Here is a 288358-nt window from a genome sequence, read left to right on the forward strand (position 1 = left end):
CCGACTCTGCGACCACATCAATCGCAGCACGCCAGGCCTCCCTGTCCATCACCAACTCCCGGAGTTCACTCAGACTCGCGTCCATGGAGTCAGTGATGCCATCCAGCCATCTCATCCTCTGTCGTCCCCTTCTCCTCCTGCCCCCGATTCCTCCCAGCATCAGAGACTTTTCCAATGAGTCAACCAACTCTTCGCATGAGCTGGCCAAAGTACAGGAGTTTCAGCTTGTTACCAGACCATTAATGGTTGTTCAGCAATTGGTCTGTGCACGGCAATGCTCCTCCCTAGAACCCCCGACCTGGGGGTGGGGTGGGTTGAGGAGCCTGAGGGGCATTTGGGTTGGGTGCCTGGCTGCCTTAGGGATGAGAACTGGACAGGGTCTGGGGACCTGGCCCTGAGGGAGCAGACAACTGAAATCTGCCTCTCTAGCCAGGACTTGGTCCTCAGATTGTGAAAGTTGTGCCTTGGGACCTTGCCCTTTCTTGTCAGAACAGAGAATATTTCCCTGGTGGAGATTTACAGGAACATCGATACCTGACCATGACCAGACCTCCAGAACAAATACACCAGGAAGTCTGCAACAACTAACGTTGTGCCTCTCTCACCTTTCCTATAAAAGGGCTTTGCTGAAAGCTTTTGGGGAGTTTCCCTGATGGGTCAGCTGGTAAAGAATCCGTCTGTAGTATGGGCGACTTGAGTTCAGTCCCTAGGTTGGAAAGATCCCCTGGAGAATGGAATGGCAACCCACCCCAGTATTCTGGCATGGAGAATGGAATGGCAACCCACCCCAGTATTCTGGCACAGAGAATGGAATGGCAACCCACCCCAGTATTCTGGCATGGAGAATTCCATGGACAGAGGAGCCTGGTGGGCTACAGCCCATGGGGTCACAAAAAGTTGGGACACGACTGAGCAACTTTTACTTTTGGGGAGTTTGGGGGTTTTAAGGCATGAGTCACCCACCTCTTTGCATGGCCCTGCAATAAACTTTTCTCTGTTCCAAACTCCCAACATTTTGGTATTGTTTGGCTTCTCCATGGTGCATGGAGTAACACTACCACTCATCCTTCAAAATCCCATTCATCGTTCATAAATCACATCATCCCTAAAACCATCTTTAATTGCCCATGAATTACTTTGCTCCCACTTGGGGAACCAGTAAACCCTTTGGCTGCCTTAATGACTGTAATTATCATACCTGTATTGAAATCTATGTCCCACCTGCTGCTGCTGCTGCTAAGTCGCTTCAGTCGTGTCCAACTCTGTGCGACCCCATAGACAGCAGCCCACCAGGCTCCCCGGTCCCTGGGATTCTCCAGGCAAGAACACTGGAATGGGTTGCCATTTTAGGCAGCGGTATTTAGGACAGTGACTTACTGATCTTTGCATTCCTGGAAGTCTAGCACTTAGTAGGAATCAAGTATTTGCTAAATGAAGGAAACGTCTCAACCGATTCTTAAAAGCAGTTGCTCCATCCCCTCAATCAACAGTACAGGAAGAAGTAATTGACCCTGATAACAATTTTTTGTTAGCCCAGATTTGCTTCTGAAGCCAAGCTCAGCATGTTTGATTAACATGTCTTTTCAAGAATAAGAGTGAGAAAGCATTCCTGTGTTCAAATTCAAGCAATTGGAATGGGAAACAGGAGGGAAAGAAAGAAAATAAACCATTGACACTAGAGCTTTAAATTGTCACACTTTTATTAAGGAAACTTCCCCATAATAAGTGAAGAGGTAGTTCACAGTATGTCTAACATACAACAGATTTAGAACAGCTATTCACCAGCTGAAATAAAATGTTCTGGGTTGTTTGTTTAGGATATTATTTTAGAAGTAGTGATGGTGATCACCCTCCATTTATAGATCTTCTAATAAACTAAAACAAATTAAAACCACATCTGATTTACCTCAGAGCCACTTCAGTTTGGAGTTTGCCTTTAAAATTAAATAATAAATAAATAACTGTGACACAGTGATTTTTTAAAAAACCAAACAAAGGAAAACAGAACCCTCTCATTTTTAGTTATCCTGGGGATCCATAAAACACAGATGCTGAATGTCTAAGGCTTTAAAAAATCTTCCTCCACTACAAGAATACAACTAGTTTTGAAAGTCATCTTCCTCTGTAAAACATATTCGATATCAGTAAATTGATCACTTTGCATATAATCTAAGAAACATGTATAAACAAAAAGTCAAGTACCACCAAAATTAAGAAAATGTCTCACAGAAACAGAACATCTCTCCAGCCAAGAAATGGGGGAGACTGTAAACCACTTCAGTGGTTTGCAATTGAAAAAGGTGAGAACTACAAGTTTTACTCATATAAAACCATAAAGAGGCTGATTTTAAGTGATCAAAGAAAGCAAGGCAGTTTTCTTTATTCTTCCTAGGATAAAACCAAATTGATACCTTATCTCACTAAGACTACATGAGACTGTAAGCTCTGTGAAGGCAGAGACTGTAACAATCTTATCTTCAAATTCTCAGTATCTAGCATAGTGCCTAACAATAATATGTGTTCAATAAATGTCTCCTGAATGCCTGAATGAATCCAGAAATAGTCTCCAACCAAAGAGACCAATTTTATTTGAAGCCATGCCTTTTAGTCTTCAAATCTGTAACAAAACAAGACATGAATTTACGCAAAGCAAGCACCCCCAACTTGAAAGTTCCCTGTGATAAAATGATGTTTAGAGAAAAGAGTGAAACATTGGTTAACATATTAGTGTCTCACTATTGCATAGAATTGGTACTCTTTGGCTGGATCATATAAAAACCAGAATGCTCGGTAGCATCATTAGATCATATAATGAGTGACATTAGGCATAAGATACCTATTAGTCTTACCACTCCATTTTATTCTCATTTAAAACCTTTTAACAAATGGTAGAAATTATACTTCAAATCAGATTCACATGTAAACGCATCAAATTATAACAACTTTAAGAATACCCTCTGACTACTCAAAATTAATTTTTGGTTCATCTATACATGAACTCTCACAGCTCAGAAACAAAAACCAGGAAATCCTGACGGAAACTATACACTGTTTCCAGACAAAATTAGTTTCACATTTGGATCCTTCTCACATTGTTACTTGTCCTTTCTATTCCTAATCAACACCCAGCAAATCAGTTGCTTGCTTAGGAAGAATGTAATATTCATCCTAACCAAAAAATAATTACCTTACAAAAATAAATCCTTCTATGACTGTTCTGTTTGCAAAATCGAGGCTGTCTTAGAAAGCAAACAGGGATGCACAGAGGGAAAGCACAAACTAGGAACTTTTTGCTAAAGTATTCTTGATCATGTACTAAATCTTTTTAAGCCAAGGGACAGTGAGAAGTGAGGAGACCTTAGCTCATATTTAGCCGACTTAGTCTACTGTGGCCAACCTTGGCCAGGCTACGTCTTTGGGCTTTGGATACCCCAACTTAAAAAAAGAGAGGCAGGCTAAATGATTTCTTAAGATTCTCTATGGACTCAAACACTCCTATTATCTAAATCTAACTCATGGTTCAGAAATGAGTAAGACTCAAAATTTTATTTCTGAACATGTGTTTAGGAAAAACAGTTGTTTTGTTTTTCCATAACTGAAAGTCAACTTTGTATTTGATCTGTCAAAGGGGATGAGGTGGGACTGTGTACCATTATAGGAACAACTAAATGCAAAAATCTGACTGCTCCTTCTGTGACCCACTTTTTTCATCCACTTTAGAAATTAAGGTACACAAGGAAATGAGAATTCAAAGACTATTACAATATACTGGACAAAACTCTGAAGGCCAAACTCACCTTAGCAATAGCAAACTTCTATAACAAATTCTAGAGACTGACTCCAGATAGCCCCTTTTTAGAGAGACCATTATATGTTAGCACACTTAAAGTGTACCTGGAGCAATCCTGATTCCAAAAGCATCACCAAGTAAGCTACAGAATAATTATAAGCATTTGACTTCTTTCGGGAGAAGACCTCCCAAATAAGTACTGTTGTACAACTACTACCCTTTGTTGGTTATGCTCCTCGATGATGATTCCTATCTGCAGGTATTAAGGGAAATACTGTACTCTGGTCTATGTCAACTTCAATCACATGACGCTGGCCCATAACTGTTGAAAAGAGTACAGAATAATCTAAAATACTTCTTTATAGCCAGCTCCAGGATAAGTAGATTCATTCATTTATTAGACATAGGTGAATTATCAGTGGTTCTGATAGAACTAGAAGTTCTATCACATATTCAGGCTGATAGCCATATCACCTTATATATCAGCTTATTTCCTACCAAAGAAAAAGATTACTTGCTTCTCTTAGCATAGCATCTATTGGTGGAGTGGAGGTGATGTTATTAACTTCTTGGTACCTTCAGAATGTGCCCAGTGGAAAGTCTAAAATAGTGTCAGTCTAAGACATAAGTTGATGTTAGGTAGACAAACGGAGTACTCCTTGGGAAAGGAAAACAGACATCACAGGATAAATAATTCAAAACAGAACATGGGAAAGGGCAAAAGGCAGGCAAGACCACTCCAAGTGGCAAGTTGCCTGGTCTGTTAGTGCTTTGACTCACCCCTACGACCTGCACAGAGGATCTGGAGACGTCAAATTAGCGAAATGACTCCTAAAAAGACTCAGACTATTGCCACGTTTGTAGTCAGTTCTAGTTAGGAGCACAAAGGCCCTATTTAATTCACGCAAGTGCTATCGTTCCTTAAGTTCAGGACAGCTTGGGCCAGTTTACCTGCATCCAGGACCTGTGTCGCATCAGGCTGCGGCTGACACCCTTTAGAGTCTGTGACTGTTGTACACGCAAAAGAATCAAAGTCCACAGTGAGGTCTTGCACATTTCTTTCATTGGCATTATCAAAGCTGTTTTTGCCATGGAGCTGTTTAAGGTGCTTCCTCAAAACTGGCTTATGTGCAAAAACCATGTCACAATAGTTACACTTATGGGGCTTATCTCCACTGTGAAGGTTAAGATGATCCTGTAAGGAACACTTCTGAGAAAAGGTTTTCCCACAGATTTTACACTGGAAAGGTTTAATGCCGGCATGCACACGCATGTGTCGATGAAGGTTGCCTTTCTGAGTAAAAGTCTTGCCGCAGAGTAGACACATAAAGAGTTTGTGCATTTTTAAATGGTTGGCGTAGTTCTCCAGGTGACGAAACACCCTGGTACACTTTGGGCACTGGTGATGCCACTGCAGGCCTTTGTCTACACCTCGAATATTAGGCCCAAAGACATCTTTCGCGGCCATGATGATGTTATCACTGCCTGTGTAAGAGAGGGCATAATTGTGGAGATGGTTTTGCTCTATTTCACTTACTCTGTTTTCCACAGTTGAATTTATCAGAGAGTGCTGGGGCTCAGATGAATGTAAAGCAGTGGGTTCAGAAGAAATAAACTGGTTCTGATCTTTTTTACTTCTAACCTCTGATACATCCCCAATAGATTCTACCTTAACGATCTGAATATCACTGTCCTCTATATCCATACTGTCTTCAGATGGGTGAATACAAGGTGAGTCCTGCTTTGGGGAGCCTCTGGCATCCCCCTGATGTTCTTTCGACTGGGGAGAAGCACTCTGTGGTTCACATCCCTCTTTACTTTCCATTGGCTGTTTTGGCTTTATAAACTTCCACAAGGCCTGCGTGCACCGTTCTACAATGTGACTCATCTGAAGAAAACTCGCAGCGGTCAAGTAATTGACCAGTTCCATCTCTGGGAATTCCAGCACACCACTATAACACGACAAGAGCAATTGTCTCCCCACTTCGGAACTCTGCAATATGGAGATTTTCACCTCTCTCGAATCGTTCAGTAAAAACTGGTCTCTTAAGAAGGGGGAACCTGCAGCAAACACAATTTTATGCCCCTGTACCTCAATATCATCTATGAGAACTGTAACATCACAAAATTTATTCTCTTCTCTTAATTTGTTCATTTTTTGTAACATTGAATCTCCATAATTTTCAAACTTGAAGTGAAGGAGATCTGATCTTTCAGACATTTTGGCAGACCTAAAGAACAGAAATGTAAAAAGGATGAATTGAAGAAAATTCAAACAATTAAGAAAACCTGGATTTTCCTTCCAAAAACAAATCTGTTGTCATACCTGTTCATATGTATCTGAATGAAATTTCCCTTGAAAGAGGAAGCTAGTATAACAGCTTTTGAAGGCTGTTAAAAATGACTCCTCACCAACATCAAGTGTCAACTGCAGCTAAAGGAGTGGGCTTATATTAGCGGAAATAGCTTGGCATTCATTCAGCTTTTTAAGATGCTTAATACAAGAACAGTGCTTGAGTTATTCCAAGTATATTCTTTTGCTTCTCAAATCAGAATTCTGTCAGGTTTCATGAACTTCCTAAAACATCCCATCAAGTAATAAAGTAATAAGTGACAATTTTATTTTGCATGATACTGTGAACCTCCTTCTTCAAAGACAAAACACTATTTTCCTTTGCTTTGAATTTTACTGTAATGGCACTGCTTGTCCCATTCCTGGGTAAACCCTCTTCTGTCTAAACTGATGTGAATTTACTCATACAAGTATTTTTGCAATAAAATGAAAGTCACATGTTTAAAAGGACAACTTTTAGACAGTGTCAAAGGCACCAGTCTTTGCTCTTTGCATTTTGGACAAACCTAAATTCTTTCCTAAGAAACATTTGTTGATATATGAAGTAAATATTTGATATAGAAAAACAAGATGAGTCACTTGGTGGGAATCTGAGTAAAAGTACAGTGGATCTAGTTAATCCCTACTAGGTGCTATTCTTTCTTCTTTATCCCCATTCATCCATCATTACTCATCAACTGGACTACTCAAATTCATTCATAAATGCCCATTGGTTCCAGCTTCTATTACCTCTAAACCAACTCCTACACCACTGCACGTCATCTTTCAAAAACATAGATCTGTTTATATCCAACCCCTGCCTAAAATCCTTTTGTGACCTCCTGTCATCTCCTAGATGAAGACTAACCTCTCCAATATAAACTGATCAAGTAAATTTAATAATAATTATGGTAAACACTGGCAAAAACCAACCAACCATGGAGACGGTTGCTTTGTAAAAACTGTGTATTTGTCCTGTTATAAAGCAATGTCTTTGGAGAAAGTCCCCATGTTCTAATTCCATACTCTTACTTTGCTTCCCGTGTGTCACTCTAAAGGGAAGGATGAGTTAGCCATGTCAACAAGACATCGTCAACATATTATTTTTACAATGACAGGCCACCGGTCATAGTAAAAATAAACTCACACCTTGTCTATATACCAATCTTCTGTGAGATCAGTGGGTATATAAGATCTACCCGTGAGAAGTAGCTCCACAATTTCAGTACATCAGTAAGTTCACCTCGAACTTTGTGTCTCCATCAACTCCATAGTTGAGAATCATGAGCAACAGTTCCTAGTGACATCTGGCTCCTGAAGCCAATCTTTAGAGTTTTATGTTCTAGAACAGTGAGTTACAAAGGCCCACAGAGTACGAGCTTGTGACAGCAGAATACAGGTCTCACTCACAATGCTCAGCGCCTACTTCATAATAGCACTCTACTGCCTGCAAGCCTTACTACAGGTGTTTCTTTAGTCAAGAACACTATTCCCAGCCAATTCTCACTCTCTTATTTCCTCTGAGGCCCTTCCCTAACCCCTTAGATCAGAACAGTTCTCTCTACTGAACCTGTAACCTCAAAATACTAACAGTAATACCCTTCAAACTGCAAGCTTCATGGCATTAGAGAGAATAGTCTCTGCCCCATTCAATAGGGCTAATGCTGGGAATCTGCATCTTCTGGGGTGAAACACTCTTTCCTTTGGTTTCAAATTCAGCAGTAACGCATCCACATTACTGGCAAACCCTATTCTGTTCAAACTGGTGTGCATACCCATCACCTAATATAGTACTAAACACATAGCAGGTGCTCAGTTTGTATTTGTCGATCCTGTAAGATTCATTTGACAGTAAGAGGAAGACTTGCTGTTAGGAAGACCAGTGCAGTGTCTGCATAAGCATTACAAGTCTGAGGCTATGAGAGCCTACAAACGAATGGGTACAAGGAGCAATGGAAAGGAAAAGAAAAAAAAAGATTTCAAAAAAACTTGTGGGAGACACAAAATGAAAAAAAGCAATATGCAAAGGTTCTAAACTTAGGAGTTGACCTGAATTAAAATATCACTGAAAGAGAGGTGAGACTTAGGAGGGGGGACTGGTATGGCACAGGTATATTTAAACACATTTATACATAAATTACAAGCATCTTTGTATGGTACTCTGTACAGAAAAATTATAGTCACAATGAAGATGAGAGAGGAGGGATGCAGAGAAGCATATGTAGCATCAGGGAAGAGATAGTAAATACCAGATGAAAAGGAAAAATCTCGGAGATATGGGAATATATTAGTAAAGAAAGTGGCGCAACAGTATTATCCATCACTGGTCAATTTTAGCAATTATGGTTGCTTGACATACTTGATCTGGCAGTGGTGAATGTCCCAATTCATAACTAGAAATTATACAAACGACTATTGTTCAAATGGCCAAACAAAAGGGGCACTATTTCTTAGAGGTTTAGCTTGTCCTGAATTTAGTGACAGGTCAGCATTTTGAACTGTGGTGCTGGAGAAGACTCCTGAGAGTCCCTTGAACAGCAAGGAGATCAAACCAGTCCATCCTGAAGGAAATGAACCCTGAGTATTCACTAGAAGGACTGATGCTGAAGCTTCCATACTTTGGCCACCTGATGAGAAGAGCTGACTCACTGGAAAAAACCCTGAGGGCAGAAGGGCAAGAGGACAACAAGGTGACAGAGGATGAGACGGTTGCATGGCATCATCGACTCAATGGACATGAGTTTGAGTAGGCTCCGGGAGATGGTGAAGGACAGGGAGGCCTGGTGTGCTGCAGTCCATGGGGTCACAAAGAATGGGACAAGACTGAGCAACTGAATGACAACAACGGCACTTTCCTAGTAACACTGAAAAATAAGCACTAATTGCTTCCATCTATAACATGATAGTACTCGAATTGCTTTAGGCAGCTCTCCTCAGGGATCATTGTTCCTTGAAGCTCCAAAGACAGGAGTTGGAATACAGTTTCATTTACCTCCTATTCATCAGTCTCAAGCGACTTACCAACAGGAGCAGTCAGACAGGTTATCTCAGGGACGTGCCTGATTTGTCTACTGTAGTCCAAGAATGTGAGGAAAAATTATTTCTCCTTTAAGAAGTTTTCCTTAATGTGGCCCACTCTATTGTCTCTCTTTAATAAACTCTTATTTCCAGGCCACAGAGTTCATCTGTTAATTGTTTCCTGTCACTAGTTTCTCTTTCCATCAGAAGGTTAGTTATTTGAGGTCAAGAACCAACTGTTATTTTTTACACAACTCATTCAATAAAAACTGTAACTAACTATTAATGTTCCCTATGAAGTTACTATTGAGCTATGGTAGAGATGCCCTTCATTATCGTAATACTGTTTTTGAGTGCCCTGGGGAAAATTTCTTTCTAGGGTTTGTTTCCAAAAAATAGTCTTGACAACATAAAATGAAATTTTAAACAAAAGTTTAAAAAGTTCAAATAAAAAGGAGTACTTGTTTCATATGAACTAGTTTAATTCTATTTAAAAATAAGAAAAAGGATGCCTAATCTTTACTGAACACTTGCTGAGTACTAGGTATACCCAAATCGACCCATTTAATCTTCAAATTTTCTATGAGGTAAGTATTATTGTCATCTCCACTTTGCTTATGAGGAAATTCATGCTTGGTGAACATAAATCACTTGCTTATTTAAGAAAGGTGTAAAGTATTAAATGTTAAAGGTAGAAATTATGCCTGAGCGACATGATGCCAAAATTCACGTATGACAGAACTAGGCTAGCTGAAGTTTTATCTTATGAATATTAACTGTGATCTCCATTCATATCCATTCAACTATACCCTGATGATTGATATACTTTTGTATAGTTAGTTATGCTTCAATAAAAGGCTTATGCTTAAAAACAAAAAATACAACTTAAAGCCAAATTTGTGTCAAGTCTAGAGGGCTTTAAAAGTAAACCATTTATGTATTATCCTTGTCTTACCTTTCTCATCTATTTTAACTTTATGTTATTTTTCTATCTTTTGTGTATTCATCTTTCTTGGATGAAACAATGCCATTTATAAATAAAACATAATAAATAAAAATTATGAATATATTTGATTTTTAGACTCCCCAACTATAGTTAACTTGTAACTGTAATAGCAATTATTCATTATTATCATAGAAATCACTCACATAATTCTAGATTATAGCATACCTTCTAGGAACTGAAAGTACAGAACTGATTAGGTAGACTAGAGAGACTTGGTCACCACATTCTGCTGATTCTTTTCAAAGAAATATTTCCAAATTCTCTATATGCTTACTACCACTGGCATAGTTCAGGTCCTTATCAACTATTGTCTGGGTTACTGTGATTAAGTCTGAATACTGCTGAGTTTCTCTTAGCAAGTTTTAAATGACCCACTTTCCAAACATCAATGAAATAGGAATAATCTCACTTAAAATCACTTTCTCTTTGTTTATATTTACACAATTCTTCTATAATCATTTCCATAACAAATGTTGCAGCTGATTTGAAATTTCCCTTTGTTCAAACAGGAGTAACCCAAAAGGATCAGTGAATATTTTAGGTTGAACAGCGTTCACTGCCAAGCAAGGGACAGTGTGAAAATATCCATGTTTCTTGTCTCAAATGCCTCTAATGATACTGATAAGGAAAACTTTCAGTCTGTTTTCTCATCTACCTCATAAAAGTACCTTTATCTTTCAACTTAGCACTCACAACTGCTTCGAAATCCTTCTTCCTCTTTCATTAACACCATATGCCATTTTTCAAAGAGACTGTAATATACTACACCCTTTCTATAAAACTCAATCCTTTTCTTCTTTGGGGTAACTTTCATGACACTACATTCTCCAACTGCTCACTCTTTTACTTACAACATGTTTATACAATCTGTAAGTAACATTACAGAAATATACCGTTCCTGGAAGAACTTTTGAATATAGATAAAGTAAAAGTCCCCTTTCTCAGCCTCCTTCCATTCAGTCAGTTGATTCTCAGTTTCTTCCTTAATGAATCTCCTTCCCTCTCCACTTTTAAAACAACACTTCTATATATAACACTTCCAGCCACAGAAAATAAAAAGTAAAATTACCAACTATATATATTTTGCAACTTTCTTTTTTCACTTATTGCTTTTAAGAATTATTTATTTTTAATAAATCTTGTTATTTACGTTGAATAAATCTAGCTCACTCTTCTTAAACTGTTGTACAGAAGTGAGCAAGAGACTTAACGACTGGCCTCAGTTTTCTGCCATTCTTTGGCTGATGTGTTGCTTAAGGGTTCTGTAAATTGTGAAAAGGTAACTATATTCTTCAAAGCTTAGTCCTTAAGTTTTTGCTAGTTTCTTAAGGCTGACTTCCTCAAAAAACCTGTCTTGGTTTCTCAATGTTTTATTACCTTCTCTATTTAAAAATTTCCTAAATCTTCATCCTCCCTGCACATGGTCCTTCCTTGGCCAGGCAAGAGTGCAGCGGTTCACAGGACTCTTCCCTGCACCTGAGCTGGGACCCCGAACTTGGCTTGCATCCACTTCTCAGCAGGGAGCTGTGGGGAGGAGCCCAGGGAAGCAACAGGGCCTGGGTGGCCCATGACCCCTGGGCCTCTGAGCTCCTGGCCCAGAGAGGTGATATTAGAAAACTAGCTGAAAACTTAACATTCAAAAAAATAAGATCATGGCATACGGTCCCATCACTTCATAGCAAATAGAAGGGGAAAAAGTGGAAGCAGTGACAGATTTTTATCTTCCTGGGCTCCAAAATCACTGCTGACAGTGACTGCAGTCATGAAATCAAAAGATGCTTGCTCCTTGGAAGGAAAGCTGTGACAAACCTAGACAGTGTATTAAAAAGCAGAGACATCATTTTGCCAACAAAGGTCCATTTGACAAAGCCATGGGTTTTCCAGTCGTCAAGTACAGATGTAAGAGTTGGACCATAAAGAAGGTTGAGCACTGAAGTACTGATGCTTTGGAACTGTGGTGCTGGAGAAGACTCTTGAGAGTCCCTTGGACAGCAAGATCAAACCAGTCATTTCTAAACAAAATCAACCCTGAATATTCATTGGAAGGACTGATGCTGAAACTGAAGCTCCAATACTTTGACTACGTGATGCAAAGAGATGATTCATTGGAAAGGATTCTGATACTGGGAAAGATCAAGGGCAGGAGTAGAAGAGGGCAGCAGAGGATGAAATGGTTGGATAGTATTACCAACTCAATGGACGTGAGCTTGAGCAAACTGGGAAATAGTGAAGGACTGGGAAGCCTGGCATGCTGCAGTTCATGGCGTTGCAAAGAGTTGGACATGACTTAGTGACTAAATAACAACAACATGGCTAATTGTAACCAAACTTAATCTCAATTCGGATTCCCTCATAGCTCAGTCGGTAAAGAATGTCCCTGCAATGCAGGAGACCCAGGTTCAATTCCTGCAAGGTAAAGATCCCCTGAAGAAAGAAATGGCAACCCATTCCAGTATTCTTGCCTGGAAAATCCCATGGACAGAGGAGCCTGGTAGGCTACAGTCCGTGGGGTCGCAAGTCGGACACAACTCAGAGACTAAATCACCAACCACCACCAACCTCAGTTCAATCTAAAAAATAACTGCCCTAGGCTATTACCCTATCATTTGTAATGCATGTTATCTAAACTGTTGCACCGGCTAAAACTCAGTAAGTCAAAAATAAAACCTTGTGGAGAACACTTCTGACAACAGTGGATGTGGAGACAAGGAAACCTGTTAGTATGTTATTATTCTAACAGAGTGATATAGAAATAACGAGGGCCCGAATAACAGAGATCAGTCCTGGGTGTTCATTGGAGGGACTGATGCTGAAGCTGAAACTCCAATACTTTGGCCACCTGATGCAGAGAGCTGACTCATTTGAAAAGACCCTGATGCTGGGAAAGATTGAGGGCAGGAGGAGAAGGGGATGACAGAGGATGACATGGTTGGATGGCATCACCGACTTAATGGACATGGGTTTGGGTGGACTCCGGGAGTTGGTGATAGACAGGGAGGCCTGGCATGCTGCGGTTCATGGGGTTGCAAAGAGCGACACGACTGAGTGACTGAACTGAATAATATGAAATTGAGAAGAAATAATATGGATTTATTTTAACAGATTCCAGAGATATCTCAAAGAACTGATGGACTTGATAACCAAGGTAGGGAACAAGGGATGAAAGGTCACGATGAATCCTAGGTATTTGGTTTGAGAAACTGGATGTCTGACAGAATGTCATTCAATAAGCGAGGAAATGCTGGGGGAAATGACCATGGGTCAGGTCTTAAAATGTTTAACCAGAGGAGCCTGCATGACAGTAAGGAGATCGATTAGCTAGCTGATATGGCTCTGAAGCTAAAGGGAAGACCTGATTTGGATAAGTTAATAAATGAAAGCATGACATAAATTGACCTAACTATGAATGAAACTGACCTAAAATGGCACATATTGGAAGAGAATCTAAGGGAAAAGAAATGAAAAATAAATCCATGACAGAAACATAAATCCATTACTTACCTTCTTCTCAATCTGGATCTCTTCTAAGCCTCTCCAATTTTTTAATCAAGAGTCTATCTTTGCTTAAATTTTTCCCATTCTTTTGACTCCCATGTTCAATCACTGCTTAGTACAGTGGATAAAACCAGGTTTCCAAGAATCAAAATGCTGCCCCACCACTTCCTAGTTGTATGACCTTGGGCAAGTTACGTAACTACTTCTGTTTTTTCAGTTGTCCCATCTGTCAAAGAATAACAGTACTTAACATGATAATATGACTTAATATTTCCACAACAATATGTTGTTATGGAAAATTAAATTAATTTAAAAGTAGATTAATGTTTTAAATTAAGTTACTTTCTAAAAGAACTTACGATAGAGCCTGGAGTTGTGCTCTGTAAGCAAATGTTAGATCAATAATAAAGCCTGTCAATATCCTTTGTGAAGTCCTTCAACGTGTGGCATTTCTTTCATTCTCATTTGATACCAAATCACCTGAGGTCTCCATTATTTAGCATATTATCACCTCATCATTCTGCTAAAATTGCTTTGTAAAAAGTCACTCATGATCTCTTGATAAAGAAATGCAATCTTTTTTTTTTTCTTATTCTCCAAAGGCTCTGCATCCGTTGTCTCAGTGGACCCTTCTCAGTATTCTCCTCTCTTGATTTCTGAGACTTCTTGGTTGCTGGAATCCTTACATTTTATCATTATATTTTATCATCTACTTCTGTTTCTGCTACTATATCAACTACTATTAACTAGTCAGTCCCATTTCCCCAAATATTCCCTTCTTTGTCAATAACCCCTTCCTGATACCAAGTATTTCCATGGCTTCCACCTCTGTGCTTTAAGATGATTCAGACTTTTACCTCAAGCCACGGCATTTAGGCTGAGCTGCAGATTTGTCTTTCCAACTCTGTACTGGACAGTTCCATGTGGCTATCCCATCAGGCCTTAAATTCAAATATCCAAAAAATGAACTGGTCATCTACACTACGCTTATGGTTTTATTGCTGATAATGGCATTAACATTCTTCAAGTTTCACAGGCCTGAAACCTAAGACTCAGCTTTGATACCTCTTTCACCCTCAACATCCAATTCATTATGGAGTCTTTATAGCATTTCCTACAGCATGTGTGTGCTTAGGCACTCTCAGTTATGTCCGACTCTTTGCAACCCCATGGACTGCAGCCCGCTAGGCTCCTCTGTCCATGGGATTCTCCAGGCAAGAATACTGGAGTGGGCTGCCATGCCCTCTTAGGGGATCTTCCCAACCCAGGGATCGAACCCAGGTCTCTCACAATGCAGAAGGATTCTTTACCATCTGAGCCACCAGAGAAGCTCAAGAATACTGGAGTAGGTAGCCTATCCCTTCTCCAGTGGATCGTCCCAAACCAGGAGTCAAACAGGGGTCTCCTGCATTGCAGGCGGATTCTTTACCAGCTGAGCTGCCAGGGAAGCCCTTCCCTTCAGCATACCTGCCTTCTTTCTAATAACACTATCATAATTCGGTTTTGGGATTTCGTTACTTCTCACTAGGTTGATCCCATTACACCTTCAAAAGAATCTCCAATAAGAACGTCTGCTGCTGCTGCTGCTGCTGCTGCTGCTAAGTCGTTTCAGTCGTGTCCGACTCTGTGCGACCCCAGAGATGGCAGCCCCCAGGCTCCCCCATCCCTGGGATTCTCCAGGCAAGAACACTGGAGTGGGTTGCCATTGCCTTCTCCAATGCATGAAAGTGAAAAGTGAAAGTGAAGTTACTCAGTCGTCTCCAACTCCTAGTGACCCCATGGACTGCAGCCCACCAGGCCCTTCCATCCATGGGATTTTCCAGGCAAGAGTACTGGAGTGGGTTGCCATTGCCTTCTCCGATAAGAACATCTAGACTTTAGCTAAAGAGTCCAGAATCAGTTCTTAGAAACTCCTATCTTATAGGCTGACCTCCAGAACAAGATGATTTTCTACAGTGCAAATCTGACCACACTAGTCTCCTGCTCAAAACTCTTCAACAAGTACCCACCTCTTTTAGGAGTAAATCTTCACTATCTGGACTTCCATCTACTTTCCCAGCTTCACATCTCATGCTTTGCACAAGAGCCCTGGAACCCTCTCCTGCTCTTCCTACACAAGTTATGCTGCTATTCCTTCACAGCACTGCAACTGTTCCTCTGAGCGCAAAATCTCTTCTCCATCTTATCCCCAAGTGAAACTGAAAAGTCTCTTCAACCTCCCCAGCAACTGCCCCTTGAACGTTTCATATATATACGACTGATATGTACATCGCAGGAGCACTCATTTGTTTTTACCTGGTTCCCAAACTTGACCCTGAAAATTAGAACAATGTCTTACTAATTCCCAGTGCCTGACAAGGCGCCAGATATAAAAAAGGTGTTGTAGCCAGTGGCAAAAGGGTAATCTAGCTGCACTCCACGGTGATCCTCGCAGGCTGGCACTGAGGCCTTGCCCTGGCCGAGAACTGGCACTTCTTAAAAGATGCCAGAGTCGGGTTAAAGCCAACTGCTTGGCCCTCGCCTGGGGTCCCCGGAGGAGGTCCCTGGGGGTATCCTTAGGCTCCCCACTCCAGAGTCAGGGGAGGGAAAGGGGCGGGGCATAGCAGGGGCCGGGCCAAGGGCTCCGTAAGCACCCCCGTGCCTAGGCCAGCCCCTCGGCCCCCATCCCGGTGCAGGTCCCGGCCAATCCAGGGCCCCAAGGGGGCTCGATTTTGAGAGACCTTGTACCCCTACCCGGCGCTCCGGCCGCCTCCGCACTTACAGACCCGGGGGAAGGCCACCGTCAGGATCCGGCACCGCCAGGAGCTCCGGCCCCTCGGGGCTCCGGGAAGGGGGAGGGGCAGGGAACCCGAGCCAAAGGGGGACCCAACGGAACCGGAAGGGCAGCCCTCGCCGGACAAAGACAACTTCCAGGTCCCGTAGTCCTCTCCGCCAATCGGAAGGCTGGGAGGGCGGCGGGCCAGGAGAGGGATTCTCCGTGCCGTGGGCGAGATGCAGATCGGGTGCCCCGGGCTTCCCGCTAGCTTCTTAGCCCGCGTGAGCCGACGTGCAGGTGCTGTGGCTTCTTAGCGCCTGGGGCTCAGGCCCCGCGCACTTCGCTCCTTCTCAGCCGCTCCTCTCGAGCTACGACTCGGCCATCTGCCGTCTGCGTGGGCCTGAAAGGCGCAGCTGCACTTAAAGCGTCGGTAAGCTCCTCCTGCCTAGGGTATGGACTAGCCTTCTTGGGACCCAGAAGCGGAGGGAAGGAAGTTTACCTCCCTCGGTTTTTGCATGTTGGTGTTTCCCAAGGATTTGCATTCTCCGTTACCTACAAGTTGCTGATGGTTCACAACTCTCTTTCGCCTGACCAGACAGCTCTCTTGCTCTAGGGCCAGCTGCCTAGAAGACATGTCCAATTGGTTTTCCACTTTTGAGGTACCTTTGAACTCAAGTTCATCCGCAGACCTGCTTCTTAACCTCCTGTAGTCCTTGTGTTGGTGAATGGCATCGTCCACGCAGTCTTGCCCACCAAAAAACTTCAGTACCATTCATTCTAGAGCCCCTTTCCATCTTGCCAGTCCAGTGGTTCACTGGGTTCTCCTCATTTTGGGGGGGAAGGGGGGAACGAGGATATTGTGGTAAAACATACATAGTATTTATCACTTTAATAATTTGTAAGTGTGAAGTTCCATGGCATTAAGTACTTCACAATATTGGGTAACCATCACCGCTGCTGTGGCCAATTTCATTATTTTGCATGTGGTTATCGTTTTTCCGCCATTTTTGAAGTTTGTCCTTTTCCCTGGTGACTGGGTTAGTACAGAATCCGCCTTACAATGCAGGAGACCTGGGTTCCGTTCCTAGGTGGGGAAGATCCCCTGGAGAGGGAAATGGCAACCTACTTCAGTATTCTTGCCTGGGAAATCCCATGAACAGAGGAGCCTGGCGGGCTACAGTCCATGGGGTCACAAGAGTCGGACAGAACTTAGTGACTAAGCCACCGTCATCGTTTTTCCAACACCATTTTTGAAAAGTTCCTCCTTTCTCTGTTGAATGGATTTGGCACCTTTGTTGAAAATCGACTGACCTATGTATGTGAGAATTCATTTTTGGACACTCTATTCTATTACATGTGGCTGTATCTCTGTCCTTATACTGGTACATATTCTTCTATTGTAACTTTGTAGTAAGTTCCTACAGTTCCTTCCTTCCTGTAGGAAGTTATTAGGACTTCAACTTTATTTTATCCAGATTGTTTTGGTTATGACAAGCCCCTTGAAATTCCGTATGAATTTGAGGATCAGCTTTTACATTTCTAAGAAAAAGGCTGTTGTAATTTTGATAGAGATTGTGTTGAGTCTGTAGATCACTTTGGGTAATATTGCCATCTTAATTTTAAGTCTTACTGTCTGAATAAGAAATATCTTTTCATGTACTTAAGTCTTTGTTAATTGCTTTCAGCAGCATTTTCTTTCAGGAGCACTTTTCAGGGTATTTAATTCATTCTGATATCATAAATGAAATTGCTTTCTTAATTTCCTTTTCACACTGCTGCTGGTATGTAGAAACCCAACTGATTTTTCGTGTTGGTCTTGTACCCAGCAATGCTTCTGATTTTTTTTTTTTTTTGACCCCATAGGCTTTCTTGTGGATTCTTTAGGATTTTCTGTATATATGATTATGCTGCCTGTAAATATAGTTTTACCTCTTTACAATTTGGATGCCTTTTGTTTCTTTTTTAATCTGATAGTTCTGCTTAGAACTTTCAGTACAGTGTTGAATATCAGGCATCCTTGACTTGTTCATGACTTGTTCTAAGAGGCATAGGTAAATGATTGCATTTGATTTAGATCTGGGTTGTTTTTTTTTACAAATACTTTTATCAGGATGAGGAATTTTCCCTCTATAACTACTTTTTCTGAAAGATCTTATCTTGTAAAGGCATTGTACTTTGTCAAATAACTTTTCAACATTAATTGAGATGATCATCAGTTTTTTCCTTAGTTCTATTAATGGAATATTTTAAATTGATTGATTTTATGTTGAACCACCCTTGCATTATTGGGATAAATCCCACTTGGTCATGGGGAATAATTCTGTTCATATGCTATTGAATTTGATTTCCTTATATGTTGCTGAGGACTTTGTCATCTATATTCATAAGAGATATTGTATTTTAAGATGCATTTAGTCAGCTTTGGTATCAGAATAATGAAGCTTCATGAAATCAGAAAGCATTCCCTCTTCCTCAATGGCACCCCACTCCAGTCCTCTTGCCTGGAAAATCCCATGGACGGCCTGGTAGGCTGCAGTCCATGGGGTCGCAAACAGTCGGACAGGACTGAGCGACTTCACTTTCGCTTTTCACTTTCATGCATTAGAGAAGGCAATGGCAACCCACTCCAGTGTTCTTGCCTGGAGAATCCCCGGGACGGGGGAGCCTGGTGGGCTGCCGTCTATGGGGTCACACAGAGTCGGACACGACTAAAGTGACTTAGCAGCAGCAGCAGCAGTTTTTTGTAAGAGTTTGAGAAGGATTGTAATTAATTCTTAGTTAAGCATTTGGTACAATCCCTTACTGAAGCCATCTGGTGCAGGACTGTTCTTTTTGGGGAGGGTTTTTTTTTTTTTTGGTTTCTGTTTTTTGTTTTTTTTTGGGGGGGAGGTTTTTGATCAATCATTTTCTCTTTATTTGTTATGAGTATGTTGAGATTTTCTAATTTTTCGAGAATCCATTTAAATAATTTGTAAGTTTTAGGGAATTTGCCCGTTATATTCTAGGTTGATTTTGTTGATCTTTTCAAGGAAACAACTTTGGTTTCACTGATTTCTTTTTTTCTCTTTTTCTTTTCTCTTGGTTTATTTCCATTCTATTTCCTTCCTTTTGCTAGCTTTGAGTTTAGTTTGTTATTCTTATTTCATAAGGCATAAAGTTAGGACATTGTTTTGAGATTCTTATTTTTTAATGTAGCCATTTACAACTGTAAATTTCTCTGATTACTGCTTTCATTGCATCCTGTAAGTTTTGGATATTTTTATCATTACTCATTTTCACGTATATTCTAATTTCCCTTTTAAGGACTTCTTTGACTCATTTGTTCCTTAAGAATGTGTTTAATACCCACATTTTTTGAATTTTCCAGTTTTCCCTGTTACTGATTTCCAACTTCATCCCATTGTAGTTGGAAGATACTTTAATGACCTATCTTTTAAAATCTTCTGAAATTTGTTTTGTGGCCTAATATATGGCCTGTATTGGAGAATGTCCTATGTGAACTTGAAAAGAATGTGCTGCTGCTGTGCAGTGGAATGTGCTGTATACCTGTTAGGTTCAGTTAGTTTATTGTGATGTTCAAGTCCTCTAATTCTAATTTATCTTCTGTCTGGTTGTTCTATTCATTATTGAATGTGGGCTATTAATTTTTCTAACTATGACTGTAGAACTGTTTATTCTTCCCTTTAATTCTGTTCATTTTTGCTTCAAATATTTTGAGAGTCTATTACTAGTTATGTGAAAGTGAAAGTTGTTCAGTCCCATCGAACTCTTTGTGACCCCATGGACTATATAGTCCATGGAATTCTCCAGGCCAGAATACTGGAGTGAGTAGCCTTTCCCTTCTCCAAGGGATCCTCCCAACCCAGGGATCAAACCCAGGTCTCCTGCATTGCAGGAGGATTCTTCCCTGATAGGTCAGTTGGTAAAGAATCTGCTTGGAATGCAGGAGACCCCGGTTTGATTCCTGGGTTGAGAAGATTCTCTGGAGAAGGGATAGGCTACCCAGTCCAGTATTCTTGGGCTTCTCTTGTGGTTCAGTTGGTAAAGAATCTGCCCCAAATGCGGGAGACCTGGGTTTGATCCCTGGGTTGGGAAGATCGCCTGGAGAAAAGAATGGCTACCCACTCCAGTATTCTGGCCTGGAGAATTCCATGGACTATAGTCCATGGGGTCGCAAAGAGTCGGAAAGATGAATGACTTTCACTTTCACTAGTTATGTAAATGTTTATAAGTTTTTATAATCTTGCTCTATTGAACCTTTTTTTAATATATAATGACTTTCTTTGTCTCTTGTAAGTTTTTTAAAGTCTATTTTGTATAATCTTAATATAACCACCTGAAGCTCCCTTTTGGTTAGTACTTGCATAAAAATGCATAGAATATCTTTTTTTTAAAACCTAGTAATGTCTTTGGATCTAAAGTGAGTATTTTCTAGATTGCATATTGCTGGAACATGTTTTTATTTTATCCCTTCTGCCCATCTCTTTTTTTTTTTCCCATCTCTGTCTTTTGATTAGAAAGTTTATGCCATTTACATTTAAAGACTGATAATGAGGAACTTATTTCTTCCATTTTGCTACTCATTTTCTATAGGCTTATAGCTTCTGTGCCTTTCATTTCTTCCATTACAGCCTTTTTAAATTTTTTTGTAGTGAAAACTTTTGACTTACCTCTTATTTCCTTCTGTGTATATTCTATAGACATTTCCTTTTTGGTTACCATGGGAATTACATTTAACAGCTCAAAATTGTAACAATTAATATTGATACCAATTTCAGTAACAAGCAAAAACTATCCTGTACAGCTCTGTCTCTTGTTACTGGCTTCTACAGATTACATCTTTATACATTGTGTGTACAATAAATTAGACTAATATTTTTATGCATTTTCATTAAAATCATTAAGTAAAATGGAGGTAAATGATACCTAATGATTCTGTAGTTGCCTGTATATTTTTCTTCACCAGAGATCTTTATTTCTTCATATGACTTTTTTTTCCTTTTTTTAAAATAAATTTATTTATTTTAATTGGAGATTAATTACTTTACAATATTGTTGAGCATCCTTTCATTTCAACCTGAAGGATCCTCTTCATCATTTCTTGAAAGGTAGGTTTAGTGGTAATGAATTCCCTTAGCTTTTTTTTTTTTTTAATCAGAAAATGTCTTGATTTCTCCCTCATTTTTGAAGGACAGTTTTGCTAGATAGAGAATTGTCCACCAAGAGTTTTTTTCATTCAGTTACTTTTATCAACCCACTGCCTTCTGGCTTCTAAGATTTAAGATGAGAAATTGTCTGATAATCTTACTGAAGATCCCTTGTATGTGATGAGTATTCTCTCTTGTTGCTTTCAAGATTCTCTCTTTTCTTTGGCTTTCTACAGTTAGATTATTATCTTTTCTTCCCTTTCTCTCTTCTCCTTTTGGGATACTTATAATGGTACATTGTTTCTCTTAATAGTGTCCTGCAGACCTCTTAGGCTCTATTTAGTGTTCACATTTCTTTTTTTTTCTCAGATGGAGTAGGAAGAACATGGAATCCATCTCTACTTAGGCAACAGTTATACTGGCAGAAACTGTCTGAAGTAACTGTTTCGGAACTCTGGAGTCTATTTGAATGCTTGCATGTTCCAGGGGAAAATCTGGTTGGTCAACTGAGGTTATTTTCAGTCAAGGTGAGCCTTTATTGTGAATAGGTAGGAAACTATTTGTTCCTACCCCTCAACCCTGTTGATAGTGCAGATATGGCTTGCTGGAGTCAGAGTGGGAAGTAAGAACCTTGTTCTCCAAATGCTAGATTTCTACATTTTATTTTTATTGAAGTATAGTTGATTTACTATATTGTGTTAGTTTCAGGTATACAGCAAAGTGATTCAGTTTTATATATATATATTTTTTATTATGTTTTATTACAGGATATTGAACATAGTTCCCTATGCTATACAGTAGGACTTTGCTGTTTATTTATTTTATATATAGTAATCTGTATCTGCTAATGCCCAATTCCTAATTTATCCCTCCTGGACCCCTTTTCCCCTTTGATAAACATGTTTTCTATGTCTGTGAGTCTGCTTCTGTTTCATTGATTAAGTTCATTTGTGTCATATTTGAGAATTCACATAAAGTGATATCATATGGTATTTAGACAAAGACATTAAAACAGCTGTCTTAGAGTTGCTCATCGAGCTAAAAGAAAACACGGATGAAGTCTGGAAAATAATGTACAAAAAATGCAAATATCATTAAAGAAATAGAAACTATAAAAAGGAACTAAAATGAAATTCTGGAGTTGAAAAGTACAACAGAGATAAGGAAAAAAAATTCATTTAGAGGGGATCAAAATATACTTTGGCCACCTGATGTGAAGAGTCAACTCACTGGAAAAGACCCTGATGCTTGGAAAGATTGAAGGCAAAAGGAGCAAGAGGCAGCAGAGGGTGAGATGGTTACATAGCATCATCGGCTCAATGGACATGAGTTTGCACAAACTCCGGGAGATGGTGAAGGACAGGGAAGCCTGCTGTGCCACAATCCATGAGGTAGCAAAGAGTCATACATGACTTAGTGACTGAATAACAAAATCAGACTTGAGCAGGCAAAAGACAGAATCAACAAACTTGAAGGTATTTCCTTCCAACTCAGTTCCTTCCCACCCACCCCCCTCCCCCCACTTTCTTTTGCTTTAGTTCAGATGTTTCTAATCTGCCTAAGGTCAGAAAGTGATATTCAAAGTGTTCTATTTACTCCCAGTTTTGCCTTTTCTACTCCTACCAGAGTGAACTTGTTTAAAATCCAAATCTGTTATTGGCACTATTCTTAGAAACTTCAAGGGCACCCTGTGTTTATAGATTGAACTTCATTTTCCTTATTTTAGCGTTTACGGACTTTTCCATTCTGGTTCCAGCTTACCACATCAATCTGTTGAGCTTGAGATATAAATTCCATTTTCCAGGAAATATAAGGTCTAAGGAAACAAACTCAGTGACTTCTTGAGGAAACAACTGTTTAGATCCAGAAGACAGGAAATTTATACTTCAACTGGACTGATTTCTTCAATAAGCCAGTGTCTTTCCATTTTTTTTCTAAAGTACTAGATTAAAAAATACTTAAGGGACATCACAACCAGACATAGTATGTGGGCCTGGACTGGATGCTGATTTGGGAAAATTAGCTGTAAAAAATATATTTTGGTCAATGGAAACTTTGACTATAGTTAGGTATTAGCTGAGAGGAAAATTTACTGAAATGATATTACTGATTTGGAAAAGCCAGCTGTAAAAATACTTTTAGGTTGTTAGAAAATTTGAATGAGATCTAGGAATTAGATGAGAGGAAAATTTAGTGAAATGCTAAGGCAGATACTGTTAGTTGAATACAGCAGACTGTTTATGTGAGTTCATTTTGGAAAACAATAATAATAAACTGTTAATATTTGTAGTGGGAATCTGATATTTTTATTTGAGGTTGTCCCTGTTTTGGATTTTTCTTCAGGACATACTCTAGTGATTCCGTAATAAAATTTTATTTAAAAGATTATGTTAAGATTTGTGTATGTATTGGGGAAATACATATGAATCAAGAAATACATGAAATGTATGGTCACCAAACTATTAAAAGTGGCTTTGTCAGAGTGTCGGGATTTCAGGAGATTTTGCTTTCTTTGTAATGTTATATCTGTTATTTAAATACTTTAAAATGGGTGTGTATTTCTGTTACATAACTGTGTAAGGAGAAGGAAGAAAGCTATTTTACTGTGGGAGTGCAGCCAAGTCTATTATAATAGACAAGTCACAAAGAGCACTGCAACAGAGCACAGCTTTTTTTTTTTGGCTGTGTCTGGTTGATCCACAGGAAAACTTTGCGAATGACTCATTTAGCCGGAAAAGAGTATACACGATTTGAATCAAGAAAATGAGGGAGAGGCTTTAGAATTATTTCATAAACTGTTAAGACTTAATTAGCACTTTTAATAATCATTATTTTTGTTTACAACTACATTGTAAATTCACTAAGAAGAGGGACTTTCAACTTCATTCTGTTGCTGCTGTTCTATCAGTTTTGTATGGCTTTTAAATAAAATCCCAGCCCCATCTTTGAATAGCACTCTGAAACAGTCTATTTTGTTCTATTTTGTGTGTCTCAAATGCCTCAAGGTAGTTGTGTTGTAGCCAGTCGCCCTTGATTTCAAAGTTAGTTTTGGCTTCTAGACGGAATCCTGTTCCTTAGGCTGGATTCCTTTGCAAAATGAGAAATATCATATCATTCTCAAGGTTTGTAGTAAAGCCAAGTGACATACCTATAAAGGAACCTACCTGTCGACAATTCCTGGCACTTTCTGCGCCCTCAGTAAAGGCCAGGTGTGTTGGGTTAACATTAAGTGCGACTTTAGAAACAGCTTTTAAACGTTAAAGGTGAGGCAGGGATCCCTTACTCTAGCACCAGTGACTTTGAGGTTGTACCCACCTTAGGCGCAACAGGTACTACCCAGCCTGCTACCCCCGCCAATCCTGCTCCCAGTCCCTGATGCAGCCACAGAGCCACTGTTGGCCACTGCGCGCACGCTCCAGCTAGAGACGAGTCCAGCTCCGGACGAGCAGACTCCGCGCAGGCGCAGAGTACGGAGGCGGGCCAAAAGCCCAGGTGGGGTCCGCGGAAAGGAAGTACGTCCCCGCCGCCTGTCGTTGGGCCAGTGGGGCGATTCGGCTTTGCCAAGGGCCTATTAGGCAGGGCAGGAGGCGGGGCGGAGGGCGGAAGGAGCGCTCTCACGTGAGTAGGGGGCGGGGAGGGCGGGGGCTGGGCGGCTGGGGAGGCCCAGGCGGCGGAGCCTCCGGGACGGCGAACGGCGGGCGGCGGAGGAGGAGACGGCGGGTCGGGTAGGGCCGCGTTTCCCCTCCTCCTCCTCCCACCCACCAAGCCCAGGGGGGCAATCCTCGGACGGTCCCTGCGGGGAGCCAACCTCTGTTCTTATCCCGCGGGGCTGGGCAGGCGAGACTGCCTTCAGCTCCCTCGACGAGCCGGGTTCTGAGGGGAGCAGTGATTGGGGGGAGGGGGAGCAGCGGCCCTGGGGGCGGGGGGGGGGGGGGAGGACGCATGCGCAAGCGGGAAGGCTCGGACAGCCCCTGCCCAAACCGGTTCCCCCTGTCTGGGTGGGTGTATGCCTTCCCGGTGGTGCACTTGTGGCCGTCTCTCTCGCCCCCGCTGCAAAGCCGGTTTGTCTCTTGACTTTTTATGTTTGGAGAGAGGTCCTGTTGGAGAATTTGGCTGCTCCCTCCGCCTCAGTTTCTCCCCGTTGCTCGCTGGGCCTGTACCTGACTTAGGCTGGCTTCGGCCTCAAGCTAGCTTCCTGGGCTGCGCCTGATTTGAAAGGCTTGCTTTATTCTAGTGTCGGTCTACCATCTCTTGTTGGCCTTTCCCATCTCATTTTCCCACCTGCTATCGAAGTGTCCCCAGTAGCCCCGTCTTCCCAGATTCTTTTAGGTGTCTGCCCTCAGTACCTCATTGCTGTATCGTGATTCCGAGCAGCCTAAAGGGCTTTAGGTGTTGAGCCCGAGGATCACGCCAGACTTCCAGGAGTTCGCTGTCCATTGCCTGGTGGTACTTTAGTGTCCCTTCTCTTCTAACATTCGGATTATCTGCAACTGCCTTTACAGTTATCTCCATATTTACGATTCCTTTATCTTGAAAGCAAAAGCCCTAGCAGACCATGCTGTTGGTACGCTATAAGTGCCCCCATTAAATCGTCTTCCGACTTGAATTGGAGATCTTTTGAGGTTTTTTTGTTTGTTGTCAGTGGCGGGGGCGGGGGCGGGGAACAGGGTTTCACAATTCACTTAATGTTTTCATTCAAATAAACACCTGTGTTCACATACGTGGGACTGGAGTAGTAAGTCGCGAGTGTGTGTCTGTATTCCAGCTGCTTTGTTTAGGAGGAAAAAAAAAGGAAGGTGAATTGAACTGAGTTTGTCACATTAAAACTGAGGTTTAGAAAGTTGAAAAACTTAGGTTCCAAAGGAGTGCACGTTTTCGTTTTTAAACGAAGGACCTGTTGGCCTTAATTCTAGCGTGTATAAGGTGCTATTTTAATGTATATTTAAGGTTTTATTTGGGTATACTTATTAAAACCTGAAAACGAGTAAGGGACAGAGTTGTTTCAAATCTTCCTTTGTAGACCTCAGTTTCTGTTAATAAAATTTGAGTCCACGATTGATTTGTATTTATTAGTAATGGGTTCAATACGTATTATCAATTCAACTTTGTCATTAAAGTTGAACTATTGCTATGTTATGGAACACAGTTCCTTTTCGTTTCAGGTTTATAACTCAGTTTACAGTTAACTAGCTCAGCTCATCGGTATTAAGGTATATGGGTAATTATTAACTGCATACAGTTTGGCTTTTTTTTGCATAATTTTCTTGTTTTTACTTTTAAAAAATGTTAAGTATAGTTGATTTTGGCATAGTGCTCTATTAGCTTGCAAGTGTTTAACCTGGATAAAATTGTAGCTTAGTAGGACTGTAAAAGTGAAGACACTTGTTTCCTATCTCTTCTACTGCATATTGAAAGAAGTGTATTATGCATGGTATCTACATAAGGGAACATGGTTTTTCATAAACATAACCATACAGCCTTGGTTTCATTAAAGAAGTCGTTTTCTATTATTGAGTACGTTTCTAGCTAAACTTTACAGCCCAGATTCTTTTATTTAGAGAAGTCATTATCTTTTATTGAGCACATTTTCAGTTGAAGTGTTTCCAGCTGACATGAAGCCTACTTTGAAGGTCTCACCATTTCACAGTGATTATTTTAACATGTGCCCTTTGAGTACCGGCTTCAGAAAATAATTAGTTTCAGTCAGTTCTACTGTGGTGTGTCTTTGTAGTTGCTGATGTGCTGAGTTTCTGACATAGGCTGCATAAGTGTTATCTTTGTGGTTGTCACTATAATCAGATACTACACTTTTCAAACATGTGAAATAAGTGAACGTAAAACTTAATCTTTCTTAGAGCTAGAACTCAAACATTAAAGAAGTGCTAATTTAACCAGTGTTCATAAAGCAAAGTTCGGCATGCATTTGGGTGCTTTGTATGTAACTGCCTTGTTTTATTGATTTTCCATAGTTAGATTCTAAAGAAAGAAAATCCAAGGCTAAGGACTTGGCTCTCCATGGGTATACCTGATAAAACATAAAAATTCAACAGCTGTTTCTTTTTCCATAAGATAGTTACCTGGTCTCCCCTCCCAGGCTCTCCAGTTTTTTGTTGATCCTAAGATCCCTGTTCTTCAGAAAACTTGTAATCCAGAATAATACTGGATAGACACTTGAACTTACCTTATAACCACTCCTGTTGACCCCTAACTGCCTTGTTTCTCTTCATGTGTAAAGACTGACCAAGTATGGCAGTTTGCAAGTCATGAACAGTTTAGTTTATAGAGTTTAGCTTGGAAGTTTCCTCTTGCCAGAACAACTGTATTACTCTGAGGTAATCACCAGAACTTTTTGAAGGTTTTATTTTTCTATCAAGTAGATTTCTATAAGGCCTAACTTTTCCCCCAAATCCCCTTTTCTGTAGATCATAAAATAGTATAAATAAAGCCCTAAACTTCTTCAAGTTCATGCTTCACATTAAATGGTATATATTACCTTGGCTCTAAAACATTTGAAGTATATTTTCTCAATTATGTAGCCTGGTGCTGAATTTGGAGGTTTAGTCTTCTTTGGAGTTAATGCATGGTTGTTACCTATCTCCAGTTAGTTGCATCAGCTTTTATGTAATAAGTCCCAACTCCTTGTCATCTGTTAATCTTTGTGGCAATAATTTTTTCTGCCTAATAAAATATGACATCTCTTAAGGTACATTAGCTAATTACTTTCTGTGATAACTAATAAAATGTTATTAACCCTTAAAGCTTAACAATAATTTGACTTTTTAAAATTTCTTTTCCTCATTTTCCCTTATTTATATACCCTTTGGTAGTTATAATCAAGAATCTTTGGTTATCATCTTATTTTCCAGCTTCTGAGGGTGGTCCTTGTGTCAGAAAAAGAAACTGATGTACAGAATATTTCTTTGGGAATGTATTTTAAATGTTGTCATGGGTATTAAGAGATAGTATTTAAGGCTAAATTGGATTAAATGTTGGGTGTTTGTATAACACTACTGCTGCTGCTAAGTCACTTCAGTAGTGTCCGACTCTGTGTGACCCCATAGACGGCAGCCCACCAGGCTTCCCCGTCCCTGGGATTCTCCAGGCAAGAACACTGGAGTGGGTTGCCATTTCCTTTTCCAATGCATGAAAGTAAAAAGTGAACTATGAATTAATCATTTTAATATTTTTACTATAGATTAAGAAACTTTCTTACGCCCTTGAAATACGCTGATGAACGGATTCCAGCAAGGTGAGAATAGAGACATGTCATGTAAATCTCTTTTGCTGTGATACATGATTTCCTCTGGTATACCTGCAAAAGAGAAATGGTTACATCTTTATCGTAGTTACCTGTTGAATTCTCTGTGAATTGATGAAAAATCTGATTTGTAACCTCAAAAGCTAATTCTTAGATAAAATAACTGTTCCCTGACAGAAACATCTATTTGTTATTTTTATATTTTTGCTTTTTGGTTGTGAGTAAAGATCTTTTTAGACAGGTTTAAAAGCATCTGTGAGGAGGAGGAGGAGAGAGGAAGGTTCAAGAGGGAGGGGGACATACGTACTCTACGGCTGATTCATGTTGATGTTTGGCAGAAACCAACAAAATTCTGTAAAGCAATTATCCTTCAATTAAAAAATAAAGGTGAAAAAACAGAACTTGTTAACTATCCCCTAACAAAGAAATAATATATATTAAAACAGAAATCTCTGACACTAAATTGAGTATGTGTGAATTCTTTTATCTTACATGGTGCCTATTCCAGTGCTGTGAGTGAAAGCGCTCAGTAAATGTTTTTTGGTTGTCCACTCCACCATTCATCCCAGGGACGGTGGAGCCTGGTGGGCTGCCGTCTATGGGGTCGCACAGAGTCGGATACGACTGAAGTGACTTAGCAACAGCAACCACCCCCGCCCCCTCATTCAACACTCTTAACAAATGTCCCACCATCCTTGTATAAATATGGACCAGGGCACTCATACATCAAAAGATTCAGAAAACTTCTGTGTCTTCTGTTAAACATTCATGGTTTGTCTTCACACATTCCCCTGAAAATCAGAGGTCATGAAAAAGAGAAACCATTTTACTGCATTAATCTCAGGCTTTGTTCATCTAGCAAATGACTTGTTGGCTTGGCATTAAGTTCACCTGGTTTAAACATTTCAGATCCAAATACAGACACGTTGGTATTCTAAATGGAATAGATTGGTCTTTTTCACTATGTGTGAGAAGGAACTATATTGAGTAATTTCCTAAAAACAGGAAAAGTCTTTAGAAAATCCTGTATTGCTTAAAAATATTAGCTTTTATATTTATAGAACTGGTGTAAATTATCTTATGCTTGGGAAATCCATTCCAGAAAAAGTTAATACAGTTCAGTTCAGTCGCTCAGTAAGGTCTGACTTTGCGACTCCATGGACTGCAGCATGCCAGGCTTCCCTGTCCATCACCAACTCCCAGAGGTTGTTCAGACTCATGTCCCATCCAGTCGGTTATGCCGTCCAACCATCTCATCCTCTGTCATCACCTTCTCCTGCCTTCAATCTTTCCCAGAATCGGGTCTTTTCCAATGAGTCAGTTCTTTGCATCTGTTGGCGAGAATACTAGAGTTTCAGCTTCAGCATCAGTCTTTCTAATGAATATTCAGGACTGATTTCCTTTAGGATTGACTGGTTTGATCTCCTTGCAGTCTAAGGGTCTCTCAAGAGTCTTCTTCAACACCACAATTCAAAAGCATCTATTCTTTGGCTCTCAGCTTTCTTTATAATCCACCTCTCACATCCTTACGTGACTACTGGAAAAACCATAGCTTTGACTAGACAGACTTTTGTCAGCAGTGTAATGTCTCTGCTTTTTAATATGCTGTCTAGGTTGGTCATAGCTTTTCTTCCAAGACGATTGTCTTTTAATTTCATGGCTGTATTCACCATCTGCAGTGATTTTGGAGCCCAGAAATATAGTCTGTCACTGTTTCTGTTGTTTCCGCATCTATTTGCCATGAAGTGATGGGACCAGATGCCGTGATCTTAGGTTTTTGAATGTTGAATTTTAAGGCAACTTTTTCACTCTCCTCTTTCACTTTCATCAAGAGTCTCTTCGGTTCCTCTTTGCTTTCTGCCACAAGGGTAGTGTCACCTGTTTATCTGAGGTTATTGATATTTCTTCCCAGCATCTTGATTCCAGCTTGAGCTTCATCCAGCCCGCCATTTTGCATGATGTACTCTGCATGTAAGTTAAATAACAGGGTGACAATATACAGCCTTGACGTACTCCTTCCCTTATTTGGAACCAGTCTGTTGTTCCATGTTCGGTTCTAACTGTTGCTTCTTGAACTGCATACAGATTTCTCAGGAGGCAGGTCTGGTATTCCTGTCTCTTTAAGAATTTTCCACTGTTGTAATCCACATAGTCAGAGGCTTTGGCATAATCAATAAAGCAGAAGTAGATGTTTTTCTGACATTCTCTTGCTTTTTCTATGATCCAAGGGGTGTTGGCAATTTGATCTCTGGTTCCTCTGCCTTTTCTAAATCCAGCTTGAACGTTGGGAAGTTCACGCTTCATGTACTGTTGAAGCCTGGCTTGGAGAATTTTGAGCATTACTTTACTAGCATATGAGATGAGAGCAATTGTGCGGTAGTTTGAGCATTCTTTGGCATTGCGTTTCTTTGGGATTGGAATGAAAACTGACCTTTTCCAGTCCTGTGGCCACTGCTGAGTTTTCCAAATTTGCTGGCATGTTGAGTGCAGCACTTTCACAGCATCATCTTTCAGGATTTGAAATAGCTCAACTGGAATTCCATCACCTCCACTAGCTTTGTTCGTAGTGATGCTTTCTAAGGCCCACTTGACTTCACATTCCAGGATGTCTGGCTCTAGATGAGTGATCACACCATCATGATTATCTGGGTCATGAAGATCTTTTTTGTATAGTTTTTCTGTGTATTCTTGCCACCTCTTCTTAATATCTTCTGCATCTGTTAGGTCCATACCATTTCTGTCCTTTATTGGGCCCATCTTTGCATGAAATGTTCCCTTGGTATCCCTAGTTTTCTTGAAGAGGTATCTAGTCTTTCCCATTCTGTTGTTTTCCTCTACTTCTTTGCATTGATTGCTGAAGAAGGCTTTCTTATCTCTCTTTGCTATTCTTTGAAACTCTGCATTCAAATGGGTATTATATCTTTCCTTTTCTCCTTTGCCTTTAGCTTCTCTTCTTTTCTCTGCTATTTGTAAGGCCTCCTCAGACAACCATTTTGCCATTTTGCGTTTCTTTTTTTTTGAGGATGGTCTTGATCACTGCCTCCTGAACAACCTCATGAACCTCCATCCATAGTTCTTCAGGCACTCTGTCTATCAGATCTAATCCCTTGAATCTATTTGTCACTTCCACTGTATAATCATAAGGGATTTGATTTAGGTCACAACCTGAATGGTCTAGAGGTTTTCCCTGCTTTCTTCAATTTAAGTCTGAATTTGTCAATAAGGAGTTCATGATCTGAGCCACAGTCAGCTCCCGGTCTTGTTTTTTGACTATATCGAGCTTCTCCATCTTTGGCTACAAAGAATATAATCAATCTGATTTCGGTGTTGACTGTCTGGTGATGTCCATGTGTAGAGTCTTCTCTTGTGTTGTTGGAAGAGGATGTTTGCTATGACCAGTGCATTACAAACCAGTTCATGTAATTTCACTACTTATATGGATTACTTCGAGTAGTCAGATTCATAAAGACAGAAAGTAGAGTGTTGGTTGCCTGGGGGAATAGGAATTGGAATTTAATAGGTACAGAGTCTCAGTTGGGGAAGATGGAAAAGTTCTAGAGATAGGTTGTGGTGATAGTTGCACTAAATGTAAATATACTGAAAGCCATGAAACTATACACTTAAAAATGGCTAAAATGGTAAAACTTATGTATAAAGATTGAATTTTTTAAATCTTTTTTTAATTAAGAAAGCTTTTGACTGAGTTATATGTCTTTAAGGTATCTTTAATGGTTCATCTGAAATCAAGCTGAAAGAGTCACTTCATAGTTTAAAGAAGTTAATTGTGACAGACATTATGGGTTAAAATTTGCCTAACAGTGACTTTTTTGTAAGCTGGTTTTTCTTGCCTATGTGTGCTGTAGGCCCAAGATGGTCAAGTTTCATTTTCTTTCTGGTTTTTAAAGCTAAGCTAAAATTATTTGGAAGGCTTAAAGTAATAGGTTCTCTAAGCTCACTAAAATAATTCAAAGACTCAGTCACCAGATTCAAAAGTCAGACTTAAATAAAGACACCTCAATTGTTTAGCAATTAGTAGTGGTGGAAAAGAATTTATTTTTCTAAAGACGGGATGATTTCTCATGGAGTTTTGTTAGATTCATGCCACTCTTCCCAGGGATATGTTGCGAGAAGTTCGTATGATGTGCAGGGAAACAAACCTCAAATCCAGGAAAAAAGCTGAGATTAATATCATATGATTTTAAAATACAACATCTTTGTAGTTGTTTAATTTTATTGAGCTACAGACCCACAGGAATTGGCCTGCTAAGCATCTTTGGGACTTGACTTGTCCCAAAGCAGCATCTTTGCTGCTTTCTGACTTGTCCTTTACTGAACAGAGAGTAATCTTATCAGATCTCTGTTTTAAAAGAGTACAACTGGGAACAACATAGAATATGGATTGGAATGGGTAGAGAATGGTACTAGAACAATAAGGAGGAGAGATGCATTCCTGAAAAGGACAGGCACCTTGATCCCTGGGATCAAGTTGTCTCTCTGAACTTAAGCATTACTGAGCCATTCTAAGCCTCAGTTTGTCATATGAAGTTCATACCTATCTGGCAAGGGTAGTATAAAGATTAGTAACAATGCATGTAAAGCTTCTAAGTACTATGTGGGGCATATAATTGATACTCAGGAACTGGTAAGTAGTGTTCTTTCTTTAAATTTAGCAAGATTATTTAAGTATCATCCATGTGTGCGTACATGCTAAGTCGCTTCAGTTGTGTCCAACTCTTTGCAACCTGTGGTCTGTAGCCTTCTAGGCTGCTCTGTCCATGGGATTCTCCAGGCAAGAATACTGGAGTGGGTTGCCATGCCCTCCTCCAGGGAATCTTCCCGATCCAAAGATTGAACCTGTGGCTTCTGCATTGCAGGCTAATTCTTTTAACACTGAGCCATTGGGGAAGCCCAAGTATTATCTTTAAGACTCCCTAAAGCTGTACTCATTTTTTTCACTGGTGGAGCAACAGAAATGATGGGGATTGGGAGGGAAGTGATGAGAGAATGTTTGGGTTCAGAGGGAATCCAAGATTTGGCTCAGTGGTGTTTAACTGCTTTTCACAATAGGAAACTTAAAGAAGAGTTAGTCAGGCACAGTCAAGGTAGTTGTGGTGGTTTTGTTTTGTTTTTTGTTTTTTTTTAGTTTCTATCCCAGTCATTCATATCTGCACCCCCAGACATGCTTGTAGTGTAGCATTTTTGTCATTTGTCTATCTCACGGTCCATAAACCCTGCCACTTAAACACTGAACAAGTATTAGCCATCCAGTCACATTTATTGAATACTGCCATAAACAAGCATATGGAGATAATATAAGTAAACCCTTAGAGATTCCTATCCAAAAGTAGTTAGTTCAAAGGGACTATGTGTGCTCATTGTATTCCCGGTGTTTACTGTGGTGGTTTATACTAAATAATTGTTTCTGAAATGAATGATCAATATAGTGTAGGAGAAAAGAGGTATAACATTTTACTGTGTGATAAATGTAATTCTGTGATAGAATTAAAAAGCAAGCAAACAAAAAGCCTTAGGAGCCCTAGAGGGAAATAAGGATTATTTTAGGAGGGAAAAGGAGGTTAAATATTTGATTGTATCACTGTGTTGCTTGTGGGGGAGTAGGACTAATTGGAGAAATGAAGACACATTCCGGGCTTAAGAAATGGCATGAGCAAAGGTTTGAAAGCATAAAAACGCATGGCATAATTGGAGTTGCCTGGTATGGTTTGATAGAGGGAGATCAGACTAGAATGAGAGATTGGCTCCAGATTTTTAAGAATTAATGATAGAAAGAACTTGGATTTTTCTGTTTTCAGTCAGGAGCAATCCAAGGAAGGGGTCGGATATGTGATCAAATCTGAATTTTAGAGATTAGCTATGAGGCCTTGATAATGACTAGAGAGAGTCTAGAAAGAGAGACTTATGTTGTAGCAAAGTTGAAAGAGAATAAAATACAAGAGAGTGACATGAAAGATGGCAAAGAAAGAACAGATTTGGGATATGTTTTGGAACTAAAATCTATTAGAATTCCAAGGGAGAATGAGAAAAGGAGTCAGGGATGGGGGGGGGGGGGGGGAGTGCATTTCCATCTTGAATCAGTGGTTATTAACCACTGATAAGGAAGCTATGAGGAAGAATATGCTTGTGTGAAGATGGGCTCTGCTTTGGATATATAGAGTCGATTTTGAGATGGGCATGGGATACATGTAGCAGATCCCACCTATGTATTCTCATAACACCATATGCATACCTCTTAGTACACCAGGCACTGTACTGTAATTACTTGTTTGCTTGTCCATGTTCTCTACTATAAGCCTGTCCAGGGTAAAGAGTACCTTTCCTCACCATAACACTATACCTAGTGCCTGGCTCATAACAGATACTCAGTACTGAATAGGTTAAAAAAAGAAAAGAAAGAAAAAAACCGTAGAACAAAACACATGAAATTAGGGAGAAAAACAGGGCTACAGTATCATCAGCATACAAAAAAAGTTACAACACAGGAAGTACTGAGATAGCTAGGGGCATGTATGGAAGGAGAGGGAGGACAGGATGAATTTTGAGTGGGCAGGGATTTTCCTGGTTGTTCAGTGGTGAAGACTCCACACCCTCAATCAGTGCAGGGGTAGTGGGTTTGATCCCTGGTCAGGGAACTAGATCTGTACAGCCAAATATTTCTTTAAAAAAGTAAGGAGTGGGCAGAGAAAAAGGAACTTGAAAGACAAATGATAAAAGGTGCTGGAGGTGGAAAATGGAAGCAAAGAGAGTTTCACAATAAGGAAATGATAAGCATTTTCATTTATTTCAGCCAGTGGAAATAAGATGAGAACTGAAAAGAATTGTTCATTGTTGATTTTTATTTGTTTATATATGTATGTGTGTCTATACACACACATATGTATTTTTTCCTTTTTGAATGGATGCTCAGAGTGTTAAAACACCCAACGTCACATAGACAAGGTTTGAATTCAGTTTTTAAAAGAGGTTTAGTAAGGATTGGTGAGAGTGACAGTAGCCAGATTTTGAGAGGGACTGCTCGGTGAGAGTGGGGAGTCCTACTGAAGTGGAGGAGCAGTTAATGCTCTTTCAGGAAGAATGTCCGGAAAACCAAGGAAATAAAGAGGAACTGGAGTGCTTGGACTAGTGGCCAGAAACAAGCACATTTTACTTGTCTCAAGTATGTCAAGTTCAATCACAAGTATCACTCGCATCTCTTTTATCAGGTTTGGTAGGTCACTTATTGGGAGGTGATTTTTGCTCTACTAATTGCACATTAGCAAATCCGTACCACTGCAAGTTCACTGTTTATGTTACTACTATGAATAATGTTAGAAAAATACAAATATCTGATGATATTCTGTCCAAAAGTTCAAGTTTTTAAAAAGTAAGCACTGCTTTTGAAGAACTATCAGAAGAGTTCTTATCATGGCTAGTTCTTTACCTTTTCACTCTCCTTTAGCAGGTTTATGGTTTTAAGGGGAGACTGAGAATGAAAATGAATCTTTGTTCATTCAACAAGATTGAGGTACATTTTATACCACAATCTTTGCAGAAGTGCATTGTTGAGCATGGAGTTGTCACTGTGGTACAGAGGGGACTATAACATAACTGAACCTTTGGTTTTGATGTATGAGGTTGCATAATTAAGTAAAATTACTTATCATTTTAAGTTACTTGACTTATTAAAGGAGCTAGAATGAAGCATCCCTGCACTAGTACTCACCAACCTGGCCCTGTTGGTAACTGGACATGTTGTAAGGGTCTAGGCTCATCACTTACATAAAGGGAGACAAACTTAGTGCCTCCCAGATACAGAGTTGTTAAGATGATAAAATGAGATGAAGGTGTACATTTTAGTAATCTGTAACGTGTTTATACAGATACAAAGTATTCTTTTATGTTTACTTAAGTATAAAAAAGTTAGATACTGACCTGGTGGCTAAGACCGTTAAGAATATGCCTGCAACGCAGGAGAGCCCATTCGATTTCTGGGTTGGGAAGATCCCTTGGAGAAGGGAATGGCAACCCACTCCAGTATTCTTGCCTGTTGGGCTACCGTCGGTGAAGCTGCAAAGAGTCGGACACTACTGAGCGACTAACACTTTCACTTTCAAATTAGACTGGAACTAGAAGTGTTACATATATTTGTGCTAATATTGTTTCCTAAATTACCAAAATCTGTTGATATTTGTTAGTTCTTTTAAAATTGGGAGTTGGTTTCACTCTCCAGTTAATGAAAGAGTGAAATGGAAAAGAACTGGCCATAATCAAGGCTCTTGACCATCCTTCAATAGCAGTTGGCTCTTGGTTAGACATATATCTAATTCTTAGTGTGTCCTGGTTTCTGCTGTACAGCATGAATCAGCTGGAAGTATGCATATATCTGCTCCTTCTTCAGCCTCTCTCCCACTCCTGTCCCCTCCGCCCATCCCAGCCCTTCTTGGTTGTCACAAAGCGCGAGTTGAGCTCCCGTGTTACATGGTAGGGTATATATGTCAGTGCTACAGAGAGTAATTTTTATAATGACTCTGTGAGGTACGTAGTACACCATTTTCATTTACGGAAACTGAGGCTTGGTGTGACCAAGCTTACACTGTTATTCAGTGGTAGAACCAGCATACTGACTTGTATTTTTTTCTAACTCTTAACTGTTTGCTTTACCATCATACATAATGACTTCTATTCTTGCTGTCAGTTATAAAAGCTGCTCTTGCCTTTTTCATTGGGTGACTCTTGTTACCTTACATCTTTTATTTGCCATTTATCTTGTTTCTTTGGTACACATTTGAGCACTTTGTATGGCCAGTTATTCTTTCACTTGTTAGGGCTACAGCAGCTAATGAAACAGGCAGAAATCCCTGCCCTTATGCTTACATGATATTTAAAAACAAATTATGATTACAAGGTAAACGTGTCAAACAGTGATAGGTGGTATGGAGAAAAATAGAAAGGAGGACGGTAGTGTAGGGTGTTTGGGGGGAGGAAGTTTGTACTTTAGTGTCCATGAAAATTAGAGTAGGGGGCTTCTTGTGGTAGCTGGTGTAAGTAGGGATGAAGAGCAACAAAATTGGTTCTTATGGTCTCGAGACAGAGATTGCGAATACTCTAGAGTTTTTCCAGGAGTATATGAAGTTCTCGGGTACCTCTTTGTTGTGGAGACCAGGGGAGGGCGGGGTGGTCTTATCTAGAATCCCTGGAGCTTGTGGACTGACTTCATTTCTGCCCATTGAGGCTGGAGAAGGGGAGCCTTATTACATAACCCCTCCTGGACTGCTTAGTGTTTTGATAAATCTCATTCCTACTGAGTGATTCAGTTACTTTCAGGGGCCAAAACAAACAGTAAAGTATCTTATAAAGTGTACTTTCCTGTCACCTCCTCAAAGAAAACAGGTTGAACTTGGAGCCTGCCAAATCTTCTCAGTGTAAATACCAAAGTATATTATTTTTGCGTCTAGAATATTGTAGAATGTTGTTAATGTCTCTGAGGTTATTGCTTTAGAAAACTTTTCCAGGCCCTCTGCTGTCTTCGGAGAAGGCAGTGGCACCCCACTCCAGTACTCTTGCCTGGAAAATCCCATGGCTGGAGGAGCCTGGTAGGCTGCAGTCCATGGGGTCGCTAACAACTGAGCGACTTCACTTTCACTTTTCACTTGCATGCATTGGAGAAGGAAATGGCAACCCACTCCAGTGTTTTTGCCTGGAGAATCCCAGGGACGGCGGAGCCTGGTGGGCTGCCATCTATGGGGTCGCAGAGTTGGACACAACTGAAGTGACTTAGCAGCAGCAGCAGCTGCTATCTTACTATTAGTAACATTTTTAAAAACATGGGAAAAAGACTAATTAAGCATGAAAACCTTACCTAAAGGACAAGTTCTAAAAAAGATAGAGACTCCTTTATCTGATACTGAGTGTTGTGGAACAAGGCCCAGATGTGTCACATGGGAAAGCATTGCCATCTAAATGAAAGTTTTTTACTTTGCTTCTAACCAGTTAAATTACAGCCATTACCTTGAACAAATTATACCATCTCTCTAAGCCTCAGTTTCCTAATCTGTGAAACAGATATGTGAGTATTAAGTTTGATGTTGAGGGAACACAACATCAGATTTTAACACAATATAAATAGGTACTGTTAAAATGTCAAACTGCTGTGGGAACAGAAATGAGGCAGAAAGTGCTTTTGACTCTGGGGAGAGACTGGGCAGGCTTCTTGGAAAAGGAGGGTTATTGGGTCACAAATGATTATTTCGAGTTGACTGAGTACTGAGGCAAGGGAAGCACTTTAGGAAGAAGATCCTATGAGAGCAGACACCTCAAGGGATTAAAATATATATCCTCAGCAAAGACATTTCCTCCTCTACTATATTTCTTAACTCTTCAACATGTTTCCATAGTTTTCTTTACCCTAAATCAGTACCTATTAACTTGTTCAATATCCCTCTGTTCTCTACCAAATTATAAGTTGCTTTGGGGCAAGAATCTAATTTTTCTTGTTTAGCATATTTTGTTTTTTATAAACTAGAAACTTGGGAAATAGTCATTGCATGAATGAAGCAGGACTGCATTTTTTAAAGTTTTCAGAAGTACATTTGAAGCATCTCTCTGCTACACTATGCATTTAGATACAGTCCTATGAAATGTAGAGCCTTTAAACAAGGAAATCAGCTTAAATAGAAAGCAGCAAGGAGTCCAGGGTTTGAGCTTTAGTTATACCCGATTAAATGACCCTACAACTCTTGGGGTTGCCATTTCCTTATCTGTTTAACAGTACTCCTAACTGTATAAGTTTTCTTCCAACTACAGTATTCAGAGATTGTGTTGTTTTTGCTGCCAGGTGCTTAGCCAGATGTTAGCTTTTGAGGGAAAATTAGTGCTTGGCATATGGTGTATAGCTCAATAAATAAATGTTCAATAAAAATCTAAAACGTAGATCTGGACCTCTTCTTTAATAAACAAATTCTCAGAATTTTTACCCCTGAGGTATATAAGATGAGCATACTGTGAGAGCAACATTTTTAAAGAGCGAGTTTTGTTTATTGGTTAAAGCTGAGTATAGTGTTGTATTATTCGTTCCGTGGTTGTTTTGGCAACCAAATGGGAACTGCCACAAAATATGCAGAACCAGATTTTTAAATGATAGATGAGTTTGAATTTTATTCCATGAGTCAGTAATTGAATGGATTTTCATAAATGACACATTTTTTTCTGCTGCTTTGCTGGAAATTTTTGGCCTGAAACTTCTTTATTGATAATGTTCATTTTGAGTTGGGTTCTAAGAAACTGTGGGATGGGATTATTGAGTTTTTAATAGACCTCTGATTTCGTGCTACATACAATATTTCCCTGCTCTAAAATTTATGCTTGCCCTGAATTTATTTTTCTTTGGGGTTAATATGAAATTTTGTTTCTTAGAACAGGTTGTTAGTATGAGTGTCAGCAATGTGAGGGAAACCTTACTGTCCTGCATGCATGTTTGTTGTCCTAAGTGCTTTCAATTTCATTTGTGCAGCTTTACAAAGAAGAGGATAGACAGTAAGTTTAGTACATTTTATGTTCTCTAAAAAGAATAGAGTTACCAGAATGCCGAGGAAATTAGTGTAGGTAGGCAGAGTTATTCTCAAGGAAATGTTTTTATTCGTTTATTTTTTTGAAACCTGAACTACCTTGGCCCTGAATTTCATTGAATTCCCTTATATATGGAATAAAAAAGCCTAACCTGTAAGTAGCGAAAGTCTTTGGAAAATATTTTGAAAGTTTGTTTTGTTTTTTAATTTAAGTTTTTCATTATGTAATTTGTAAAACTTAGAACATAATTGAATATCTGGCAGACATTCTATATGAGTATCTTTATGGTTTTTGTTTTTCAGGCATTTTTAAAATATTTAATCATTCATGAGTTGAGCTTCATTCTTGAGTCATGGATGACAAGGCTTCTGTTGGAAAAATCAGTGTCTCCTCAGACTCTGTGTCTACTCTTAATAGTGAAGATTTTGTCTTGGTTTCCAGGCAAGGAGATGAGACACCATCTACAAATAATGGAAGTGATGACGAGAAAACAGGACTCAAGGTAAAACTCCATAAACTAAGTTCCTTTTGCTTAGCCTTGCTAAGTCATTGCAAAACTTGGCCTTAATAGGAAGGTATATGGAGTGATACTGAGAACATGGAAATAATATCCTCCTTTTAATGCTAAAGAGTTTTATTTACAAATATATCTGATTAGAGATTTTCAATTTGATTAGCTTCTAAATCCATTATCTCTAACTGTAAAAACTACTGATCATAGTATAAGCATTTGTTATTTTAGTTTTGTTTTCATGTTACCATTGAGTTAGAGGTGATTCTTTGGGGCCTTTTATATGTAGTGTAAAGGCAGTAGCAGGTCAGCACTGCTATTTATAAAAATAAGTTTTAGAATTACTAAAACAGGACTTAAAATTCCTGGCTTTTGGCCATTTCTGTTTGTTTTCTCAGCAAAGTAGATCACTGTTACATCTTCTTCCATACTCTGTTACTGTTTATGCTCTTTTTGGATATAAATAAAAACAGATTACCTGTTAATGTCATTTAAAATGTAACTAGCTTTTAAAATACTTTGATTTCTGTTTGTTTTTTATACCACAAGTATTTATTGAGTATTGACTTTGTGCCAAGTACTATTCTAAATACTAGACATACAGTAGCAAATAAGACAGGCAAGGTCCCCTGCTCACCTAGAGTTTTTAATCAGATGTGGGAAACAGACCCTAAGCAAATAGGAAAGTGAATGTTAAGTAAATTTAGGTGGTTTGAAGAAAATCAAAGCAGAGTACATTGGTAAAGCGTGAATGGCAGGTATACTATTTTAGAGAATGTCTTGAAATGACATTTGAGCTGAGATCTGAATGAAATGAGAAAGAACGTGTTCATGGAGAAATGTGAAGAAAGAGTTTTCCACAGGAAACAAAAAATAAAAAAAGATCCTAAGGAAGACCACCCGTTTTAGGACAGAGATTAGAGCAGAGTGAGTAAAGTAAATAAAAGTGCTAAAGTATGAGATACAATGAGTGTAGGAACTGGATCGTGTAGAACTTTATAGAGCTTAGGAATTTAGACTGAGAGAGACAGTATGGATGGCGTGAGCTCTGTACCCACTCCCCAGAAATACTGGTAACACTTTTTTTTTTTTAATTAACATCTGGAAATATTTTAAAGGCCATGCAGCAATTGAAGAAACATTTATTCAAAGCATTTTTACTAAACTTTGGAAAAGAATCTGTGGTATTTGAACCAAGACTTGTTTTTCCATCTCCTCTCCTACCTGAGGGCTGCCCTGTTGGCTCAGATGGTAAAAGAATCTGCCTGCAGTGCAGGAGACCCGAATTCAATTCCTGGGTCTGGAAGATCCTCTGGAGAAGGAATAGGCTACCCACTCCAATATTCTTGCCTGGATAATTCCACAGACAGAGAAGTCTGGTTGGCTGCAGTCCATGGGCTTACAAAGAGTCAGACAGGACTGAGTGACTGACACTTCTCCCAACTGAGCAAGATGGTAACTCCTTTCTAGATTGGTACTATCAAGAAAATAGGGTTTCCTTTCCCCACAGTTCCCTTGGAGTAGGGCTGTCTTCCAAGGAAGAGCAGTATGAGAGCATTCCTCATCCTGCCTCTATCTGCCTTTTGCTGGTCAAGTGTGGCTGAGTGGTAATGGCTGCCTTTTGCCCACACCTTGCTTCTGGATGTGAAAACTACTTAGGGCACAGTGCTGCTAAGAACACTGAGAGGCCAGTTGCCCTTAACCTGGCTCTAGCATGTAAGGTAGTGGTTCCATACTAATGGAATAGTGGCAAGTAAAGAACACCAGAGACTACTGCACTACCTCCCACACCTACCAAATACTCATTCTTTGGAAATGGAGTGTTGCTCAGAAGTATGCCATTATCTACACTCCCAGATTCATAGCTGTAGCTCAGAGATTTTGCCAGCAATGAGGAATGGGCCACAACACAGCTTGTAATCTCTGCCCAAAGGAGCTTTGTTGACAACAGAGTGTAGAGAAGTTCAAGCCTAAGGGTACTCTCAAAAACAATGGAGGTGGTAGTGAAAAGTAATTGGGAGGAGATTGTTAGATTAATTGGACATACAGGTTTAACTTCAGGCTTGCTGGGAGGAGACCACCTATGATAGGGAGGGCCAGATCTCAAACATTGACCTCTAGAACGCTCCCATCAAAGTAACCTAATTTGATTGGTTTGTTCTGTGGAGCAGTTTATTGCCTGAGAGGATTGTTGAGAATTATAGAGCAAATCACCCACAGTTAGTGAAGCCTAATGTCTACATAACGTGAACCATGAACTTCCTGATGTTCAAGCTGGATTTAGAAAAGGCAGAGGAACCAGAGATCAAATTGCCAACATCCGCTGGATCATGGAAAAAGCAAGAGAGTTCCAGAAAAACATCTATTTCTGCTTTATTGACCATGCCAAAGGCTTTGACTGTGTGTATCACAATAAACTGTGGATGATTTTGAAAGAGATGGGAATACCATACCACCTGACCTGTCTCTTGAGAAATCTGTATGCAGGTCAGGAAGCAACAGTTAGAACTGCACATGGACCAACAGACTGGTTCCAAATAGGAAAAGGAGTACGTCAAGGCTGTATATTGTCACCCTGCTTATTTAACTTATATGCAGAGTACATCATGAGAAACGCTGGGCTGGAAGAAACACAAGCTGGAATCAAGATTGCCGGGAGAAATATCAATAACCTCAGATATGCAGATGACACCACCCTTATGGCAGAAAGTGAAGAGGAACTAAAAAGCCTCTTGATGAAAGTGAAAGAGGAGAGTGAAAAAGTTGGCTTAAAGCTCCACATTCAGAAAACGAAGATCATGGCATCCGGTCCCATCACTTCGTGGGAAATAGATGGGGAAACAGTGGAAACAGTGTCAGACTTTATTTTTGGGGGCTCCAAAATCACTGCAGATGGTGACTGCAGCCATGAAATTAAAAGACGCTAACTCCTTGGAAGAAAAGTTATGACCAACCTAGATAGCATATTCAAAAGCAGAGACATTACTTTGCCGACTAAGGTCCGTCTAGTCAAGGCTATGGTTTTTCCTGTGGTCACGTATGGATGTGAGAGTTGGACTGTGAAGAAGGCTGAGTGCCGAAGAATTGATGCTTTTGAACTGTGGTGTTGGAGAAGACTCTTGAGAGTCCCTTGGACTGCAAGGAGATCCAACCAGTCCATTCTGAAGGCGATCAGCCCTGGGATTTCTTTGGAAGGAATGATGCTAAAGCTGAAACTCCAGTACTTTGGCCACCTCATGAGAAGAGTTGACTCATTGGAAAAGACTCTGATGCTGGGAGGGATTGGGGGCAAGAGGAGAAGGGGACGACCGAGAATGAGATGGCTGGATGGCATCACGGACTCGATGGATGCGAATCTGAGTGAACTCCGGGAGTTGGTGATGGACAGGGAGGCCTGGCATGCTGCGATTCATGGGGTCGCAAAGAGTCAGAGACGATTGAGCGACTGAATTGAACTGAGCTGAACTGAATGTCTCCATGCCGTTGTAGAGACAGAGCATCTTACCAGAGATGCTACCCCAGGATGAATGAGGGCAAATCACCCCAGAGGAGCAGCATCAAAGGTTTAACACCGTGGGAATTAGGGGAATAAAATTTACTAAAATAAGTCAGCCAGTCACTAAATAAACAAGCATAAAAAAATAAAAAGTCCCAGAGTGTGGAGACCAGTACCGAGAACTGGAACAACATATTTTCTAAAATAATCCAGTTTCCAACACAGAATTGTGAGGCATGCAAAGAAGCAAAATATTACCCATACATCATTTTTTAAAGGCAGAGTGACATGTTGGATCTAATATGCAAACTCTGAAAGTAGCCATTATTAAGCCATGCTTAAAGAAATAAAGTATGATGGCAATGGCAAATCAAATAGAAAATGTCTTAAAGAAGATGATAAACTACAAATGGAAAAGAACCGAATGGAAATTCTGAAATGGAAGAACACAATAAGTGAAATGAAGACATCACTAGAGAAGCCCAACAATAAATTTAAACTGGCAAAAGGAAGACTTAATGGAGAGAAATGTTATCAAAATGGCAGTACAAGAGTTTCTACCATCCTGCCCTCAAAGAACACCAGTGTAGACACTAATGGATGCGAGTGCCTTCATGGACGTTCAAGAATCCAACGGAAAAGTTCCTGCACATTGTTGGGGCAAAAGCATCCAAGATTGGACCCACTGAAGATGATGAACAGTTTGATTCTATGTGTCACTTCACCCCCACTTGGGTGGTGCAGCTCAGTGCCAACAGATAGTCAGCTCATGATTTCTTCCATGGGGGAAGGTGAGAGTGTGTGATTGAGCACCTGACTTCCCTGGCTTTGTGGGACACATCGAAAAGGCCCATTTCTTCCTCACATCATCCAAAATACTCAGTCATTAACTATACGTCCTGGGAATCGACAGCTGTACTGGAAGAACAGCAGCCAAGGTTGGGAATGGAACATATCAAAGGGGCATGGATGCCACTAACTGCTTTGGGGACTCCATCAGGAAACCCACCCGTGAGCCACCGGGGTCGACTCCTATACAAGTTCTCCTACTGGCTCATGGGCACCGCTAAACTCCACACACCTCACTCAGACATGTCCTTACCCTGTGGCTGCCTCCCTGAGCAGCCCTGAAGGCAAGAATGGTAAGTGGGAGTCTTTGCAAATAGCTAGTGAGCACATGCCAAAAGTCAACCAGATTATGCAGGATTGGAAGAACCTACACACTGGAGCATTCCTCATCTTAGGGAAAGCCAATGCAGTAGAGAGCATCAACAGATGGATCACACAGAAGAAAATGCTGTGTAGTACAAGACAGATTGCTTGGAACTATCTAGTCTGAAAATGGGGAAAATGAAAACAGTGAGTGAAGAAAACCTGTGTGAAGTGTCACATTATCACTAAAGTCATCAACTTACGCATTACTGGAGTCTCAGAAGGACAAGAAAGGGAGAAATGTGCAGAAAGCCCCTTTAGAGACTTAATGATTGAAAACTTCCAAAATTCGAGGAGAGGTTTGGATATCTGAATTCGTGAAGTTTATAGGCTCCCCCCATATATCAACCCCAAGTGCCTCTCCAAGATACAATAAGGCTTTAAAGTTAAAGACAGGGACTTCCTTGGTGGTGCAGCAGTTAAGATGCCGCTCTCCCAATGCAGGGGGCCTGGGTTCGATTCCTGGTCAGGGAACTAGACCTCACATGCTGCAACTAAAGATCCTGCATGCCGCAACTAAGACCCCATGTAACCAAATAAATATTTTAAAAAAGAAAAAAGTTTAAAGCAACTAGGAGAAAAAAAGCTCATATTACAAAGGAAACAGCCCACCACCATCACCACCAATAAGGTTTTTAGCATAGTTATCTGCAGGAACCTTGCAAGCTAGAAGAGAATGGGATGATACACTCAAGGAAAGAAGCTGCCAACCAAGAATACTTTAGTTGGCAAAACTGTCCTTCAGAAATGAAGGAAAGGTAATTCCCTAGTGCTTCAGTGATTAGGATTTCATGCTTTCGCTGCCCAGGGTGCAGATTCAGTCCCTAGTGGGGGAACTTAGATCATGTAAGCCACATGTCATGGCCAAAAAAAAAGAGAAGGATGGCAGGTTTTGCCGGGAGCCAGCGTGAGGAATCCCACCCGTGGCAAAGGTCATGAGGAAGGAAGCCTGACAAAACACAAACGCAGGGATCAGGCTTCAGGGGTTCCCCCTGGAATTTCCTGAGCATCTAACCCCAAAATCAGAGGCTGCCAGCTTTACTATATTATGCTTTTTACCTACTCTTCTGACATTAACAGGGGGCTGTCCCCCCACCACCTTTTTTTAGGGAAAAGTTAATTTAGAGCTTTTAGATAATAAATCTCCTGGGCATAATGAGTGTTTCAATCCAAAAACCCCTCTGATGGCTCTCTAACTTGCCTTACCCGGACTTTTACAATTACGCATGTGATTGTTTACAGCCCCCCAACTGTGAGAGGCACGGGAAGCCTAAAACATAAAGCCTTTCAAAGAGTTAAAAGTTATTAGAGTAGTGCTGGTGTAGGATTTCATTATTGGGCCAATGCTTGTTGCTAAGTTCCCATATCTCTTATCCACTGTACACCTGGGAGCACATTTGTTAACATAGTTAGAATGTAAGAAAAAACAAATGTAGCCTTGAAACTGACCACGTCAGACTTTTGAGCTAATTGGTTCTTTGTTGTAACTTACTGCACCTTTGCTTCTGAAAATGTAACTTTGTTTGATACTTTTTGAGGCTGACATAGATTAGAAATATAAAGAAAAAACACTTCAAGGGAAAATTAAGTTTTCTGGTTGAGCAGCCTTTATCAAAAGAGGGTCTTAAAATGTTTCACAGGCCTCCAAGGCCAGAAGATAATGTACACAACATCATTTGTGGGAAAGGTATAAAAGTCCTTCTAAAAAATAAAGTTCCTGGGGCCTCGCTCACCGAAGCAGCTTGGTCTCCCCGTGTCTTCTTTATTTTCTGGCTGAATTCCCATCTGGGGTGTGGCGGCTCGCCATGTCTACTTACTTGCCCTGGCTTCTAAGACTCGCACGAAAGGGAGCCCAAGGCGGGGCACCCTCCACTATTCAAACGGGTGCCGGTGGCCTAACGTAGATGGTGCAAACCTCTTGTCTCGAGGTTTTGTTAGTTCTCCACGTAAACCAAGTTATTCAGCCTCTTTTCTCCACTAATTTTCCTAATATTTCTAATTAAATAAATCTCTCTTCTCGGACTCCGTCCACCCTTCGAATTCCCTGGATCCACCAGGGCTGGACCCCAGCAAGGTTTCCCCCTCTATCTGAAAGTAGGATGTTCCTATGAAACTTTGTAAGCTGAAATGACATATAGTAGAGTATCCCCTGCTTTCTAAAAGTTTGTGTTTTACCACTTTTCTTGTATAAAGGGTCTACACTAGTACAGTAGTTGCTTTTTTCAGAAAAGCAAATGTCATCTTCAGATTTGTTTCAGTTAGCAAAAACAGGTACTGATATAGGCCTTCTAAGAAAGCAAAGTGACATAATTCAAAGTTTTGGAAAGTGGGAGATACTTTATAATGGAGAGAGTTGATCATTAGACCTTAATAAAGTCCTGAAAGGAGTTCTTCAATCTGAAATGAAAGGACACTAGTTAGTAATATGAAAGTATAAAATACACTGGAAAAAGTAAGTATATGCTCAAAATCAGTCTAGTCTTAATACTGTAATGTGTTGATTAAGTAAATCTAGATTAAAAGTTAAAGGACAAAGGTATTAAAAATAGCTCTAGCTACAATGAATACATAATATAGAAATTTAAATTGTGCCATCAAAACCAATGTTTGGGGAAGTAAAAGGTAGAGCTTTGTATGGGATTGAAGTGAAAGTGAAGTCGCTCAGTTGTGTCCGACTCTTTGCGACCCCATGGACAGTAGCCTACCAGGCTCCATGGTCCATGGGATTTTCCAGGCAAGAATACTGAAGTGGGCTGCCATTTCCTTCTCCAGGGGATCTTCCCAGCCCAGGGATCGAACACGGGTCTCTGGTCTCCGGCATTGCAGACAGATGCTTTACCATTTGAGTCACTAGGGATTGAGGTTAGGTTGTTACCAATGTAAAACATAATGTTATATCCTGTAAAATGTTATATGTAAATCTCATGGTAATTACAAATTAATAACCCACAATAAACACACAAAAGCTTAAAAGAAGGGATACCGCTCTAGAAAGTATACCACTATAGAAAATCATCAGTTCACAAGGGAAGATAACGAGAAGAGGAAAGGAATAAGGGACCTGTAAAACAGCCAGAAGACAATAACATAATATTAGTAAGTTCTTATTTCAATAATAATTAGTAAGTAATTATTTCAAATGCAAATGAATTAAATTCTCTAATCAAGTGACAATATCAGAATGTATTAAAAACAAGAAAAAAACTACACTGTATGCTACATATAAGAGACTCATTTCAGCTTTAAGGACACACATAGATTTATCTGTGTATCATGTAAAGCGATGAATAGTTATTCCATGCAAATGGAAAGAAAAGTACCATTTCAAAACAAGTATGTTAGGTCACAAAACATATCTTAGCAAGATTAACAAGACTGAAATCATACCAGTTATCTTTTCTGGCTACAGTGGTATAAAATTAAAAATCAACAAAAGAGGGAAAACTTGAAAATCTACAAATAAGTGGAAATTAAACAACATAGTTCTAACCAACCAGTGGTTGGTCAAAAAATAAATGCAACCACTCAAAAAATAAAATGGAAATCAGAAAACATCATGAAAGAAACAAATATGGGCTTTTCCTGTGGGAGCCGCCGGGGTGAGAGGAGTGTGGCCTTCTCCTCTCCCCACCATGGCATGTGCTCGTCCACTGATATGAGTGTACTCCGGAAAGGGAGAGTCCTCTGGCAAAAATGTCACTTTGCCTGCTGTGTTCAAGGCTCCCATTCGACCCGATATTGTTAACTTTGTTCACACCAACTTGCGCAAAAACAACAGACAGCCCTATGCTGTCAATGAATTAGCAGGTCATCAAACCAGTGCTGAGTCTTGGGGAACCGGCAGAGCTGTGGCTCGAATTCCCAGGGTTCGAGGTGGCGGGACTCACTGTTCTGGTCAGGGTGCTTTTGGAAATATGTGTCGTGGGGGCTGCATGTTTGCACCAACCAAGACCTGGCGACATTGGCACCGCAGAGTGAATACGACGCAGAAGCGATATGCCGTCTGCTCTGCACTGGCTGCCTCAGCCTTACCAGTGCTGGTCATGTCTAAAGGTCATCGTATAGAGGAAGTTCCTGAACTTCCTTTGGTGGTGGAAGATAAAGTTGAAGGCTACAAGAAGACCAAGGAGGCCGTTTTGCTTCTGAAGAAACTTAAGGCCTGGAATGATATCAAAAAGGTCTACGCTTCTCAGCAAATGAGAGCTGGCAAAGGCAAAATGAGAAACCAGCGCCGTATCCAGCACAAGGGACCCTGTATCATCTATAATGAGGACAATGGTATCATCAAGGCCTTCAGAAACATCTCTGGAATTACTCTGCTTAATGTAAGCAAGCTGAACATTTTGAAACTTGCTCCTGGTGGTCATGTGGGACATTTCTGCATTTGGAATGAAAGTGCTTTCCGAAAGTTAGATGAGCTCTATGGCACTTGGCGTAAAGCAGCCTCCCTCAAGAGTAACTACAACCTCCCCATGCACAAGATGCTCAATACAGACCTTAGCAGAATCTTGAAAAGCCCAGAAATCCAAAGAGCACTCCGAGCACCACACAGGAAGATTCATCGCAGAGTCCTGAAGAAGAATCCATTGAAAAACCTGAGAATCATGTTGCAGCTTACCCAATATGCAAAGACCATGCACTGGAACACCATTCTTCAACAGGCCAAGAATCACAAAATCCGCATAGATAAGGCGGCAGCAGCACTAGAAGCCAAGTCAGATCAGAAAGGGGTTCAGGGCAAGAAGCCTGTGGTGGGAAACAAAGGAAAGAAGACTGTTGGCGATAAGAAGCTGAAGAAGCCTGTGGTGGGAAAAAAGCCTGCAGGGACCAAGAAGCCAGCAGCTGAAAAGAAGCCCACAGAAAAGAAACCCATCTCAGAGGAAAAGAAGGCTGCTGCATAAACTTAAATTTGTTTATTCCATAAATGCCAAATCATTTTGGACAGCTAATTTTGAATAAAGACCTGAACAAAGAGGCAATGAAAAAAAAAAATATGGAAACACAACATATTCCACATTCCGTGACTTTTGTGTGGAATCTAAAAAAGCCAAACTATAGAAACTGAATAAAATGGTTTTGCCCAGAGGTCACATTGGTGATAGAAGAAAAGGAGATTTTGGTCAGAGATTACAGACATCCTCTCCTCCATAAATAAAATCACGTACTATATAATTCATTTATATATAATTTTTAAAAATGCAAAGCTAATCTTCAGTCATAAAAAGTGGGACAGTGATTGCCTGGGGGAGGGACAGTGAGATGGGGAAGAAGAGTAAGAATCCAAAGGTGCGCCACTACAGTGGTGTGCGTGCATGTGTGTATGTATGTGTGTTTACACATACAGATGCATATATATATAATGTTAAAGGAGTGTCAGTGCTACATTAGGAAGTTATTTTCTAAAGCAGTAAAAGAATAAAGGAACGAAAAATATATGAGACAGATAAATAAAGCGGCACACCTAAATTGAACTCTTATTATATCAATAACAACATTAAATGTGAATGGATTAGCAGTATGATCAAAAAGTAGGAATTGTCAGCATTGGATAAAACATCTAGGAGACCCATCTTCGATTCAAAGATATAGATAGATTTAAATAGATGGGAAAAGTTGATGCTAACAGCAATCAAATAAATGATTACAGTGATATTAGGCAATGTAGACTCTCAAACAATGTTACTAGAGATGAAATGAATGCGTTATAATCGTATAAGGGTCAGTCCACCAGGAAGGTCTGACAATGTATACCTAATAAAGGAACTCCAAAATACATGAAAGCCTTGGATTTTACAGAGATGGGTTTTGGAACTGAGATTTCCTTTATAAAGCACCCTCAGGAGATACATTCTGAAAAGGATATTACTTGAAATATAGTTAACTGCTTACAGTCACAGGAAGAAAATAAAACACAGAAGCGTCTATGTCTTAACTGATTTGGAGGCGAGTCTTGTTGAGAATTTGTACCCATAGGCTTACCTTCATGTGTATTTGGGGCTTGAATTTACACTACCTTCATGTTCCTGGGTTAAGAATTCCTTTTGGGCACCTGACAGGATCAATTGTAAAACTGTTGAGGGACTTGCTTGCCACCCAGGCTGCATAGTATTCCCATGGATAACTCTGATAAAGAATAGTGCCTAATTCAGAATTTACAAAGGACAATTCATCACAAGCAAGACTCAGCAAACCAAAACTGGCATTTGAATTATTACCTGTAACCTTAAGGTGGGCATGATTAAAATGACTAAACATTTAAAGAAAATTTTTGAAACATTAGAAAAGGACAAAATTACAAAAGATTTTACTATTCCAAGCAAACTAAAAATAGAACTTCTACAAACGAAAATTAGACTCAGTGAAATTAAAGGTACAACAGATATGTTACCCACAAAATTCTGAGAAAATTACAGAAAATAGCATTGAAAGATGGCAAAATAAGAAAAAGCAATTAAGAAATGTGGAGACTGGGATACAAAGGATCAACAAGTACCTAAGTGTTCCTTAAGAATAGAATAAGGGAGGGGGAATTCCCTGGTGGTCCAGTGGTTAGGACTGTGCTTCCATTGCAGGGGTCACAGGTTCTTTTTCTGGTTAGGAAACTGAGATCCTGCCCACTGTGCAGCATGACCAAAAATAGAATGAGGGAAAGGAAATTAACACAACAGTGGAATATTTTCCAAAAGTGATGATATATAAACTCTCAGCTTAGAAAATCAGAATGAATCCCAACCAGTATGACAGTGTTTGGCCACCTGATGCCAAGAGCTGACTGATTTGAAAAGACCCTGATGCTGGGAAAGATTGAGGTCAGGAGGAGAAGGGGATGACAGAGGATGAGATGGTTGGATGGTATCACTGACTCAATGGACATGAGTTTGGGTAAACTCCAGGAGTTGGTAATGGTCAGGGAGGCCTGGTGTGCTGCAGTCCATAGGGTCGCAAAGAGTTGGACACGACTGAGCGACTGAACTGATGACAGTAAAACTGCAGAACATTACAGCCAAAGAGTAGTTTTAAAAGGCTGAATGAGAAGATGAATAGGACCTAGTTCATGCCCTCAAGATGGTTACTGCTTAGGGTAGATGACAGTGGTTAAAAATGTTGTTGTGATCATTTCTACTAGTCTTTGTAACAAATAACTCAAAAATCAGTGGTTTGAAAATCAATTTATTCTCATGATTTTGTGGATTGACTGGGTGTTTTGCTGGCCTTATTTGGCTTCCCTGGTGGCCCAGACCGTAAAGAACCCGCCTGCAGTGTGGGAGATCTGGGTTCAATCCCTGGGTTGGGAAGATCCCCTGGAGGAGGGCATGGCAATCCACTCCAGTATTCTTGCCTGGAGAATCCCATGGACAAAAGAGTCTGGTGGGCTATAGTCCATGGGGTCACAAAGAGTTGGACATGACTGAGCGACTAAGCACGACACAGCACATTTGGATTAATGTGACTTTATTCAGCTGGTGTATTAGCTGGGCACTGGGCTTGACTGGGTCTCTCTCTATGTGGTGTTCAACTTAGGCTTCTTCCCAGCATAGTGGTCTTAGGGCAGATGTAAAAGCTGTAAGGCCTCTTTTAAATCTGAGGCTTATGAATGGTGTCACCTCTACCACATTCTTTCATGGTAGAGAAGCTAGTCACAAGGCCAGCCCAGATTTCATGGGTTTAGAGAACTAGACTGTACTTTTTGAAGAAGGTGTAGAGATTTTGTAGACATATCTAGTTTTCAACATCAGTTTAATTAGGTCAGTACCATGGTAGAGTTTAACAGAAGGATGCTATAGAACAAAGCAGGCAGAAAGTTGTCCTAGCGTGGGGGAGGAGTCAGACTTCTTTGAGAGAGTAAGTCCTTTAAAGGAAAGCTCTATGTGATGGTATAGTCATAAAAAACACAGGTATATTTCTTTATGAAATTTTCTGACAGCTCACATCAAAATCTGAGAATTATCTGTAAATTCAGAAAATGTTGCATTTCTCTACCTCGTCTCATGTATGAATCCTGCATCCTTTAGCTCTTAGCCAAAGATACTCTTTAAATGTTGGTTGAGGGTACATTGATGAGCTAGTACTTTTGAGGCAGAAAGTTCAGTTAGATAGTTTTTTAAGTTTTTTAATGTTCAAAGAGTTTTCTTCTTGAAAAATCCAGCTGACATTTTGGTTGGAAAAGAGTTGCCAAACTTTATTAAAGTAGCAGATACAAAAGTCACTGCTTGCTTAATATTGCCTGAATTAATCTTCTGACTCAGTTTCTGAAATTGTTTTAGAGTCAGTTATCATGTCCTCTAAAATGCAGATCTTCTATTCAAGCAAAGTTACTCAACCATGAACCACAGTTTAATTAAGGGGATCAGAGTGGTGGTTGGATAGACACGGAAGTAAATTTGTCACCATGACAAACTTCATCAAGTGCTAGAATATAGACATAAGCAGAGTTACATGAGAACGTAATTGTTGCCTGAAGAAGAAGAAAAAGTTTTTCATTCAGCAGATCCTTAAAGAGTGTTTAACAATTTCTCGAAGAAGAGAGTCTGTGGCATGTGGAAAGATCAGGAAGCGTGAAGAGTTTGGAGTTCGACCCACTGCATGCAGTAGAATTGAATGTGCATGCTTTTCTTTTTCTCCCTAGATGCAAATGCAAGTAGCCTTTTTGTCACTTTTTTTTGTCTAATTATAGAAACAATGTATGTTTGATGTAGAAAATTCATACCATACGAAAAGTAAAGCCTAGCCTAGCCATGATCCTATTATTTAGCACAAACTAAGTAGTTGGGATCCTTCTTCAGTTGATTTTTAAAGATAAATGCACAAGGTTCTCTTTCCCTTCACTTTTAAAATTAATGTCAGTAATTCCTAATGATAATATTAGTTTGTTCTTCTGATCCTTTCTTTATATAGTAAAATAAAGACATGGATAATCAGAACAACTGCAGTTTATAAGTGAGGCACAAAGTGATTTAGTGATTTATCCAGGATACAGAAAGGATGTATCATGAGCAAATTTGAGATGAGTTACTATACTTTTCAGTATCCAAACTGGACTTCTGCTTCTTTTGTGCCTTGCTTTCTGATAAGCCTGAGATTTACATACTTGTTTTGAAATGGCTCAGCTGTTACCCTGAAGCTGAGCAAAATTACTTAGTTTGAACCATTTTCATTTGTATTTTTCACTGCAGTATGACACAAGTAGTGGGAACTGTAGATCTTCATGAATTTATCTTTAATTTCTGATTTTCTGTGGATTTTTCCAGCACACTTTGATTTCCTAAGCATGCTTTATTGAAGACATAAGATGTCCACTGGAAAAGCATCTCACACTGCCTAGAGTAGCTTTGTATAACTGGCAAAGCAAGTAGAGCCTGGTTGATATTGTTGCAGTGAAGGGAAACAGGAACTATAAAGTAAGAAGTAAAAAATTAAGACCAGGAAAGGACTCTGGATATTGCCTTTGGAACATGTTGTCCGTAGGTTCCCTAATGCAGTTTTGCTTTCAAGGAAATACACTTGTAGCCAATTCTGCCGCTTAAGTTACTACCTTTATTTGATATTATTTAGAAATGACAAATGTTATTCCATTAATGCTTCTTTTGCACATAAATAGTAGGTATGTTCTTAGTTTTCTTCAGACCAAAGAAAGTGGAAGAATTATTAAAGTTACTATTTGCTTTTTTTTTTTTTACTCTCACCTCCAGTAGGTGGACGAGAGTTTATTTAAAAATAGCTGAAAGTTGGGTAGGGAGATACTTATTGGATGCTTACTAGTTGGCAGGTACCGTGATGTGAGAAATGAGACATTCCCTATAAAAAATCACATGATTCAGTGGTTCTAATGTATACAATGAGTGTCCAGAGATCATATCATTGAACCACAGCAGTCTTGTGAGATAGGTATTAACATTCTCATTTTAGGGATGGGACAGTTGTGGCTCCCAGAGATTAATTTGCCCATAGCCACTGGAGTTAGTGTCAGAGGCATGTCCCCAACTCAGATTTGTGTTATTGTGGAGCCCAAGTAGGACTCCTGAGTGTAGCTGCGTAGGCTATGCCCTGTGCACTCCCAGGCTGACGCTGTTCACATAGACTGTGATGTGAAGGGTGCCCCCTGGAGTTGTGCCACAAGCCAACTCTTGGTCCAGTTTGTTCCTGTACTATATAAGTAGAATTATAAATAAATCATTCACTGAGCAGTCTCTGTCCTTGCAGACATCTATGTCTGTGTTTGGCTACTTTATGCTTAAATGTTTTTTTCCTCTCGATTAAGGAATGTTTTAAACAACTCTCTCCTCCTCTACTTAAAGATTACATGGAGATGAACACAAACCAGTACGTGACCTTTAGTTATCTATGCGTATCTGCTTTGCTTTCTTATTTTTATATTTGGGCTAAATTAAGTTAGAAGTGTTTTTTGGACTTCAGATAATTGTGTTTTGTTGTTGTTACTCAGTCGCTACGTCATGTCCAACTCTCTGTAATCCCATCAACTGCAGCATGCCAGGCTTCTGTGTCCTTCACTGTCTCCCAGAGTTTTCTCAAACCTCATGTCCATTGAGTCAGAGGCCATCCAGCCATCTCATCTTCTGTCGTCCCCTTCTCCTCTTGCCCTCAGTCTTTCCCAGCATCAGGGTCTTTTCCAGTGAGTCACCTCTTCACAGCAGGTGGCCAAAGTATTGGAGCTTCAGCATCAGTGCTTCCAATAATATTCAGGGTTGATTTCCTTTAGGATTGACTGGTTTGATGTCCTTGCTGTCCGAGAGACTCAAGAATCTTCTCCAGCACCTTAGTTCGAAAGTATCATTCTTCAGTGCTCAACCTTCTTTATGGTACAACTCTCACAACTGTACATGACTACTGGGAAAAATACCTTTGACTGTATGGACCTTTGTAACATGCTATTAGTATTTGGTCTTGCCCAGTATTCTTACAGTAAATGTAAAACCTTACTGACATTCATAATTATAGGAAATGATGGTATTTGTTTTTGTTTTAAGTAGTTAACAAAGCTAAAATAAATCATTCAGATTTGTCACAAAAAAACAAAATGTATAGACTATCCAGATTAGATAAAATAATACTTTGGTTTTTATTTTTGGCATTTATAAAGTTCATTTCATTAAACATGTATTGTAGATACACTTTGTACCTGTCGCTACACCAGGCTTTGGGAATATAAAGATAATTTAAGAGAGTCTCTGCTATCTAATAATGCCTAGTCTGGCTGAAGGCCCACTAGGCAGATATTCTGTAAAATACGTAGCAATGCACTCCCTAAAAACGGAATGATTAAACCCCATATATGAGGCTTAAGGTCTCCCAGAGGAGGTAACCGAGTTTAAGCTTGGTGTTTAAGAGTAGAAAGGCAAGCGAGAGGGTTTTCCAGGAAAGGGAACAATCTATGCAAAGCTTAAATGTTAGAAAGTTTGTGATGTGTCTTGGGGAATTTGAGTGGCTTGATGTGACTGCTAAGAGATGAGAAGCTTATTAGACAGGGTTGTGAGAAACTCATAGAACATAGAAATGATTTGGGGCTTTCTCTTAAGGACATTGAGGAAACATAGAAAGTGAAGTCTCTCAGTTGTGTCCAACTCTTTGCGACCCTGTGGACTGTAGCCTACCAGGCCCCTCCATCCATGGGATTTTCCCAACCCAGGGATTGAACCTGGGTCTACCACATTGTAGGTAGATGCTTTACCGCCCGAGCTGGTATTCAGTTGTATAGCTATATGGAAGTTATCCATTCACCACTTGATAAACATTTACCTTGTACTCAGCTTTTGGCAATAATGAATAATGCTGCTGTAAGCATTCACAAAAGTGCGCCTCATTTTTTTTTCTTTTATGCATGCTTTCTGTGTTCTAAGAAATCTTTGTGGCCCAGGATCACAAAGACTTTCTCCTATGTGTTTTCTTGTGTAAACATTATAGTTTTCAGATTTACATTTAGATCTGCAGTCCATCTTGCATTAATTTTTGTATGTCATGTAATTTTTGCATGTGTTTGATGTCAGGTTAGTTGTTTCAGCACCATTTATTTTATTACCTTTCTCTTGAGTTACCCAGCCAACTTTGTTGAAAACAATTGGCCATGTATGTAGAGGTCTATTTCTGAGTTCTGTTTTGTTTCATTGGTCTGTATACCTGTCCTTTCACTAATACCAGTATCTTGATTGCTTTAGCTACAACTACATTTATTTTAGAGATGATCATGGTATCTGTTAAGAATGCTGTTGGCAGCAAGAAACAGAAACCTCTGCTGATAATGAGTTCATTTTTCTGTTATAACAGGAAATCATAGATAAACAGTTGCTAGTTTAAGCTCTTCATTTATAGGATGGGTGAACAAAACTGTACCCTGCTGGCCTCATCTAGCCTGACAACTGTTCCGTAAATCACCTGTGAAGGTTCTTTAAAATGTATATGCCAAGGCTTTATCTCTGAGACTAATTTAGTTGCTAGGGTAGGAGGTAAGTGAATAGAGGGAGGATCAAGTATTTTAATTTTAACGTGCTTCCTGGTGATACTGGTAATTGTATTGTGAGTCATGAACCATTAATCTAAGGTTGGTTCCCAGAATAGCAACATCACCATCACCTGGAAACTTTAAAAATTCTAATTATCTGTCCTATGCCAGCCTTACTGAATAGGAATTCTGCTGCTGCTAAGTTGCTTCAGTCGTGTCTAACTCTGTGCGACTCCATAGACGACAGCCCAACAGGCTCCACCGTCCCTGGGATTCTCCAGGCAAGAATACTGGAGTGGGTTGCCATTTCCTTCTCCAGTGCATGAAAGTGAAAAGTGAAAGTGAAGTCACTCAATCGTGTCCAACTCTTAGTGACCCCATGGACTGCAGCCTACCAGGCTCCTCCGTACATGCGATTATCCAGGAAAGAGTACCAGGGTGGGGTGCCATTGCCTTCTCCAAGTATTCTTCTAGGGCTCAACAGATTGTGTATTACCACATTCTTCAGGTGCCAAAGTTTAGTTCAGTCGCTCAGTCATGTCCGACTCTTTGCGACCCCATGAATTGCAGCACGCCAGGCCTCCCTGTCCGTCACCAACTCCTGGAGTTCACTCAAACTCATGTCCGACGAGTCGGTGATGCCATCCAGCCATCTCATCCTCTGTTGTTCCCTTCTCCTGCCCCCAGCATCTCCCAGCAGCAGGGTCTTTTCCAATGAGTCAACTCTTCGCATGAGGTGACCAAAGTATTGGAGCTTCAGCTTTAGCATCAGTCCTTCCGATGAACACCCAGGACTGGTCTCCTTTAGGATGGACTAGTTGGACGTCCTTTCAGTCCAAGGGACTCTCAAGACTCTTCTCCAACACCACAGTTCAAAAGCATCAATTCTTCAGCACTCAGCTTTCTTCACAGTCCAACTCTCGCATCTATACATGACCACTGGAAAAACCATAGCCTTGACTAGACGGATCTTTGTTGGCAAAGTAATCTCTCTGCTTTTGAATATGCTGTCTAGGTTGGTCATAACTTTCCTTCTAAGGAGTAAGCGTCTTTTAATTTCATGGCTGCAGTCATCATCTGCAGTGATTTTGGAGCCCAAAAACATAAAGTCTGACACTGTTTCCTGTTTCCCCATCTATTTCCCATGAAGTGATGGGACCAGGTGCCGTGATCTTCGTTTCCTGAATGTTGAGCTTTAAGCCAACTTTTTCGCTCTTCTCTTTCACTTTCATCAAGAGGCTTTTTAGTTCCTCTTCACTTTCTGCCATAAGGGTTGTGTCATCTGCATATCTAAGGTGATTGCTATTTCTCCCAGCAGTCTTGATTCCAGCTTGTGCTTCTTCCAGTCCAGCGTTTCTCATGTACTCTGCATAGAAGTTAAATAAGCAGGGTGACAAAATGCAGCCTTGACGTACTCCTTTTCCTATTTGGAACCGGTCTGTTATTCCATGTCCAGTTCTAACTGTTGCTTCCTGATCTGCATATAGGTTTCTCAAGAGGCAGGTCAGATGGTCTGATATTCCCATCTCTTTCAGGATTTTCCACAGTTTACTGTGATCCACACAGTCAAAGGCTTTGCCATGGTCAATAAAGCAGAAATAGATGTTTTTCTGGAACTCTCTTGCTTTTTCCATGATCCAGTGGATGTTGGCAATTTGATCTCTGGTTCCTCTGCCTTTTCTAAATCCAGCTTGAACATCTGGAAGTTGACAGTTCACTTATTGCTGAAGCCTGTCTTGGAGAATTTTGAGCATTACTTTACTAGCATGTGAGATGAGTGCAATTGTGAGGTAGTTTGAGCATTCTTTGGCATTGGCTTTCTTTGGGATTGGAATGAAAACTGACCTTTTCCAGTCCTGTGGCCACTGCTGAGTTTTCCAAATTTGCTGGCATATTGAGTGCGGCACTTTCACAGCATCATCTTTCAGGATTTGAAATAGCTCAACTGGAATTCCATCACCTCCACTAGCTTTGTAGTGATGCTTTCTAAGGCCCACTTGACTTCACATTCCAGGATGTCTGGCTCTAGGTGAGTGATCACACCATTGTGCCAAAGTTAGGGAACCTTAAAAGGCATTGCTGAATGTTTCCCATATGGAAACATTGAGATTAATTTACTCTCTTTAAAAAAAAAAACAGAAGACTTAATTGAGATAAATATTGTTAAATAAATTATGTCATGTGGTTAAATTTGAAATTGGATTGAAGGTGCACAAATGATCTTAGTGGTAAGTGTTGAGTACTGTATTGGAACTAATTATTCACAGCATAAGTTAGGTTGCTATTTTTAAGCAGCTTTTAGAAATCAGCATTGTTGTGTCCTGCATTAATTTTCCTACCCTTTAAGGAAGTGTTAAGGAAATAGAAGGCAGTTTGTACATTTGTAGACTTTATAAACAAGGGAAGAATACAAGATAAACATGTATAAACACAAAAGACAAACACATAAACATGTTTCTTTTTGTGATATGTTTTGTGAATATATTACAATGGAGGTAGCCTATCTAAAAGAAAACTTTACTTTATCCTATATTTCAAAGAAAAAACAGTACCTCATACCATGTGAAATATGTCTTCAGTTTAGGTTGCTCTTTAATGATAGCCTTCCCAGTTAAAATTACTGTTGCTTAAACATGGAGTCTAATATCTTCCATCAGTTATAGGAAGCTCTAGCTAGCCTACTTAATTTAATTCTCCTTCCCCTTGGAAAATAGTTTAGGTTCAGTTAGGCTATCTTTTATTTATTGCATGTGATACAGTATATCTTACCCAGTTCTGAAAAAAAATAATTGAAACTAAGTTCTAGATTGTTTTTTATGTGCTTTAAGAAACTTCTGAAAGCAGACTTCTGAATAAAAGAATTTGATTGCACTTGTGTAGAATCAGGTATAGCAAAGAGTTAAAAATATTTGACTGAAGTAGTTCCAATAGCAGTAATCCTGAATATAGAAGGAAGTTAAAAGCAGACTCTTAAATTGCAGCCAGAGACTGAATACCTTTCAGGTCCTTTTTCCCAAGGCAAGAATAGCTGACATGTTGGGAAAAGATAGCAAAAAAGACTTGCCACTGTTTGTCAATCGAAGTTTACATCAAAAGGGGCTTGATTTTATAGAGTTACAAAAATCTTTGAACTGGGTTCCTTCATAGGTAGTCCAGAGTACTGCTGCTATGGAATTTTGCTTCCTAACTTGTGTCTTTAATTTTACTGTGAAGACCTCTTTGTCTTTAACAATCTCATGGCCCTGCTCATTTAAATTTTTATCCAGTTTTGGTCTTAGAAACTTGCCTAAATCAGTACTTTTTTTCATCATGATTTCCTTTTCCTGCATTAATTCTCTTGTTAATTTTTCTAGTGTTTCTTGAATAAGCATTTAATGATAATACTGGGTTTTCTCACTTGTGGTTTTCCTTCGCGTTGGGTAGTCTTTTTTTTTTTTTGACCGCATCTCTATGTATTTTTTTTTTTTTTGGTTGGGTAGTCTTTACTTGATCTTTTACTTGTTTACTTCCTTGTTGAGCAACAGTAATAAACCATCATGACTCTAGAAAAATCCTTGACATTGAAATGGAGTGCTTCTGTTCCTCAGGGTCATTTTCTACTTACATCTCCCCAGCTTTATTCAAGTGTTGAGAACTTGAAGAACTGTTTATGTCAGAGAAGTCTCCTTTAAGAGACTTCCTTATAGCAACAATGGTAAAGTGCATGTGATGGTTTATTACCTAATACATATGTTTGTACTGGTAATTTTCGGAAGGAAACACATTTTCCGTTTTCCTTAAGGATAAGAGAAGCTTCTCCTCTTAATAAGCTTTATTTCTTAACAGACAAGTAAAGTTTAAAAATTTTCAGTTGTTGAGATTTTAGAACACTGTAGAAAACTTTCAATAAAATTGGCAAATTATCACATATATTTCTGGGTATTAGTCTCAGATTCACTGTAAACTTTTTCATGAAAATTTGTATGAATTAAGAGAGCAGCTGCAGCTCTTATTTATTGCAAATCTTGCTTTATTTTTTTAAAACATTCAGAAGATATCTATATATCAAAAGAATTGCTAATGATTTTCTCTAGATGTGGACCCATTTTAATCAGTACTGGCCTCTCTCTCTCACTTCGCTGATTGCATATATTTGTGACCCTTAGATTATAGGGAATGGAAGTGAACAGCAGCTGCAAAAAGAGCTGGCAGATGTGCTGATGGATCCTCCAGTGGACGACCAGCCAGGGGACAAGGAGCTTGTGGAAGGGTCACAGCTGGATGGCGAAGGAGATGGGCCTCTTTCTAATCAACTCTCAGCTTCATCCACCATTAACCCTGTGTCATTAGTAGGGCTCCAGAAACCAGAGATGAGCCTGCCAGTGAAACCTGGACAAGGAGGTTAGGATTGCTGCATTGCTTGCATAACGGAAGGTTATTGTTTTTAATATTTGAGTGTCCATTTTGTACTAGGTTTGATGCAGAGAAAGCAAAAATCTATATTATCTAGAATCTTCAGATTCTAGATTGAGGGGGATGTGAGAGGAATAAATAATGTACCATTCTGATTTCCCTTTAAATATATGTCATTAAAATTTTTTTATTGGTGTGTAGTTGATTTACCATGTTGTATTAGTTTCAGGTGGAAGGCGCAGTGAATCAGTTATACATGTGTCGACTCTAAATGTATGTCATTTATAGCAAAGAAAAACAACAGTTATATAACAGTGAGACAGTGTTAGAGTGTTTAAAGATTTTTTTCAGGGAAAAAATAATTTGAGTATGGTACTGGGGAAATTAGATGTTGGCGGGAGGAGAAGGGGACAACAGGATGACATGGTTGGATGGCATCACCAACTCGATGGACATGAGTTTGAGTAAGCTCCAGGAATTGGTGATGGACAGGGAAGCCTGGCGTGCTGCAGTCCATGGAATCACAGAGTCGGACACGAGTGAGCAACTGACTGATTGGGGAAATAGAGAAATAATTCTTGGTGAAGAAAATGTTTGCCTCAGGCTTGCTTGGTGGGAATAGTTGTCAAATTGAAAAAAGGGAGCTGAAAGACAAGGAGGAAAAAGACAATTATGAAGGCTCTTTGAGGAAAAGTAGAATATTAAAACTGTAAATGTTTATTGGGAAGGGAAAGGCAAGGGGACTAAGAGAACATGATAAAGTAACTAAGATGGTGAATAAGAGAAATCATTACAATAGAACAGATCAGAAAGAAGACAGAGGATTTTTCAGGGTGGTAAAATAGTAAATGTATTACTGACCTAAATGTAAATTATAAAGTCAAAACAAATTGCAAGAGAAATCAGATCTGAATCTCAGGTCACCATTTAGGTTAAGGATTGAAACTATAGCCATACCTAAAAATTTTAGTGTTGGTGACAAGTTCTGGTATGAGATTTCTGACTTTAATTTTCTTCTGAGAAAATGGCGAATTTAATTTTAGAACTTAAACGTAGCTTGTAGAATTTTACTTAGTATTCATATTAACAAAATATCAAAGTGAAAAGAATCAATTACTTCCTTATTGTTTCTTTCAGATTCGGAAGGGTCAAGTCCTTTCACACCAGTGGCAGATGAAGACAGTGTAGTTTTCAGCAAACTAACTTATTTAGGCTGTGCCTCAGTAAATGCTCCCAGGAGTGAAGTGGAAGCCTTGAGGATGATGTCCATCTTAAGGGGCCAATGTCAGATCTCACTAGATGTAACCCTGTCGGTGCCGAACGTATCTGAAGGAACTGTGAGGTAAGACCAGCCTTCTAGAAATATTTGTAACATTTGATCAGCTTTCTGACCTACAGTTTTATAACAACGCGATAGTGAACAAAATACGTGATTATTTTATTCATGTAGTGGTTAATTCATTTGGAACTTAGTTTTCATGTCTTCCAAGGATTGTGACCTTTTATGAAAAATAGTCACTTGTTTGAGCAGTTCTTTATACTCTTCCTCACACTAACTCTTTGTAGCACTTTAGAAATGTATGTGTTTTGGGGATTATTGAAATACGTTGACCTAAAAGTCAGCAATACGTGAACCGTGAACTCCCTGATGTTCATGCTGGTTTTAGAAAAGGCAGAGGAACCAGAGATCAAATTGCCAACATCCACTGGATCATGGAAAAAGCAAGAGAGTTCCAGAAAAACATCTATTTCTGCTTTATTGACTATGCCAAAGCCTTTGACTGTGTGGATCACAATAAACTGTGGAAAATTCTGAAAGAGATGGGAATACCAGACCACCTAACCTGTCTCTTCGGAAATCTGTATGCATGTCAGGAAGCAACAGTTAGAACTGGACATGGAACAACAGACTGGTTCCAAATAGGAAAAGGAGTACATCAAGGCTGTATATTGTCACCCTGCTTATTTAACTTATATGCAGAGTACATCATGAGAAACGCTGGGCTGGAAGAAACACAAGCTGGAATCAAGATTGCCAGGAGAAATATCAATAACCTTAGATATGCAGATGACACCACCTTTATGGCAGAAAGTGAAGAGGAACTAAAGAGCCTCTTGATGAAAGTGAAAGAGGAGAGTGAAAAAGTTGGCTTAAAGCTCAACATTCAGAAAACGAAGATCATGGCATCCGGTCCCATCACTGCATGGGAAATAGATGGGGAAACAGTGGAAACAGTGTCAGACTTTATTTTGGGGGGCTCCAAAATCACTGCAGATGGTGACTGCAGCCATGAAATTAAAAGACGCTTACTCCTTGGAAGAGAAGTTATGACCAACCTAGATAGCATATTCAAAAGCAGAGACATTACTTTGCCAACTAAGGTCCGTCTAGTCAAGGCTATGGTTTTTCCTGTGGTCATGTATAGATGTGAGAGTTGGACTGTGAAGAAGGCTGAGCGCCGAAGAATTGATGCTTTTGAACTGTGGTGTTGGAGAAGACTCTTGAGAGTCCCTTGGACTGCAAGGAGATCCAACCAGTCCATTCTAAAGGTCAGTCCTGGGTGTTCTTTGGAAGGAATGATGCTAAAGCTGAAACTCCAGTACTTTGGACACCTCATGCGAAGAATTGACTCATTGGAAAAGACTCTGATGCTGGGAGGGATTGGGGGCAGGAGGAGAAGGGGACGACCAAGGATGAGATGGCTGGATGGCATCACGAACTTGATGGACGTGAGTCTGAGTGAGCTCCGGGAGATGTTGATGGACAGGGAGGCCTGGCGTGCTGTGATTCATGGGGTCGCAGAGTCGGACACGACTGAGCGACTGAACTGAACTGAACTGAGTCTGCCTAACAATTTATATTTTCCATGTGCCCCCAATACAAATACTAGCTTGACACATTAGTTCAATATGAAATTTCATGCTGACTTTGGAAATTACAGAAACCTGTTGGTAAATATTAACTATTTCCAGTGTTCAGTCACTCAGTCACATCCGACTCTTTGCAACCCCATGAACCACAGCACGCCAGGCCTCCCTGTCCATCACCAACTGCCAGAGTCCACCCAAACCCATGTCCATTGAGTCGGTGGTGCCATCCAACCATCTCATCCTCTGTCGTCCCCTTCTCCTCCTGCCCTCAATCTTTCCTAGCATCAGAGTGTTTTGCAATGAATCAGCTCTTCGCATCAGCTGGCCAAAGTATTAGAGTTTCAGCTTCAACATCAGTCCTCCCAATGAACACCCAGGACTGATATCCTTTAGGATGGACTGATTGGATCTCCTTGCCGTCCAAGGGACTCTCAAGAGTGTTCTCCAAAAGCATCAATTCTGTGCTCAGCTTTGTTTATAGTCCAACTCTCACATCCATACATGATCACTAGAAAAACCATATCCTTGACTAGCCAGTAGTTCCTAAATTTTTAAGGTGAGGAAACTGAAGCTCAGAAAAGTCTCTTGATAGGGCTATTTATACTAACTGAAACAGGTCACAGTGTTTAAACGTAGTCGGTCAGATGTCTGTATCAGCTAACTAAATACAAAACTAGCTTTGTTATAAAAAATGCATATTTATTTCAGAAAAATCAAAGAACACAAGCAAAAATTTAGAAAATTACTCTTTTATTGAAGTATAGTTGATTTACAGTGTTGTGCCAATCTCTGCTATATAGCAGAGTGAGTCAGTTATACACATATAGACATTGTTTTTCTTAAATTTTTTTCTATTGTGGTTTATCACAGGCCATTGAATATAGTTTCCTGTGCTATACAGTAGTACCTTGCTGTTGATCCTCTGTATGATAGTTTACATCTGCTAATCCCATACTCCCAGTCCTTCCCTCCCTCACCCCCCTGACCCCAGCAACCACAAGTTTATTCTCTATGCCTCTGTTTTGTAGATAAGTTCACTTGTGACATATTTTAGGTTAGGAAATGTTGTTAATTCTACTCTCCCATTGATAAATAACAGTTAACATCTTGGTTTATTAAGACCCTTTTTGTGTAGTTGTAGGTATATTTGTTTTATGTGTATATACCTACATATATGTGCAAGTATAATTATACAACTCTTAGAATCAACATTTTTAGCATCAGTAGAATTACAATACATAAGATGCTTTTTGGTATTGTGAATCTTTCCATATCAATAAATATGCTTAATTATTATAATTTATGATGGCACATGATGGGCTTTTCAGAAATAACCAGTCTAATGTTACATATTTTAGTTTTAATGATAAAAGTGCTACTAATAACAGCTAATATTAAACTTTTATTATATGGGCATGTAAGTTGGGCTTCCCTAATGGCTCAACTGGTAAAGAATCTGCCTGCAATGCAGGAGACCTGGATTCGATCCCTGGGTTGGGAAGATCCCCTGGAGAAGGGAAAGGCTACCCACTCCAGTATTCTGGCCTAGAGAATTCCGTGCACTGTATAGTTCTTTGGGTCGCAAAGAATCAGACACGACTCAGCAACTTTTACTTACTTAAGTGCTCTACCTGTCGTTTTCTTATAAGTAGTATTTTTGAGCTAAATTTTTACGTATTTTAAAATTTCCTTAGGATCAGTTCCTAGAAGTAGATTCATTGGTGGGTCAAAGATTTGCCCATTTTTATGGTTTTTGATACATCGCCAAATGGCCATCTAGAAATACTCATCTAGTTTGTACGTTTATTAGCAGTGTGTGAGAATATCTGTTTCTCTACCCTCAAACATTTTGGATTTTTATGGTAGTAGAGTTGTAGCTGCATATGGACAGTAGTAGTAGTAAGTTGAGTAATATTCCAATCATCTGCATATGTAATTCTTTGAGTGTTTAAAGAACTATTTTGCAAAGATTCACAAATATTAATTTTAATTGTATTTATTAATGTGAAGCTTAGTAACGTTTATTTAGCTTTTTTATTTCTTCCTTTTGCCATGATGCGACTTGTGAAATCTTAGTTCCCTGACCAGTAATTGAACCTGGGCAACTTCAGTGAAAGCACCAAGTCCTAAACACTAACTGCCAGGGAATTCCCTAAAACCCATTTTTATATGATTCTTAGTCAATAGTCATTCCCCTGACTGAAGTTATACTTTGTTCTAATATGTTTTATACTTTGTTCTAATATGTTTTAATTCTATAAAGACATGAGAAAATTAGTCTCTCTTGCCTCAGAGTCTTTATCAAAGTGCCTTTGAAGTTGAATTAGTTCCCTTTCTTAGGTATTTCCATTATCCCCAGGCTTTCCCATGGATGGCTCTGCCCATTCAGTGTTGAAACTTCATAATTTCAATTTCAATTTTTTGTATTGTCAGGCCCCAGGATGGAGCCTGGGATGTTGTGTAGGTATCACATAAATAATTTGTTGAATGAATACATTTTTGAATGAATGATACCCCTTTAATTTTCAGTGAATGGCATCCTTTTGATTTTATTAATGAATTTTTTTTTCTTTGGTGTTAACGTTTTGTAAGTCTCTCTTCCTTATTTGCCATTAAGCAAAAGAACATGTTTCACTGTGAAAAACTACATCAGTATTTTTGTTTTTAAAATAATAAAGCAGCTTAAGTCATTCTGTTAGGAGATACTGAGAAGCACAACTTTAATGATCTATTTTGGTAGTCTGATTTACCCATTTTTTTTAATGTAGTTACAGACTGTTTAAGAAAAATTAATATTATTTATGCTTTCATGATGCCTCCCAAAAATAGGGGATTATGTAGTTTTTAGTATGGAATTATGTAATCAGTTATTTTAAGACCCCACATAAGACTGACTTATCAAGATTGAAGATTAATATGATTGCTGTGTGTGCTCAGTAGTTTCCAATTCTTTGTGACCATTTGGACTGTAGCCTGCCAGGCTCAAGAAATGATTTATATCTTTTTGCTAGAAAGATGAGTCTTGAATCACAATATGGACATAGTGAAAATTGTCCCCAATAGCTCTAATCTTTTTATATATTTTTTTTCTGAACAGACTGTTAGATCCTCAGACAAACACTGAAATAGCAAACTACCCTATCTACAAAATTCTCTTCTGTGTCAGAGGGCATGATGGAACTCCTGAGAGTGACTGTTTTGCTTTCACTGAAAGTCACTACAATGCAGAACTCTTCAGAATACATGTCTTTCGGTGTGAAATACAAGAAGCTGTAAGTACTGAAGAGGAAAATGTCTACAGATGAAACTTCATCTTCACCCTGCGTCACTGAAATTATTATAGTATTGTCTATGGTCATTTATAAGCCAAATGAAATTCTCTGCTACTGATTTATTGTTCCAGCTTGATGGCCTGAAATATGAATAAAAGTTTGGTTAGCCAGAACCTTGTTGTTGCTAAGAGCATCAGAGGAAGTCAATTGGCCGCTGTTTAAATGGGTTAAATCGGCATCTTGCTTCTAGCAATGACATATTTGCGAACCATTCTTATAGAAGTTAAACTTGGGGGATTATTCTGTATTACAATAAATATATTCAAGTAATCCCTAACAATTTTGGAAATCATCTTTCAGTTGGGTTTCTAGTGTTCACAGTCATTCCTTTTTTAAAGCCTCTACTCTGGCCATTTTTAGTGTTGTTTGCTTTATAAGTCTAATAAATTGGATAATTTGTTAAAAGAAATGAGTAGAGGTAAGGTGAACTACCTCCCTCAAACAATGTAGGTCACCTTCAGCCTTAACAAAAGTATTTTACTTTTTTAATAGCAGCCCATCTCCTAACTTGTCTGGTTGTAGGTGAGCCGGATACTTTACAGTTTTGCCACTGCCTTCCGCCGTTCTGCCAAGCAGACCCCACTTTCAGCAACTGCTGCACCTCAGACTCCAGACAGTGACATCTTTACTTTCTCTGTGTCTCTAGAAATAAAAGAAGATGATGGTAAAGGTTATTTTAGGTAGGGCATCTTATTTTGTTCTTTTTATTTGAGTTTGTATTAACATGCTGAAATATCTGTGCTTTTAGGCAAATTCTAGGTCAGATTACCTAACCTTTATATTATATAATGATTGCTTTTATAGGTGAAGTTTTTTTTTTTTTTAATATAAGTGATAAAGGAAAATAGGCAAATTGCCGAGGCAAGATTTAAAGAATTTTAAACATAAAAAAAAATTATTTCATGTAGGGAAATATATCATGTTCAGTTCAGTTCAGTCGCTCAGTCGTGTCTGACTCTGCGACCCCATGAATCGCAGCACGCCAGGCCTCCCTGTCCATCAGCATCTCCCGGAGCTCACTCAGACTCATGTCCATTGAGTCCGTGATGCCATCCAGCCATCTCATCCTCTTGTCGTCCCCTTCTCCTCCTGCCCCCAATCCCTCCCAGCATCAGAGTCTTTTCCAGTGAGTCAACTCTTCTCATGAGGTGTCCAAAGTACTGAAGCTTCAGCTTCAGCATCATTCCTTCCAAAGAAATCCCAGGGCTGATCTCCTTCAGAATGGACTGGTTGGATCTCCTTGCAGTCCATGGGACTCTCAAGAGTCTTCTCCAACACCACAGTTCAACGCATCAATTCTTCAGCGCTCAGCCTTCTTCACAGTCCAACTCTCACATCCATACATGACCACAGGAAAAACCATAGCCTTGACTAGACGGACCTTTGTTGGCAAAGTAATGTCTCTGCTTTTGAATATGCTATCTAGGTTGGTCATAACTTTTCTTCCAAGGAGTAAGCGTCTTTTAATTTCATGGCTGCAGTCACCATCTGCAGTGATTTTGGAGCCCCAAAAAATAAAGTCTGACACTGTTTCCACTGTTTCCCCATCTATTTCCCACAAAGTGATGGGACCGGATGCCATGATCTTCATTTTCTGAATGTTGAGCTTTAAGCCGACTTTTTCATTCTCCTCTTTCGTGAATCTTTTTCACTCTCCTCTTAGTTTCCTCATTTATAAGACGAAATGGCTAGAGTCTGAAAATCCTTTCTGACTTTATTATGGTTGCAAGATGACTGACTTTTTTTCTCCATAGCTCATATCACAAAATGGGTGCTTCTTGGAATCATAATCAGTAGTTGCATATAGAACTTTCTTTCATTCATGACTCATAAAATGGATAAAGTGAAAATATAAATGGTTTCTGATATTTTGCTTATAAGTTAAAAAGCACAGTGATTGTTTCCTTTGGGAAACTGATGACCATTACTTTCCCCTCAAAGACTTTGGAATTGTCATGCCATCTGGTGGCAAGTTTATTATACAATGCAGCTTCAACCTTGACTTGTACAATCAAGTATGAGCCATTGTACTTTATGATTTCTTATTTATATTTCTATTTTCATACCAATATTATTATGGTATTTTCTGCAGTATGCATTCCTATACTGGGAAGTAGAAATCATAATCTGTAAACCTTGTAATAATTTTTTTCCATTTTAAGAAACAGAACAGTTTAAACTGTTTTTCCCCTTTATTGAAAATAAAGATTGAAGATTGTGTATAAATTCCGAGTTATAAATAGGAATGGTTTCTAAGATCTTTCAGAAGAGAAGCACTAGGATAATTTCTCCTTCTGAGATCCGTCATTTTCAAGGTAGAAAGGTTAACTATCACAAATATCCCTATTCAACTGTGTATCAAGGAAATGCTGTACAGAAAACCCCTGGATGGTCAGATTTCTTTACACATTTGTTAGGGCTCTGTTATCTTTTCGTTGCATGCTTTCCTGAATTTATAATAGAAAAGAGTTTTGTAGACCCTAATACTGTGATGAAATTATTGACAAGCATGCCTATGTCAAATTTGAATTTTTCAAATGCAGTTCCTTTTATCCAGTGATTCTGTAGTATGTCTAGGAATCAGAAGCAGTCGTTGAGATGCCAAGAGAGTTACCAGCATGAATGTTCCCCTTAATAGCAAAATTAAAAAGTGGAAATTAAATGTTGACTGTAATAGAATGGTTAAAATATGGTGCATTTCACAATAAATGCAAATATAAAATCATTATGTTGGAAACCTGAAACTAATATGTTGTATGCCAGTTTTACCTAAAGCCAGTTACAGTGGTATACCCATATGACTTATTTTAAAAAGTGGTATACCCATATGACCTATTTAAAAAATAGATGTGTTTATAGTTAGCCATAGCACAACATAAATTATTATTTTACCATAGCATAAATATTCACGACCCAGATAATCACAATGGTGTGATCATTCACCTAGAGCCAGACATCCTGGAATGTGAAGTCAAGTGGGCCTTAGGAAGCATCACTACGAACAAAGCTAGTGGAGATGATGGAATGCCAGTTGAGCTATTTCAAATCCTGAAAGATGATTCTGTGAAAGTGCTTCACTCAATATGTCAGTAAATTTGGAAAACTCAGCAGTGGCCATAGGACTGGAAAAAGTCAGTTTTCATTCCAGTTCCAAAGAAAGCCAATGCCAATGAATGCTCAAACTACCGCACAATTGCACTCATCTCACATGCTAGTAAAGTGATGCTCAAAATTCTCCAAGCCAGGCTTCAGCAATATGTGAACCGTGAACTTCCAGATGTTCAAGCTGGTTTTAGAAAAGGCAGAGGAACCAGAGATCAAATTGCCAACATCCACTGGATCATGGAAAAAGCAAGAGAGTTCCAGAAAAACATCTATTTCTGCTTTATTGACTATGCCAAAGCCTTTGACTGTGTGGATCAGAAGAAAGTAGAAAATTCTGAAAGAAATGGGAATACAAGACCACCTAACCTGCCTCTTGAGAAACCTGTAGGCAGATCAGGAAGCAGCAGTTAGAACTGGACATGGAACAACAGACTGGTTCTAAATAGGAAAAGGAGTACGTCAAGGCTGTATATTGTCACCCTGCTTATTTAATTTATATGCAGAGTACATCATGAGAAACGCTGGGCTGGAAGAAGCACAAGCTGGAATCAAGATTGCTGGAAGAAATCTCAATAACCTCAGATATGCAGATGACACCACCCTTATGGCAGAAAGTGAAGAGGAACTAAAGAGCCTCTTGATGAAAGTGAAAGAGGAGAGTGAAAAAGTTGGCTTAAAGCTCAACATTAGAAAACCAAGATCATGGCATCTGGTCCCATCACTTCATGGGAAATAGATGGGGAAACAGGGGAAACAGTGGCTGACTTGATTTTTGGGGCTCCAAAATCACTGCAGATGGTGACTGCAGCCATGAAATTAAAAGACGCTTACTCCTTGGAAGGAAAGTTATGACCAACCTAGATAGCATATTCAAAAGCAGAGACATTGCTTTGCCAACAAAGGTCTGTCTAGTCAAGGCTATGGTTTTTCCTGTGGTCATGTATGGATGTAAGAGTTGAACTGTGAGGTAGGTGAGCGCCAAAGAATTGATGCTTTTGAACTGTGGTGTTGGAGCAGACTCTTGAGAGTGCCTTGGACTGCAAGGAAATCCAACCAGTCCATCCTAAAGGAGACCAGTCCTGGGTGTTCATTGGAAGGACTGATGCTAAAGCTGAAACTCCAGTACTTCAGCCATCTCATGCAAAGAGGTGACTCATTGGAAAAGACTCTGATGCTGGGAGGGATTGGGGGCAGGAGGAGAAGGGGACAACCGAGGATGAGATGGCTGGATGGCATCACCAACTCAATGGACATGAGTTTGAGTGAATTCCAGCAGTCGGTGGACCTGAAGGCCTGGCATGCTGCAATTCATGGGGTCGCAAAGAGTCGGACACGACTGAGCGACTGAACTGAGCTCAATTCAATTTTTACAGCCACAAAAAAGAAAAAAAAACTAAAGTCACATTTCAGAAGACAGAAGAGTGGTTTTGTAGCTTTTATGAATGGTTTATAAAATGGTTCGGTGGTTTACATACAGTAATGGTGATCAAGAGGCAGATGATAATATCTGTTATTTGAATACCAGGGATAGAAAAGAATTAAATCTGTGATTCTTTTTAGTGCCTGATTTTCAAATCATAACAAAAGTTATTCTGGTGTATATTACAAGGAAATCCTTTCCAAAATTGATGAAACGTGTTCTCGTACAGTGCAGTTCCTAAAGATAAAGACAGACAATGCTTTAAACTACGCCAAGGAATTGATAAGAAGATTGTTATCTATGTGCAACAAACAACTAATAAAGAACTTGCCATTGAAAGGTAAACATTTTTTAGTAAGTTTGGCTTAAATATAAAGTTTATTTCTTGTCAATCTACTGAAACAGTCGTATACTGTATTCAGAAGTGTATTTGCAGACTGTTTTGCTCCCTGGGGAATTCTTTTGGTTATTAAAGTGTATATTTCATTTATTTTGAAGTATCTATCTTCAGCTCGTATGTTAACCTCAACTATGTGATAATAAAAGGCGAACATAAAATTTGTTGATCTCAATTAAAGAAATAGATAATTTTGATAATGCTAATTTGTTGATAATTTCAATATGTCCTTTTTTTCTGTTAGAATTTTTTTCAGTGCTCTAACTTAAACATCTTTGCTGTAGTTGTAGTCTTTTTCCCCAAACTTACATGGTTCTTTTTTTGCAGATGTTTTGGTCTTCTCCTTAGCCCAGGAAAAGATGTACGAAATAGTGACATGCACTTGTTAGATTTGGTAAGGATAGCTTTTTTTTTCTTTTTTTTAAGTTTGTATGCTATCTCCTCTACAAAGGTTGTTACACCAAATCTAATGTTAACACATTTATGAAGCAATAAGCAAAGATAAGGGTATTTCCTACTTGCTGTTTACCAGTCTGACCTTATACCTACTTAGTTTCAGTTTCTTGACTGTGCAGGGTTGATGTTGGAGTCAAAGACGTTTTATGAGAGTTATTTGCAGGCTGTTATCAGCTTTAGAAAAGTATGCAGTGTATATACTATAGCTATTAAATGAAAATCTTTATTTTAATAATGAAAATTTATGTAGTAATTGTTCACTTGAGAGAAGAATTCAACATAGGTGTAGGTAGTAAATTTTCCTGATGTCTGTACAGTTTGATATGATTTGCAAGCATTTATTTGATATATAACTTTTCAGGAGCAGTTGCATAAATAATTGGCAAATTTTTAGCTGTAATCATTCATATATACTCTTGACTTTTCATATGTATATATATGATCATCTTTCATACTCTATTTTTACAACTTTTTTTTTAAGGCAACAGAATGAGGATTAGCTGTTATTATTTTTTTGGCATTAATGTTGTTGTTATTCTTTTCTTTAGGAATCTATGGGCAAAAGTTCAGATGGAAAGTCCTATGTTATTACTGGCAGCTGGAATCCAAAATCCCCACATTTTCAAGTTGTAAATGAAGAAACTCCTAAAGGTGGTGCAGATTGGTGACATCATGAACAGAAATTTTAGTCCCAAGAGGATACCCAAATCTTAGTTCTACTTATTTGAGAAATATTTAGTGTTTATCTTATTCTGATGATACCAAGGAATTTGAATAGTTCTTTGAATTTATTATTAACTTTAACCTGTAAACAGAGTATTTTTTCCTCCCTCTGCTTTCTTCATTTTTTCTTTTCCTTCTTCCTCTTCTATTTATATGCTTATATATTTACAGGCTTCTAAGTATGACTTTTTTGTGGAGCGATAATATATATCATTTCAAATTCAAAGGATATATAAGGAAAAATAAAAGTCTGCCACAGTTCTAGTGTCCCACCCTAAAGGGTACCACTGTGACTAATTTCCTGTGCAGTTTTTTAGATATGCATAAACTTTTTTCAAGCTGTTCATACTCTTTCTGAATGTCATTTAAAACTTGTAATTCAATTATGTGAGCAAATATATTTCCACTTAAAAAATTTGCTTCTCCCTTCTCTCTCCCTAGATAAAGTGCTGTTTATGACCACAGCTGTTGATTTGGTAATAACAGAAGTACAGGAGCCTGTTCGCTTTCTTCTAGAGACAAAAGTCCGAGTTTGCTCACCTAATGAAAGATTATTCTGGCCCTTCAGCAAACGTAGTACTACTGAAAATTTCTTTTTGAAACTAAAACAGGTACTACACCTTTCTATAAATATAGAGGGGGAAATGAGAGAAGTCACTTCTGAGGCTGATTAATCGTTAATCCAGGCTATTAGTTAGATCTTTAAATGGTCATGTGTATTTTAAATATATTAAAGAGGAAAGTTGTCTGTCATTTTACCCACCTATTTTTTGTTTTCTGCTTTTCATTTCTTCCTGAAGAACCAGGTTTCTTTCTAGTCTCATTTGCCTTAACCCTGAGCAGCTTCTTTTAGAATTTCCTTTAGTGAACTGTCAGATTTCTTTATCTAAAAGTCTTTATTTCAGTTTTATTCCAGTAGGACATTTTCTCTGAATATAGGGTTCAGTTTTTTACTTTCAGCACTTATAGATGTCATCTCACAGTCTTGTGGTTCTCACTGTTTTTGAAGAGAAGTCAGCATGCATTTATACTTGTAATGGGTCATTTTCTCTGGCTGCTTTTGATACTATTTTGTATCTTGGGTTTTTAGACCTTTAACTATGATGTGCCTAGGTGTGGTTTTTCTTTCTGTTTGTCTTCAGGTTTGCTGGGCTTCATGAATTTTTAAATTTATTTGTTTATTTTTTTTTCTTTTACCATTTTTTGGGAAAATCTGACCCATTATTTCTCCCAAATTTTTTCTCTGCCACATCTCTCTTTCTCCTTAAGGGATTCCAATCATACATATTTTTGACATTTTGTTATCCCACAGACCTCTGAGATTCTTTATTTTTCCAAATATTTTTTGTTTGTTGTTGTTGTTGTTAGATAGGATACTTTCTGTTGACCTAACTTAAACTTAACTTGACACTTTCTTTTGTCATCTCCAGTCTGTTGTTAACCTTATTCAATGAGTCTTTTAAAAATTTCAGATCTTGTTTGTTTTTTATTTTTCCTGGAATGTCCCTTTGGTTTAATGGTTTCTGTTTTTTATGTGATTACCTCCTTGATCTTTATTTTAAGCAGATCTTCTTTTATATTCTTGAGCATAACTTTAATTACTTTAAAAATCTTGGGCTGCTAAATCTGAGTCTGGAGAGACACATTTTCATGTTTCTTTGTCTAGTATTTTGGGATTATATATTAGACACTTTAAATGCTTAAATTACAGAGACTATGTTATGGTCTTCTGAGTATTGAACTTAAAAAAGTTAATTCGGTCAGACTCTATACTCTGTCATTCCTGTGGTGAGCAGCAGATAAAATTTCTGTTCCCTTCTTTTAGCCTTTTTTTTGGGACCCCAGTTGCCGCACAACTTACTGCTCCTGTCTTTGCTTTCATTTGTCAGAACTCCTTGAAAGTAATCAAGTTCATGGTGACCTAAATTGCTGAATCCAGTGGTCAGTCTGAGTTTTCATCTTAGTGTGTCAGGAGCATTTGATAACAGATAATTACTTTCTCCTCCTTAAATACCACTCTTTCACTTAGCCTTCAGAATATCTCAAATTTACCATGTCCAAAATAGATGTCATTATTTCATCCCTCACCCATAAAATACTCTTGCCTACCTGTCTTTACCATCTCAGTTTATGGGCATCTTCTCCTAGTAATTACTTAGACCAAGAATTTTACTCTTTTATTTTTTCATGCACCATATCCTGTCTGTCAAGAAATTCTATTTTTAAAGCATACCTAGAAGGCTGACCATTTCTTACCACCTAGATTACGTTAACTTCATCCGAATCATTGTTTTTACTTAGATTATTGGAATCTCTTTTTCACACATCTCCCTATTTCTATTTTTGTGACCTTTTGATATATTCTTAATATGGCAGCCTAGTGTCAAATCGCATCATTCTGCTCAAATTCTCTAATCCTATTTTATACCACAAAATCCTGAGTCCATGTAGTGCGTTGTAAGACCCTATCTGATCTGCTGCCTATTGTAAACTAATTCCTCTTACTTCTTGCCTGCTTCCTCTGCTCTAACCATGCTCTTAGTAAATGAGTGAGTGAAGTCGCTCAGTCGTGTCCGACTCTTTGTGACCCTGTGAACTGTAGCCCACCAGGCTTCTCCATCCTTGGGATTCTCCAGGCAAGAAAACTGCAGTGGGTTGCCATTTCCTTCTCCAGGGGAACTTCCTGACCCAGGGATCAAACCCAGGTCTCCCACATTGCAGGCAGACGCTTTAACTTCTGAGCCACCAGGGAAGCCCAACCATGCTCTTAGGGCCTTTGCTATTAACTGTTCCTTTTACTTCAGATGCTCCTCCCTGGATTCCACTTGCTGTTATTCACCTCCTTCAAGTCCTCAGGTCTTCTTCAGGTCTTTGGTTAGATTTCTTAGCAACTCCTCACCACCCCCATTTAACACTGCAGTTTGCCCAGTTATCCACTGGTACTGCCAATTCCGTCTCTGTTGATAAACTTAAAAAAGATTTTTTTACATACAAGGGTGTTAGCTTCTAATATACTGCAAAGTATACTTTTTTTTGGTTTATTAAGTGTTTTTAGTGTTAGATACCTCCTAAGGCAATATTTCTAATCTGTTCTGTTCACTGATTTACCCCAGACATCTTGAACATAATTAGTTCTCCAAAAGATTTATGAACTTTATTTCATGTAACATTGAAATTCCATTATACAAGATTATAATATTGTATGTGGATTTATCTGAATATACTTTTCTGTAGCAAGAAGTATTTTAGTTCCAGTGTGTCCAAGTTAGCCCTTTTAGTTATAGTTAGAAAAAGGTAAGAAGCAGAACAGGAACTTCTTTTCAGTGTTATCTTAAGAGACAAAAAGTAAACTTGGGTCCCAGATCTTCACTGTGACAAGAGCAAAGAAAGGATTATATGATTATCATCTCGAACTTGGCTTTTGAGTCGAAGTATATGGATCTTCCCTGGTGACTCAGAGGTTAAAGTGTCTGCCTGCAATGCGGGAGACCCGGGTTCGATCCCTGGGTCGGGAAGATCCCCTGGAGAAGAAAATGGCAGCCCACTCCAGTACTCTTCCTAGAGAATCCCATTTACGGAGGACCCTGCTGGGCTACAGTCCACGGGGTTGCAAAGAGTCGGACACGACTGAGCGACTTCACTTCACTTTACTTCACATGGATCTTACCATTGACTAGCTTTAGCTAGACTTTGAGCAAGCTCCTTCAACTCTCTGGGCCTCAGTTTACTCAGCTGTGAAATGGCAGTGATAGAATCTTCCTGATAGTGTTATTGTGACAGTAGGTGAGAAACTGTAGAACGTACTTGGAACAGTTCCTGGCACATACATGTTCTTCATGCATTTTAGCTATTATTGGGAGGGATATCAGTGGGTCAGAAAAAAACACTTAAGTCATGCAATCAGAACAGCACTGATTATTTAATGGTTAGCGTCAGGGAAAGAATGCTTCAGAAAGAAAACCAATTTGCAAGCATTATTTTACAAGTTTAAAGACTAGGTAGAAATGATTCTTAGTAGTTTATAGAGTAAGCACTAGCCAGCAAATTAATTGTCTATTTTTTTGTATATGCTACAAATAACAAATTTGTATATAAAAAATTATTCTCCTTAAACAGGATTCTGTTTCTTTTATCTTAGTGAATATAAAATAAGATTACCCTGATCTTGCTTTTACCTTGAGGACTTATGTTATACAGCTTTTGATTCAAAGATTGCATAGGTTTACAGGAATATTTTTTCTGTGGTTTGATCTAGAATAATGTATCTAACAAGGCTAACAAATGACTTGTCAGCATAGACTAGGCAAAAATATAATGTATGCCTGAGACTTCGCCTGATAGACTATTCTAGACTCATTGCTAAAGTTACAAGCCAAACATAGGCTGAGTTGTCAATATTTTCTTTGCAAAAAGTTGAAGTTTATATGTAGAAGATGGGAGCAGAGCAGGGAATTCCTAAGAATAATCTCTCATTTTTCTCCTTATATGGATGTCTTGGGGGTAGGTGTGAGGGGTAGTCAGTTGAGGGGAGGAGAGAGAGAGTATGAACAATTTGAACAGTTTTTTCCTGTCTTAGCGCACTTAGGACACTCTTAATTCTCATTCATTCTAACATAGTCTAAGTTTATTAATTTCCTCTTTTACATTGTTGGCTTTAAAAATTAATAGCAGCTGCCACTAACTGAGGCCCTCTTGTGGCAATCATTGGACTAGCTACATTTTCTGTCTCGTAATTTCCATAGTGATCCATATTCCATAGTGAGGATAGTGTTTATATTTTATAGATCCAAAGATGTAAAATAGATTTTATAGGATGTCGTGTGAACAAGATTCATACCATAAGCCTTCTAAGAGTGTTAGCCACGGTTCTTCCCATAGAAATGTACTTCTCTTGTCTTTCTTTCTATAAGAGCATTTTGGGGACTTAAGTCAAATTAAACATAATTTGAAATTTTAACCTCTTTGCAGTTCTCACTGACAGAAAAGGAAACACTGCTACAGACAAAATTTCTTAAATATTCAATATATAGTATCTGTTTTTTCCATAAGTGTGGGAAAACATGGAGAAGGAAATGGCAACCCACTCCAGTATTCTTGCCTGGAAAATTCCATGGACAGAGGAGCCTGGCGAGCTACAGTCAATGGGGTCGCAAAAGAGTCGGACACATCTTAGCAACTAAACAGCTTGGGAAAACAATTATAGAAATGTTATTAAAAATGCATGTTTAAAAATTTATTCTTTTTCCTTTCCCTAAAATTGTCTGGTGACTCAGTAGCTCATTTTTAGCCTGGAACCCTTCCCAACTGTGGGAATTCCTATATTAAGATGGCATCATATTAGAGAAGAAACTTTTAAAATTAGTGAGGAAAGAAAGAGGAAGAAATGATCCAAAGACTAGATTTTCCAGCAGTAACATAAGGTGAATAAAAGACCAACTAATCATTCTTAAATTCTTAAAATTATAGAATTACAGAATTTTCATTGCTAAAGACACTGTAGGGGTCTTAAAATGTTTTATAAAGTTATTATTTTATAAATAAAGAAGCTGATGTCTGAAAGATTAAGTGATGTGTCCAGTGTTCATAGACAAGTAATTAGTATAACCATCCATATTGGAAACCCAAGCTTCTATCTGTGTGTGTACTTGCTGTGTGTGTGTGTGTGTGTGCGCGTGTGCATGTGCGCTCGCATTCAATCGCATTTGACTCTTTGTGACCCAAGGGACTGTGGCCCATTAGTTTCCTCTGTCCATGTAATTTTCCAAGCAAGAATACTGGAATGAGTTTCAATCTCCTACTCCAGGGAATCTTCCCAACCCAGGGAGCAAACCCAAGTCTCTTGCATTGGCAGGCAGATTCTTTACCACTGTGCCGCCTGGGAAGCCTGTGACCTGGGAAGCCTGTGTGTATGTATACATGGACATACTCACCCATATGCAGTATTTCACTGTACCTCTCAAGGTAGAAAATGCTTTCTGTGCTAGAACTCTTGAACTGCTAGATCAGGAGCCACAGGTTACTGAACTATTCCTGAGATGTATGATAACTTGGTTAAGATCATGACTACTAGATTTCTCTTTTGTAAAAGTAGATTTTTCTTTTTGCATTTAACAAATCATCTTGACTCCATATTTATCTGACTTCCAACAGGCAGATTTGCTCTGGTCACTATTACTCAAAGGGGAGTTCAAGGTGAAGTGCAGGGGTTGTTAACGTTTATATAGTTTCTGGGGAAAAATTTTTTTAAAGTTATGTCGATCTTTGAACTGTTTTAGAAAGCAGTTAACTAATGTTTTAGAGAATAATTAAAGCAAAACAAAAGTAAATTCTTTGACCTATCAAAGCATAATATTTGAAAGTTAAAAATCATAATTGCAAATTTAGAATGAACATATGTCATAGATTTTAATATAATTCATTAAGTAATGAGGGAACCAGTAAGATAGTAAAACTGGTTCCAAGTATTTGAGGAACTTGAATTTATGTAGTCTTTTCTTAGAAAAAAAAATTAGAACAAGATTGGTGGGATAGAAACAAAACTGTTTAATGTACTGTAGGTAACCTTTGGGTTACTTTTTCTATTGGACAGAAATTATTTGTTTAGTAATTGGTCACAAACCTACAGATTAATATGTAATTTCAGAGTCTGGGTCCTTTAATTAATAGTAAGTAATTAAGTCATTTGTTCATCTTGAAAATTAAATAATCCTTTGTACATGTTAAAACAGCACATCTGGATCTGTGGGTCAAATCTGGCCTGACTGGTTTGCATAAAAAAAATTTTGAAACATAGTCATACTCACTGTCTATGGCTGTTCTTGCACCATTATGGTAGAGTTGAGGAATTGCAGCAGAGACTACTGGCCCACATAGACTAAAATATTTACTGTTTGGCCCTTTACAGAAAAGTTTACCAACTACTTAGTTAAACAGTGCTTCAGGATGGTATTGAAAGGACCTGTTGCTACTATCGGAGAAGGCAATGGCACGCCACTCCAGTACTCTTGCCTGGAAAATCCCATGGACGGAGGAGCCTGGTGGGCTTCCGTCTGTGGGGTCGCACAGAGTTGGACACGACTGAAGCGACTTAGCAGCAGTTGCTACTATGTTAGCCTTCTAGGATTGGGGTAGTTTTTCTTAAGAACCCAAATAAACATTAAGATGGTAATATCTGCTCTCTGCCTGATACTTCTAATGAACCTCTTATTGCCCTCCACCTTCTGTATCTTTACTTCATGCATGTATATCTTTCTCTTTGGTGTTGATACCTTTCTATTCTAGTTTTCTCTGTTTCTTTTCCTACAGTTCTGTCTTTTCCTCCTGCTCTGTGTATCACTGTTTTTTTCCTCCTCCTTAAACTGACTGTAATATGGAATATTAATGTATTTAAATATTGTACTGGTAAAATTTTATATTCTCTTAATTTTTTTTTTTTAGGTCAGTTTAAAATGTTATGTGCTTCAGTTCAGTTCAGTTCAGTCGCTCAGTCATGTCCAACTCTTTGCAACCCCATGAATCGCAGCACGCCAGGCCTCCCTGTCCATCACCAACTCCCGGAGTTCACTCAGACTCTTATCTCGTCCTCGGTCGTCCCCTTCTTCTCCTGCCCCCAATCCCTCCCAGCATCAAAGTCTTTTTCCAATGAGTCAACTCTTCACATGAGGGGGCCAAAGTGCTGGAGTTTCAGCTTTAGCATCATTCTTTCCAAAGAAATCCCAGGGTCGATCTCCTTCAGAATGGGCTGGTTGGATCTCCTTGCAGTCCAAGGGACCCTCAAGAGTCTTCTCCAACACCACAGTTCAAAAGCATCAATTCTTCGGCGCTCAGCCTTCTTCACAGTCCAACTCTCACATCCATACATGACTACTGGAAAAACCATAGCCTTGACTGGACAGACCTTAGTTGGCAAAGTAATGTCTCTGCTTTTGAATATGCTGTCCAGGTTGGTCATAACTTTTCTTCCAAGGAGTAAGCTTCTTTTAATTTCACGGCTGCAGTCACCATCTGCAGTTTCGTGCTTGCCTCAAGATAAACCCAAAATACAAAACAACTTCAGTTATCAAAAATTTTGTGAACTCCATTAATCTCTTTTCTGTCACTTACCTCTCCTCCCACCCCGCAGCTGTAGCTTTCAGTTGAAGAAAAATTGCCTGTTCTGTTAGCACTAGGCTAAAGAATTTGGTGGTAGGGGCATGGAGATAAGACATTCTTAGTTTTAAACTATATGTTTTAGATTATTTTTAAAACATTTTTTATGTACAGTTGTATATAGGAAACCTTGAGCAAAATTTTAAGGTAACTGGGAAGCTACAGAACAGTTAACATTTTAAGTTAACTTACTAAATATTGGTAGTTGGATGTTTGATGATACAGTCTAAATACAGTAAATAAAATTGCAGAATTAGAGTCCTATTCAGTAAATATCCTATTTTCTTAAGGGTTTTAAGCCTAAACATATGTTTTTCTGCTTAGAAAAGGTTACATTTAGTTTAGATATTCAAAGTAACACCTTTTTATTCTCAGATCCTATGTAAAATCAGAAGTAGTGCTCAATTTTTAAAAAAAAAATGTTATCACTTGATAAATAATGTGTTTTCCTCTTTAAGATAAAGCAAAAGGAGAGAAAGAACAATACTGACACTTTATACGAAGTTGTATGCTTGGAAAGTGAATCAGAAAGAGAGAGGAGGAAAACTACAGCCAGTCCCTCAATTCGCCTGCCACAGTCAGGATCTCAGAGCTCAATGATACCTTCTCCTCCAGAAGATGATGAAGAGGAAGGTAAATTGTAGGGAGAACTTAATTTCTATTTTGGGTGGTGGGCTATACAGACCATTACAGTTTCATCAGTGAAGTGATAAAGTGACATAGTGTTTTGAATACTTTTAATAAATGTTTATGAGAGTCTATGCAAAGGACTGTGGGAGATAAAAAATGATTGCCATAAGACTTTCTTTGAGGTAATTATAGCCAAGTTAGAAAAAATAAGATTTATAACTAGTGCTTTTTTTTTTTTTTAAAGAATCAGTCTCTGCTAGCTTACTGAATTAATACAGCACATTTTTAGAGCAAATTTGAGACAGCTTCTACCTAAATAAATGTTTCCATCTCAACTGATTGATACATTATTGGATTTTCATACTGATAAATACTAGGAACCAACCAGTTCTTTTTTTTTCTCCTCTCTTTTTTTCATGGTTATGTCTATGAATTGTTCTGTCAATTCCATGTCAGAGTGAGAAATGGAGGGAAGGAATACAGGAAAAATGAAAGTTTGGAAGGCATTTTGTACCAGAGCTTTATTTTTAAGGGCAAAAACAAGCTGATTATGAAAAGTCGTGAGAGGTATGCATCTACGTGAGGTTCACAGGGAGTGTTCTGGAAATTCATAGGAGAGAATTCAGTTTTCATTGTGGAGTATGTGGTGGAGCACCATGACACTTTTTTAAGCTGGAACTTTTAAAGTGCAGGGAGAATTCAGAGATAAATGTGCTGGTTTGGGCACTTCTGGCTAAAAAAAGTACATTAACAAAAGCATCAGGGTGATAGGCATGTTTGATTTGGGTAGAAGAAATATGTGTCCATGATTATATGTACTTTTTCCAAGTTTAGAGCAAGTGCTGACTTCCCAATTCCTGTTCTTCCCCATAATTTCTACTTTTCCTATAACTAATCAACTTAGGATCATTTATTGGCACTGTTAATGGCCACCAGTTGCTAGATGCTTAGTGTGGTAGACAGACACTTTATGAAGTAAAATAATACTTTACTTATATAATCCACACAAATTCCTGAAAAATAAGACTTATTTTGAATATAAGGAAAGTGAGTTTGCCCAGTGTCACAATATTTAGAAGTTGGCAGGGAGGATTTTAATCCAGGTTTGTGAATTAGCAGTCTGAGCTCTATTGTGTTATCATATTCACATAAAGCATTTTGAAGTGCAAAGAAGGCACAATTGTTTTTGAAAAGTTAGCATACAATTTAGAGTCTCCTGCAGAAACAATTCCGATGGCACCCCACTCCAGTACTCTTGCCTCAAGAATCCCATGGACGGAGGAGCCTGGTGGGCTGCAGTCCATGGGGTCGCGAAGAGTCAGACATGACTGTGCGACTTCACTTTCACTTTTCACTTTCCTGCATTGGAGAAGGACATGGCAACGCACTCCAGTGTTCTTGCCTGGAGAATCCCAGGGATGGGGGAGCCTGGTGGACTGCCATCTATGGGGTCGCACAGAGTCGGACACAACTGAAGCTACTTAGCAACAGCAGCAGAGACAATTTAAGTCATGTTTTAAGGCCAGGAAGGGTGAAATTGTTCCTACTGTTTGAGATTGACTATATAACTGGATCTGGAGACTTGCAGTTCTCCTTTATGTCAACATTGCTTAAGATGCAGAGCAAATAAAAATTTACAGAACTTTCTTCCCTTTAAGACTTGGCAATGAAAAGAAAAAGCCAAAAGTTCAGAGAGACATACCATTTATTGTGAAACCAGAGACTGTTCAAATCTCCGTATTATAGATGTTAATCTACCAGTTAAAAGAAATTTGGGCCCAGCTAATAGATAACATTGGGACTGAGATGTAGTTCTAGTCTATAATAGGCATGGTGTTTTTAATATAATTGAGGGGATTCAGAAGGCCTCTACTGACAGCACTTAATTGGGGAGAGAGAAGGGCTCAGGGCAGGCGGCAGTCCATGGGAGAATCAAGATCATTAGAACACAAGCTCTGTAAAGGAAGAGAGTGTGTCCTTTTCTGCTCCATGTTGTTTCCATGGTCTGTAGTCCAATTCCTGGTATATAATAAATGCTCAGTAAATATTGGCAAGATGAGTAGCCTTCTAGATCCATTTCCATAGTGAAAAGTTAATGACGAGACTGCAGCCATACCATTGTTCAATTCTGTCTAATCCAGTATACAAACCAAGGAAATTGGTCCTGTTGTGATGTTTGCTCCCTGAAAAGGAATGACTATAGTCCTCTAAAGAGCCTCCTTATCCATAGGCCATTTGTGCTCACAGGGCAGGAAGCCAGCAGTTATAAAGGGGAGGTGTTCAGAAGCAACATTCTGAACATACCTAAACAGTAGAAGAGAATTTTGTAAGATAAGCCTTCCTAATGTCTTTAAAGGAATTATCTCTTGTAAATTTTAATATGTTTTAAAATAGCTGCCATCACCCAAAGACATTGTGTTATATTGACATTTTTAAAGAGTGGAGAATTACTTGAGGCATTTAGAGTACGGCCAACTCTGGAAAATAGTGAAGCAGAGGGATGTCACCTCAGTGCCCTTGAGCCTTTCTCTTTTCCTTATTCATCTGCAGAGGTCTCACTTATATTCAGTCTGTCTTCTTCCTGAACTCATTGTGAAAACTGCTGATAATGTTCAAGACATTATAATATAAATAAGTTTAGTAATAAATATCCTGGATTTCTGAGCCTTTAAAATCAGTACTTTCAGATATACTATCACTAAAGGAATGCCAACTCATGATGTAATAATCATCAAGAGATGTTAAGATCCAAACTTTTTTTTTAAGATACAAAGTTTTTAAAGGCAGGTTAAACAAAAACATTTAGAAACAGCATTGATTGATCTGACATGGAAACAAGTACTGTTTTACCCAACTAGTGTGGATGTCAGTTGGTAAAACCATTTTGGGAGGCAACTTGTCATAAGTTTCAGAATCCTTAACAGCATGCGTTTTTTTTAACTCAGGAAGTTCCCTTCTGGCATATACCCAATAAAAGCGTTGAGATTTGTTCATCCTACTACTATTTGTAGCAAAAAGTTGAAAACTCCCTAAGTGTCAAACAAAGAAGATTAAGTAAATCTTATTTTCCCACTACTTTCATTACACTTTTTTCAATTCTCTCATTCCTTTATCATTGTCACATTTTTCATTGTCTTTAAATCTTATAATCCTTAAATTTGTATTCAGATTTACATTTCCTGATTACTTGAACAAAGTTTGAAATGATTCATCTTGGTCCTTCTTAAAAAATATTTTTATGCCTTCTTTTAATCCATGCCAGTATAGAAAATTTAGAAAGTCATTAAAACATAAAAGAGGAAAGAAAAAAATCATAGCTCTGTAAGATTTAGTTCTTACTTTAATTTTATGTGCACTTAATATTTTGCCAAATCATTATGTTAAAAAGTGTCAACACAAGTTTGGATTGTAAATGTATATCAAAATTTATTCAAATACTCTCAGCTTTTCTATTTTGGAAATTTATGTGCACGTGCTTTGTGCTTTTACCTGTTATACATAAGACTGCTATATATTTTCATGTATGACATTGTTTGCTATGAAACAGGCAAGAGAACATACCATACTTTGAGTCCTATCATTTTATAGTCATGTGGCTCTTTCTTCAGTTGAGATTATATAGGCATACATGAAAAGCAAGAGAAAGAGTTTCAGCAACATTCCACCTAGGGCCATTTTTACTTTTCTTGTATTTATGACTATGCTAAGAGAGAAGTTATGATACTGTGCTCCCAATGAAATCTTTCAAATTTGACTGTTACATTTCCAGGTCATTCTTCTGGCTAGCATAGCCACCTCTGTTATCCTTTGTTGTGTGTTTTGTTTATTAAAGATAACGATGAGCCTCTCTTGAGCGGATCGGGTGATGTATCCAAAGAATGTGCAGAAAAAATTCTTGAAACTTGGGGAGAACTGTTGTCTAAATGGTAAGTTGTGATAGAATAATTCTCCTTTCCACCTGCAGTTCTTATGTTATGGGTAGGGAATTTTGCCAAACTTTTTTCAGTTTTGGAGCCAATATTAAAAACCTAAATATGAGGTTCACATTCGAGAATCTCTGTTGGTAGAGGTTTATAAGGGTAGTGAAGTCGTGAAGATCTGAAATGAGCTTTCAAAATAATCAAAAACCTAGTAAATTCTCATTGCTGCAGAAACATTTATGCAAACATGGAATCCATGGAGAAAATAAATAAGGAAAGAAGTCACTTATATTGAAGTGGGTAGGAATTGCCGACTGGTTAAGATAATACACAGTAGTTAAGGCAATATACAGTAATCAGGAAAGTTTAGAAGATACTCACACAATGCATAGAACCATGATAGAGACTGCAGTGGGATTTTTCCCTATCTGTTATATGCCTCAAGTGACAGAGCAGAATGTTATAAACATGGTATGTATTTATTGCTCTACCAATTACTAACACTTGTAAAATTCAGGAATTTCTCATCAGCTCAAGAGACAGTTTGATGACAGTGTTAAGCAATATCCTATAGACTGTCTAAAAAGAGTACACTACTTTCAGGTAATTTATTAGTGAAATCAGAGACATTCTGGTAAATCAGGTTGGTGAGACGTTTATGTCGTTTCCTTTTCCCACTGTGTAGAATGCCAGTATATGCTGAAAAGAGCTGAACTTGAAAATGATCTGAGCAGTTTTCTGTTTCTGGCTTTCTGGTTCTTAGGGTTATCATACCAACTCCCCATGGACCTGTTACTTGGAGTCTGATTTTTCTCTGAAGTTTTAACTGGTGAAACCTTCACTCTGTTCTTAGTAAAATTGTGTCTCAGCATTAAAAAAAAAAAAACGTCATGCCCGTAAGGGATGGGACTACAAATGGGCATCATCTGCTTCCAGCACTCTCACAAAACTTTACTCTTTCGGTAAAACACTCTCCAATTGGGAAATGTCAAATGTGTACAGGAGGAGAGTGCAGACCAAAGCATGGTTTGTCTTTACGCAAGTGGTTTTAATAAATGACCTCTGCAGAATCCCCCCAGGGGACTAGTTCTCATTTATATTTTTATATTCCTTCAGCAATCAGGAGACAAACCTGCTGATGCTCTCATCACAATATATTTTCAGTTCAGTGAATTTGGAGTGTTTGGACTGCTGCTGGCAGAAATTTCATCTGTATAAAAAGATTTCTGCTCTAAAATAGAAATGTAATTGAGTCTTGACATGGGTTATATAATAGTGTATGTAAAATTATTTAGATACAGCATTTAGACTCTAAATGCTCTGTTTTATAAAATGAACCCACCAGCATTTTATACAATTGCTTGGAATTTGTTTAGTCATCGGGCTTTGTTTATCCATTTTGTTATTCTTTTGATGAAATGATATCCTTATCTTATTCCTTCAAATACGTTAACTAACTTTCCATCTGTCTCACCTATCTTCAGGATGTTTATAACTGTTTTTTGCTGATTTCACTCTTGTCTTTAGAAATAATAATACAGTTTCTCTTCTTCAGTTTATTTTGTCATTATTTTTTCATCATCGTTGTATGTGTTTTACGATAGGAATCCTCACCGTGTCATGGAATTTTAGAGCCTGGTAGACCTGGCTTCAGGTCCTACCTCTCCTGTTTCTAAGCTGTATGATCTTGGGCAGGTCACTTAACCCTTGAGAATCTGTCTTCATTTGCAAAATACAAGTCTGTAGAACCACCATGCAGGATTATTGTAGATTAAGAATAATAGATGTTGTAATGGTAGTAATCATAGTAAGAAGTAATAGATTTACTCTGTGCCCAGTACTGTGCTAAGTTATATGCTCTATTTCAACTATAATAACCTTATAAAATAGTATCCATTTTTATAGATGAGGAAACTGGCTGAGATTAAGTCAACAGTTCTAGTTAGTAAACAGCAGGTTCAGAATTTTTAACACATTCAGGTCTGATTCCAAAACTGGTTTATTTAACTCTACATTAGATTTTAGTGTCAGTGTTTATAATAAACATACCTTTGTGCTCTAATTCTCCAAGTTCGTCTTGATAAGACTTTTAGTGGTTAAGAGAACTAATGTCAGTAATAAAATAGTTGGCTGAATTATTATCAGTGACAAAGTTATTCTGAAAATGTTTTTACCAATATAAATCAAGCTTGTGTTACCAGATAATTCTAGGATTAGTTTTTTAAGAACCAAATATAAATATTTAGGCTTTGTGGCCAATAGACTCTGTTGCACCTACTCACCTCTGCTGTTGCAGTGTGAAAGCAGCCATAGACATACATAAATAAAAATGGCTTGTGTCTCAGTAAGAGCTGGTTTACAGTCACACATGGTGAGGCACATTTGCCCCATAGGCCATAGTGTGCCGATCCTTGGATTAGATAATGGAACTACTTTAGTCCTTTCTACTTCCAGCTCTTCAACTTATATATATATATATATATATATATATATTCCGCCCCCCCCCCCCAAGCAAAGCCAAAACTATGTTAAACTGTCTGTAGCTCTTCTATTACGGTGCTAGCATCATCACAGATTTAACAACTTTTAAATGTACTGTGCTTCGTTCTGCTGGAGTTCTGGGAGAATTTTGAGAAAAGTCTCAAGACCTTTCTGTACAATATTTTGATAGTGATCATTTTGTACCAGTTAAGTGAAGTCGCTCAGTCGTGTCCAACTCTTTGTGACCCCATGGATGGTAGCCTACCAGGCTCTTCTGTCCATGGAATTTTCCAGGCCAGAGTACTGGAGTGGGTTGCCATTTCTTTCTCCAGGAGATCTTCCCGGCCCAGGGATCGAACCCATGTCTCCTGCAGACGCTTTACCATCTGAGCCACCAGGGAAGTCCTGGTAACTTGTGCTTAAATCTGATAGCCACAGAAATTCCTCCATGTCAGAATCTTGCTTTACTCAGTAATGGTGGCTCTCAAATCACAGAGCAGCTGTGATGTAACAGAGCATTCACTGAGCTTGAGTCTACCTCAGTCTCTTAATCAATGTCCCTGAACTTCTTTCTCCATCTGTAGAACTGGAGATACTACCACATACCTCAAATGGTTGTTGTGAGGATCGAATAAAATTAAATGCAAAAGCACTTTGTAAGTTAATACCAATACTTCTAAAAATTCTTTTTCAAGATGTTTTATTTCCCCCAGTAAAAGTATTTTAGGGAATTCCCTGGCGGTCCGGTGATTAGGACTTCGGGCTTCCACTGCAGGAGGCAATGGGTTTGATTCCTGGTCTGGGAACTCTTGCCTGGAGAATTCCATGAACAGAATAGCCCAGCAGGCTTCAGTCCACAAGGTCACAAAGAGTCGGCCACGACTGAGTGACTTTCATCATCATCTGAGAAATAAGATTCTGCATGCTACAGCCCCCCACCAAAGAGATGTCTTATTCCCCCCATTTTGTAGATGAAATAAATGAAGCTCCAACACTTTAGTAACTTGTTTTGATACTATAACAGTACGGTAGAAACTTTTATCCATCATAGTTATCAAAAAAATTTATTTAAATCACCATAAAAACTGCTGAAAGCATTTATTTTTATATTTAATCTTACTTAGAACAAATGTTTACCTAAAACATAAAAATACACAGTTTACTTATCGATCTTGATGCAGAGCAGAGCTCTTATCTTTAGCTGTGTGTCCACTATTGAGAATTTTGCTTTGTTTTTCTTGCATAAGCCACAACCATAAAGCTATAGTTTCCAGTTCTGATTTTTATTTTTATTTTAAATTAGACCAATAATTTAGAGATACGTAAGACTCAGTCTGACTTCAGAATTTTTTTCTCCACCCAATCTTTTACAGTTATATTGGCCACGTCTAGTTCTAGGCTTTTTTTCTTTATTAATGTTTTTTATTAAGTCTTTATATATCGTTTAGTTTAGCTTTCCTAAAAGTAACGCTTTTTTAAAAGCTCTTTTATGCACTTACAGCTTATGGCTTTGTTTTTAGGCATCTCAACTTGAGTGTGAGGCCAAAGCAGTTGTCATCCTTAGTAAGAAGCGGTGTTCCTGAAGCTCTTCGAGGAGAAGTCTGGCAGCTCCTAGCAGGTTGTCACAACAATGACCACCTGGTAGAAAAATACCGAATTCTCATCACTAAGGTAAGGGGATGATAATTCAGCTTCAGCATTAGTTCTTTTAGAATTCTGTTATTAAAAGATTATTCTGTCTATTCACTTATCAAGAATTTTATGTGATTCCTTTAACATAAGAATAGAACTTTCAGACTTCCGGCTCATAGTTATTTCCAGTGTTAGCACAAAGGAGAAGGCAGAGGTTTTCTTCCTTTCTTTTCACCTCAGAGGCAAAAGATGGCCTCTGCCCTTTGTGTATAGGTCAGTTGTGCTGTGCTATGTGTAAAAACTTTATTTATTTTAATCCTTTTCACACTTCCCAGAAATGTGCTCTTTGTAAGTAACGGCCTAGTCCTGTTTGTTTTTTTTTTTTTTTTTACAATTGGAAGAACATGGTTCTATCTTCTTAAACCATATTCCCTTTCAGTTCATTCCTCTAAATTGAATTCTCAATTTTTATGGTATCCCCTTCTCAAGTTGATGAATTCCTCAAGGTTTTGCAAGTGAAGCAACGCAGCTATTCTTTGTACAGGCATGCAAAAATTTAATTTTCCGCCAGGTTAGGCAGTGATTTGTGCCTTTTGCACCCATGTTACTGGTTTTAAGCTTTGCTTTTGTTTTCTGAAATTCTTGAAATCTTCATCTTTAGGAAGCAGTTTCTTTGATGGTATACAAATTTCAAACCTGAGTTATGAATGAACTGCTCAGAACTCTCAATAATACATGAGAATTTTTCAGTGTGACAGAGTAGTAGGACTTCTTTTAAAAATATATTAAAACCTTATGAAAAGTGAATAATATTGATACAAAACTACTGTTTTTTTTTTTAATACTTTGTAGGTAAGTATAGAATTTGAACATGAAATCGGACCTTTCCTCACCAGAAAAATGACTTTTATTTGCTCAAAATATTTTTCCTCAAGAAAAATGTTCTCAAGAACTCATGTTCTGATTCCCTTTATTGTGTCAGTGTAGTCGTTTAACTATATCGAGTGCCTGTTACAGTTGCAGTGTTGGAGCTACGAAGTCAAACAAAAGCGGTTAACATGAGTTGTGTGGTAATCTGGAAAAGCACAGTAGAAACCATCAAAAGGAGTGACTAATTCCGCATGGGGGGGTAGGAAGAGTGTTTATCAGGAATATAATGTTTAAGATGGATTTTAGAAGAGACCTTACCAGGCATGAAAGAGTGGCAGAGTGTTGTACTTGTAGTATCATTGGAAACATGGAAGAACAGGGTATGCGATGTGTGAGAGACTAGCAAAGGTACAGCTAGTTCATTTTTTTCTTTTGTTTGCACGTCCTGTTAGGTAATTGTAACATTTTGAAGTCCTTTGAAATGTTTGGCCAAAAATTATTTCTTAAATATTTTTGGTGTGGCTACTCATACAGATAATTTAAAGACATGGAATATTCTCTTTTTGTGGTTCCATGAAAATGGTGATACCTGTTTCTCGAAGAAGAACCTGGTAGTTAGATGATGTGTTAAAAAATCAGCTCTTAACAATATCTGATACATTTGATTAATGTTTTATATATGCTGGTGTCATGTGCTTTATATTTCACATTAAACTTACTGTCATGTGGATGGTAGAAACTAAAAAACTTTCTAAAAGAGGTATATTAAATTGCTGACATGTAATCAGAATGTACAAGTTATTTAACCATCATAATATTGATTGATGCTGTTTTGTTTTATTCTATAGTGTTACATAGCTTAGATATAAGATATATATTGGCTATATCTATAAAACTAGGTTTTTCTGTCTTCCTAGAAATAGTTATCACTGTAATTGACATTTTAAAATTTCCTCTGATTTTTTTTTTTGTCGTAAAACTACATATTTTTAAATTTATTTCTACAGCAAGCTGTGATTTACATAGGCTAAAATACACAAATTTACAGCTCAATGACATTTTACATATTAATACACTGTTCTGGGAAGAATGTGTCCATCACTTCAAAAAGTTATTTTTGTCCCTGTCTAGTTGTAACCACCCCTACTCCAGCCCTGAAAAACCTGTTCTGACTTCTCTGTCCCTAGATTAGTTTTGATTGTTCTTGAACTTGATTTAAAAACAATGATGCAGTCTTGGAGCATGTACTTGTTTGTATCTGACTTTTTCTGCTCATCCGTTTTGGGAGTGTATCAGTAGTTTGTTTTTGTTTTGTTTTTTAAGATTTTTAAAAATTCATTTTTGGCTGCACTCGGTCTTCGTTGCTGCATGCAGGCTTTCTCTAGTTGTGGTGAGTGGGGCTACTCTTCTGGTTGCGGTGCTTGGGCTTGTCGGTGGGGTGGCTTCTCATTGTGGAGCATGGGATCTAGAGCACAGGCTCAGTAGTTGTGGCCCACCGGCTTAATTGGTCCAAGACACGTGGGATCTTCCCGGACCAGGAATCAAACCCACATCCCCTGCATTGGCAGGCAGATTCTTAACCACTGAACCACCAGGGAAGTCCCAGTAGTTCGTTTTTTATTCGTTTTCATTTTTTTAGTTGCTGCAAATATTCCATTGTATGACTAAATCACACTTTAAAAAATGTATTCTGGTATTATAGATGTTTTGTTTCTTGTTTTAGCTTTTATAAAGTTGCTGTGAACATTCTTTGCATATAACAGGTGCTATGATCTGAAGGTGTCCTTTAAAATTCATGTTGGAACTTAACCATTATACCAAGGTGATATTGAAAAGGTAGGGCCTTCGGGAGGTGACTCGATCATGAGGGCAGAATCCTTGTGCTAGGGTTAGCACCCTTATAAAAGAGTCAAGGGAAGCTCCCTCCTCACCTTCCACATGAGGACACAGCTAGAAGTTGGCAGTGTGCCACCCAGCAGGGAGCCTTCACCTGAGCCCAGCTGTGTGGCACCCTCATATTAGACTTGCAGCCTCCAGAATGGTGAGCAATGAAATTCTGCTGTCCATAAGCCATCCATTCTGTGGTATTTTGTCATAGAAACCCAGATAGACTAAATCAGTGCAATTTTTTATTCAGTCATTCTATTGCTAGGCATTTATTTTGTTTTCAGTTTCTAAATGATGTTTACTAAATGGCCTTTAAAAGTCAAATCTTTGACTTTTATGGAATAGTCTCAGTAGTGTGGTTACTGGGTCAGAGGGTAATACATTTTTTAAACTTGCTATTTAATTTTTGTATTTAATTTAGTTATATCCAGCTTGCTCCTCTGAAAGGCTGTGGCAGTTCACGGTTCCACCAACAATGTCGGAAAATGCCAATTAACCCATATCCCAGGCAGTATTTGATATCACTATAATTTTTGCTGTCAGTGGATGTAAATGATGCCATTATGTCTTTAGTTTGCAATTCCCTGACTACAAGTAAACATGAGTGATTTGCTCTTCCATGAATTATCTCTTTGTATTCTTTGTATATTTTTCTATTAATTGTAAGATGTCAGTTTGTGAGTACTTTATATGATTACCTATATTAATTCTTTGTAACTTCATTATACTTTTCTAGAATTTTAGATTTATATTGACTTTATAGTTTTATGCCATACAAAACATTTTCAATTTTTATGTAGAAAATTGCATCTTGGTTGAGGTTTATCCTACCCCGAGATTTTGTAAATGTACTTTCCAGCATTTCCTTGTGAGATTTTTATTGTATGTGTTACATTTGTACATCTTTAATCCATCTGGAGTTTATTTTTGTACGTGGCATATGATAGCAGTCCAATTTTACTTTCTCCCAGATGGCTAACCAGTTGTGCTACTTCTATTTTCCTACTGAGTAGAACTACCATCTTTGTTATATCTTGAATTCTCATACACGCTGGGATTAATTTCTAGCTTGTTCAATTTGATGTTTATGTGTTCCTATATACCAGTACGGTTTTGGTTTTGGTTAGAGACTTTGAGTTATGTTCTATTATCTGGTAAAGCAAGTCTTTTTCTTCATTGTTTCCCAATACATATTTTTCTTACCTATTTTTGCATATGTAATTTTCCATAAAAACTTTCAAGTCATTTTCTCCAGTCTCACCATCATCCTGTAAGGTTGTATAAGGATTCTAGTTTGAATTACATTTAATTTATATATTAATTTAGGTTATAAGTTACATTGTTATAATATCTTTATATCTGGGAATATAGTATGTCTTTCCATTTGCCCACATCTTATGTTTGTTAAGACTTCTTTCATATATATTTTATTCCTCTCTAGTTAAATTTATTCCTAAGAATTATCTTAGAGTGTTCTTGCTATACCAAATGGAATATTTTTTTTTCTGATTTCCATTTCTAAATAGCTAATTGCTACAATAGAGAATAGACTTTTTTTTAATTCTCTATCCATGTACTTCTTGGTATTTTGGTGAATCCTCTTGTTTATACTAGCATCCTTTGAGATTTTCAGGTATATGATAATAGCAAAAATAGTTTCACTTCTTTTTTCACTGTTTATGCAGGTTACTAAATTGTCCTGTTTTTATATTTGATAGAAGCATAAAGACAGTGTTTAATGATGATGGTGATAAGTAGCATCACTATTGAGTTCCTGATTTTAATTAAAATGATCTTAGTTTTTCAGACTTCCAGAAAGCATGCTATTCAGTTGGGTTACTTTTTTTTTTGTAAGTACTTTTTATTTGATTTAAGTGATTTTATTCTATCCAGGGTTTGCTTTTTTTAATTAGGAATGTCTACTGAAATATCTACCAGCCTTCCCTGGTGGCTCAGATGGCAAAGAATCTGCCTGCAATGCAGGCGACCCAGGTTCTATCCCAGGGTCGAGAAGATTCCCCTGGAGGAGAAAATGGCTAGCCACTCCAGTATTCTTACCTGGAGAATCCCATGGACACAGGAGCCTGAAAGGCTGCAGTCCGTGGGGTCTCAAAGAGTTGAACATGACTGAGTGACTAACACACACACACTGAAATTTTATGAAGGAATTTTTCAGCACTTAAATATGATTTTCTTTAATTTGTTGATGAAGTAGGTACATTATCAACATATAATAGTCTTCTTGATATTGAACTACCTTTGGCTTCATGGAATAAGTTTCTGTAGACCAAATACTCCTCGATTCTTTATTTTCTTTTCCCACTGGTCTTGATAGATAGAGGGTTTCTCAACCATAGTTTCTAGTTAGAACTTGTCAGACACAGGGAGGGGAAACTAGTAAATAAGCCACTCATATGGCCTCACACATACAGTGTATGACATACAGTGTCAGACTTTATTTTTTGGGCTCCAAAATCACTGCAGATGGTGACTGCAGCCATGAAATTAAAAGACACTTACTCCTTAGAAGGAAAGTTATGACCAACCTAGATAGCATATTCAAAAGCAGAGATTACTTTGCCAACAAAGGTCCGTCTAGTCAAGGCTATGGTTTCTCCAGTAGTCATGTGTGGATGTGAGAGTTGGACTGTGAAGAAAGCTGAGCACCGAAGAATTTTGTAACTGTGGTGCTGGAGAAGACTCTTTGAGAGTCCCTTGGACTGCAAGGAGACCCAACCAGTCCATTCTAAAGGAGATCAGTCCCGGGTATTCTTTGGCAGGACTGATGCTAAAGCTGAAACTCCAGTACTTTGGCCACCTCATGGGAAGAGTTGACTCATTGGAAAAGCCCCTGATGCTGGGAGGGATTGGGGGCAGGAGGAGAAGGGGATGACAGAGGATGAGATGGCTGGATGGCATCACTGACTCGATGGACGTGAATCTGAGTGAACTCCGGGAGTTGGTGATGGACAAGGAGGCCTGGCACGCTGCAGTTCATGGAATCGCAAAGAGTCGGACACGACTGAGCGACTGAACTGATGGCCTCTCTTACTCCCAGCTGTAAGATTTACAGCTCCTTAGTTCTGATAAGTCAAATAAATTGGGATTTAGAATGGAGGAAAAATAGGGCACTTTCTGGTTTCCAACTTCCAGAAGCATCCTCTGGTCCTTCTTTCTTTTGGTTATTTTTCACCTTTTATATCAATAACTCTATTTTGTTTTGCTTAGTACCAGAAATTTACATCAAAAGGCTGCCTTAAAGGATTCTTTTAATAAGAGAATAATGAAATAGCAACCTATTCTGATGTTTCTCTTTCCTTCCATTAGTCAGCTTTGTCTTCTCTGAAGTCTGTTTGCATTGTTTTCTCTAGTTATTTTAGTGGCACGTATTTTGATGTGAATTTCAGGCTTTTATCCAGGACCTAAACTATTAGTAAGCCCAGATAATCAATATTTATGTTTCTGATTGTCCAGAGGAAGCCTTTGGACATTTTACCAGTCTGGAAAATTTTAATTTGAATATCTAATTATGATTTCATTATTTTAGATTGTTCTAATTAAAAATCTTTCTAGTTAAGGATTCAATAAGGTTTAATGATGAGAACCTCCTGTTGATACTCAACAAAAAGGTAGCAAGTTAGCAAATAAAGCACTGACCGTGAAGTTAGGAAGCCTGAGTACTAGTGTCAGCTCTGCCACTGGCTTATATGAACTCATATGAAGTTCTGCACCTGTGACTATTAATTTCCTTTTCTGTGAAATGAAGTTGCTGAAGTAAATGGTTGAGGTGCTTTTAAGCATTCTGGAAAAATGAAGTAGCATGTTTGAGACCTGCCCCCCAGATAGCCCGTGATTCTACTGTTTCACAATTCAATACCCTTGCTATCTGATTTTGCAAGGAAATAGATTGTCGGGGGACTTTTAGAACTTTCAAGCATTTTAAGAGGCAAATCATATATTCAGGTTTGGAAGGCAGTATGCAGAGTGATTTAGTCTGTCCATCTAAAGGTAGATTGTCTTGATTCAAATGCTGGTTCTATATTTAGGCCATTGACGTTGGGTGATTTAGCATTAAACTTTTGTTTCCTGTGTGTAAAATAGTATAATAATAATAATATCTTATTGTTGAGTTGTTAGTTTTATGTACTTAGTGCAGGAAAACACTTAATACAATTCATAGCCCCTGGTAAGTATAATCAATCTGATTTCAGTATTGACCCATCTGGTGATGTCCATGTGTAGAGTCTTCTCTTGTGTTGCTGCTGGAGGAGGGTGTTTGCTATGACCAGTGCCTTCTCTTGGCAAAACTGTTAGCCTTTGACCTGGTTCACTTTGTACTCCAAGGCCAAATTTGCCTGTTACTCCAGGTAGCTCTTGACTTCCTACTTTTGCATTCCAGTCCCCTATAACAAAGAGGACATCTTTTTTGGGTGTTAGTTCTAGAAGGTCCTGTAGGTCTTCATAGAACTGTTCAACTTCAGCTTCTTCAGCATTACTGGTTGGGGCATAGACTTGGATTACTGTGATATTGAATGGTTTGCCTTGGAAATGAACAGAGATCATTCTGTCGTTTTTGAGATTGCATCCAAGTACTGCATTTTGGACTCTTGTGAACTGTGATGGCTACTCCATTTCTTCTAAGGGATTCTTGCCCACAGTAGTAGATATAATGGTCATCTGAGTTAAATTCACCCATTTCAGTCCATTTTAGTTCGCTGATTCCTAAAATGTCATTGTTCACTCTTGCCATCTCCTGTTTGACCACTTCCAGTTTGCCTTGATTCATGGACCTAACATTCCAGGTTCCTATGCAGTATTGCTCTTAGAGCATCGGACCTTGCTTCCATCACCCATCACATCCACAACTGGGTGTTGTTTTTGCTTTGGCTCTGTCTCTTCATTCCTTCTGCAGCTATTTCTCCTCTCTTCTCCAGTAGCATATTGGTCACCTGCCAACGTGGGGAGTTTATCTTTCAGTGTCATAACTGTTTGCCTTTTCATACTGTTCACGGAGTTCTCAAGACAAGAGTCCTGAAGTGGTTTGCCATTCCCTTCTCCAGTGGACCACGTTTTGTCAGAACTTTCCACCATGACCCATCCGTCTTGGGTGGCCCTACACGGCATGGCTCATAGTTTCATTGAGCTAGACAAGGCTGTGGTCCGTGTGATCAGTTTGATTAGTTTTCTGTGATTGTGGTTTTCATTCTGTCTGCCCTCTGATGCGTAAAAGCTTCCTGATGGGAGAGACTGACTGAGGTGGAAACTGGGTCTTGTTCTGATGGGTGGGGCCAAGTTCAGTAAATCTTTACATGGGCGGGGCTGTGTTCCCTCCCTGTTGCTTGGCCTCAGGCCTCCTTGAAATGAAGTCGCTCAGTTGTGTCCGACTCTTTGCAGCCCCATGGACTGTAGCCTACCAGGCTCCATCCATGAGATTTTCCAGGCAACAATACTGGAGTGGGTTGCCATTCCTCCTCCTTACCTGAGGCCAAACTATGGTGAAGGTAATGAAGACAATGGCAACCTCCTTCAGAAGGTCCCATTCAGGCACTGTTGCCCTCAGTACCCCCAGCCCTGCAGCAGGCCTCCACTGACACTCATGGGAAAAAGTTGATGTTTTCCTGGAACTGTCTTGCTTTTTCAGTGATCCAGTGGATGTTGGCAGTTTGATCTCTGGTTCCTCTGCCTTTTCTAAGTCCAGCTTGAACATCTGGAAGTTCACGGTTCACGAATTGAAGCCTGACTTAGAGAATTTTGAGCATTACTTTGCTAGCATGTGAAGTATGAAGTGAAGTCGCTCAGTCGTGTCCGACTCTTTGCGACACCATGAACTATAGCCTACCAGGCTCCTCAGTCCATGGGATTTTCCAGGCAAGAGTACTGGAGTGGGTTGCCGTTTCTTTCTCCAGGGGATCTTCCCGACCCAGGGATCGATCCTGGGTCTCCCGCATTGTAAGCATGTGAGATGAGTGCAGTTGTGTGGTAGTTTGAACATTCTTTGGCATTGCCTTTCAGTGGGATGGGAATGAAAACTGACCTTTTCCAGTCCTGTGGCCATTGCTGAGTTTTCTAGATTTGCTGGCATATTGAGTGTACCACATTCACAGCATCAACTTTTAGAATTTGAAATAGCTCAACTGGAATTTCATCACCTCCACTAGCTTTGTTAAATATTAACAATTTTACATAGTTCATCAAGTTACATTGTCATTCTGTAAGGATTTGTCACTGAGGCCATCAGAGTCCATTATGAATAAATTGAGTACCAAGGACTGTCTGAAGGCATGTTGCAGTGATGACATTAGGCCAAATGGAGCTGAGCCCTATGAAGCAGGTGATTTAACCTGGCATCATCTGTTCAGCATGGCTCTGGGAGGACATCATACAGCCAGGTTTTTGTTAGTTTTACCAAAAATGACATGTTATGTATTACTTCGGCTGTCTTTTTTATCTGATTATAAAAATAGCACATAGAAATTAGCAAATTCACAAAACATAAAACGATAAAGAAAAAATCATTTATAATCCCATTATCCAATGAAAAGTAAAATTGATTTTTAATGTATTTTCTTTCAGTCATATATACAGAAGTATTCTTACTAAATACATCATGCCACTACATTATTTTAAAAGGGAAATGTATGGATGAATTTTTGTGAAGACATAGATTTATTGCTTTTCCTTATCATTAATAATTTCTCTCCTCTAAAAAAAGTTGTTTCTTTTAATCCAAAATAAACCATGTAACTCTTAACTGATTATTTTTATTTAGTTTCTAGTATGAATATTTTGAAGGCTTCCCAGGTGGCAGTGGTAAAGAATCCGCCTGCCAATGCGGGAGACGAAAAAGATGCAGGTTTGATCCTTGGAGTAGAAAATGTCAACCCGTTCCAGTATTCTTGCCTGGAGAATTCCATGGACAGAGGAGCCTGGTGGGCTTCAGTTCATGGGGTCACAGAGTCAGGACTCAACTGAGTGACTGAACACGTGTGCTCACATACACACAAATATTTTGATTATAGCTGCTCCTAGAGTGGTTTTAGTAAAACAAACAAAATTGAAAGCACTACTGTTTTACTAATGGTATTGTAACAGCTTGTTGGTTTCGTTGCATTTTTATAACATTGTTAGTTCTTTAAAGCTATCAGTTAATGTAACAGCTGTTTTTATCCGCATAACTACCTAGCTGTACGCATGAGAAACCTGAGATGGAGTAAGAGAATGAGTTACAAGTAGGTAGAAAACTGTGGACTCTCAGCTTCGGCAAATGGTTTTTCCATTTATTGAAATGTAAGTCTCAGAAATTCTTTTTTAAGTCAGTATTTATTAAGCACTCAAAACAGGGAGATGAGAAATAAAGTCTACATCAAATGTAGAGAGTAGTGAGTAATCTGGTTTGGCTGGAGGGCAAGGTATTTGGGGGATTTGGACTAGTGAGATCAGACTGGAAAGTCATTGGGAACCATAGACTCTTCTTGCATAATGGAGTTCATAGTAACCCTAATAAAGCATGTGCTGATGGATGAAGAGATTAGAAAGGTGAGCAAGAAGAGAAGTACAGAAAATATTTAATGATAGCCCCAAATATTAAAAACTAAAAGGGGAAATGAATTTGAGAACCATTTTAGAGATAGATTCCCAAGATGTGAGTAAGAATGGTATATTAAGGGAGAGAGAGTGGTCAAGATGATTCCCGAGTTCATACCTGAGTGCCTGGGGAAATCTCAGGGAAAAAAAGAGGTTTATTTGGTAGGAAAAATGTATTTAATTGTTGGATGTGCTATGGTTGAAGTCTCTATAAGACATCCAAGTAGAAGATGTGTGACCAGTAGGCAAATTGTGGATGGAAAAAAGAACTCAGGAGTGAAATCAGGTCTGGAGACATACAGAAGTTACCTGTCTGATGGGAATAATTTTTTTAATGCCATATCATCATTCCTTCTTGCCTGCGTATGTACTGTCTCAATGTATTTGAGGAATGCAGGGCAGCAGTGTATCCAAATGACTGCTGTTACCACCCTTAGAGCTAGGCAGTCACAGTGAGAGAGGGCACCTTAGGATTCAGAAGAGCCCAAGCCTCAAGCAGCACAGTGTGACTAGTGGGAAAACACACACTATTTAGGAAGGCTGTTTGAGTTGTATGAGAATAAAGTAAAATTATATACCTCCTGTTTCTTAGATGTTGGTAAGCCTTTTATGTATACCATTTGCTTTATTTCTCAACAATCTCATGAAATAGAGTATGATCTTCATTTTGAAGGTGATGAAACTGAAGCCAAGAGAAGCTAGGTGATAATAGAGCAAGGAAGCAAGGACTTGAACCAGATGGGAGTTCAGTGTCATGGGTCTTTTTGACATACTTTGCCATCTTTTCCAGTAAGACCTGTCAATTAAGCTATCAAACTTATGCTTAATAGGCTTTTTTAGTTCTTTGCCTTCATGTAATAAGCACAGTGCTTCAGATCTTAAAATGTAATTGAATTCTGATGGTGAGTAACCATTGCCTGTAGTGAGAAAGCATGTGTGTGAAGCAAACAAAAAAAAGTTGGATCTCATAATGTACATCTCCATCCCGGTATGCAGACCTTCTGAAATGTTTTCAGATGTCAACATTTGTTTATTTTACTCTACTGAGTTATGTGAAGCTTTACTTAGAAGAATGAACTGAGAGACCAAAGATACCTGGAAGAAAAGATACTAAAAATACACAATTAACTAAAAATTGTCATAATTTGGCACTCCCAGTTAGCTGAAAATTGTGCTCATTTGACATCATCTGAAATGCCACAGTACAATCCCAATTTGTGTTAGTAGGCACAGACAAGATTGTGTGTTCTAAGATACAAAGCTAGTTTGTACCGTGAAACTTCCTGCAATTATGGGTGCATTTACTTGCCCATCTTTTGTTTATATATGTACCACTTCACAGCAGACTAGAAGCAAGGTATGACATCTCAACCAGACGATAGTGTTAAATATAGGAACAGTGTAATTCTTTGTGCTATTTCTGCAGTATTTGGAATGGATGGGATTTTTTGTTTGTTTTTTTTTCTCTTAAAGACCTAATTTTTAAATTTGCTTCTTATTTTGGTCATGTTTCTTAAAACTGATCTGTATATAGTGAATCTTGAGAAGAAATTAATGCCAAATATGTAGCCTTCTAGCTAGAACTTCTGGTGCTGGATTTTGATTCTTCAGTTGTCATGCACTGTTAACATACTTTCATTCTTTAACATTGCTCTTTGTTCTGTGGGAAATGCTACAAGAAAATAGGAATTTCCTTTCACCATTACCCCTCGGGCAGTGTGTTTCAGTCTGATTCCTGGCTTACACTCAGTCCTGGTTACTACCTCCTCTTCTTACTGGCAGTCTAAATTCTGCTCATCTATGAAGGGTGGGGGGTGGGGTGGGGGGTTAGGGGCCGTGAGGGGGAGGGGTTCCAGACCGACGAGGAAACAGCTTTCAGTCGCTGCACTGCAGGCATATTAAGTTATCCCCCAACTGTGCAGTCTGGAAATCGGGGAGCATTTCTCTGGCAGTGAATTCTAATGAGCTGCTAAAGATGCCAGAGCGTGTGCGCGCACCCGGGCGTTTTCTTCTTTCCCCTCCCCCGCCTCTTCCTTTTCCCAAGCCCCCTCTTCTCCCTATTTCTCCTCCTCCTCCTTTATCCCCTCCCTCTGTGTCTCAGTTCTGCAGTAAACGAGGCTGAGGCACATTCCTGCTTTGCAAGGCTTTCTGCTAAGGATGTTCTGTGGCTTTTGTTTGGATTGCAGCATGCAGAATTACAGGTAATACTCGGAAATTGAGCTAGATAGATCAATGCCATTGAAATGTTTTCTAAGAGGCAAAATATTACATTGGAATCAATAAAAAAAATTAAGTTATCTTGGCTAATTTTATTAGTGGTAATTAAATGGTATAAGTAGATTCCTTTTCTCCCCTGAAAAGCTCAAAAGAAAGGAAATGGGGTTAGATTGATCTGACTGGCGATTGATTTTGCTTTATGTTGGTCATGAAAGCCTGCTGTTGCTGCACCTCCTCTGTAAAGTAAGAACCGTTTATGTGGGGGTGCTGCTGAGGGTAGGTGGGAATAGTTGACCTGGGTGGGGTGGGATGGAGTGGGAGGTGGGATACCAGCCTGAGCTAGCAGGTTCTTGATTAGGGCATTGGATACAAAATGTAAAACGCTCTCTCCTTTTCTTCTGTCAGCTGTTCAGAGGAGACTCATTACAACTCTTGCTGAAGTCCTAGCCTTCCTCCCTTCTCTTCTGCCCCTGCCCCCCACCCTCACTGGCTGAAGACCTTGTACCCAGAGTTTGCCTTACTCCCCTGGTGCTATGTGTATGGTAAACCTGGTACTATGGCCGCATCTGGGACTGGCCAGACAACTGCTGCTGGTTCTCCCTATTCCAAGAAGGATTTAAAGGGGAGTTACACTGCAGGCAATGCACCAGAGCGGCAGCATCGCGAGCTTGGGGACTAAGGCTCCTCGGGCATTATTGCAGACACACAGAGCTGACCGCAATGACAGCAGCTGCTCCTTTGAACTGTTGGCAGCAGCCAAGCGGCAGCATGAAGTGAAAGATCACTCCTGAGCTCAAGATGAACTCTACCTTGGATGGTAATCAGAGCAGCCACTCTTTTTGCCTCTTGGCATTTGGCTACTTGGAAACTGTCAATTTTTGCCTTTTGGAAGTATTGATTATTGTCTTTCTAACTGTGTTGATTATTTCTGGCAACATCATTGTGATTTTTGTATTTCACTGTGCACCTTTGTTGAACCACCATACTACGAGTTACTTTATCCAGACTATGGCATATGCTGACCTCTTAGTTGGGGTAAGCTGCCTGGTCCCTTCTTTATCACTCCTCCACCACCCGCTGCCAGTAGAGGAGTCCTTGACTTGCCAGGTATTTGGTTTTGTAGTATCAGTTCTGAAGAGTGTCTCCATGGCCTCTCTGGCCTGTATCAGCATTGATAGATATATTGCTGTCACTAAACCTTTAACCTATAATACCCTGGTTACGCCCTGGAGGCTACGTCTGTGTATTTTCCTGATTTGGCTATATTCCACCCTGGTCTTCCTGCCTTCCTTCTTCCACTGGGGCAAACCTGGATATCATGGAGATGTGTTTCAGTGGTGTGCGGAGTCCTGGCACACCGACCCCTACTTCACCCTGTTCATCGTGATGATGTTGTATGCCCCAGCAGCCCTCATTGTGTGCTTCACCTATTTCAACATCTTCCGCATCTGCCAACAGCACACAAAGGAAATCAACGAAAGGCAAGCCCGCTTCAGCAGCCAGAGTGGGGAGACTGGGGAGGTGCAGGCTTGTTCTGATAAGCGTTATGCCGTGGTCCTGTTCCGAATTACTAGTGTATTTTACATCCTCTGGTTGCCATACATCATCTACTTCTTACTGGAGAGCTCTACTGGCCACAGCAACCGCTTCGCATCCTTCTTGACCACCTGGCTTGCTATTAGTAATAGTTTCTGTAACTGTGTCATTTATAGTCTTTCCAACAGTGTCTTCCAAAGAGGACTAAAGCGCCTATCAGGGGCCATGTGTACTTCTTGTGCAAGTCAGATGGTAGCTAAGGACCCTTACACAGTTCGGAGCAAAGGCCCTCTTAATGGATTTCATGTCTGAAGTGGTTCAAATATTGAGTTGCTGTGTGTTTTGTGTGTGTGTGTGTGTTTCCTTTTTATCTTTTTGTATTTCTAGTTCTCTGGGAAATATGGGACAAAATAATTTAATAATTTGATTCTAAGCAATAGCTAACAAGTGATCCATCCAAAATACCTTGTTAAGTTTGCAGAAATGATTTTTTTAAATGCTTTTGAATGAGAAAAATCAGGACCATGAGGATAAATTGCTGTTTATAATGTCATGGAAGTAACTGTATTTCTCAGACATAAAAATGAATAAAGCCATATCTAACACCTCTCCAGCTGGCATGACTGAACCTGGTTGTGAAAAGTGTCAGCATTTTTCAAAGTCTTTGTTTTCTTGTTGCTTTTCTGGGTTCTTTCTAGCTGTTTAGGCTTCATGTACAATTGATTTAACAGGGAATATTAAAATACAGTGATGAATTAACTGTATAGTAATTCAGTGATGAATTCTTCATGTATGTCAAAGTATAACTATGCTGCAGGTTTCCACACTGTCATTCAGAAAGCCGAATGTTTTGTCTTATTCTCTTGAGAAAATTCTCAATGCAGTAAATAATGTGAAAACTTAAACATTAATTTTAAATTTGTGTGTTCAATCGTGAAGCAAAAGTGCAAATTATATAATTTATATAAAAAACTAAGATATATTTTGTGCCATCCTTCACTGAGACCTAAAGAGATGTATGTACTGAAAGTGATTGTGTTCTAGTATTTTTGCCCATGCCTTTGTGTATGTGTGTGTTAAGAATATTTGAATTGAGTTAGATTTTTCTTTTATAGCCAAATGCATTTTAATAACCTGAAAAATAGTTAAATGATAGGCTGATGGCTGCCACTTTTATAATGGTGAAAATACATTAAAATGTATCTTTGGTTTCTCTGCTCTTTTTATCTAGAGACCTTTTGAAATATTAGAATATCAGGAAGAAAAGCGTCCTAAGCAACTTAAGTCAGAAAATACACTATACATTTAGCTAGTTCTTTTTTTTTTTTTAATAGAAGGCATTGATTGAGATGTTCTCTTTGTAATTAAATGGAATCATCTAATCAAGTAGCGACTAATTCTTTTTCAAAGCATTCTTTCAGCTAGTGTTAAGAAATCCATATTTAGTGTTAAGGAATGAGAGAAGAGGTTCTGATTAAATCTCCATTGCTATTCTCTTTCTGGGAAAAAAAAGAAACATCATTGGGTTACAGTTCATTTGCTCAAATAGGCTTTTTTTTTCCCCCAGCCAAAATAGCAAGATCTATAGAATTAGTAATTGAGAGTGCTGTGTATTTGTATGTATAGTGCTGTTTTGTTTCTCAAAGTGATTATGTTTAGAGCAAGAGGTTTATTTTTCTAAAAGGAAAGAAGGATTTCCCAGCAGCTCCAGGCATAAAGTATTTCCTCTGCTTTCTGCTGGTTTTAATGTTTTAGAAGTCTTCAGGGAACTTACATGATCTCTGCCTTTGGCTAGATGTTGTAATAGGAATGTGACAGTGGTGTTCAGTGAGATGGAAGATAGAGGAAAACGAAGGGAAATGGGTTAAAGTGGATTTTTGAGTCCAGGGAAGGACATGGATATTTATAAAACAGGCAGATATGGTTTGGTTTTCCATCATTATGTTAGAAAACCTCTTACCCCCATTTGAAATAAAGGATAGCATTCTTACAATGTTAGATTTTAGAGATTTGATTTTAACCTCAAAATCATTCTACTTAAGCATTTTTATTTTTAAGAGAACAAGTATTAGCATTAACATTTAAACTTCAGATTCTGAGTTTTTCCCAAAAGCTTGAAAATTTGGTTCTAAATTATTTCAAAATTTAGAACTCATATTGAAATTGCGAGTTATGTTAACAGTGGCTTTGTTAAGTTGCCATTGAAGTAGAAAACCTTTTCTGTTAGAGTCTGAAAAATAGCTGTATATAATTTCCCTTTATATAAGTGGCACAGATTTTTTTTTTTAATTTCCCTTTTTCACGTATATATTAAAGAATGTAAACTGTTCAAATTGGCACAGTTTGCTTGTCAGTTTTTAGTTCTGCCAATATGGTAATCATAAAGATTAATTTTTATGGAAAACTGATGTCAAACCTACTACTCAGTCAGTTAGCATCAGTGTTTAGTTTTGAGAGGACTGAGCCCTTTTAATTTTTTCTTGCAATAGGGTTCTGTCTTAGAGAAAACAGGTTTTTGGTAAAGATTTTGTGGAAATTTTATGGAGATGAGGAAATCTGTTTAATTTTCTGGAAATGGCTAATCACGCTGATATTTTAATGACTGGAAAGGCAACAGTTCTTTTAATAAGAGCTTTTGCTAATAGATTTTTATATTTTTGCCCTACTACCAAATTTAGATGTTGTCACAGGTTCCCCCTCCCCCAGATTAGAACCTCTATCAATGTCTCAGCCTAAAACTAAAGTAGAAATTAAGTAGATACAGTAATTTTAAAGAAAAACAAAGCACCACCACCACCACCCCACCCGCCATGAGGCTTGCTTAATATCAGGTGTCTTTCCAGTTTATCTTGTCATCCATCATTGGACCTTGTAAACGCTAAGGTTTCTTCCAGGTATCAATTCTGTTCTCATATTCATTATCTATACTGCTTTAAAATTTTTGTTTTCTTGTGGTATGTGCATGCTGGGGAGAAGAGATGTGTCTGGATACAATCATACAGTGTGGGACAGTTTCTGTGTGATACATTTGCAGTTCATATGTATTTATATATAACCTTTTCATCCTGGCCTGTTTGTTGCAACATTTAATGATGTTTTGTTTAAATACCAGTCTTAACTGGTTGAGAATGAGAAAAAGTATTAGAGTCAATCACCCTAGGCTTTGGCAAGACAGCCTATTTAACTTTATATGGTATATGACTGATATCGGAGGAAGTGTAAGCTTTTTGTGATCGTGTTGAAATTATTTCATAGGAAATTTAAAAATAAGACTATACTAATTGTATCTGTAATTACTTGTGTTTTTAATAGTGATTTCACTGAAAGTGTGTTTTTTGCTCTTAGAGTGGAAAAGCAATTACAAAAGGACAGTTATTCCACTTTAATGAAAAAATTGTCTTACAGCAGAATGGTTATTTGCATTTTTCATGGACCAGTTAGTTCTTACCCTAAATCCCATTTTGAAAAGGATTTTCTTTAAGGTTTATTGCTGGCTAAATACTTTCTTGAGCCTTTTAAATGACTTTTCCTTTTTACTTGAATAATGGTCTCAGTATTTTAAGGATTGGGAAAACTTGAATTTTTTTGTACTATTAAATGCATTTACTCTTCACCTCCTTGAACTTGAAAATGAAGCAACAGGGTTATGAGTTCCCAGGTAGTATAGTGATTTCTGGGAGTTTCCTCAGCTTTTCAGGTTTGATTAAAACATTGGCTTTTGATGATGTTGTAGGAATTTTACTGACTTTGTGTTTTTGTATTATAGAAGACTTGTGAAATAAATTATTGACAAACCAGAATTTATTGCTGTATGAGGAGATTTGGGAAAGTTTAAGGATGGGGAGAATCATGGAATTATGAAAAAATTTTTAAATTTTACGAATGACTTCATAAGTCATTTGTGTTGATTTTTGTGTACTTTTTCCATTTCAGGTTAAAGTTTTATATTAAATATACATATTATTAATATATTTTGCAGACCCAAGGAATGTTCTAGACTATAAATGAGTCATTTGGCTTTTCTTCAAAATTTAGGTAATAAGGGAATCATGATATGTAAAATGAACTCTGAACAGAGAATCTGTTACTAATTGACACATTTTGTAAGGGCTAGTGGCTTCTCTAAGCACTTAGTTTCTTCTATTTATAATAATCCTTTCATCCTTCACAGGGTTACCTTGAGGACTGAATTAGATGATGGATGTAAAAGAACTTTGTAATATGTAAAGTGCTTTGCAAATAAAAATGAATACTACTATTTATCTGCCATAGTTTTATATCTAAGGAAGTTTTACATACTGGTGTGTTACTACCCCACGTAAGATCTTTGAAAGCCCACATTTAAGTAGAGAGGCATGATAAATTCTCACCTTTCTAAAATGACAGTAGCTTTCAACATAAAATTCAACATAAAACTATTCCATTTACTCCCTTTACTTGTTTCTAAAGTCTCTAAAGCTAGGTTCAGTGTCTCTTCATACCTTTATCCCCCAAATCTAACATGGGGCCTGGCTTAGTGTGGAAGTTTTGTTAAGTTTTACAGAACTAATGAATGACCCTTTCTAATGATCACTTCTCATCATTATAGAGCATAACTTCTTGACATTATAGAGCAGTGATGGTCAAAGGGTATTCCAAAGCCCATTAGCGGTTTTTCATATGGTCAAGGCCATTCTAGACTCTAAATAGTAAACGTCTCTCTTTGTACCAAGAACTAGCGCGGGAATGTGTGTGATTTATATGCTAGGTAACTTTACTCCTGGAAATTCAGTAGTCTTGGCCAACGGACCTTTTGTTATTGTTACTTAGTTGCTAAGTTGTGTCTGACTCTCTTAGGACCCCATAGACTGTAGCCCACCACCAGACTCCTGTGTCCATGGGATTTCCCAAGCAAGAATACTGGAGTGGGTTGCCATTTCCTTCTCCAGAGGATCTTTCTGACCCAGGGATCATATCCACATCTCATGCACTGGCAGGCAGATTCTTTACCACTGAGCCACTAGGGAAGCCCCAGGGAATTTAACTGTCAGACTGCCAGTTTCTCACAGTATGTACAAGATTTTGGCTTTAGATCAACATAAGGTATGCTGTAAAAATCAGCCACAATGAAAGAAGCACAATAGAATAGGACAGCTTGGTGAAAGAAATTGTTCTGGTTCTTTGGTTTTGGTCTTTTTTTTTCTCTTAGTCTTTACCACTTTTCCATCTTTCCTTCCTTTCTTCTCTTAACACAGCTGGTCATGTATTCAGACTGAAGTGCTTATGGGACTGCTGTTGTTGTTGTCCAGTCGTTGAGTCGTGTCCAACTCTTTGTGACGCATGGACTGCAGCACAAAGGCTCCTCTGTCCTCCACTGTCTCCCAGAGTTTACCCAACTTCATGTCCATTCAGTCGGTGACGCTATTTAAGCATCCTGTCCTCTGCCACCTCATTCTCCTTTTGCCTTTAATCTTTCCCAGCATCAGGGTCTTTTCCAATGAGTTGGCTCTTTGCATCAGGTGGCCAAAAAGTATTGGAGCTTTAGCATCAGCATCAGTCCCTCCAGTTAATATTCAGGGTTGATTTCCTTTAGGATTGACTAGTTTGATCTCTTTGCAGTCCAAAGGACTCTGAAGAGTCTTCTCCAGCACCAGAGCCTCAGTTTTTTGGCACTTAGCCTTTTTTATGGTCCAGCTCTCATGTCTTTACATGATTATTGGAAAAACCATAGCTTTGACTATATGGATCTTTGTTGACAAAGTGATGTATCTGCTTTTTAATATGCTGTCTAGGTTTATCACAGCTTTTCTTCCAAGAAGCGAGCGTCTATTAATTTCATGACTGCAGTCACTGTCTGCAGTGATTTTGGAGCCCAGGTAAAGAAAATCTGTCACTGCTTCCAATTTTTCTTCTATTTGCCACGAAGTAATGGGACTGGATGTCATGATCTTAATTTTTTTAACGTTGAGTTTCAAGCCAACTTTTTCACTCTCTTCTTTCATCCTTATCAAGAGGCTCTTTAGTTCCTTTTCACTTTCTGCCATTAAAGTGGTATCATCTGCATATCTGAGGTTGTTGATATTTCTCCCAGCAATCCTGATCCCAACTTGTGATTCATCAGCCTGGCGTTTCACATGATGTACTCTGCATAGACGTTAAATAAGCAAGGTGACAGTATACAGCTTTGTCGTTCTCCTTTCCCAGTGTCAAAGGAGCCCATTGTTCCATATCTGGTTTCAACTGTTGCTTCTTGATTCCCATACAGGCTTCTCAAGAGACAGGTAAGGTGGTCTGTTACTCCTGTCTTTTTAAGAATTTTCCAGTTTGTTGTGATCCATACCGTCAAAGGCTTCCACGTAGTCAGTGAAGCAGAAGTAGATTCTGGATTCTGGAATTCCCTTGTCTTCTCCATGATCCAACAAATGTTGGCATTTTGATCTTTGATTCCTCTGCCTTTTTTAAACCCAGCTTGAACATCTGAAAGTTCTTAGTTCACATACGGCTGAAGCTTTGCTGGAGGGATTTTGACCATAACCTTGGTAGGTAACTTGCAAAATGAATGCAATTGTGTGATAGTTTGAAGCTTCTTTGATACTGCTCTTTTTTGAGATTGAAACGAAAATGACCTTTTCAAGTCCTGTGGCCACTGTTGAGTTTTCCAGTTTGTTGACATATTGAGTGCAGCACTTTCACAGCATCATCTTTTAGGATTTGAAATAGCTCAGCTGAAATTCCATCACCTCTTCTAGCTTTGTTCGGAGTAATGCTTCCTAAGGCCCACTAGACTTTGTACTCCAGCATGTCTGGCTCTAGGTGAGTGATCACACCATTGTGGTTATCTGAGTAATTAAGACCTTTTTTGTGCAGTTCTTCTGTGGCATTCTTGCCACCTCTTCTTAATCTCTTCTGCTTCTGGTAGGTACTTAGCCATTTCTGTCTTTTATTGTGCCCATCCTTGCATGACATCTTCAATTTTCTTTAAGGGATCTCTTAGTCTTTCCCATTCTACTGTTTTTCTCTATTTGCATTGTTCATTTAAGAAGGCCTTCTTATCTCTTCTTGCTGTTCTCTGGAATTCTACATTCAGTTGGATAAATCTTTCTGTTTCTTTCTTGCCTTTCACTTCTCTTCCTTCCTCAGCTATTTTGTAAAGCCTCCTCAGACAATCACTTTGCCTTCTTGTATTTCTTTTTCTTTGGAATAATTTTGGTCACTGCCTCCTGTATAGTGTTAGGAACCTCTGTCTGTAATTCTTCAGGCACTCTGTCTACCAGATCTCACCCCTTGAGTCTATTTATCACCTCCACTGTATAATCATAAGGGATTTGATTTAGGTCATAACTGAATGGCCCAGTGGTTTTCCCTTCTTTCTTCACTTTAAGCCTGAATTTTGCAGTAAGGAGCTCAGTCAGCTCCCGGTCTTGTTTTTGCTGACTGTATAGAGCTTGATCATCTACAAAGAACATAATCAATCTGATTTCAGTATTGACTATCTAGTGATATCCATGTGTTAAGTTGTCTCTTGGGTTGTTGGAAAAAGGTGGTGTTTTGACAAAACTGTTAGCCTTTGCCCGGCTCCATTTTGTAATCTAAGGCCAAACTTGTTTGTTATTACCGGCTATCTCTTGACTTCCTACATTTGCATTCCAATTCCCTATAATGAAAAGGACATCTTATTTTGCTGTTAGTTGTAGAAGGTGTTGTAAGTCTTCATAGACCCAGTCAGCGTCAGCTTCTTCATCATCAGTGGTTGGGGCATTGACTTGGATTACTGTGATATTGAATGGTTTGCGTTGGAAATGAACTAAGATCATTGTATCGTTTTTGAGATTGCACCCAAGTACTGTGTTTCGGAATCTATTGTTGACTATGAGGGCTACTCCATTTCTTCTAAGGGATTCTTGCCTACAGGAGTAGATATAATGGTCATGTGAATTAAATTTACCCATTCTGGGTCCACTTAGTTTACTGATTCCTAAGATGTCAGTGTTCAGTCTTGCCATCTCCTGCTTGACCACATCCAGCTTGCCTTGATTCATGGACCTTACATTCCAGGTTCCTATGCAGTATTGTTCTTAACAGCATCAGGCTTTACTTTCACCACCAGATACATCCACAACTGAGCACGTTTTCTACTTTGGCCCAGACACTTCATTTCTTTCTGGAACTATTAGTAGTTGCCCTCTGGTCTTCCCCAGTAGCATATTGGACATCTTCCGACCTGGGAAGTTAATCTTCAGGTATCATATCTTTTTGCCTTTTTATGCTGTTCCTGGGGTTCAAGAATACTAGAGTGGGTTCCCATTTCCTCCTCCAGTAGACCACGTTTTGTCAGAACTCTTCACCATGACCCATCCATTTTGGGTGACACTGCATGGCATGGCATTTTCATTAAGTTACATAAGACCATTCACCATGACAAGACTGTGATCCATGAAGGGGATGATAACTGCTGTAGGATTTGAAAAATTGTATTATGCCATAACTGGCTTTTAGGGAAAGTTTAAGAAGCAATCAAGAAGCACCTACATAGCTAGCTCTATTAGATGCCAGTATTGCTAGCTGGCCTCAGAGATTTAAAGAAGGATCACATGATTACTTTCTTATGGAACTTCATAGTTTTTACATGTTTCACATGGAAAAATTCTGTGATCCGTTTTTCAAGAGGCTTCACAGAGTGACTATCTGGGTAAATTTACCAAGCCTACTTGTGGGACAGTTGGCACACCATGGATCTGTTTCTTGGGGTGGGTGCGTGCACACATCTGTGGTCACTCATGTCCAAATCTTTGCAACTCCATGGGCTGTAGCCCACCAGGGTCCGTGGGATTTGCCAGTGTTTAAAATCATGTTACTTCATTAGTTTAAAATAAGAAATCAGTGCTGGCGATAGGGAGCAATCTTTCTCTCTTGATTGGTCTTCATGGGAAGCCAGACCATATTCAGAATGTTGGTTGGCGAGAATGAAATCTCAGAATATGGTTCTGTAACATGAACATTTCCTGATGTAAGACTAAGCCTGATATTCCGCCTCTGTGATCCGAAAACCTGGTCATTGGGATCCTGATGTGAAATCGTTTGTACTTCTAGCACTGACCTTCTAATTGACATATTCTTTAGTTAAATTAACTTCTTTTGTTACTTAGCTTTTAGTATATTTCCTTGCAAATTTAAACAGTCTTACCTCCTAACTCATTCTTTTGAGGTGGTGGTATATATCACTTTTTCCATAAAACTTTGTTTTCTGATTTAATATTCAAAGAGTGGCCTCATTACTTTGTTAGCTTGGGGAAACAACTCATCTTGGTTTTCATAGAGCAAATACATACTATCTAGTTGGAAAAGCAAGATACATGAAAATACCTATAAAAATTAACAGTAGCAGACAGTTAATTAGAAACATTGAATTTTTGAAAGTCATATTATCCCCAAAGGAGACAGGGAAGATCATTTGAGCTGAAAAAGACATTATAGATCATTTGGTCTGATTCTCTCTTTACCAGTAGGGAAACAGTCCAGTGGCCACATATCCATTTGCGACAATACTCAGACTGCATACTTCCTGATCCGTTGTCCTTTCCTATTATATCTTGTTTTTGCAGAGGAGTTGGAGTTTGGCTTTATTCAGCCAAGTCCTGAAAAAGACTTAAATAGGCTGATATATGGTGTGTATGTGCTCAGGTGTGTAATTTTAGGTGTATAAAGCATTATGGGCAATAATATAATTGTTAACAGAGTCTTATTATCCTTCAGAAGAATTTTATAAACTTTGTCTTATTTAATCCTTCCAACAGTCTGTGAGCTAGTGACTCATATTATTAACCCCATTACAAAGATGAGAAATGTGAGATTTGGAGTTGCCAGAGTCAAGCAGTTAATAATAGAAGATATGGGATTCAAACCCAAGTCTTTCTGACTTCAGAACCTACATTGTTACCTCATGTAACTGTCACAGAAACCTATTGGGTAGGGGTTTTTTATTTTTGTTTTTATGTGTGTTTGTGTGTATAAAACAGGTGAGGAAACTTAGGTTTAGAGAGATTAAGAAAGTTTTATCAATATATCAACTAACTTCTATACTTGGAAAACATGTGACAGACTTCTACTAAATATTAGCAGATTTAGTGTGCATGTTTATTTCTGTTAACTCCACAATCAGTTCAGTTCAGTTTCTCAGTCATGTACGACTCTTTGCAACCCCGTGGACTGCAGCGTGCCAGGCTTCCATGTCCATCACCAACTCCCACAGCTTGCTCAAACTCATGTCCATCCAGTCAGTGATTCCATCCAACCATCTCATCCTCTGTCGTCCTCTTCCCCTCCTGCCTTCAGTCTTTCCCAGCATCAGGGTCTTTTCCGAGGAGTCAGTTCTTCGCATCAGGTGGCCAAAGTTTTGGAGCTTCAGCTTCAGCATTAGTCTTTCCAATGAATATTCAGGACTGATTTCCTTTAGGACTGACTGGTTTGATCCACTACAAAAACAGCAGAAGTATAATACATATGGACAAAGAGAAGAGGGGCAGAGGTATTGGCAGATGAATGAACCCCCCCAAAATTTGAAGTTATAGATTCCCAGCGGACAAGTGGTAACTGGCTGCAGAATTGACAAAGCCGAATTCTAAAGTCATGGAGGAGGGACAAAAAGAGTCAAACTAATCTGCCCATAAAACCTAATAAATAGGTGGAAATTAGATTTTTGATATGCCCCTACAGGCAGAGAGTAGCATGAAGCTGAAAATCAACCAGTTGTTAGAAAGTTTATTGAAAGCACACTTAGGTACTGTCACCCACTACCTTGATCTCCATCCCAAGCTGGCCCTAGTAGACAACTGATTTTTCACCATCCCAGCAGAAGACGGGAAAGTTACTCTTCAGAGATTGAACCACAGATGTTCTAGACACCAGGCTTAGCTGAGAATGTGCCTAAAACACCTTGTTGAAAACCTGAGTATCAAGAAAATGTCTGCTTGTTAAATAATCAGTATCCTCTTCCTGGGCTTCCCTGGTGGCTCAGTGGTAAGAATACACCTGCCAATGCAGGAGACATGGGTTCAATCCCTGGCTTGGGAAGATCCCCTGGAGAAGGAAATGGCTACCCACTCCAGTATTCTTGGCTGGGAAATCCATGGACAGAGGAGTCTGGCGGGCTAGAGTTCATGGGACTCAGAGAAGAGTCATACACAGCTGAGCAACTGAACAACAAAAACATCCTCTTCCCATTACACTTGTAGAATGCTCTTAGTCAACCTTAAACTTTCTAAAGAAGGAGATAAGAGGAGTCCAGCCTACGGGCCAGTATTTGAGGGCTCTCAGTTCATACGGACTGGGCAGGCCCATCACTTTAAGTTGATGCCCATCAGTCAGTGAATCCCTCTCATGCATCTAAGGCTTCCAGTTGATTTTTATTCCTTATATTTTAATATCAGTAGTCTACCAGAGAAAGTCTTATGAATAGATTTGAGAATATGTATCATAAATGTGCCAAACCCAAAACAAATCAGAGGAAGCAGAAGTAATGCAAGTCACAGAAGAAAACTCCCCCCACCAAAATCAAATATTTATAACTAAATATTTTCAGAGATGATTTTGCTTCCATTAAAGAAAAGTGAAAGTGAAGTCGCTCAGTCGTGTCCGACTCTTTGCCACCCCATGGACTGTAGCCTACCAGGCTCTTCCGTCCATGGGATTTTCCAGGCAAGAATACTGGTGTGGGTTGCCATTTCCTTCTCCAGATCTTCCCAACCCAGGGCTTGAACCCAGGTCTCAAGCATTGTAGGCAGACGCTTTACCACCTGAGCCACCAGGGAAGTCCAAGCATTGAAGAAAATAGGATGCCATTAAAAAAAATAAAGCTCTTGAGATTAAAAGTATAATCAGACATTTTTTAAAATTAGAAAAGTTGGAAGATAAAATTGAGATAGACCAAATAGTGAAATAAAAAATAGTAAAGTAGATGAAAGCAAGACAATTAGAGACGTGATCAGGGGGGTCCAATATCTGACTAAGAAGACTTTCAGAAACAGACGAAGAATGGAGACATTCTCAGATATCACAAAAGAAATTTATCAACTGAAGGATATGAGTTTACATAATGAAAAGGAAATAGTCACTCATGGATGTGGGAGTTGGACCAGAAAGAAGGCTGAGCACCAAAGAATTGATGCTTTTCAAACCGTGGTGCTAGAAAACACTCTTGAAAGTCCCTTGGACAGCAAGATCAAACCAGTCAATCCAAAAGGAAGTCAGCCCCTGAATACTCTTTGAAAGCCCTGATGCTGAAGCTCTTAATACTTTGGCCACCTGATGCAAACAACCAGCTCATTAGAAAAGACCCTGATGCTGGGAACGATTGAAGGCAAAAGGAGAAGAGGGCAACAGAGGATGAGACAGTTAGATAGCATTACTGATTCAATGGATGTGAACTTGGGCAAACTCTGGGTGTTGGTGAGGTACAGGGAGGCCTGTTGTGCTGCCATGCGTGGGGTTGAAAAGAGTCCGACATGACTTAGCAACTGAACAACAATGGCAATGAAAAGGGCCAACCAACTTAACGTAATAAAAAAGACTTTGTAATGGCAAGTCATAAAATTTCAGAAAACTGAGGATAAAGAAAACCCTAAAGGTATCTTGGTCTTGAGTAGGGGTGGGGCTGTAGAAACATCCTGAGTAGATCTGAATAGCATTGGACTTCCTACTACATTGAAGCAAGAAAATAATTGGGAATAAGTTCAAAATTTTAAGAAGCGGTTTTTAACCTAGAATTTTATGCCCAGTCAAACTTTCATTCAAGTGTGAGGGTAAAACCCATTTTGAGATATTTGGGGTCTCAGAATATTTACCTGCCTTACAAATACAGATACATAGAACACCGAAGGAAAGAAAAAAATCTCATAATTAGTCACTTTAGAAAAGGTAGAAAATTAAAGAAGGAAATTTGATCATGATATATATCTGTGATTCTGTTATGAATAATATTGATTTAGCCAAAAATTGTAGCAAAGTTATGTTGACTGTCATGAGGGTAGGGAAGTATGTGGGAGGGTAGGTTGGGTTGGAACTGTAACAGAGCCACAGTATCACCTCCCATACTAGAAACTCTGTTTTTCAAAAAAGCCGAAAAGTTACAATTACACTTTTTCTTCAGAAATAAAAAACAGCTAAAAGTATGTGAAGTATGAGAGGTCTGTTCTTTTTCTTTGTAGGCTTTGTGCTGTTTGACCTTTACAACTGTGTGTGTGTATTATTTTTTTATGAAAAGCGTAGACCACATTTAGGGAGCAGTAGGTAAATTTTAACAGAATGAAATCAGGAAGTGTAGGTTTAGAACATATCACTAAAGTGGAAAATGAGGGTGTGATAGCACTGTATTACCTATGGTCCTGCACTGAGTAGTTCCTAGTTGTCATCTGATTTCTTCCTCCTAGAAGACAGGCAAGAGGGATGTTATCACAGATGTTTTCACCTCTTTGATGATTGTGAAAATTGAGTTTTGAGGCTCTAAGACCTTTTTGGTTTCTAATCTGTTACTGTGCCTCAAACATAAGTATATTTGAATCTTTCTAATTTTTTTTTCTACCAAGAGAAGATAGCAGATATTAGAAAGCCTCTACTTTGACATCATGGGAAGGAATATATGGGGAAAAATGTTTGTGTATATGCAATGAGTATATGTGTACTGGTATACAAGTATCTGTAATGTAAGACCTGGCTTTATGAGATTACAAGAGGAATGCAAATAACTCTGTGGTGTTCATAGGTAAGAAAATGCTTGTTAGATAGATTTTCTCGGAAGGCAGCATATGGGATGGATTGAGCTCTGGATAGAGTAAGATTTGTATAGTCGTCTCTCTCCATACCCCTTGAAAGAGATTGGCATAAAAAAATTTAGCTGGACAGGATTAAAGGAACCCAAAGAATAAATAGACAAAAGTGATCCAGAATTATCAAACAATATATGACATGAGAAAGCCTTTAGGGAAGTAAAAAGCACATAATGTTAAATTATCATGAGTGTAGTCACTTGATAAAAGTTTTATTGGCTTGTTAGAAAAAAATCATATTGGCTTTGATCAAAATACGAAAGAGTCTTTTCAAAGTAAAACTTTAATTTTTGTCTCTTAGCTTTCAGTAAATATTTGTTGAATTAGTAAGACATTACTTTGGGGAGAAAGCAAAAGTTACAACATTAAATAGCATGATATATTTCTGAAAATTCTTCCGGTAAGACTGGGGAAACCCCTGCTGCCAAAGCAGTTTATTTATAGCTAGACCAAAAAAAAAAAAAAATCCATTTGTGTATCTCTGTCTCCATTGGTCCCTGAGGAGCAGAATTTTACTTAAAAAAGGCATTTTCATTTTAAAATATTCTCCCTTGTGACATGATATTTGTAGGAATTAAAAACATTCCTACTTAGATTATGTTAATGTCATGTATAGTTAGTGGTCATTATATTAAGGATATATGTGTAGCCTTAGCCTACAGAGCACTGGAAATAAGACAGAATTTAAATCCTAGTTCTCAGTGTGTTAGGTAGTATAATCCGTCAGAACTTCAGAAGGATACTTACCTTTAAGTGAAGAAGACTCTAATATAGGAGTCAGTTCAAGATCAGATGCATGTTGCATTGATGTAAAACTCTTCACGTTGTTACTGCATTTATTTTATAAATAAAGTGTTTGGATCACTTTTTCTGAGATGAAGAAGGAAGTGAAAAGAGCATGGATTTTGGAATCTCTGGCTCTTGGTTCTCTACTCTGTAAAATGGGGTTTTTATCCCCTTGTTAGAATTATTGTGAAAAAATGATGCTTTCACATCTTAAGGATATAGAATTGTGCACGATGGCATCATAGAAACTCAATGAAAGATTGCCGCTGTTATTTTCTTGTTTCAGAGTCAGTCTCCCAGTAACTTACAAGGGCCTGCTGGAAATGAGCTTATACCCTCAGAGGAAAGACCCTGGGTGAATGTGGAGGGGCTTGGTGAGCCTCTTTCTCATGGGGATCATAACCCTCTCAAGTCCTGCCTTGATGGTTTACTCCCTTATATTATTGCCATTTTATGTATTTTGTTCTGCTTTTATAATATGTTCCACAGGAGAATTAGTCCTAAAGTTTTCCAACATTAAGATACATATATTTAGATGTACTTTATCAAGGAACAAGTCACTGGGGATTACAGTAAGAGCTTTAATAGTTTAGAGATTAAAAGAAAGTTGGGACTGAAGTGGTAAAGAGGTATCATTTTAACTGAACTTTAAAAATGAGTTTTATTAGGAAAAAATAAAACTGACAAAGTATTTAAGCTCCAAAGGCCTAAATGTTGTTGTTCAGTAACTAAGTCGTGTCCAACTCTTTGTGACCCCATGAACCACTTCCCTGTCCTTCACTGTCTCAGTGAAGTGAAGTCGCTCAGCCGTGTCCAACTCTTTGCGACCCCATAAACTGTAGCATACCAGGCTCCTCTGTCCATGGGATTTTCCAGGCAACAGTACTGGAGTGGATTGCCATTTCCTTCTCCAGGGGATCTTCCCAACCCAGGGCTCGAACCCAGGTCTCCCTCATTGTAGACAGACGCTTTACCGTCTGAGCCACCAGGGAAGTCCTTCACTGTCTCAGAGTTTGCCCAAACTCATGTCCTTTGAGTCAGTGATGCCATCCAACTATCTCATCCTCTGTCATCCCGTTCTCTTCCTGCCTTCAATCTTTCCCAACATCAGGGTCTTTTCCAGTGAGTCAGCTCTTCACATCAGGTGGCCAAAGTAATGGGAATTTCAACGCCAACTCTTTTTCCAATGAATATTCAGGGTTGATTTCCTTTAGGATTGAGTGGTTTGATCTCCTTGCTGTCCAAGGAACTCTCAAGAGTCTTCTCCAGCACCACAGTTTGAAAGCATCAATTCTTCGGCGCTCAGCCTTCTTTATGGTCCAACTGTCACATCCATACGTGACTGGAGAAGCTGTGGAAAAACCATAGCTTTGAATATTTGAACATTTGTCAGCAAAATGATGTCTCTGCTTTTCAGTACACTGTCTAGGTTTGTCATTCTTCTTCCAAGGAGCATTTATATACTTAACAGAGACCGTGTCAGTTCAGTTCAGTTGCTCAGTCTTGTCCGACTCTTTGCCACCCCATGAATCACAGCACACCAGGCCTCCCTGTCCATCACCAACTCCCGGAGTTCACTCAAACTCACGTCCATCGAGTCAGTGATGCCATCCAGCCATCTCATCCTCTGTCGTCCCCTTCTCCTCCTACCCCCAATCCCTCCCAGCACCAGGGGCTTTTCCAATGAGTCAACTCTTCGCATCAGGTGGCCAAAGTATTGGAGTTTCAGCTTCAGCATCAGTCCTTCCAATGAACACCCAGACTGATCTCCTTTAGGATGGACTGGTTGCAGTCCAAGGGACTCTCAAGAGTCTTCTCCAACACCACAGTTCAAAAGCATCAATTCTTTGGCCCTCAGCTTTCTTCACAGTCCAACTCTCACATCCATACATGATTACTGGAAAAACCATAACCTTGACTAGACGGACTTTTGTTGGCAAAGTAATGTCTCTGCTTTTCAACATGCTATCTAGGTTGGTCATAACTTTTCTTCCAAGTAATAAGCATCTTTTAATTTCATGGCTGCAGTCACCATCTACAGTGATTTTGGAGCCCCCAAAAATAAAGTCTGACACTGTTTCCCCATCTGTTTGCCATGAAGTGATGGGACTGGATGCCATGATCTTCGTTTTCTGAATGTTGAGCTTTAAGCCAACTTTTTCACTCTCCACTTTCACTTTCATCAAGAGGCTTTTTAGTTCCTCTTCACTTTCTGCCATAAGGGTGGTGTCATCTGCATATCTGAGGTATAATATGTAGTAATTAAAAGTATGTGCTTGAGAGGCAGGCAGACCTGGGTTTGAATCCTATCCCTGACACTTACTAACTGTGAGACCTTGGACAAGATTCATAATCCCTCCTAGTTTCTGTTGTGAATAGTACTTACTGTCTCATACAAATATTGTAAAGATTACTGAGCCAATGCATGTAAAGCTCAGCATAGTGCTTCAGTAAATGTTAGTATATGTTCAGTATATGTTAGCAGCTGCTGTTAGCTTCCTTGTGAATAGGGCAGTGTAGTTTCAATTTGAGATATAATGGAATAAGGTCAGAAAGATAAATTTGGGGCTACCTGATCTGGAATTAAAGGCTAAGGGATGTGATTTTCTTTAGGAATTGGAGATGGACTTACGGTCTTTGAGTAGGTGAATAACATCAATATAGAACCCTAAAGTGACAGAGCTACAGGATCCCTTAGAGTTCATAATCTAGACCCTTCCTTCTCACATGGGGAGAGGGAGACCCAGAGCAGTGATACGGTTAAGTTAGTTGCAGAACTGGGACTAAAGTCCAGGTCTCAGACTTCCCTGGCTCAAACATGACAAAAAATAAGTCCAAAGGATTGTTCAGCATTGGTCAAGTGCTTAGAAATTGGGCATTTTCAGCAGCTTTGGAAAAGTGTTCACATTTTGATGTGGATTAAATAAAATAAAAAGTCTTTTCATTGGTACTTTCGACCAAACAAATTAAGATTTGAAAAATCTTAATTAGTTAACAAGTTTTCTTTATCAGTAGCAGTCACTTCAGAAATGTTTGTTAGGAGAAGTAAAAATATATGAAACATGATTTTAGAAAGCTTTGATTTGTATTATTTGTACTGCTAGTGAGATTGGAGGGTGAAGTTTTTGCTTAAGTAAAATTGAATATCATTGCTTATTGTTTTAAAGTTGCTGTTTCCCAGGAATTTTAAATAGAAAAACAAAAAATTTAATTCCAGGAGGGCTCTTACTGCCTATGTAATAAGCCATTACTACATAGATACTAATAGAGCTTGATTGACTATATTTCTCTATGCTGTTTTTAGGTTAGTAGACAAAGATCTAACTGATTATACCTTTATACAATAATAATATAATAAGATAGCTTTTAAATCTTTAATTACTTCTTGTTAGTTGTTTCTTAGGTAGTCTAATGGTTCAGATGCTAAAGAGTCTGCCTGCAATGTGGGAGACCTGGGTTTGATCCCTGGGTTGGGAAGATCCCCTGGAGGAGGGGATGGCAACCCACTCCAGTATGCTGGCCTGGAGGATCCCCATGGACCGAGGAGCCTGGCAGGCTATAGTCCATGGGGTCACAAAGACTTGGACACAGCTGAGCAACTAAGCAGGATTTTTTCTGAAGATTAACTCTTTACTTTGGAAAATTAAAATCTTAAACATGAATTTTCTTCTATATTGAGAGTGATTTTGAGAAGATTTTATTTTTAGCATGTAACACTTTATAAAATCTTTAGATGAATGATATCAGTCAAATAATACAATCTGTTTTAAGAAGTATTAAAAGGGCATTTGATATGCACTTTTACTTAGTAATAATAATACAGTTGAAATATTTGGTATTCATCGCAATTATCAGAAACATATTTGAAAAGTGACTTTATATAAAATAATTTTGTCTTCTAATTTAGCTGACTCATAAATTACCTCCTTGACACCTTTTACTCAAAGTGACACTGTCTTCACTTTTGTCAGATGAAAGTTCTTGAGCATTTTCTGCTTCTTGGGCCTCTCCATGATGGGGTAATGTGAAGGAGAATCAACAATAGCAAAGCAGGGAAAGACTGACGGTGCAGTTAGCAGTTGTGCCTTATCTATACATGATTTGGGACAGTTTTGCCAAGCACTGAATAATTTTCCTGTGGGAAACTTGAGCCCTAAAAGGAAATGAACACAGCTAAAAGGCTGAATCTCACATGGGACTTAGATTTATTTTTAGAATGCCACTATGATGCCATATTTGGATTGAAACAATGTGATAACCGTACCTTATTTTATTAAAAAGTCATGTTTTGAAGCCATTTAATTTTCTATTACACTGTGTATATAGATCCAACATAATGAGTATGTAACTGTTTGGCTGGTAACCATGCTAAAGTGTTTTAAAGTTAGAGGCACCTAGTTGGCAAACATTTCTGGAGGCTGTTTTTAGAGTCTGCTTTCTGCAATAAAAGATTGTTTGGCACGTTCATTGATTATAGAATATAGTTGTCTTCTTGTTGTGTTATATTTGGGGCAAGTTGTTTTCTTACTGGAAGGGAAACAAGAGGAAAGAAGAGTTGGTAGCACTAGGTGTGGGTAGGGTTAGTTGATTGTCTTGAAGTAAATGAAGTCTTTACTAAATGAGTCAATAGAGAAACCCAAATGGATTTTTGCCTCTGAGAAATGATGTTTTTAAAAGATAATCAGCAAAGCTGTTTTATCCTGAGTTCTAGAGTGTTCTGCTTAGCCTGGTTCATAGGTTTGAAAAAGTTATTGCACCATTTATACTTTGGGTCAGCTTTTCTGCTACTTGATTTATCTTCTTTATAATTTTATTTGGTTAAAGCAAATTATGTCAATAATATATATTGGATTTCTGAATTGGATGCTATCTAAAATTGCAGATTCCCTCACAGTTCACTAAGTTTCAAATATGGGAAAATTTGCCAAATACATATTTTGCTTTTGGCTTCTCTCCCAAGGTTGGAAATACGCCAGCATCATAAATCTCAAGTCTGATGGGAAAAAGCTGTTACTGATGGACAAGGCCTAATGCTACCTGCTTCCCATGCAGTATTTAATTTCCTTCTCATAAACTTTGTAAGACAGTGAGCATTGCATAAGTTTTACAGATAGGGATAATTAAGGCTCACACTAGTTAAAATGACTTGTCCGAGGTCATACAGTTAGCAAGTAGGAGAGGCAGTTTTTAGAGGTAGAACTGCTTGACCCAGAGTCAGTATTCTGTGACATTGTGTTTTGTTACCTGGTGTGACCTCAGTATAGCGCCTAAAATCTGTCTTTGGTATTTGTCAGAGGTCCAACTCCAGTCTTCACATAGTTGTGGCCAGATTATGAAATGCCTTCAGTTACTTCCATGTTTGTGGAAATCTGGTTACACTTTGTTATGTGTATGATGTGTTTGGAGTGGAAATTTTGAAACATTAATTACTGAATGTGTTTAGGCTCTCAATCATGTCCAACTCTTTGCAAGCCCATGGACTATAGCCCAACAGGCTCCTCTGTCCGTGAAATTTTTCAGGCAGTGGGTTGCCTTTTCATTCTCGAGGGGATCTTCCTGACCCAAAGATCAAACCCGCGTCTCCTGCATTGATAGGTGGATTCTTTACCACTGAGCCACCCGGGAAGCCCCAATTACTGAATACCTATTTCAGTTATTTAAATATGTTAAAGATTAATTTCTTACCTTCCTTTGGTTGAGCTTTTAAAGTCTTTTATTAAATGTTATATTTTACTAGAATTACGAGTTTTGTATTTGAGAGTAAATCACCAGGATAAATATACAAACTAGTGTCTACCCACAAATCTGGTTTACACTGAAATTCCTGCTTACTGCTCTGGTGTGGAATAACAGCATTGCAAGTTGAAAGAGAACTAATTTGCAGATAAATGATGCTAGTTATATAGGGACAAGTAAAATTATGTTTGCACAGATACACATTTTTATGTTCTTAAAATCTGAATTTAAGATAAAAATGTACACTGTCAGTGTTAAGTGAGCCCATCAAACAGATATTTATTTCTAGAATTCTTACCGATTAAACTATAAATGGAATTGAGGGGCTTTAATACATTTTATGGATTTCCCAGTTGGCACAGTGATAAAGGAATCTACCTACCAATGCAAGAGACGCAGGAGACATGGGTTCAATTCCAGGGTCAGAAAGATCCCCTGGAGTAGGAAATGCAACCCGCTCCAATATTCTTTCCTGGAAAACTCCATGGACAGGGGAGCCCGATGGGCTACAGTTCATGGGGACACAACTAAACATGCTTGCACACACAGTTTGTTTCTTACAAATACCCTATACGGCGTATTACTGAGGCATTGAGGTGTACCTTATTAGAATATTTACAATTCAGAGAAGTAAGAAAATGTAAATAAGAAAGAGATTTGGGAAATAAAACATTAAGAAAATGATTTTACCTCAAGAAGGTTTTTGGTCCTTATTTATTCATTTTTAAGCATAGTACTTCTTAAATTTCCTTTTCCTTCAAGTTTTTGTTCTAGGGATTTAAAAAACTAAGTCTTTAAAATCACTTCTGACAATCTGTAGCTGACTTTTAAAGAGCAAAATGTAGCCAAAAAAATTATTTTATTTCTGTGAAATATATTGTGAAGATAAGATATAGCATGGTGGATGTGAGTGGACTTGTTTTGTTTTCTTAAGTATTACATGATGGCTTTTAACAAAGCATTTATTGCATTCCAAATAATCTTAAGAAGATCTAACTTTTTCTTTAAGCAACAAGTTACTTTGGAAATAATAATCTTCTCTATGCTGGTTATTTCTCATGGCAGCCTTCCACTGCATTTTCTTTGTTTGGGTACTTTCTTTTTCTTCCTGCCATTCTTAGCTTTCTATTTTTCAACTTGAGTTTACAAAGGGTGTGTATTCAAAGAGTTTCCGTCAGTTCCCAGTACCTTGTTAATCCTGAGAAGTTACTCAGTGAGCCAATTCTCACAGTAACGTATAAAAATAGTCATCCAGAAAAATTACAGAACCTGGTACTGTGATTTGAACTAATGGATGACTTTCAAAACCAAGATGGGACCAAAAAACAGCACAAATGTTATTTCCTTAGATTTTTGTCTGCACGAATTATTTTAGACAAGCCTTACACTTTAAGTAACAAAGCCTCACTGGTGCTTTCTCATATACACTAAAAAGAGCTTAGGAATTGGGGACAAGAAAGAAATCACCTAAAAATTAATTACATGAACAGAGACTCTTTTTTTATTACTATTGAGCTTGTACCTACAGCATTCATTTCAACAGTTGTATTCCACAGATTCAGTCCAGCATTTTATTGAGTGCCTAAGTAAATGCAAATCTTAATATGGTACATTTGTTTCAGTTAGTGAACCAACATTGACACATTACTGTTAAGCAAAGTCCATGCTTTAGCTTTCCATCGTTTATTCTTAATGTCCGTTTTCTCTTGCAGATCCCATCTAGGGTACTGCATTTTGTTCAGTCTTCCTCTCTTGTTAGGCTTCTCTTGTCTGTAGCAGTTTCTTAGACTTTCCTTGTTTTTGATGACTTTCGCGGCTATAAGGAATGCTGGTCAGGTCTTTTATAGGATATCCCTCATTTGGAATTTGCCTGGTGTTTTTCTCCTAAGTTTATGAGTTTGGGGGAAGAAGAATACGTAGCCAACTCCCGTTTTCATTACCTCATATTGAGGGTGCATGCTGTGCCATCGGCGTGACTTGTCACTGTTGGTGTGCACCGTGAGCGTCTGACTGAGGGCATGTCGGTCAGATTTCTTCAGTGTTGTTACTTTTCTCGCCCATTTACCATCCTGTACTCTTTTGAAGGAAGACTCTGGGCACAACCAGCAGAGGAATGGGCTCCCTCCATGAGGGCAGGATGTTTACATAAATTATTTGGAGCTCTCTCTGGAAGATTTGCCTCTTCCCCTCTGCCCTCATTTATTTACTTATTTGTTCATTTATTTATATAAGTATAGACCCATCGATATTTATTTTATACTTTAGCTTAAAATGTAATATTACTTCATTAATTTTATTGCTCAAATTGTTCTAGCTGTGGCTACTAGAAACTATGTTTGGCACATACTTCCTTTGACATGTTCCCATGGTTATGGGTTTTCTTTGTGGTGTGAGTTGGAGGGAAGTGCTTCCTAATCCTCTGCCAGTTCTCGATGTTCTGGGATTATCTTGTGTATTTCCTGCCCCAGTCCTGGAATCAATCTTTTCCATAAGGAGCCTGGTTCCTTTTATTGGTAAATGGTATTGGAAACCAAGATCCTGGCACAAGATGTGTTCATTGCTGACTTACTGACTGTGTACTCAGTCGTGTCTGACTCTGTGATCCCATGCCCTGTGGCCCGCCAGGCTCCTCTGTCCATGAGATTTCCCAGGCAAGAATCCTGGAGTGGGTTGCCATTTCCAGGTTGCCTCTTCCAGGGGATCTTCCTGACTCAGGGATCAAACCCATTTCTCCTGTGGCACCTGGATTGGCAGGACCACTGAGCCACTTCGGAAGCTTCTCAACTGACAGGGCAAGGGAATATTTGCACGATAGTGCCTTTCTTTCCCCTCTATATTTGTCAACGTGGGTTCAGCAAAAAATGCATTGGAGTTAGAGTGGGATGGAGTCTGTAAATTTTATATGCCATTCTCTGCAACTTTAGAGACAGTTCTTTATATACAGACCAGAAGGAAGCTGAGACAAGTATATAAGTGACAGTTCCAAAACAGGAGGGCAGTTACTGTAAAGGTGATACCAATGTCGTGTATGAATTGGAGTGTACAACTTTTCTGGAGGACAAATTGGCACTGCAACTGAAATCCCAAAACACAAGAGTTATGCTGGATCTTTTAGGGAAAAGAGTGATCGCACAAATCATTTCTTCCGCTTCAGAATCACAACTCTGCTTCACAGCCTTGTTTATAGCAAAAGTAGTAGAACAGCCTGAATATACCAGAGTATGAGCTTCGGCCTAGTAAATTTTGGTATGGCTATGTTACTGTCCACTAAAAATGCTAGGATAGGATGACTGTCAAATAACAGAAAAAGAGGCTCACTACATTTTTCAGTTAGTAAAAGTTAATTTTCAAAACAATATAAACTCAATTTAAAAAATAATTATATAAAAGCTAGGCATATGCTCACCAAATATAAGCTAGTTATTTGAGTTGTGAAATTATCTCTTTTTTTCCCCATTATTATAATTGTAAGGAAGCAGAAATGTTTTATTAAAATAAGAAAACAAGAAGGGCTTGTTATTATACTAAGAAAATTAAAGGTTAGATTTGTTTTTTTTTAAATGCAGGTGTATCATTGAACTTCCCTGGTGGCTTACACAGTAAAGAATCCGCCTGCAATGCAGGAGACCTGGGTTCAATCTGGGTCGGGAAGATCCCCTGGAGAAGGGAATGGCAGCCCACTCCAGTATTCTTGCCTGGAGAATTCCATGGACAGAGGAGCTTGGCGGACTAAAGTCCATGGGGTCGCAAAGAATCAGACACAACCGAGTGGCTAACACTTAAAACTTAAAGCTGTATCATTAATTTGGGGTGATGTTTGAGGAACAGTGACTAGTCCTATTTTATAAGAGTATGGGAACGGGAAATAAAGATTCAGATTTTCGTGTGAGTTAATTCTTTGTATTTGTTTAGTGAATACATTTTTAAAGTGCTATTAATTTATAGTATTTTAGTAAAATTATTTCCAGCAGTGTGTGTATGCATTCTGTTATATGAATGGTAATATGTTTGTCTCCGCCCCCCCCCCCCCCATTAATGGACATTTGAGGTTTCTAGTTTTTGGCCATTCCAAATAATATTATTATAAACATTTTTGTATATGTTTTTTCCTCTTGGATACATGGTTTTGTTTCTCCTGTGTGAAACAAAGTGAAATTTGGAATAAAATTGCTGGGTCTGGGTAAATGCCTATTTAACTTTACAGGAAACTGCCTTGTAAGTCACTGAAGTGGTTGTATCATTTGATATCTCCACTAGCAACAATTAGAGTTCCAGTTGTTTCATATCCTCACCAACATTTGGTATTCTCTTTTTATTTTAGCCATTATAATATGTTTTAAAGTGTATGTAGAATTCCTGAGTTGTGTATACTGTTTGTGTTACTGCTTGAAATATAAGGGACAATATGCCACTATAATTACAGGGTTTCATTTTAAATCTTTACTGCATTGCTGCTGTAGAAATATACACTTTGGAGAGTTGACTTTTGTAAAATACAGCAAATATTTTAACATTCATTATTACATGGGGAAAAAGTGTTCAAAGGCATATACATTTCAAGTTGTGGTATCTTGTTTATGGTAAAATTTCTGCAAGTAAAACATAGGAAGTTAATCAACAGTAACATATCAGTGTAGTCTAAATCTTTCCAAAGATCTTCTCTCTGGTCATGTTGCTGGTGACAAGTTATCATGTTGTATATTTAGAGGACTTGGCAAACTTCGGCAAATCCAGCATGCTTTTTGTTTTGAAAATAAAGTTTTATTAGAATGAAGAAATGCTTATTCATTTACATATTGTCTGTGGTTACTTTTACTGTGTAGCAGGAGAGTTGAGTAAATATTTGCCACCTGGATCTTAACAGAGAAAGTTGGCAGAATGTTACTACTGCACAATCGTATGGCAGTTTTGTTTTCTTCTGGACAGTAAAGCTGTTTTTTTTCTTATGATAAATGAAGCAGCCGAAACGTAAAGCCAGTTAATTAAAAGAACTACATCTGCCATGACTTCAGTAACTTTCAGGACATATCACCTTACAATAGTTTTGCCATTTCCCATAAGGTTTAATTGTTCTTCATGATTGCCTTAAGTACATTTGTAAGTTCAGTCGCTCAGTCATATCCAGCTGTTTCCGACTCCATGGACTGCAGCACACCAGGCTTCCCTGTCCATCACCAATTCCCAGAGCTTGCTCAAACTCATGTCCATCAAGTTGGTGATGCCATCCAACCATCTCATCCTGTGTCGTGCCCTTCTCCTCCTACCTTCAGTCTTTCCCAGCATCAGGGTCTTTTCCAGTGAGTCAGTTCTTCGTATCAGGTGGCCAAAGTATTGAAGCTTCAGCATCAGTCCTTCCAATGAATATTCAGGACTGATTTCCGTTAGGATTACTGGTTTGATCTCCTCCCAGTCCAAGGGACCCTCAAGAGTCTTCTCCAACACCACAGTTCAAAAAGTATCCATTCTCAGCTTTCTTTATAGTCCCAACTCTCATATCCATACATGACTACTGGAAAAACTGTAGCTTTGGCTAGTTAAAAACTTTCACATTTGTAAAAGCTTTACTAATTACAGTCTGCTGAAAAGATGTACTTGGCTGACTTACTTAATTTGGCTGTGAATATCCAGTATACTTTATGCTAACAGGTTTCCTGTATCAGCTATGTCTATGTTTAACTGCTTAGGAATAAAAGGACTGTGTATCATGGTATAAATCTTAATTTTATAAGCACTTGAGTTTGGATGGTTTACAAAAGCTCTTTTCTGTGTTCTCTTAGGAAAGAATTGTCCAAAATGTTACTGTGATTTGTTTTCAGAATCTTTTCAAATTTAATGATGTCATTATTCTGATAGGAACGTACTAAATCCATCATTGTTAGAATTTTTGGATCATTTTTGTACAGGTTGGCCTCTGGCGAGTCAAATGGATTTATTCCCAAGTTCTTCAGCATATTTCCTAAGACCAAATATTTTAAGCAAATGGTTCACATAGAACTCTTCGATTTATTATCATTCTTGAAGGCTTCAGAAATGCAGTATGTGAATTTTCAAAATCACCTTCTCTGAAGGGCATTTTACTCCTTACTTACCTGATAACTTCCATGATCATACGGTTAGAGGGAAGGCAGATGGATGAGAACTAACCAGTTACAGAGTTTTTTCAGAGAAGTTTTTTATGTGTTCCTATTCTATGTACATTTGAATTTCTAAATCATCTCTCTCTCATAACTGTATCCATTTTCAAGTTATCTTTATCATCAGTCAGTCTGTTAGGACTGACACAGCTGGCATAGAATATTTTGAAGCTTTTTGTACTTCTGTCCTCTTCATATAATTTTCTAACCTTCATGTTTTTCTTAAGCCACAATCTATCATTCATAGCCTATTTCAGAACTTTGATTTTTGTTTCATAAAATTCCAGAGTGATTTCATCTGACATTTTAAAAAACCAGAAATCTCTTTTGGAAATACAATTACAGTGGAGATGTAATTCAAGAATAGAATTTACAGCTTTTTCAGAATAATTTATTGTAGCTGAACTTCAAATGTGCCTCAATAACATGTCTGTTCATCATTTTTGAAAAGTTTTGTCAATGTGAAGTTTATTTTAATTATTGTTTTAGTGCTTTAAGTCCTCTTCCTCCTTTTTGTTTTTAAGTTCCTGAACCTTTCAGAAACTACTTAGTGCTGCTTTGGATCATCTTCTTCAATGCTTTAAAATTATCATTCTGATTTTCCAGATCTCCGCTTGACTGAGTTATTCTCTACAGAGTGTTCCAGGTAGTAGCTCTCCTCTCATCACCAAGAACTCATTCTTTTTAGTTGCTCATTGTGGTTTTAATTGGCATTGTCCTGGTAACTGCCTTTTCATTTACTTATCTAATGTGTCTGCTCAAATTTTTGCCCATTTTACTAGCTCACGTCTTTAAGTTTTTATATATATTCTGAATGTAGTTCCTTCTCAGATACATGTACTACTGGCCTATTTCTTTTTTTGATGACATATTTTATAAGCAGAAAATTTTTAATTTTGGTGAAGTCCAATTATTTTTCCTCTTAATGACTCTAGGGGTGCAATAAGTTTTTGTCATGCTGCAGTTTCACAATTGAAGCTGATACTTTCACGATCTATTGTTGTTTGAGCTATTCATGAAACAGTTTTATTTCAAAGATTTCTTAACTCCCAACATGCCTGTAGTTTTCTCTTTGTGTTGCTATTTTATATTCTATGTGTTCGTTAAAATTAAAACTGAGCTTTAATTTTAATTCAAGGGAATTCCCTGGCAGTCCAGAGGCTGCGCTTGGCACTTCCACTGTGGGGTCCTAGGTTCAGTCCTTGGTTGGGGAACTGAGATCCTGCAAGCTGCACAGTATGGCCAAAAAAAATAACATACATGAAACTGAGCTGAAGAGAAGTCACGTGTCCTAGGCTGAATAACAACCAGTAGTCACTCAGTTGTGTCCAACTCTTTGTGACCCCATAGACTGTAGCCTACCAGGCTCCTCCATCCATGGGATTTTCCAGGCAAGATTACTGGAGTGGGTTGCCATTTCCTTCTCCAGAGGATCTTCCCGACCCAGGGATCGAACCCGGGTCTCCCGCATTGTAGGCAGATGCTTTACCAGCTGAGCCACAAGGGAAGCCCTAATTAACCCACAGTAATATATATTTTTAATATAGACTCCCTTTGTGTCATTTCTCATGATAAGTGCAGGATGATTTATTTTGTATTTTGAGCTGAAGGACCCAGTCTTTACTCTGTACAATTTCTCTTTTTTGTTTTGAGATGAAGCATGAATCTTTATTGTCACATTGTAGTGGAAAATGTTTAAATCATCTAAATGTTTATCCACAGTAGAATAGACAAATAACTCTATACATAAATAACTACATAGTTATACAGTTAAATGCACTTGAGCTATGTAGATCACCATTTATTAATTATTAAAATACAGTATTAAACCAAAAGAAGCTATTGAAGACATGGATTATAATGTCATTTATAGAAAATACTTCAAACATTCTGTAAAGAGTATATATGGTTTGTAGATACTATATTCATATGCATATATTAATACATGCATCTACACACACATATGTACATAATACATACATTAAAATATGCCTGGCAGTGATAGCAAAATCAGGATAGTGGTTAACTATAAAAGGAGGAAGAGGGCATATGAGATTGGACTTAGGTGTACAGAGTTGTATCTATGATGTTTGCTTTCTTGATAATCTGCGTGTGTATTCATTATATGTTCTCTATACTTTTGGCATTACTGAAATATTTCATAATAAAACCCCTGAGCAAACAAATTTTCAGTTTTGGGACGGCTTGGTAAAATCAATATACTTCCCTAAAGGGAAGGCACTTAATTTTTTAAAATAACCTTACTTTCTTATTTTGTTAAAAAATAAAGAGAAGGCACAAGGTCAGGCGCTGTTCTGTTTCCCATGACAGTTATTCTCTTGCCTGTGTATGACACAATTTGAAAGTCACTAATGAATCAATCATTATAGCAATCTTGGTTTTTTCCCAGGTATTTAGTCAGAATGTCTTTAATTATTAAGAAGGTTCTCTTCTGATTTAGTTTCATGCCTCTTTCACATGATTCTTGAATTAATAAACATTAGCATTAGAGATTGTGGTTCAGGGAGAGCTGCTGATCACATGAGCATTGTCATCACTCAATTTTAAGGAAGCTTTTGGATTTTTCTTAGATACATTTATCAAGCACTAAGTGTGTGTCATAATTTTGCTAGGCTCTGTGGAAGTTAGAAAACTAAATCACAGTTTCTACCCCCATGTGAATAGTTTTATAGGAAGATAAGATATACAAAAGTAAAAACAATACACATTCTGTGAACCGTGTGTGTGTGTGTACTCTGTATAACAGTGTGTGTGCGCACGCACATTTGTGTGCACGAGTATGTGCTTATTTGTGTGTGGATGTGTGTGTGTATAGAGGACAGCCCCAGCTCTCAGGGTGCTGCACGCTTTGCTTGCTTTCACTTTTATCAGGTGTTTTATATGTGTGTCAGACAGCTCTGGAAGCTCTTTGTTGTTGTTCAGTCACTAAGTCATGCTCCACTGTCGTGATCCCAATGGATTGTAGCCCACCATGCTCCTCTGTCCATCAGATTTCCCAGGCAAGAATACTAGGGGGTTGCCATTTGCTTTTTCAGGGGATCTTCCCAGGTGAGCTAACCCATTTCGCCTTCATTGCAGGCAGATTCTTTACCACTGAGCCACCAGGGAAGCCTTGGAAGCTCTTTACATGTTTATAATTTATAGGTTATTTAATGTAACCATCATTACAGCTTTATAAGGTAGATGATATTAACCAGAGAAGACAAGCTTACCTTAAGTTTCTCAGCCAAGTAAGAGAGTAGGCCAGCTTTTAAACCCAGATACGTCTGACTCTAAGCTAAGACCCTGGTTTTAAGGCCTTAAAGATGAATTGGCATCATTTTCATTTTTTAAGTACATTTAGCTAAACTAGTTGGAGAAGGCGATGGCAACCCACTCCAGTACTCTTGCCTGGGAAATCCCGTGGGCGGAGGAGCTTGGTAGGCTGCAGTCCATGGGGTCACGAAGAGTCGGATACGACTGAGCGACTTCACTTTCACTTTTCACTTTCATGCATTGGAGAAGGCAATGGCAACCCACTCCAGTGTTCTTGCCTGGAGAATCCCAGGGACGGGGGAGCCTGGTGGGCTGCCGTCTGTGGGGTCACAAAGAGTCGAACACAACTGACGTGATTTAGCAGCAGCAGCTAAACTAGTGCTGGGAATTCTTAATCTGAAGGACCTGAATCATCCAGGGACTCTTGTTTGGTTGTATGTGTATCCTCTTTTGTTTGTTTTCCATTTTAAAATCACCTTTATTTAGATGTGATATATGTACAATAAAATTCACCAGCTTTAAATGAACAATACAACACGTTTTAATTAGTACCATGGATGTGATGTATAATAATTCCATGACTTCAAAAAGTTCTCTTAGTTCAGTTCAGTTCAGTTGATCAGTCGTGACCAACTTTTTGCAACCCCATGGACTGCAGCACACCAGGCTTCCCTGTCCATCACCAACTCTGGAGCTTACTCAAACTCAGTCCATCGAGTCGGTGATACCATCCAACCATCTCATCCTCTGTCATCCCTTTCTCCCACCTTGAATCTTTCCTAGTATCAGGATCTTTTCCAGTGAGTCAGTTCTTTGCATCAGGTGGCCAGAGTATTGGAGTTTCAGCTTCAGCATCAGTCCTTCCAGTGAATATTCAGGACTGATTTCCTTTAGGTTGGATCTCCTTGCAGTCCAAGGAACTCTCAAGAGTCTTCTCTAACACCACAGTTCAAAAGCATCAATTCTTTGGTGCTCTGCTTTCTTTATTGTCCAACTCTCACATCCATACATGACTACTGGAAAAACCATAGCTTTGACTAGAAAAACCTTTCTTGGCAAAGTAATGCCTCTGCTTTTTAATATGCATATTAAAAAGTTCTCTAATAGCTCTTAAAAATCAGCCTTCTCCCTTGAGTCTCAGCCCCTTCCAAACATTGATCTGCTTTCTGTACCTTGTGATTTTGTCTTTTGTAGAGTTTCATATACATGGAATTATAGAAAGTAGTGTTTTATGTCTGTCTTATTTCATACAGTCTCATGCTTTTGTGATCTATTATGTTTCATATCACTGGGTTTTTCCCCTTTTATTGCTGAGTATTCCATCACTATATGAATGTACCACAGTTTCTTTATCCATTAACCTACTGGAGCCCAGTTTGGGCTATCAGGAATCACACTGCTACAAACATTTGAGTTCAAGTATCTACATGTATTTTTATTTTCATTTCTCTTGGATGACTATGTAGACGTGAGTCACTAAATTGCAAGATAAGCGTATGTTTAACTTTATAAGAAACTTCCAAATGGTTTCTATAGTATTTGTACCATTTTGCATTCCCACCAGCAATTTATGAGAGTTCAAGTTGTTCTTCACCCTTTGCTAGTCCTTTGTATATTGGGTACTTTTCATTTTAGCATTTAGTGACCATGTAGAGAAATCTCATTGTACTTCTAATTTATATTTTGCTGATAACTAATGATGTTGAAATTTTTCGTGTGCTTATTTGCCATCTCTGTGTCTTCTGTGAAGCATTTATTCCATCTTTTACCACCGTTCCCCTCCTCCCTGTAAATCAGTTGTTTGTCGCCTTATTTATTTTGAGAGTTATACGTTCCAGATATAAGTCACCTATCAGATAGATTTGATAGGTGATTTATCCTGTTCATGGCTTACATTTTTCATGTTTTTAACAGTAAGTTTTTAATATTAAAGATTTTTAATTTGATGAAGTCCAGTTTATCATCTTCATGATTTTGTGACTCATAGGGACCCCTCTAGGTAGCTTTGCAACCTCTTTCTGTTCAGCTTTCCTCTTTGGTACTCTGAGCTACAGAGTCTAGCTACCTTGCCCTCCCTGAATTCTGCTGTCTATTCTCTCAACTCAGGGAAGTTCTCCCTATCCCCAGCTCTGTTTCGTCTCCGTGTGTTACAGCCTAGAAGCTGCCACCAGGCAGATAACCACTGTAATCTTTAATTCTCACCTTGCATTTTGTGCTGTCAGGGATCACCACAGCTCAGAGCTGCCCTGACTTTTGTTAATGATGCATTAAAAACTAGTAGTCAGAAAAATAAAAAATCCCGATAGTCTGCCAGTAAATCTCTTTGGAAAGCAGTTTGGCAGTGTCATTGTAGGCTTAAATAGTTTACAGGTTATGAAAGAGCATAGGCTTAAAGTTAGCTCGCTAGTGATGGAGGTTGAAAGGATAAGACTAGTATTTAAGCATACAAACTTTGTAATGAGTAGTAAATAAGCCAAAAATCTAATGCACAGTATGAATGTAGGCAGTAATACTGAACTATAATATGATACTGCTATACTGGCAATCATTTTACAATATAGTATAAATATATCAAAGTGAAAGTGTCACTCAGTCGACTCTGCAACTCATGGAGAGTAACATGCTCTACACTTTAAATTTACATGATGTTACATGTCAAATTTACATAGTAAAATAATTTTTTTAATGTAAAGTTATTTTAGATTCCACAACTGTTAAATACTTACGGCCCTGGGAACCTGATTACCTAAAAGGCTAGAGAAATTACCAGACCAAAAAAAAAAATTACTAATTTTTCACTGGAAACAAGAGTGTCAGGCTCTTGGGTGGTGTGCTGAATATAATGCAGTCTCACCGAGGAGAATCAAGTCTGTTGTCTTAGCTATGAGGACAATGCGTTGTTAAAAGAGAACGTCATGTTTCTGTGCTCCAATTCTTTACCGCATGAGCAAATAAAGGTTAACAAAGGGAAGCTATTAGAAATAGCTAGGTGTTTGGCATATTTTGTGCATTACTGACATTCATTTAGTTTTAATTACTCATTGTAGAAGAGGAAACAGTTTTTCTCCATTGGTTAAAAAAAAACAAGGGATATTTTCCCGTAGCCCATTTGAATCCCTTGGCGTTTGATAAGTCTAGTTTCACACTGAGTAGACGGCTATGTGAGTTTTTATGCCATTTGCCCCTGGGTAAATTCCAATCCAGGAACTTCTGTTTTCCCTTTGAGAACCTGGCCCATTTGTTTTGTGCCAAAGGATCAATTAAAGCAGCAATTTTTGTACCTAGTTTGTCTAACGGGAGCATTTTGCCTCTTTCTTTTGAGTGTTTTCCTATGGGAAATCCGTTTTGAAACACATTTTCCTTCTTAACAATAGAAAGGTGATCGCCTGCACTTCTTTGCAGCAGAGATGGAGTATGCCTGAGGTGTATAGAGTGAAACCGGTCTCTTCTTTCTTTCTTTTTTTCCCTCTTAATATTTGCTTTTCCTTCCCTGAAGACGCAGGCATGCGTGTATGTATGTTCCTGCAGCATTTTAAAGCAGCTAAGTTAGAAGACGACCTTGTTGTATTAGCCTGGACAAGTACATCCATCACTGACTACTGAACCTTCTGCTTCCTGGTGTTTCCACAGGAGTCTCCCCAGGACAGTGCTATCACTCGTGATATTAACCGGACATTCCCAGCCCATGACTACTTTAAGGACACAGGAGGAGATGGACAAGATTCCTTATATAAAATATGCAAGGTATTTCATACCCAAGAAAAGACTGTTTTAGGTGGTTATTCTGTTTCTTTGGAATTATGCAAAAGATAACTGCAAAATGTAATTTGTATTTTATGTCCAAGAATGCAAAAAAAGAGAATAGTTTTTGTAAAATCAAAAGTAACAGCACAATTTTAGATTCATGGTGAACAGGAAATAATTTAAAATAAAATGGTAGGATTTCTTTTAATCAGGACTTTCAGTCAATAGTTCCCTGATACCACATTTAGACTCACGAGTTGGTTTTATGTTACAAGCCTCTTAGTCCTACATCATTGCAAACTCCTTTTTAGTATTCACATTGTAAGTGATGAATTTGATTTTCTTGGTCCTCAGAACTAAGCTTTGGTCTATTCCCCCTGAAACTAAGCAAGTACCCATGTAGCACCTACTATATAGGAAGTACCTCAAGAAATTTGCATATTATGGTTGAGAAGGCAAAACCAACAGCTAGTTTTAGGACAGACTAGCAATAAAAGACAATTTCTCCCATGATAAATTGGAAGTGTTAGCCACTCAGTCATGTCTGACTCTGCGACCCCATGGACTGTAGCCCACCAGGCTCTTCTGTCCATGGAATTCTCCAGGCAAGAATACTACATTGGGTAGCCATTCCCTTCTCCAGGGGATTTTCCTGACCCAGGATTGAACCCGGGTCCCCTGCATCGCAGAAGGATACTTTACTGTCTGAGCCACCAGGGAAGCCGCAGTGATCGACTAGATGCTTTAAACTATAAAGACGCTAAGAACTTATCGAACTAGAGCCATCATTTCTATTGTGATCCTCTTGTCATCATCCTTTTTAACCCCTTCTCAGTTGTGCTTCCCATTTAAGGAAACAATCTAACTATCCCTCACCTTCCTGCAGAATGTCCCAGAAAGAAGCCCTGTTTCTCACTGACTCTGATCCCGTACTCCTGACCCCCTACGCTGTGGTTTCTTTCTCATGATGATCTTAATTACAGCTCTATCTACTCCTGATTTCTCCTCCTCCTGGTTAAGCTCTCACTTCTGTAACAACTTCGTTGATTGCCTCCCGCATGACTTTTCTCTCTCTCTTGTGAGTTCCTAAAACAGAGGCCTTCCTCTAGGTGCTCAGACACTGGTTACTATGGCTCTCCACTGTCTCCCTGGGTGACTCCTTCCGCCCTGCAGCCTCAGTTGTCAGCACTGCCTAGATGTTTCCAAATCTACATTAGCTCAAGGCCTGAATTTCCAGCTGCTTTTTGATCTCCTTGTGGAAGTCTGTCAAGTATATCAGAAAAGGTATAATAATGCAGTCCATTTAAAAACATACTTCATTATGAAAATTTTCAAACATCTATAAAATTGAATAGTGTAAATGAGTTTGTATATATCCCTACCCAGAATTTATCAACATATTGCCACAGTTGCTTCATCTTCCCTAAAGTGCTTTAAAGCAAACTTCAAACATCACAGTCCTAAAGTAAGCAGCAGCCCACCAGGCTCCCCTGTCCCTGGGATTCTCCAGGCAAGAACACTGGAGTGGGTTGCCATTTCCTTCTCCAGTGCATGAAAGTGAAAAGTGAAAGTGAAGTTGCTCAGTTGTGTCCAACTCTTAGCGACCCCATGGACCGCATCCTACCCTCTATCCATGGGATTTCCCAGGCAAGAGTACTGGAGTGGGTTGCCATTGCCTTCTCCCCTAAAGTCTTCACCATACATCAAAAAAATAAGATCATTATCCACCTGTGGCATTAACAAGCAATACCATCCAGTTGCTGTTCCATAATCAGATTTCCCTAAATGTCTGTACAGTTTAGTTAGAATCAGGATCCAGCAATATTCCTACTGTGGTTAGTTGTTACATCTCTTTTAATTAAAAACAGTCCTTTTACCCCGATGCCATTGTCTTGCTGAAGATACAGTCATTTTTCACTTATTTTTCGGTTCCTTCCTTTGGCCACGTGCAGTTTGATATGCTTGTTGTCTCGTAGCAGTACTTCCCGCTCTATTTTCTGCCCTGGTACAGGCTGCTATCATATGTTGCTGGCACTTACATAAAAGCTGCCTTGCATTAGTCTCCCTGCCTTTGGGTTCAAGCCTATTTATTATTTTCTCTGTGTTGACCCTAGAACAGGATCATTTTAGTGGCCTCCGTTAAACCCACAGAATGGAATCAAAATTCCTTAGTTTATTTCCTGTTCCTAAATCCATTAGCTTAGTATTAAAGGCATTCTGTAATATATCCTTGCTTATTCCCTGAATATTTTATGCTTCAATCATATTGAATTTCTCACTCTACTCTGGTTGATTTGCTTGTCAGACTTCCCAACTTAACTGTGAAATTCTCAAGGGCAAGAATCATTTCTTACATATATTAGCATCTGTAGCACTTGGCATGGTGCCTACCATATTATAGTAGGTGCTCATTAAATGTTGAAGAATTAATGAAATGCCTTTTCTTCCCCATATTTCCTTTCCTTACTGCCTCCATGAACCTTATATTCCAAACATTTCCCAGATGTGTTACGTACTTTCATGCCTGTATGCTCCTTCAGGAATGCTCCCCTCCATTCTATACCTATAGAAAATTCAATACGTTTTTATCCCAGGACATAATTGATAAAGCCATACACTGAGTACTTTACTTGAGGGGATTGAGAATAATACTATATAAATACTGTGATTTTTCTCGTCATACAAATAAGGAATGTAAGTAGTGGGCCTAAGAGCCAGACCAGGACATGAGCAGTTGTGGAGTTCCAGCACAACTATTAACTGTGAAACCTTTATTCTTTCTTGACTAATCAAATGTTGTTTGGTACCTTCATCTGTATTGTCAAATAGCTTTCCACAGACCTGTGTTAGCATATGTTATTGCTAGTTTTTAACTGCCTTAATGAAACTGGTTTTAACACTTGTTAGCTTTTACCGATTTGACAGGTAGAAAGTTGTCTTATTAAATTATAAAAGATCATTTCTAAATCTTTCTGTGAATCTTGTCTTTGGAAAAGATGGGTGTTTCTTGTTCTGTAGGCCCTCTCATCAGATAAACTTTGACAAAGTGCGGGATATAATGAGATTATATTGAATTTCAGCTGCATTTATGAAGGCATGTTTACACATATAAACACTGACAGTGTTTGGTGAGTGCCTGGTATGTGTTGATGTGCTGCTAGGTTGAGTAGGGCACCACCCCTGCCCACATGAAGGTAGTAGTCTAGCAGAGAGGAGGGGCCTCTGAAATGCAGTGTGTTTAGTGCTGTAATACGCATACATTTGTAGTAAGTACCAGAGACCTACCGAGGAGAGAGAGAATCCTGGGGAAATGGGATATGTTTGAAACCTTAAGGAAGAGCACGTTTTCCAGGCAGAGAAGAAAGAAAAGCGTGAGCAAAGACAGACAGAATGACACCTTTTTTTTAGTGCTAAAATAATTTTTGCTTAACCTTTCTGCTCCCTGGCTACAGGAAGTGGCGTGACAGGTTTATGTATTGTAAAGAAAAGTTGGAATTGAAGAGAAATGTTTGTATCATTCAGTGACCATCAGAATGCCACAGTGGAGTGGGGGTAGCGCTTTTGAGGTTCCTGTGTTCTGTTCAAGTTCCTATAGGGCGACTGTGACTCAAGAATGACTACATTTGGGACTTCCCGGGTGGTCTGTTGGCTGAGACTCCCAGCTCCCAAGGCAAGGGGCCTAGGTTCGATCACTGCCTGGTCAGAGAACTAGATCCCCTGTACAACAACTCAAAGACCTCACATGTTGCAACTAAGACCCAGTGCAGCCAAATAAATAAAGTTTTGTGTTTTGTTTTGTTTTGAAGACTGGCTACATTCATTTACACCTCCTGTGGTTTTTTCCCCCAGGCTTATTCTGTGTATGATGAAGAGATTGGCTATTGCCAAGGCCAGTCATTTCTCGCTGCTGTTCTGCTTCTCCATGTGAGTAATTAGGTCTCTGTGTATTTCTTAACACATGTCCTGCCTCAGACTTGATCATGGCTTTGTATTACCTTTGGGCAGACTCCAGTGCATGAGTGTTAACTCCTATATCTGGAAACCTTTTTCTTAACATAATGTCATCATGGGAGAGAAACATGGTAAAAATAAATGACAGTGTTGAAAATTGGTACAAGGATAGAACTTTTTTGATTGCTAGGATAATTGGATAGACTTTAGTCTTGGTTAAACCCTCTGGGGACGTTTTATCTTCTCTGAAGTAGTGGCTGTCATCAGTCTTTGTTTTGAGATTTATCTATTGGGCTAGGAGGGCGAAGTTGGCTTGCTTCCGTGCCATTTTATTCATTCGTTCAGCAAAGACCTTTATCCTCCCCCTTCTTAGTGTTTCTTTAAATCCACAACAGAATTGAAAAATTGTTAAGGTGAACACCTGTATACACTTGACTTAATTTATCAATTCATTATTCTTCCACACTGCCTTCTCTGCATCTCTTTTCCTTCTTTTTTCACACACAACACAGGTGTTTTATATTTTTATGAAAATTCTTTGAAGTCACTTCTGGATAATATAAGTAGTAAATATCAGAATAGTCCACTCCTAAATACTTATGTATGTACCTCCTGAGGCCCTAACTAGAATATCACAGGCAAGTCTAACAAAGCCAGTAATGTCTCACCCACAGCCCACATTCAGTTTTCCCTTTTCACTCAGGGAAGTCCTTTCAGCTCTCTTTTTCCTAACCCAGATCAGTAAAGATTCAAACATCGCATTTGATTGTCATTGCTTTTTATTTTTGTAATCTAAACTGTTCTCTTTGCCTTTTTGTGTGTCCCATGCCATTGACAATTTGGAAAATTCAAGCAAATTGCCTTGTAAGACATCCCAAATTCTTGATTTGTCTGATCATTTCTTCATGATTCAAGTTAAAATGCTTGGCAAAAACACCCCACAGGTGATGGTAGGGGAGTTGTTGAGCACCTGTCACGGTCTGAACTGTGCTAGGTAGAGATCAGGAGTGAATAAAGTAAATATGGCCCCAGTCCTTGTGGATGCAGAGCTAGTTGTAGGCAAAAAAGGCAGTGCAAGTGTGTCATTCTTAATCCAGTGGCTCTATGACGGTGCAGTGAAAAGTGTGATGCAGGGTAACAACAGGTAAGCCTCATTTACAGACTTCTCTGGCAAGGTAACCTCTAACAGGAACCCTGAAAAAGGAGAAGGGGCATCCATTCTCTTTTGTACTTTTCTGTATCATCTAACTTTCTTTAAACGTTGTTGCAAAAATAATAGAACTATTTTGAGAACTAGAGTGGAGAGCAGTGCATTCCCGGCAATGAGAATATGATAGTGTATGGAAGCCCTGCACTGGGGAAAACTTGGCATCTGGAAGGAACTGAAAAGAAGGGCAGTGTGACCGGAGCATCAGGAGCCATGGGGAGTGGGGGAGGGAGCTAGAGAGGCCAAGACCAATTTGAAGGAGGGCCGTGGACCCAGGCCCCACAGTCTAGATTTTGTTTCTCTAAGGAGAGGAGGTTGTTGAAGAGGTTTAATCCATTTTGTGTAGGTTGTAATACAAGTGTAACAAAACCACTTTACATCTTCTTGCTATGAACCTAGCTGATTGGTATTGGTAGGCATGCAAAAATTTGACAAAGCTATTATGACATTGATAAAGAAAAAGTCAAGTTTTTTTCCCCCAGTCTTATTTACATGTAATTAACAAAATTGTGTATATAAGGTGTAAAATGTGATGATTTGATATACTATGCATTGTGAAATGATTCTCACCTTCAGGCTGATTAACACTTCATCATGAGGTCAAGTTTTAAATTTTTGTTTTGTTGTTTTCATCATACTTTAATATCTCAGAGTCTCACCAAGTCTATATGATTTGTCTTTGTTCTCAACTTTAGTGCAAGGACATTTATCCCCATTTAAGTATCACAACACTTCTAAAATGAGTTTCCCGATCAAATCCCCAGTATCTTGGTTTGAACTCTATGCTGCTTGCCATTGTGTTTAAAATAAGTGTTTGATTCAGGGCAGGGGCAGATGTGCTGCGTAACATCAGAAATGCCACTCTAGGCAGGCCATGTCTCCCTCAGCGAGTGAAGCGTGAAGTTGTCTTGATGATAAAGACCTCAAAGGTCTGGTCCTTTGCCCCCGAAGCCCTTACCTTTCCAGCAATGATTTGCTGTCCTTTTCTCATTTCATTACTTAGTCTGATTTGCTCTTTAGCTTTGCTTTATTCCCAGTTTCTTTGCTCAGCCCACCGTCGTCATCGTGTTCAACAGAAACCCATTCACCTTCCTGACATTTGAAAAGCTTGCTATGGTCACATCATGCCTTAAGTATTTCCAGTGTTCTTTTTATATTTTGAAAACTAGACATTTGCCAGGTCCTCAAGAAGATATTTTTCTGTAAAGTTACGGAAGATATATAAGTGAGTAGCATCTGTAAATAGAAGTGAAGTGAGGGAGGCTTTTTGTAGTATTTTAAGTGTTACTGCAAGCATTACTAGAATACCTGAAGCATTACTCCAAACATCAGAATACATAAGATTTTTCTGTAACTAGCCATGTTTTTAGCAACAATGAGAAAGAAGAACATTTTTACTGAAATGAATTAACAGTTAAGGAAGTAAAATGATTTAACAAAGGTCTCGTGATTTGGGGAAGGTAAAACATATACTCAAGTGTAGTAGGCCTGTTCTTAACTCAGTTCGAATCCTGTCCTCCCTCTAAAGCCTGTTCCTAGCTCCCTCTGGAATACTCAGTCTTTTTTGTTCTTGTGTTCCCACGGATCTTTCTAACTCATTTTAGTTATTGTAGGAGATTTAGTTATTTAGTTATTGTATGCAAGGCTCCTCAAGGACAGCAACAGTGTCAGACATAGAGTAGGCATTATTAAATATTTCCTGGTTGAAAGAATGAATGTTATAAAACACAACACAACTGAGATCTGAGTTACTGCATACCACTAAATTTCCTAGTATTCACATAAGAGAGTATAGGGATGAATCTTACACACTGAGAAAACTCCTGTATGTGTTTTTGATCCTCCCACCCCTTCCCTCTTGCCCTGTTACAGATGCCTGAGGAACAAGCGTTCAGTGTTCTAGTCAAGATCATGTTTGACTATGGTCTCAGGGAACTTTTCAAACAAAACTTTGAAGATTTGCATTGCAAATTTTACCAGTTGGAGCGCCTCATGCAGGTAAAAAGAGAATCCAGCTTGCATTTGCCAATAAGGGTGCAGGACTGGGAAGAACAGGATTGAAGAAATGGTGCCAAGGAGCAGTGGTGATTCCTTAGCCATCCAGGATCAAGGACAGGTTTAATGTTTTTCATTTCTCTCCATGTAATAATGATGCCAAGATTAATAAGGTGTTAACCTGATGGGTCAGAGAAGGCAATGGCACCCGACTCCACTACTCTTGCCTGGCAAATCACATGGACGGACGAGCCTGGTGGGCTGCAGTCCATGGGGTTGTTAGGAGTCAGACACGACTGAGAGACTTCACCTTCACTTTTCACTTTCATGCATTAGAGAAGGAAATGGCAACCCACTCCAGTGTTCTTGCCTGGAGAATCCCAGGGACGGGGGAGCCTGGTGGGCTGCTGTCTCTGGGGTTGCACAGAGTCGGACATGACTGAAGCGACTTAGCAGTAGCAGTAGCAGCCTGATGGGTATGAGCCAGGTTTTCAGTCTCATAAACACCCAGAAGATCAGATGAGTGTAGGAGCCTTTATTTTAACACAGCAAACTCAGTCAAGAAATACTTACCAAGGCTCTGAAGCTGACTGATTGGGAATCTCCTAACAAAAGTGAAACAAACTTTCCCAAACATTTCATAACTTAGAAAAACTGTCCTTTCAGATATTTGTCCCCATGTGGGGATTCCTCTTCAGAGCTACTTTGTGAACTGAAAACGGAAGCCCAGTGCCAGTTTCATACCAGATGTTAAGTGTTCTTCTGAGCGCTTTTTCAGTTTTTATAAAAACACAAATATATGATGTTTTTGACCTATTGTTGGCAGATTTATGAGCTAAACAGTTGCATATGTGCCTAAAGCTAATCAGTTTGCTATTTCAGGAATACATCCCTGACCTGTACAACCACTTCCTGGACATAAGCCTTGAAGCGCACATGTATGCCTCCCAGTGGTTTCTTACGCTCTTCACTGCGAAATTCCCTCTCTACATGGTCTTCCATATCATCGACCTGCTTTTATGTGAGGTGCGTATCAGAGGCCACCACACTTAGGCTTTTGTTTGTAGTGTCTCTCCTGTGTCACAGGCAGTAACTGCCTTGCTCAGAGTGCAGCTCTGTTCCGTATGGCTAATGAGTGCTCCAAACACTATCTCTTTGTTTAAGCTAGGAAGTTTAGGGGTTCGGAGGAGGTGTACCCCCTCTTTTAAAGGACACTTCCTGGAATTTCCACCTGCATTCCCATTTAACCTCTTGTTGGCCAGAACTTAGGTACATGACCATATATCCCTAGCTGCTAAGGATAATTTTTTTTTAAGCTGCCTAGCAATTTTCTTAAACTTGAGAGTCTATTAGTAAAAGAAAATAGATATTATAGTAAATAACAATCTTTGCCACAGCTTAGTTTTCTGTTTTGGAGGGTGTGCCTAAGAAGAAAAAGCTAATTTCAAAAACAATACATGTTTGTTATAGAAAGCATAAGCAAAATGATGTGAAAATACTTCTGATCCCAGTCTAAAGGAAAACTACTTTTAACCTTTTGATGTATATTCTTTCAGCCTTTTTTTGTGTGTTTTCATATATGTGTATGTGTAAGTTCTGTGTGGAACAGTTTTTTCATATGGTATATTATGTATATTATGACTTTATATGCATATAAAATGTGACTATGCTTATATGCTATTCAGTAACTATTTTTATCTCATACTTGAATATCTACAGACACATACATCTGTACCATCCTCCTTTTTAATTATCCCATATTTAAAACATACAAAAATCCATTAAAAAATCTGTATCTCTGTCTAGCTTGAAACATAAGAAACAGCATTCCAGAAATACACCATTATTCTTACTTACTGTCAGATATTCCATTCTTTGGATAGATCATAATTTATGTAACCAATTCCTAATCGCAAACCTTTATCTAGTTTTTCACTATTATAGATAACTATTAAGTAATTACTGTGGGTCTGGTGACAGGCTAAGTAACTTAAACTTTCTCAGCTAATTAGCTCAGAAAACTATTGGGAGACTATTATAGAAATTGAGGCCCAGAAACGTTTAAAGTTTAACTTGGTCAGCAGATGCTGGTGCCTCCCCTCAGCTGTCCTTTGCCCCACCACTCCTAGAATGATTAAATGAAGAAAGGCAGGTTGGAGAGAACCCTGAGCAATCATTTCTGGGACATAGGACTCATGGACAGGGTGATTGTTGTCCTTCGAGTGGGCAGTGGAAGAGACACCAGGCATTATTTCATGAGGGATCACAATTTTTATGACTAATCTTTTAGTTTGGAAGCATAGTATACTTTGGAAAGCATTCTTGAACTGTGAAAATAGCTGTAGAAAAGCCGTTCTCTCATGGGAAACTGGGTCTACCTTAAGTAGTTTTTCAGTGGTGGCCCTGTAATTTTTATTTTCCAAAATATTTTCAAGATACTCCATTTCTTTATTCAAGTTTTTACAATCTCTCTAAAATTGCTGGCTATTCTGAAGACAGATAGCTTAATAGTCCAGTTCTAAACACTGAAAATGTTTTCTGTATTTTCTCTTTTAGGGGATAAGTGTTATATTTAACGTCGCCCTTGGGTTATTAAAGGTACAGTGCACACTGGTTTGTAAGCTGGGTTATCTGCCGTTTCTAATCTCATTCTAAGCAGCCGCTGTGCTCTAGCACTGTCCCTGACAGTGGACACGTGCAGGTCGCTCTAGCCAAGGCTACAAAGTTATCTTCTGGGGATTATAAAGGTGCTGGGATTATGAAATGCTTCTGGAGCATCTTTATAGCAAAAAAAGCTTTTTTCCTGTACATGGTTGTGTTTTCTTCTTTCTTCAAGACTTCCAAAGATGACTTGCTGCTGACAGACTTTGAAGGTGCCCTGAAATTCTTCAGGGTTCAGCTCCCTAAGAGATACCGCTCAGAAGAAAATGCAAAAAAACTAATGGAACTAGCTTGCAACATGAAGGTAAAATCATTTTTGCATTAACGTAGATTCTTTTGTTAGTGTCTTGCTCTTCCTGATAAAACTATCCACATGTATAATACATTAATAATAATGTTTTCCTTTGTATTGTATAATTTTCTAAATCGTTTCATATATATTACAGCCTAGGAATTAATCTCATTTCTTTCCCCATTTTGAACTCTAGGAAGAGGATTATTATTCCAATTTTGAAGACAAACCAAAACACAAAGCCCCCTAATTTTGTATAGCTAGTTAGTGGCAGAACTCAGGTTTTATGATTTTTATTGTGTCGTCCTTTAACTTTCAGGTTTTGTTGTTGTGATCATAAATTCCCTAAAATGAAAATAATAATACATAAAGGAAATCCATTCACTGTTTTATCACTTTCAGTGGAGCATTTATGATTTGTATTATTTTAAGGTTTGAAAAAAAAGAATCTCCTTGTGTTCATGTTATGAAAGTTTTGTTTTTAAAGAAGAAAAAATAATTGAGGGAGTTTAGTTTGGAATGTGAAGGGTGGAGGCAAATGGGAGACAGAATAAATAGCTGTATTGAGATGCTTATAGGGTGCATAAAAGGCTGACTGTCACGTTTATTTGGTGTGACTCTAGAGGGTAAAACTGTGACCTCTGTGTCAGGAGAGAAGCTTCACTGTCTACTGCATAGAGCACAGACCTATTTAAGGCACCATTTCCTCATCTGTAAGGTATTATTGGACTTCTGGTTCTGGTTATATGTCATACTGAACTAGTTCAGGCTACCCTTCTTTAAACATTTGGAGATGCCAAATAAAGTATGACCCAAGTAATGTTTAAATACCTGGATGAACTTGAAAGAAGGAGGAGAAATGTCCAGGTGCCTGAAACAAAGTAGCTCAAAGCTCCTGTGTGTGATAATAAAAGAGCATCCCAAGGGAATATGGGACCAAACTGTGTGTTAGGATTTTAATGCTCATGAAGTTATGACATGATTTGCGACCTTCCGGAGACAGCTGAAACTGAGTCTCTGCATTAAGCTAGGACTATGGCCTGTTTGTAAAAGCAAGAATACGTAAAACTACCTGTTAGACTAAGAAATGGTAGGAATCCTGATGTAAAAGTGAATGGGGGATTTGAACAACAAAAAAGGGAAATAGAACTTCCGGAAATCAGCCGTTAAGGTTATCATTAAATTTAAATGCTACATACTTAACAAATATCATGGCTAACATTTAATGGTATTTTACCATGTGCCTAAGTGATTAAGTGCCATGTGATTAAGTGTTTTTACGTGTGAGGATTAACTGCAGTATGTGTACAGTGTTTACCTTAATGCCAGGTAACGAGTAAGGGTTTAAGAAACAATGGCTACTGCTATGACTATTCCCTTCTTGGATTTTCAGCAGATAAACTCTTTTCAGTAACACTGATGATGGCTTTGTGGAAAGGGCAGAGCCACGTGAGCTCTAAACTTCTTAGAGCTACTCTTTCTACCTGGTTTAGCCATACGGGAAGGTGCTGCCTCTTATTTGCTTATGATTTCTTCCCCTCCCCTCCAAAAGCTGCTCCTTTCTCAGTGTCCCTGTCTCCTGTTTGTGGGACCTGGTTGCTCAGGCATGAAAACGTGATACCGTCCCCTCTTACTCTCTTTCTCACACTTCACATCTTCGTCCTCCACATCCAAGCCCTGCCATCAGACTACATCCTGAATCTGATCACTTCTCAACCCCTTCATTACCCGTGCCCTAGTCTAATCATCTCTTCCCTTCTCCTCTGGAATTTTCCAGTAGTTTCCTGGGTCCTCCTGCTACCACAGTGGTTTCCTCCCAGACTCTTCTTGATCTCATCTCTCACATGCTTAAAACTCTAACGGCTTCTTATCTCAGAATAAAACTCAAGCGTCCTTGCGTTGGCCTGCAAGACCTGGCACCATCTCCCCTCCGACAGGCTAGTTTCAGCTGCTGCTGCTTTTCCCCCTATGCTTTCCACTTCAGACACCCCAGCCTCCTTACTGTTCTCAAACACGCCAAGCTTGTTCCCTCCTCAGACCTTTGTACTGGCTGGTCTCTCTGCCTGTAATGTTGTTCTCCTTGATGCCCACATGGCTTTACCCAAACCTCTTAAGTCTTAGGCTCAGTGAACATGTCACCAGAGAGGCCTTCTCTAATTACAGTGTCTACGGTAGCACTCCCCCTTTCTTTCCACCCTATCTCCTTATCCTTTTGTATTTTCCACATTTCACTTACTTCTACTTGACATTATTTGCTGATTATTGTCTGCATTCCCCTCTACCCATGCTGCAATTAAGCCTCTGACAGAGGGCACTTTTTTGTTTATTGCTGAATCCCCAGTACAAGAACAGGATCTGACATATAAATATTGGTTGGACAAGTGAATAAGTGACTTTTCTGTTGAGTTTCTTCCAAGTGTTTTACAAAGTAGCATTAACATGGATTTGGGCAAGTCTTAAAAATAGATCTAGCCGAAGGCTTACCTTTTATATTTTCATTAGCTTGAAACACTTTAATGATATATGGATTCCTTATTTCCCAAGTCCGGATGGGAGGTGTCTGATGTCTTTTTTTTCCTTGCCTACGCTTCCAAGAAATTAAAGTCGACAAGCCCACACAGCTCACATTATTATTTGCTTAGATACAAAATTCCTTTTGGTCCTGGAAAGCTCTCTGCATGGTTAGGGTACACTTTGGATGATTTTCCCTACTTGCATATGGCTTCAGGTGAGAAGAATAGTAATTTTTTCTTGAAACTGACTCAGCCTGGAAAACCTGCAGATTCACCAGGACATGAGAGAATGAGCTTTTCTGCTAAAAGGTGGGGTATGGTATGTACAGTTGAGTTAGTGATGATTATTAGTTTTATTCTTGCAGCTATACTTAATACCAAATAATATTAGCAATACAGGCAATAGCCAATTATTGGCAAAAGACTTCAGTCACGGTGATAATTTGTGTACTCAAAAATAAGAAAAATCATTGGCAAGTTCAGTGATGAACCCTGCATTATGTGGACTGCGTGATGGGGAGGGCCTGGGGGGTGCACAGTGAGTGCATAGGATCTTTGGGTGGTTTAGAGACCCCTCTGGACATAGGAAAGGGGATTCCTACCATGTGAATGGTTTAGGAACTAGCTTTTCAGTTTCTTGGTATAGAATTTAGAAAGGAAATATTGGCTCTGTAACTCATTCAATCCCATTCCATTATTTTTTAATTTAAAAGCAAAGTTGTGACTCCCTTTTTTCAGTTGTACTTCCTGATTAAGATGGGAATTGGGAATGCTTTACCTCCCATGATAGTCCAGGAGACTCTTGTTGTCTTTTGTGTTTTAGCAGTTGCAATGTTGTAATTTCCAGTATTTGTATAGATACTGTAAGAATCTCATTGGTTCCTCACAGTACCCTGTGAGGTGTGAAGGGCAAGTCAAGCATGGAAACTGAGGCTTATAGAAGCCAAGTGACTTACCCAGCTGACACTTGACTGGGCAGTGACAAAAGCCCCCTTGGAACTAGGGTCTTCTGACAGCCTGTTGCATGGCTCTTTGCCAAAGGCGACAGGAACAGAGTTTGGTGTGGCAGTATCTTAAATGGCCACAAGGTGGGTCTGCTGCCCACACAGTCTGCATTCTCTGTGCTCTGTGTCTTCCTCGTCTCTGTAAATCTTGCTCTGTATCTGTCTTCACTTGCCTCTCTTTTTTTCTTTCTTTCCTGGCCTTTTCTTCTTCCTTTCTTTTTTCTTCTTAGTTTTATGAGACTGAATTTTTTTTAATTTCTTGAGTTATAGATCCCCTGCTCTTAATCTAAAATTTAGCCATATACATCAGCTCATTTAACTATGGAATTTCTCTTCCTCCATGGGTCAGTGAGCTGAGACAGAAAAAAAATGCTTCCACTTATGATACAAGATCTAAACGCGATTTAAATTTACATTGTTCCAGAAGATCGAGAATGGTTCTAGGAGCCCGGCAACCCGTGCATCATGTTGAGTGGGGGGACATGGGGAAAAAATAAATTAGGTCTTTTAAATTTTTGACTCCAGAAATATTTAAGAGCAACTGTTTCTTCGTGTGACTATAATGGAATTTTTAAAAATAAGTCCAGTAAGTGAGGCTTAGAAGAAGCAAGAACCATGCCAAAAGAGATGGCTCTGTGGGTTTTTTAGATCAAGAAGAAAGACTTGACCCTTGTTGTGTAGGATATCCTGCCTAATGTGAAACAGAACATCTGAACTGTTGCTTCATTGAAATTTGTTGTTTAAAACATAAAGTGAATATGCTAGACTTCAAAACTACTTGTGAGAAAAGATATTATTGCAAGTAGTAATATCTCTCAATTAATGTAATCCTAACCATTTGCTGTTTGGAGAAACAGAAGACTCTTTGGCATTTAGGAATATTTGCATTCAGGGCATGTTTTTAATCATGAGCTAAAAGCAGTATTTAGTTTGAACTTCACTCTCTGCTCAAATCATTTGTGTAGTTAGTGTTTGTTTGGGTTTTAAGATCTGTGTTTGTAGTGACTGTATTAGTCTTTTTTTCTTGATACGTTCATAGCAGCCTTGCATAGTATCTACACATCGTGAATTAATCCTTAGAGTCCCTATGTGAAGTCATTTTATAGATGTGTATACTGAAGCTTCCTTGGTGGCTCAGAGAGTAAAGAATCTGCCTGCAGTGCAGGAGACCTGGGTTTGATTCCTGGGTCGGGAAGATCCCCTGGAGAAGGAAATGGCAACCCACTCCAGTATTCTTGCCTGGAGAATCCCATGGACAGAGGAGCCTGGCGGGCTACAGTACGTGGGGTCGCAAAGAGTCGACACGACTGAGCGACTAACACAGTAACACATACTGAAGCTTAGAAAATTGAAGAAAACTCCCAGCCAGCACAAAGTTAGTAAGGGATGGAGTTGAGATTAGATCCCAGGAATTTCAGACTCTGAAATCAATGCTTATCATCACTGTGCTTTACTGTGCCTGGAGGAGTGAATGAATGAGTCAGGCGCCACTTCTGTTGGTCCATTTTTGGCGATACTCGTCATATCATGATGAATACCTCAGTCTCTGTGTCAGTGCTGAAACTTGCCTTTTGTACACGGTAGCTGAGTGCCGTTTTCCGTGTAACTAGACCAGGCTAGTTTTATGTCTTTGCTTGTTCTACCTTTTAGAATTGGATTTCATGAGGAAGCTTCTGAGTGGTTACTCTCTTCCTCTGCAGTAAACCCTGAAGTTTGCTGGTTATTGAAAGGGTAGCAGTGGTTACTACCTTCTTATTCTAATAAGTTCCTCTGCTTTAGTCCTTATCTATGTTTGAGTCCTCTGCTAATAACTTGCTGATTGCACTTTAGGAAAATACTCTGATGGTAGAACAAGGATACCTAATTCTATTTAGTAATTTTTGAGGGAGTTTGAGTCTAAACTGTTAGAACAAATTAAATAAAAAGACTCAGAAATTAAATAGAGTGTTGATTTGTTTCAAGTGGTTTTAAGTGCAGGCATTGGAGTCCCACCGACCTTGGCTCTCACCCTGGTTCTGCCTCTGCTTTGTGACCTTAGGTAGGTTAGCACAACAGGTTGTAGAGAAAGAAATAAGGTGATGCCTTTAACATCGCAGCTGCTCTGTGACACACCAGTGCTCTTCTGGCCCACCAGGTTTGGATCTCCTCTGCCCAGATACCTACTTTGCTTAAGTCAGTTCATGTCAACGAGCATTTATAGATTGTCTTCTATGCCAAGAATACACTGAGCTCAGCTACAGAGAGGAATAAGAAACAAGAACCACCCCAGATTTGTTTTCTTATGCTGGTGCTGCGACTGAACAGACTGGGTCTTTTACTTCAGACAAGTCACTTTACCTGTCTAGGGCTCCATTCCCCAGGGCGTGCAGTGAGGGGTCCTCACTGCCCCCTACAGCAGTGAGGGTGATGATCCCTGCTGTACCCATCTCAGAAAGTTGTTTGGAGGATTAAAGAAAATAGGAAGCGTAGAGGTTAGCTTGCAAGTTCTATGTGAATCTCAGGGTCTTCTATTCACTAACTGAAAAGGGAAGATGGACTTGTGCTAGATTTCTGTGTTTAGCATTGAGGACTCTGGGGTCAGGAGCTCCTTCCTGTACCAGACTCTTCCTGTGTACCCACTCACCCACACAACATAGCTCCACCCCTGCCGCGCAGAGCTGCCAGCCTGCAGGCTCTCTCCTTCACTGGATTTTCTGAGTCCAGCCCCGCAGGGATTCTGGCCTTTGCAAGGGTCTCTGAAGCGAACTTTAAACTCAGCTCCTGTTTCCTACCAGCATACTCTTCTGTGTTAAATGGACTTTGTTTGAGTGGCTCCCTGTCTGCAGCACATGCCCAGCAGATGGCTGCCTCAGATTCAGGGCAAGGATGCAGATAAGAAGTCATAGCAACTCTTTATTTAAAAGACTTCACTGTGTGCCAGGTCCTCTTCTCCGCTCTACATGTGTGTTCTGTCATTCGATCCTCACAACAGCACTTCTCATAAGGACAGTTGGGGTTTTCCCAGATGAGGACCCTGAGGCTGAGATAAGGTAGCTTGCCCTCAGTCACAGTTAGTCATCGGTGGAGTCAGGACTCAAGCCTTGCTCGGTGCACGCTCTAGGTGGCCAATAGTTCTGTCTCCCTCCCACCCAAGCCAGCAGCATGGGCCAGAACATCCCTGTCTATTCCAGGGGCTGGTCAGGGGCCAGCTTTCCCAGGGGAAGTAGCACGTGTTTTAAGAGAGAACCTTATCCACTTCCTATGACAGATTAACGACAAGTGAGTGACCAAGGAAAAGGTGTTTTAGGCTGATTTTTTTTTTTTAACTTCTACCAAAATATCCAACTGGCATGTTCCAAGTGTCCACCTTCTCTCTAATTCAGGGTTTCTTAACCTGGGACTATGGATGGGCCTCAGGGAGCCCATGAGCCCTCTGAAATGGTATGTAGAATGTGTTATTGCTGGGAGCGAGGTGGGGGTGGAGTTAGCATCTGTACATTTTAGTGGGAACCTTGGCTCTCAGGATATTCAAAGTGATGCCGTCTCAAACAGTGTTAAGAATCTTGTACTAATTGAGATGAGGTATACAGTTGGTTTTCTCTAAATTGCAGACTTAGCCTTAGCCCAGGAAATGATTAGAATTTTTTCCTCCTTGAAAGTACATTTAAACAGATTTCAAATTTAACCTTCTTGCAGGGCAAATGTGTGAAACTGTGACTTCCACAGCCTTCTGATGGGAGTCAGCCAACAGTGGGTGTGATTTGGAGCTCAGGGGCTTATTCCATCACTTCTGTTTTTCTTGAATTCAGTTTAAATTGCAGTGGTGAAAGTAAGAGAGACAAAATGAATCTTGGACTTTTAAGGGGCGGGAGCTGTGTCTCTTCATTAAGTATTTTCATGTTTCCTGTGTACCAGGCATTAGGAGTTTCACAGTGCAGAGTTCCTGCCCTTGTGGAGTTTGCATATCCTGATCTATATATATTTTTGTATCATTAATGCCTAGCAAAGAACGTTGCACATAGTGGGGCTCAACTACTGGATAAATAAATGCCCCTTCTTGGATCCTTATTAGATTAAAAAAAGGAAGGCCTTTGGCTTTGATTTGTTCAGCAGCTGACTATTAAGTGCTGATTATGTTCCAGGCATTGAGCTGGGCACTAGAGATATGCTGCTAAGCAGAACAGATGTGGCCTTTTTCCTAGTGGGAAGACAGACAGTCGAGTAAGCGCATAAATAAATAATCGTGGACTTGGACAGGTACCATGCAGGATTTGGCTCTATGCTATGAGAATATATAATGAAAGACTTAGCCTGAAGGGGGAAGAGGGTGTCAGGAAGGGTTCACTAAAGAAGTGATCTGGAGCTCTGATCTCAAAGGTGAACAGGAGTGATCCGGACACCAGGCTGCACAGGCCGAGGGACCAGGCTTGAAGCGTCCGTTGGCTTTGGTTGCCATTTCCATTTAGAAGACAGGTCAGTGCTAAGGGATGGAGTGAGGGGTCGTCTCTCCTTCATTTAGCAAGCATTCCTGGGCACTCTCTTTGTGCAGAGCAGGGACAGCAGCAAGTGAGGCCTGTCTCTGACCTGGAGAAGGCGCTAATGATGGGGTACGCAGGCTGAGAGGCACTGGTCTCTCCTGGGTGCAGCCTCATAAAGACACTTGAGTTGCTGCTTTTCCTACTGACACTTCTCATTCCTCACTCAGTTATCAGGCATCAGTCTTAATGAGTCTCTGACTCAGAGGCAGCTTGAGCCAGTTGACTATATAGCCACGCACTCTGGAAGTCAGAGTCAGCTATGAACCCACTGTGAGCAATGTTGTGTTTATTTTTCGTTTGTGATGGGGTTGGGGTTAAGGCATTTAAGGGAAAGAGGGAGGAAGAGAGAGACCGAGAATTGAGGCTGAAAATTAAGCAAGCAGTTAGAGCTCCGGAGCAGCGCCGTCCGTGGAGAGAATGCCAGAGCTCTGTCTCAGAGGAGCCCAACTTATGAGCATTGTTTTTAAACAGCAGTCACATTGTTAACTCAGTTATAAATGTAATTTGTCCTCAATGCAGAAAATGTGGAAAACCTAGTAAACACACGGAGACATGCCCATGTCCTGTCACAAAAATGTAAGAACCAGGTGAGATAACACGTGTACAGGGTCTGGTGCTCACAGGGCACTCATCACACACCAGCTTCTGTTATAAAGCTGAGGGGGACCCACCCTTTTACTCTAAGAATGAGACATTTATAATAAGGGATAATGAGATGTAGAAGACAGTATTTTGTAACTAGCCAAATGAATGGTTATGGAGGAAATGTTCATTCTTTGTCACCACAGCATGAGAATGAAAAGTCGAGGGATCCTGAAGGACCCGTGAGGATGTTTTATAGGGTTTGGCATCAGCTTTTCTTTCTCACAAAGCACTTGAGGAGCCTTGTATCTCTGCCGGCCCTTTGTCATTTACACAGACTGACAGGAGAGAGTACTGGGAGGAAGTGTTGGCCGCCCACAAGCCTCAGTTTTCTGTCCCTCTACTATTGATTTGTTCAGATTGTTTATGAATTTACTGATCACGCCAATGTTTTATTTGGGTGCTTTCTTTGTGAATCAGTTACACACATAATAAACATTCGTCCCAGTATTAGCCTTAAACCACAGAAGATCTAGGCTTAGGGGTACCACTTTCCCGCTTGCAGCCTCACCCCAGTGGTGTTTAGTGGGCATCTTTATAGCCTGCAGCAAGGGCATAGTGCTGGTAGGCTCCTGGCTGCCTCCCTTTGAGCAGCCGAACTCCAAGAGTAATCTCTGATTGGGGCATACCTGTAAACAGACGACTGGGGCAGGTGTCCGCAGAATCAGTGGTAGGGGAACACCAGGCAGCTCAAGTGAGACAGGAAGGGAAGAATGATGAGCAGGGACTAGGAGAGGCCGACACGGGCCTGCTGCAAGCTCAGGCCTGTCCTGTCCCCTTTCTGCACCTCAGGTTTTCATCTGTAAAATAAGGATGTTGGACTAGACTAGCCCTGAGATGCCTGATTAGCCTGGAAGGTGTTAGTGGCTCGGTCATGTTCAACGCTGTTGCAGCTCCATGGACTGTAACACGCTCCATGGACTGTAACACACTCCATGGACTGAAACCCGCCAGGCTCCTCTGGCCATGAAATTCTCCAGGCAAGAATACTAGAATGGGTGGCCATTTCCTTCTCTGGGGGATCTTTCCAACCCAGAGACTGAACCCTGCTCTCCTGCATTGCAGGTGGATTCTTTGCCATCTGAACCACCAGGAAAGCCCAATTAACCTGAAACTGGGGGCTGAAAGTTAGGTGTGTGAGTCAGCAGTATAGCAGTTTGCAGTAGTTGGTAAGAACAAGCTTGAGAGAAAGAGGACAGTAGTTCAGTGAGATGGAAGAATTTAAGGGCAGAGAGAAGTATGCCTGTTTGAAGGCAGCACAGAAGGTGCTAATGGAAAGGAAAGTGGTAGAAGGTAGATAGTGAGATGGCTACAGCTTGGACTTCGGATAGTGTCTAACGGCCTGGCGCAAATCCTGGATCTGCCAGTCCCTAACTGAGTGGCTGTGGTCAAGTTACCTAACTTCCTTACTTCTCAGTTAAGTTGCCTATAAATTGAGGCCATTAATACCACACCTTGTGGAGAGGTTGTGAGGTCAGAGAATGAAAGCACCTGCAGCGTTGCTAGTATGTGCTGAAGAAAATGGTGCCTGAGGAGGAGGGAAAGAACAAATAATCAGACCTAGAACTCAGATAGGAGGGGTCATCTGTTGGATGTTCATTCTGACACCCATGGTAAAATCTTCAGGAACCAATTATCCGCCCCCCCCCACAAACCCCTAAATTTGAGTAAGAATTTTAGCTTCTGGGCTTATGTGCAGGAAGTAACCACTTCGGTGGTTAACTTGGGATGCCAAGGTCAGTAGAGATCTTGGTCTTCAGTGCAAGCCTTGAAGCACCCACCTTTTCCTGATGCTTTTTAATTTATGCTGTGCTCTATCCTACAGATTAGTCAGAAGAAGTTGAAAAAATATGAAAAAGAATATCACACCATGAGGGAACAGCAGGCCCAACAAGAAGACCCCATCGAGCGATTTGAGGTTTGTTTATGGCCTAAGTGATGTGAAGTGCCTTCAGCCTTTCACTTCAGAAAATTGTGCCTATAATTAACTTTAGTGAGTTCTGTTTAAAATTTAGTTTCACTGTTTCTAGGTTCCAGTTCCAGTTTGAGTTTGCAAAAGAGAAAGCAAGACTTGCTTCGCTTCTTGCTAGTTGTCTAGTTGGTTACAGTTCCATGGGCTTTTGTCACAGTTAGGGGCTTCCCTTGTGGCTCAGTCAGTAAAGCGTCTGCCTACAATGCGGGAGACCCGGTTTGATCCCTGGGTCGGGAAAATCCTCTGAAGAAGGAAATGGCAACCCACTCCAGTACTCTTGCCTGGAAAATCCCATGGACGGAGGAGCCTGGTAGGCTACAGTCTATGGGGTCGCAAAGAGTCAGACACGACTGAGTGACTTCACTCACTCACTCACTCAACTGCCTGACAGTTAGTTGAATCAGTGGAAACAGCAAGGAAGGAACTGTTGCTTGGCGGCACACTGGGGCCAGCCACATCTCCCCGGATTCCCATCGGTCTCAGCAATTAGTTTTGAGGGTTAACCTGAAAAGTTGTCATTTCCATCTGATCTTTATGTCTGCAACTGGTTTCTCCCCACCCATCAGCGAGAGAATAGGCGCCTACAAGAAGCTAACATGAGGTTGGAACAGGAAAATGACGACTTAGCCCATGAGCTGGTGACCAGCAAGATTGCACTGCGAAAAGACCTGGATAACGTAAGTCTCCCTTGTCTGAAAAGATGCTTGCATTGAGACCCTTCTCCCTTAATCAGGTGAAATCCTGAAGTTTTCGTGTTTATTCTAGTGTTTCCCTCTTAGGAGGACCTCCTCTTGTCGGTACTGTTCCTCCCTTTCCTTCAGGGGTCATTGATGATCTCATTAAGCCCTCCTTTCCACACTCTTCTCTCGTTATACGTGCAGTCCCTGCACACCTCTCCAGACATGGATTGAAAGACCTCTTCGGCTGATTCTTAAGTTATTACAGTTGTCAGTAGCATTTAATCACTGTAATTTCCTTAACTTACCCCTAAGACAAGAACAGATTTTGTCATCCTGGATATCATGTGCCTTTTGCATAACCATTGCCAGTTGTAATAAAGCCCAGTGCCTCCACAGCTTGCGATTTCATCAGGAATCTCTGCTGGCAGATGTTCTGTTTTTCTTTGCTTCTCTTAATCTTGAAAAGTTTGAGCTGATGGCATTCCTGGCAGGGTGTTGTCCATTTTCTGTACTGCAGGCTTCCCATGGTGCACTCTCTCATTCATGGTTGAGGTCAGATGTTGGCAGACTTTTTCTATAAAGAGACAGACATGACTCGGTGGGCCATATGGTCTCTGTTGCAACTATGTAACTCTGCCATTGTCACAGAAAGGAGCCATGGACAATAAAACAGATGAGCATGGCGATGTTCCAATAAAACTTTATTTAGGAGAATAGGTGGCAGGCTGGATTTGGCGCTTGGACAGAGTTTGGCAGCACCTGACTTAGATTTTCCTGTCAGTTTTCTGCTCATTGATTTTCTAGAGACAGGCTTAGACTGTTGAGGGTTAACAAGGAACTTACATAATATGTTGAACCCCATAGGATATATGAACTTCATAAGGTCTTGACGTCTACCAAACATGTATGAAAATCCTGTGTGCTACTGTATTTCTTCAGCCTCCTTAGATTCTCCAAGTGATTCGTGCATCAGATGAAGAGAAAGAGATGGCGGTATCTACTGGTTCATATTACTTCTCTTAGAGAGGAAGGCACCCAGGAAGAAGCAGAGCCAGGAATATAACCCAAGTGCATCTAATCGGAATGCCCAGGCTTTATCTGTGATGCCACACTGCCTCCAGAGTAAATATGAAACAAGAAGCTGTGATTTGATATCATAACTACACCAAAAATATACTGACATCTTTCAGAGTGTTTCCTAAACCCTTAAGGAGTTCCAGGTGCTGCACAGTGCTCTGTACTTAATGTTAAACCCTCCAGGAAACCCTTGTGAAAGGGATACAGTTTCACTGAGGAGGCCAGAAGAGGCTAAATGTCTTACACAGTCCCAGTGTTAATCAGCGGAGAAGGCAATGGCACCCCACTCCAGTACTCTTGCCTGGAAAATCCCCTGGATGGAGGAGCCTGGTAGGCTGCAGTCCATGGGGTCGCTAAGAGTCGGACACTACTGAGTGACTTCACTTTAACTTTTCACTTTCCTGCATTGGAGAAGGACATGGCAATCCACTCCAGTGTTCTTGCCTGGAGAATCCCAGGGACGGGGGAGCCTGGTGGGCTGCCGTCTATGGGGTTGCACAGGGTCGGACACGACTGAAGCGATTTAGCAGCAGCAGCAGTGTTAATCAGTGGCAGAGCCCTTAGATTGAAACCCAGCTGGCCTGACACTTCTGGCTCAGAGGAGCAGGACCCCTGCTGCCTCTTGAGCTCAGAAATAGCAAACTGAGGTCCCAAGTCCAGCCATCACGAGTGCCGAGAAGATAGATGTTTTTGCGCTAAACATTGAGTCCCCTTCCAAGTTAGTTTTCTCTCATTTCTGTTGGATCATCACTGAAAATCAGCTAGGTGCTGAAGTGAAGAATGTGCGGTCTTTTCACCATTATTTGACTTCAGGGTGTTAGATTTTTGAAAGAACTTCTTCATGCCTTTTCATACTTCCCTTTCTGCATCCCAGAGAAAAGCTCTGGTTTGTGGCTTAAAGGATTTCCAGAACCCTCATTGTATTTCCAGTTAATTTTCTGTCATTTTTGTTATTCCTCACCTGTCATTTCTGTGACTTGTCCATCACACAGCAGCTATGGAGAAATCCCCAGTCAGCCACTGAGTCTGTAGGTGACCCCATCCAAGCCTTCTCCTCTATGAAATGGGGCCTGACATTGGTGCTCAAGACTGAGGGAACCTGTGTAAGGCCCCGTCTGCACCCTCTCCTGCATGGCTGCCGTCTACACTGAGACCACATAATGTGAGAGCGATGGAAACAGACTTAGTGGCACACCTGCTGGGATTTGAATTCTGGCTCCCCTGCATTCTAGTTCTCTGACCTTGAGCAAGTTGCAAGCTTTCCCCATTGCATTACTTTGGGCTCTATCAGAAATCGATTGACCCTGTATGTACGGGTCTCCTTGATTCTCTCTCTGCTCCATTGATGTATATGTCTCTCCTTATGCCAATACCACACTGTTTTAATTATTGCAGCGTTACCAATCTTCAGATCAGGTCATGTGAATCCTCCAACTTTGTGTTTTTGGTTTCTTTTTTTAATAGTTTGGCTATTGTAAGTAAGTTGCATTTACATATACGTAAGAGAATCAGTTTCTCAACTTCTAAAAATAAAAGCCTTCTGGGATTTTGAGTGGGGTTGTGTTGAATCTATAAATCAGCTTGAGGAGTACTAACATCTAAATAATCCTTGGACGTTCCAGTCCATGATTATGGTACAATTTTCATTAATTTAGATCGTTTTTAGTTTTGTTTACAAGATGTGCACATGGTTTGATCTGTTATTACGGGCATCGTTTTCTTCATTGAATTTTCCTATTGCTAGTCTCTAGAAATACAGTTGATTACTTGAGTTTGTATCCTGTGACCTTGCTAAATTCACTTAACTCTAGTAGCCTTCTTGTTTGTTTTTTAGGATTTTCCACATACATAATCATATCATCTCTGAATAAAGACAGTTTTACGTCCTTTCAAGCCATTCTGCCTTTTTCCCCTTGCCTTCCTGCACTGACTAGGACCCTGGGAACAATGTTGGATGTGAGAGTGGGCCTTGTTCCAGATGTTAGCTCCAGGTTTTCTGTAGATCAAGCTGAGGAAGTCCTCCTTTCTTCCTATTTGCTGAAAGTTGTTATCATGAGTGGCTGTTAAATTTGGTCAAATGCTCTTCCTGCATCTGTTGAGGTGATTATTTGCTGTTTTTCACTGTATGCAAACTCTGCATTCGTAAGAAACTTGAGGTTTACTTTTTTTAAAGATTTTTATTTGTATTAAAGATTTTTGTGTTCCAGACGAATATTTGTGTATAGGGTTTCATTAATGTTTTAATATGGGTTTGATATCAGGGAAATGCTGGCCTTCTAAAGTGAACTGGGAAGTATTCCCTAATGTTTTTTAAGGATTTTATGTGGGATTGTTATTTGAGTGAATCTTTGATTTAATATCCTAGTGAGGGCACATGAGCCTGGAGTTTTCTTAACCGGAAATTATTTAATTATAATTTCAGTTTATTTTCAGATACAGAGCTATTTAGATTTCCTAATCTTCATGTGTAGATCCTTATAGTTTGTGCCTTTCAAGTGATTTATCCATTTCATCTTAGTTGTCAAATGTATTGGCATAAAAAATCATTGATATTCACTCATTCTTTTGATGTTTATAGGATCTGTTGAAGCCTTCTCTCTTTTATGCCTGATATGGGTAATTTGTGTCTTTTCTCTTTTTTCCTTATCTAACTAGAAGTATATCAACTGTGTTGATCTCTTTAAAACCCAGCTTTTGGTTTTGTTGACTTTTTTCCTTTTTGTTTTATTGATTTCTGCTTTTTATTATCTGCTTCTCCTTTTCTTTTGGTTTAACCTGCTCTTTTTCTAGCTTCTTAAAGAGGAAACTTAGTCATTGATTTGGACCTTTAGTCTTTTTAAAAAGACTGAGGCACTATTTCAGCTACATCTCACACATTCTGATGTGTTGTGTTTTTATTTTCATTCAGTTCTTGTGATTTCTTTGATCTCTGAGTTAATTAGTAGTGTGTTGTTCAATTTTTAACTATTAGGGGTTTATCCCAGAAGTTTTTCTGTTCGTTGATTTCTGATTTAATTCATTTGTCATCAGGGTACATACTTTTCCTGATTGTAATACTTCTAAAGCATACTTTTGCCAAAAAATGTTCAAACTGCTGTATAAGTGTGCTCATTTCCCATGCTAGCAAGGTTATGCTCAAAATCCTTCAAGCTAGGCTCAGCAGTACATGAACCAAGAACTTCTAGATATACAAACTGGGTTTAGAAAAGGCAGAGGAACCAGAGATTAAATTGCCAACATTTGTTGGATCATGGAAAAAGCAAGGGAATTCCAGAAAAAAACATCTACTTTTGCTTCATTGGCTATGCTAAAGCCTTTGACTCTCTGCTATACCAGTGTCTGTGGGTCACAACAAACTGTGGGAAATTCTTAGAGATGGGAGTACCAGATCACCTTACCTGTCTCCTGAGAAACCTATATGCAGGTCAAGAAGCAACAGTTAGAACTGGACATGAAGCAACTGACTGGTGCAAAAGGAATACAACAAGGCTGTATATTGTCTCCCTGTTTATTTAACTTACATGCAGAGTACATCAGGCGAAATGCCAGGCTGGATGAATCACAAGCTGGAATCAAAATTGCCAGGCGAAATATCAACAACCTTAGATATGTAGAAGATACCACTCTAATGGCAGAAAGTGAAGAGGAACTAAAGAGCTTCTTGAGGGTGAAAAACTGCTGGCTTGAAACTCAACAGTCAAAAAACTAAGATCATGGCATCCGGTTCCATCAGTTCAGTTCAGTCACTCAGTCGTGTCTGACTTTTTGCGAACCCATGAATCGCAGCACAGCATGCCTCCCTGTCCATCACCAACTCCCAGAGTTCACCCAAACTCATGTCCATCGAGTCGGTGATGCCATCCAGCCATCTCATCCTCTGTCGTCCCCTTCTCCTCCTGCCCTCAATCCCTCCCAGCATCAGAGTCTTTTCCCATGAGTCAACTCTTCACATGAGGTGGCCAAAGTACTGGAGTTTCAGCTTTAGCATCATTCCTTCCAAAGGAAGCCCAGGGTTGATCTCCTTCAGAATGGACTGGTTGGCTCTCCTTTCAGTCCAAGAGAGTATTGGAATTTCAGCTTCAGCATCAGTCCTTCCAATGAACACCCAGGACTGATCTCCTTTAGGATGGACTGGATGGATCTCCTTGCAGTCCAAGGGACTCTCAAGAGTCTTCAACGCCGCAGTTCAAAAGCATCAATTCTTCAGTGCTCAGCTTTCTTCACAGTCCAACTCTCACATCCATACCTGACCACAGGAAAAATCATAGCTTTGACTAGACGGACCTTTGTTGGCAAAGTAATGTCTCTGCTTTTGAATATGCTATCTAGGTTGGTCATAACTTTCTTCCAAAGAGCAAGCATCTTTTAATTTCATGGCTGCAGTCACCATCTGCAGTGATTTTGGAGCCCAAAAAATAAAGTCTTGACACTGTTTCCACTGTTTGCCCATCTATTTCCCATGAAGTGATGGGACCGGATGCCATGATCTTCGTTTTCTGAATGTTGAGCTTTAAGCCAACTTTTTCACTCTTTCACTTTCATCAAGAGGCTTTTTAGTTCCTCGTCAGTTTCTCCCATAAGGGTGGTGTCATTTGCATATCCGAGGTCATTGATATTTCTCCCGGCAATCTTGATTCCAGCTTGTGCTTCTTCCAGCCCAGCGTTTCTCATGATGTACTCTGCATATAAGTTAAACAAGCAGGGTGACAATATACAGCCTTGATGCACTCCTTTTCCTATTGAAACCAGTCTGTTGTTCCATATCCAGTTCTAATTGTTGCTTCCTGACCTGCATATAGGTTTCTCAAGAGGCAGGTCAGGTAGTCTGATATTCCCATGTCTTTCAGAATTTTCCACAGTTTATTGTGATCCACACAGTCAAAGGCTTTGGCATAGTCAATGAAGCAGAAATAGATGCTTTTCTGGAACTCTGTTGCTTTTTTGATGATCCAGCGGATATTGGCAATTCACTTCATAGTAAATATAAGGGGGAAAAGTGGAAGCAGTGACAGATTTTATTTTCTTGGGTTCCAGAATCACTGCAGACGGTGACTACAGCCAAGAAATTAGAAGATGCTTGCTCCTTGGTAGGAAGTGAGAGTGGAAAGTGAAAGTGTTAGCCATTCAGTCATGTCGAACTCTTTGCAGTCCCATGGACCGTAGCCCACCAGGCTCTTCTGTCCATGGAATTCTCTGGGCAAGGATCCTAGAGTGGGTAGCCAGATCCTTGGAGGAAAAGCCACGACAAATCTAGACAGTGTATTAAAAAGCAGAGACATCACTTTGCTGACAAAGGTCCTTATAGCCAAAGCTGTGTTTTTTTCCAGTAGTCGTGCACGAATGTGAGTTGGACCATAAAGAAGGTTGAGCGCTGAAGGATTCTTGGTTTCAAATTGTGGTGCCAGAGAAAAGACTCTTGAGAGTCCGTTGACAGCAAGGAGATCAAACCAGTCAATCCTAAAGGGAATCAACTCTGAATAATCATTAGAAGGACTGTTGCTGAAGCTGAAGCTCTATTACTTTGGCCACCTGATGCAAAAAACCGACTCATTGGAGAAGACCCCGATGCTGGGAAAGATTGAGGGCTCGAGAAGGGGGTGACAGAGGATAAGATGATCGGCTAGCATTACCAACTCAATGGACATGAATTTGAGCTGACTCTGGAGAAAAGTGGAGTACATGGGAGCCTGGCATGCTGCAGTCCTTGAGGTCACAGAACTTCAGACAGGACTTAATGCGTGAACAGCAACATGAAAAGCATACTTCTGCTTTATTGGGGGACTTTGCATGGTCCGTTTGGGTTGAATGTGCCACATGTTCTTGGAACGTGTGTCCTGTTGTTGTAGGTGGAGTGTTGTGTAAACATCACTTCGATCCAGTTGACTCACTGTTGGTTAAATCTCCTGCAGACTTGCCGCTTATCTCCTTATTTATTCTATCATTTACTGAGAGAACAGTGAGGAAATGTGTAACTCTGTGCCCTAATCTGTTTCTCCTTTCCATTATGTCAGTTTTTGTTTCTTTTAATTTGACTTTATGAAAACATTTCAAGTCTCAAGGAGTGACTCTTGGTGCTATGGAATGTCCCTCTTTGTCGTTGGTGATACTCTTCTGAAATCTACTTTGCCTGATACTAATATAGCCATTCCAGCCTTCATAGTATTGCATGGTATATCCTTTTCCATTCTTTTTTTAATATATCTATGTCTCTATAGTTAAAATGGGATTTTGTCACCAGCATATAGTTGGATCTTGCTTTTTCAAATTCCGTCTGACAACCTCCTTTTAATTGCAGTGTTTAGACCAGTCACATTTAATGTAATTATTTATATGGTAGATTTAAGTCTACCACCTTGCTATTTGTTCCCCATTTGTTGTATTTGCTTTTTCTTTCTTTTTTTCCCCTTTTCTGCCTTCTTTGGTTTAATTGGGTATTTTCATGATTTCATGTTCTCTCTTCTGCTGCCCTGTCAGTGGTTCTGGAGCTCTTTCATCTCCAGAGCTCTCACCCACAGCTTTCAGTTGCCAAAGCCTCTCTGAGCCCCTGGCTCTGTCTCCATAACCCTTTGAGGTATGCTCTGTGTAGAACCCCTCACCCTGCTCCTTGGTCCAGAATGTACCCCGAGGCAGAAACCCAGAGTGGTGGTAGAACCTTGCTTGTTTCCGTTCTCCCAGGAGCCACAGTTCTGCTTTGGTTTTCAGGGTCAGTAGACGGTAACTTTATATATTTTGTCCAGTGTTTTGTTTACAGGGGATGGGTGAGTCTGGTCCTGGTTAGTCCTCCATGACCAGAAGTGGAGCTCTGGATTTGTGTTTATCCCACATGTTCTCTCCTCTTGCACTTATGTAAGTGGAGTGACGGTGCAGCGAGTGTGGCGCCCTCAGAGGACCGCCATCAGCCCGCCCAGTGGCCTCCGTGCACTTTCTTGTTGAAGGGGCACAGCATTGCAAGTCAGCTCCTATAGCGTGGATTCCAGCTCTGCCACACTCACTGTGTGAGCTTGGGGGAATCACTTGCCTGTCTTAACATTTTTCTAAATTTTGGAGCCAGGGTGGCAAGGAAGACTCTTGGGTTAGAAGATCCCCTTCGTGAGCCAGCTGTCCTGTACTTGTTAGAGTCAGTCTTAGCTCCTATGCGAGTGATGATGAGTAACTGAGAGAATGTATGTGTGTGCTACAGGTTACTGCTCAGAGGCTTTACTCAGGTCTGAGAGAGAGACGCAGAGGTGACAGGATGTTCTGTTGATTCAAGTAAAACAAAATCTTTAACAGGACTTCTTTCTCCATATTATTTCCTCTGTTGTTTGAGTCTCATTTCCCTCTCAGTTGCTGCTTGGGTTTGAGCTAGAGGAGAAGATAAGCCACTCCCCAGCAAAGACAGGCTTAATCCAGGACCCCATTAATCACAAGTATGTGCAATTTGCCAGTAACTAATGGCTTAGGAATAGAGGAAAACAATAGAATGGCAAAGACTAGTGATCTCTTCAAGAAAATTAGAGATACCAAGGGAACATTTCATGCAAAGATGGGCACAAAAAAGGACAGAAATGATATGGACCTAACAGAAGCAAAAGATATTAAGAAGAGGTGGCAAGAATACACAGAAAAATTATACAAAAGAGATCTTCATGACCTAGATAATCATGATAGTGTGATCACTCACCTAGAGCCAGACATCCAGGAATGCAAAGTCAAGTGGGCCTTAGGTAGCATCACTACGAACAAAGCTAGTGGTAGTGATGGAATTCCAGTTGAGCTATTTCAAATCCTTAAAGATGATGCTGTTAAAGTGCTGTTCTCAATATGCCAGCAAATTTGGAAAACTCAGCAGTGGCCACGTGACTGGAAAAGTTCAGTTTTCATTCCAATCCCAAAGAAAGGCAGTGCCAGAAATGTTCAAACTACCACACAGTTGCACTCTTCTCACACGGTAGCAAAGTAATGCTCAAAATTCTCCAAGTGAGGCTCCAACAATACATGAACCAAGAACTTTCAGATGTTCAAGCTGGATTTGTAAAAGAGGAACCAGAGATCAAATTGCCAACATCTGTTGGATCATCAGAAAAGAAAGAGAGTTCAGAAAAACATCTACTTCTGCCTTATTGCCTACTCCAAAGCCCTTGACTCTGTGGATCACAACAAACTGGAAAATTCATAAAGAGATGGGAATACCAGACCACCTTGTGTGCCTCCTGAGAAATCTGTATGCAGGTCAAGAAGCAACAGTTGGAACTGGACATGGAACAACAGACCGGTTCCAAATAGGGAAAGGAATACGTCAAGGCTGTATATTATCACCCTGCTTATTTAACTTATATGCAGAGTACATCATGCAAAATGGCAGGCTGGATGAAGCACAAGCTGGAATCAAGATTGCTAGGAGAAATATCAATAACCTCAGGTATGCAGATAACACTACCCTTATGGCAGAAAGTGAAGAGGAACTGAAGAGCCTTTTGATGAAAGTGAAAGAGGAGAGAGAAAAAGCTGGCTTAAAACTCAACATTCAAAAAACAAAAGATCATGGCATCTGGTCCCATCACTTCATGGTAAATTGATGGGGAAACAAGGGAAACAGCGACAGACTTTATTTTCTTGGGCTCCAAAATCACTGAAAGTGGTGATTGCAGCCATGAAATTAAAAGATGCTTGCTCCTGGAAGAAAAACTATGACCAAGCTAGACGGCATATTTAAAAGCAGAGACATTACTTGGCTAACAAAGGTCCATCTAGTCAAAGCTATGGTTTTTCCAGTAGTCATGTATGGATGTGAGAGATGGACTGTAAAGAAAGCTGAGTGCCAAAGAATTGATGCTTTTGAACTGTGGTGTCAGAAAAGACTGTTGAGAGTCCCTTGGACTGCAAGACCAAGCCAGTCAATCCTAAAGGAAATCAGTCCCGAATATTCATTGGAAGGACTGATGCTGAAGCTGAAACTCCAATACTTTGGCCACCTGATGCAAAGAACTGACTCATTGGAAAAGACCCTGATGCTGGAAAAGATTGAAGGCAGGAGGAGAAGGGGACAACAGAAGATGAGATGGTTGGATGGCATCACCAACTTGATGGACATGAGTTTGAGTGAACTCCAGGAGTTGGTGATGGATGGGACGCCTGGTGTGCTGTAGTCCATGGGGTCACAAAGAGTCAGACACAACTAGGCAACTGAACTGAATGGCTTTTTGAGTTGCATGGTGTGCCATTCTCAATTCTCCACTTAAGGCCTCAGCCCCTAGCCCCCTGGAACCTATGCCTCCCAAAGAAAACATGTCTGAGGAGTGATGTGGTAGCAGGCGCAGGGACTGTTATACACTTAGCTCTGTGACCTCAGACATACTGTTGAAATTCAGGGAACCGCCATCCATTGTCAAAGGAAGCTGCATGTGAGGAGCTTGCAAAGACGCTCTGTATCTAGCTTGTGCCCCTTTTCTTTGCCTGCCTTCTCACATGCTACAGTCTCTCATTCTTCAGTTATCAGTGGACACTCAAGGGTAATGGACTCTGTGGGTCAGGTACAGGTGAATCATTTTCACTTGGACCCAAAGATCTGCCCACCAGACTTTTGTGTGCTTTAGAAAAAACTAGGGTGGAAGATGGTCATTTCAGATAAGAAAAAGAGTGTGCCAGGAAGGAGGTGCCTTTGTCAGATGAGAACGAGAGCAAAATGCAGAACGTGTTTGATGAAGCAGAGAAAATCCTGAGAGTTCAGAGAAGAAAACCAGAAGTCTGAGTCTTCATAATAATGATGGCTGCCTTTTATCGAGTGTCTGCTACATGTTAGCAGAACTGTGCGGAATCCTTTCCATGCCTTCCCTCAGATGAAGATCCTGAAGCTCCAATAGGTTCTCTGTGACTCTTCCTAGTGGCACACAGTCAGGGAGCGACGGGAGTCGAGGCCAGGCTGGCTGATGCCGGAGGCCAGCGCCTACCACTCCCCCACACAACGCTGGGCAGGAGACGGCCTGGCACTTATGCCCAAGTGTCCTCTCAGTGTGACCTTGAGCATATCACAGCTCCTCTTTGCATCACACTTTCCTCCTCATCCTAAAGTTGGGCTATGCTGCGTAATTCAGACCCTTTCAGTTCTCACTTCTTCTGTAACAGCATCTCTCAAACGTTTCAGGCTGAGGAAAAGGCCGATGCACTGAACAAGGAGCTGCTTATGACCAAACAGAAGCTGATTGACGCAGAGGAAGAGAAAAGAAGGCTGGAAGAAGAGTCTGCTCAGGTACGGGGGGGCATCGCCCCTCCCACACTCCTCTGTGTCTTGCAGATGCTTGAGAGCGGGGATTTCACTGCTGGCTTCCTCTTGGCCCTGGAGAACTCTGGGGACAACTGGCTTCAGTTTCTCTCCAAAGGCCTTCTTTACTTACTGAATAAAGCAACATAATGTTTCTTAATAGTTAAAATGTAGGAGACAGTGAGGCAAAGCCCACGCTTTCACTGGGGCAGAAGTTCCTGTGTGTCAGCATCTGAGTGTGACCAAAAAGGTTAGCATTTCTGCAGAAGGAAAGCAGACGTCTCATAGTGTGTGGCTCCTCCCCTACTTGCCCTGTCCACAGCTATCTCCCCACAGAGCCAGCTCTGGGAGGCTTGTCCTGAGCACAGCCCCTGGGTAGGAAGAGCTTTGGGTGCTGCGCCCTGGGCAGGCTGGTTCTGCTTCACTGTCCACCCGCTTCTCATCTCAGTCAGACGGCCCGAGGTGAGCGGTGACGGGGACGTCCCACGTAACCCCCGAGGCGCTGAAGGAACAGCCGTGCTCCCATCAGCTTCTCCTCGACGTTTGCTCTGTTAGGTCCTCCGCCCAGGGTCCCAGTGTGGGCTGCACTGACAGGGACTTCAGCCAAAGGCCCACCTGAAGCAGGGTTTGATGTTGTCCGATGTTCTGACTTCTCTCCCGGCATCAGGAGTAGGGTTCGTACTGCTGAGAGAAAGGGGAGGAGACAGGAGCGCCCCTCTGGGACTGTGGGGTCAGCACAGCACGACACAGCTCCTGCCGGGGCTTCCTGTCTGTCTCCCTCAACCGTCAGTCACCTTTGCTTTTCTTACTGTGCGCAGTTAAAAGAAATGTGCCGTCGGGAACTCGACAAGGCAGAATCCGAGATTAAAAAAAACAGCTCTATCATTGGCGACTACAAGCAGGTGGGTCTGTGCCCCGGAAGTGGGCCACATGCTCTGGGCGCTCTGCTCGCCTGCGTGAGAGGTTTCCTCTCCACACCCCCACGTGTCCCCACTCGGCCACTGGCCCTGCAGGAGTCCTTGTGCTTCTGGACGAGTTACTGTGCTGATTCTCAGCTGTAAAATAGGGGGACTCGTGACTCCCGGAGAACTGTTGTGAGGAGTCCAGAGATGTTTGTGGAGCCCCTGGCCTAGGTCCCTCACACAAGTAGGCACTTAATCCCTGGAGGCTACCCTGGTTCTTGGGAGCACTTCAGACTCTGGCTGTTGATGTGTGGTCCTGTGATGTGGAACCACCTGTCCCCAGCCGGTCCATTCTGACAGCTTAACTGAACTGGCCTTGTGCCTTCTGTCCTGGGCTCTCTTGCTGGCTCCGGAGTCTGGCATGTCTGTAACGTTGACCTTCGAGTGCACTCGGGCGCTGACGGGTTCTCGCAGGTCCTGGGCTGATGGATGCGGAGGTGACAGAGCCAGAGCACCCTCTGCCCACCTGGCATCTGCCCCCTCCCGCTCAGCACTGTCTCAATTCATGGTCCAGCCTCCACTGTAGAATTCACCATGAGACCAGACTGTGCAGATTATGACACTGCTGAAGAGACTGTCATTTGAATACCCTGTTTGTTTCCTTAGATTTGCTCTCAGTTGAGTGAAAGATTGGAGAAGCAGCAGGCTGCTAATAAAGTGGAGATTGAGAAAATTCGAGTAAGTCTTCATTTATCAAAGAGATTTTATCCCCCCTAGTTCATTTAATGGCTGTATTCACAAAAAATTGGGGGAGGGGGATATTCCACTTGGATTTCAAAAGTGAGAGAAGCTGATGCGTGCCTGACAAGGCAGCTGTCAGGACCTGGTTCAGCAACAGCTCATGTTTTGCCTCTTTCCATTGGGTGGGGGATACAAATCAGACCAGAAGAGTTCTGACTTTAGACCTCAAGGTGCAGGTGTCCCTTTTCTTTATAAATTTGTACAACGTCCTCCTCTGGATTACTTTGCTTGTAAAAAAACAAAATGAAATGCAAGAGCCCTAAGACTTGAGGTGTTGTCTGTGACTCCTGCAGCACCACGCTGAGGTGGAAGGGTCCTGTGAGTGACAGGTTTCACTCGAGGGCGGGAGCTGCAGAGGCCAGGCCACTCCCCACGATTTTCTGTAGCATGGGGACCACTCCCCACGATTTTCTGTAGCGTGGGGACCACGCCCCATGATTTTCTGTAGCGTGGAGACCACTCCCCACAATTTTCTGTAGCGTGAGGACATCTGCCTCCTGCTATAATGGACCCAGATACAGTGAGAGCCAGAGTTTTTAAATGCTTTGTTGCCAGTTTCAGAGTTTTTGTTCCTTGATATTTTCTTTATAATTAGACTACTTGTCAACTTTTACTAAGATCAGTAATTTACTGAAAGATATTTACTAACATATTTACAACTGGGTGGACAGAAAGGTGGGAGAGTTCATGACCATCTTTGCATGAAGCAACATTTTACCTGGAGCAAGGCGATGCTTGGCCTCTATTATAAGCAGTGTTTAACCAGCAGTACCAATTTTTTAAGCAAAATTCATTTTCTGATTCTAAAACTAATAATGTTCATTGAAGAAAATTGAAGAATACGAATAAAGGGGCAGGGGAAGAAAGCCTTATAATCTTACTACCCAAAGAGTACATCACCGTTAACACTTCGGTGTGTGTTCTTTCAGTGTTTGTATTTCCTGTAACATACAGATTTTCTTTCAGTCTGAGATATGCATTTTTTTCAAATTTACATCTGAAGCTAGGACATATTTTATAACTAATGGCTTTTGTGGTTTCACTGGCAGAATATTCTCTTAGAGGAAAATGAAATGATATTTCTTATAGTCATTGCTGTCTTATTTTCATGAAATGTAGTATGTATTTGTAACTATGCTTTAACGACATTTTCGTGTCCTAGTTCACCCAGCACCATAACATTTTTACCAAATTATGAAAAATTCCTCAAAAACCTTTCCGAGGCTGCACGCTTGTTGTATAAATACAGCGCATCCTATGTAATTTCTCCCAGGAGCGATAGTTTATCTCCCCACCCCTTTTTTGTGTCTCTGATTCTGCAGTGAAATTCCTTGTACATGAATCTTTCTCTAGTCACTCCTTTATCATTTTTTTAGCTAAGGTTCCTAGACGTGAAATGACCGGCTCAAGACATAACTATGTGTATGGTTTTGGGTATGTAACGCCAGGTGGTTTTTCCAGTAGGTCATCTAACAGTTTACAAAAAGAACATAGCTTTTCAGAAGCCATAGTGCTCAGCCAGGCTCCCCAGAAAGGAGATGCTCACACCTCCACGTCTCCTTTGTCTCTTCACATCTGACCTTCAATTTCAGCAAAAAGTAGATGACTGTGAACGCTGCCGGGAATTTTTCAACAAAGAAGGGCGCATAAAGGGCATGGGCTCAGCTAAGGAAGTTGTGGATGAGGATACAGACGAGGAGAAGGAAACACTCAAGAACCAGCTGAGAGAGATGGAGCTAGAACTGGCACAGACCAAGCTGCAGCTGGTGGAAGCGGAGTGCAAGATCCAGGTAATGGTCGCAGCCTCGGGTTCCCGCAGCCCTCTGCCCCTGACGCAGGGGGCCCAGACCTGCGCGAGGGTATGGTTTTCTGGGGCTGCAAACCCCAGAAATGATATTGATGGTTTGGGGTTTTTTCCCTTTTAAACTTTGACCGTAATCCTCCTGGGAAGAAGCCTGTTACTTGTTATTTACTAGTGGACGTTTAATTAGTATTTAGCCTGTCCTAAGAATTGGGCTTTCTCATAAGAATTGTCCATCAAACTTGGAATCCTTCTGGTGGAGGAGAGAACACATGATTTGAAATCGCAGCCGCACCACCGAACTCTTTGACATTGGGTTAGTAACCTCCTTACACTTCAGGTTCCTCATCTGCCAGTGGAGATGATGAGGGTCACTCTTATCGTTTGCTTTGAAGACTAAATAAGATAATGTACAGAAGGGGCTCAGCATGGTGTCTGAGGGCTTCACAATACCAGCTTTTATGTTCCAGCTCCTGTCACTTAACCAGCTTTGTGCCTTAGGACTTCCTACCTAATTTATCTGAGCCTCCTTTCCTGAAGAAACTGGGACTTATTTTGGTCATCTTTATACTGCACGGCTAGTTCCGGCAGCACCGTGCTGAGCACAGGGCAGGCACCAAGCGCAGAGCGTGGGGGAACCAAGTTTAGGACTAAAGCTGAAGACCTGGTCTCCCCATCACATTCGTCACCAGACACCTGCTTGCCCAGGCCCCGTTTCAGCTGCTGGCGCTGCAGAGCTAAGGCGTGGCTTGGGTGACTGTCTGGGTAATCAGGAAGGGCCTCACCAAGGGCGGTGTCTGACCAGAGAATGAACAGAGGTTGCAGCTGGTGAAGGGGCGGAACACTGAGCCACCAGAGGGCATGGCATGTCCAGCAGCACAGCGGGAGCATGGGCCTGCCTGAAAGGTCCAGATGTGTGAAGCATCTCACATGTCTTGCTAGCAGGTCTAGACTTCTAAGGTGCTTGCTGGAAATTAATGCTGCGTTCTTAGCTAGAGCGTTCGGCCTGACTCCCGGTGTGCAGTGGGTAGATGGAGGGTGAGATGCTCAGATAGGAGGCTGTTTTGAGGTCTTAACTAGAAAAGGTGCCAAAGCTTTTGGCCCTCCAGATCTTTCTGTGCCAGTTTTGAGAGCTAGGGCAGGGGGTGGGGGGTTGTTTCCAGAGGTGTCTCAGGAGGAGACAGACTTCACTTGTTGCCTTGGCTCAGCTCTGGGAAGGCAGTGTCCTTTGCACAGGAGACCAGCATCCTTTGGCCCTCCAGATCTTTCTGTGCCAGTTTTGAGAGCTAGGGCAGGGGGTGGGGGGTTGTTTCCAGAGGTGTCTCAGGAGGAGACAGACTTCACTTGTTGCCTTGGCTCAGCTCTGGGAAGGCAGTGTCCTTTGCACAGGAGACCAGCATCCTCACGTCCATTGTTGCTCTTCCAGGACTTGGAGCACCATTTAGGCCTTGCCCTCAACGAGGTCCAGGCAGCCAAGAAGACGTGGTTTAACCGAACACTGAGCTCCATAAAGACGGCAACCGGGGTTCAAGGGAAAGAGACTTGCTGAGAGCAGCTGCTGCCTCCAGACCCTTCAGAAAACATGACACCTTTTGTTGCCTTCTTTGGCCAGATGTGTGATTCTGTGACATGTCCCAGGACAGAATGTCCGTAAGTCAGATCCATAGAAGCCTGTCGGGAGGTCACTGTGGACCGGAGCTCGTGAGGCCCTCCTCACTGCTGATACTAACAGGCCCGCCGACCCGCCTGCCGCTCTGGACACTCCGAACGTCACTCCTCCGTGTGACCTCCGGCCTCTTCCCAGTTAGGTCAGCTCATACCCAGCCCAACATCCGAGTTGACATTATCAGAGTTTGGGGATCTTTCAGGCTGTTGGTTTTTTTCTAAACCTTTTTTTTTTTTTTTAATACACACACATACAAATATATATATATAAATATATATATATATATAGGGGGACGTAGGGCAGGGGATCAGTAACTCAAGTATCTGCTCCAGTGCCAGCAGAGGGTCCTCTGGGTAGACATGGAGAAGCACTTTCTTTAAATAGGAGGGTTTCGTGGTTGTAGTTGAAGCCACCTGGTTTGTTAAGCTCTACAATGCACAGGTTTGGGTTTGGCATTATTCACACGTTTCTGATCAATTCTATGCAACTCTCATAGTTTCTTTTGTTTTTATTGTTAGCTGCCAAATGACTCCACAGTGCTGGGGTGGGTGACTTGACCGACTGTGAGACTGGATTAATCATAACGTGGACAAATCTTATTCTGCTTAATGTGTGTGTGGGTGTGTGGGTATGTGTGTGTGTAGACATCTTTTTCCCAGTGCACCCAACTGACAGTGTTTAAATCCCAGACTAGGACTGATCTGCACAAGTTAATTATGTGGTTATTTGAGCACTTACTTCATTCAAGGTTTGTCGGGCTCTGCTCTCCACCCTGCTGTTGTGAGAGCTGTGAAGAGCACCTTCACTTCAAGGTTCCTAGTGTTCTTGCACAACAGGTTGTACAAGTGAGAAAGACTTTGAGTTCTGTGTGTGTCAGAGAGAGAGAGAGTGTGTGAATGTCGGGCTGTACAGACGCACATGCCAGGAGGCCGGCGTGCTGCTGGCCTGGTCCCTCCCTGGGCTGAGGCCAGTGCTCTTCAGAGCACTTGCTCTGAGCCTTGCTCTTCAGATGGGCTGCAAGTTCTCACTTCAAAACTATAGAACGGGGGTTTTAGCACCTTTAAAAAAAACAACTTTAGACTTTTAATTTATATAGTGATAATGCTGACAGGCTGTCTCGCAGATGATTCTGCCGTCTTCTCTGCATGCAGTGTGGAGTAGCTGGTTACAGGAGGCACTGGTTTGTATATAAAGACACTTGGGTGGTTTTGTATCTCTTTTTCCCTGTTGGCTGTATTAACACTTGCTGAGGTCATCTGTGATAAGGGAGGTAACAAGCGGCAACCCCTGATCCCCCCAGACCATCCCCTCCACTGCTGTCTGTGTCCTGTTCTTGTTCAGTTACCAAAACAGCTCTGCGCCCATCTAAAACTAGGTGTGTGGACATTGTGCTAGGGTAGTTTCCGTGTGTCAACTTTACGAATTGAAATATAAACCAGTAAAATTGTATTACTCTTTCTTTTGTTGGTTTTATTTTAACAGCATATTCATTAAATATTTTGGTACAAACAGCATCACTTTGTAAAAACAAGTTTTATCATTACGTGCTCTTGCCCACTTCCTCCCCCGCTCCCGCTCTGGGCTGAGATGTGAGCGAGCAGCCGTGCGCGCCAGGCCCGTGGCAGTGGTGGCGGGGTAGGGGGAGAAGACACAGGCTTTGTGCCCCGGGGGCGGCTGCTGGCACCTTCCTCGTGAGCAGTGTCCGTCCTGGAGAAACAAAGTGCTCTGGTGACAGGTGAGACATGACTCGTGTGCTGCAGGTTTAGGGGAGTCTTAATGGAGGTGAGGGAGTGGCAAGACCTAAAAGACAAGCATCTCACCAGGCCAAGATGGAAGAGGGCACTGCGGGCCCCGGGTGTGCCCGTGCAGGGCAAGCAGCCGAGGGGCAGAAGTGGTCAGTCCTCAGACTCTCCGGGAGAGTGATCCTTCCAACCACTGCTGGCCTTCCTGTGCTGCAGCCCCCCCGGAGGCGGCTCCCAGACCGGCCGTCCTTCACCACCTCACCCACTTCTCTGCAGCAGGAAGGAGAGAGCAGTGCTCCCCCAACCCGGCGGCCCCTGCTTGCTTGACCTGCCCTCCACGACCCCCACACCAGCCTCTGGATGAAGCAGGCTGAGCTGCAGGCCCCAGAGAAGGGAAGGCGGTGAGTGAGCCCTGCCCCGTCTTCTCTCCACGGCCCAGGTGCAGGCCTGGGGCCTGGCAAGTGGCTGGGCTGTGACAGCAGCTCTGCGAAGGCCAGCACAGGGACTCCAGAGGACAGGTGGGATCCCTGTGCTGCTCAAGGCCAGAGGGCACGTTTCTGGGATCCACGTTCCTGGCCAACCAGGTCAAGAGTCCAGAAGGGCTGGCCTGCCCCTGGCTTTTCCCTGCCCCAGGGTCACAGTGTGAGGAGGATAGGGGCTTGCAGAAATCGTCCACTCAGCAGCTGTGCCCTGTCAGGAGAAAGGCACCCTTGGCCCGTCAACCTTGGCAGACCTGAAGTGACCAGGGTCATCCCGAGAGAATGAAGGAGCTCCGCCTTGGGTGAGGGTGGGCCTGGACGAAGTGGTTTGGTGGTTTGGTGACTGGGAAACCGTTGGAGCTCAGAGTGGGAGGAGATGCAGAGGTGGCTGCATGCAGCAGAGGGGCCAGACTAGCACCCCAGGAAGCTGAAGCAGAGTGTAGGTTTCAAGAAGCCTGGCTGTGACGGTCATTCGGGGCGAAGGAGGGTGGCTGGAGGGAACCGTGGTAGGAAGAGCAGGGACCGTGAGACTTCGTGCTGGAAAACTGGATCCTGGTTCTGACCATGTGACCAGGGCTCCACTTCTTCCTCGACTGCAAGACATGAGACAGGCTGCGTAGCCTGTGGAGCAGATCTCCAGGGGCTGCTTGCTGTCAGTGTGGGCTGAAGGCAGCTCAGAACAAAAGGCAGGAGGGATCCACCGCCCAGTCTCCAGGAGTGCTGTCTCCGTCTGTTCTGAACCCCAAGTCCTGGTGGCAGGAGAGCACCATGCGGGGAGTGAAGGAAAGAAAAACCCTCTAGAACTAAACCCCAAACAGCACTCTCAGCTCTGAACTGCCCAGGAGCTGTGCAGAGAGAGTAGGTGCCCGGGGAGGAGCTGCCTGGACTCTCGGGCCTTCTGGTTCATCTGGGTGATGGACGTGTGAAGGGCTCTAGTGCTTCACTTGCTCAGAGAGATGCGCGATTCTGACCCTGGGATTCAGGCCGCCTCCTCAGCTTCATTAAGGCAGATGAGCTCAGAGTGGCTGGGGCGCTCAGCTCCAGAACAAAGACTGAGCGCTACCTAGCCCTGCCCTTCCCCCGTTGCTGTAGGTGTAGGACTCTGGCCCACGGAGCGGTTTCTGGCCCAGACCTGCCGTCTGTCAGCTCCCAGCAACCAGCAGGGCAGCTGCTTTCAGATGACCACATGGGCAGCAGGTGGGGATGAACGCGCACTGCTTCACTGCAGGCGCACTGGGGCTTCCCAGGCGGCTCAGTAGGAAAGACTGCTCGCAATGCAGGAGATGCAGTTTTGACCCCTGGGTCGGGAAGAGCCCCTGGAACAGGCTGTGCCAACCCACTCCAGTACTTTCGCCTAAAGAATCCCCATGGACAGAGGAGCCTGGTGGGCTGCAGTCCATGGGGTCGCAAAGAGTCGGACGCGACTGAGGCAACTGAGCACACACCCATGGGCACAGCTAGACCAAAACCCTGGGTTCAAGCCAAGCCATGACCTTGGGTGCTCACCTCAAGTGGGAAGGTCACGTTTCCCTCCTGAGCTCCTCTCCGTCTCTGCCATGGCCTCAGCACTCACCTCTATCATACATGCTCCTGTTAAACTCGACCCTTCCCCTGTGGTCTCCCTCCAGTTGATGGAACAGCCCTATTAAGTGATGCTGTCCCCAGACTTGAAGGTGAAAAGGCTTGCCCATGGTGACAAGATCTTGGATTTCAGTGCTTTCTACCAGGTACCACCACCACCACCTTCTCTGGCCCAAAGCCAGGCAAACAGTGCCCCTCCTGTGAAACCCTGGATTCAGGGTGGGAGCAGGGCCCCCGGGAGAGAGCAGCAGCTGGCTGGCTCCCCTTCCCATCAATGCACCCACCCAGGGCTTTCATCTACTCGCCTGGCTCCCCCAACACCTGGGGAGCTCCCTGAGCTGCCGGCCGTCTTTTCTCATTCTTCCAGGGGTGAACAGTTACTGCAGAACCTCACGCACGGAGCAATGGGAAGAGCTTTTTTTTTTTTTTTCAAGCTGCTGCCACCATTTAGAAGTTCTCCCTTGGGCAACTGCCTTTACCTCTCTAAGCCTTAGCGTCAAGTGGGGAGCGGATCAAGAGGAAGACTGAGGCAGGTGTGTGAGAGGCAGATGCCGAGCCGAGGCAGTGGCCACAGCTCAGCACTCCCTGCGCCAGCTGTGGGTCAGAGGCTCAGGCGGCGTAAACTTGCAGCATCAGCAAAGAAGCAGAGTTTCAAGGACTGTGAACAGGAGTAGGGCTGAGGCCTGGCCCTCGGCAGTGAAGGGAAGGTCTTTCTCAGGTGCTGAGCTGGAGGGTCGAAGTGGCTCTGCACTTGACCCTTTCATCAGAGCCAGAGTAAGTCCTGCACAGAAAAGTCCAGCCCAGTGCTGTTGAAGACAGAAGCTTTTATTGTTATTCATCCAAATGAGGAAAATGCAACATGTCAGGGCATTACAGACAAGCTGCAGCAGCCAGACAAGAGGGTCGGTCAGTCTGTTAGAGTCCAACAGTCAGTGTGGAGGAGCCGCAGTGTGGACGCTGCCTGTGGGAGTCGGGGTGCAGAGAGTCCCTGTGATGAAGGCCAGGCATCTCTGGGCGAGGCACTGGAGACAGTCCACACGTGCAGGCTGTGCCTCAGCCTTACAGCTCAGAGTCCTGCGGGTACTCACCGCCCCAGAGCGGGGACAATCCACGCAGCTCACATTCGCCAATGTTTTTTTAATATAATACACAACATAGTTATTGCCAAGAACTTTGCACTGCAGTTATACTATGTACACTTTTGTATTCAGAAAAAAACACAGTAAACAGATAACACAGGTATTTTAAATAGATTTCTTAAAAGCTATCTTCATCACCAGACCAGAGAGAGAGCTAGTTAGCCACAAGTTTGATGTCCTCTGTGTAACTGTGCAATCAACCAGAAATGCTTTCTACCCACAACTACGCGCGGCACTGCCTGAACCCCTGTCCTGGGGCTGAGGGAGGGCTGAGACTGAGCAGGACCCATTCCTCCTCTGTAAGGGACAGATGCCCCTTCAACAGCTCAGGGCTTCAGGTCTAGACTGGCTGCCTCCTTCCTAGTGAATTCTGCTCGGAATGGGTGAGCAAGTCTCAGCAGCCACCCTCCGGGAACCCTACTACATGGCAGGGAGACCAGGGTGCCGGGACTGTGGGGCCAATAGGCCAGCCCCTCCCCTGGCCCACCTGCCTCACTCCTGCACGTGCCCTGGCCCTACCTAGGGCTCCTTCAGGAGACCTGCCTTTTCCTCAATGTGTGGCCGGGCCCCAGCCAGCCACCGAGAGAAAGATTCAGCACAGCTGGGCGACACGGTCCCCAGTCTGCTGAGCGCACAGGTACTGAGGGGACAACAGGCTCCACCACTGCTGAGAGCCGTAGTAAATGACGTCTGCCCGAGGCAGGTGGCTCATGACGCCTTCAGACATCATGGGAGACAGAGGCGCCCCCGACCAAGCATTCCCTTTGCGGCCTCAAGACCCTGGAAAGGAAGTCTGTCTGGAGGTTGACAACAGGTCATGAGACATCCAGAACCACCCTTGATTCCTGGGACATGTGGAAAGGCCCCTGCCACCTGAGAAGCTGCCACAGTAAGGGAACAAGGGGACCAGCGGTACCCCGTGTCCACAGTGCACCCCTACTTTGCAGAGAGCCTCACCCCACCACATAGGGCTGGCCTGGCAGGTGCAAGAAGAGGTATTTCAGGAACCTGACTGAACTCCCAACTGTCCCTCACGTGTGGGCCATCATCACAACCTGGGCATCAGGGCCGCAGCTGAGGGAGCCGGTGAGGTGGAGAGTCAAGGAGGCTCAAAAGTGCAATGCAAACAAGGAAAGGAGTGGAAGCTTAACCACAACTTAAGCCCAAGGGTGTTCGCGAAGAGAGGTGCTCACGCCATCCTGAAGGGAGCAGAGAAGAGGCTGGATACTGGGAATTAGGTGCAGCGTCCTTGATAATAAAGTACAAGTGGAGAAGACAGTCTTCTAGCTGTCTATGACTCATTCCCCTAAACAAAAATTTTAAAAAGTTCCCAGAACAAATATTTAGGCTAGATTCAAAAAAGAACTTTTAGACCATCATCTGTTTCCGTAAGCAGGAAAATGAGACGGACGGCACCAAGCTTAGGACCATGGGCTAGGACAGGGCGACTCCACAAGGGTCTGGGTGCCCCGACACAAGGAAGCTCCCTGTGAGGCCAGAGCTGCCGTGCAAGGATACGCCTGGTGCCATAGCCAGCTGCACCTCTGGGAGATACGAGCCACGTGCGTCAGAGGGAGTTACACACCTCCTGGCATCCCAAGAGCCCCACCAGGAGCCAGATGAGCCCAGCAGCAACAGCGTGTGTGCCCTGCAGCCACGGCTTCTCAGCGACTCTGTTTCTACCACCCTCACCTGACGCCACAAGCTCACTCAAGCAGGCAGCACCAACCCCCTCACCTGCAGGCTCCGTCCCCAGAGGACCCACAGGCCACACGAGGCTGGCCGCACCCTCTCCCAGCTGGGGGGCCTGCGCTCCTGAAGCCAGCACCCTCCTGACTTCCATCCACTTCACAGGAGAATGCTGGCCCCTCACAGCCCGGAACTTCACCTCGGTGCTCAGTCAACAGCTGTGCCCTTCGTTTGCCTGGAAACATCTCTGAGGGAAAATACTGTGGACAGTAGAAAGCACTTGTTTTTTTCATTGCCCCAGCTTCACGGAGCACCTTGGGGCAGGCACCGTGTCCGATTTGCAGTCGTCCCCGGCGTCTGCGAGCCACCTGAGCAGCGACTGCTCCAGCCTGTGCATCCCTCCTCAGCAGTTCACAGGCTTCACCTCCCTCCCACTCCTGCATAAAGCTTTCTTGCCAGGTGACTCCATTCTGAAGCGAGCACTTTTCACCCTTGTACACCAAGGCCCTCAGCCAGCATTAGACCTGAGACAAGGTTTCCTTGATGTTTTGCCCTTTCAGGGACTTCTGAGTAGCAAGAGAGAAGCAGCACAAAGGTGGCAGACTTGGCCACGTCCAACACCGGGCCCCTAACGCCACTGGCGGTCAGAAAAGCCGTCTGGCTCACGGGCCTCCCCTTCCCACTCGAGTGCCAACACAGTAAGCAAACCGGGTGCAAAGTCCAGATTGTAACAAGCCTAATCTTCCCCAAGCAGAAGATCTTTCTAAAACATGCCTGAGCACCCCTCCACAGCACCCTTAGTTCACAAGTTTCTCTCTCGAGCTGGTTCACCGTGGCTTTCCCTTGCTTCAGCGCCCACTCCCCAAACAGGACCCACCTGAGCTCCTTAAAACCTGAGGTCCTTCTGGGCAAGAGCTGCACACCTAACAGACGTGCAGGAAGCCTTGTGGGAAGGTGGATGGGTCCAGGCAGCAGATGTGAGGAAACTTCCAGTCACGATCACGCCAGAGGGACTGGAGAGCAGGAACTGGAGCAGTGTGGCCCACAACTGGCTGTGCACCGCTCAGCCGCCCCAACGGCAGCGCAGCGTGGCCACGACCACTGAACAGGCCACACAGCCCGAAAGATTCACTGGCACCGGGCCCAAGGCTGCGCGTCCACGTTGTGACACATGGGAAGGCCCACTGGGCTGAACGGAGACTCCCGGACATCCCGAAGGCTTGATGGGCTGTGTCTCAGTGAACCTTGACCTCTAGGGCTCTGACAAGTGCTCAAACCACCGCTGCCTCTTGCTCCTCAGCAGAGCTACAGAACTGCAGACGTGCAGAAGCACCACCCCCTCCCCACCAACTCCTCCGAGCTCCCTGCCCACCTGGGCGGAATGAGCCAGAGGTGGCAGAACAAAACAGGCCCAAAGCAATTTACTAGTAATCTTAACAGTCCTGCCTTTTCCTCTTTAAAGCACTGGAAGAACAAGTGCATACCTCCCCTGGCTAAAGACTTTTTTCTACAGATGCTGAATCCAAGGGACTCCACCTCTTGCCAGGTGAAGAGGCCAAAACATTACTTTAAAAAGCAGAAGCCCCTGGACCATCCAGTACCTGCCACTCCCTTGATGGGCAAACTCGGGAGAACTAGCTACAAACCTCTCCATCCATCACCAAAAAGCTTCCCAGAGACACAGGAGGGGCACGGGGCACCAGGCCCACCAGACTCCCACTTCCTGGCCCAGTGGAGGCAGTCCCTGCCACCCCCCATTCCTACTGGTCTCAGGCACCACCGTCGTCCGTCACCTACTGGACAGGGGGCCCCAGTGCCCTTGCTGGGTGTGGGTTCCTGTGGTTCCCTGGTCCCACAGCCTCCAGCTCAACCCAGGCAAGGAGCCTGGACGTGAAGAAATGCCCTCCTTGCCTCTCAACCCCCTGGCTGCCTCTCTCAGCCAGCCGCCATCCTTCACCAGCCTCTCAGTTCAGTCCGTCCTCATCCAGCTGTCCAAACTGACCCTCCAGAGTCCTCTCACTGTCCTGGAGGATGGTTATCACTGAGGGCACAGCACCTTTCACAGAGTGGCCCCAAACTGCACACCCATGTGCCATTTCACCTTCCTAGCCCTCCCAGTTCCATCAACAAGCACCTCCACGCTGTCCCTTCTGCATACACCACACCGCCCTCCTCGACACCCGGCTGCCCCACCGGGCCCGTGGATGCCCATCTCTGCAGGAAGCCTCGGCTCCCTCCCTGGAGCCCCTCACTCTCCAAGTCCCTCAGTTCTCAGTCTGCACAGGCCTGGCTCTGCTCCTGGATGGAGTGGGAGTCCCTCTCACAAGCATCCCCCCGCTTCCTGGGCTCCTTGGTCAGGTTTCACCTTCTACTCGGCTAAGCTGAAAATCCTAACATTTTCTTCAGCTGCTCCTTCTGCTCCAGCACAGCATGATTAGGAGGAGAAAGTGACAGTGGATGTTTCCAATATAGCCATGTGCCCAGGACGGGAGACGTGGTCCCCGGAGTGGCAGCAGTCTCATCAGCCTTCCGTGCTGACTACACTGAGCACTGGGCTCCACGTGGCCAGGAGACCACGGCACTGTGGGCAAGAGGCCAGTGGTGTGGGCTGTCAGTTTGCACAGAACACGGATGTAATCGATGACACTCCCAAGACCACTTCTCCCCTCTTGGGCACATGCATTTATTGGAAACACTCACTGCCACCTTAACTGCCCAACTGGCTATACTAGAACCACCTAACCCTTTCTGGAGCCACATAAGACAAGTAAATAGAAGCCGTCAGAATACCTGGCAGAGAGATCCACAGTATCTCCAAGTCTGCCCTTCACCAGCCTCCCTCTCTTGAGGTTCCTTCCGCTTTCCTGAGCTCCTCAGGGGCCACATTCCAGTTGATGTGGAAGGAGGGACTCCCCTCCAGGGTGATGGCACAGCCACCATACTTTCCATAAAGCTGCCTCCACAGATGTCAGAGAGCTGAGCAACTTCTGAGATCAGCTACAGGCTGGAAGGGCCCAGTGAGACCCTGGCCCCAGAACCCTGGAAAGGTGACTGAGGCCGCCGCCTTCAGTCAGAGCAGCAGAGGCCTAGCCAGAAACAGGGCAGCAGGCCACCAGACGTGGATGCAGCTCGACAGAGATGCAGCACCCGTCAACAGCACGTCCCTTCCCCTCGCCCAGGCCTGGGGACCTCTCCGGTGGCAGTTACTGGTTTGCGCTCTATCACAGGGTTCTGTGACGGTACAAGAAGTTGGTCTGTGGAAACAGCGATGCAGCTGAGAAGACGACGACGAGCAGGCCGCCCGGCCCAAGGATGGGTCGCCAGTGACCCTGCCCAGGAGCCAGCTGCCATGTCTGAGCAGCCAGAGCAGAAGGCATCTGGAGTCTGCCTGCCTTCTTTTCCCCTGGTGGGGAAGGGGAGCGAGTCAGGGAGAGCAAGGTCGTGTTTTGTCTCAAGCTACACAGGATACATTCCACAAGTCTCGAAGGAAGGAAGTAGGGTGAATGCATCATAAAGAGGAGAGGAAACTGCTGCCAAATGGTTTTGGAAAACTGGGCAGGCAGCAGACGAGACTGCCACCACCAACCACCAGTGTGAGCACGGTGCTGTCGGATGGGTGGCCTGGGCTGCTTACTAGCTACGTAATTTTGGGCAGGTCGTTTTGCGTAAGCCTCCATTTCCTCATCTGTCAAAGGAGAGAACTACTAGATCCCACAGTTGTGGCGATGTTCAAATTTCCTCCCTAAGAAAAGGCTTCTGTGAACTCTAAAAACAGAAGAAATGGCATTGCTTCCATGTGGTCAAAAACTCACTTATTAGCAGCCACAATGTTTTGCCACAAATAAGCTGGCTGGTTTTCAGAGTCTCTTGGCTTCAGTTTTCTTGTCTGTGGAGTGGGAACCACATCCCTGCGCTGCTGCTGCTCTGAGCGGGACCATCAGGGCAGCGCGTGGTGACAGCCCGGAGAGGACGCTGCTGCTGCTGCACACACAGGGGGGCCAGTCCTTCCACAGGCCACAGCTCAGGGACTCCTGCAGTTGGGGCTGACGAGAAGGTTCTTCTCCCTGACCCCCTCCAGGATTATGGCTCATGGCTCAAAAAATGGCCAGCTGTCAAGGATGGCAGTAACTTGGGGTCAGGGAAGATTCTCTCCCTGAAGAGGATTCTGTATCCATCTCTACACACCCCCGGACCCTGAGCAGAGACCCAGCCGGCACTAACCTGCTGAGGCGCTAGTGAGGGGCCCACAGCCTTCCCTGAAGCCGAGTCCAGGGGCCACTCCTGGCCGACAGAATAGGCCACTGCCACCTGTCCCCACCCTCATCTCTGCCCAGCACTTGCCCAGGGCCACCTCTGCCCCAGTGAGCCACACCTCGCCAGCTCTCCTTCAGAGTCTGGCTTCGACACCCCCACCTTCAGTCTCAGGCCAGACAGCGTGTACTCAGAAAGCATTAGCTGAATGAAAACATACACCTCAATTTCTCACTAATATTCAAACAGAAAAACAAGCCTCAAATACAAAAGCTTCCTCTGTTTATACAGCCACACCTCAGCCTTCCAATCTATCTTTCCAGTTTGTTGATCTTTTCCAGTCACTCTAAAAAAAAAATAGCCCTATTTTCAGCCAGGATACTGGTCTAAAATGACCTCAAGTTAAGGCTTAGACTCCCAGCACAGATCCAAGGGTTGGCCTGAGCCTGTGAGCTCCAAAGACCCTATGACAGTGAGGCCCCTGGCTTGGCTTGTGTTCAGGCCCTGTAGAGGCTCCACATGGCCCTGCCTCGCTGCCCACACACCACCTTCCTGTCACCCAGCGTGCTTTCTGCAGAAGAAGGCACTGGCACTTAAAGCATCTGGGTTTCATGCTTGACTCTAGCCCTTCACTCTGAGCGTCAGTCTTTTTCACCTGTAAGATATACCACTTTGAAGAGGGCTGAGAAGTAAGAAAAATGTCCAAGTGCCTGGCACACACAAGATACCAATTTTAGCATCTTTCCCCCTGCTCTTTCTTCCATCCACTGCTGCCCAGAGGCCCCCCAGATGAACTGACCTGAGGGCTACCAGTAACCACTTGGGACATTCAGCTAACATGTGAATGCAGAGCTGTTCTTCCATATGGCACAAAAGGATCAAGGGAGGAGAAACTGAAGCAAACCCTAGAGAAACCAGGTCCCTAGGCAGCGCTAAGAGAACACCCTCCCGGCCGTGGCTCATTCCCTCACCTCCTTGGGGCCATAAGCAGCGAAAAGATGACTCGGGACCACATCTCCAGCTAAGAGACGCTAATCTGACTCTCAAGCAGCCCGGGCAGATGGTGGCAATCCCCATGCTACCCACCACCAGAGACAGCGGGGTTCTGCCAAGAAAGACCCTCCTGAGAAGGGCCAAGTAATTAAGGTGTTACCTACTGATTGGTTAAGACAAGATGAAAGAAACAAAACCCCGAGGCCTTCCCACAGAGTTTATTAATGAGGCATGGATACCACTCAACAGCCACAGCAGTGAAATGGGGTCACTTCTGCCAAGACATCACTTACACAAATATTTCTTGAATTTAAGAAAGACCTCCTGACTATACTGCAAATCTATCTTATTGGCCTTTAGAAGTCACAGTTCTGTTGACACAGTTTTTGTAACCTCAGAGCATCACCAAACTCAGTCTGCATTCCCCACTCAGCTCACCTCCACCAGCAGAGAGGTGCGGCCACAACCTCCAGAGGCTCCCAAGGTTCAATGCAGACATGTGTGAGCCAGAGACACAAAGATGCTCACCCTTTATTCAGTCCAGCCATCTATATCTATATATATATATTTCTTTTTTCTGAAAAGCAACTTCCAGCTGTGTCCAGACAGATAAATGGGTAGGTGGACAGAGAGACAGATGTGTAACAGGCAGAAGGGAGGCCTTATGTGGTGACAAGCACAGGGCTTTTAACGCCCAAAGTGTTGCAGGACACTGTAAAGAGAAGCTAGAATGCTGTTGAGAGCAGCGTCTGTGCCACCGGCCTGCTAAGCCTGCCTCCCAGTCTCCTTTTTCTTTTCTGTGCTTTATGATAACTTAGCTTCTACCTGCCAAATAAATGGTGACCTCTGAATGTCAGATTCTGGGGCTAACTGTAGTCACACAGTTTTTTCTTACTAATGCAAAGACAGGGAACTTGGAATCAGCTGGCTGACATTGTAAGCTGAACCCCTTTGAAGTTCCAAGCTCACCTAAATCCCAAAGCAAGTATTACAAACTCCTGGCAGCAGACTGTCCAATGATTGACTACCACACAAAAACACAAGCATCTTTATCCAGCATGGATCTGCAGCCACCTCCCACGCCACGTCTCACCAAGTGTTTGCTCTGTGTCTATCTGACCCTAAGATGCTAGAAGTCCTCTCTCAAAGCCAGGGAGCACCCCAAACCTGTGTACACGAAGCAACCCACACAGTCCCATCTGAGCAGACCACGCACCTGCTTCTCCATTCCCTGTCAGCACAGCCTGGCCAACCACAGTAAAAACAGTCAACATTTACTGAGCACTTCCTATGTACCAGGTACTATTCAAAGCACTCTGTGTATTAACTCATTTAATTCCCAGACCCTACAGGAATTTGCTGGAGGGAGAGGAATATACTCTGGCCCAGAGTCCCACATGGTTTCTAGTCTCTATTTCTAGCTGTGCTGTAAAGCTTACATAACCTAATCTGCATTACAGTGCTATTTTAAAAAATCTCCAAAGATCACTGCCTCAAGCATCAATGGAAGCTGTTAGCTCTTACCTAAAATGATAATGTGGAAAAGGATATCTATTCTTACAACTAAGTCAACTTCAATCCTTGACTTAAAACAGACTTTCTGGAAGATGCTATTAGGAAAGGAAGGAACTTACATAAGAAGTACTAGCTCTGTAAATAACTGCTAGAGAGGAACACATCAAAACTGAACTCAGCTCAGCGGTAGGCAGTTTCTTGGCTCTGCAGGTGGTTACTCATTTACCACCCATCTCCCTTCTCGGCCTCCCAGTAACACTGAGAAATCTCTGGTCACTGAATGGCATGGCCTCACATGGTTACAGAGAAAAGTCTGCATACAACAGAAGCTTTCTTGTTCTGGGCAACCTCACAGGGACCACCCCCACCCCAGCACCACCACCAGGCAGGCAGTGGCATACGCTGAATACGAGTTACTTCAGGAGGCCGTTCGCAGAGCAGGCGGTTCTCAGATGAGGACTCTAGACTGCTAGAAATCTAATTTTTGGGGGAAAGGGGAGCAAATCTCCTTAGTTCACTCCTCTCTCTCACTACTAAAGATTTACCTTCCCCTGCAGTTATTAATGAAATCCAAGACAGGGAAATAATAATGAATGACTGAATGTAAGAGTAAAATTCCCCTCATTTGTCACTGAAAAATGCTTAGTGTTTAAATTAACCACTATTATTCTTTGCTACACTATAAAAACTGCTTTAAAAGGACTGGGCTATTTGTTATTCATTTCACTCATTTATGTGAATAGAGGTCCATGAACATAAACCAGAGTAGATTTCAGGCTCTCAAAACTGTCAGGGAAATATTTGAAATGAATCAGTTTCCAAATAACATCCATTTCAATGATATCAGAGGGCGCATATTATTAAATAATTTACAAATAAACTATTAACTAAGTTAATTATCTCCTGACACTGCTATGTGTTGTCTCCCCACCTAGGAGATTTATAGTCAGCCCAACTCCACCAAAAAGAAACCCCTCAACCTAAAAGGTTCCAGTGGGTGGAGCCTGTGTCACCAGAATCCAGAGAAGAACCTAGCACGTAAGGTGCTCTCGGTTGCTTGTTCAGGACTGGAATGTTCTTGGTACTGGTCACCTAGGCCTCATACAACCTTTTATAGATGCCAAAGCCACATTCAACATACATACAGATTCTGTATGGGAAAAAAGTTGTCCCAGCAACCTTCAAAGTTAGTAGTAAAAAGAAAACTGCTACTTAGAGACAAATATAAAACATAAGCTTCATTTTAATCTATATATATATATGTATATATCAAATACAACCTTAGCACAGAACATCTAATACAAATGAAATGCATTTACGGAATACACTAAATGAAGCAAATCCTTTTCAAAATATTTGGCCTAACCTTCATATTTTGTAAATGAACCCCATGATGGTGAATAGGTGGGAAATAAATCATCTATCTAACCTGGAAAAGATGGAATTCCTTACATCTATTTGGTCTCTGCACACCAGGTATTTACTACTCTGAGTCTTGACATACTTGGTTCTGGAAATACTTAGTTTAACTCAGTCAATTATATATTTTTCCATAGTTACCTTAATATTTTGGTTTTTTTCATTTTCTATTGCTTTTTTTTTATGGCTTCTTGCTGCTGTTGTATTAGGGCATACAACACAGATCAGAGATATTCCTTTCTCAGAGAACTCTCTGAGAAATTGGCACTTTGAGCCTCAGCTTCTGTTGCAGCTACACATAAATGGGTCCTGTGGCACTGCTACCAATCTTGCTGCTTACGAAATTCTAGCACTTTGGCTGAAAGAGTGCCCTGATGTTAAAATCTTCTTAGGTGAACACATCCCACCACCAAATTATTTTATTTAAACAGATAAGTGTGTGTAATTCGCATATGTTATATCATAATTTCTATACACATACACACACTTAAAAGTGAAATGTCTCGAATAGAAATTACAAGGGTATTATTAAAAAACAAAATGCTGAAAATAACTATTTTACATTTAGATCATAAAACATTCGAAAGTAATGTGATGACAGAAGACCCAGGAGATCAAATGCATCATATATGATTGTCATATATGCATGTTGTGTCCATTGGTTTTTAACTTTCTCTTTAATCAGAAAATAAAAGAGCTTACCTTTGTATACTGAGACCACAGCTTACAGTCACTATATCTCAGCCTATTTTATACAAGTGATATGGCTACGAAGGTCCGAGGAGAACGAGAATAAAGTGAGATAAACGTGCTGAAAACTGCTTAAAAGTATTAACCTGAAATACACAGAGGGTCCAACACCAGTTTTAAAAATACATTAACGAGGTATTCCCAGCTCTTCAATTAATAACGGTGACTGACTGATTCATGATTTTCAAACATTTCACCCAAATTTTAAAAAAGAAGAAAAGGCTAATACCAGCAAAATCTATCAGTGGTTTGTTCCCCAGGTTAACAATTTGAGAGCCTACAAACGACTCAAGGAGCCCTCGCGCCCCCGCACCATGCACTGCATCTAGTCAGCGTGAGGTATGTTGGGAATCTACTGGACCAATTACCTTGCACAAGACATGGGGGACACCCGCAGCCTCAAGAAACACGGCTGCAGGCCACCTCCCTGGCTGGGTGCCAGCCCCCATGCAAAGAAATATGGCTTCAAGGAGGACCCCTATCTCTGAGGAATTATAATAGCGCTAACTGACACAGTCAGGAATGCAACTATTCAGTTTATGTGCTAAAAAAGTTTAAAAACTGTCAGAAGATAGCACAGCTCATACACTAATTCTAAGTTCTACATTGGTCTGTAGACTCCCTGACAAAAGACTAGGCTAGGAGGGGTTAAGTATATCCAGGTATTGCTAGGTTTCCAAAGGAAAAGTTTTCAAACAGACACCGTGGCTTTGAATAAAGTATTGCTCTTCTTTAAAATGCTCAGTCACTGCTTTCCAAAAGGAGGTGTCAAGAGTGCTGTGTCTGAAAGCTGGAAAGCCTCAGGGGGTCACATTGCTCTTAAGATCAAGACATAGAAATTGCCATTTCAAGCCAGACAACCTGATGGTTCTAGAAGTCAGAGAAGAAATCTTGAGGGCCCAAGTGAATAATAAATGGTGCGACGCTCAGAGGCTGGCAATAGGGGCTGTCAATGAAAAAACCACCTACAGTGGAGAAAAGAGCAGAGAAGCAAAACTTGGTGTTAATGTCACAGAATTTGGTGAAGCCAAAAGCTTCATTTATATTTCTCTGCTCTTTCAGCTGTAAGTGGAATTTTCATTACAAAATGAAGGGGTGGGAAGGGCAAAGGGGGGTGGGGGTGGGGGGAGGACACTTAATCCATTACAAAATTTAAACAGTTCAACTTGCATGGTTACCACTTCTAACAAAGGACTGACAGCTCGATTATTTTAAGTAAAGCAGAGAAATGTCAAAGTTTGCAGCAACTGGGTAGGTTTACAAAACATGGTTAGTAACTTCCAACAAACAACAAATTAAAAAAAAAAAAAAAAGACTTGGTAGAAACCATTTGAAATGACTGCCATCATGGTGGAAAAGAGCACAGCTCCCTTTGCACCGTTACAGAGGGGTTGAGTTGCGTTACAAGTCAGCTACTTTGAAAGAATTTTCTAAAGAGAAATCTCCAGAGAGATTCCAACTTGGAATGCAAATTTGACAATCAATTTCAAATAACAATACAGCTGCAGCTGCCAATTAATAGTATTCCATAAACAAAGAGGGCTGTTGTAAATACTTAATTAAGAAAAACTGGACACTACCAGCCATGCTTTTTCTTCTCAGTGATGGCTCTGTTTCATCCATAGGTCAGCAAAACAAATCAATGAAACATGAGAACTCCCAGCGGAGATGGGCCCTCTAGTGTAGGTCTAGCCACTAATGCACAGGATGAGAATGTAAGTTCACAGCTACTTCCGCAAGTGATGAGGTTTTATTAAAGTATCACCCACCACTGATACAGACAAAAGGTCAAGGAGCTGAAGGAACAGACAAGCTGTGGTGTAAAAATCATGTATGTGATTAAGTAACACTAACATTTATTTTCAACTGCCTCTTTCATGCTTGTTTAGTGGTCCCAGAGAAACTGGGTACATAAATTTGCCATATTTTGAAGCCCACTCTCAGCGATGAGCACTATTCAGCTCCAAAAGACAGAAATGAAGAAAGAAGAGGAAAGCTAATTCAAACTAAAAATGGACAATTTTAAGACACAGCAACTTGTAGATCTCAACACAGGACCACAATGTTGCCTTCATGGGGGTGAGTACCTTAATGAGACCATTACCTTCTAGTAACATCATAGGCTTCCAAAGGAGGTGAGAATGCAAGTGGAAGACTTAGGTCTGCACCCTTTACAGCACAGCACAATGTTACCAACTGATCATTTTTCACCAGCTTAATCAGGTGTCTTAAAAATAAATGCTGACCCATGGCTGAAACCTGTCACTTTTCACAGCAGCACTCAACAAGAACTGGGACAATCGAAGAGCAAGTTTTTATGGGGACCCTGTTGCTGCTTTAGATTCTGATTAATTGAAGAGGATAAGAGACCCTTCAATGAATTCCAGAAAAATCGCTAATCTTCTATCTACATGAAAAAAGCCAGGGAGTGAACACAGTATCTTACAGAGTGAAGAAGGCCACAAGAACGAGAGGGTCATTGATGGATTAATTTATTATTTTTTAAAACTTGGAAATTCGGAAACTAAAATAATCACATTCCTCCTTCCCCATCTCTGGGTAGTGCCATCATTTTAATAAGCCATTGTCGGATAACAGAATAAACCTTTATCAGGGGGATGCCCTTGTACAGCAGGAGTACAAAGGGCTTACAAAGTAAATAGACGGGCTCAAACTAACAATCGTCTTTGCTTTGTTTTATCAGTTTACTTACAAATGAATGGGTTTCTAGGGCCAAGTTATTATTAGTTTTCAATTCTTTATAATTTGATACCAAAACATATCAAAAATAATAAGCTAAAACAATATTCAAACCCATATTTTATTGGCTTTAATTACACACTTCAGTATTTACAAAGTTAAAGTTTAAATGAAAAGTCTCTATTGTATTAAAAAAAAATAACTACAGCCCGAATTAAAGTGCCCTGGGGCAAATACAGATCAATCAGCTAAGCGTCAGTGACTGCGTCAGGAACCAGGCAGTACTCTGTGTTACAACAAAGCAGTTTATTTGTGATCAGTGTTTGAGACTCTATACATCCTTCACAAATTTAATTTTGCATAACTGATATTCCTCTTAAAACTTAGACTTGGAACTGCTAGACTTATTTCCCTAGAACAGAAGGGCTGGTATAAGTTATTTTCCGGAAATGAGGTACCGTTTCACAGAACTAGTTTCTTTTTTGTTTGTTTTCAAGTTTTAGAGAACTAAATTTGCATTTGTTAAAATCAAAAAGTAGGAAAAGATGTTCTTTACAAATAATTTTGATCAAGTATGTGTTCAAAGAAAGCAGGATAAAAAGGCTTTTTCGCTAACATTCTGTATGTACTGGGTTGTTGTTGGAATAGGAATTAGCTTCTGTCATTTGCTAAAAGAATGAGTAGTGGGGAACAGGATATGTTGGGAATTTCATAACGGGTAACAGAACCATTCTCTTGGGTAAACCTACAGAGAAAAGAAACGGAGAGGACTCCAAATAAGTTTAATAATCCAATAAAAATTTCAGGTTAAAAAAAGAATCTTACAGAGATTATCATTAACCTTTTCCAGATTAGTCAGTCAACATGTACCATTATGAAACAGGCCCACTAACTTTGAAATTACTCTTAATAGTGTGACAATATTTTCCACTCAAAATTAAGATGGCTACATCACAGGAAGAATGATATCTAAAAAGGGATTTCATTTGAGTGAGCTGCCATCAATTATAAAGCTCAAAAGCAATGCCATTGATTGATATTCTAAAGTGACTCCCAATTTGGCACATCACATATTACAGGAGAAACAGGGATTGTCAAGATTCAAACACAGCTATCTGTGCAGGCCTCAGCTCCCCAGAAAGACAGTTCCAACTGGAGTTGTGACCAGGTATTTATCTTAATGGCTACTGCCAATATTGGCATGGCAAATCTGGAAAGATTAATTACTTTCTAAATTTTGTAATTAATGAGTTCTTGTGGCCTCACAAACTTCTGCATACTCAAGCATGATTTGAAATCTGCTCCTTGTTTCTGTTCTAATGTTTAACCTATGGAGAAATCACAAAGCAGCAACAGCAGGTATCTGAGAGCACCAGATGATCAGAGGGAAACTACCCCACATGCAACAGCTTTACGAAGGCCAGAGACATGTTTACCTTACAGCCAAAATCAAGCATCGTTTTAGTAGGCTGGCATCACAGTAACACTTAAAAACCGTATCTTTTATGTGAAAAATGGGGGCATTAAATTTCACCAGCTTTGGAAGTCAGTTATATGACACATGGAAGAGAGAAGCCTTCTGAAGAGCGGGCTCGGACTCCGCAGGGTGGAAGTTTAATGTTAGAAGAAAGGGAAGAACGAGAGAGAAATTAAAAAGATTGAGGAAAAACATGAATGTACCTTAGAGCCTAGATATGTAAGTGTTTTAAAGAAAAAAAGCTCTTGCAAACCTACACTAAAGAACATGGGTCTTACTATGTCTAAAAGAAAGGCACCGACTTAAGGACCTGCCCTAGAAGGCAGATGCTTTGGCTTTCATACAAGACATATCACAATGAGTCCAGTGAGTCAAAATGTATTTGGATAAACTGACCGGACCTAATTCACAGGAAGGAGAGGTGGTCGAGAGATGCAGAAGTTGGCTGAATGGTAAAAGCAAATGGCCAAATCAAAAGAAGCTAGAGTGTTTGAATTTAAAATAAATTCTAAAAGACAGCATATTCCTGAATGAGCCCCCAGTTCCTAACCCCCTCCCCGTATCTAAGAATAAGCAGAATACGGGGAGCCCCTGGCCACAGCTGAGTATGCCAATGGAGACAGGCAGGTAAGGCTGAAACTCCAGACTCTGTTCTCAACCTTAGAGAAAACCTACCCCAAATGTCAGTCTTCCAGCTTCCCCACATCTTCCAGGTTGTAAATGATCTATCTTAATGGGGAAAGTGCTCAAACTGTTCACTTGCTACTTATTTCTATAGTTATGAAATCAAATGAAGCTTCAATTTAGCAGTGTCTTAAAGACCCATAATTTCCATCTATGGGAAAGCTGATGTATGAAGAGAAAAAGCACAAGGAAAGGCCTGAGGCTCATGTGAAGGACTAACACCACAAGTAGCAACACAGGCAAGGTCCTTCTCTTCCGTGTGCACGCATGCCCAGCCTAGGGTCCCACTGGGGCACACGCACTCATGTGTACACGCATGCTCTCACACACTCACGTAGGCACACACGCACTGGTGCTCTTTTTGCTCTAAGTGACAAACATTCTGCAGATGGCTGATTCTATACCATGTAGCACCCAAGATAGGAAAAATGTCTAAGAAAGCATATCACTGACTCCAAACCTACTGCCTCCATTGCCACATAAACCTCATTCAAAAGTTATCCAAAGGGCCACTGAGGTTCATTTCTGCATTTGCCTTTATTTTTATTTTTGAAGGGAGAAGAGATATTCCTATGACTTTCTCACATGTACTACACAGACTTTCTGCAGTAAGAACTTCGGTAACACTGCTGTGGATAACCCTGCATCACTCTCTGGGACCTGTTCCCTTCACCTCCACAGCAAAATTCACAACAAAGCATAACACTGCCAATGTGAAGTGAGTATGTCCTATCCCTAACTCAAATCACCTGCAGTTCATACAATTTCTAACCAGAAACTTAAACGTGGCTCTGTAACTGGCAGGCAGCCAAGCTAGGAACTGGGTATGGCCCTTCAGTAGCCTTTGAATGGAGTGTAAGTTGGCTGTAAGAAGAACTACTTAGAATATTTAATTTCAATATGGTCAGAAACAGGCAATTAGAACAAGCAGTCCTTCAATCAGGCAAAGCAGAGAGAAGAGCAACTCCAACCAAACCAAGAACCACAAGGTTGTGGCATTTTCAGAGGGAATTTAAGTTGGGTCACTAGAATGAGTAGGTCTGAGATCCTCCAAGTCATTTAAAGAAACCCTAGATACAAACTGTGCTTTGGATTGCTGTGCAGAGGCTAAGAGGGGAAATCAGTAAGACAGTGTACATACCATAGGCAGGGGCAGCTGTGCTGTAGCCATAGGGTGTTCCATAGCCTGGTGCAAAGAAGGAGAAAGCAGGTCAGTCAGGACAAAGGGCAGTCAGCACTGGCCCGATTCACAAGGAACGTCGGGCCCGGCACCTTGGACCCTGCCTGAGGACTTCTTCCAGGTGTGGCTGAACAAGAACCCTTCCCAAGATGGCCCTAGTCCACCAATTCCTCCATGCCTAAGCAGATTGGAAGCTTTTTATTATGGCCTACTAGATACTGACTACACTTACTTCTCACTACACTTACCACTTTACATTGTAATTATCAATTCTACCTGCATTCCCCACTAGAATGGCAGAGACTCAAGTCTTATACATCTTTGTATCACCGGAACCTAGCAGAATGGCATGTAGTAACCACTCCCTAAACATAATTTGTTCAACAAACTATACTCAGAACCACTCAAATTACCAATTTCTCAAAGTTGGATAACAGAAATTTCCAAGTCTTTTTTTCAGAAAGCAGTAACAGAGCAGACTAAAGCCTCAAATGCCAGTAAAGAGGCACACACATCAGGCTGCAGGCTTGAGGCCAAGTTCCATGCCTTGCTTATATCCCAATTCTGGGCCCCAGCACAGGCTCTCAATAAATGTTGCTAAAATTGACATTAGCATCTGGTGCCTATGAAAAAGGCTCATACTGTCAATATAAAACTTGTACAAAGAACACTTTTTGAACCAATTAGTTCTACCACTAGTTTCTTATATGTCCTTAGATATCTAACTTTTGAGCTGCCACTTTCATCTATAAAATGGGAAACCCTCCAAGCTACTTTATAGTTTTATAGGGATTAGAAATAGTATGTTAACAGAAACAATCTTTAACCTTTTAGTAAAATGACTTTAAAACATATAAATACTGAAACACTTGGGTAAATCTCTAGGAAAAACAGAATAAGGGCACAAAATCTACACAGGCCCTTCACATTGTACCCAAAACAAATCCAGCCTTTTTACCCTACAGCCCCTTTTCCTACAATTATTTCTGCTGCTAAAATAATTTTTTTTTCCATCTTCTTTAGCTGACCAACTGCAACTCATCCTTTAGGAATCACCTCCTCTGTGAAGTCCCCTAGGCTTGCGGTTCACTTGGCCCACCCCATATCATCGCTTGTTTTGTATTTCATGGTGCTTTCTAAAGTGTCTGTTCCCATCCCAAGTGACCCCAAGCATTCCCTGGGGCAGACGCTAAATATCTTTGAATGCTCAGTTCCAAATCTCTTGGAAAAAAAAAACAAAAACAAAAACAAATCTCTTGAGACAAAATATTCAAACACATGTTGAAAAAAAAAGTAAACTGCTTTTGGGGACTAACTGAAACATTTTTATAAGAGATAAAATTTTTCACTTTTTAGTCTACACTTAAGTCATAAACCTAGGGGCTGTACAACTGAGTCTTTAGTGCTCACTACATCATATATTTCAAGAGGACAAAAGACAGCTGAAATAAGCAGTAGGAAATGAACAGTAGGAAAAGTATCAGAAGCCAAAAAAGAAGTTAATGCTTAAAAAAGAATGCTATATATCAAATTTATTCCAGGAAAAGGCAGTTGGTTGACAAAGGTTATAGTTTCAAAGGCTTTACTAAAACCTCCTTAAAGAGAGAAACTAGAACTGCTGAGCTGGCCAGTAGTTGTACCCCAATACAGACCACTGGCTTCTAATCCTGACTTCCCATCCTACTAAGCAAGGTGACTTTGAATTGCACGCACTGTTTAATATTTACCCTCTCAGAGCCTCAGTCTTCTGCAGAAACTGACAGCAGAGGAATGCATTTAAAAACATATGTAAAAATACTACAGTCCCTGCTGCAAGGAATACGCTCTGCAAAAGGCATATAACCTATTCATAATCTAATCTGACCTCCTCTGAATGTTCTCTAGGCTATAAAAGAACTTCCTTTTGAAAGCCTTCAGGAGACAGGCCTTTCGCAGAGGTCAGGGCAATGATGTAAGAGAAGTTACTAGGATTCCCTCACAATCACTGCCACTAGTAGATGGTGGCTGGCCACCTGAGTGAGAACATCCCATGACCCAGTAGCTGGACACACCTGGACAAGCACATCACCAAAGGCAAGACAGTTCACCTCAAACTGCCTACTACTGTTTAATGAAAGCTGCTTCCTTTAACAAGACATTAAACAAGGCAAAAAAAAAAAAAAATTTCCATAAAATAGTGAGATGTACAGAAAAAGGTCTTAATTTTGGACACACAAACTGTATCAAACTGTAACCATCCTCCTTCCTCCCCTGGTCCCACTGCCACTGGTTTTTCAGCCTCTGTCTCTTTCAATGGCACCACCTCCAACCTACCTCCTCCAGCTGAAGATCCTGGAGGGACACTTGAAATCTCACTCTGTTTCATTCTCCACAATAAACCAATCAATTGCTTCTCAAGTTGTTCCATCTGCTCACTTCCTGCCACCCATCTACTTCCCTACATCCATAGGATGTGCCTCCACTACCTCCTATCTGGGCTCTGAGCTTACAAAAACCTTCTACTGTGTCTTGGCATGCCAACTTCTGCCCCTACAAGTCATTCTTCATACAACAGAGGGTGATTTTTACAAACAAAGTCTGATCTCGTCACTTCTCTTAGAACCCTTCACGACTTCCCACTGCACTTAGGTTCTAAGACCAAAACCCAAACCAAGAAAGACCTCCAGGACAGGGACTGAACATCCAGCTTCAGCTCAAGTCCACCCTAGCCCTCCCTGGGCTCTCCACACTACAGACTGGTCTCCTCCTCATTCTCCCAACGAGCTGAGTGCCCTCCCACCGGCACCGCGGGGCGCTGGCGTGCTGCGCCCTCTGCAGGCAGCGCTCTCGGGCCTGAATCCGCGCCAACTCCTACTCATTCCTCAAAGCTCAGTTCAAGTGTCACGTCTTCAGGAAAACCTTCAAGTCCCCAGCAGACTAGACCAGGTTTCCCTGTCACGTTCCCTCACAACACTGTGCCTTTCTCCTTTATCACAGCAGCTCGGTCAGTCGTGAGCATTCCATTAGTATATCTCACCTTTATGCCAAACACTTCAGGAGAACAAAATGCCATGCCTGCTCTGTGTCAGAGCCAGCACACAATATTTGAATGAGAGAGTACATTCTTTATATGACACATTTTTGAGCTATGCCCCTAGTGGGATCAACTTCTAGAAGCTTAACTCCAAAGCCACATTATACACAAAACTTCCCAAAAAGCCTATTCTAATTCTTTCTTGGGGTGGCAGGGGTGGGGGGGGGGGGGGGGTGAGGGGGGGAATAACCCAGAATCTAAGTGAACCTCTTATGATTGTCACACAGTTACGCAAAAAATAATGACAAGACCCAATCTTTACGACAATTTATCTGATCAACAACTGCAAGAGGTTTACTTGTTAAGTTCAAAGTTCCATGTTTGCAAGATTACAGGAATTTAACTTCAACGAGACAGCTGTACAGTTACTGCTAAAATTATATAAAGATTGGAACAGAAGACAGAAAGAAGGCTTCTTTCCCCATCTTCCTCAAGCCATGCTGTGAAATGGAAAGAATACCAACTTTGGAACTAGAAACTCTTATTACATTCAGATCTCTGCTCTGCTGTTTACAAGATGTCTCACACTGAGCTCACTGCCTTACCTCCCTAAACTGTAGTTTTTCCTCATCTGGAAAAAAACAGAAATAATTTCTACTTGAGGAAACACTGTGAAGACTAAAATCAAGTAACTGAAATCATTTATATGCAAGTATCTACTGTTTACTCAGCACTGAATAAGAAAGCTCCCCCTTTCCTTTTTATGTAATTCTCCAGCCCTCCATGATTCACCAGACACTGAGTTAAAGAAATGCTAACACGGTCAGGCTTCACCTCAATTGAGCAGCCTCTTACCAATCCAAAGGCTTTTCTCACCTGTGATACGCAACCTGTCATCTGTGTCCCTAATGAATACACCCTGCTCAGTATCCAAACTCCCCAGTGTGTGGAATATCTCTGAGCTTTCTCATTGTCAAAATATGTCCCCTCCACCAAGTGCAACATTCTTCGTCTGTCACCTCCCTCCAAAAGGCCTCTAGTCATTCAGCAGATTCCAGGAGAAAACCTAGTAACATTCTACAGACTCTCTTCTTTCAAATTCCAGTGCACAAGCATCCTATACCTGTATTATGTTTCCAGAAACCCTGTGTAACCCTGGAAAATAAAGGAGACACTATTCTTGGAAACTGTGGCACAGAAAAGGAGGCAGACATCTCTCAGGTTGTACTATACCTGGAGCTATGTAGCCGGGAGCAGCTGTGGCCCCAACAAAAGCCCCCCTTGTTAGAGTTCCTCTTCCTCTGCCCCGAACAGCTTGGACTGCTGCGGACACAGCTGTATTCACAACACCCTTTGCCTGTTAAAAATAACACATTTCATTACTGAGAGAAATAAGATCATCTCATCAACCCTGTAACGTATATAACCTCTATGCGAAACTTGAGCCTGTACATGGCACAATCCATCTAAAGCTGTGATGACTTCAGCTTATCATCTGTAAAATGAAAATGACATATTACAGAGTTGGTCCAGAAAATATGCTGGCATACAGAAGTATGCTGGGCTTCCCTGGTGACTCAAACAGTAAAGAATCTGCCTGCAGGAAACCGAGGTTCGATCCCTGGCTCAGGAAGCTCCCCTGGAGAAGGAAATGGCAATCCACTCCAGTATTCTTGCCTGGAGAATCCCATGGACAGAGGGTCGTGGAGGGCTGTAGTCCATGGGGTTGCAGAGTTGGACACAACTGAGCGACTAACACACACACACACAGAAGTATGCAGATAAAGTGTTCTTTTCACTTGAAGTTTATCCAGAAACAGTTCATTTTCTACACACTTTCAGCAGACACATTACAGACACCTGATATCTAGGTTCAAAATCCACTGAATTCTCTTCCAACAAACAAAAAAACACAGCAAACCTCCTACAATTAGCTATGAACCTGAGTCAGGTTTAAAAAGAAAGAAGTGGGGGAGATTACGACAGGAAGACCAAAGATGTGGATGCCAGCCCCTGCTCCAAGTAGCTGAGACCTCAGGAAGCAGATTCCTCTGGCAGCAGGGGTGGGGGCTGCAGGGTGGGATTATGGGGTGTGTGTGGGTGTGGGTGTGTGTGTGTGTATCACCTCTGAAGTCCCTTCTTGCTCTAAAATGCCACAGGACTCTGGTAAAGTCGCAGAATCTCTATGGCAGTCTCCCTGCTAACTGTAAAATGGGGATTATGACATCTACTTTGTTTTCCTTACTGAAGAGTAGAAAGAGCAACTGAGAAAACAGATATAAAACTGAAAAGTAGGCAAGGAGTAACACTATACAGGAATGCAAAACCATTCCTTTCGGAAACTGAAATTTTAAGAAATAAGAAAACATCTAGATTTAAATTAAATATTATGTTTACTTTTTAATATAATAATGCAACAAAAACTCAAGCTCAGGAAACTTAAGGAACTAGTAACATTCCCTGCTATAACCAAGCTTCAGGGAAGGAGGTTCAGAGCCTCAAAAGCGTTGCAGAGCAAGTCAGCAGCACTACACACAGTCAGTGCATATACACGTTTATGTCTCACTGAAAAATCCCCAGCTTTTTTCCTCCTAGGATAGCCTCTATTGCTAGTATGACTGAGTAGAAGACAGCTTCCAGGTCAAATGTATCATGAACAGAGAACAGCCATCTTCCCTTCTGGCTGAGAAAAAAAATCCAACCCACAAATCCAAAATAGACTGCTTCTTGGCTGTCAAGCACATTGAACACATGAGTTTTATATCTTCTAGTATGGAAAATTTCTAAAAATGAGTGAACTTCATGCAGACTTTTTTTTTTAAACACAGCTTAGTCAAATGCAGTCAGGAATTAGCAATCTGGCGGCAGCACAGTGACTCCACACAAATCAAACTCCTGTCTCCTAGAACCAAAGCTAACTACCTAATAAGTCATCTGCACACAGGCTTTATAAACACTAAAATTAACTGACCATATACAAGATGTATGCACAAGAAAAACACACCAAAACAAACAAGGTCACAATTATCTTTCTACTAATTTAGAACATCTTATAAAAGATTTTAGAAAAAAAATCCATTTATCCTTTCTCTACACATGTACCAATACAACTTAAATGCTTTATTTGCATTTCATCTCAGTAACAGTTTTCTTTGTTTATATTTTGAATTCTAGAATATAAGCAGTGTTTATTATAGTAAATACAAAAAATGTAAATGAACACAAAACATATTTCTAAGATGGATATCATATACAATGGGAGCATGACCACAGTCTTTGGAACGAGAAGAATCAGGTTTCAAAGGGAACCTTTACTGTCAGCTGTGTTACTACAAGCAGTGTCAATGCGTCCAAAGTGTTCTACTGTGATCTATTCTACTCTGTTAACAATGGACTTTGCATATGCATATTTAACACAGAATCTTAATCTATGCTTCCTTCTATTGGTCTAAAGATTTTTACTTGACTTTTCCCTATCACTTTTCCCTATCAATATATTCAGATATTATTATACCAGTATTCTCCACCAGAGAGAGAATGTGTCTTATAGTTAGTTACATGTCTCTTTTCCCCTCACAATCATGCACATGGTGTATGTCTAGAAAATATTTTTGAATATGTAAATGAATGCATGGGAGAATCTGTTATTCAAAAGCGTGCAATTAGGAAGCCATCTTTTCTTACTGCGATCCTTGCTACAATCCTGGACCTTCTGCAGCTGTGACATTTCCAGTGTCAGTAATGAACAAAAGCAACACAGGGTCAATTTCTACTGTGCTGCCCTCAAAGAAACCCCAAACTAAACAATGTAAAAGGACAAAACTGGAAAGGAAATAGAAGAACAACTGCAGGATGGGATGAGAATAAGCCCAACACTCTCGGCAGCTTCCCTAAACAAACACAGGATCTCATTAGAGTCCCAGCCCTTCAACACTGCTTCAAGAGGACTTGAAGCCCCTAATATTTAAAGCCAACCATCTCGTTTTAACATAGGATTTGCCTGAAAGACCACAAAACAGGGGACCAGTAATCATATTTCTATTATGCATGATCAACCCAACAGAAAAAGTTGCCAAGTCCAAGCAAGAAAAATAAATAACTTCAGAAAAATCTCAAGTGGCACAAAGATATGAAAGGAGATTTCACTCTGGTGGTATCTTTCTAAGGTTTAATGCTTAACTCATACCTGAGGGATAATCTTCTTTTTTTTATTATTTGCTGCATTGGGTCCAGAAAACAGTTTCTCCAGGGCAGCTAAAGCTGCACTTGCCTTTGCCACTTTCTTATTTGGACCTGCACCTCTGAATTTTTGTCCATCCACTTCTACCTAAAATCAAGAACAACACTCTGCAGTTATCCCATGCAATTCCTCTGTGTAGTTTTAATTTAAATGTATCATAACACAGAAAACAAAAACACCAAAAGTCAAAAAGCACCATAAGAACTGACTGAGTCTAAGTCTTTTTTAAAAAGTAAGCTCAGAACAACCTATGCCTTTGAGGGGAAAAATCAGGTTGCCTTGTATCTAGGTACATACCTCCATCACAAAGCGTTTGTCATGGCTTCCACCTGTCTCCGAGATGAGTTCATACTTGAGACCTCTTCTTTTTTCATTGAGCTCCATGACAGGATTTTTGCCACTTGCTGTGAGAATAGGGCCCTGAGTTCTTACCTAAAAGGAGGTTCAACCAAGGAAGATTTTAAAGTATTAGATTTCTTATTAATACAGGTATACTATATCTCTACTGAAAAAGAGGCTCAAAAATCATACTTTAAAGCATTTGGGAGCTAGGATGCATGATTACTTCTACGTATGAATGACAAAACATCTCTAAAGGGACAGAAATCCTACATACAGTGAGCACTGTAGAAAGCCATCTCGCCAGCCTGTCATGGAAGCAAGGAGGTCTCCACAAAGCAGAAGGCTAGAGCAGTGGAGCCTGGCCATTACCTGACATTCCAGGGTCTGATCTAGTGTGTTCAAGATCTAACAACAAAACTATAAATGACTAACAATGTAGGTAGAAGAGTAAAGATTCACATTCAATGTTTTTTACCTTTAGGATTAGGCTTAAACAGCTCTCAATTTGGGAGATGGAAAGAAAATGTGCCTATACACCTCTCAGTCTCTATAAAGAGATTCGAGGGAACCAACAGGAAAAAAAAGCAGGCTACAGACTACGAATTCAGAAATTAAAAAATAAAAGCAGTCATTCCCTGCCCTCAAGGATCTAGAGTACAGTGGGAGGGGCTGATCTAATCACTATGAAATAATGAACACTCAATGGCACTCCACTCCAGTACTCTTGCCTGGAAAATCCCAAGGACGGAGGAGCCTGGTGGGCTGCAGTCCATGGGGTCGCTAAGAGTCGGACACGACTGAGCGACATCACTTTCACTTTTCACTTTCATGCATTGGAAAAGGAAATGGCAACCCACTCCAGTGTTCTTGCCTGGAGAATCCCAGGGACGGGGGAGCCTGGTGGGCTGCCGTCTATGGGGCAGCACAGAGTCGGACATGACTGAAGAGACTTAACAATAGAGCAGGTGCACGTTATGGAAACACAGTACAAGTACTCATTTTCTAGGGCAAACAGCATAGCTTTCCTAGAAGTGAAAGTGAAAGTGAAGTCACTCAGTCATGTCCGACTCTTTGCGACCCCGTGGACTGTAGCCTACCAGGCTCCTCTGTCCATGAGATTCTCCAGGCAAGAGTACTGGAGTGGGTCGCCATTTCCTTCTCCAGGGGATCTTCCCGACCCAGGGATCGAAGCCGGGTCTCCTGCATTGGAGTCAGACGCTTTAACCTCTGAGCCACCAGGGAAGCCCAGAAGTGACATACAAAACTGATCTTAAAAGCAGTACCAGACCATGGTAAGGAGGAAACATAGAAGGGCATTCTGGACAGAAGAAACAGCCATGCAGAAGTCCAAGAGAAGGAAACAATGTTTCGGAAATGTAAATAAATTCTATTTGGCTATATTAAGGGAGTGAGGAGACAAAAGCAGAACCAGATTAGAAACACCCTTGATGTAGCCAAGCCATAAAGGACTTCAAATGTCATGCAAATGAGCTTCAACCTTTTTATGGACACCAGGGAGCCATTGGAGGATTTAAATCTGAAAAGCAGAGCCATTACTTTGCTGACAAACGTCCGTATAGTCAAAGCTATGAGTTGGTTCATTTTCATATGCACTGTACTATCAACCACAGTACCAAGTACAGAATAGATGATAAGTCAGTCTGTATTTACTAGTAAATCCCTTTATCTTAAACTAATCCTCTTGGTATATCAATGAGATGTCTTTTTCTGATTTTATATTTGCCCATCTTTAATATAGTGGACAATAATGACAAATCTAGACAGTGTTTTAAAAAGCAGAGACATCACTTTGCCCACAAGTCACATACAGTATAGTTTATGGTTTTTCCAGTAGTCACGTATGGACGTGAGAGCTGGACCATAAAGAAGGCTGAGCATCAAAGAATTGATGCTTTCAAACTATGGTGTTGGAGAGGACTCTTGAGAGTCCGTTGGACAGCAAGGAGATCAAACTAATCAATCCTAAAGGAAATCAATCCTGAATATTCATTGGAAGGACTGATGCTGAGGCTGAAAACCAATACTTCGGCCATCTGATGTGAAGAGCCAACTCACTGGAAAAGACACTGATGCTGGGAATGATAGAAGACAGGAGGAGAAGGGGACGAGAGAAGATGAAATGGTTGGACGGCATCACCTACTCGACGGATATGAGTCTGAGCAAGCTCTGGAAGATGGTGAAGGACAGGGAAGCCTAGCATACTGCAGTCTATGGGGTCTCAAAGAGAAAAATCATGATTAAATTAGAAAACAACTCTAGAGGTGGTAGAAAGAACTGACACAAAGATAAACTAGCAGTGAGGAAGAGAAGTAATTCATGTAAGAGTGCAAAGGTTAGGACTGAAAATAAATCACAAAATACCACATAACTACAATTTTAGAAAGACCCAATGATTGAGCACTTTTTGAGGTTAGAGATCATGTCTATAATTCTGCCACAGTAACTGCTCAAGAAATGGTGAACAAGTATATATAATAGGACTTTAATATATATAAACCTAATGGACAGCAAGATTCTCTTAAAATACTCTATGCTGATTTAATAAGTAGTTGATATTATCAAAGTGGAACACTGGACAATTTTAAAAAATATTAATAAACATTCCTGGATCATTTTGTTAAAAACATCATTTCTTGAAGAATTTTTAACAATCTATATTTTTTTAAGTTTCAAGGCAAATTTCCGGTCTCCGTCTTTCAAAGGTAATGAGTAATTTCTGAAACTATTCTATGTGGTAATCACTCTCTGTTTTCAAACCCGAAATTACTTTTTTAAAATATTTAATTTTTTTTTTTATTTGGCTGTACTGGATCTTAGTTGCAGCATGCAAGATCTAGTTCCCTGAACAGGGGTTGAACCCAAGCCCCCTGCACTGGGAACGTGGAGTTTTAGCCACTGGACCAACAGGGAAGTCCCCTGAAATCACTTCTATAAAAATGAGTCAAGACAAAAATAAAAGTTTTCTCCCCTCTCCATTACTACATTTCACGGAAGCAAAGCAGAGATGGATTCACTACCAGAACTTCCACATACTGTCCTCCTGCTGCTGCTGCTGCTGCTAAATCACTTCAGGCGTGTCCAACTCTGTGTGACCCCATAGACAGCAGCCCACCAAGCTCCCCCATCCCTGGGATTCTCCAGGCAAGAACACTGGAGTGGGTTGCCATTTCCTTCTCCAATGCGTGAAAGTGTAAAGTGAAAGTGAAGTCGCTCAGTCATGTCCGACTCTTCACGACCCCATGGACTGCAGCCTACCAGGCTCCTCCATCCATGGGATTTTCCAGGCAAGGGTACTGGAGTGGGTCGCCAGTGCCTTCTCCGACATACTCTCTTAACTGCTGCTAATTCAGCCCACAATGCTCTGCTCTCTTAATTTCCTTTGAACTTAACAGTCTGAACCTTATAATTAATTAGCTCTTTTTCTCTCAGTGAGCTTCCCAGGTGTACTGTGGTAAAGAAAGTAAGTCAAGTCAAGTCACTCAGTCGTGTCCAACTCTTTGCAACCCCATGGACTGTAGCCCACCAAGCTCCTCCGTCCATGGGATTCTCCAGACAGGAATACTAGAGGTCGCCATTTCCTTCTCCAGGGCATCTTCCCAACCCAGGGATCAAGCCCAGGTCTCCTTCATTGCAGGCAGACGCTTTAACCTCTGAGCCACCAGGGAAGCTGTGGTAAAGAACCCACCTACAAAGCAGGAGGCATAAGACACTTGGGTTCAATCCCTGGGTCAGGAAGATCTCCTGGAAGAGGGCATGGCAATCCATTCCAGTATTCTTGCTGGAGAATCCCATGAACAGAGGAGCCTGATGGGCTACAGTCCATGAGTCACAAAGAGTTGGACACGAGTATTTATAACACTGCCAGCAAACCATCTTTGCCTGCCTGTGACAACCACTTATGAATGACTGGTCCTCTCCAAAGGCAGGTGCCATGGCTTCTATCCACCACATCACAAGTGGAATCAGGAACGGCTTTCACAGGCCTCAGCCCTAATCCGTTCCCTCCATACAGGCCTACCTGGTACTTCTCAGACATCTACTTTCACAATTCCAGATCTCTGGTGGCCCAGACGGTAAAGAATCTGCCTGCTGTGCAGGAGACTGGGAGACCTGGGTTCAATCCCTGGGTCGGGAAGATCTCCTGTAGAAGGGAATAGCTACCCACTCCAGTATTCTTACCTAGAGAATTCCATGGACAGAGGAGCTTGGCAGGCTACAGTCCATGGGGGTCACAAAGAGTCGGACATCACTGAGTGGCTAACATTTTCACTTTCCTTGTCCCAGAATGTCTTCTTTCCATCTCTTCCCCACAGAGCAAAATCCTCTTCATTATCTCAAATCAAGCTCACATATTACTCTGATTTTACCTGTGAGTATGTTTCATTTTGCAATCATGGCACTTATCACATCATATCATAATAATGAATATATTTTGCCCTTCTATCCTCAGAATACTTTAAGGCTCTGGACACAATTTCTGTAGCATCTAGTAATATGCAGATACTAAAAGGAGTTTAGTCCCTCATAGCTCAGTGGGTAAAGAATCTGCCTGAAAAGCAGGTAGGAGACCTGGGTTTGATTCCTAGGTCGGGACAACCCTCTGGAGAAGGAAATGGCAACCCACTCCAGTATTCTTGCCTGGAGAATTCCATGAACAGAGAAGTCCGGCCATGGGGTCTCAAGAGTTGGACACGACTTAGCGACTAAACCACCACCAAAAGGAGTTCAGTAAAGTCCTTGATAAATATTCATTCTTAGAAAAGACAAATTTTTTAAAAAATGTCATATAAGCTCTTGCTAAGTTAATTTTCCTTATGTAAAATGCTACAAGCAAGGGCCCCTTGAATGTCCAATTAAGCCATGTATCATTTCTACTTGGATTTTTGTAAAATTCTATTATCTGTGACAATGTGTCATAGGTCAGGACTACTCAAGAGTCTGAGGAACAGGCTATGCCCTCTTTAGGGCTGGCCCAACTCAATGATGACCTGACCCCCACAGCTTAGAACAAATTTCAAATAATCCTAAATTTCCCTCAGTAGCTTTTTTTTAAAGTTTACATACATAAATACATTCATTCACTGATAGCCAAGCAGCTTGCAGGATCTTAGTTCCCCTACCAGAGACTGAACCTAGGTCCCGGTAGTGGAAGCATGGGGTACTATCCACTGGACTAGGGAATTCACTAGATCTTTTTGCTTTTCACACTTCAGTTATTGTTTACATTCTTGATATACTGTAATTGTGAGATGCTGGACGTGATTCCCATGGCCAGCAAAAGAGAAACGCTAGTTAAATTAGGATACATCCGTACAGTACACAGTTATGCTTACAAATATTTTTAGAGTTAAGCGAAAAAAAACAAGATGTAAAACTGTATGAAAGTATCATTGCCTTCATAAAAAAATAACCAAAGAAAAAAGGCTGGATAGAAATAAACAAAAATATTAATAATGGCTGCCTCTTAAGTACATACACCTGTATATGCTTTTGATTATCTCACAGGTACTTCTCCAGACCTCTCAAATTTTTTACATTAAACATACATTACTTTTATTTCTGAGAAAAAAATATATAAGCATACCTCTAAGGTACTGGAGGTTTCAGTTGTAGAATTTCCAGTATTATTGCTTGAGTTTGAAGACACTGTTTCATTTTTGCCTTCGTTATCTGACTTTTCATCGGAACTCATACATTCAATATCTGCATCAAAGCCCGTTGGGTATCCCATTGCCTGCAGCACCTGTAAAAATTACATTAAGATTCAGTTTTATTCAAATACCAGACACCTCAGAGAATAGACGAAATACTGAGAACAACAGTTTCAAACCCAAAGCATTTGAATCCATGAAACACCTTGCAGGAAAAGCAAGATGTTGCTCATCTACAAATCCTTGGTTAAACAAGCTTTACCTACAAAAAAATGGGTATCACCACAAAAAAATGGAGGAAACCTCCTCAGAGTAATTAGGTTTAAATAACAGATAACAGAAATGCAAACCTGAGGCTACTCCAAGTTCACTTAATTTGGAGATGAGGACTTCTCTGATGGCACAGTGAATAAGTATCTGCCTGCCAGTGTGGGGGACACGAGTTCCACTCACGGTCCAGGAAGATTCCATATTCCAAGGAGCAACTAGGCCTGGCATCACAACTACTGAGCCCGTGCACTGCAACTAATGAAGCCCACATACCTAGCTCCTGTGCTCCGTGAGAGAAGCCACCCGAGTGAGAAGCTTGCTCACTGAAATGAAGAGTAGCCCCCACTCACTACAACCAGAGAAAGTCCATGCAAAGCAACGAAGATGCTACACAACCAAAAATTAATAAAGTACATAAATAATTTGGAAATGAAAGATGGAGAAACAGAATAGCCAAATTCAGCCAATGAGGTGGCAGTAATTAAAAGTAGAGTGGCACACTATGAAAAGTACACTGGGCTAGAAAGGAAAAGATCTGATGGTCTAACCCTTTTCTCCTCTGATCCTCAATTTTCTAATTTGCAAAACAAAAGGCTGATTAATTGACCTAAGTTTTATGACTCAATCCAATAGAGGAAATTACCACAGAAAGGAAATCAAGACATTTTCTTTACTTTGGAGCCAGTTTGCCTGTAGTCACGAAATTACAGCTGTAGCTTCCTACTATCATCCGTTCCTTTGGTTTTCAACTTAAACCATAACCAAGACTTGAAAGAAAAGATTCAGTCCTTGGGTTTATCCTCTTCTGCTAAGTGAACCAGGAACAAATCTAGGTGTCTATCTCCATCCTGCCTATCAAGGAGTGATTACTCTATGGCTCCCTCCCATGTTTACTCTTGTGTATTTCCATTCATGTTTGGCACTTCTCATCTTTTTTAAAATAGTTTTCCAAACAGTGTATGTGTGTGCATGTGTGTGTTTGCAAGCCTTTTAAAACCTCCTTCCAGGTTAAACTGCTTTAGATGTTTGCAAAAGAATATGTTCACGAGCACTTTTATAAGCCTCTTTCAAACAGGCTGACATTGAATTATCAGTCACTGACTTAAAGGTCTGTACCAAAGTTAGGTTCCTAAAGATCCCTGTATTTGTCTCAGCTTTTGAGTATGTTTTAAGTTGCTTGAGTGTAAAAGCGATGGCATATTTCTTTATTACCTGAACTATACCTAATAGCTTTCTCAAAAACCTGTAATGGTCGCCTCACAAATGAGAAAGAAGTCAAACAGCCTAGTCTTTATAAATGATGGCATCCTGTACAAAGGATTTTGCTAACATACATGAAATTACGCTAAACAAAAAATGGGCAGAAGCAGAATTCTTAATCAAGAGAACCTGAAATTAATTCACCCAGTTCATATGGAGAACTTGGCATTCTGTTGAACATCTCAAATTGTAAATAAATTTTCTGTATTCAATGGGAGTAAGGCCAAGAATACTTTAACATCGTAATTCTAAAAGGACTCAAATAGTACTTCACACTAAGTACACTAACATCACTTGGTTATATTCTCATCAATGTTTGTAAAGAAAACACCTTCTCTACTGCCCAAGTCCTGCAAATACACTCTCTCTGAGACATTCCATCTCTGAAAGAGCAGTTATTAGTCTGGAATTAATACCAGGTTAACTGAGGCTGCAAGTCAAAAGCCATGAGTCCCAAAGAAATTTGATTTGTTTACTCCAATAAAAACTAAAGACGTGCAGTTTCTCCAAATTTAATACGGACAGTTAAAAGAGAATAATGTAAATTATTTAACACCACTTCTCTCTGCCTTTTTTTCACATATCACATTCATTTGTTTTTGTAGCAACATACTTCAATACATTTATAAATATTTCATATAAACGGATAACCTCAAAGGATATTACAAATGTACTTACAACACAGCACAACAAAAACATTTTCAAATTACATCATATTTCTATGAACACATATTCTGAAATTATTAAATAGCATAAGCCACAAAAGTTAAAAAAAAAAAGTGTGGAGTTCTTAAACTCTAGAACAATTTGTTTAGAATCAGTATTAAGGTCAAAAAAACTGTTATACAAAGAAAAGTGAGTTTCAAATGTCTGACAAACAAATCAAACCTAATAAACAAATCAATTGAGCTGAAAATCACAAGATAAGGTGAATAGAAAATCCAGGGTAATCATGCCTGTTCTCTTCTGGCAGGGGGTTAAGGCTGAGACAGTCGAAACCCTCAAAGATGAGGGACCAAGAGTGAAAACATGAAACACCCTATCCATGGCTCTCCGCTCAGGAGAAAGCCATACACACAGCTTACGATGGTAGAGAAGTGTTGGCTCCAGAACTTCTGCAGAGGGTCTTTATTCCTTGTCCCCTTCACCTGATCTTTTGTCTACAATGACTAAGACTCTTTTCATGGAATATGGCTGATTATGTCCATAAAGATGTTCTTTGTGAGGGACTGTCAGGAAAAACGAAGAAAGGGAAGACTGGCCATTAATCTTCATTACTTTAGGGTATGTGCTGCTAGGCAGCCAGGCTCCTTGAGCAAAACTGGTTTCTTCTTATCTCATTTTGATTTCAGTGCTGTTCTTAACAGGTACAGAGGTTTACCAAGTTACTGAGTAAAGAATGCAAGAATTTTTATCTGGTGGGACCTACTTTTATAAACACGTTACATATAAAACACACTCCGAAATTCACTTATAACAGAATCTATAATGAGATATAACCTTTACAGAAGGCAATTTAGCAATATATGCCTGACATCTAATAAGAAATCCTAATCCTTTGCTAAAGACAAGGGAGAAAAGGAAAGATACACCCATGTGAATGCAAGTTCCAGAGAACAGCAAGGAGAAATAAGAAAGCCTTCCTCAGTGATCAGTGCAAAGAAATAGAGGAAAACAACAGAATGGGAAAGACTAGAGATCTCTTCAAGAAAATTAGAGATACCAAGGGAACAATCACGCAAAGATGAGCACAATAAAGGACAGAAACTGTATGACCTAACAGAAGCAGAAGATATTAAGAAGAGGTGGCAAGAATACATGGAAGAACTATACAAAAAAGATCTCCATGACCCAGATAACCACAATGGTGTCATCACTCACCTAGAGCCAGACACCCTAGAATGCGAAGTCAAGTGGGCCTTAGGAAACATCACTACGAACAAAGCTAGCGGAGGAGATGGAATTCCACTTGAGCTATTTCAAATCCTGGAAGATGATGCTGTGAAAGTGCTGCACTCAATATGCCAGCAAATTTGGAAAACTCAGCAGTTGGCCGGGCACAGGACTGGAAGAGGTCAGTTTTCATTCCCATCCCAAAGAAAGGCAATGTCAAAGAATGTTCAAACTATCACACAATTGCACTCAACTCACATGATAACAAAGTAATGTTCAAAATTCTCCAAGCCACGCTTCAACAGTATGTGAACCATGAACTTCTAGATGTTCAAGCTGGATTTCGAAAAGGCAGAGGAACCAGGGATTAAATTGCCAACATCCATTGGATCATAGAAAAATAAGAGATTCAGAAAAACATCTGCTTTATTGATTACGCCAAAGCCTTTGACTGTGTGGATCACAACAAACTGTGGAAAATTCTTCAAAAGATGGGCATACCAGACCACCTTGTCTGCCTCCTGAGAAATATTTTATGCAGGTCAAGAAGCAACAGTTAGAACTGGACATGGAACAGCAGACTGGTTCCAAATTGGGAAAGGAGTACATCAAGGCTGTATATTGTCACCCTGTTTATTTAACTTCTATACAGAGTACATCATGCGAAATGGTAGGGTGAATGAAGCACAAGCTAGAATCAACACTGCCAAGAGAAATATCAATAACCTCAGATACGCAGATGACACCACACTTAAGGCAGAAAGCAAAGAATAAAGAGTCTCTTGATGAAATTGAAAGAGGAGAGTGAAAAGGTTGGCTTAAAACTCAACATTCAGAAAACTAAGGTCATTTCACCCAGTCCCATCATGTCACAGTAAACAGATGGGGAAACAATGGAGAACAGTAAGAGACCATATTTTGGGGCTCCAAAATCAATGCAGATGGTGACTGCAGCCATGAAATTAAAGTACGCTTGCTCCTTGGGAAAAAAGCTGTGACCAACCTAGACAGTATATTAAAAAGCAGAGGCATTACTTTACCAACAAAGCTCCGTCTAGTCAAAGCTATGCTTTTTCCAGTAGTCATTTATGGATGTGAGAGTTGGACTACAAAGAAAGCTGAGCTCAAGAGAATTGATGCTTTTGAACTGTGGTATTGGAGAAGACTCTTGAGAGTCCCTTGGACTGCAAGAAGATCCAACCAGTCCATCCTAAAGGAAATCAGTCCTGAATATTCACTGGAAGGACTGATGCTGAAGCTGCAACTCCAATACTCTGGCCACCTGATACAAAGAAACCTACTCATTAGAAAAGACCCTGATGCTGGGAAAGATTGAAGGCGGGAGAAGAAGGGGACCACAGAAGATGAGATGATTGGATGGCATCACCAACACGATGGACATAAGTCTGAACAAGCTCCGGGAGTTGATGATGGACAGGGAAATGGGGTCGCAAAGAGTCGGACAGGACTGAGCTACTGAACTGAATACATGTTTAGCGAACTAACAGATCACTCAAATGTGCTTTCTTCTTATTTATTTTTGGCTCTGATGGGTCTTGGTTGCTGTGTGGGCTTTTCTCTAGTTGCGGTGAGTGGGAGCTACTCTCTAGCTATGGTGTGTGGCCCTCTCATTGCAGTGCTTTCTCTTATAGAACATGGGCGCTAAGGTTCAAGGGTTTCAGTAGTTGTGGCTTTCCAGCCCTAGAACCAGACTCTATAGTTGTGGCACATGGGTTTAGCAATGTTATAGCATCTTCCCAGATCAGGGATCACACCAGTGTCTCCTGCCTTGGCAGGCAGATTCTTTACCACTGAGCCACTAGGAAAGCCCTGTGCTTTCTTCTTAACCTAGCAATTCCATCTCTAGAATGTATCATAAAGGATAATCAGACTAGTTCACAAACATGAAAAGCAATCAACTCGATGCATCTAAATCTAAACGGATTAGTTACATTATGGCAGATTGATAATAATAAAATATTATGCATCACTAAAAATTAGAACAAACGTTGTTATTTAAAAAAAAAACCTCATTATAAATTTTTAGATACACAAGAAAGCCATGGTCCTATTTTAAATATACATTTTTGTATACACAGTATGTTGGTGCCTCCACTCCTTATGTGAAACCCTTGGAGCCAGATTGTTTTCACAATTCCTAATGATGCAAAGTTTATAAAGCTAAAACAGTACATTTACCAAATATTTTCCAAATCCTCAGTGGATTCTCAGGTGCCACCCTATGTGTGTGCATCACTTAGGGAAATATTTTTCATTTTCAATACTTTTTTGGAATTATAATGTTAAAAACAAAAAGCTTAGAAAAATACATACCAAAATATTAATGGTTATTATGAGAACAAACAACATCTAAATCTTGTCATATTGCAAAATTTGCCACTCTACTAACTCCCCCAAATTTGACTAACTGAAATCTGCAATGTGGCCACTAGCTTATATTACACGTTATTACAAGAAATAATCCACAGACTATCATTGCATCAGAGATCCCTCTGAAAGACGTCACTGCTTCATGATATTGCTTTGATTCCTTTTTATGAAGACTTACCCAAGGGGAATGCCAAGCGACCTTTAGGCCAAAACAACTCTGACTCTCATAATCAACTGTCATAGACAAAGAACTGATACAGATATTTCACAAGCTTTCTGGTCAAATGTTAGAGAACTTATATTCAAATTTGTGACTCATTCTCAGCATACTTTACAACTATATTTTTAGCCTTATTCCTTAATTCCCTTTTCCCTCATTCTTAGTATTCTTTTTGTCTCGTTTTAAACTCATATTTCAACATACTTAAAAAGTACTCCCTTTTAAACAACATACCGTATTGTTCTATAATTTTACAGCTTAGCTGTTTTCTTTCTGCATTATGCTTATTCCCACTTAACAAATAACTGACCTATGTGTCTATCCACTGTCTTTCTCCCCATCCTATCCTCATCAGAAGGCAAGTTGCAGGAGGGTGGAGACTTTCTTTTGGTCACTGCTATATTCTTAGCATCTATGATAAATGTTTACATTTTCATTACTAAACACCTGCAAACTGGAATGATTATGAAAATAGACCAATTATATCTTACGTCATACTGTTACATAACAGAACTTTTCTAAAGTTAAAAGTTATCTTCCATCTACCTAATCTTTGACATTTTCATATTTCTCTGCAAGAGGCCAGATGTACTCATGGATAGAGTCTAGTATTTAGCAATTTTCTACAAACTTATATGCATAATTGACTGGTTCAATCCTGGATCTTATTCTTTATGGAAATTTCAAAATACAGAAAAAGCACCAGATGCCAAAAAAAAAAAAAAAAATCATTAACTTATGATAGAAAAAAATCTGCAAATAGCAAAATATCCAATGACAGGAATGTTTAAACAAGTAACAGTGTATCTATTATAATCATTATAATAACACAGCCATTAAAATACATTTATAAAGATTTTAGTAACAAGGAAAAATACTGATGACATGTGAAATGAAAGAGGATTAAATTACATATACACTGTGAGCTCAACATAAAAGAATGAGACAAAAATACTGTTGTATATACTATATAAAATATTAATGAACTGCCTCAGAGATAAGCAATTGACATACATTTTCTTTACTTTTTTCTGTGTTTTGCAAATTTTGTATCATCAATACATATCATTTTATAATCAAAAAAGAATAGTTTTGTGATTCAGAGGTAACAGAAGTCTATACACTATTGTCATTAAACTCCTGAAAATTCTGTTAATTTACCATAGATAAACAAGCACATTATTTACAACATAAAATAATAAAGCATTGTTAAGTGAAATAAATACTGTACCTTCACTGCTACGTGAAGCTTCGCTGTTTTCTTGGATGGTCCTGAGGCTTCATATGTTGTACCATCCACATCTACAGACATTGTGAAGACTGGGGCATGGACAGGGCCAGACTGAGATAAGAGCTTATACTGAAGCCCAGGCCTGATCTGATTCAGCCTCATTAGTGCATTCATAAGGTCTATTGCTTTACTATCCAGAACTGCAAGAGAAAGAGGAATGAGATCAGAAATTAAACCACTTGCTTTCATCTATGTTTTTGTAGGTTCCTAGTAACCACTATAAACTCAGGTTTTAAAAAAGCAAGAATTTCAAAATGCACATACAAATTCACTTCATAAGTAATTCTAAAATCACTGCTTAAATACTTAAGCCAACATCATTGCAAAAGTAACATGCATTAACATGTTTGCTTTTGTTTAGTTGCTAAGTCAATTCCAACTCTTGGTGACCCCAAGGATTGTAGCCTACGAGGCTCCCCTGTCCATGGGATTTCCCAGGCAAGAATACTGGAGTGGGTTGCCATTCCCTTCTTCAAGGGATCTCCTCACCCAGGGATCAAACTAGTGTCTCCTGCAATGGCAGGCAGATTCTTTACCCATCAGGGAAGCCCATGCATTACCATAGCTATTAATTAATTTTAGTTTGCCAATATTAATATATCTTAAGCAAATGGTACTTGAAAACAGAAGCTATTCATTTTCTTCAAACTTGAATTCAAATCAATCAAATTCTTCACTTTTTAATTTTTATTTTTCTGGGACATAAATCCTTTCTAGTTCACATCTTTAAGAATAAAGATTTTACACACTTTTCCTTAAGTTTCGTTTCATCTTCTTATTGGGATCTTTATCATCCCCTAATCCATCTTCAAATGGTCTCTTCAGAGCTGAAGACCCAGCACCTAAAAAAAGGTACAAGAGATTATCAGTTAAAACAATGATTCCACTTACTCTGCTGCTGCTGCTGCTAAGTCGCTTCACTCGTGTCCGACTCTGTGTGACCCCATAGACGGCAGCCCACCAGGCTCCCCCGTCCCTGGGATTCTCCAGGCAAGAACACTGGAGTGGGTTGCCATGTCCTTCTCCAATGCATGAAAGTGTAAAGTGAAAGTGAAGATGCTCAGTCGTGTCCGACTCTTTGCTACCCCATGGACTGCAACCCACCAGGCTCCTCCACCCATCGGATTTTCCAGGCAAGAGTACTAGAGTGGGATGCCATTGCCTTCTCCATCCACTTACTCTACCAAATGTATTTAATATGTTCAGGAAGGAAAAATCTTAGGAATCACACAAGGACCATAAGACCCTTTCACCGATCAATTAAAATTATAGGGACTTCCCTAGTGGTCTACTGGTTAAGACTGCGCTTCCAATGTAGGGGACATGGGTTCGACCCCTGATTAAGGAACAAAGATCCTACATGCCATATGGTGTGGCCAAAATATAAAAAATTTTTAAAATTTTAAAACATGTATGTGTTCAGTCCAGTTCAGTCGTGTCCAACTCTTTGCAACCCCACGGACTGCAGCATGCCAGGCTTCCCTGTTGAGCACCAACTCACGGAGCTTGCTCAAACTCCTGTCCATTGAGTGGGTGATGCCATCCAACCATCTCATCCTCTGTCCTCCCCTTCTCCTCCCGCCTCAATTCCTCCCAGCATCAGGGTCTTTTCCAATGAGTTGGTTCCTCGCATCAGGTGGCCAAAGTATTGGAGCTACAGCTTTAGCCTCAGTTCCTCCAATGAATATTCAGGACTGATTTCCTTTAGGATGGACTGGCTGGATCTCCTTGCAGTCCAAGGGACTCTCAAGAGTCTTCTCCAACAACACAGTTCAAAAGCATCAATTCTCTGGTGCTCAGCTTTCTTTATGGTCCAAATCTCACATCCATACATGACTACTGGGAAAAAGCATAGCTTTGACTAGACAGACCTTTGTTGGCAAAGTAATGTCTCTGCTTTTTAATATGCTGTCTAGGTTGGTCATACCTTTTCTTCCAAGGAGCAAGCGTCTTTTAATTCCATGGCTGCAGCCACTATCTGCAGTAATTTTATAATCTTGTAATAGCAAAAACTATTAACTGAATCTTCATGAAACAATATTAACCCTTCTTATATTTATTTTTCCATTTATTCAAATATATTCATACAAACATCTATGCATATATTCACAACTGTATATGCATAAACAGTATATATCAAAATGTTAAAAGTAGTTATCTCTGGTAGTAAGATTTATTTTCACTTATGTCTTTTTAAATATTTCTCTAAGTTAACATTTATTATATAAATTTTTCAAGTCAACATGTTAAAATCTCATGCTTTTAGAAATCTGATTATTTCTCATACTACAAAATAATTCTGCCTGCCCATTCAAATTCCTATTCAAGATTTTATTTACAGTTCATCTCATTAAGTTTTCTTCAGCTTCTCTCTCATCTCACTTTTTTATATGTTTCTATGACAGCAGAAATATAAAGTGTCATATGGAGTCATGTCATTGTCTATTTCATATATAGACACGTTGTGTTTCTTTAGTGCTCTAGGAAGGTCAAAGATATTTTCTGCTTACCTTGTATCTTATAAACTAACATAAGACTTAGAAACAACATAATGGGTATGGAACAAAAACTAAAAACTAATATTATCAATTTTTTAGATAAAGCAACTAGTTAATAACAGTGGGAGTCATAAAGGAGGAGCTTTATTGTCCAAAACAAAAACAATCAGAGAAAAGCTTATCAACCTGTCCAGTTACCTTAAAAGACCTCTCTGTGTTTTCACCTTAAAAGCTGGTTGTCAGGTTTCCTAAAGAAAAGTTATGCTCAAAAGATTCATGCCAAAAAAAAAAAACAAACAAACAAATTCATGCCATAATGTTTCCAGATACTTCTTGGAGATAACTACATATTCTCTGATCATCAAGATTTATAATCCCTTCGGGTAAACACTGACTTCAGCATTTGCTTGAGTCAATACCTACTACTCAGGTCAATCAATCTTGATGTTCTCTCTTCAACAGAAGGCAATATCTACTTATATATGCTTAGTATTGTATTTCATCTGCATTACATAAAACTGTATATATGCTAGTCTTCCAGAATGCAGTCTTCAAGAGACAAAGTTAAGAAGGAACAACGTCTATTCAATCACTCTCCCACTCATTAAGTTGCATTAAAAGCTGCTCTCTGATTGCCTGGAATTCACTAGCTGGCTTAAACGTACAGATCTGTTCCCTAAAATTTCCAGCTACATGAAGTTTGCATGGATTAAGCTTCATTCTACCATCCCTGCTACTGGACAAGGGCTGTAAAATCTGGAGCTAATCATAACAGTAACGGGTGTGGAGAGCATGCCTTACAAAAAAACACGCTGTTCTCAATACATACAGTACCTAGAAACAAGAAATGGTCATTTGAGAGGCAACAATTTTTAAAAACAACAGGTGGGGGGGGTTCAGGTTGGGGAACACGCGTACACCCGTGGCAGGTTCATGTTGATGTATGGCAAAACCAATACAATATTGTAAAGTAATTAGCCTCCAATTAAAATAAATAAACATATTTAAAAATAAATAAATAATTTTTAAAAAATTAAAATACAAAAAAAAAAAAACAACAGGTGAGGGCTTACCATATGCCTGGCACTGTTCTTAATACCTTATATGAATTAATTTATTTAATTCTCACAAGCATCCTATGAAGTCTGTCATTCTCATTACAATTTCATTCATGTATTTATCCAGCAACAAATATTAATAGAGCATATTTCTATGTTCAGGATAACTTTAGATGCTAGACACCAAGAACAAAACAACTTCCCCGGTTTTAGAGAGCGTGTGTACACCTGGTGCCGGAGACTAAGCCCAGCATGTCATCTGGTCCCGGGCACAATGGAGAAAAGTTAAAGACTTACCGGAGAGCAGGTGCTGCTATTTTTTAACATGTGGTGCACATCAGAAAGGTATCACTTATAGATAAGGTAATTAACTGACAAAGACTTGAAGCAAAGAAAATTCAGCTGTTTGGGGAAAGAGCCCCAGGAAGAGAAAACTCCACTACAAACGTCTTCCAGCAGGAACACACTAAGAAACAGCATAAAGGCCCGAGTGGTGGAGTGGCATGAACAACGACGGGTCCAGAGAACACGATGAACAGGAGTAGAAGTTCTCAACCTTAACTGCCACTAACTCACCAGATGAACTTTTGGAAAATACAAAAGTTCCACTTCTAGTATAAGAAAGTAAGTCAATGGAAACAGACTTCCTGACGAGAGTAATTAGAAAAGCTGGACCCAACGCAGGATAAATATCTGCTTCTGTGCAATTATGAACTATGGAGTCAAGGTCCAGGAGATGAAGGAAGCCTTGCACTGGGGGCCACATTTCCTTTGGAGGTGTCTTCCACCCCCAGAAGAAGCCACTAAGAACTGAACAGAGCACTTCTTAAAAAACTTTTTTTATTATGGAAAATTTCAAACACTCACAAAAGTGTAAAGAGTAGTATAATAAATTTCCATGAATCCATCAATTAGCTTCAAGAATTATCAACATGTGGCCAATCTCATCTCATCTGTATCACTCTCTTGTCCTCTCTCCATTTTTGTTAAACAAAAGATTCTTGTTCGTCATTTATTTTAAATATAGCCGTGTGTACATGTCAATTCCAAACTCTATAACAATCCCTCCCCTTCAGGTAATGGTAAGTTCTGAACAGAGTACTTTTTTTTTTTTCAGAGGACTTTTAATAGCACCCAGGTCTCAGGGATCAAAAACTGAACCTCAAGGACCTCCAAAAGAGGAAGGCCTTGTGAATTTCCCACACTGTAGGGTGGCCCTCTCCAGTGCCATATGTGGTAAGTAAATGAAGTCGAAACAGTCTGCATTTCACAAGGATTGAGGCCCAGCTTCAAATCACCAAAATGCCCAGTTCCATTAGTATGATCCAGATTGCCAATTCCACTAGCCCAGAAAGATATATGAATCCTCCCTGAAGGACGGAATCATTACTCTAGTCTTTAAATTCTAAAATTTTTCAATTTACATCTCCAGGACTCAAAACAAAAGCACATGGAAAGACAAGATATTCTAAAAAAAATCATGAGAATCAGCAGAATATAGAAACAGGTTCCCAAAACACACTGATGATGAAGCATTCTTTCAGAAACAAACTGTATTAAAGAGAACGATCGGACTTCTCAAAAAGAAAAGATATCAAGAAGAATTTCTGCCACAGTATCTAAAGCTAGAAAAGCTAAGATTCTAGAAATTAAAAACTGAAAGACCTACAATAGGAAACAAACAATCCATAATTGAGGGGAACTGACATACTTACCTCAATAATTAAGAATAAAGTTTTAAAAAATTATACTACATATGTATAAGATTTAAGCAACATAATGATCAAATATGACCTGACATGTAAAGAATATTCTGACTCTACCAACTGTAGACCTTACACACTGTTTCAAAGTGTGAATCATTTATAAAAACTGACCATGTGCTGAGCCATAAACTAACTTTCAAGAAATACCAAGTTCAGTTCAGTTGCTCGGTCGTATCCGACTCTTTGCATCCCCATGGACTGCAGCACACCAGGCATCCCTGTCCATCACCAACTCCCAAAGCTTTTCAAACTCATGTCCATGGAGTCGTTGATGCCATCCAACCATCTCATACTCTGTCATCCTCTACTCCTCCTGCCTTCAATCTTTCCCAGCATCAGGGTTTTTTCCAGTGAGTCAGTTCTTTGCATCAGGTGGCCAAAGTATTAGAATTTCAGCTTCAGCGTTAGTCCTTCCAATGAATATTCAGGACTGATTTCCTTTAGGATTGACTGGTTTGATCTCCTGCAGTCCAAGGGACTCTCAAGAGTCTTCTCCAACAACATAGTTTGAAAGCATCAATTCTTCAGCACTCAGCTTTCTTTAGAGTTCAACTCTCACATCCTTACATGACTACTGGAAAAACCATAGTTTTGACTAGACGTACCTTTGTCAGCAAAGTAATGTCTCTGTTTTTTAATACACTGTTTAAGTTGGTCACAGCTTTTCTTCCAAGGAGCAAGCGTCTTTCAATTTCATAGCTGGAGTCAACATGTACAATGACTTTGGAGCCCCCCAAAAAAATAAAGTCTCTCACTGTTTCCATTGTTTCCCCATCCATTTGCCATGACATGATGGGGCCAGATGCCATGAACTTAGTTTTTTGAATGCTTAATTTTAAGCCAGCTTTTTCACTCTCCTCTTTCACTTTCATTAAGAGGCTCTTCAGTCCCTCTTCGATTTCTGCCATAAGGGTGGTGTCATCTGCATATCTAAGGTTATTGATATTTCCCCCAGCAATCTTGATTCCAGCTTGTGCTTCATCCAGCCTGCCATTTCACATTATGTACTCTGCAAAGAAGTTAAATAAGCAGGGTGACAATACACAGCCTTGACATATTCCTTTCCCAGTTTGGAACCAGTTCGTTGTCCCATGCCCAGTTCTAACTGTTGTTTCCTTACCTGCATACAGATTTCTCAGGGGGTAGACAAGGTAGTCTGGTATTCCAATCTCTTGAAGAATTTTCCAGTTTGTTGTGATCCACACAGTCAAACGCTTTGGTATAGTCATTAAAGCAGAAGTGGATGTTTTTCAGAAACTCTCTTTTCTGTTTTGATGATCCAATGGATGTTGGCAATTTGATATCTGGTTCCTCTGCCTTTTCTAAATCCAGCTTGAATATCTGGAAGTTCTTGGTTCACGAACTGCTGAAGCGTAGCTTGGAGAATTTTGAGCATTACTTTGTTAGTATGTGAAATGAGTGTAACTGTACAGTAGTTTGAACATTCTTTGGGACTGGAAGAAAAACTGACCTTTTCCAGTCCTGTGACTACTGCTGAGATTTCCAGATCTGCTGGCATACTGAGTACAGCACTTTCACAACATCAGCTTTCAGGATTTGAAATAGCTCAACTGGAATTGCCTCACCTCCACTAGCTTTGTTTGCAGTGATGCATCCTGAAGCCCACTTGACCTCACACTCCAAGATGCCTGGTTCCAGGTGAGTGATGAAACCTCTGTAGTTGTCTGGGTCACGATCTTTTTGGTACAGTTCTTCTGTGTATTCTTGCTACCTCTTCTTAATATCTTCTGCTTCTGTTAGGTCCATACCATTTCTGTCCTTTATTGTGCCCATCTTTACATGAAGTGTTCCCCTGGTATCTCTAATTTCTTGAAGAGATTTCTAGTCTTTCCCATTCTATTGTTTTCCTCTATTTCTTTGCATTGATCGCTGAGGAAAGCTTTCTTATCTCTCCTTGCTATTCTTTGGAATTCTGCATTCAGATGGGTATATCTTTCCTTTTCTCCTTTGCCTTTCACTTCTCTTCTATCCACAGCTATTGATAAGGCCTCCTCAGATAACCATTTTGCCTTCTTGCATTTCTTTTCCTTGAGGATGGTCTTGCTCACTGCCTCCTATACAACATCACAAACCTCTGTCTATAGTTCTCCAGGCACTCTATCAGATCTAATCCCTTGAATTTACTTGTCACTTCCTCTGTATAGTTGTAAGGGATTTGATTTAGGTCATACCTGAATGGTCTAGTGGTTTTCCCTACTTTCTTCAATTTCAGTCTGAATTTGGCAATAAGGAGTTCATGATCTGAGCCACAGTCAGCTCCCGGTCTTATTTTTGCTGACTATATAGAGTTTCATCATCTTCTGCCACAAAGAATATAATCAATCTGATTTCAATGTTGACCATCAGGTGATGTCCATGTGTAGAGTCATCTCTTGTGTTGCTGGAAGAGGATGTTTGTTATGACCAGTGTGTTCTCTTGGTAAAACTCTTAGCCTTTGCCCTGTTTCATTTTGTACTCCAAGGCCAAACTTGACGGGGGGACAGAGTAAGGGAATCACACAAAGCATGTTCTCAGGTCACAGTAAAAATAGAGATTAACTAGAAAAATCTTCATTTGTCTGGAAATTAAGTGATGACATTTAAACAGCTTATGTGTCAAAAAAATGGTAACAAGGGAAAATTAAAAAATAGTTTTAGCCAACTGATAATGAAAATACTAATGTAAAAAGAGTACAATGCACATAAATCTGGGCATAAAGGAAAACAGTCTTAATAGTGTATATGATAATATAAGAGGCTAAACACTAATAATGTATTCACCTCAAAATTTTTCTTAAAAGAACAGCAAATTAAACCCAAAGGACATAGTAAGGAAGAACAAAGGATAAGAACAGAAAGCAACGAAATAAAATACAAGCATATGCCAGGAGATGATCAACAAACACAAAAGCTGATTTCTTTTTAAAAACTGACAAATCTGTAGTGAGAATGATCAGGAAAAAAAGAAGGTACAAAAATGTATAAAAGGGCATCAATATTGCAGACACTAAGAAGAGGATCTTATAAACTACATTATATTTAAATTTAGATGAAATGAACAAATTCCTAGACAAACACAATTTACCAAAACTCTCATAAGAAGATAACCTGATACACATTAAGGAAATTAGATCCTTAAGTTAAAACCTTTCCACATAGAAAATCTCATACCCAAACGGTTTCACTGGTAGATTCTTCCAAATATTTAAGGAAAAAATAACATCAATATTACATAATCTCTTCCAAGGAACAGAAAAAGAAGGACAGAATCTTCTCAACTAATTTTAAGAGGCCCGCAAAACCTTAGAGCCAAAATTGGACAAAACATTACAACAAAGGGAAACTGTCGATTAATCTGACACACAAAAACCTGTGTTTCTATGATTTGCTCACAAAACCCCCCACAAGGTTGTTCATAGCATCTTTATTTGTAATTGTCAAAAACTAGAGACAAACAATTAAAAAGAGGTGGCAAGAATACACGGAAGAACTGTACAAAAAAGATCTTCAAGACCAAGATAATCACGATGGTGTGATCACTCATCTAGAGCCAGACATCCTGGAATGTGAAGTCAAGTGGGCCTTAGAAAGCATAGTCACTACAAACAAAGCTAGTGGAGGTGATGGAATTCCACTTGAGCTATTTCAAATCCTGGAAGATGATGCTGTGAAAGTGCTGCACTCAATATGCCAGCAAATTTGGAAAACTCAGCAGTGGCCACAGGACTGGAAAAGGTCAGTTTTCATTCCAATTCCAAAGAAAGGCAATGCCAAAGAATGCTCAAGCTACTGCACAATTGCACTCATCTTACACGCTGGTAAAGTAATGCTCAAAATTCTAGAAGCCAGGCTTCAGCAATACGTGAACTGTGAACTTCCTGATGTTCAAGCTGGTTTTATAATAGGCAGAGGAACCAGAGATCAAACTGCCAACATCCGCTGGATCATGGAAAAAGCAAGAGAGTTCCAGAAAAACATCTATTTCTGCTTTACTAACTATGCCAAAGCCTTTGACTGTGTGGATCACAAGAAACTGTGGAATATTCTGAAAGAGATGGGAATACCAGACCACCTGACCTGCCTCTTGAGAAACCTATATGCAGGTCAGGAAGCAACAGTTAGAACTGGACATAGAACAACAGACTGGTTCCAAATAGGAAAAGGAGTACGTCAAGGCTGTATACTGTCACCCTGCTTATTTAGCTTATATGCAGAGTACATCATGAGAAACGCTGGGCTGGAGGAAGCACAAGCTGGACTCAAGATTGCTGGGAGAAATATCAATAACCTCAGATATGCAGATGACACCACCCTTATGGAAGAAACTGACGAGGAACTAAAAAGCCTCTTGATGAAAGTGAAAGCGGAGAGTGAAAAAGTCTGCTTAAAGCTCAACATTCAGAAAACGAAGATCATGGCATCTGATCCCATCACTTCATGGGAAATAGATGGGGAAACAGTAGACTTTATTTTTGGGGGCTCCAAAATCACTGCAGATGGCGACTGCAGCCATGAAATTTAAAGATGCTTACTCCTTGGAAGAAAAAGTTATGACCAACCTAGTTAGTAGATTGAAAAGCAGAGACATTACTTTGCCAACAAAGGTCCGTCTAGTCAAGGCTATGGTTTCTCCTGTGGTCATGTATGGATGTGAGAGTTGGGACTGTGACGAAAGCTGAGTGCTGAAGAATTGATGCTTTTGAATTGTGGTGTTGGAGAAGACTCTTGAGAGTCCCTTGGACTGCAAGGAGATCCAACCAGTCCATTCTGAAGGAGATCAGCCCTGGGATTTCTTTGGAAGGAATGATGCTAAAGCTGAAACTCCAGTACTTTGGCCACCTCGTGGGAAGAGTTGACTCATTGGAAAAGACTCTGATGCTGGGAGGGGTTAGGGGCAGGAGGAAAAGGGGACGACAGAGGATGAGATGGCTGGATGGCATCACTGACTCAATGGACGTGAGTCTGAGCGAACTCAGGGAGTTGGCGATGGACAGGGAGGCCTGGCGTGCTGCGATTCATGGGGTGTCAAAGAGTCGGACACGACTGAGCGACTGAACTGAACTGAACTGAGAGACAAACAAAATGTCCTACAATAGGTACATGACTTAACCAAACTCTGGTTCATCTGTGGCACAGAATCCTACTTAACAGTAAAAAGGAATAAACTATTGACATGTGACAACAACTTGGATGGGTCACAAAAGTATCATGCTAAGTGGGGAGATGAGGATCTCAAAAAATCACATAATGATAACTTCATTGATATAAAATTCTTGAAGTAACAAAATTACAGAGATGGAGAAAAATCAGTAGTTTCCAAGGCTTGAGGGCTTCCCCTGTGGCTCAGCTGGTAAAGAATCCGCCTGCAATGTGGGAGACCTGGGTTCGATCCCTGGGCTGGGAAGATTCCCTTGAGAAGGGAAAGGCTACCCACTCCTACTTGCAAAGAGACACGACTGAGTGACTTTCACTCCAAGGCTTGCGGATGGCTGAAGGAAGAGGTGTGGTATTGCTCTAAATGGGCCGCATACACGAGTTCTCCGTGGTGATGAAATCGTCTGTGTCGACGAAATCGTCTGTGTCTTGACTGCCATGGGGGTTACACAAATCTACACATGTGATAAAGTGGCATAAAACCTATATCCACATTGTATAAATGTCAATTTCTTGGTTTCCATATTCTCCTATAGTTACATAAGATGTAATGACTGGGAGAAACCAGGTGAAGGTTCCATGGGACATCTCTGTACAATCTTAGCAATTTCCTATGAATCTGTAATTATAGATAATAAGGAGAACAACAAAAAGAAAACTGCTGCTTAATTGAGAACAGCTAAGATGGGCAAGAAGACCAGGCACAGAAGACAGACAATAACAAAGGCAAGAAATCACAAGTGCAACTTAGGCCAGGACGGCAGCAGTGAAGAAGTAAAAGAGCTGAATACCAGACACACTTTTAAAGTAAAACAGCCAGGTTTGCTGATGATGTGCATGTGGGTGAAAGAAAGAGAAGATTCAAGGGTGAAGGTTTTTGGCCTGAGAACGGAGATGGGTAGTTTCCAACGTCTGGGATGGCGATAATTATGGGAAACAGGTGAGAAGGAGAGTAAGGACAGGACATCTGAAGTGTGAGTTGTCTTGAGATATCCATGTGGAAACACTGAGACATTTAGATAGGGAGGGCTGAGGTCAAGGGCTGGGAGTCTAGAGTGAAAACGTAAACTTGGGAATCTGCAGTGAATAGAAGGTATTTCAAGACAAGAAACTAGATGACGTCTCTGAAAGAGTCTAAACAGGGGTGAATAAAGAAAAATGGTCTGAGGTCTGCACCCAGGACACTTTACTATTCGAAATCAGGAAGATAAGAAAAAACAAAGACAGCTGAGGAAAGAGCAGTGGTGTAAAGATCCATGACAAAGTAATGACCCGGAAGTCAAATGAAAAATAGTACTTCATGTCAGACAACAGCAAATGTTGTTGAGGACATAAAACAACAGGAATTCTCATACACTTCTGGTAGGAATATAAATTGCTATGTGTACCACTTCCTAGATCATATACTGGTCCACAGTAATTCCTGCATCTGTACTCTAGAAGGCATATATAAGTAAGCTCCCAGCAACAATGTGGGTGGCTGCCAAAAAATAAAAAGAAGCCTAATGTCCTTCCAAAGTACAATGGCTAAGCTACAGCATATTCATAATGGACACTGTATAAGTATAAAATGAACTATGACTGTATGCAGTAACATGAAAGTATCCCAAACAACACTGGACAGAAAGACGCCAGTCACGGAAGATTAAATTCAGTAGGATTTTACTTCTATAAAGTTCTAGGCAATTGCAAATTAAATTACGAAAGCATACAAAAGTGGAAAAGCTTTAAAGAAAATCAAGAATATTACCAAAAATCAGTAGTTCAAGGAGCAGGAAAGTGATGTGTTAGGATAAATAAATGTTTCTGAGAAGCTGACAACGTTCTGTGTCTTAGGATGATGATTATATGGAATTTTTAAATAATTACTTTTTTAATGACACAACTGAGAGACTGAACTGATCTTATACTTTTCTATATATAACTAATTATAGCAGAGAAAGTGTTCACCTGTGTCCAGTGTTGCTGAAAAGGTCACAGGAGAGACTCAGAGAGATGAGGAAGAAAGTTTGGTTAGAATTAAGCTTTCAAGAAAGTGAGGAAAAGGAAAAAGAAACAACAGGCCACTCTTTCCAAAAGTACTCCTATAAAAGGGAGCAGCTTCTTCCTGTTGGAGAAAGTTGCAGAACCAAGGGGGAGTTTAGCTTTGTTTTTCAAATGAGAGACGTTAGAGTAGGTTTTCATGCTGATGAGAATGGTTCAGCAGAAAAGGAGGAATTCATGCTGGTGAGAAAAGAAAGAACTGCTAGGATGATGTCCATGTATAGGCAAAAGGGGATGTGATATAGTGAATGAGTAGAAAAGCTGGGCTTTTCCCAGTCAACGGAAGGAAAGTTAAGTGCAAGGGGACTTCAAGCAAACAAGGTCATCAGTTGAGAAGGAGGGCTGGGGAGAAAAGTGTAATGTGACAGAAGATGTTCGACACCTGTCTAGGAAAACTGGAGAACTCTAGAACTTACAAGAGAATTGCCAGCCAACACAAATAGTCTACTTAAGGTTAATGTCTGAAACTTAAAGCGAAAAGAGTTCAGATGTCCAAGTATGTTTTTCTTCACTGATGTCTAACAACCTGGCGTAGGGAAAGAGTTGGATTTCAACCAGAGTTGCTGGGAAGACAGGATCAACAAAGAAGGTATATGCTAGGGAGTGATCATAATGACAGACCACATGACTATAAGCAGAGACGTGACAGAAGTGAGAACATGAGGAAGGTGAAGCACTGTGAGAAGTTAACAGAATCAATGATGAGTATCAAGAATTGGAGCAGAGTACTAGACATTTTGGCAACTAGAGGCAGTTACAATGTGGGAGTTTTGAGAATGAATTAGGGAGAGGGCACAAGCATATATACTGAAGACAAGATCTAGGATATGTCCTCAAAACACACACCTGAGACGAAGTAGAAAATACTGGTTAGAGAGGATGTCAAGGAATTAAGAAGTCAGAATTCTAAAGAAAAAAATCATCTAGATGCATATTGAAATCACCAAGAATTCTAAGAATAAAGTTTAAAAGCCAGGTGCTAAAAACATGAAAGCATGAAGAACAATGCAGCTCACATCTGGAGGCAACAGCCTTGACTCCCTCACCTTATGGCCAAGCCATGCAGCTAGTAACTGATAGGACTCAAATGGAAACACCAACTGTCTGGTTCTATTTTAAGCTATAAATTAACAGACCAGCAGTTCCCAAACTCTTGAGAACTTTAACTCTAAAGTTAAAAGAAGTCTAAGTCACATAACAATAAACTTTTACTATCCAGTAAAAGACAAAACATAAAACCAGAAGAACTACTACGAATTCAGTGACTAAAATAAAATTTTTCATTATTAACTCTAAGAATCTACAAATATATATGAAATTTCTATTGAGTCATTCAATCTAGAGACATGGTTATGTGAATCTCTTTCAAAAATGCTGCTGAGTGAGCACTCTGCAAGAAAATGCCTATCATTCCACAAACATTTATTGAGAATTGGTTTGTAATAGCTCTGTGGTGAGCTCTGGAGGATTCCTTACCCCTGAGGAATTTACAACAGAAGGCAGTGATGCTCAAACTTTTCAGTCTCAGAACCACTTAATCCTCTTAAAAAATTATTGAGCACCCAAAGAACTTTGTTTTGTGCGTAGTGTCAATCAACAGTTAGCATATTAGAAATTAAGACAAAAATTTTAATACAAAAAATTCATTAGCATCATAGTGACGATGCCATCACAAGTCATATGCAGCTTCTTAGAAAACTGTAAACACATGAAAGAGCAGAAATGGGTTAAAAAAAAAAAAAGCTTTAATATTATTATGAAATAATTTTGACTTGGTAGACTCCCTGAAGTGTTTAGACATACTGGAATTCTGTTCTTTGAATAAACAAATTGGGCCACTGCACTATTTTTGTCATAAAAAAATTATCAGAATAGTATCATTCGTGGTAGGTGGGATGCCACAGGTGAAAATAACTGGTGTTAAACATCCCACCTTCTAGTATAATAGCAGAGAGGGAGGAAAAGAGGGAGGGAGGTTTTTTGTGGCATAATGAGAATAAGAAGATTCACATTTGAGTATCTACTGTTTCCAAGCACTGAGCTGGGCATATAATCTGACAATAGCTAATAAAGTGGGAGTAATACCCACAAGGCAAGAGATGAACTAATTGCTCAAGGCCTAAAGCTAGTGAGCAGGGGCACTGTGAGGGGAACCAGGTCACACTGACCCTAAAGCCTGTGCTCTTTCTGCTGAAACTCTGAGTTCACACAGACTACAACAAATGGAAGACAGTTCTGAATTTTCCAATATATTTTCCTCCTATATTATGCTTATGTTTTCTCTTTCTTGGTTACATAACACTTCCAAGCAAGACAAGATCATCAAACTGATGACTGACCATGACATCTCCCCCTAGCTTGTGACTTTTCTCTTCACTTCAGACCAAGGGTTCTCAGAGTGCCGTCCCTATGTCTATGCAGTAATGGAATCTGATCAACAATAGCCAAATGAGTTTGTCATTAGAAAGAAAAAATGAAAGCAAGTTGATGTCACTGATGGGACAGAAGAAAATGAAGAAAAGCAGTAAAGGCTCTTATATATGACTTGGGTTAAAAACTTAAAATGCTCTCACCTCTAACAAGAGAAACATTTCACGACCATCTCCATCACTGCCCACATGCAACCCCAACACAAAATATTTATACTCACCTTCTTTATCAGTAACTGACCAGGAATATTTCTGAAAAGGCTTACTAGATGGAAGGGGGTCCATCTCCAGCACTTTATAAATCTGACCAAAGGCTGATAGTCTGAGTGCATGCTAAGGAAAAAAAGATTATATTTATTAAAATTTTTCATTCATAAAGCCCTTAGAACATCTAGCTAAAAACACATTCATCAAATGCTATTATTATGATGACAAAAGTCCCCAACAGAAGGCAAGAAAAAAAGTTTTTAAATAAATTACATGATATTCCCTCTAAGAGACCACAGTCATAGGGCCCATCTCCTACCTGTGCACTGTGGGTAATATCTTCTTTTTGCTGGATGGTCATATAGCTCAGAGCATCTGTTGGATCTCGCTCACAAGGATCATGAAGACCAGGACCCCCTTTGGCAAAGGCAAAAAAAAAAAAAAAAAAAAACCAGTACCATTCAGAATTGAACTTAGAATTCAATAAACTAACACAAAATAGAGAGAAAGAAAAGAATGGAGAGGAAAAAGAAAAGAAATAAAAAACAAAACCTAAAAGAACAAGGTTAAAAGTCTGCTGAATTAAATGGAGTAAAATGGACACTTATTTTCAATATGTTAGCATTTAAATGTCCTTATATTACTAGAAGTCATTTGTATATCTAAGGTCAAAATTGGGTCTTAACTCTAAGAATTTAGAAACAGCATGATGAATCACCCCAAATCTTTTAAGGGATTATATATGGAAAAAAAAGACCAAATTTAATTTTTCCAAATTAAACACCAGACTGCAAACATAATGAACGTCATACATTTTAACTTAACCATTTTCAAATTCAGAGTTCTGGGTAAAGCAACTTCATAGCAGACACAATATCTTATTAGTACCTCTTATGTTAGTACATACAAAACATAAATTACAATTATTGAAAGAGAGTTTTATGACACTTCTAGTTGAAAAAATTCAAAGCAAAACAACTCCTACACATCATTTTCCTATGTAGAGGACAAACTTAGCACATAATAGAAAACTAAATTTAAATGAAATTGTTCTGATTCTTCTGCCTCCAGAGTTTGAAACCCTTACCAGGAAGTAGAATTCCAGATGCCAAACACTCCATTACTCGTCTCAAGGCCTCCCCAGCGCCCAAAGGTCTATTACAAGTACCTATAGACTTTTCACATATAAGCTCTAGTGGCTAGAAGATATTAAATTACAAATTAGTACATGCACCAAGTGTTAAAAGGTATCCAGTTAAATGTGAGCTGACATTTCTATCTACTATGGAGGCCAAAAAGGTTAAAGTCCGTTTAACATTTAGGGCCCAATTAGCTTTTCCCACTTGATTATCAAGTTTTACCCCAGCCAGAGTGCTTAAATCAACCATTTTTGAGAGTACATATTCAGAAGACTTTTTGCTACAAAAAGTTTATTTTCAGTTACCCTGAAAGGATTACTAAACAAACTGCAGTCATCTAACTTAACAAAGATTTAACAAGCCTTCATGTAGGTTAGTAATGGCCAATAAATAATCAGTGTTCAAACCCAGCCCACCTATCTCCCACTTTACCTAGGATGGACTCAAACCACAATAAGACTTCATTCCAGACATCCTGCCCCAAGTAGTACAACTGGAATTAAAAAAGGACCAAATCTCCATATTGAATAAACTAAAAGGTTCATGATGTCAATATCAAAGTAATAATTGTTAAATTAATCTAAAATAACCCTTTATAACTTTACTTGTTTCATAATGTTCTTTATTGGATCAAGCATAATAATTTCCAAATTAATTAAGTTTGGCAACATACATTTTAAACTACGGTTAACTGTACTATTCACCTAACTTTAATTACTAGTATGAACTTATTTTTAAATGTCTGTACTCAAAAGAGAAAGGAAAAGAAGGTATGGGAACCTTATACTGGTATACCAGATAATTTCTATTTTAAACGGAAGTAGCACTGAAAGAGAAATGTGCCAGTCAAGCGTGCTTTTCCAGGCAGTAGGTGAATAACAATCAACCATCAGTGGAGAATGAAAGTGCAGGAAGACACTCACTTTTAACAGGTAAAGAACCTTTTGTCAGAAAAAATATCTCAGTCTCTATAATATGAATATGATGAAGTAAAAGAGACATTTTCCACATATAAGCTCTAGTGGCTAGAAGATATTAAATTACTTATTTAATTTACATATTTTACAAATTAATGTAAATTTGTAAATGTAAATGTATGTATAATACAAATTAAATTCATAAAAAAGAAATCATGTAAAAACCTCTATAATTTTTTCCCCAGAACAAAAACAGATAAAGGCACACCTTAGCTAACTCAGAATACAGTAACATATAATTTCTATAGGATTTCCTCTGACTATACTTTCAGAATTTGCTTTTAATCATATTTAAGTACTTACCCATCCTTTTAATGGTGCCCATGTGGGGACTCTGTTGCACAAATCACGGAGAATGCGGAGGACAATTACACATGACTTTAATCCATTTGCCCTTGCCTAAAACAAACAAAATGATTCCAATATCCCTGTTGAAATCCATTCTTCATTTTAAGGACACTGATCATGGACAGGTTCTTTAAAATGAATAGTAATTGGTCAATCATTCATAAGTTGTCAAGCAAACCAAAAAATCAAGTTATTAAAAGTAGTAAAATTATGGTTTAGAAAGGCAGAGTTTAAAGTAAAGGAAGTATATTAGAATTGGCTTCATAGCCTCATGGCAACTCCATTTTCAGGCAACTGTCTGACTTTTTAGCTTTTCTCACCCATGTCTGCATTTTATAAGCTATCATTTGAAATTCAGAGTACTAAATCCAAAAGGATTATATGACAATTAAACATCATTAACTCTATAGTAGAAGCTATAGTGGGCACTTCACCTAAATTAAATCATTTACTCCTACAATAACCCTAAGAGGTAGAGCACACCCCATTTTATATATTACACAGAAACCATTAAGTGGCAGGTGTTCCAAATGAAACCTGCAAAAGGTTACCGTAACAATAAGAGAATAACAAAAAGCCAACCTGAAACCATTTGGCATGTCGAAGAGACGCCAAGGCATTCAGGCATTTCTGCCTGTCCAATAAGTCCGGAGGATCTTTCATCGCAACCTTTTCTAATGGGAAAATGGGATAAAGAGAGACAGATACAATTTGACCAAGGGCTTCCTGTCAAATTACCAAACAATAAAAATAAAAAGAACAGCAGCATATGAGTGAACTAATAAGATTCCCAGAAGATTTCAGGTTTGGGCTTTGTTGCTTTCTTTTTAGATTATGTGCACTATCATTACTTAGGTAAATCATCAATAGAGCCATTCTGCGCACAAGTACAACAGGAGCACAAAGGCATTCGCTCAGTCAGTAAACAAACCAATGATCACTGCTACATACAATCTGGGATCTTATTAAGCATGTATATAACATCACAGGGCACAAAATAGGTACATAGCACTTCTCCTTTGACAAGGTACAAAGAGTGGAAATCTGGGACCAATAGCAATAACAACTTTTCTTTATAGAAGAAGGGATTTTAATCACTAATCAGTTCTTAAGGAAAATTAGGGCTTAGATCATCAATTTGAGATATACTAACAATACACTGAGCATGGCAATTTTATTTTAGAACAAAATTAACTCATCCAACAAGATAACCATTAATAGACACTTTACCCCACTGATAAGAACTCTTCCAGTATAACCATGGAGTTCTCTATTTCTTCTTTAAACCAAAATTATTAAAACTAAAATATGAAATATGGTGAAATACATTTCAAGTTTTGCATACCTTTTTTTTTCCCCAAAAAGTGGCAAAGAATACTATTGAAGTACAACTATCTGACTTGCCTTAACATTTCAGAGTTGGATTGGATGGCCAAGAGCAGCAAAATTAAGAACTCAAACATGTGATTAGTGACAAATATTCATATTTGAGAAGATGTCACAAGATACTAAATCCATGTTTAGATAGCCAAATTTATTTCCTCTTAGCTGCTAAAAAGTGGGTTTTTAAACTTTTGAAGAATCGGTGCATTAATTTAAATGCATATAACATACAAATGTTTCTTTGAGAAGTCTTTGTCTAATCCAATTAAGTCATATTTACCTTCCTCTTTTAAGAACTCAGAGCCCACCAACACTTCCTGGTACAATCAGACAGTCACAATCTCAGCAGTATGTTTATGTGGGCTTTCTTTATTGGCTTCAACATGTCAAGGCTGAAGTGCTACACACTTATTTTCTGACCAGGTGAGCCCTACAGCAGATACTTGCATTGTTTCACATTACTATCTGCCAACAAATTCACAATACAGGGTCTCATTTCATTACCCCTTTTTCCTCATAAAATGGAGAGCCTCAAAAAGAAATGATAATGTGCTTTTATTTATAAACATAAGCAAACACACTATAGGTATTTACTTCATAGGCGATCTAGTTCCCGTCTTTGCGTAATTCTTTTTAATGACACAAAACATAGAAGTAGTTCATTTTCGTGTTGACATGTCAAAATGTTTAACTGTGGTCAATACAAGCATCTGTGTAAAGCTCACATACAAAGCAGAACTACTATAAATGAACAGTTAGAATCTCTTAAAAGTTAGACATGACAAAGGTTGACTGACTGCTAAATAACATAATCTCCAGAAAAGGAATAGACCATGCTTATTTTTTAGGACTTTAAAGCGAACTATGTTTCATTCTGTCATTGGATCAAGTAAGAGTATCAGGAAGGGCCAGAGGGCAGGAGGGCAGCAGGGGGCAAGGCAAGATCAGTGGAAGGGGGAGGGATCAGAGGAAGCTTGGGTAGGAAAAGACAAGGCAAAAGAATTCCGTTTGAACTTTCTGATGCTACTGTCTGGTGAACAGAGCTTATAATTAACATTTGCTCATCACCACACAAGAGTTTTATAGGGGAAAAATGGCAAAAGTGTTTAGATAAATTCTCTTATTCCCAAAGTCAAATTATATTCATTAATTCTTATTTTAAAAAACTAGTGACATCAGCTTGCTACAGACAGTCAACATTTGGAGGCAGTAGATTCTACTAAAGAGATGAAAAGGGACAGGCAATGAACAGAAGACGTGACTGAATTCCCTTTAACATCACCATCAGAATGGCCATGTTTCTTCATGCTCTGATAGTCAAAAAGTCAAAAGATCCAAAATGTTTCAATATTCATGAGGTGAGAACAGTAGAGTGGATGTAATAATTCATCTCATTTTACCTTCTTCAAAGCTTATTTTAAAACTATATAAATGTATGTGGCACTGTAGTGCTACTTGTAAGCCTAGCTTGCCTATTTCTTTTATATAATTAGTAACAGTTTTATATATTCTCATTCATTAAAAAATGTGGCAATCACAGAATTGCTGCTGGAAAAACACTGCACTTCTCAAAGTAGAACCTCAAATTTAACATTTCTGTATAAACTTTAACACAGGTGTTTCAGTTTTGTGGAGAAACAAAGCATTTCTAATAAAAAAGGCATCTTGGTGTCTTTAAATCAGAAACAAGGCAACTATGAACCATTTCATTTTTTTCCTATAGTGACCAGTAAAACAGATTAAAAAAAAAAGCATAGGAGATAGTAACAAAAATGCCAAAAGCAAAGAAAAACAGCTTTTAAAAAATTCATTGCTCAATAACCTGGCATCAGAGCATGAAGGTACATAAAACATTCTAAACAATGGAAGCACTGAAAGGAAGTCTATTATGCCTAACTTTTATTTGGTTAGGGGTTAGATCTGTGACCAGAAACACACCGTCCTGCAGGAAATGTTGGTCAGTTTCTTTCCATCCCTTACATGCAAGCTAACTCTTTGCCTGTTCACAAAAACACTAGCCCACAGATGGGGCAGGGAAAAGCCAGAACATGACTATGTTAAATAGAATTTATGTGTCTGGAACCTGGGTTCTTCAAAGGTAAAATAATCAAGCTGGGTTATCATGAAGACCTCCCTGACATTTCAAAGTTGGAATGAAGCTGAGCTACTGAGTCCATACTGACAGAATTTCCAAGGTAGCCTGAAGATATCCGGGCAGTCCTCCTCTCAATTCCTTGAGGCTGTGTGGAGAGCAGACATTATGCTTCAAGTCACTATCCATGAGAAACCTCAGGCTACAATAATATGAACAGGTAAATGTAGCATGAAGGTAAAACAGAGCACTGTTACCCTAGTTTATGACAGAAACATCACTAGATATGACTTTTCTGCAATGCCTCAGTAGGCAGTGGGCCACGGGAAAGATAGTGGCTACAGGTTTACACAGGACAAAGCAGGTCAAGCAGCTGGGGAAGGCAGGAAAATCAAGAGGGCAGCATTGTTAAAAATCCTAGTTGTGACCTTCGGACTAGTCTTCCACCTAACAGGAGTGGTTGCACAGGAAGTTCACACTGGCAACTAAGGGGCGCTTGGGCAACTTTTTTGTGACACCCTGAGAATCTCCCCTAATATTGAGCACTGCAGTTTATGTCAGCCTAAGTTATCACAAGTGCCTTTGAAGTTTCCCTATCCACTTGGTTTCAAAGTATGGCAAATACAGTAAGCAGCTGGATTTATCACCCTCATACCAAATATACTTCTGGTTTAAAATCACAAGCACCAAAAGCAGCTTAGACCACGTGACGCTCAGAAAAACTAAGTCAGCTAAGATCTCCTACGATTATCCTAGATAGTCACTGGACTTGAGAGTCAGAAGAGATGGGTGAAACATCAGACCTTTCTTCATTTATAAAACAGGACAATTATCTACTTCATGGCTGCTGCTGCTGCTGAGTCACTTCAGTCGTGTCCAACTCTGTGCGACCCCATAGACGGCAGCCCACCAGGCTCCGCCGTCCCTGGGATTCTCCAGGCTAGAACACTGGAGTGGGTTGCCATTTCCTTTTCCAATGCAGGAAAGTGAAAGTGAAGTTGCTCAGTCATGTCCAACTCTTTGTGACCCCATGGGCTGCAGCCTACCAGGCTCCTCTGTCCATGGGATTTCCCAGGCAAGAGTACTGGAGTGGGGTGCCACTGCCTTCTCCACCTCATGGCTATTGAGAGTTAAATCATATATGAGAAAGTGCTTATAACACAGTAAGTTATAAAATACCTTAGCAAAGCAAAATCTTTAATATATATATATATTACTTGAATTCTGAGATGTCCATTGTTAATGCTTCTTACACACCAAACAGTTCTACTTGATCAGATAATATGCTAGCTACAAAAATTAATTTAACAGGTTTTGTTTTAATTGCCTAAGTATTAGGTACCACTCAAGCTGCTACGGATAAAGGACACAGGTAGGGAAAAAGACGTCTGTCTCAATGAATCATAAACTTTACATTAATAATAAATCAGCTCATTACTAGCACTGTAGCAAATATAGCACACTGATTCCAGTACTACACATCAATGGGTATTTAACAGTTTAACTCTGTTTACGTTTACTACTTCAAACCCGTTATTACACATTATTCTCACTGTAAATTCAAGGTACTTTGAGTAGATGACTTTGTGCTGTGACTTTCTGTTTACTAAACTAAGTAACTACCACTGTTTACTAATCAATCACTTTGTGCTGGGTATTGTACAGGTCATATTATTATATAAATTCTCTCAAACGACTTCTAAAGTATTCATTACCCACATTTTGAAGTGAAGAAATATGTCCAAGGCACACAGTAATACTTAATGGAGTTAAGGGTCAAACACTTGGCTGCCACCAAGGGCTATGTTCTTTTTCCTATGCCTTCTTTAGCAGGAAGCATGTAGTAATGCATGTATGTGTGCATGTTAGGTCACTTCAGTGTGTCCAAGTCTTTGGGACTCCATGGACTGTAGCCTGCCAAAGTCCTCTGTCCATGGGATTCTCTAGGCAAGAATACTAGAGTAGGTTGCCGTGCCCTCCTCCAGAGGATGTTCCCGACCCAGGGATCTAACCCACGTCTCTATGTGTCTTCTGCATTGGCAGGACGTTTTTCACCATTAGCGCCACTGGGAAGCCCCATATAGTTATACAGAATGGTTATTCTACAGGGCCTTCATGTAAAGGGTTAGAATACAGAAAGAAGGCTGACAGCACAGGAGGACTCTTACCTGTGAAACAGTAAACAATACCAAAGAAATTCACTATACTCTGGCCACTGAAAATCTAAACAGCAATGTGAAATGAGTAATTAACTAGAGCCACTTCTGCAGAGATACACGGAGAAGAAAAGCGTGGTGCTCTCATCCGATTCAGTCCTCCAGTTCTGCCTGCTCTCGGACATTTTTCCTCTTTGATTTTACCCAAATATGTCACAAGGGAAGGGAAACACATGAGGTGTATACTGGGAACAGCCTATTCGTTCTGTGGGAGAAGAGAAGTTGAGATTCTGCAGGAAAATCTCTCCCCAAAAAGTATTTACAATGCAAATTTTTTTAAACTTTGAGAAAGAAAATGAGTGCATATTTTTTAAAGAGATTTCTCTCAAACTTAGAAATTCCTGGAACCCAAATGAATCTGTACTTTCACCCCATGCAGCTGAAAAGAACTGCATCAAGGCAAGAGGAGTTATCTGGTGTGATGAAAGAAATCCTATGGAACTGTACAGCCCAGATCTTAAACGCTTACACTGGATCCTCAGTTAACCAATAACACACAAAACTGCTAGCACAGATCTAAAAACTTCGACAAAGTCCAAATTAGACAAAACGAGCCAATTATGAGAGGTAACAGGTGAGTTGGCAGGGCTGTGAGGTTAAGGAAAACAGCAAAGCAAATCTTGCTGCCATTCAAAAGGAGAGGAAGTAATGTGTAAAATATTAGATTCAAGCTGATTCTTTCATCTTATCTGATCCCATGCAATTATGTTAACATCAGCTGATAAAGACTGAGCTTATAAAGAGGTCTTGGAGTCCTTTAATAACCCGAACACCTTGAACAGACTATGACTCTCCTGCTCCACCGCAAATTCCATTCTGCAATAACTAGTCTTCTAGTAAGGGTACAACATACTAAGATCTGTTTTCAGGTCCTCTGACCCTAGTTATAAAGGCAACAGACTAAGCTTAGAGTTATCACTGAAACCTTAAAATCCCATGTAAGTGTACATAACCATGGAGGGAAAGAAGCCTGTAGTTCTCAATACTTTCAAAGTAATGGGAGAGATGTCTCCAGCTGCAAGCAAACATTATTTAGTATTTGGCAACTTCAAATCTAGACAAATTTAGCCTCTGGCAACTTCAGTCATCTTCTCATCTCTCTATACTCAAAGAATTTTTAATAATATCTATAACTACACTTAGAAATGGTTGATTTTACACTAGAAGGTCAAGCAGAACACAGCTTACCAGAATTAACAGAATTATCTTGATACTTCAGAAATCATTTTATAGTTCTACAATTAATGGTGAACTGTAACGCTGCTAAAGAAATTAAGCCATTTAAGCTCAACATTCAGAAAACGAAGATCATGGCATCTGGTCCCATCACTTCATGGGAAATAGATGGGGAAACAGTGGAAACAGTGTCAGACTTTATTTTGGGGGGCTCCAAAATCATTGCAGATGGTGATTGCAGTCATGAAATTAAAAGACGCTTACTCCTTGGAAGAAAAGTTATGACCAACCTAGATAGCATTTTCAAAAGCAGAGACATTACTTTGCCGACTAAGGTCTATCTAGTCAAGGCTATGGTTTTTCCTGTGGTCATGTATGGATGTGAGAGTTGGGCTGTGAAGAAGGCTGAGTGCCAAAGAATTGATGCTTTTGAACTGTGGTGTTGGAGAAGACTCTTGAGAGTCCCTTGGACTGCAAGGAGATCCAACCAGTCCATTCTCAAGGAGATCAGTCCTGGGATTTCTTTGGAAGGAATGATGCTAAAGTTGAAACTCCAGTACTTTGGCCACCTGATGCTAAGAGCTGACTCATTGGGAAAGACTCTGATGCTGGGAGGGATCGGGGGTAGGAGGAGAAGGGGACGACAGAGGATGAGATGGCTGGATGGCATCACTGACTCGATGGACATGAGTCTGAGTGAACTCTGGGAGTTGGTGATGGACAGGGAGGCCTGGTGTGCTGCGATTCATGGGGTCGCAAAGAGTCGGACACGACTGAGTGACTGAACTGAACTGAACTGAAGGTTGGTTCTTCAGAGGTGTTAGAGATACTATATACAGTCCAAAAGAAAAAGTACAGGGATAAACCCAATTACAGAGTGGATGTACTTTAATTTTAAACTATGATTCATAAATGTACCTAGTTTATATCTGTTGGGTATGGTATAGCTGATTTTAGTACCCAAAAGACTTCTTTAAAAAGAAAGTCTATCACTTTTACTTTAAGAAATCCTATGAGTCATGCCTGCAAAACTTGAAATTCTAACATCTCTGGTAAAACGCATCTTTTTCTTCCTTTATCATCAACTTGAAATAAATTAAGAAACTGACCAATACTTCTTGCTGCACTGGTATTTCAGGTAGGGGAGTAAGCAATGGAACTTGCTGAATATCTAGTGATGAAAAACAGCAACAGGGAGTCCTCGATGGCCCAGTTAGGCCACATTGCCTCTAAACTGTCATAACAGAGAGAGGCTAGTTGGTCAAAGGTCTGACAGAGGAGAAATAGCACATGGCAAGTTTCCAGAGATAGGACTAAGAGGCAGAAACAAGCTGATGTGAAAGGATAAAAATACTAAAAAAGAAATCCAGCTCCAACAGCACTTCTTAAAACGAAATACATTTCTCACTCCACTTTTATTTGATGGCATTGCTATGCAGAAATTCTTTTTAACTTCAGAAGAAAGTCAGATTAAAATAAAATTCCCACATATATAAAATCCTAAATGTTAACAGGATCACATACCTCCTAAAAAAAAATTTTTACTAAAGATTATTTAACCCCCCCCCCAATTTATCTCTCTTACGTGACAAAACACTTAGGCAATTAGATAAAGCATAACTCTTAAAAAGTTATGGATCACATTTAACCCTAAAATCAGACCTAATAACCAAGCTACCCAGAACAGGTGAGCTGATACCAATAGCAATGCAAAACTAGACAAAGTAAAACAGAACACTGAAACAGTATAAAAATTAAAATGGATTTAAAACCAACATAAGCACAGGTTTTTCTGAATTAACATATTTTATGTTTTGAATATAAACATTTTTGCAAAATACAGAGACTGTGTAGGAATAAATTGCTTAAAATACTAGGAGTGGCATAAAACAAAAGACAGATTATTTCTTAAATCCACTGGACATAATTAGTGCAGCATTTAAGAGAGGTCTTATGTGAACAAAACAAATATATATTTATATATACACATCTATGTCTCTCTATATATACATATATATATATATATATATATACACATGTGTACCTCCATCCTTCTTCTCCAATTCGTCTCTAATTAGAGGAGAAGTAAGTATCACCTTCAAAGTTAGCGTGGGTTCTTTTGTATTCCGAATTATAATAGATGCCTCATCTACACATTGTTCCACTTGGTATTTCTCTTCTGTGAGTTTCTGAAAGTCACCAAGATTTCAAAAACAGCCAATTAATTAAAATTTCAAAAAGTGAATGATTCCCCCCTTAGTCTTGGTTTTCAAAAGTTACTAACGATTAGTTTTTACTGTTCTGAAAGAGTAACTAATCTTTAACTAGTTCTTCAGGGTGGAAGCAACATTTCTCTCTCCCAACTTACTGACGAATCCTCTTTCTCCATCCCTCAAAAAGCAATCATCCATTCAATTATTAAACAACATTTAAAATCATTCTTTCTAATATTTGAAAGTGAAAGTTACCAAAAGCATCATTATACAACAAAAGGTAAATTATTGCTCTTGAAATTATTACAAAGGACTTATATAGAATAATAAGTTGCTGGGAATGCTCTCTAAATACCTTTTTTGATAGGACAACCTAAACAGGAACTCCTACTTGCTAATAAAGATTTATAAATATAAGATTACCTAATCTTTTATGTAAGATTATGTAGATTTTTAAAGAAAATCAAGTAAGAATGAATGAAAATGGATCTCTGCACAATCACTCATCAGTAAAAAGGTTAATATAAACAAGTAACTAACTTTCCTTCTCTAACAAGAGGTGTCAGAGATCATTCCAGTGAGATTCTCTGGGACAAGTCATCTGACATCCACACAGAAATGTTCACTGCTTCTTTTAACAAACAATTATACAAAAAATTATCACCAACTAGGATTGCTTTTAAGTATACACTAAATATATAGTTTAGTAAGTTACACAGGGCCTTTCTTGGTGGTAAAATTTAACATATATTACCTAACATAAATAGCTGAACAGAAACACTACTGGGTCTCTCTACTCATCAACTGTGCATTAAAGGGACTCAAAGTCATTTATATAAGAACAGCATTTTACCATTAAACATCCAAAAAAAGATAGAAAACTGAAAATTCGTTATCCTAATTTTGAACAGAGTAAACCAAGAAAGGGAAAGGCCACATAGTGGCTGGAAAAACCAGAACTAGAGTATAGAGAAAAAGCAGAAAACTGCTCACATTCACTCTGCATAAGAGCAGTAAAGATGTCTCAGAGAAAAAGCAAAGTCAGTTTTCAACCATACATGCAGATCACTCTTTAAGACACATCCAAAGTAATGAAATATGATATGAGTGTTGGGCTAGACTAATTCTAAGTGACTCTGGTTTTGGTCATCCTTCTCCTTCCTCTGCTCAAGAAGTTCTAAAACCACCATAGAAAAGAGTACACAGAGAAAAGGTCTGATACAATCCCAATTAATTAAGGTACCCTGATAACTCAAAGTTTTGCTATGATAAGTGCTCAGGGAAAAGGTTTTTAATTCACAAGGAAATAAGTTCGTATAGTATCAGAGATCAGTTTTCCAAACAAACACCAAGAAAAAAGGGGTAGGCAGGGAATAAATGCAAAAATCCCATTTAAAATGATTTTCTAAAACATTTTTATATTAATAATAAGATGTCTATGCTTGTGTGTACATATGAAGGCATAGTAAATATGTGTACATGTATATAAATTAATATAAAGTGGGTATACAATTACATTCCCATTTATTTGGGTACCTCCACCCAAACAGCTACTGTCATAGATCCAAACCATCACACAAAGCAGCTGGTTTCACTGCTGGATAACTCTATTGGCTATGTTAAAATCAGGTATGTTTCTTAAAATGCCCACCACTGGTCTTAAGAGTTCAGGCCACTTTTGCCTTCTCCAAGAAGCTCTTCAAAGATCTGAAGATACTTACATCTTTTTTCACCTTCTCTAGGTTAAAAAGCCCTAGTCTCTTCAAATTTGAAAGCGTTTACACAGTCTGCATTCTCTCCCAGGCCCTTCCCTCAAACACTTGCCAGCCTGACAAAAAGTTTAAAACTGTGGTGCCCAGAAATAGAAAATACAGAGTTCACACAGTTGTGAACTACACAGAGAAAGCTCTATTAGTACAACTGAAGCTCCAATTTCCTGCATCTTCAATACTGAGAAATACAACAGATCTTCAATTTCTTATAGCACTGATTCTCAACCCTTTTTCCATCCTGACACATCTGAAAATATGACCACTCTTATATAAAACAGAACTCAGTAAAGAGAACAGAAAAGAGGGTGAGATGGTTGGAAAAGCCTCCATATGTCCAACTCTTTGCTTATTACTCTAGTACAGATTTAAGAATAACAATGTTCACTACAATAAAAGCAGAAATAAAGATTAAACTTTAAAACAATATAAAAATAATGGAAAAAAGATGGATTTTACAACATTAACATTCTAGTAACAAAAAGTATAGTCAGAAACCCATTACTGAACTTTCTTTACTGTACTCCATGTTGCTTACCACTCTCCCTTCTCAAATGATCACACAACGATGCAAAAAGTCTTTAATCTTTTATATCTTTCTTTAAAAGAAATGAATTTAACCCTTGAAAGAACAGAAACTTTCCTTCAATCAGAACTGAAAATGGAAAAATCAAATATATTTGGTCAGTCACTTAGAAAGTGTTAAGATCTAAAAATGATTTTTTTGAAAAAGTGCTCCAGAAATTAATATAGGAGAATGTGTCAACACAAATTTGAGTTTCAGGAACGGCAGATTAAAGTCAGGAAGATGGTTCTGAAAATCAGTTGGTGAATATGAAAGAAAATGATCCAGTAACAAAGCTAATAAAGACAAATTTAGAATTCATTTTACTTTGAGGGGAAAAAAGGTCTCCACAGAAGAAATACAAATAAAGGAAACCAACTACAAAAAAAAGAGCGCATTCAACAACTCACAGTTCAACCTTGTGTACTGATACCTATTTATGCAACATGGATTGAAGGACTAACTGATATAAAATCGTCAAAAAGATATAATCTAATTATACCAAAGGTAACATATCTGAAAACGAAAGGCGATCACCGTTTTCAACTAACCCTTGGAGCAGGCTGGTAGAGCAGGTCCTAAAGTGACCACAGCCCTGGACCAACCAGTTGCCTTCAGCCCTGAGGAGCCCTCAGCCTCCAGCAGCATCCTCCAGGAAACATGACAACAGTAAAATTTTCTAAATGCATCCCAATGTGAAAAAGGCTTGAAAACAAGGAATTAATAGTGAATTTCTATTAACAGAATGAATGAATGAAATAAAATTAACAGAGTCGTCAATTTAAAAAATTAGCATCTATCAAAGTTTCCAGTTGTCCAGGCTCTTTTTGTTCTTTTCCACCCTGTATCAAACCTTCTCGATAGTTTTATAACGTTGAGAGGCCTACTCTGGAAAACATGAAGACTTTCAGCAAGATACGTCTGAAAAATTTAAGACTGTACTTTGAATGCTAATCACCAGAAGTTTGCCTTAGATGTGATGGATGATGCACAGACCCAGAGTAGCCGTCTGTACCTACCTTTTACGTTATCAATTTCTTTTTATTAAATTAATGAAGATCACTACCTATTTTTACCTTTTCACAAATTCTCCTAGAGGTACAATTAAACTGTACTCACCTGAATCTGAATAGGAAGATTATCTTTGACTGTATTTAACAGGGTCTCTGTGGGTTTGTCTTTGCACATTAAAACCAGCTCCAAGTCCATATCATCTTTAATCAGCAAGCCTTTTGCAACCAGGCCAATCCTCATTACACCACACAATGTTCGACCACCTTGATCCCTAAAAATAAAAGTCTGAATGATTACTTTCACAGCCTACTTCTGAACTATAACTTAATCATCACTTGGTTTTCTGGATATCCATAGGAATTGATAAGGGAGAACATAAATCCAGATATCCAAAATTCCACAAAAGTAAGTCTCAGATTTGAGGCTCATAAACTACCTTATACAAAGAATCAATAGGGAGACTGTTTCAAATGATAGATCTCTCAATTCTTTATTAAATCTATATTGCTCAGGAAAATCCAAAAATACTGTATCCCCTTAAATATCTTTTCAATTATTCAAACTCCCTCCTTTTATCTTTTAATTAGCAACTAAAGAATTGTGAGAAACATGAACACCGTGGTATAATAAGAAAGAGCATCAGAGTGGAAATGAAAAGACCTGACCTCTGCTCCTAGCAGTGCCTTCTGGCTCAGTATCTATAACTGTAAAATGGCTATTGGCTGGGTAAGCCTTAGCTCTCTCCTTGTAGCTGTAGCATTCTAGGAATCCATAAATGTTTATGGGGAAAGCAGAATAATGTGATAAAAGTGAAGAGCTGAGGAACCCAAAGATGATCTGCCAACACACACATTCTAAATCCAGTGGTAACCAGAAGAACGAACATTCAAAGAATATCAAGTCATGAATGGTGCCTAAGAGTAACATTAATATCTATCCTTAATTTTAATAACTAAAGTTTATTAGTTCATTCCCCTCAATTACAAATGAAAATGTAACTAAACTCAATGGTCATTCAACAAGTAAGCAACTGTTTGAATATGGAGAACATACTCCAAATTCTCCTGCTTCAGAGGCTCACACTGCAGATTAAGTACAAAAGCTGCTTAAAACCTGCTTAAGAAGGTAGACAAGTGTGACATCTGAGAACAAACTGTGTGCCACAAATCTCATTTAGACCTAACAAAGAGCCTGCATTTGAAAGACAAGGAATGAGAATCTCAAAACTGGTGATTAATTGTTCAAGTTCACAGAGAGTAAAATGGTGCTGCAGTCCATGGGGTTGCACAGAGTTGGACATGACTAAACAACTGAACAAGATTCAAACTCAAGTTGATTTGACCACAACACTCAAGCTCTTTACATTATTATGACTGCATCATAATTTCAGAAAAGAGAAAGGTCAAAATTAAAGACTTCAAGCAAGGCAAACTTCAAGAGTGACTTCAGCAGAGTCATGATTTGGTTAAAGAGAAAAAGAAGGTCATTCTAGCTGAGGGCAAAGAGTCAGCAAAGTTGAGCCCAAGTTAGCAGAGATGGAGAATGAACTGGGGAAAAGAGAAACAGAACAGGGGCAATGGAAACACGACAGGAAATCATAAATAACTCAGCAGTGCCTGGCACACCTGAGAGAGTCAATAAACATTTAAGCAGTGAAAAATTATAAGGGTGGTACAAGTATAAAAAGAAATAAAAATCATTTTGAAGCAAGTAAACCAAATATAGGGCATTATTTGATATTAAGGATAGAGTCTGTCATCTTTGATTATTTTTTCCTCTGTATTCCTATTCTTTCATCTTTCTCCCAAACCTAGTAATAGTTTATAAATTCTCCCCTCATAATCACTCTCCAACCCCTGCCTTCAAACTAGCTTCTTTTCAGGCTCTTACTACCTCTCACCTAATTCCTAGCATCTCATCTACTGTATACAGTATGTTACAACCAGAACAGTCTTCCAAAGGCACAACAAGGACGAAACTCTGCCTGCCTCTTTCCTGGTGTCCCACTGAACACTTAGACATGGGCTTATTGGGAAGCAATTTAGGAATCAGCATGACTTCCCGTTTCGAACCCTGATCTGCCACTTACTATATGACACTGGACAAATTATAAATTACTTGACTCTTTGAGTCTATTTCTTCATTTGTTTAAAAAAAAAAACAACGGAGTAATACCTTCCTCAGAGCAGTACTGAAAATATCATTTATTAATAATTAGCATAAGTAATGAACTTAGCCCAGAGCTGGCATATATTAATAGCTCAATAAAAAATATCTATTATTCTTTAAACAGTCCTAATACTTTTTCCCAATACTTTTTCACACCTAGATCCTTGCTGAGATTTATTTTTTCTTCTACTTTCACTGCCTGACAAAACCCTACTCACTCTCTGGAGAGCCAACTGCAAACGCTACCTCCTTTGTGAAGATTTTTCTGATCCCCAAATCCCGCACCTAGTCTTTCCCTGCTCTGTACTTTCACATTTTGGTCATGGATAATCAAAGTGAAGATGTAAAGAAAAGTGGATTTGAGTCCAACAGACTTGAATGTGAATCCTGACTCCACCACACACTCAGTGACGTTAAACAAGGTAAATTTGTTATTGATTCTGAGTCACTCTTTCTTCATAACCAAATATGAAGCACTGGAAATTTAAGTAAAATGGAGGTGGAGGGCAGGCAACAGTAATAGACACTAGCAGATTTGTTGTAAAATAATGTGAAAAGTAATCTAATACAGTAATTGGCACTCAATGAATAGTAGATGTTATTAACTAGCCCTTATTAGCTTGCTTATTACATTCTATACCATAACTATGATATACTTGGGCTTACCATGTAGAAGACAGCAAGACTGAGCAGAGAAACTAAGTTTTAATTCAATTCTAAATTTTAATAATGAATTTGAATATGAGGTATTATAAAGCAAGTGACTCCAATACAGGGAATTAATTTAAATTAAGCTAAATATTTAATATTTCTAAAATACATATAGTGGGAACCTGTGAGTCCGTTTGTAAAGAGGTAAAACACAAGCACACAGGTAAAAGCTGTCTAACAGTGCCTGGCAATAGAAGGTGCTTAATAAATACAAGCAAGCCCTCCCTGTCTCTGGGCCCTCTGCAGTGCTTAGCACATATCAGGAGCATAATCCGTGTCTATGACCACAACAGCTCTGTCTGGAAGCCATGCCTGCCTCTGTTTTATATAAAATAGGGACACAATCATTCTATACCTTAAGCTCTACCACACGGGAAGAATCACACCCAAGGGCTCAACTCAGGAATGTTTCACAAACTGGAAACACTCTACAGAGTCCACACAACACTATTTAAAAATTCAAACAAAGTATACAGTACATCATGTTTTAAACACCTTGACAACTCAGCAACCTGATCCAGTTCAGCAAGTGTCTACTGGAGCACTTTCCAAGAGTCTGTTCAGCCTTGACAGCAAAGAGATGCATTTAAAAGGACTGACTTCGCTGAAAAATACTTAGAAATAGTAAAAACAGCAAATCATAGAAGTTTTACCACAATAAATGGTATAAACACATTCCGACATGCAACTTAAACATGGAATGCATTTATTCCCTAGTGATCCAGTTGTTAAGACTCTGCACTTTCACTGCCGTGGCCCAGATTCAATTCCTGGTTTGAGAACTAAGATTACACAAGCCCTGCGGTGTGGCCAATCAATCAGTTAATCTATAAATAAGGAATTTATGACTATTTAACTTGTGCGGGGACTGAGATACAAAGAGCTTCATTATTGGATGATACTACTAATTACCAATGAACTGTATATTTGACAGTATCTTTTCTAAACTTATCATATGCAAGAAAAAATGAATTATTGCCAAGAAACTTCAAGCTGACAAATCTATGGCTAATGTATATATTACCTATAATAAGTTAACAAAGTCAAGAAAATATAATCTTCAGCTAAAAACGGATACTGATTTTCTTTCATCTGAAGATGGAAAGGTTACACTATCTTTCAGTTAAAGAAATCGATTTATCAATATTTTCTCACTATTCTTTAACTACTTATTATCACAGTGATTTAGAATTGAAAGGCTGAGAAAAAAATTCTGTAACTTCTATCCTCAATTTACCAGTTGTAGTCAAAGTAATGTTCTTAATCCTACTAATACAATGCAGTCAAATGAGCTTCATCTTTCAAAGTAAACTGTATTCTTACTCCAATCATAGTGACATTGCTCAAAACAGTAACTCTAAGTTTAGCAAGGCATAAATAGTTTCCTCGTTCTCACTCAGCTTTATCTCACTCACAACTCACTTTCGGTGCAGCACTGGAAGCACTGCTGTAATAGCTGAAGGGTCTGGCTCCCATTAGGCCATTCATTCAATACCCAATGAGCATGTACTACATGCAAGACACTACACTGGATCCTGGGAGTCAACAAGGAAGATACAGTCAAAAATACCTTTGGAGGACATTCTCCTGCACTCTTTCTTCTACATCAGGATTTTTAAACACCTGAAAAAATGACATTTTACGATTTCCCCAGAGATTAAAAAAAAAAAAAAAGTGTTTATTTCTGAATTTAGGAAACTAAACCAACACATGAAAAAAATGACATATCACAATCTCTAAAACAGAGGGTTTTTTTTAAAGGGCTTATATCCGTTTTTAAAGGGATCCTGAACATCTCTCTCCCGTTTCTCTGATCTAATCATTACTCCTCTTCTACTGTCCCTTCAAATTTAACTCAGAAAAATTCCACATTTACTTCCTTGTTTACAGTCATATAAATGAGAAAACCCAAAGACCACGGCATACCAAGTGTAACCCAGTGGGATGGGACCCTGGACTTTTCTAGGCACTACAAGTAAAGTGTCATACAAAGGTCAGGTCACACTTACTTGGAATAGGTGTCTACAGCCTCTTCCTTCTTTACTTCTGTCTCACCCTCTGCTTTTGTGCCTTTACTTGTTTCATCCAGCCAATCTGAGACATGTTTAAGAGCACACTCAACAGTAGATACCATATTCTGAACAGCTTCAAGTTCCTCCGGAGATGGATAAATTGTCGAATGTTTCACCATTACATGGCGATCATCATTAGCAAAAGATCTGATAGATCTCTGTCAGAAGATGAAAGAAAACTATTACTTTGAGAAAAGAAATGGTACCTGAAAAGGATGACTTACAAATATATTTTAGTCAGGTCACAGCTAATAACTATTGTGATTAGCTATGTCAAACTGCTGTGCAACAGTTAACATTGAAACAACAAAAAACTGCTTAAGAAAGGAAGTAAAAACCCACCCTACTGAACGCCATGCCAGAAAACCTTAAATCATTCATTCATGTTTTGGAAAAGTTCACACATATCACATTCAGTATTACGTACATTTCACCTTTTAGCTGAACAGATGTGTTTTCAATATCACATCAAAAAAGGTCATCCATATCACACATCACTGGCAAGAAACAGACACTTCCTAGTTTCAGCAGAGTATCTAGAAATGCATACAGGTGACTCATGATACCCAGTCATTCCTTTCCAAACTGCTGAATACTTCTGTACTTTGAAAAATTGAGATATTATAATATAATAATATAAAATACAAAGTTCTATGTGAACAAGACAGTAAAACTATGGGCCACATCAGAATATTACTTACTTTTTGGCATTCAAACCTTTGGTGTGATGCTTTTATTTTTAAAATAGATTAGTAGGAGATATTCCAGCTTCCAAAATGGGGGAAATAAATAGTGTAAAAGAATTAATTTCCCAAACTAATACAAATATATACACATTCTCAAACAAAATTCCCTCAAGATGGATTCATTGTAATACTTCACAAAAATAATTTTAAAGCTCATGGGGGTAGGGGAGGGATCAATGACAGCATTAAGAACTATTCTACAAAGGTGGATGGGTGGTACCATTATGCTAAAATAAAACATCAAAAATTTAAAAAGCAATAATTAAAATGACATGCTGGCCCAGAAATCAGTGGAGCAGATTAGCACCTAGAAATAGAATGAATTTCATGAAATTTTAATAGAGTAGATCCTTCACACTCATGAGTCACACATCCAAAAACCTTTGAATATCTCCAAATTTACAAATACCATGAAGACACTTGTACCAATACACAGCAAAATGAACAAGCTACATTTAAAATGAATAAACTAGGAAAAGAATTTTCACCAACTATGACAAGTGATATATATAACGTATTTAAGCAGTAAGAATATCTAGACTGCAACAGATAAATAAGCTGAAGAGGCAAATAATTCATTTCATATGGGAAGAAATATATAGTGTCATTCATCACAGCTCACCATAAAACTAAATGACAGAGAAAATCCATCCCAAGTTAACATTTTTCCCCACCATTCACAATTAAAATATTAGTAGAGTTCCTTCTTTAGAGAGCAAGTCAATTAAGTTGCTAGAACAAATTTTTTTTTAATAAAATCTTTCTTAAAGAAATACCTTCAGACTTGCTAAACAACATATTTCAAAAATACAGATGATTAATATTTTGTGCTTTTCCCCACACATCTTTTTTTAAGGCTTTTCTCACTAACACTTAGTGGGGGTTGGGGGGGGGGGGGGGTGGGCAGGGGAAATCACATATCCTTCAGAACCAAAATAGGAGGCAAAAAATTTCAGCATATTTTACCAATTAAAAAATTAATTCAATTTAAGTATGAACTTTCCACAAAAACTAAGGTTTCTAGGATATTCAGTTCAGTATCCTCAATACACTCAATATTTGACCTTATTATTTTAAAATCAAAAGAAAGTGAAAATGAAGTCGCTCAGTCATGTCCAACTCTTTGCAACCCTGTGGACTATAGCCCACCAGGCTCCGCAGTCCATGGGATTCTCCAGGCAGGAATACTGGAGTGGGTTGCCATTTCCTTCTCCAGGGGATCTTCCTGACCCAGGGATCGAACCCAGGTCTCCCGCGTTGCAGACAGACGCTTTAACCTCTGAGCACGTGAAAAAAAAGGTGTCTTTTTCAGTTAAATACACACACATTTTACAAACTGCAAAACCTTCAAATCATTACTTAAAGAACTAGTTCAGGACTTTAACACGGAGCTTCAGGTAGAACGCTAGAGAAAAATTACATAATTTCAAGTTCAAGGTCACCTTAGCCATTTGTATCAGTTTGCTAATACCAGTTTTATTAAAAAAATATTATTTATGAGCATTCCCTCCTTTGTAGTTAATAATTTATGGACTGCAGGCTCATGGGGCTCCATCTTGTGGTTTAAAGGGCTCGTAATAAATCTGAACTCATTCGCTTTGCTTAAATAGTAGAATGGCATCTTCAGCTGATGCACTGGAGCCAAAAATTAACACCACTGTTTTTACTTGCCTTCACTGTTCATAGTTTCAACTTTAAATCACTGAGCTCTTTGGTAACTAAATTAAGGAATTATAAATGATAACCTACCATGGTTTTCTATAGTATTTTAGCTTCTTCTTCCGATCCTTTCCCCTCTTTCTTGTCGTCTTCACTAGACACTGCTTTGTGTGACAGTACCTCCTCATAAGCCTGAGTCCCCTGATGGCTCAGAGTCAATATGGCAAAGATATCTGAAGGCTTGTTCTTTAGAGTACACTTGCAAGAGAAAAAGAAAAGCAACTTTTCAAAAATGCTTATTTATGATTAGTTTCATATCAGAGGGTGAAACCCATAAACATATTACTGAATAAAACAGAACAATCTTTGGAGTGGAAAATTACTTATTTTAAACAAAAGCTAAAACATCCTTTGAAGGCCTGGGCCCAAGAGCCTAAGTGATATGACCAGAGAATTAACTTTTTTGGTAGCCAGCCATGAGATGAATACATTAACAAACACAGATTCAGTAAAGAAATACAACCAGAAAATGTACTACTACTATTGGTGGGGAAAATGTTGCAATTAACCATGAGATTTTCAACAGAAATTGGCGTCAGGCCTATCTGAAAAGTAGATAAGGACACCTGGAAATGTAACACCTTTGCTTGTAACCAAGAGGCTTTTCCATTTGACACTGCCATCAGACTTACAATATATGTTGGAACAATGTCTCCTCTTTAATCATTTCAGGCCTAAAATTCAGCATGCTTTTTTGGCTCTCCTCTCCTAACTCCCTAGAGACCTTACTGCCCTCTCAACCTATATGCAGTGCTATGCTGAATATTCACTCAATCCGTATTTCATTACCCATGAATGGCTGTCACCAGAATCCCACTCATATTTCTGCCCAGAGGCCTAAGACTCATTCTATTACCCCTATGTTCCACTTTTATAAGATTTTATTCCAGGTAAGGTAAAAATAAGCTTTTCTGAACACTGCTGAGGTCCTTATATACAAGCCAGCTGTAAAAAAAAGGAAAGAAAGAAAGAGAAACTAGAGACTATTAAAATAGAACATATACATTACATGACTATCAGGAGAAATACACACCACAGAAGACATAAACACCCACAAGAAACAGGTTCCTCTTCATCTCAGTGTTGTGTGTTCAGCCGTGTCTGACTCCTTGCAACCCCATGGACTGTAGCCCACCAGGCTCCTTTGTCCATGGAATTTTCCAGGCAAGAATACTTCCTTTAAATTTTCCCTTAAACAAGGAAATCCCCTTTTTACTTTTATCTACAATAATTTCTTAACAGCTACTTTCTTAAAGAAGAAAAGATCCTTTTTGAATTTTTAGGACCAGCAAAGTTAAAGGTGACATTTAACTCTACCCAATACTACGCCTAAATGCAACACAATTCACATCTTATAACCAACTTCCCTGGCTCTGACTTACAAAATCCACCTGAAATAAGCCAGTGAAGATTGAGTTTTTTAAGTTACATAACAACTAGTTATGGAAAGATTGAGGGTAGGAGGAGAAGGGGACAACAGGATGAGATGACATCATCAACTCAATGGACATGAGTTTGAACAAACTCTGGGAGATAGTGAAGGACAGGGAAGCCCAGCATGCTGCTGTGCATGGGGTCGCAAAGAGTCAGACATGACTAAGTGACTGAACAAAAATAGATGGAACTTAGATTACTCCATATATCAAATCAAAGTAAAGAGGGAACATACATATACTGCAAATCACAGGGTCCTTTTACACAACAAAGTTACGACACAAACTAAAACATGATTAATGGTAAGAGACATTTCAAAGACCACCCCTGTCAACAGAATTTTATCTTTTGTATAAAGATCAAACTATACTATTTAGAGTTTTTTGCATTTCCTATTTCCAACCTTACTCCATTCTAGAGGATTCAACCATTCAGTACTTGGCTGTGAATCCTGCAGCCAAAGACTGCTGTACATTTACATAAGAACTGAAAACAAAATCCACAAGCTGCTCTCTATAAAAAGGTAAAATCAGTAAGTCAAATGTATTATGAAAGTTGGTTGAAAACAGAAAAAGAGAGAAGAATGCTAAGTAAAAGTTGATGTAGTGGGACTTGCCTGGTGGTCTAGTGGTTTAAGAATCAACCTTGCAAAGGAGGGGATGCAGGTTTGGTCCCTGGTCAGGGAACTAAGATCTCACATACAATGGAGCAACTAAGCCAGAGTTCTGCAAGTATTGAGCCTGGGTGTTCTGCCCATGTGCCACAACTAAGAACAAATGCAACCAAAAAAATATTAAAAAAAAAAAAAAAAAAGCTGACATAGTGGAGAAATTATGGATCACCAACAGCACTTTTCAGTCATAAGTATGGAGAGTAAACACCCTACCCAAACATCAAGCTCTGGGCCCATGTTTGCCACTTTTATTCAACATCGTTTTAGAAATCCTAGCCACAGCTATCAGAGAAGAAAAAGAAATAAAGATAATTCAAATTGGAAAGGAACAAGTAGACCTGTCACTATCTGCAGATGGCATGGTACTATACATGGAAAAGCCTACACATATCACCAGAAAACTATTTTGTTGTTCAGCCACTCAGTCATGTACAGCTAGCTGCAACCCCATGGACTGCAGCAACACCAGGCCTCCCTGTCCTTCACCATCTCCCAGGGCTTGCTCAAACTCCTGTCCATTGAGTCAGTGATGACATCCAACCATCTTTTTGTCTATTGTCCCCTTCTCCTCCTGCCTCAGGGTCTTTTCCAATGAGTCAACTCTCCACATCAGGTGGCCAAAATACTGGAGCTTCAGCCTCAGCATTAGTCCTTCCAATGAATATTCAGGGTTCATTTCCTTTAGGACAGACTGGTTTCATCTCTGCGCAGTCCAAGGGATTCAACAGTCTTCTCCAACACCGCAGTTCAAAAGCATCAATTCTTCTGCACTCAGCCTTCTTTATGGTCCAACTCTCAACTCCAAACATGACTACTGGAAAAACCATAGACTTGACTACATGTGACCTTTGTGGGCAAAGTGATGTCTCTGTTTTTTAATACACTGTCTAGGTTTGTCATTATTGTTCACTATATTAAAGATGGGCAAATAGAAAATAAGAAAAAGGCATCTCACTGATACACCAGGAGGATTAGTTTATGATAAAGAGATTTACTAGTAAATACATATTTATCATCTATTCTGTACTTGGTATTGTGCTTGATAGTACAGGGCATACAAAAATGAACCAATTCAGATACATTAAAAGAAGAGTAAATACATATAAATTCATTAATTCTTCCAAATCCCTTCAAATAAACTTTTCTTACATGGTGGCATTAAGTTTCTGTACAATACTAACTTGAAAAAATACACTGAATTTCAGTATTTTCCTCTGGAAGTTTCCTTTTATTTTCTATATTAAAAAGGCACATATGAGAAAGCTAAACTGGAAAACCCATAAATTACATACACCTACTCCAAAAATCCAGCTTTTCATTCCTACCTGGAAACACCTATCATGATGGAAAAGTTTAATCCCACCACATCATTTGAAGCCTTGCAACATTGGACACAGGCAAAAAGGTCTCTACTCAACTAATGGTATAAACAAAGATGGCAGGACAGCTGCACTCCTAACATAAGATGCACTGTGCAAGCCGGCTAGGTCAATCAGAAAGCTTTCTGAACACTTACTATCAGTGAGCAGAATGGAAAAGATGTTATCAAGTAACACGTTCAAGAAGTGGTAACTAGAAAACACATCTCCTCACTGAAGGCACACACACTAGCCCTTCCCCATTCCTGACAACAGGGACAGAATGACAGAGCTGTATCCACCAGTCAGATGACTCATTTGGTTAAAGAACCAATAATTCAGTGCATCTCAACAAGCCTTCATTGAACATCTGTAATAAGCCAGCCACTGCTCTAGATGCTTAGACTGGATCAGTGAACAAAACAGAGAAAAATTCCCACTCTTCTACGTTCAGAGTGGGGGAAACAATCAAAAAACAATAAATGTAAAAATAAGTAATCTAAACAGTATGTGAGAAAGTGTGAAGTCCTATGGGGAAGAAAGGAGGGGACAGCACAAATACATGCAGATACTACACAGAGGAGGGTAGGATTATGGTTGGTCTTCACTGAGAAGCTGATGCCTGAGTAAACCTTGATGGGGAAAGGGCATGAGCCATGCAGAGATCTCAGGAATGAGTATTCCTGGCAGGGGAAAAACAATATACCTGGTCAGATGGAGACACAACAAGGAGACCACTGTGGCTGGAAGGCTGAAGCAGGGCGAGTGAGGAGAGAAGGGCAGTGAGGACTGTGGGTAGAAGTAAGGGACCAGACCACACAGGGCAGAAGCTGGCAAACTTTTTCTTTAAAGGACCAGATAAAAAGTACATTAGGCTTTGGAACCAGAAGGTCTCTACTACTCAACTCTGCCTCTGCAGTGCACATGTAGCCATAAGACAGTATGCAAACTACTGGGTGTGGCTGTATTCCAATTCAACTTTTACTTATTTATAGGCACTGAAACTTCAACTTCATCTAATGTTCATTTCACAAAATACCAGTTTTTTAACCATTTAAAAACATAAAAATCAACTCTTAGCCCACAGCTCATGCAAAAACAGGCAATGGATCAAAGTGGTCCAGGGCCATAGTTTGTCAACTCCTAATACAGGAGGTCTTTCTAGTCACTTTAAGGATTACAGCTTCTACTGAGTGAGACACACTTAGACTGCTTTGAATAGAGAAGTGACAATATCTGACTACGTCTTAAAAAGATCACAATGATTGCTATGTTGAAATACATAGTAAAGAGGGCAAGGGTGGAAGGAAGGGTGTATCACTAAGAGAGTTTAGCAATCAGAGTATGGATACTTTCTGAAGGGAAAGATGGCAGGTCTTCTTAGTAGAATGGATGTGGAGTGGGTGTGAAATGGAGGCCTCAGGACTGACTTCTAGGTTTTTGGTTTGAACAACTGAGTTATGGAAGGTGAATGCAGAGGAGGTTTTGGGATGAAGATCAGGAATTCAGTTTTGGACATGTTGAATTTGAGATAATTATTAGATAGCCAAGTAGGTAACAGGATATGAACCTAGAGTTGAGAAGAGAGGTCTAGATCAGGATACAAATTTGGTGCTTTTCAGCATATAGGTAGTATGTAAAGCCACAAGATCACCAAAGGATGATGATTAATGAACATGGAAAAGGAAAAAGAGGCACAACTAGAGTCAGCAAAGTGGCCTGAGAGATAGGAAAATAAAGACTGTGCTGTTCTGAAAGTCAAGTAAAGAAAACATAAATGAAGCAAGCTCCTGATGATATAGCATAAGAATGGAAATCCTGAGTCTCAATCTTTCTTTTACTACTAAGGATGTTTATAATTCAAAGATTTGGAAGTCTTGTACACTACCGTGTATCAGTTCAGTTCAGTCGCTCAGTCGTGTCCGACTCTTTGCAACCCCATGAACCGCACCAAGCCAGGCCTCCCTGTCCATCACCAACTCCCGGAATCCACTCAAACCCATGTCCATTGAGTCCGTGATGCCATCCAACCATCTCACCCTCTGTTGTCCCCTTCTCCTCCTGCCCTCAATCTTTCAAAGCATCAGGGTCTCTTCAAATGAGTCAGCTCTTCACATCAGGTGGCTGAAGTATTGGAGTTTCAGCTTGAAAATTAGCCCTACCAATAAACACCCAGGACCAATCTCCTTTAGGATGGACTGGTTGGATCGCCTTGCAGTCCAAGGGACTCTCAAGAGTCTTCTCCAACACCACAGTTCAAAAGCATCAAGTCTTCGGCACTCAGCTTTCTTTATAGTCCAACTCTCACATCCATACATGACCACCGGAAAAACCATAGCCTTGACTAGACAGACCTTTGCTGACAAAGTGTCTCTGCTTTTGAATATGCTGTCTAGGTTGGTCATAATGTTCCTTCCAAGGAGTAAGCGTCTTTTAATTTCATGGCTGCAGTCACCATCTGCAGTGATTTTGAAGCCCCAAAAAACAAAGCCAGCCACTGTTTCCCCTGTTTCCCCATCTATTTCCCATGAAGTGATGGGACCAGATGCCATGATCTTCGTTTTCTGAATGTTGAGCTTTAAGCGAACTTTTTCACTCTCCTCTTTCACTTTCATCAAGACGCTCTTTAGGTCTTCTTCACTTTCTGCCATAAAAGTGGTGTCATGTGCATATCTGAGGTTACTGAAATTTCTCCGGGCAATCTTGAGTCCAGCTTGTGCTACATCCAGCCCAGCGTTTCTCATGATGTACTCTGCATATAAGTTAAATAAGTAGGGTGACAATACACAGCCTTTACATTCTCCTTTTCCTATTTGGAATCAGTCTGTTGTTCCATGTCCAGTTCTAACTGTTGCTTCCTGACCTGCATACAGGTTTCTCAAGAGGCAGGTCAGGTGGTCTGGTATTCCCATCTCTTTCAGAATTTTCCACAGTTTCTTGTGATCTACACAGTCAAAGGCTTTGGCATAGTCGATAAAGCAGAAATAGATGTTTTTCTGCAACTCTCTTCCTTTTTCGATGACCCAGCAGATGTTGGCAATTTGATCTCTATTGTGTATAATTTTGCCATGTTTTACTATTTACAAGAATTAATCCCCTCCTAAACTATTCTATCCCTGCTTCAGCCCATCTTTGGTGAAAACTCTGAGAATATCAAGCTCTCCTTTAAAACCTTCAATGACTACTCATTAGCTAAACAACTGCTATCCACTGAGATGATGGGTGTCACCAAGGCCCTTCATAATACAACACAAATGCAATTCTGTCCCTGTCATTTCTCTCATCATTACAGTTCCACCCAAAAAGAAAATAATGAATCTTCCCCAGAATACCATGCAATGTGCTAACACTAAGCTTCACATTAACCCTTTCCCTTATCTAGACTGCAACCTCTGCTCCACCATGATCTGTCCTTGTTCTAGTCATCAAATGTCCATCCCAAATCTACCCTTCCAGGAAGCCTTACTTAATACTTGAGGTTAATATAATATCTTCCTTGAGTCATCCAGTCCTTTTTCAACTTCCTTTATGACACTTCTCTTACTCAGTTTTCATTATTTTTATCATAAGCTCCTTAATGAAATTACTTACCTTTATCTCCACAGCATCCAGTACCATGCCCTGCACTCAGGAGAGGCTCAATAAAAATTTGAATTTAACCCTAGATTTCTCTTTCCTTAGAGACAGCCATAACTTAGAAGCCTCCATTTGAAAGGTCACCTTCTCTTCCCACACATCTGCATGGCTGTCATCATTATAGTGACTTACAGGGAATTTCAGACTCTTCTTCCACAAGCACAATTTCTACTATTTATTTGACTTATTTCACCCATCTTAGATTAATCCCCCAAACACTCTCCCACTCCTTCAGGACTTTATTAGTACTTAACTCACCTCTAACTTCAAGCATAATTTTTCGTAAGTTCCATAACCAGATAAATAAATGATCCTTCTAAAATTCTGGACTCTCCATTGCTTCTACTCCATTCCTCCAATGTTCTCATCTCCTTTCCTACCCCAGGCACCCACTCCCCACAAGGGCCCACAAGCTACTAACCCCAGCACTTTTCAGTCCCTCCACCCTTTGCATGCCCTCATTTTTGTTTTTATCTAATTGAAGTTACACAGTCCATCATTTATCACTCACTTTCACCAGCAATCCCCTTTGTTATCCTATCCTGGCAAAACCCCAACCCTTTTAACTATACCCCACCAGTAACACTGGAAATTGGGGCGGGGCGGGGGGCAGGGGCAGGGGCGGATCACACAATAGTGTTTTTTTTTTCTTCCAAATTCATGATCTAACCTTTAAAGGAATAACCAACAGTTTCCAATCCAAGCAGGGGTGGTACTGCAACCTTCAGGGATTTACAAATGTGAGGTAAAGTGTTCTGGCTGTCACAAGGTAGAACCCTGGCATTTGCTAAACATCCTGCAATATCCAAGGAGACTCAATGAAAACAAATATTTACTTCCCACTTTCCTAAGTATAACTTCACATCTTCTTTCATCTCTTCACATCTATATCTTCTTCCCAAATCCTCAGATTCCTTCCGCTTCCTTTACTGTTGTTCTTCGGTCACTAAGTTGTGTCCGACTCTTTGCGACCCTATGGACTGCAGCATGCCAGGCTTCCCTGTCCTTCACCATCTCCTGGAGTTCATGTGCATTGAGATGGTGATGCCATCCAACCATCTCACCCTTTGTCGCCCCGTTCTCCTCTTGCCTTCAATCTTTCCCAGCATCAGGGTCTTTTCCAATTAAGTTGGTTCCTCACATCAGGCGGCCAAAAGTATGAGAGCTTCAGCTTCAGCATCAGCATCAGCATCAGTCCTTCCAATTGAATATTTGGGGTTGATTTCCGTTCAGATTGAATGGTTTGACTGCTTCCTATTTCAAGCAAATATCAACCTTGCTATATCTTTTCCCATGTATTATTCTTTCCTTCCTGTTATAAACTGTCCCTATTCCTATCTAGTGGAAATCTCTCTACTCAAATCCTCAAGAATGTCACTCCAGGATTTCCCCAGTGGTCCAGTGGCCAAGACTCCATGCTTCCTCTCAAAGGGATACAGGTTGAATTCCCTAAGGGACGTTTTGCATACCATGCTAGTTCTGCATGCCATGCAGGTGGTCAAAACAAAAAATCAAAAAAGAGTATCACTCCAGTAATCATCCCTGTCCTCTCGAATAACTTCCTTTGATTCCTGCCTCCCCATGGCCTGTTTCTCTGCCCGTCTTAGGGCATAATTCTTTCTTTGAGTTTACACTTTGGTTTCCGTTTCCTCTTCTCCCATTCTCTCTTAAACTCACCTCAATCAGCCTCTTACCCCAATGCTTCACTCAAACAGTTCTTGTCAGGTCCCATAGGACTTCCATGGTGTTTTAATGCCGTGAACAATTCTCAGTCCTTGCCTTTAGTCTACCTTCAGCAACTGGTGACATAGCTGACTTCTCCACACTTAAACCTTTTACCTCCCTTGGCTCCCACTCGGTACACCACTCTCTTCCTACTTCATAAATTACTCTCCTTTCTTTCTTATCTCCACAATCTAAATGTTAGAATGCTTCTGGACACAGGCCTCACCTTTAATCTCTTTACTATCTTATAGACCATTCCCTTGGCAGGATCATCTAGGCTTGATGCTTTAAATACCATGTATACACTGAGGACTCCCAAATTTATATCTCCCTGAGTTCCAGACTCCATTCAAGTACATAACCAACATACTCACCTAAATATCTAATAAACATCTTAAACTTAATGTGTCTCAAACCAACTCCTGATCTGTCCCTCAAAAAAACACAACAAAAACAAACTTTACAAACAAAAAAATACTTTACCACTCCTGGTCACCCCTCTCTCAGAAGCCTACTACCCCATCATCCAAAAGCTCAGGCCAAAAACTTAGGAGAGTCATCCCTGACACCTCTCTTCCTCTCACACCCACATCTAATCCACCACAAAACCCTTCACCTTTACCTTGTTCTTTTGCTTCCCTACCTTAAGTTCATGCTCAGTAACAGCCAAGACAAGGAAGCAACCTCAATCTCCCTCGACAGATGGACAAATAAAAGAAATGTGGTACAAATATACAATGGAATATTGTCCTCAGTTGTTCAGTCATGTCTGATTCTTTTGCGACCCCATGGACTGCAGCCTGCCAGGCTCCTCTGTCCGTGGAATTTTCAGGCTAAAACAGATTGCCATTTCCTACTCTAGGGATTTTTTTCCACCTAGGAATTGAACCCACATCTCTTGCATCTCCTGCATTAACAGGTGGAGTCTTTACCACTGCACCACCTGGGAAGCCCACAACAGAACATTATTCAGCCAAAAAAAGAATGAAATAATGCTGTTTGCAGCAACACTGATGGACCTAGAGATTATCCTATTAAGAGAAGTCAGACAGGCAAAGACAAATATCGTATAATATCACTTCTGTGTGAAATCTAAAAAAATGATACAAATGAACTTACTATAAAACAGATACAGATTCACTTACTTAGAAAACAAACTTATAGTTACCAAAGGAGAAAGGTTGGGGGAGGAATAAATTACAAGGTTGGGATTAATATATACATACTGTTTATAAAATAGATAATCAACAAGGATCTACTGTATAGCACAGGGCCTATATGAAAAAAGAATTTGAAGGATATATGTATATGCATAACTGGATCACTTTACTGTACACCTGAAACACAACATTGTAAATCAACTATATTCCATTATAAAATTAAAAGTTTTCTTTTAATTAGGTCATGTCATTTCTCTGCTCAGAACCTTCCAATGGCTTCTGGTTTCCGAGTAAACATCTAATGAGTGAAAGTGAAAGTGAAGTCGCTCAGTCATGTCCAACTTTTTGCAAGCCCATGGACTGCAGCATACCAGGCTCCACCGTCCATGGGATTTTCCAGGCCAGAATACTGGAGTGGGCTGCCATTTCCTTGTCCAGGGGATCTTCCCAACCCAGGGATCGAACCCTGGTCTCCTGCATTGCAGACAGACACTTAACTGTCTGAGCCACCAGGGAAGCCCCAAACATCTAATAATGGCCTACAAATCTCCAATAATCTGATTCCCATTAACTTCTTGGTCTCATCCCCCCATCCAACTGTTTGAGACCCCATGGACTGTAGCCTCCAAGGGATCCTCTGTCCATGGGATTCTCCTGGCAAGAATACTGGAGTGGGTTGTCATATCTCCTCCAGGGCATTTTCCCAACCCAGGGATTGAACCCATGTCTCCTGCATTGGTGGGCTGGTTCTTTACTGCTGGGCCCTTGGGGAAGCCCTTCCATAACAATGTCTATGGCCAAATCTAATCTTCCTATAGCAAAAGCTGATAAGACAAATCTACAGGGGTGACAGAAGTTGGAGGTTGAGTTCTGCCAGGTTAGAGAAATTTGGGAAACACCTTAGACTTTCCATAGATACCCCAACACAAGTATTACTTGCCTTTTTATTTAAAATTGGAATGTTTCTGAGGAGTATTGCCTCCTGTAATGCTTTGGGACCTTTCTAACAGTGACAGTGGCTTTAGCTTACACACTCTGATACTTTGAAAGTCTTTGGTTGTTCCCCTAGTCAAATTCTATGTAAGAATATGTCTCATTCCACTTAAGAAAAAAAAAAAATTTTCTTGATGAGGGAGCTTCCTAGGGTCATATGTCCAATGTCAGTATTTAGTTTAAATTGAAAAAGTTGTTAATCCCCAAAGGCTAGAGTTAGAGCTAAGGTACTTTCCTGTTTAAGAGGACCAAGCAAGATTCCTTTTGTTTCTGAATATTTTAAATTTAAACAGTATTTTGAATTTACAAAATAAATTTACATTTCATGCATACAGACAAAATAGAATGTTAACAAAAAAAACTATATACTTACCATACACAGCTTTTCTTACATATTAATGTTTTGCCAAATTTGCTTCAGATTGTTCTTCTAAGAAATAATATCTCAGATAAGTACTGTGTGTGTATCCCTCCCTGATCCCTCTTTTCCCAGGGATAACTACTCTGGAATTTTTTTGTATGTTGTGTTGGATGTTTATACTGAAAGAAGTGTGTGTGTTTCTATCTATAAATTATATGGAATATTTTATACATTTTCAAGATTAAATAAAAGTGATCCTTTTGTACTTATTATTCTGCAACTTTAACCTTTTCACTCAACCTTGTTTTGAATTTAGATGGTAGAATGTATCACCGTAGTTCATTTCTTCATTTTCTTGCTGATGGACATTTAGGTTCCCAGTATTTTGCAATTATGAAAAATGCTGTAGTGAGTATTGTTGCTGGAGAATCCCATGGACAGAGGAGCCTGGCAGGCTACAGTCTATGGGGTCGCAAAGAGTCAGACACGACTGAGCGACTTCCCTACTGTGTTTTATGTATTGGAGTTTCTCAGAACGTATTGTTGCTTGTAGTATATCCACATTTTTTACTATCAATTATTACTGAATTGCTTCCTTCACTGGTTTTATCCTTTTATAATTTTACCTGCTTTGGTTTGCACAGTTACATTGTGGATTCTCTAAAGCAGACATGGTTGTTATATTGAAGAAAATATGACATATGACAATCTCATTTTACTACAGATAAGTTGAAATTTATTTGTTTAGATTCTTGATAAATTTTTTCCTGTTTAAAAACCTTATTACAGAAATGTTCAAACCTCTGCAACTGGAGAGAACCCCTGTGAAGTACAGAGAAAATATCTGTCATCAGTTTTCAGTAATTATTAACATATGGCCAGCCTTACTTACTTCACTCTCCCTCATCCCCTCAACTAGATTATTTTAGAAAAGATTCCAGATTTTCACTTAATTTCATCTGTAAATACTTTACTATATACACTAATCTCTGTATAGAATATATCTACCACTCTCCCAAAAGAAACCCACACTTCATTATCAACCCCCAGAAATAATTCCATAATGTTATCAGCTTTTCAGCATTCAGATTTTTCAATTATGTTTTTTTAGTTTTAGCTACATGATTTGTATTTATTTATTTTTAACTGAAGGATAACTGCTTTACAATATTATATTGGTGTCTACCAAATATCAACATGAATCTGCACTATTTGATTACACTGTGAAAATATATACTTTTAAGGAATACATTTAAGCAGTGTCACATAAAATATACTTGTAGATTTCCAGTTTATCATGGAATCATGTTTTAAACAGATGGTACCTAAAAAGTAATCTAGGTGTAGTCTAACCCTTTTACTTTTGTGAATGAAAGCATTGAGGCTCAGAGAGGTTGAAATTTATTTAAAATTGGACAGCTTACTGTAGCAGAGTTGGAATTAGAAGGCACGTCTTCTGACCCTAAATCCGTTGCTCTTACAACACTGTGTTGCCTGTCTCATGTTTTTCATCAGTTTTCTAAATCTAGCATTTTAGTATTTTTTCCAGTGGCTTTTCATAAATATTAGACTACTGTATTGTCTGTGCAGTACTAATCTTGTGATTTACAACAGGTTGTATTTTAAAAGGAGTTTGTGAAAGGGCTGAATTATAATATCAACAGTTGTGCCAAAGATATTGAGCTGTTCTGAAAAGCTGCTTGTCTTTTCTGACCTAGATACACAGTTTCCAACTGTGGCAGAGTATGCCAGAAAAGGAGAATGAGTGCTAGCAAGAGGCTGGAAATTAAATTGTTATATTATTGAGGAATCTGATATATTTCTTCATTTTCAGCACTGTTGTATATGAAAAATTTTCTGTATTGACGTAAGTAATACTTGAATTTATGCAGTTTTTGACATTTAAGACTTATTGTTTATTTTGCTAAGGTGAAAACAAAATGACTTCTTTTGTTTTAAAATTGGTGTGTTTTTTTTTTAAGCATTACTCCTTATTTATAACTAGATTGCAGGTTCTGAAATCATTTTGCAAACCTAACTAAGGGAAATACTCTTGTCCATTCTGTCTCCAGATACGGTTTCTTTGTGATGCTCTGTTCTGTAGAATAACAAAAAGTCTTTTGAAAACCAAACACAGTGTCTGAACCTTGTTTATTAACAAGGTGCTGGTTTACACTAAAGTGTGCTGTCTTGGGCACAGCAGGGCAGAGAATACTGCTTACTGGCACATTCATTCCCCCGCACCCCTTTGTTTTTTGATCGGAGTTGTCCCAAGATCTGTAAATTCTAAAGATACTCTGATGACTGTCTATCACAGCTGCTTAGTGAGAAGACAATAAATAGGTAATGTGGCACATATAGTTCAGCCTTTACTTCATGTTTGATCATGATTTAAAGAACTAGATCTTTTAAAGATCACTCTGCAAAATTAAATATATACCTGCTCTTTAGACGTAGTACTATGAATTGCAAAGTTGCTAGAGACCCAGCCCAAATTCTAGGGACAGCTCTAACAATGTGTGATCACAGACAATATTTAACGTCATTTAATGTGTTTGTATATTTGTGCTTTAGCATTTTAGAAGTTTATAAAAAAAATTTATACCATTGTATTTTTTCACTAATTTTCAGGGCTGTTCTAAGAATAGAATGTGATGGTGTATGAGAAAATATTTTGAGAAATTCATTTGCGTTTCTCCTTGGGTGCCAGAACTGCTCTATATGTCCAAAACAAAGATTAAGCAAAGTAAAGATACCAAATGCCAGTAGTAAACCCTATACGGAGACAACAGGATCAGAGGTGTTTTGGAGGAGGTGTTGCTATTTTATATAGGGTAATCAGAGTTGGGCTCATAATGAGGTGACACTTGAGCAGGCACCTAAAGAAGCAGAGGAATTGTGTGGATGTCAGGGATAAACTATTCATAGCTAGGCTTCAAGGGTGGGGATTGTGTGCACTGTTTGAGAAACAGCAAGGATAGTAGTGTGGATGGAACATAGTGAGTGAAGAGGGGAATGATGGCCACATCACTTGGTCACAACAGCTGGCCACAACAGAGCACACACACACATATTCTAATATGCTCCTCATTCTGCTTTCACTTTTCTAAACTATCTTCTTCCTTCACTGTTATTCTATCATTGCAATCTCAGGACTTTACATGTCAGCTTTAACATAAACAGATATTGGCATATGAAATGAAAAAAAGGCAGAGGATTCCTTAAAAACATTAAAGTGTTGACTACAAAATATGAGTATATTAAAATCTAGAAATTCTGTTCATCAAAAAAAAAAACACCCCGAAGAAAGTTGAAAGAATTAGCTACAAAACTGGAAAGACTTCTGGAAAACATACATCCAGCAGAAGTATCAAAAATATAGAAAGATGACTTAAAATCCAAAAGAAAAGCACAGACAACACAGAAGAGAGGGAAGAAAAAAGTCATAACCTTTTCACAAGGTGGGGAAACCACAAGACCAATAAAAATGAAAACCACTTTATAGCCACTAAAGCTGTAAAAACTAAGTCTGGCAATATTAAGTGTTGAAAAGGAAATATATCCATACAGTCTTTTATAGATAGATGGGAAAAAATGTTTGGCATAATTTCCACAAATCAAATAATCCCATACTCAGAGATTTGACTCCTAGGTAAACACAAAGAGAAACTTATACATATACAGAGACAAGACATGCACATTAACGTGTTCATAGCAAAACTGTGCAAAAAAGCAAAATCCTGGAAAACATGCAAGAAGCCCATTCACAGAAGAATAAATGAATACACTATGGTATATTCATGCATTGGATTGTTATTCAGCAATGTGAAGGAACTATAGAGACATACAGCAATATGGATAAACCTCAGCAATGCAATATTAAGTAAAAATACTATGTCCCAAATGGCTACATATAGAGTATCTTTTTTGTAAAATTAAAACCAAATAAAAAGATACACTATCTAAGAATCTATAAAGATATGATAAAGCTATACACAAAACCAGAAACAAGGGGATGGTGAATACAGAATTCAAGCTGAGAATGCTATCGCGGGAAGGCACTGGGATAGGGGTAGCTGGGAGAACCAATGAAGGGAGACTTCATAGAGAGAACCTATGAAGTCAGATGTAGGTTATTAAGGATTAACTTTTGTTCTGACGGTGGGTTCACAGAAGCTTATTAACTTTTAAAAAATAATACAAAAACAGGAACTTCCCTTGGTGGTACAGTGGATGAGAATCCACCTACCAAAGCAGGAGACACTGGTTTCATCCCTGGTCCAGAGAAACTCCACCTGCCACAGGGGAACTAAGCCCATGCGCCACAACTACTGAACCCTCAGTCTAGAGCCTGAGCTGCACCTACTGCAGCTACACCTAGAGCCCGTCTCTGCTGCAAGGAAGCCACTGCAGTGGGAAGCCCACGCACTGCAACCAAGACTAGCAGAGTAGCGTCCACTCGCCACAACTAGAGAAAAGACGACGCACGCAGCAACAATGACCCAGTGCAGCCAAAAACAGATACATTTTTTAAAAAATAATAATACAAAAACAGACTATCCATTGGCAAATGAGAGCATGTCATAAACAAGGTTTATGTCTAATCCATTACCCAATTTGGTGCATTTATCCAATTTTTAAAAAAGCTTCTTAGCCTATGTTAAATTTTTTACTAAATTGAGTTTTGATCTTCCTAATTGGCGTGTAATTTTTTTTATTTACGTCAAATCCACTCAAGTGCAAACACTTACTAAACTGTTTTCCTCATGTGGATAATAAAAAATATGAATTTCTGATAGTATCCTAAGTTATTCTGTCTATTACTATGGATAAGTCACGTAACTACGCCCTGACTCACGGTATACTCAGCACAACAGCACTTGTGAAACTGCAATGTACTAAGTGCTTTTAGTTTGCCACATACTGGAAAGGCAACAAAAACGTCCATGATCCACAGAAAATATCCGTACTTTTCACAGGATGACTTCTTTCTCACCTACCTCTTAAAATATAGATGCCAACTAAAAAGAGTCTTCTTACTCATAAATGGCACTTTCAAGTTATCCTCAGTAATTTTATCCAACCTATGGTACAGAAAAAGACAGGTAAAATGCAAATTTTCTTCCTTAACAGAGATTTTCTCAGTTATCACAAAACTTAAAACTAGGGTTTTCATAATAACTCAACAACTTAATAAACAAATGCATATGTATATATTTAATACTTCAAGAAAGAATAAGAGTATAAAGATAACTTGTTCTACTTAACCTCTACTCTGGCATGCTGCAAGCCATGGGGTCACAGTCAAATACAACTGAGCAGCTGAACTGAACTGAGCCTCTGCTCTACATTTTCTAATTTCCAATTAATATGGTATTTATGGAACAATATATTCACCTACCTCTGACAGAGGTTCACAAAGACAGTATATAAATAACTGATAAACACTCATGAACAAATGATATTCAGATGTAAAAAGCATCCCCTCATATAAATTTCCAATAGGAAACAAACCTCAAACTTCTAAAATGATGTATTTTGTTATTAGCTGAAAAGGTTTACAGTGTTCAACCATCTGAGTAATATTAAGCAGAGAGAGAGACAGAGACGCACAAAAAGGAAAAAGCAAGTAACGCAACAGAAGTAGTGATGTGAAAAATGAATTCAGTTGTTCTGTGAAGTGTTGTTATTCATTCATCCAAACACTCCCAGATCTCCTACATTTTTGCAAGATGAAGTCTTCACATCACTATCAAAGATATTATCCTTAAATAAGCAGGATAAGAACATAAAAAGCAACACTGAATTAGGAATATTTCCCACTGACATCACTAGGCAAATAAGACACTAATTAATGAATAAAGTTGCATCTTAATACACATTCCCCTACAACATTATACAAAGCAACTTTTTTTTAATTGAAGTATAGTTGATTTACAAAGTTGTGTTAATTTCTGGTGTACAGCAGAGTGATTTAATTATTCATATATACTTTTCATATTCTCATTATAGGTTATTACAAGATACTGAATATAGTGCCTGGGCTATACAACAGGACCTTATTTATTTTATACATAGTAGTTTGCACAAAGCAAGTCTTATAAAGCATTACACAAAGTAAATTCAGCATCACAGATAATCCTGTGTGGTTCAAAGTCTCATCATTTGACAGATGGAAAACAGAAGGCTCAAATTAAATAACACTGACAAGGTCATGTCAGTGACTAAACACAACTCAAGTCTGCTGAACGACTTCTATTCACAGGAAACTAAAGAAAAAGAAGCAAAGTGTAAGTCAGGAGACCAGGGCCAGAATGCTGGAATGGCCACTAACAGCATAAAGGCCTCTCCTCGGTCCTGTGGATTCTGTTTCCTGAAATCCTCTTGCCCTAACTCCCCTACATGCCTCACGAGGCTACTGTTAGGATCAGCTGACTAACAGTTGTGGAAGCTGCACTCTGTAAAGTACAGAGTTATATAAAGAGCAAAGATTATCCTTCCAACCTAATGACAATGAGTCCTGAACTCAAGGGACAGCAATGCAATACCATGAGCTTGTGACTGCTGTTCTGTTGGGTTTTTTTGGTTTGTTTGGGGTTTTTTTGCAACAAATTCTGCAAATCACAAAATCTAAATCACAATAATTCAATGTGTGATTCATAAATGGAAAAATACAAGTAGGCCCATTTATTAAAACTTGGTATTTTATCAAGTCAGGAGAATGGAAAAGACAAAATTTTCTCTGCCTGAAAAGACTTCCCCACCAATCGTTATCAGTGTTAACGATGATGCCACAGTAATAACAGCAAGAACTTTATGTATGCCAAGCACTTGGTTAAGCATCTTAAATGCATTACTTCATTGAATCCTCAAAAGTCTCTAATGGAAACATGATCCTATCAATTTTACAGAGGAAACAACAGTCCAAAGGAGTGAAATAACTAATATGTGATCAAGCACTAGTCAGTGGCAAAGCCAGGACTGGCCAGACCACCGATCTATGGAACTGGAGCTCTTTGTGGTTCACTCTGCTATAAATCATGTGCCAAAAAGGCCCACTGATCTCAAATGCCACCTCTCCAGGAAGGCGTCCTTCATCCCAAACAAAGTGTAAAACTAATACTCCCTCATATGCATCTGTGTTTGTGTGTGTGTGTGCATATGCACTCAGTCATGTCCAACTCTTTGCAAACTCATGGACTGTAGTCCCCCAGACTCCTCTGTCCATGGGATTTCCGAAACAAGAATACTAGAGCCAGTTGCCATTTCCTTCTCAGGGGATCTTCCCAACGCAGAGATCAAACCCATGTCTCTTGTGTCTCCTTCACTGGCAGACACATTCTTTACCACTGGCACCACCACAGGCGTGACCTGGGAAGCCTGCCATATACATACATATATATAAATATACATACACACAGCTATACTCACACACATATAAAAAAAATAAGCATGTAACTCATCTGAGTCTTGGCTTCCTCATCCTTGAAGAACTATAGGCTTCAACAAGACTTGTTTTGAAACTAAACAATAATGTCTTTAAAGTGCTTAACAGAGACATGAAGTTATTTGGAATCCAATAGGGTAAGTGACAGAGCTAAGATATGAATTCACATTTATTTATGCTTAATAACTTATGTTATTAAGCCAGTTGCCTGATTCCAAAGCTTAGTGCTCTTGGTACTATTTATTAGCTCACCCAATCTCTGAGCCTCTCAGATATTAAGTTTTAAGGCTGGAGTGGGTTAAATTATGCCAATCCCATCTGCTATTCAGTCAACAAATATTTATTGTAACCAAATTTTTAGAACTCAATACATACACTGCTGATAATGTTCTACAACTCTAAGAACCAAAGGCCCTCAGCTTCCAAGAGTGATCCTGGACTCTCGTCTTCCAGAGCACAAAGAAGATCTAGTCCCCAAACTCCGTAACACTGACAGAAAGAAAGGATCTCTGAAATCTGATTTCCCACCTCTCTGCTAGAAATATCAACCAACCCCACTGAGTAACCTATTTTCAGAAATAAGATGCTGAACTCTTGGAATGAAATTTTTAAAATACCATCCCTAACTTCTTAAAGCCTCTACTCTCACTATGCATTCAGCTTAAACAGCACCTTGTGCAGGAAACCCTCCCCGATCTTGACCTCCACCTCTACTCCTTTTCAATCCTTTGCCAAGCTTGGACTGATTACACTGCACCACATTACAGCAGTTTTACCTCCTGGCTCACCATTTGGCTATTTTGTAACTATACGTTCCTTGAAGGCAGATATCCTCTGCTGTATTCCTAGAGTATACCATAGTGCTGGATAGTAAGGTCTCAAACATTTGTCAATGAATAAATGACTAATGACCCAATTATGATTCTCAGTACTTCTGGTGGGGCATATGAACAGCTTCCCATCATTCTCCGTAGCTGCAGCACAGCAAGACTTCATTTAAAACAGACAACTTGCCATAGGGCTGTCTCTCTACCAGGCTCTAGGCAAGCAGCTACTAAGACCACAGCTACTATGCACCCTTTGGTTGCTAAGAATTAAATCCAAGCTCTTAAGAGTGTGTTTCAACTGAAATGTTGACCCTTATTCATCCCAGGTGCTTCATTCCCAGATAATTCATTTAAGGAACTATTCATATAAATTATAGGGGCTTGCCTCATAGCTCAGATGGTAAAGAATCTGCCAGCAATGCACAAGATCTGGGCTCAAACACTGCTACTATATCATACACAATTACATGACCAATCCTCTAAAATCATCACCTTGACAGTTAAGCCTCCATTTTTGATCCCCTATGTGCCACACATTGTACAAAGGCACTAATCATACACTTTAATATTTATATCAGCCCTACAAGGTAAAAAGCATATGATCAGTCTCCATTTTAAGGTTGAGGAACTGAGACTGAGACAGTTAAGCAAATTGTCCAACAGTATCAAAAGGCAAATCTACAGTTGAAACTCAAATCTATTAGGTGCACCCAAATCCATGGGTCCCTAAACTAAACCAACCTCAAGTAAAAGATAACCTGCTTTATGTGCTTTACAAGGTATTGTCAAGCAATGAAAAATTAAGCTAAGAAGTCTGGAAGATACAAGTGCAGGTAGGCTCTCCATCCCCTATTATATATAGATATGAACTCAACCCAAAAGACAAAAGGCACTTCAAAAATCAAAACTCTCATGATGAATAAAAGTTATATAATTCTAAATGACACTGTCATGAGAAAATTTAAGTCACTGTTACAAGGTGGCCTTTTTGAAAAAGTTATTCAAATGACAGACCAGAAGGATAAAATGAACATCTGTTAACAGGGTGGTTAAAGGTTAGGGAACTAGACCAGAGAAAGAGGAGAGGAAAAAAAGTCTCTTAGTCCAAAAATAACAGACCACATGCAATATTAGTCCTTTGCCAACTTCTACGAAACACAAAGAGTAAGGAAAATATAACAGTCTTTACAGGAATTTTTTCTTTATAAAAAATTGTCAATTAAAAAGGTTCAAATCATTGGCAATTAGACCACAAAATATGTGAAATACAATCTAAAACACAGCACCTTGTATGCAGTTCCCCTAGACTTACAGCACCTATCAGCACAAGTACAATAATTTTTCTAATGAAATCATTCCAATCAATGCATCTGTTGTTGTCATTTAGCTGTTCAGTCGTGTCCAACTCTTTAGCGACTCCTTGGACTGAAGCCCTACAGGGTCCTCTACCCATGGAATTTTCCAGGTAAAAATACCAAAGTGGATTGCCATCTCCTCCTCCAAGCGATCTTTCCCATCCAGGGATTGAACCTGCATCTCCTGTACTGGCAGGCAGATTCTTATCCACTGAGTCACTAGTGAAACTCAATCAACACATAGCAACATTAATCGTTTACAATAAAGTCACTAGATAAAGTTCAGTTCAGTCGCTCAGTTGTGTCCGACTCTTTGCCACCCCATGAATCGCAGCACACCAGGCCTCCCTGTCCATCACTAACTCCCGGAGTTCACCCAAACTCATGTCCATCGAGTCAGTGATGCCATCCAGCCATCTCATCCTCGGTCGTCCCCTTCTCCTTCTGCCCCCAATCCCTCCCAGCATCAGGGTCTTTTCCAGTAATTCAACTCTTCGCATGAGGTGGCCAAAGTATTGGTAGTTTCAGCTTCACCATCAGACCTTCCAATGAACACCCAGGACTGGTCTCCTTTAGGATGGACTGGTTGGATCTCCTTGCAGTCCAAGGGACTCTCAAGAGTCTTCTCCAACACCACAGTTCAAAAGCATCAATTCTTTACCACTCAGCTTTCTTCACAATCCAACTCTCACATCCAAACATGACCGCAGGAAAAACCATAGCCTTGACTAGACGGACGTTTATTGGCAAAGCAATGTCTCTGCTTTTGAATATGCTGTCTAGGTTGCTCATAACGTTCCTTCCAAGAAGTATCTTTTAATTTCACGGGGGGAATCACCATCTACAGTGATTTTGGAGCCCAAAACAATAGAGTCTGACACTGTTTCCCCATCTATTTCCCATGAAGTGATGGGACCAGATGCCATGATCTTCGTTTTCTGAATGTTGAGCTTTAAGCCAACTTTTTCACTCTCCTCTTTCACTTTCAAGAGGCTCTTTTGCTCCTCTTCACTTTCTGCCATAAGGGTGGTGTCATCTGCATATCGGAGGTTATTAATATTTCTCCCGGCAATCTTGAGTCCAGATTGTGCTTCTTCCAGACCAGCGTTTCTCATGATGTACCCTGCATTTAAGTTAAAATAAGCAGGGTAACAATATACAGCTTTGACGTACTCCTTTTCCTATTTGGAACCAGTCTGTTGTTCCATGTCCAGTTCTAACTGTTGCTTCCTGACCTGCATACAGATTTCTCAAGAGGCAGGTCAGGTGGTCTGGTATTCCCATCTCTCTCAGAATTTTCCAGTTTCTTGTGATCCACACGGTCAAACACTTTGGCATAGTCAAGAAAGCAGAAATAGATGTTTTTCTGGAACTCTCTTGCTTTTTCGATGATCCACTGGATGTTGGCAATTTGATCTCTGGTAAGACGGTAGGTGTTGCAAGAGGGCATCAGAGGGCAGACACACTGAAACCATAATCACAGAAAACTAGCCTATCTGATCACATGGACCACAGCCTTGTCTAAATCAATGAAACTAAGCCATGCCGTGTAGGGCCACCCAAGACGACGGATCATGGTGGAGAGCTCTGACAGATGTGGTCCACTGGAGAAGGGAATGGCAAACCACTTCAGTATTCTTGCCTTGAGAACCCCATGAACAGTATGAAAAGGCAAAATGATAGGATACTGAAAGAGGAACTCCCCAGGTCAGTAAGTGCCCAGTATGCTACTGGAGATCAGTGGAGAAATAACTCCAAAAACAATGAAGGGATGGAGCCAAAGCAAAAACAATACCCAGCTGTGGATGTGACTGGTGATAGAAGCAAGGTCCGATGTTGTAAAGAGCAATATTGCATAGGAACCTGGAATGTCAGGTCCATGAATCAAGGCAAATTGGAAGTGGTCAAACAGGAGATGGCAAGAGTGAATGTCAACATTCTAGGAATCAGCGAACTAAAATGGACTGGAATGGGTGAATTTAAGTCAGATGACCATTATATCTACTACTGTGGGCAAGAATCCCTTAGAAGAAATAGAGTAGCCATCATGGTCAACAAAAAAGTCCAAAATGCAGTACTTGGATGCAATCTCAAAAAAGACAGAATGATCTCTGTTCGTTTCCAAGGCAAACCATTCAATATCACGGTAATCCAAGCCTATGCCCCAACCAGTAACGCTGAAGAAGCTCATGTTGAACGGCTCTACAAAGACCTACAAGACCTTTTAGAATTAATACCCAAAAAAGATGTCCTTTTCATTATAGGGGACTGGAATGCAAAAGTAGGAAGTCAAGAAACACCTGGTTTAACAGGCAAATTTGGCCTTGGAGTACAGAATGAAGCAGGGCAAAGGCTAATAGAGTTTTGCCAAGAGAACACACTGGTCATAGCAAACACCCTCTTCCAACAACACAAGAGAAGACTCTACACATGAACATCACCAGATGGTCAACACCGAAATCAGACTGATTATATTCTTTGCAGCCAAAGATGGAGAAGCTCAATACGGTCCCCAAAAACAAGACCAGGAGCTGACTGTGGCTCAAATCATGAACTCCTTATTGCCAAATTCAGACTTAAATTGAAGAAAGTAGGGAAAACCACTAGACTATTCAGGTATGACCTAAATCAAATCCCTTATGATTATACAGTGGAAGTGAGAAATATATTTAAGGGACTAGATCTGACAGACAGAGTGCTTGATGAACTATGGATGGAAGTTCATGACACTGTACAGAAGACAGGGATCAAGACCATCCCCATGGAAAAGAAATGCAAAAAAGCAAAATGGCTGTCTGAGGAGGCCTTACAAATAGCTGTGAAAAGAAGAGAAGCAAAAAGCAAAGGAAAAAAGGAAAGATATAAGCATCTGAATGCAGAGTTCTAAAGAATAACAAGGAGAGATAAGAAAGCCTTCCTCAGCAATCAATGCAAAGAAATAGAGGAAAAGAACAGAATGGGAAAAACTAGAGATCTCTTCAAGAAAATTAGAGATACCAAGGGAACATTTCATGCAAAGATGGGCTCGATAAAGGACAGAAATGGTATGGACCTAACAGAAGCAGAAGATATTAAGAAGAGGTGGCAAGAATACACAGAAGAACTGTACAAAAAAGATCTTCATGACCCGGATAATCACGATGGTGTGATCACTCAGAGCCAGACATCCTGGAATGTGAAGTCAAGTGGGCCTTAGGAAGCATCACTACAAACAAAGCTAGTGGAGGTGATGGCATTCCAGTGGAGCTATTTCAAATCCTAAAAGATGATGCTATGAAAGTGCTGCACTCAATATGCCAGCAAATTTGGAAAACTCAGCAGTGGCCACAGGACTGGAAAAGGTCAGTTTTCATTCCAATCCCAAAGAAAGGCAATGCCAAAGAATGCTCAAACTACCACACAATTGCACTCATCATACATGCCAGCAAAGCAATGCTCAAAATTCTCCAAGCCAGGCTTCAGCAATACGTCAACCGTGAACTTCCAGATGTTCAAGTTGGTTTTATAAAAGGCAGAGGAACCAGAGATAAAGTTAAGCCTCACTTAAAATTATAATTAGCTACTTGTTGGGTTATCATCACTGAAGACTTCTGATTTAATGCTAAACTATTCTAACCTTAAAAGAAATATGGAAGTAGTTTCCAGTCTTAAATTATTTCCCATTCTCTTTTATGACAATAATTGAAGACACTGGCACTTTACTATTGCAAATCCACACTACTTCTCTGACACATGTTTGCTTTTCTTCTTCTTAAAGATTAATGAGCCTTCACTTAAATACATTTCTAGTCTGTCAGTCCTGATGCTTGAATGGCTTTATAATTTCCCTTGGAATAAAATTTTAACAGAGAAGGCAGTTTTTTATTCTTTACACCTGTGGCAGAAGCTTACTCAGCACCCTCAGGTTGCACACAATTTCCTGAAAAAACTAAGTCAAACAGATAATGTTTCTAAGTTTAGCAACAAGCACAATTCCTGTATCTTTCTTATGGTATCTTTATAGCTTCTTTCTATGGTATACTGTTTCATCGGAGGTTTAACTAACACTGTCTCCTCTCCTCTATTCTGACTAAAGATTCTTAACATAGAATGTTTTCTTCACTCTCATTTTTAGTGACAAAATGAATTAACTGAGGAGTGGATTAGGAATGATATACATGTAATCAAAAATGATACAATGGGGAAATGACCTATGTGAATCATATAGTTCATCTACATATATAGATATAATTTTAAAGGTTTCATGTTCTCTATATCTAGGTGCATGCATGCTCCATCACTCAGTCTGTCCAACTGGACTGTAGCCCACCCACCAGACTCCTTTGTCCATGGAATTTTCCAGGCAAGATTACTGGAATGGGTTGCCATTTCCTACACCAGGGGATCTTCCTGACCCAGAGACAGAACCCGGGTCTCTTGCACTGGCAGGTGGATTCTTTACCACTGTACCACCTGGGAAGCTCCTATATCTAGAAGCAGAGGTATAAAAACATAACTTAATAGTATTTATCCTGGGGAATTCTCTGGTAGCCCAGTGGTTAAGACTCTGTGCTTCCACTACAGGTGGAGCAGATTCAACCCCTAGTTGGGAAAGTAAGATCCTGCATGCCATGTGAGGTGGCCAAAAAAATTATTAATAATATTTATCCTATACACATTCTACTGATGACTAGAACTGTGATTAACCCTGTGCTAGGCACTGGTTACTAACATGCATAATTTCAATTAATAATAACAATATTAATAAAATCACACTTAAAACTTAAATCATGTTTACTGTGTTTCAACTACTGTTCTAATAAATACATTACACATATTTATTTAATCCTCAGGACAACCCTATGAAGTGCTATTATTCTTTCGAATTCACAGGAAACTAAGGCTTTAAAAAGTTAACTTATTCACAAGTGTAAGTGAGGAAGTGACAGAGCCATAACTGAAATTTAGGTTAGAACTTGGAATCAAGCCAATCTCTTATCCTGTAATAATATTTTCTACTTTCCTTGTATTACTCCACCCCAAACAACTCTTCAAAGATTCTCTGTGACCTAAAAGATACAGAACAGGAATTTACAGCTCTCCATAATGAGGCACCACTTTACATATAACCTTATCTCCAACAATATTTATAAACTTCAGCTAGAGTCAAGTCAACCTTACTGCCATCTCCCAAATCCATCATTCAGCCCCCAAGCCTTTTTTCATGTGATTTACCCCTGATTAAAGCAGCCTCTACAATCTCTACCCTCAACATAGTCTACCCTCTGCCCAGAGTTCAGACAAAGTTCCACCCCCTTCACAGGACCTGACACCTGAGTGAATTGTGAAATTCCCTTTGCATAAAATCTTGCAGTAATTATTGCAAGCTATCATCATTTTAGCTATTAATCATTTACTATCTCACATTGCAAACTGAATGTTTTGGGTATACTTTTCTATAAACTGAGGATCAGAAATATGTCTCAAAACTCTGGTATTCACCTTCATTCGTCACATAGTATTAGACATGTAACAGAAACACAATAAATACCACTGAAGAGGTAAATATGTACTTTTATTTAGTGAGAGGCGGTAAGACAAAGTGGGAAAAGTACAGATGTGGACACTCAACAGACCTGGATTTTAATCTACTATTTTCTAGCTGTTTGACACTGGCAAGTTATCCTGAGTTTCTAGTCTCTTCTAGTTTCATCTCACAGGGTTGCTATAAAACTTAAAATGAGAGGGGGAAAAAAGACAGACCACCTTCAAAGGAGAGACAGACTGACAGCTCTCAATATCTATAATGGAAACCGGAAAACAGAGGGAAGTATCTTCAGTGGGCTAAAAGAAAATAACTTCCAATACAGAATTCTATACCCAGGGAATGAATTCTTCAGGGATGAATGCAAATAAAGGTACTTTCAGAAAAACAGAGAGACTTTGCTACCAGCAGACCTATACTAAAAGTAATTCTAAAGGCTGTTCTTCAAGCAGAAAGCAAATTATCATAGATACAAGTCCAGAGATCCAGACATGAAAGGAGCAAAGAAAGTGATAAATATATGGGTAAACCCAAATGAGTATCAACCATTACTAACTTGTGGGGCTTTAATATATGAAGCGTACAGCTACAATATCATATAAACTGAGATGAGGGTAAAGAAAGTTCAAGTGTTCTAAGATGAATACATTGCCAGGATAAAGGGTTCAGTTCAGTTCAGTCTCTCAGTTGTGTCCGATTCTTTGCAACCCCATGGACTAGGTGCACGCCAGGCCTCCGAGTCCATCACCAACTTCCGGCATCCACCCAAACCCATGTCCGTTGAGTCAGTGATGCCATCCAAGCATCTCATCCTCTGTCATCCCCTTCTCCTCCTGCCTTCATCTTTACCAGCATCAGGGTCTTTTCCAGTGAGTCAGTTCTTCACACCAGGGGGCCGAAGTACTGGAGCTTCAGTTTCAGCATCAGTCCTTCCAATGAATATTCAGGACTGATTTCCTTTAGGATGGACTGGTTGGATCTCCTTGCAGTTCAAGAGACTCTCAAAAGTCTTCTCCAACACCCATAGTTCAAAAGCATCAATTCTTCGAAGCTCAGCTTTCTTTATAGTCCAACTCTCACATCCACACATGACTACTGGAAAAATCATAGCTTTGACTAGATGGACCTTTGTTGGCAAAGTAATGTCTCTGCTTTTTAATATACTGTCTAGGTTGGTCATAGCTTTTCTTCCAAGAAGCAAGCATCTTTTAATTTCATGGCTGCAGTCACCATCTGCAGTGATTTTTGAACCCAAAAAATAAAGTCTGTCACTGTTTCCACAGTTTCCCCATCTATTTGCCATGAAGTGATGGGACCAGATGCCATGATCTTAGTTTTCTGAATGTTGAGTTTTAAGCCAACTTTTTCACTCTCCTCTTAATGGTATCAATTAACAATAGGCTCTAAGAAGTCAAAGATGTAAGACTGAATTTTCTAAGAAAATCACGAAAAGAACTGGGGGAAATAAAAAAAAACAAACACTGTATAACTTCCAGAGTAACCAGGGAGAAAATGACTTCTAAAAACATCCCAGCCCTCATCTTTCTGTTTTTCATGTCAGTGTCTTTTTTTAGAAGTTCAGGCCAAATGTCTTATCAAGTACCACATATTACAATCTCTCTGATTATTTCCTCATTTCTGGCAATAACACAACCAGAGGTGATGCTATGTACTTCCTACTGCACCAAGCAAAGGAGAAACTGATGTCACCTCAGTGATCTTAAGTTTAATCACTTGGTTACGGTGGTGAACGCCATACTGGAAGATTGTTTTCCCTTTTGTAGCAGTTTCCCTTCCTGGCCAATGTGATTATTCTCCCACCTTAGCCAAAGAAGACTTTGCTCTCTCCCCCTTCCCTTTCCCCTCTGTGGTATGAGCCTTCAAAGAGAAGAAACTTCAAGCCACTTTATAAATGTTTTATTTTTGATTTTTGACACAGAGAGGAAAAAAAACAAAGTTGCCAGTGCAAAAGAACACAGAAGAGAAGGCGGACAACTCACTCTGGAGACACTATGCTGCTGCTGCTGCTGCTGCTGCTGCTAAGTCACTTTGGTCGTGTCCGACCCTGTGCGACCCGAGTCAGTCAAAATTCCAAATGGACTGAAACTGGCAGAAGGGGAATTTCCTCTCTCTCATACATTATACTCTACAACATATATTTTAAAAATTCTGAGAAAAAAAAAAGAAAAAAAAAAAATTCTGACCTACTGTATAGCACAGGGAACTATACTCAGTACCTTTTAAAAACCTATAATGGAAAAAAAAAAACCTATAATGGAAAATAATCTAAAAAGAATAGGTATGCATAACTAAATCATCTTGCTATACATGTGAAACTAACAAAGCATTGTAAATCAACTATATTTCAATTTAAAAAAAATTTTAAGAAAAAGAACCCAATCTGAACATTAAAAAAAAAAAATTTTAATGAGAGCCACATAATAAATCATGCAGAAAATAAGGGAAAAAAATCTCACATTTTTGTATTAGTTCTAATGTTTATAAGAAGATGTGAGTTCCATTTATGAAGATACTAAGAACTAAGAGATAAAGCTAACCAAATAAACACCAGCCCATGCTTTGTCTAATCTGTGTCCAATCACAGGCCCAAATCTTTTCTTGTAACTGTTCTCTAAGAGCAGAACACAAAAGAAAAACACAATTCTTCATTCACAGAACAAAATAGCTTTCATTAATTCCTTCCAAGTCCAGGAACCAAAAAGGGCTATTTATTAACCATAGAACCCAATCAGATTCCACCTGACTTAATTCTACACTATCACCACTGTTTCCAATGTACCATTATTCGTTGCTAATTCAGAAAACTAAGATCATCGCATCCGGTCCCATTACTTCACGGCAAATAGATGGGGAAACTGTGGAAACAGTGGCTGACTTTATTTTTCTGGGCTCCAAAATCATTGCAGATGGTGACTGCAGCCATGAAATTAAAAGATGCTTACTCCTTGGAAGGAACGTTATGACCAACCTAGACAGCATATTAAAAAGCAGAGACATCATCACTTTTTCAACAAAGGTCCATCTAGTCAAGGCTATGGTTTTTCCAGTAGTCGTGTATGGATGTGAGAAACCTGAGCACCAAAGAATTGATGCTTTTGAACTATGGGTGTTGGAGAAGACTCTTGAGAGTCCCTTGGACTGCAAGGAGATCCAACCAGTCCATCCTAAGGGAGATCAGTCCTGGGTGTTCACTGGAAGGACTGATGCTGAAGCTGAAATTCCAATACTTTGGCCACCTGATGCGAAGAGCTGACTCATCTGAAAAGACTCTGATGCTGGGAGGGATTGAGAGCAGGAGGAGAAGGGGATGACAGAGGACGAGATGGTTGGATGGCATCACCGACTCAATGGACATAGGTTTGGGTGGACTCCGGGAGTTGGTGATGGACAGGGAGGCCTGGCGTGCTGTGGTTCATGGGGTTGCAAAGAGTCAGACAAGACTGAGCAACTGAACTGAACTGAATTCCAGTCAGATCACTGAATTCTTTCCCTCCCAAAAAAATGCCAAGATTTTTCTGGCCCACAGACATATTTTTTCATTTAATTCTTTTTTTTTAATTATTTGTCTGCACCAGGTCTTAGTTCCAGCATGAAGGATCTTTAATTGTGGCATGCAGGATCTAGTTCCCTGAACAGGAATCTAACTGGTGTCCCCTGCATTGGGACCACAGAGTCTTTGCCACTGGGCTATTGGGTAAGTGTACCTACAGACATATTCTTTACTCACGTTTTTTATGCAACTTTCACTGATCTTTCAATATGTATATCCGATATTCTGTACTTAATACTAAGACAGAAAAATAAAACATGGAATCTCACAGCAACGAGTTAATAATATAATAGAAGCATAACTGATTAGGTAGAATTAAGCAAATATTACACTGGGCTAAAAAAGTCTTAAAAGGACATGTCAAGAAGATAGATGTGACAAAATAAAACTCACATGTGCTGCTAATAGGAGTACGGAGTGGGAAAACTTTCTGGCCTTCTCTACTAAAGCTGAACATACACAGAACCCATGACCCAGTAACTTCACTCCATATTACACACCCACAGAAATGTGCACATATGTAAACCAAAGGACATGTGCAAGAATGTTCATGTCCATAGCAATATTTACATGCATTAATCAAAAACTGGAAGTAACCCATATGTCCATCAACAGACTATTATATCCATACAATGGGACAATGTGAAGCCAACTCCTGCATTCACAAGAACATCGCTGAAGCTCACAAATACTTACAGAAATTACACACAAAAAACATAACATACAGCTTTGGCTGCATAAAGTGTGAAAACAGGCAAACTAGTCAAAGTTAGGATAGTGGTTACCCAGATGGGGCAGGGAGGTAGAAGGAAGTGGGCAGTTTCCAGGAGGGCAATGAGAGATTTCTGGGGTGTTGGTAATGTTCTATTTCTTCGTCTGGATGTTAAAAGGATGAATTCACGAAAATTCATCGACCTGTATATACTTGTGATTTATATACTTATTACACCTCAATTAGAGTTTACCTAAAAAAGACAGATGGGGAAAGAAGTAGGGAGGGAACTAGATTGCATATTTAACTTATATGCGGAGTACATCATGAGAAACGCTGGACTGGAAGAAACACAAGCTGGAATCAAGATTGCCGGGAGAAATATCAATAACCACTCAGCAGTGGCCACAGGACTGGAAAAGGTCAGTTTTCATTCCAATTCCAAAGAAAGGCAATGCAAAAGAATGCTCAAACTACCACACAATTGCACTCATCTCACATGCTAGTAAAGTAATGCTCAAAATTCTCCAAGCCAGGCTTCAGCAATACGTGAACCGTAAACTCCCTGATGTTCAAGCTGGTTTTAGAAAAGGTAGAGTAATCAGAGATCAAATTGCCAACATCCGCTGGATCGTGGAAAAAGCAAGAGAGTTCCAGAGAAACATTTATTTCTGCTTTATTGACTATGCCAAAGCCTTTGACTGTGTGGATCACAAGCAACTGTGGAAAATTCTGAAAGAGATGGGAATACCAGACCACCTAAGCTGCCTCTTGAGAAATCTGTATGCAGGTCAGGAAGCAACAGTTAGAACTGGACATGAACAACAGACTGGTTCCAAATAGGAAAAGGAGTACGTCAAGGCTGTATATTGTCACTCTGCTTATTTAACCTA

The 288358-nt window shown here is 40.0% G+C and overlaps 4 protein-coding genes and 1 pseudogene across 6 annotated transcripts; 3 read left to right on the forward strand and 2 right to left on the reverse strand.

Annotated features, from left to right (window-relative positions):
- Nucleotides 1–4628: 4628 nt before the first annotated feature.
- Nucleotides 4629–6014, reverse strand: ZBTB26 (zinc finger and BTB domain containing 26). The gene has a single exon (XM_052649395.1). It carries the CDS (start codon nucleotides 6009–6011, stop codon nucleotides 4686–4688), a length of 1326 nt encoding a protein of 441 aa, XP_052505355.1. The 5' UTR covers nucleotides 6012–6014; the 3' UTR covers nucleotides 4629–4685.
- Nucleotides 6015–25218: 19204 nt separating this feature from the next.
- On the forward strand, nucleotides 25219–178482 carry RABGAP1 (RAB GTPase activating protein 1). Of its 3 annotated transcripts, none has more exons than XM_052649497.1 (26): nucleotides 25219–25268; nucleotides 40805–40865; nucleotides 62182–62416; nucleotides 63566–63770; nucleotides 68397–68571; nucleotides 69154–69311; nucleotides 73386–73496; nucleotides 73881–73947; nucleotides 74558–74660; nucleotides 75174–75343; nucleotides 83339–83513; nucleotides 87343–87436; nucleotides 91432–91582; nucleotides 138999–139112; nucleotides 142962–143036; nucleotides 146143–146268; nucleotides 147148–147291; nucleotides 148822–148863; nucleotides 149102–149230; nucleotides 159720–159812; nucleotides 160433–160543; nucleotides 171747–171851; nucleotides 172682–172765; nucleotides 173432–173503; nucleotides 175159–175356; nucleotides 176794–178482. In XM_052649497.1, exons 3-26 carry the CDS (start codon nucleotides 62236–62238, stop codon nucleotides 176914–176916), a joined length of 3006 nt encoding a protein of 1001 aa, XP_052505457.1. In that variant the 5' UTR covers nucleotides 25219–25268; nucleotides 40805–40865; nucleotides 62182–62235; the 3' UTR covers nucleotides 176917–178482. The 3 variants fall into 3 exon arrangements, with proteins under 3 accessions (XP_052505457.1, XP_052505455.1, XP_052505456.1); XM_052649495.1 differs by lacking the exon at nucleotides 25219–25268 and adding an exon at nucleotides 28748–28792 and having other exon boundaries at nucleotides 40666–40865; XM_052649496.1 differs by lacking the exons at nucleotides 25219–25268; nucleotides 146143–146268 and adding an exon at nucleotides 28748–28792 and having other exon boundaries at nucleotides 40666–40865.
- LOC128056682 (60S ribosomal protein L4-like) lies at nucleotides 49215–50563 on the forward strand (annotated as a pseudogene).
- GPR21 (G protein-coupled receptor 21) lies at nucleotides 104900–105949 on the forward strand. The gene has a single exon (XM_052647906.1). The coding sequence runs from the start codon at nucleotides 104900–104902 to the stop codon at nucleotides 105947–105949; it is 1050 nt and encodes a 349-aa protein (XP_052503866.1).
- Nucleotides 178483–195891: 17409 nt separating the features above from the next.
- On the reverse strand, nucleotides 195892–256831 carry STRBP (spermatid perinuclear RNA binding protein). Its single transcript, XM_052648350.1, has 17 exons — nucleotides 256720–256831; nucleotides 254162–254382; nucleotides 249378–249543; nucleotides 245756–245900; nucleotides 237427–237518; nucleotides 236800–236895; nucleotides 235468–235579; nucleotides 234700–234797; nucleotides 234395–234506; nucleotides 219975–220067; nucleotides 219166–219365; nucleotides 211834–211992; nucleotides 206183–206317; nucleotides 205832–205972; nucleotides 202879–203002; nucleotides 198594–198638; nucleotides 195892–196036 (listed from the first exon to the last, which is right to left on the reverse strand). The coding sequence occupies exons 1-17, from the start codon at nucleotides 256720–256722 to the stop codon at nucleotides 195960–195962; spliced, it is 2019 nt and encodes a 672-aa protein (XP_052504310.1). The 5' UTR covers nucleotides 256723–256831; the 3' UTR covers nucleotides 195892–195959.
- Between the last annotated feature and the right edge of the window lie 31527 nt (nucleotides 256832–288358).

This window comes from Budorcas taxicolor, chromosome 11 (genome assembly GCF_023091745.1).
Source record: "Budorcas taxicolor isolate Tak-1 chromosome 11, Takin1.1, whole genome shotgun sequence".
NCBI lineage: Eukaryota > Metazoa > Chordata > Mammalia > Artiodactyla > Bovidae > Budorcas > Budorcas taxicolor.

Coding starts and splice junctions, on each gene's coding strand:
- ZBTB26 (XM_052649395.1), bottom strand. CDS start 6,011: ATGTCTGAAAGATCAGATCTCCTTCACTTCAAGTTTGAAAATTATGGA.
- RABGAP1 (XM_052649495.1), top strand. CDS start 40,716: ATGGATGACAAGGCTTCTGTTGGAAAAATCAGTGTCTCCTCAGACTCT. Junction 63,771..68,396: donor GTATCTGAAGGAACTGTGAG/GTAAGACCAGCC, acceptor TTTTCTGAACAG/ACTGTTAGATCCTCAGACAA. Junction 160,544..171,746: donor TGCGAAAAGACCTGGATAAC/GTAAGTCTCCCT, acceptor CAAACGTTTCAG/GCTGAGGAAAAGGCCGATGC.
- GPR21 (XM_052647906.1), top strand. CDS start 104,900: ATGAACTCTACCTTGGATGGTAATCAGAGCAGCCACTCTTTTTGCCTC.
- STRBP (XM_052648350.1), bottom strand. Junction 236,896..237,426: donor GACATGCCAAATGGTTTCAG/GTTGGCTTTTTG, acceptor TGTTTGTTTTAG/GCAAGGGCAAATGGATTAAA. Junction 196,037..198,593: donor CACAGCTGCCCCTGCCTATG/GTATGTACACTG, acceptor TTTTCTCTGTAG/GTTTACCCAAGAGAATGGTT.